Source organism: Gavia stellata, chromosome 11, assembly GCF_030936135.1.
Source record: "Gavia stellata isolate bGavSte3 chromosome 11, bGavSte3.hap2, whole genome shotgun sequence".
Classification (NCBI taxonomy): domain Eukaryota; kingdom Metazoa; phylum Chordata; class Aves; order Gaviiformes; family Gaviidae; genus Gavia; species Gavia stellata.
In genome coordinates this window covers 15,385,456-15,673,813 of record NC_082604.1, presented here as the reverse complement: position 1 = coordinate 15,673,813, position 288,358 = coordinate 15,385,456, and the positions used below count along the sequence as shown (strand labels likewise).

The window sequence follows — 288,358 nt, the reverse complement described above, 5'->3', positions numbered from 1 at the left end:
ATGCTGCTTTTGAGACCAGCAGCTAGTGATCCTTTGTTGCCACATTACCTGGATCAAGTGCAGGGATTTCCCAGTAAAACAGAAAATCATCTCACAACCAGGAAGTCGCACAGCTTGAGGAGAGCTGGTCCCATGCCCGTGCCTCAGCTCCTGCATCTCAGCAGAGGTCTGGCCCAGGCTCCCCCCTGGCTAGACATTTCAGCGCTGTGGGTCTGGCCGAGACATGGTCCTGGGCTGGCAGTTCAGAAACAGGACTGCTCTGGATACAGAAAAGAGGAAGGGACCACTTCAGTTCGGGCAACGTTAAATTGCTGAGGCAGGGTACCTGCCCCAATTGAATGAAATATAACAATTAAATAGATACTGAATTAAATATATGAGTGGCTCAGTTGCTGAGCCACAAAGTCAAATCCCTGTCTGTACTGAGATTGGGCTCAAGCCAAGGGGCCTTGCTCCGAAGTGTATGTGCAGCTGCTGGCACTTCAGGAACTATGGCCTTGAAAAGAAAATCTCTTTCCAGGAAACAAGAAGGGAATGATACACATAACTCACAAAAGATCTGACAACACCTCCCCAGGGAGATGCCACTGAGGAACACAGCACTGGTTTTTCTTCCCTCTTACCCACCAGCGACGTAGGGCTTGCTGTGCAGCCTTGAGGTGCTGCAGATTTACTCTGGTGCTTCCCCAAGCAAGATGAAGCACCAGCCTGGTACTACCAAAGCAGCGAGTGGCAGGTGGCAGCAGCACCTCATGAGGGAAGGGTTCATCCTCACCGTGAATGAGTGCAAGAAAGGGGAGATGCTGGAGCCAGGAGCAGCCCATGCACCCGTCACATGGATGGCCAGTAGCACTGGCTGTGCTACCCCTTGTCTGTCACCACTCGTCACCTGGACGTCACAGCCCTCGCTGGGCAGTGGGTGAAAGGGATGCTGTGAATGTGGCCTGATTTTGGCAGTCAGCTGGGGCAGACAGCATGATCCGTCAGCTGGACAGACTGACTGCCTGGGGCAGGCTCACCATCACTCCCTGCCAGCAGAGCAGTGAGGGTGGTGATGGCAAACATGGGGGTCCCAGCTTGGCCTATGTTACTGGGGACTTCCACCCACGACCATGTAGAGAGGGACATGAAGTGGCACAGATGCCATTGTAACCCTCCCCTGCAACCAGTGAGGGACAAGTGGAGGTAGTTGTCTTCACCACCTTCTCTACCTTCCAAAGGGCCCCAGGACTTCAGGGCTGCCTGGAAAATCACTTCAGGCTGCTCTGCTCCCGCAGCCAAAAGGCATCTCACTGCAGTCTGTGGGAAACGTAGGGGCGAGGAGTCTGGCTAAGATGTAGGTTGCTATATTCAAATAATTTTTGCTAACCCAGTGTTTTGTTTGCTACTGAGTGTGGTTATTCGAAGATGCCTTGTTGTCAGCATCTGTCCCCAGTCACAAATGAGTGGCTGTGTCCTGCTAGGACTCTACCACCATAATGAACTGGAACAGGGACTGGACCTGGCTGCAGGGTCCTCCAGTCATCCTCGCCCCTCTCTTCCCTAGCACGAGGCTGTGTAATTATTTGTGTGATATGGAACAGCTTTAGCAGAAAAGCTTGTGAGACTTGTCCTCACCCACCACATGAGTCCCGGGGAGCAGAGCTTTCCCGAGGTAGGAGCACTCCGGTTTCACAGCCATGCCGCAAGCGAGTCATCCCACCCGCAAACCGTTTGGGATCAGATGATGGTGCCAAGGAGCTGTGCCCTGGGAACCACGGCTTCACTGCAGCCACCCCAGACACATGCAGACCTCGGCGGGGACTTTGGCCTGTCCTCCCTCTGCATTTCTGACAAGCTTCAACATGCTGGTCCCTGGGGTATTTGCTCCCCTCACTGCTTACCTCTCCATCAGCATACAGGGCCAGGCACTGACGAGGGGTCATGCCTTTCCCAAGGGAAAAGAGGACATAGAAGAGTAAAATCCCCCTCCTGGGCTTGCACAGGTATTCATCCTTGGGCACAATCTTTATCTTCCAGCCAGAATCACAAGTTGGGAATTTACAGGAGCCTGCTCTCCCCCTCCCCGAATACCCGCACACCAAACCCCCAGAAAGCTCCTTGCTGGAGCCAGGGGTGAAAGTGTAGATGTTCCCATCCTCATTTCTCCCTCGGCTGTGAATGTCAGAGCAGCAATATAAAAAATGCAGTAATATCCGGAGTGATCACTGCAGTGGTATTTCTGACTTCGCCTGGAGCAGGATGGACCATAAATCTTGTGAGATAACATGTTGCCACAGAGACTTCCAGCCAGTTTTTCAGGCCTTAGAGTCTGAATGCCGCCGGGACAACTGAACGAGCCCACCCAGGGCTGGGCATTGCTAGTGCAGAAAGCAGCAGGTTTCTGTTGTACCCATGAACACAGGGCGAGTATTCGCTGCTTCTCCTATCATGAGATCTTGGAGGTGTTGTGGGAAACCTTACCAGGATCCAATCCACAGCATAGTGAAATTGGGGTATTTGTTGTCACGAGACTGGAAGTATAATTGGTCTGAAGGAGAGACTAGGAAAAATCACAAAAATTCATTCAACAGAAGCTTTGGGTTATTGTCATTGATGTGTCACCTCTGGATATACAAGGAATTTAAAAACACTGAGAAAGATCTTAGTCCCTGATGGATCATCAGGACCTGATCAGCCCCACCTGGGATCCCCCACCCTGCCCATGGCCCAGGATCCCATTTTAGCCCCGCCTGGGGCTGCCCATGCCTGCTCCAGTGGTCCTGTAGGAAGCTGATCTTCAGCTGTATTGGGCTGGATTGACCCCTACCCATGCATAGCTCCTGCTCAGGGGAAAAGCAGTGCCCAGGGGTGAGAGATGGATCTGCCCTGATGGGGATGCTCCTGGCAGCCCTGATACTGCTCTTGCTCAACCTGCTGCACTTGGGAATAATTGTGGTGGGACTGGAAGGTCACTCCTTCCCTCCATGTTCTGCTTCTGCTTCTTGATGTTGCTGCTTCTCACTGCTGAGGTCCCTGCCGTCTCCTGTAGCTGGTCAATGTGCTGGCACTCAGCAGAGGGTGCTGGATCAGCAGGAGTGGAGGGAGCTGCTTTCCTCCAGCTTGCCAGCACTTTCTGTGAAGCTCCTCTGGATGCCCCTCTGCTCCCTGCCTCTCTGAGCCTGCTCTGTGGGCATTAGCCACACTTGGCAGAGACCTTTGCAGATGAGGGAATCACCTTCTACCCCACAGAGACAGGGATTTGTATTCCTGTAGCTGATGGCTGTGGGCCAGCTCTGCCTCTCTGTGTTATTTATGAGTTTTCTGTAGCACCCAATCCCTCAGCAAGGAGCAATGCGCTGTTCTTCCAGCTCACCTGCGGTAGAGCAGCGCTTCTCACTAGCAACACCACCGGCACACCTGGAAATCAGGGCTCTGTGCGGGCGAGAGGGTGCGGGAGAGAGGGGGCCAAACCCCTGGCATGGCACAGCCCAGCCCTGCTTGTACTGCTGCTGCCTGGGCAGCATCCCCCAGGGATGCAGCCCTTCCTCCTCCTCATACCTCGCTTCCTTCTGAACCCTTCCTTTGTTTCTCAGCTCCTGAGAGATCCCTCATGTTAATTGCTTGGCTGGATCAATACACTTCCAGCTGTGCTCTGGCACTAATTGGCAAGGGACTTGGAGGGCCGAATGTCCCCAGGGGGGTGGCGAGCGGGTCCCAGGCTCCTCTCAGCAGCAGCCATGTCTTTGTCAGGGTGCACGTGGCTTTGTGTCAGGCCAGGCTGCCATGGCTCTGCATCAAGGGGCTTGCCAGTGCAGGGGGTAAGTGGTGCATGGGAAGCCCAGACGGGCACAGGTCAGCTCCTCCGTGTGGGGTGATGCGTTCAGGGCTGGGGATTTGGTGGCCTGGGGTGTGACCGCAGGAGCAGTGACACCCCTGTGTTTCGCAGCACCCCGTGGCTCTGGGGGTGCCCAGTCTGCATTTTGTTGCTGGAGACAGAAATGCACAGGTGGGTGCACAGGGTCTTTTGAAAGATTTTGCTCAGCTGTAGTTTGCCATCCAAAATCGTTTCTGTGCCTGGGGGACAGTGACCGTGCCTGGGGGACAGTGACCATCCCTGGCTGAGCTCTGAGCGCTCTGCACCAAAACCTGGGGACGCACCCACAGCCGGAGCTGGTGGCCCCTGCGCTGGGGACAGTGAGCTGCTGGCACGGACATCAAAAGCACCTCAAGACTTTTTTCCCCTGTTGTTCCTTAAAGCAAGTTTCCCTTCCAGACTTGGCTGGACTGGGACCACGGTGCCGACGGGAGGCATGGGTGGGTGTGCCGTGGGTGCAGCACAGCACAGGGACGCTGCGGGGTAAGACAGGCACACAGGGATGTGGCAGGGTGCCACGGCGGACAGTGTGGCACCTTGGGGAGGCTACAGGGGCACACGGCAACCTGCCGCAGGGTGGGTGTGAGTGTGCGTAGCTGAACAGTGAGTCGCTGTGCGCTTCCAAGGGGTCTGGAAACCTGAAGCAGCCCTACCTGCAGCCCCGCCGGCAGTGGCAGGGAGTAGGCTCACCCTGAGAAGAGTTTTCCCATGGGTAGTGGTTCCCCCAAGCCAGAGCAGCCCTGGGAAGCTCTGGGCTGATGCTGTGCTGATACCAGAGCCTCCCACCCCGGCACTGCCAGATGTCACTTGGCTCTAACCTGCTGCGGAAAACAACACAGCACTGCGACCTGAGCAGATTTGCCCCACTGCCTGCAGCTGGCTCCTGCCCCGGCTGCCACAGGAGGGCCATGGGGTGCTGGGTGGGAGGACCGGCTGTCCCCAAGGTGCTGGCCCCGGATTGATACCCCTGGGGCCTTTCCAGTCGCCTGCCTGCAGAGGGGAGCTGGCAGGGCATCCCCAGCTCCTGGGATGAGCGTCCAGCGAAGCCCCTCTTGTGCATCAGCTCAGCCCTCCTGTGAGGAGGAGGTTGCGGGAATAAGGTAGGCAGATACCCGGGCTCCTTGGCTCTAAGCTTTAAGCCACTGCTCATCCCTCTCCCCTGTGCAGCCCAAGGGGTGTTTTAGCTTCTCTGCAAGCCCAGGCACCCTCTGAAGCCCCAGTACGTGGTGCCTTACAGTTGCGCTGTTCCCTGCAGTCCCCCCCGAGATGTGATGGGTGTTGGTGCTGTGGCCCAGCCGGGTGCCACAAGCACTGGGTGTCCTGAGCACTGGGCGGAGGTGAGCAACTGAACCCAGGCCCTGAAAAGGTCCCTTTCAGCCCCGGCAGATGAGAACAAGGAGCAACACAACCGCCAGAGACAATTCAGCCACCGGCACAAAGCGCAGACAGAGCCGAGCCATGCGCTGGCGCTGCCGGCCATGCACGGGCTGGTACTGCCCCACTGGGCTGAGCCCCAGCTGCCGCCTGCCACCCTGAAAGGCTCTTTGTGGCCCTGGCTGCTGCAGCCGGACCCTGCACCACCCATCTCTGCTCCCGGTCCCCTGCTCCTGGCAGGATCCTGCGCACAGATGCGGTTGTGACTTTCTGGAGCACCAGCAACATGTGGTTTTTTGGGGTTTTCTCTAGGTGTGGCCACTCTTGAGCTGTGCTGGGCAGAAGGACTCATGTGCCGGTGTCTGGGGTGTGATGCTCTCCCAGGACGCGCATCCCATCCGAACACCACATGTCCCACGTGGCGTTAAGCATCTCCAGCTCTGTTCCCTAACAAAGACATGTTCCAGAGCTGCTCGTGTTGCTCCAAGGTCTGTGTCCAGGAGCTAACCTGGCCCTGGGTGCAAGATTGCACACAGCTCTGCCCAGCAGCATTGGGGCTTTGCTTTGCTGCTCTGTTTGGCCTTCCATGGGATGGAGGATTTGCTGCTAATACTGTTATCTGTGAGTAAACGGGGCCTTAGGTGGTCCTAGGCTGGGCCCAGTGGTTTTGCGTGCCTGGCATGTGCAGGGGATCGCACCAGCAAAGCAGAAACGGGATAGATGTCCTGGTATCCGAGAGTAACACCAGGCATTTTTCTTTCCCATTCCAGGGAAATGTTGGTGCCCTGGAGGACTATTTTCTGACTGCTGTTTCCCCTCTTCTGTAATTTTTTATAAAAAAAATCCAGGCATGCTAGCTCCATCCCAGAGATGGGAAAAAATGTGCCCGAATTCCCAGCCCAGCTGATAGCCAGGTCTCTGAGGAGGCGGGACACACGATAGAGCCCTTGCGCTTGGCATCTCTGGGGGATGCCTGCCAGGCTGAGCTGCTCCTGGGCTACACGGCTCCGGCGCTGCCTCCCTCCCAGCCACCCAGCTCCCGGCCAGCGGAGATGGGACTGCCGAGATCACAGAGATCTTTGAAATGTGCTTTTTGACAGTATTCATCCTGGTTTGATAGAGCAGAGAGAAAGGGAATCTGCAAGGAATTACCCAGGGGCCTGTAGATGTCTGTTAGACCACAGCGAGGATGAAAGCAGATGAGCTTTTTTTAGGGCTCGGCTGAAACGCTCATTAAGATCCACTCTCAGCAGTGCTTTGAGCTGAGCTGGCGGCTTTGATCCCGAGTGTGGTGGGAGAGCTCACAGGAGCTCCTGTAGCCCTGCAGCAGCGAGCAGCAGGCAGACAGGAGATTTTGAGCTAATGACAGCGTTTCCAAAGCAATTGCAACTGTTTTGGAGGATTTCTGTAAGCAAAGGCAGCAAATGGGCAGGGCTGGATTTTTAGCCAGCTGGTAACCAGGTGATGGATGTGTCTTAAGCTGTAACCGCACCAGTGCAGCAGAATTTTTAAAACATCATACTCCTTAAAAGACCTAATTCTGGAGGCGGTGCGAGTGCTGTCAGTGGCAAAACTTACTGAAGCTTCTGCAGCAGCTCCTGAGCAGCCAGGGGAAATGCAGTCATGGCTGCTTGGAGATGCTCCCCCCCGCCTGGGGGTCTGCGCCCTGGGGGACCAGCTGTGGGTCACCTAGCTCGGGCTGTGACCCCTCTGACAGCCGATCCTTGTCACCCTCCCACCCTTCCAGGATCAGCCCTTTTCCAGCCTGATTACAGGCCTGACTGGAAGTGTAGTCGACTCACGGTTTCGGTGTGAGTCACAGAAGGTTTGGTGGCTTTTCCCTCCTTGCAGCTCCAGGCTCTCGGGGCTGAAGCAGTCAGCTGGCAGCATCAGCCTCCTTGCCCCAGGGAAGCAGATCTGCAGCCCTTGTACTCATGGAGAGAAGTTTGGATGTGTCCTGAGAGTCCCAAGTGTTATTTTGAAGACTTTTCCTCTTTTTGGGGAGAGAACCCTGAGGTGGGTGTGGGGCGGCTGGGCTTCCTGGGGACCCCTGGTATGGGGGGATCTGCTCCGGGTGGCCCGGGCTTGGTGCCTGCTGTGCTCTCTCTCAGCCCCAAGGAGGGCAGAGCCGCTCACCTCTCCTGGGGAGTGCAGAGACCTGCCAGACTCGTTCCCTTCCACTGGCAGGAGTTCCTGCCATGCTGGGTTTGCAGGGAGAGGCAGGTTTTTAATTAAGCAGACTGTTACAGCCGGGGGACACAGACAAGTGCTCAGGTAGGCGAACCCTTCCTTGTATCTGTTGGGCCAGCGCAGGACCTCAGCTCTCCCTGCAAGTGTTGTCTCCTGGCGTTGGGGACAGAAGCAGCAGTTCTGGTATGCAGAGTGTTGCCCCAGAGGTCATGTAACATCTGGGAGTAAGGGGAAGCCTGACAGTCATAAAGAACTTCAGAGAGGAAATGTCTTATCTGTGTGATACGTGCCACTGCCTTTTATTTGGTGTGCTGTCTTTGGGGAGAGCGTGGTGCTCTGCCAAGGTGGGGGCCTGCAGCTCGGTCCCCCAGCACATAGGCACTCCTGTCAGATGTGTTCTCCGCTACCGAGTCTCCTAAGCCAAGTGCCCAGCCAGCCACGCGTTTGAGCACTGAGTGCCCACAGGGCTTGGGATGGGTCCTGGTGCTCCCGCAGACCAGCTGTGCTGGATGGGCTCTCCCCCGCGGTTTGCTCGGCTACAACTTTGTCTGGGCCCCACAGTGTCTGCAGCATCTTCCAGCTCTGCAGCAGACAGTGACCATGCAGGAGTCCAGATGTTCCCCCCTCCTCTGCTTTGTAACCCTCCCTGTCTTTCCTCTGCCCATCACCCTGCTGCGAGCCTCCTCCCCGGGCTGGAGCCAAGCAGGGACGGGCGCCTTAGGCTCAGATGGCTCTCCTGAGCTCCCTGCTCAGACTCATGCCACTGTCACCAAGGCTTCCGCATCCTCCGAGACTGTTCCCAGCCTTCAGAAATGCTCATAATACCCCTTAGTACTCAAAAGCTTAAAGAGGCTTGCAGCAGTTGTAAACTGTGGGAGCTATCTTTTGTGCAAAATGTTATACTTTGTTTGTTTGTACTAAAAATAGCTTGGAAATGCTGCCAATGAATAGCTATGGAAACACATCCCTAAGCAATATGAAATATCTCAGGGTGAACCTCCGCAATGGGCACCACCGATGTCCTGCCTGGGAGCCCAGTGACCCCAGCGCCACTTCTCCAGCTTCAGCATCGGTTTGTAATGTCAACATAACCCTCTGGTATAAGAGCAGCCCTGTCATTTATGCTTACTTATCAGGCTATTTATAATATCTCTAAGCAAGCCATTTATTTATTGGGATGAAATTGGCTATCCAGAGAGGCTGAAGTCTGCACAGGGTCAGGAGGAACACAAATACCCATTTTCTAATTCTGACACTATAAGCCTCCCAAAGGCGAAGGCTGTCAGTATTATTAGCAGACATTACTGCACAAGGGGAAGACAATTACTGTGGGAGAACCGTTTCTCCTGGGCTTAATGATTCACCAGCACATGTGAGTGCCATTAATCCCCATGGGAGCGGAGGCAGGCGGCCTCATGAAGATGCTATTCCCTGCTTGAGTGTTGCGGCGATGCTGGTGATGCTGTAGAGAGGTTCTCCCCTTCTCTGTGTATCTCAGAAAATAGTCTGAGAGGGTGGAAGGCTGCTCTGCAGCTTACAGGGGCTGGGCACTTGAGCTGGACCACACTTCGGGCTTTTCCAGTGATACCTGCTGCCCTGCGATGGGAATCCTTGCTCACCTGGTGGGGTCTTTGCCGTTGAGCAGACTGTTGTTGCAGCAACAGCCATCCCGTGCAGAGTCAGGGGAGAAGTTCAGCACATTCACTCACCTTGTAGGTGTTCAGGAAGCTCCTAGACCCTTTGTGGTTCCCCGCAGGAGAGACCGCAGCTAGGCTTCATCGGGAGCCCTCCCCTAACGGCAGCGCTGGCTGTGTCGCAGCCCCTGTGCTGGCTGCTGGGCTCTGCTGGCGCAGCGCCTGGGGATGCTCCTCTCTGCCTCTGTGGCCATGGGGCATCCTGGCAGCCGGGTCCTGCACGGGGCTGTTCTGTGCCGGCTGGTCCAACGTGCACAACACAAGCTGGCGCGGGCCGTGGAGTAGTCGGTTTGTAACAGAAAAGCTGCCTGCAGAGCTCCCTCTGCTCCTCAGCAACGCTCTGAAACTCCCGTGCCTTATGTTATACGGTTTGTATGAAATCATATGTGATTTCTGAGCGTAACAGGCACAATTAAAGGTACGATGATACACAGAGGAGCTTACACTGGGGCTGCAAACTGAAGAGATTCTCCTTCCCAGCAAAAGCTTGTACATTGGATTTACTGACTGCCTTTGCAGAGGGAAGGTTTATAGGAAAAAATAAATAAAAGGCCTTTTTTCCCCCCAAGCTTGAAAAGCCTGGTAAAAAATCTGTGTTCATTTGTTATTTATTGCCACGAAATATTTGTCTGACAGTTGTAATCACTGCTAGTACCTCCAATGTGTCTTAAAGCTTAATTGTCTGAACTTTTCTGTTAGCAATGAGATAATGCAATGACCTTCTTGCATCAACAATTAATTTATCCCACAGCAGCTTGTGGTGCCTGCTGCCTCCTCCTTCAGCTCCCTGTGCTCAGGAAAGGCCATTTGCTGGCTGTGTCACACTCCTGCGAGCCTTTGCGAGGCACAGCACATACAGTGGAGCTGCGGTGTGAGTGGTGATGGAGGTGAAGAAACCCGAGGGAGGAGCGGCTGTGGGGACCAGGAAGGCGAGTGGTGCCACAGGAGAGACATAAATACAAAGAGTTAAACCAGCACAAATCCTTCTGCCACAGCGATCTGCCCAGTGAGCAGAGAAGTGCCTATGGGCTGTTTTTTAGGATTTCCCTAGCAGAGTGCCCTTTGGAAGGGAAGGGAGCAGAGATGCTGCTGCCCCCTGACTTGGGTCAGCTGAGGGCTGTGTGTGCCCTGGGCCCTGTTGTGAGAGATGCTCTTGCTCACCCAAACCCCCAGGGCGACCGGGTGCTCCCACAGCCCCTGCAGCAACGGGATCTCAGGGCTCCCTTGGTAACAGCAAAGCCACGGGAAGGAGTAATTGCCCTCTGACACGCTCCAAAAGGCAGCATGCCATAAAATTTGTTACCCTCAGACTAGTTTTATCCCTCCTGTAAAATAAATTTTTTGTCTCATCTTGGTAATGCAATGTCTCTTTGCCATCAGACTGGCAGCATGTTTCATTGCTGATGAGTAACAAGAGAAGCCTTGCTACGGCGGCGAGAGCAGCCCTGCTTGCCAGGCACATATGGTACCCTTTTTCTGGAGATGTATTTTCTCCTGCCAGGCTGTTTTGAGCTTCTTTAACCTGAAATCACCAGCACTTGTTTTACAACGCATCCCGTGCCAGATGAGATGCCGCCTCTCTGGCTCTGGATGTGCCGCAGGGGTGATGTGTGAGGCTGAGCTTGGGTTCCAGCCCTGGCTGCCCACAGCCCAGCGGTATGTGCGGGGCTTGGACCCCTTCAGGAAAGCCTTCAGCCCGCAGCCAGAGACTCACTGGCATGTCTGCCCTCCAGAAGGAGCCACAAGAGCCGTGTTAGACCAGGACAGGGTTCATTTCTCCTCATGGGCACCTACAGACCATTTAAATCTATTTAAACTACTCTGCAGAGGGGAGCATCCCTCCATGCTACTCACAAAGCAGCCAGTGCTCTGCTGGCCCCATGTACAGAAAACCAAACAGTCTTAATTCCTTCACCAAAGGAAGGCAGAAGAAATATTATGGCTTATGGGCAACCTTTGCTGAGCAAGGCAAGACAAGCTTTAATGCATTGTATCAGGCTGGTGGAGTTAGCTAAGAACGCCAGCCCCCGAGAGAGGCTGCAGAACCAGCAAAACTGCTGCTCGCCCGGAGCTGCCAGGCAGAGGCTGCCTGTGCTCCCTGCACCCTGTGCCAGCTCTGCCTCCGGCCGTGCAGAGCCCAGCCTCTGAGCCCACTGCTGCCGCCCGGGCTCTCCTCGCCAGCTCTGCTCACTGTCCCCTGCCCTGAGATGTTCCCAACCACAGATTACTATTTGGTTCACGTTTCAGCATAGGGGGAGGAGGTTGTAGCATCCGCCTTTCACTCCTGTCCTTGTTCCAGAATGAGTCAACGGGATGAAGGAGCTGAGCAGCAGGCAAGAGGATAATTCGCCTTGTGATGGTGATTCAGCCTCTGTGGGGTGGCGACAGAGTGAGCAGAGCTATTGTTTCTCCCCATCAGCTGATGACAAAAGGGTTCTTGCCCCTCTTATGACATTTCATTGTAGAAGAAGAGATACGAACAAAGTGAAGTCCCTGCTTCGGGGAACACCCTCTGGCTCTCTCACTCTACCCTGAACGTACCCAGCTTGCGGTGCAAACAGCCAGCCCCTCTCTTGCCCAAGGATGCTGTTGCTGCACTGCTAGTCCCAGGAGCAGCCCAGTGCACAGGAGGGATGGGAGCTAGCTCAGTGCACAAGGGACGGAGCTAGTTCAGAAGGGAAGGGAGCTCGCTCAGTGCGTGCAGACGGAGGAGCACTCTGCTGTGGCAGCCTAGGAGTGCCACACCAGCTGCTGGTGCAGATTGCATCAGCAAATTCCTCATCTGTCTGTCACCTAGTATCACCACAACGAAGTGGTTTATTAGGGACATGGCACAATCATGCACTGCGAAGATGATCCGGGGTTTGAACGGCTTCCCTGCGAGGGATGGTTCAGTAGGTTAGGGCAGTCCTACAGACTGCAAAAATAAATGACCCAGGGAGAATATTATAGAAGTCTACTAAATACTGAGTGCTGTGACAAATAGGGAATGGTTATCCTCTGCCTCTTCTCATATGAGGTTTGGAGGCATCAGGTGAAACTAGCAGAAGCCTGTTCACAACAACAAACGCGGAGAAACTAATTTACAAAATTTGTAGCTAAGCTGTGAAACTCTTTGCTGCGTGGCATAGAGGCTAATAAAATTTTACAAGGATTCAAAAAATGACTCATTGGATTCCTAGAAGAAAATACCTGGTGGTCACTAATTCAAATACAATCCCACTATGAAGTGCCAGAATCAAGTGCCAGCAGACGTGGGGAGGACATTCAGGAGTCATTTTTGCAAGCTCCCCTGGACACTTATTCCTCCCTTGGCACACACTGGGGCGATGCACCAGTACGACTCGCTGTGACTGTTTCCATGTCCCTTTGCTCAACATACGTGTGAGGTTTACAGGTTTCTGTATAAATAATATGTGGACTTTGAACAAATGCTGCCTGATCAGTTTCTACTCCAAAATCCAGAATGGCAAAATGAATATGAAGCTGAACTGGGAAAGCTTAAAACAGCATTTACTGACTTCAGTGTTTTCTTCTCCTGGTCCCTTACATTTTACATATTTTGCATTTGCATTTTAGATGAAGTCCTAGGAGCTGCGTGTAAGGTTAATGCATGACTGATAGCAGCTTCAGGATTTTCAGGAAGCAGTAATAAGTGTATTATTGGCAGTGAATATTCATAGGGATAGATCAGCTTGGAGGATTAAAAGACACATCCTAGAGGGATGGATATAATGAAAACAGGGGCAATCAAGTAAATGAAGCAGAAAAGGTGTAGCTTTACTGGCCCTTTACAGTCACTGTCTTTGAGTCTCCTTCAGTTTATAATTACTGTTGCCAGAAGATAACAGCTATTAGCAGTGGCTACAGATCTGTAGGCTCTTTGAAGTCCTGAACAATAGACCACAGGAGGTGCTACGGGACCTTCTTCATATTCTCCCTAGTCTACACCATCCCTGGGTCATGCAAACCGCTGACGGCTGTTTCCACCAGCAGCTTTCCCGGTTGCCTTTGATCGCAGCCACCCTTGTAGTAGCTTCGAGGAATAGGTTTCATTTTGGTAGAATAAAAATAATTCGTTGCCTGATTGTATCAAAACAACCGTGAGGAAGGCAGTCCCTGTATCTGCCTGGGCAGAGAGGGAGGTGAGCCCGTTTGAGCAGTGCTGAGATCCTGCAAGGGAACTTTCTCCCCTCCTGACCATCTGGTTCAGCTCAGTGACAGCAGCACCCCAAAGCCCAAGCTGGGTTCACCTTGGCCATGGCTTTGTGTAAGTAAGTGTGAAACAAAGCATCGGGCTCATCCTCAGGTCCAACAGGCACAGCAAGATGCAGAGGGAGCAGAAGGCCAGCACTTATCTCTCAATTAAACCTGCAATCTAATAATAAAATGTCAAAATTAAAACCAACGCGGCTCTTTAATTCAAGCGTGTTTTCCTTAATTGCTAGGGACTTACAAAGAGATTCATCCTGTACACAACAAGAGCCATAGATACGTTTTAATTTCTCCGTAAGATAAAACACCATTTAACTGTTTGCCATGTGGTTTTGCTCTAATTTCATACCATTAAGATGTTAGAACACAGCAGCCCCATTTCTGCACACCGCAAGGGTACAAGCCGATGTTTCGCTGGCTTGCCCATTGCCAGCTGATTTAGCCTGGTTTGTCTAAGGCTTTGCAGTACCGCTAATAAATGGCTCAGGCTGAGCACGGGGTTTTTATGCTTTCCACGTGCAGAAACCAAAGGAAGGACGGAGCTCTTCCTTCCTACATACCTGACACCTGCCAGGTGCTGCTCAGGACTTTCTGCACCACTTCTGCACAACGCCCTTGTTACAGTCTGGGAGCCTGCATGAGTGCCTTTGCAGATGGGGAGATTGCTTTGGTCTCTTCACAGGTGTTCTCCGAACTAGCCAGCTCTAAATGTGAAGGCAAAAACACCCTCTTTTTGGACCACAGAAAATAGGTCAGGAGGAAATTCATGGATTCTCAAATCTGATTGCTTATTATCTCAAGCAACCCTTTCATGAACAGTGAGGTTTGGCCTGTGTTATTCCTATATGGAAGCTGCTGCAGACACCCACAGCTCTGATGGATAGAAGCCTTGTTTTAGAAGAAAAAAGTATCACCGCCTGAGTTTTAATTGTGGCCAGATGATACCAATTTGTTTTTGTGGCAACACCAGCCTAGACAGCCCCTCTCACTCCCAGCTGCTCAGGTACCCATTAGTATATAAGCACCTCTGCTCTCACTTTCGTTTCTGTAAGTGAAGGTGTGAGGCTGGTGTGGGTTCATCTGGGCTACCAGTTTGCTGTCTGGGTGAGTACATGATGGGGTGCAGTATCATGAGAGGTGGGAGAGGGCTCTGCAACACCGGAAGGTGGAACTGCCCCATCTTTGTCTAATTGGGAGAGAGCAAAAGATTTCTGACCCCTAAAACAGTGTTTTGCTATAACTAGAGCAAGAACACCCTTTGAACAGTGCAAATACAGATCTCCTGTGTGACTGAATTGGTTTTAGACCTTAGAATTTAACTTACCTCCTCTTGCTGTGTTCTGGGGGGTGATAGAAGGTGGCATTTAACGCCAGTCTTGCTTTCTACTTCAGCAGATTTCAGTATCTCCTGAGTTGCGAGAAACTGTGAAACAAGTCCTTTGGGTCTTTAGGAAGTCTTTCCCCTGCCCTGTTTCTGGGGCTGGGTTTGGGTCTGGTTTGTGCTGTGGGTGTTTTCTGCTTCCTTGGGGTCTCCCAAGCCATGCCATGAGCCTGAAGATGCTCACTGCATCTCTGACTCTCTGCCCACCCCATGTTGCATCCTGAAAACTTCTTGAGCCTGATGGGTTCAGCTCCTTGCCAGGAAAGGGCTGCCTCTCTCTGGAGAGGACTGCTGGGAGCCAGATCACAGCAGTGATTCTAAGCCCCTCTGCCTCCCAGAGAGGGAAGTAGAGGGTATAGAGCTCCTTTATAGCCAGTGGCCAGCACCCGCATTACGTACATGTCTTTGCAGTATGCAAAGCTGGAGTTTGTGGGCAGAGATTATTGTAGCGCCAGGGGTATCCCCCTTGCCTGAGCCTCCTCTGCACCTCCCTAGACCAGCTGGGTCTCATCCTGCCCTGCTCTTTCTCCAGCCCCCACACCAGGGTCTGCCTCTGCCTGTGTGACAGCTCTGCTCCATTCCTGCTGAGGAGCAGGAGTGTTAAGGAGGTAGAAAACAAGATCCTCATCCCCAGCCATATAGCCCTAAATCTTGAAAACGTCAGGATAACCCAAACATCTTGTTGGAAGCCACTCATCCACCATAGCCTTGGCTTTCAAGATGAATCTACCTGTGGTTAGCTTGGGAAACAATCCTCCTATAGCTATCTGACGCAATGTGAGGTCATGGCTCCGCTGGAAATCCTTGCTGTCAGATTCCTGATTCAATATGCTGGCTTCCAGCTCTCCAGGACGGTTGTTGCCTGGCCTCCCCTGTTCTAGCATGCTGCACTTCAGAATTTTCCTTTTGCTTCCAGTGTGGTTATTTCCTCGCTTAACTGTCCATTCCCACCAGCCTGTGCCTTTTCCCACACCCGCTGTTGTTGTTCTAGAGAAAAGTAATTAAAACTGCTTCCTCCTTGCAGACCTGGAAGACCTCTAGTTCTGCCCTAGTGTCAATGTGCCACAGCCTCACTTCTTTCCTTGCTCTTGTTTGCTTGCACAGCCAAAAATCCTGGTGTTACCCACCGATTAACTCGGGCTGTAAGCCTGGCTCTGCCCACTGCTCCACCTCTCCATCTGGCCCTGGGCTGTGCCACTTTGCAGGGCTCCCTTCCCCACTAGCTGGAAGTGGCTGTGTAGATTTTTCTTGTGCTATGAACAAGTCTGTTTTCCCCTCTATTTTGGGTTGAGTTTCCCCTGGGCTGAGCAGCACGGAGCTGCTTGGCTGCTGTCAGTGCTGCAAACTGCCCCTGTGGTCTGGAGCCGCCTGCAATTCTGCTGTGTAAGATGTTTCCTCACATCTGTGTTACTCAGACTTCTCCCTGCTCCGGTTGCTTTGCCAAAAGCCTGCCTTGCCTGGGAAAGCAGGAGGCTCCCCTCTGTCCCGGGAAGCAGGACGTGGCAGGACATCAGTGACCCTGCTCTGCGCTGGAGCTGGCTTGGGGCATGGGTTGCCTGTGAGCTGTGGATTAGCTGAACATGGGCAGGTCTGTGGGTGGATGCTTGTTCGGAGGAGCTGTTGGAAGGGGTCTGGGCTGTGATACGGTTTATTGCTGGGTAGCAGCCAGGCTGGTCCTGGCAGCTCCCAGCCTGGGGCTGGAGCTTGCCCCTTTGGCAGCCCACACTAGTTAGCGTTTCCTTTTTTAACCCTCTTCATCAACATCTCTAGTGGACTTGTGGTTCAGTTTCTGAGGAGTGGTGTAAAGCTGTTTTTTGCTGAAATGTTTGAAAGCTTTGAGATATTGCAAATGCTCCTGCTGCCCAGGTGTGAAGTGCTGCTCTGGACCAGCAAGTGGGGAGAACTGCCCCAGGTCTGGTTCTCCACTGTGGCTCCATCAGAAGTCTGGCTCACAGGGGATGATGCGGAGCATGCCAGGCTGACACAAGTATGCTGGAGGACAGAACTGGGGTTCAAAATAATGACAAATTGAAGAAATCTGCAAATCTACACTATTTCTTCAACAGACTTGTGAAAACAGAAACTTTACTCAGATTTTGCTGACATCCGTTTCTGTCAAATGCGTTTCTGGCTTTGCCTCTGCACTCCTGCATTGATGTAGATGCTGTCCTGCAGGCAGGAGAACCTGCCCCTGATGGCAGTGTGAGGACTGTCTGTGGGGGTATATAGTAGTGGGTGGCTTGTTGTGCAACCACCATGAGATGGAATGGGTGTTGCCTTCTGCACAACTTTTGGTTTGGCTCTTTTTGCTGCCCTGGTGAAGATGTCTGTGTTTCCTGACACTGAAGGGTGAGGGCCATAGCAAAACCAAAACAAAATGCCTTGTTATTTCCAGGTTGCCCATCACCTCCCAGCTCAGTGAATCAGACCCTCATTAGCTCCTCTCCCCTGCTGCTTTTTCCCACTCTGCTGCTTTAATCCTGCCCTGAGCTGACAAGCAAAGCACATTGAAACAGTGACTAGGATATGCTCCAGAAAAAATGCTTCCTTTTTAAGCCTTTGGTAATTCTCTTCTCTTTGGTCATTCCCCAAAACTTCTGCTTATCTTAGTCCGGTTGTGAGACCACAGTCTTCCCTATGTTGACTACTATAATCTGCTGCCAGAAACCTCCCCATTAAAAATATTAGTGCTTATATTGTTCCTGCTGTGTAAGTTAGGAACACAAGGGCAAACTACATCTTTTCTGATGGCAGTCGAGTTAAAGGGGGGAATTATGTACCATAAGGCAATTACGTACCATGTATGTCTGAGTTCCTCAGCATGCTTGCTGGCAGGTGTGCAACCAAAACCAGGATGGGGGCTGTCCTGTGCACACAGGGTGCCAAAGGACTGCAACTGGCTTTACCAGTTGTATACACCGAGTTGTCTTTACTTGCTTCCATTTGAGGGCTCATTGTTTGGGGTTGAGTTTTTTGTGACCCTTCTGACTTACACCCCTTTGAGTGAGCATCACTCCTTCTGATGGCCCCTAGCAAGGAGACTGCTGGCAAAATCAGTATTGGCTGGAAAAGTTAACAACATAATTTCAGTGCTGTGGAGGATTTCCTGGCAGGGTCTGTGAGTGTTTGAACCTAGAAAAGGTTAGTAATTTTCCAGTGAGTGGAAAAACAAGGACTATGACAAGGCTGATGTTGGTGTGGTAGGCAAGCTGAGCTTGTGTTCTTCCAGATGCTATGGAGGGGCTCAAACCACCATTCTTAAACTTTAGAATAACCTTTGTCCATGTTATATCTTTAATTGGCCTCTTTATCAGCTTTGGGTTTACCCTGAACCCCAGATTTAATTGCTTCCACAATTCTGCAGACCTGTTAACTTGCAGTTGTATGTTGTTCAGAAAAAATATTGCAAAAATCAGCATGTGAATTACTCATCTCAAAGGCCTTGGCTCATTCTCATTCAAAAGCAATGTGTGCTGACAAACATCAGTGCACAGAGTAGAGACCTGGGGAGTGACAATTCATTACAGATAGGGCTGTGAGGCAGGAGAGGAGCAGTTTTAACTGGGGGGGATGCTGAGTTACAGCCCTAAAGAGAGCAGCCTGGGGGAGCGGAGCATTGCAACTAGTCTTAAACTTTGAAGGTTTTTGTAGAATTTTACAGCTCTGTTATTCAGTCAGATTTCTGCTCATTCACTTGGTGTCTTCGAAGGTATTGCAAAAAACTGTTTATGTGGAGTGCTGCTTTGCTTAAATAGTAATACTAAGTATTGATGCAATAGTGACAAAATTGTTTTAAAGCATTCCTCTAGCATCTTCTTACATATGCTACTCCAGAAATGTCCCTTACTACCTGGAGAATCCAGTGATGGTCCCTCTGCCATGTGGAGGGCAGGAACATCCTGTTCCTGTGCATTCATTATTTTCATGCTTTTGAGTTCTCATTGTCTTCAATGTCTGATGTGTGAGGTAGGAGAGAAGGGGGAGAAATTAGTAAATCAGAACAATGAGGAAGAAAACTTGCACTATTTGCATTCAGAGTTTTGAACAGCCTATATGTAAGCCTTTTTGATGAAACGCAGAATGTATGGGTACTAGTTGTCAGCAAGAAACAGTATTAATAGACAATTGCAAAATACTCTTTCCACAGGAAAGGGCCTTGCAGCCTGAGGCAGTATTTCCACAGTTTTCCAATGGCTCTGGTCACTTATAATGGGTTTTCTTTTTTATGCAGCTGTGGTCTGGCACACTGTATGACAGGGAAAACTTTCAAGTTACGGTTTGCAGACACTGGGTTATTTAATAAGTCCTGTACAGACAGAATAATAGCTGCCTGTGTCTTTTTTCTGAGTTGGAACAATTTCTTTCTCAAAATAGCAGGATTTGAATGTCTGGTTTCTCTAAATGCAGGATGATTCTGTCCTTTCTGACATGTGAAGACATGCAATGAGTCTTTCCACCTCTGCTCTTAGCACACAGGACGAAGTGTAAAGTCTCCGGGATTTTGGTTTCAGTCGACTTCTGCAGAGGTCAGGTAGTCAAGTCATCTAATCCTTTTTGTGCCTCTGTTTATGCCTGGGATGTTTACCTGCTTCCCACATGTGTCCTGAAAATAAACACAGCAGAAATTGGGATTCTTGTGTCGCTGGTATGAAGAGCAAACAGCTGCTGCTTTCTGTTGTGCCGGTCTGGGAACAGGCGCAGTGCCTGGGCAGGGTGGGTTTGCATGAGGCAGCAAAGTGGGATGTGTTCAGATCTGATGCTGGCTGTGTGTATCGTGCTTGAAAGGTGTAGGTCAGGGACGTGTGGTTTTAATACTGAGCTTTTATTTTACAACTTGATGAACAGGAACTAACTACACTCGTGCTGTAGCCAGCAGAAACAGATGAATGCAGCCTGATCATGGCCAGATGATGGCCATGAGCAGGTATGGTTTGCATAATGCTACAGCCTGCACCGGCAATCTTCTTAATATGTGGGACATAACTAAATCGTTAGAAAATGTCTCATTTCAACAAGGCAAAAAACCTAGGCGGTAATACAGAAATAAGAGGCCCATATTGATCCAGGAAAGGGAAGCTCACCTCCCAGCAGGCTGGTTTTGTTCGTGCTTTGCTATGGTAACTCTTTGCTCCTGATCCTCCCTCTAGCATGTTAGGTTCCTGGATCCCATCCTCAAAGTTGCATGGGTGTAATGGTGCAAAAGTCTTATGTGGAAGAAAACTCCAAGGAATGAATAAAGTAACAGGAATTCCACTACATCTTGATACAAAAAAAATTTCTAAGGAGTAACTCCCACTTCTGTTTAAACTCACAGGAGAACACCCCTGGCTGGCATTGGGGCTGATGTTTATCACTAGAACTGTCTTGAACTGTTTCCCCAGGCACTGACCCTCACCAAGGTGTCTTTGCCAGCAGGTTTAGATACGCAGTGGAGGGTAGCATCCACCATCCATCTGTAGTGCCATATTAATATGCAGTGAATGGCAAAACTATGCACTAAACCCACTGAAAATCCAAAGCAAAACATCCTCAAGGGTGTCCAGTTTCAGGTGGTGTCAGAAAGGGAGTTTCTGAATCAACACCAGTGCTGCTTGTCTAGAAAAAAAGAGCAAGTTAATTATTCCCTGCCTGACACAGAACTGGTTTTGCATGATTTGCAGATTCTGATCCTTGTCTCCTTAATCTGCCTTTTCTCTCTTGCCACCCACACAAAGCTTCTCTTTCTACCTACTTCTAGTTCCTGCGTGATGATACTAGTCATTACCTCCATTCATGGTGCCAGGCTCAAAATATTCTGACATCAATCTCCTGCTGCAGCCGATGGAAGCAGCCCTGTTGTGCTGGGCAGCTGGGGAGAGCAGCTCATAACCCAGCAGCTGTCCTGACCCTCTGTGTGACCACAGGCGTTGGCAACCTGCAAGATCTGTCCATCCATCAGCACAGCAATTGCTGCTGTGGCCTGGGCACTGTGGAAAGTCAATTGACCAGCAGCCCAGGAGAAAGCCTTATTTTGTGGATTCTGCTCGAATGTAATCCTGGAGAACCCTCCCAACTTCCAGTAAAGACTTAATTTTGTGAAACTTGTTTAAAACACCCCAGTGCACTGCTCCTCTGTGTATCCTTACCTAGAGGAGTGTGTTGGTATCTCTGCACAAATATGCACAGGTACAGTAGCAAATCTCAATATGAATAAAATTCATATACTTGTATACGTGAATTTTTGCTGACCTTGTTTTTCAACCAGAGGGCTATACTATAGGCCATGTCTTGGACAAAACGGATAAATTGGAAAAAGCCCTTACTGTGCATTACATAAAGGCATTTTCCATGGAAAAAGTCATGTCAGAGAAGAACATATCTAACAACAGATCATTTTGCAGCTACTTTCTGTGCTCCGAACAGCTAAGTAAGCATGTTTTATTTACTACCTACAGCAATTCAGAAAATGCATGTCACCTGCAAAACAATCTTGAGATACAGGATGGTCAGACCAAATTCCAAGACCAAGATGTACCAGGGCACTTGGTTGGAATAGCTGTATCTATCTCTTTGCTTCCAGAGAAGAGGTCTGATGCTTCTGGGTTTATGTTAAAGGACACCCTTGTTCACAGACACTCTAACTTTAGAATAAACTCCTCTAACCTGAAAGAACCAAAAGGCTAGATTAGACTGGACTATGGCGTGAAGCCAGGTCTTGACTCAAATTTGTCTGTTTAGAGGCTGTGTGCCAATTGCACAGTCTCCTGATCTGGGTCCCAAGCTGGCTTTGCACACCCACTTGGTGGTCTCTAAAAGCATCCCACTTGAGATGAACCCCTCAGCTCCTGTTGGCTTTAATAGCTGCATGGGGTTTTGGGGCTTGCTTTTTATGGCTGGGACACTAGCCCTCTTGTTTCAGGGATTACTGCTATGTACTTAAGGAAGTGAACTTTAAAGATGGTACTTTTAACATTTATTCCACTGTGAACCAGTATGATTCTGTTCTGTTTTTTAAAGTCAACTGATAGAAAAGCTATTGCATGCATTCATGAGGTCCTCATTTCTTGTTTCTAGTAGGAAGTAAATCAGGAAGGTTTTGGTGATTCAAATCAAAGCTGGTTCTCTAACTCTTACTTTCTCATATGTACTACAGACCAGAGTTGAGTTGCACTGATTTTGCCAAAGAATTGCTTCTTAAGTCAAAAATAAAAATCAGAATTGGGGCTAGGACTTGGAGTTATTAATGTAAATTTACATATGAAAACATGTTTTTAATAACTTTCCACATCATAAAAACTTTTTACTGAAAAACTGGTCACTTGATGAAATCACTAATTTGAATATTTTTCTGGTTCTCCAGGAGACTCAGTAGTTTGACATTGTACAAGTATTTTTGTATTAATTCAGCTGGCACTGCAGTGAGCTATAACCATTGTGGGAGTAAGTGTGCAAGAAGGGAAATAAAAGAACAAAAATGCCTTGATGAAACATGCAATTCTGTGAATACAATTGCTAGAGGAGACATAAATAAAAAACCAAACTTCTCTATGAAGTGGGGTTTTATTATTTTGCAAGATTGTTCTTTTGCCAAAAAGGACAAACACGTATCAGTGTTTTACCCAGATGTTTCCGGAGGGCCTCTGCCTCAGGTCATTCCTGCTGAGCAAGACAAGCACTGCAAGGAATTAATGGGCAGCAGAACAGGAAAATGCTTCAGAACTTGCAGGGGAACATGATTACCCTGGACAAACCCTTGCTCTGCCCCAAATGCTGCATGTGCATCTGCCTTCTGGCTCCTGAAAAGAAGCAAATGTTTCTCCTCCAAGAAGTGTTTATGTAACTGTTGCTCTAAGAGAAAGCAAGCTTGTCATAGGTTAAGAAACAAAGCTGTGCTTCCCCTTTTCCCCCTACCCTAGCTTTCTGCAAGAAAGGTTCAGGCCTGTTTGGGGAGGAGGGGGGCAGCCAGCTTTGGTTTCTGGCACTTGCTGGTGCTGCAGTAATGCTCATCCCCCCCCACCCCTGTCCTGTCCTCAGGGAGCCCAGCTGGGGTGGACGGGACCCTCCATCCCTTGTCCTGTGACAGGTTGCAACAAGTATGCCACAGAAATGCAGAGTGGCGGTATCTGCTGAGTTTCCTTGTGTTCCTTTTCCCTGTTGAAGCCTTTTGGTGCTCCTGAGCTCATCTCTGTGTTCAAGGACTCCTCCTGAAGGGTGGGTGCTGCTCTGCAGCAACAGCTGGGACAGCAATGTCTCTGCTCTGCTATTTCCATAGCTGTCAAGTCTGGATGTAGTGTCACAGTGGAAGCTTGTGCTCTTCTGATCACTGCTGCATCCTTTCCAAAATCATTGTTTCCCCAGCTGTTTGGCAATTTAACTGTGACCACGAGGGATGGAGACCTTTAACCAGCAGGAACTGGGGCATTACCATGAGACAGGGCTCACGAGGCGGAAAACTTGTCCCGGATCACTGGGTTTATAGATTGGGAGCAGAATTAATCTATGTATTTCAGTGTGACTTCATTCTTTTTTTTTTGTCTGGGAGAGCTAAAGCTGTGTGTGGTATCCCAGGCATAACCAGCTCTGGCAGATGCGAGGGACCTTGGGGGACACAGCTTGGGACTAATCCTTGGACTGAAGAGCTTGAAGGCAGGGAATAACTGAGGGTCAGGTCCTACAGACGTACACAACCTGATGACCAGAGCTGTCCCCCCTGCAACAGCAAAATGACCTGCTGCTCAGACCTTGCAGATAATACCTCATCAGCTTCACAAACCAAATGCAGCCTCTTCATTTCTGCCCCATGCAAGAGACCTGCTGTGGGCAACACCAGGAAAGGCTGAGGAAAGCTCAGGTCTCCTTCCTGAGCATGGCAGCATTATTAGCGAGTGTTTGCGGAGAGGTTGCTGAGCTCTGGATGCTGCCAGCTCGTGGCTGCAGTGCAAGAGCTCAGTGCCACCTTGACAGAAACCAAACTGGCTGAGCAGTGCTAGGTGTCCTTGTAGCTGCCTAATAGAGCAGAGGTGCTGATTTTTTAGTTATTGTTATTACTTAGCATTCCTTTATAATGTTCAGCCTCTGAAAGTGCTGGTGGAGTGAAAAACAAAGGGAATGCTCCTGCTTTTACCATTGCCATGGCACTGTGGGGACAGATGCAGGACCATGTGGGGGCATGCAAAATGGCCCTGTTTAAATAAAACCCCTTTCTGCATATTAATGTCCTTTGTAGGACTGTGCTTTTTAGGCTTAGTTCTGTAAGTCTCAATTGCAAAGGCACATCCGTAACTACGCTTCTACGTAAGGCTAAATTATGATACTAAAAGGCTTTTTGGTTACTAGCCTGACACACTACACCACTAGCAGGCAGCAGCAGATTTAAATGAGCTCTGCAGATTCATGGAAATAAGATGGCTACAAAGGGGATACAGCTTCAGGATGAGGACTGGACAGTCTGTATGACCACATTAGTTAAATAATGATGGGAAGACACTGGTAAATATCCACAGCAAGCCATAAGGGAAAGACTAGGTGAGCAAAGATGTTGGGAAATCTGGTCTCTGAAGGAGATGCAGAGATCTCTGCATAGTTCCCACGGTTGTTCCAGACCAAGGATTGTTAATTTTCTGGCTATGCAATTAGCCTGGCTGTGAAAGCTCAGTGATGGATATTTTACCATGTCCCTTGGGAACCTGGTTCATTAGTTTATAATTTTAATTAAAATTGTGCTACTTAATTTCTTTGAACTGTACTGACTTCACTGGAGTGGTGCCATTATCTCGCAGAACTGAAGGACACACTTGATGCTGGCTGGCTCAAACTATTGCTGTGTGCAGTCCCTAAGGAAAACCAGAAGGCCCAGGCACTTTTTGTGCTTACAGGCACATGTTGTTTCTGGGAGCATTTCCCCGATGCATGGCCATTGCCATCTCCTGCACTCTGCCATTACACCTTTGGGTCCCTTTGCTGCTTCCCACCCCGGTGAACAGGTCATTAACTTCCTTGGTGCTGCAAGACGCTGGGCATGTCCTCACTGGTGGATGAGGCAGGTTAGAGATGCAAGGGGCAGCATGACAGACTGGGTTTGTGCAATCCCACAGTCTGTTGCTGGTTGTGGAGAAGGGAGAGAAAATGAACATGCTGGTAAAGAACCCCCCTGCACCTGAACTGGCAATGCCTGGCTGATAGCCAGCTACATCAGTCAGAAACTTTGCTGGAGATTAACAGGATAGGCATGTATTAAGTGCTCTGCAGAGCCTGAACAATGAAATTAACCTAGAAGTGAGGAAAGAACCTCTGCCAAGAGATTTTTATCTTCCATGAATGAGCTGGATACTGAAGGGCTCCTGACTTTTATGAAAGGCAGGAAACTCAAGCTACTATTTTACGAGCCAAGAGATTTGACCACCGTGAAGCAACGTCTGTGTCATTAACTTGGCTAGACAGCCCAGAATGTGTCAGGACAAGGGTGGTGACTAATGCTGCTAGAAATGCTCCCAAATTACTCAGGAGCAGCTACTCCCAGGGCACTCGCTGTTACCCATGGGTCTGTCTCGGTGGCAGCGGAGCACCTCTGCCAGCTCCCAGCTTCTCCCTGGCAGTGCTGCAGGTACCGTGGCCATGCAAGCACTCCCTGGCCAATTTGCACAGCGCCTTGGCACAGTTTGAGGTGAAACCCTGCCTAAATGCGGGTGGAAAGAAGCAGGCAGCAAGAGAGAGGAGCGGTGTGTTTCTAGGGAATGGGATGACTTTGCTAGCGTGGGTGCCTCCGTAGAACTGCACCCACTACCCTGCCCTGCCTGCTGCTCTTCACAAATGAATCCCTTTTGATCTGGAAATGAGTTTGGCTTCTTGCCCCGGTGGTGAGAGGGCTGCTGATGCGTGCCAGGCGTACCCCGGCCAGCCCGCGTCGCTGCTGTCGGTGGCTGAAATAACTGTTTCCTCTCTAGTGCCTGTTTTTGGGTCTGTTCTAGAGAGGAACGAGATCGCCTCTGTTTTTCTTTTGTAGCTTGAACTATCCAGCCATTTAGTCCTTGCTGAAGCAGGCTGGTTTCCTGGTGGTACCCTCATTCGTGTCTGTTGAAATTAATCCTGCTCTCTTGAGTGTAGGCAGCAAGAGCAAACTTCACTTCTTGTGCCAGGGACACAGACGAAGTATCAAACTCAATGACAGATCCTTAAGGATCTGTGGTAGTAATTCCTCTTCAGGCTCATCCTGCCTCTGTCAGTGCTGCTTTTCATTGCCTCCCTTGTAGCCAGTTCCTTCCTACTTTGTATCTTGTCTTTTAGCAGTCTTCAGTTTGCTAATCTCCCTTTGATGCCAGATCAGCTGCTTCTCTGAAGTCCGAAGGGATGAGCTCTAAAGGGCTTCCTTAGGCTTTCAAAGGAGGGAAGAAAAAAGTCTGACAAAGTTTCTCTTTGCAAAGTCCACATTTAATGTTATTTATTTTCTTGTACTCTTTCAAAATTTAAGACCCACCTTTCTACTGCAGTTAGACTACCGGGCCTCAAGCTTTCCTCATAACTTCTCCCTTCTTAAGTATCAATATTATTTTGCTTTTCCCTATTCAGATGGTAATGTCCCAGACTTGCTCAAACACTGTGGTTTCATGAGTCAGTTCAGTTGAGTCTGTGAAATTGTGCTTTTTTCCCCCATCTCTGGGCTGAAAAAATGGCCAATTACAGTATTCGTATTTATCCTGTGATCCATCTTGCCTTTTACCTCATATTCAACATTATTGTTTTCCTGTTGAAAAGTAAGGCAAAGAGTTAACTTAGCTTGGGGCCACCCTGAGATTAGCATTTACCCCATTTTCTCTGTAAAAAGACCCTCCCTTCTCCTTTCTTTGATCTACTTTTTCTCATATAGCTGACTAAACTGTTCTCTTTGTTCAATACCTACTGTGAGGTGTTGTTTGGTCTGAGGATTGCCAGAGGTGATAACCAAATGTTTTTGACCTGCCATGTATTGGTACCTTTGCTTTTATTCCCTATTCCATCCCGCTTGGAGTCTCTGCATGCTCCAAATACTCTTTCAAGGTCATGGAGTGGGGACTTGGGCTTGCAGTGCTGCAACAGACCTTACCCCTTTTGCTGAGATACAAGTCCCGGTGCGGTTTAAGAGCTTTGCTTCCACTTTTTGGTCCTTGAATTCCTCAGCCTAGCTGATTTCTCATTTCCTAGAGCTGATCAATTTGCCTTTTGGAATTGGGAATTTGGAATCAGACCTATATTTCGTAGAGGTTTGGTCTAAATTAATACGTGCTTAATTGATAAGAATTCATTTTTATTCATTTCCTTTTCACAAGCTCTGTCACTGACATGACTTGCTGGACCAACCGTCACCACGTGTTCCTCTCAAGGCTTACGTATATCTTGTGGCACTGCAGTCTCCTGTCTCTGCGCTTCTTTGCATTCCCTTCACACTGCTTCATAACTGTCCTCATCTTGTTCTCTGCTTCCCAGGCAGACAAATCCCTGCTCTCCTGTTCACTACCCTTGGCTGGTGGCTGCTTAACTCCTTCACTCTTCTGCCTCCATTGGCCCTGCCCTTTCATTTAGTGCTCAGCAGTTCATGGTCCATCAGCTGAGAGTGAAGCTTAAATAGGAAAAGGCTTATTCAGGCGGATCAGGTGATGGGGCACTCCTGCAAAGCCTGGCTGGGGGAGGAAAGCATTTTTGGGGCTTGCCAAGTGGCCTCTAAGGATGCAAAAAACACCTCCTGTGCAATTTCTTCCCTTAACAGAGTGGATTCAAACCTCCCCATACAGCCGTGGGGTGCACGTGATTATGTAGGCACAGCGCAACATTTGCGGCTGCTGTGCCCTTGGCAGGACTGGCAGAGAAGAGCACAGCTGGTTTTAGCTTCCTATCTATCAGCTTTAGCTAAAAATTAATAGCATACAAGCTTCCACCATACCCTCAAACTTCGGCAGCCAAAGCCTTCCCCTGTTGCAGTTTGCAGATATTCACGTTCTGGTTAATTATATAATTGAGATGTTTCCAGTGATTTAAAAGACTTCTGACTAAGCTGTTGGCATAAAGGAGGAAAACTGAAAGCCAGAGTCAGGGGGAATCAAGAATTCAACAGAAGCCTTTGAACCAGCTTTTGATTTACATATGAATAATGTTGATCTGCAGAGGGAATTGTGTCCAGCCATCCCCAACAGAGGCAACAGGCAGGAGCCAGTTCCTTGCTGGGAGTGCTCCCCCAGTTCTACTAGGATTATTTTCCCTACTATGCTTTCATGACCATGTATTTCTGCCTAGTTACCTAGGATATCATCTAGATATAAATCCCCTTGATCTCAGGGACATTGAACCACAGAGTCCAGAGTGACTGTGGTACACAGAATAGGGACAGACGTATAGTCCGGGAGGCATCACATGCTGATGCAGAAACAGAAGCAGCAAGGAAGATGTTTAAGTGCCTTGGTGCCTGTGCTGGTGGTGGGACATTTGCTCTGCTTTGTGGGGACGCTGTGGTACCTCTGTGCTGGGTGCTGACCTTGAGACTTGCGTCAGCTTCTTGCGTGGCTGGTTATCAGTTCTGTCGCTCCCGAAGGTGTCGGAGATGAAGGATTTTGCAGGTTTTTACTTAGAGGAGGCACTCGAGCATAACGTATAGCCTATAAACTGCTTAGGAGACTCTAAGCTTTACTTACCATTCCTTCTGGGGTAACCAGCGTCATGTGCCTAGTCTGACTAATGCTTTTTAAAATGCAGTAGATTAAAGGTGAATGTGTTGTTCTGGATTCAGCAATGAAGTGACAACATTTCTCATCGCTGTTCGCATACGGCTCGTCAGGGAAGATGAACACATCCTCTTCCTGAAACCTGCCAGTCATCCCTGAATGTGACAACTGCCATTCAGTGATTACGTATCTGCCCTCTTCACGCCCATCCGTAAAACACTGCTGTATGCTGTTGCCCTCGCTTCATGCTACGTGAGGATATATTAGCAAGTCAGAGCTTGACTTTTCATATACAGGTGTTTTTATTTTTCTATGATCTTTCTGAATGTCACCTAGAAGGTGTAGTCAGCAGGTCGGTGGTTTGCATTGTTACTTGGCCACATGAAAGGCGGAAGTGGCCAAAGGTGTTTTGAGGTGTGTATAAGAAAAAAAGATTTGCAAATAGTCTGTCTGCCTCTCCCTGCGCAGGCTGGCGATCCCTCCCTAAAGGGGGTTCTGCAGCTGCACACCTTCACTCCCAGTTGCAGTAATGACAGCATGGCTGTAACTGAGGCTTAAACTGTACTTTAATTCCCAAATGGTCTGTGCAAGCCTTGTGTGGATCTGGATGTCACTCTAGATCCCTTTGGTGGAGCAGAAGGTAAGAAACAGTGCTTTCAGACTGCGTCGGGACCCTGTGTACTTACTTCTCTTTCCTTTCTGATCCTGTCACCTGCGTTTTGCTGCTTCAAAACTTACCTTTTCCACTTGCCCCAAAAATATTTTTGGTACTGATAGCTTTTAACCAAACTAGGTTTTTATTTGGGATTTCTTGCTTTGGTTGCAAGGAAAATTTTTACTGATGAGCTCTCTGTGCCTGCGGTATGCCGCAGGACTTCTCATCCCTGTCTTGCTGGAGCTGGTTTAGACTAACCCCACATTCACAGCAATTTATATTTAATCTGCTGTCCAGATCCTAGTGCTTCTGAGCCACTTCAGTCCATGCACCTCCTTCTCCTTCCTATTTTGGGCTCCTGGGTGTGCTTTGACGCTTCTTCTATGTAGCTCAGCCTTCCAAGCTTCAGCTTATGTGAAATCCCCAAGAGAGCCAGCTTATGTCACCATCATCCATCAGGGACAGCCGCAAAGAAATCTGCAGCTCTGTAGAGCTGCTCTTGCTCCCATTCCTCTGGGAAGGGGCAATATAAGCTTAGTGAGAAGGCAGGCACACTGCAGAGCTCTGTATGAAACATCATGACATTTGTATGAAAGAAAAGAATATAAACCACAGATTTATTACAAACCTCGCTTTTGAATATGTGTTATATTAAGCAATTATTTGCTGCTGTGTTAGAATAAAAAATTAATTCAAGCATCATGTACAGATGTGTGGTTCTTTTAGCAACAGGAAATTACTTTATTCATGAGATGATGTGAAAGAGTGTCCCATAGAGCTTGCCTGAGCATATGTCCAGGGTACCGGACACAGACAATGTATGTCTCCTGCCTCTTTCTTTGGTGGAGCTTGGCCATTTCCCTTCTTTCTCCTTCTGGCAGGGCGGGCAGAGGCTCTAAGTGAAGGAATTGCAGCTTTCTCTCATTCTGCCAGAATTTTGAAGGGTGTCACCTGAAGGGCTGTTTTGCAGAAAGTCTAGGAACTTCTGTGTCCAGCTGCAAACGCGCTGTCCCTGCCCCATGGCAAGCTCGGGGCACCACGCCCAGACCGCGGTCGCTCATTTCAATGGAGCCTCGCATGCGGCTCTGCTGCTGGTCTGCTGGGTGACCTTGGTCAAGTCACTTTGCCTTTCAGGTCGCCTCTTTCCTTCTCCTTGCCCTGCCAGTGTACAGGGACAGGAATGCTCCCGCAGTACAGATGTGAGACAGCCCAGAGGTTCAGCTGGCCCCGCGGGCTCCCCGGCAGGTACCAGCAAGAGCAGAAAGAGAGGACAAGACCGAAGCATTGTACAGACTCTTCTGCCTGCATTGTCTGGTGCAGCAGAGACCTGATCGTCAGGAGAGCAGGCTGCCACTGCAGAAGAGGTAATGGAGTGTAACACCTCACGTTGTTAATCAGGTACCTATTATCTCCTTTTCAATCCCTTCTGGCCCTTACCAGATCTACGTGCTATTTGTTTCCTAAACAGCCTCGTATCATGCTGTTAAATAACGTGAGAATCTTGTGCTTGAGGAGCTGGATGCAGGGCTGCTCTCTTAAATGGCTGTTGTTGTTCTGGGTTGCAAATTAACGATTGCACTGGGTTTGTAATCAACAACAATTAACTTGCCACAGAGGTTGCAAGAGAAAACTTCAGCCCACATCACAGGCTCTCCTGATCCTTTTCACAGTGCAGAAAGCCATAGCTGCCAATGCCTTGCACAGACACACTCACATGTTCTCACAGGTTTTTCTGTACAGAAGCAGGGGTTGAGGTGTCTGCAGGGCTCTGGCCCCTGAGCCTAAGTCACCACTTGGGAGTGCAGAAGGGAATAGCCCGGAGTTAATGGAGTCCCACAGAAACCTGCTGTGTGCCCTGCCACCTTTGCCTGTGGACTTGGCTCCCACCGCCCCTGTGCCAGGCTGACTTCCCTGCACTGGTCAGAGGATGGGTGGCTACTGGGGCTGCTCCCGGTAGCAGCGAGGTGCAGGCAAGCCTGAACTCCCTGCAGATCCCACAGGGAGGATCCCAGCATGCCCACTGCCTTTCCACCGTAAGCTGGGCATTTCTCTCACTTTTCCTCATGATGGAAAGAGCACTTAGAAATACATCCCGGACCTGAGCCTCCATCCAGGGACCTACTAAACTTGTGCTGAGTTTCCTTTTAAAAAGGCTTGACATCCCTTCTGCCCCTCCAATTCTGCCCTTGCTGGGCTATGCTGCTGTAGTGAAACCCCTCCATTAGCTCCACATTGGATCAAGGAGGTCTCTAACCCCTGGGTTGAAGGTGCTTGTCAGGCTTGTTGCTTAGGGAATGTGCCATCCCTGGAGCAGGGCTCGGTGCTCTGCCCCTCTGACGATGGCAGGGACCAAGCTGACCAGGCAGCTGCTTGTGCAGATAATTCCCATATCAGTGAGATATAATTAAGTTATGTTTCATGATCAGTTATGTTCAAGCTCTTACAGAGACATTTTTATTATGTTAAATTAAAATTAATTAATTAAATCATTGATTCTGGTGAAAGATTAGCATCTAAAACCTACGTAAGACTTACAGGGCTTGTCTGTTTAGTAGTGCTTCACTTATTTGTAAAGACTTGATCTTGCTAAGTCAAGAATGAAACATGAAGTGCATCAACCACAAGTGAACTGGATGTAGGACCTGCACAGGAGTTTGTACTTGCTTCACACATTGCTGGTAATTGCCTGCTTCATTTTTGCTGGTGTGCCTGAAGTGGCCTGGATATAAACTGGCTCAGCTGGTGGATGACTGAGGACACCTGCGATGTGCCTGAGAAGGGCAGCCGGGAGGCAGTCCTTTTTGGGGCAGGGCGTTCATTTTGGTACCCATGGCAAGGGCTGCTTGCACACATGGAAGTGGGGGTAGCTCCAGTGTTTCTCTCCCACATCAGAGGTACTCCTGAGTATTGCCCTCATCCCTCCCTGCCCACCACTGGGAGTCAGGTTGTGGCCTGTCAGCAGATCTGGCAGATTTCTGGAAAGTAATAAGATATTTCCATTTTTACCTTAAGTGTCCTGAGATTTCAAAGTGTTGAGGTGTCATAGTTGTCCAGGGAGCTGAAAGAGACTCTCTAATCCATATTCTCTACATCCACTAACTAAAAGATGGAGCAGCACTGCACCCAAAGACTCTAGCTAAAATTGTACCAGCAATATGTTTGAAAGCAGATAATGTTGCTCCTGCAGAGGCCAACAGGAGATAGTGGACGAGCACCCTAATCAGCTTCTGAACATGGGGCTCACTATTCAGTGTCCATATTTTTCAAATGGCTTTTGGAAGTAAACTTTCATGGTTGATCACTGTTTTTGTAACCTGCTCTCCCTCTGCTGTCTTCCTGCCTGTTCCCATATCAGCATAGATGTTCTGACAGCTCAAAGACTAGTGTTTTATTTCTGTCATTCCAGTTTTTCTCCTGTATTGTTAGATCAAGACGGTTGTCTCTGTCTCTTTTCCTTCATTGAATCTGCTATAATGTAAAAGCAGCACTGACAGAAGGGTATTACCTCATCTACAAGTATTTATGAGCAAAATTCTCACGCCAAAAGCAGAGTAACTCCATCTATGCTATCTGTGGATGTCTCCACTGTGGTGAGAACACGACTTTCCATCGCTGTGAAAGCTGCAGACCACAGGACATGCCCTAGGTCAAATGCCCCAGAGTAATTCTGTCTTTAAGTACAGATCTCCAAAGGAGATTTGCGTCCCACTACACAGGCTTTCTCCAGGATTTTGATGCTTTCAGGTAATACAGTCCCCATTTTTGGTGGAAATTTTCTTTGGAGAGGGACTCCAAGTAACACCTGCACTGTGCGAAGGAAGCATTACCCTAGCTCTGCAGCAGTTCAGGTTTGCTGTGAGCTCAGTCCCATCTGCAGACACCCAGTAGCTGTGAGATCCAAACCCAAAGCAGGATGCAAGCTGCCTGTCCTTAGGTACCTTTGGCTGACAAAAGAAACGTGAATCCATTCTGATTTCCTCACCTGTCTCCTGCTTGCATCAGACTTGAGACTGAAGCTGCAGGAGCAAATGCACCATGTCCTCCAGATGCTATGTTGCATTGATGCTGACTTTTAACTAAAAAAATCTCCATTTGAGTCCTATAACCTGTAACTGCTATTTACCCCCTCCTTTTCAGTTTCGTTATGGGCTTTGGAGTGGGGGAAGAACTTACTGTAGGAAGAATAATGGGGGAAAAACATCCACTCTTTGCCTTCAGCTTACTTTCTTCTTGTAGGAAATAGATGACAGGCTGCAGCTGTCAAATGAGAAGGGGCAGTGTACACTTATTGTGTGTAGTTCCCCTTTGAATCGATAGTGTCTGCCCTGGCTCATGCTACTCATGTAAAGTCACAAAATCCCTGTCTCGATTTTACCTCCTTGTTTCTTCCCCCTGAGGGAAAACAACCTTGTAAATTCTCGTGGCTCTTGCGGGGGGAAGTATAGAATTCCTGGTGGCGTAGCAGCTTTTCAGACTTCCCTCGTCCTCAGTGGATGGTGGGTCTGTGCACTGTCCAGTGCCAGGAACTGACAACTGCAGCATACCCATTCTTTGACTGGAGAAGTTCGCCTGAATACTTAATTACAGTATTTCGTAACACATTTAGATGGGGCTAAGCAGGTACAACTCCTTTGCCTCTGTGGGGTAGGTGTCTTGCTCTGGATCCGAGCTTGGCTGTTCATTTTTAAACATCATTAGAGTTCAGATGAAATTGCTTCCAGCTGCTTTCAGAAAGCCTAAATATTGCCAGGGTCCCACATGATGTCCCTTTTCTGCCAGACTGTGGCCTCCTATAGAGAGTTCTTCAAAGACCAGTTTCAACACAAACAAATTATTTTGGAATATAATTGCCTCTCACCCCCTTAAATTTCATTGTGCTCCAAAAAGTTTCCTGTAAATAGATCCTGTTCTTTAGAGGAGCCGTATTATTCTGCAGTGCTGATGGAAGCCAGCCCTCGCCAGGCTCCGCTCCGTTAGCAATTCTTGGACAGGCAGTGCTTAAGTAGCTTGTTATGTGATAAAGCGTCACATTTCTTCCCCCCCACCACCACCACTTGTGCTGATATTCAGCTCTTGCAGGAAACCATATGGCTTCCAGAAGCCTACCCACATACCTGTACATGCCTACGCAGTCCGTGAGTCACACTTACTGTTTGGATGCCCCCTGAGTCATGCTGAAAATCTGTGAAATTTCCACATCTATTTTCCATGCAATCTCTTAGGAACTTTAGACAGTTATGCATAACCATTTGCATATGTATGGTTTTTCCTATCCTGCTTTTAGTTTCATGGGTGGAAATGCAATGGCAGTACTTATTTTGAAGAAAATCTAATTTAGACGATTGCAGAGCACTGACTGCAGCTGTCTCGGGCTTTGGGATCAAACTGGATCAAACTTTTGGAAGTAGGGGGGGATTTAGGAACAGGAAGTCCAACACAAAAACCCCATGAATCGGGTCACATTCAACTCCAGTTGCTTTAGCCCTTTCTCACTGCTCTGGGATGACCCTTGCTTGGTGGGTTTCTGTGTCCCAAGGTAGCTGCTGCACTGCCTGCAGCGGGATGTGGGCACCCCAGAGCCTTTGCCTCTGCTTCACTGTGCTAAGGCCTGGTATGGATGGAGCACACTCGGATCACTCTGGCTCATCCTGGGGACTGACCCAGGGCAGAGGGACAGATGTCTATCTTCATGCCGGCAGCTCCTCAGCTGCATGGACTCCAGCCTCAGACAAGTCATCTGCCCTTTATCAGTCTCATTACATGGCAATTATGCCTCCTCAGCACAGAGTAGGCAACCTGTAAATTTTGCCTGTTGCTTTTTGCTGATGAAAGTAGAGAAAAGAGAGCTCTTCCATCTTCCTCTACAAAGGGCCAGCACTGGAGATGCATTAGAGCCCAGATTAAGAACAGCAGCCCCGAGGTTTGCTGCAGCAGCTATGAATGATGTAACGAGCTTGCCAGAAACAGAGCTATTTTTGCAGCTGTACCCCAAATGCTAGCAGGGTTAGGTGTTAAGCAGAAAAATCTCACAATCAATCTAAGGGGAAGGAATGTGTAGATATGCTGTTCTGCCATGGAGCATGTGAGTTGGCTGTTTACATAAAAGCACCTATGTCTCCTCGTAAGCGTACCCCAACCTAATGATAATTCTGCGGTCTCTTACAGCCAGAAAAAGTGGCACATGTGAGCATTTTGAAGAGCTGGAAGAAGAAATGTGAGATTGTAAAGAATTTTCCACTGTAATTTAGCACAGTAAAATTGCCAGAAATATTCATTAGGGCAAGCAATCTAGCTGCCTCCCCCACTGTGAGAGAATATGTTACTTTACTCATCTGCCCAAAACGTTGCTCAGTGGAGGCAGGGTCTTTCCTAGCGTTACTGTACTGTTGTGAAGTGTGTCTGACCTGGAAAGCAGCACATGGGCACACAAAAACGTTGATAATTTAGACCCCTCCCACCCTCCATTCAGATTGGTAGTATTTAAAAAAATTCACTCTGTGGAATTAAAAAAAAACAAACAAACCCACAGATATTTTGAAAGAGCGTGCTAGTAAACCTGGATAACTTGCTACATAGTATTTAATCAAACAATATTGTAATGGGTAGTGACTGAATGGACTTACAGTCTGATGGCTGCTCTGGAGTCAGTTTGTTTCAGCCCATTTCCCAGAGGGCAGGTGTAATGAGGGTAGGCGGTTCTGGTATTTCTTATCAGCAATCTTATCTGAGACACCAAAGAGTAAATGTTCCATGGCAGTGTTCAGGTACTTTGCACAAGAGCTTGAAGAAAGCTTTATTTTGGCTGCCTGTAATGCATCTGTCCTAGGAGATTACTGAGTTCAGGAATGGCAATACAGAGTCCTTCAGAAAGTTTAAAAGCATTTTTATTGATATTAAAAAATCAGTTTTAATATTAGTTCAGTGAGCTGCAAGGTATTACTACATACAAATAGTTAAAAGGACCATGAGATGACAGAAGAGCTTCAAGAGAAAGCCTGAAACTGCTTTTGAGGGGTGCTGGCATGCTGAGCCCCTCATACAGCACTGCCAGGGGAACCGTTCTGCCTGTGAATGGTACATCACCACCAAATATACAGCTTCTGGAAATACTGGCAATACCATGCTAGTTAATAAGAAGAGGAATAAGAAGTTGAAGTGTAAGTAGAGATGAAATAGCCTATCTGAATGTATGCTTTTGCACGAGCAACAGAAATTAGCTGAGTGGTTGCTTTTGGGAAGAGTTGTTCCACCAGTGCTGCTGGAGGGATCAGCGTAACACATCTGAGCCCACGTAATATAGCTCCTTAGTAAGAAGAAGAAGAAAGTTTACAGGTTTCTTCTGGCAGAGTCAGTGACCGCTTACAGCAAAATAAATGCCGTGGTGGAGTGCCTGGGTCCCAGGAAGCCTTCTGGCAGTCCCTGAGGGGCCTTGCTGCCCTGTCAGCCCCAGGGGCAGCTCTCTGTAAGAGAGTGCATTGCACGTCCCGGGCAGCCCTCTCCCCAGCCCCGGGGCTGTTCCCGTTCCCAAGGGGTGTTTCTGAAGCTGTTTCTGGTTCAAGCTGAGAAAGCTGAAGTGATTTCAGCTGGTCAGGGGAACTTGGCCTTCCAATAACTCCTAGGGAAAGGCGGTGTTCCCCCTGCAGCCTTCCAGGATGAAGAGGCTGCCAGGAGCAGGAGTAGCAAGCCTGGTACAGGGGTGATAAGGCTGGGCACCCCGGATCCCTGCTAGCTTGTGCTGCTCCATCAACACAAACTGGCAGGGACTCACGTTGCACTTCTCACGCACCACCTCGTCTTTTCTTCTAGCTGAATGGTTTTCCTCAAACTGTCTGTGGAGGTCTGTAGGATGGGCTGCTTTTAAGGATATTGTAAAAGCGAACCCAGAAATTAAGCCTAATGTTTAATGAGTCTAAAAGTGACTCCCCAGGTCTGCACGGACATTGAAAAGCCTTTAGGGGTCTGTAAAATGAAAAGCTGTGCTCTGCTTTCGATATATAACATTGCTGAAACTGTTGTGGTATGAGGCTGATGATTTCATTTTGACTGTGGTGGTTGTGGAGTGATTTCCCTGGCTTTAATAGTGACACTGTTGTGAGGGATTGGACTGCAGCTGCCTGGGGCTGGCAGTCTGCTTTCCATTGCGGGCACCAGCAATAAAATGGAGTTGGTCCATGTGTGGGCTGTTAAAATCTGCAGGGTATTTGGAGGAGTTTTATATGTTTTCCACATTTTCAAAAGTACTTTCCATCCATCCAAGAGTTTACAGAAATAACTTGCTGCAGAAATATAAAAAGCAGCAAGTGTTTGTATTGTGTGGAAATGTTAATTTAAACTTACTGGGGCTAGACCACATAGTTTACTTACCAGTGCTTACTGCATGGGTAGTGAAATTTCTGAAGCACCATGAGTCAATAAGGGCTGAAAGTCAGCCGAATCTTCTTTGGTCCCCTCACTGGTACAGCTGCAGCTAGCAAGATGCCGTGGCCCGGTGTGGAGAGCACCGTGACATGTTTGCTGGGGCAGCAGAATCAAATGCTTCCTGACTAACTGCAGAAACTCAAATGAAGTCTACATAAGGAATCAAGCAAGTGAGATCTGAGGGGGCTGCTTTATTCTCATGCAATGTCCCTTTGATGCTTGCAGTTCTGTGGGCCTATAAAACAGACACAATGGGTATCTAGCAGCTAATTCCAGCCACAGATAGAAATTAGCACACTTCAATTGCTAATTCCTTGAAGGTATGAGCTGTTTCTGATATAAATATAAGCATGTGGCTCACTGTGCAGGGACTACCCACAAAATTAGCATTTTTAGTTACAGAGAAAAATGAAATCCACAGAGGCAAAGATGCATCAGAAATTCACTGGAACTACGCCGAAGATGTACCCTGCATAAATAGCCTTAACAAACAATAATTAACACAGCCAGCATGTTTCATCATATTATATTGTTAAAAAGATTAGAAGCAGAGTTAGTTAATCCCATCTGAATTGTAAAGTAATGCCATAAATAATGATACAGTTTTCTTTCTTTGGACTGCTGGTTTTGTTTTAAATGATGGAATGTCTTCAGAGAGTCTAAATTAACTGTTCACAATGAAACTGGGTGCTTCCTCCAGCATGTGATAGAATAATAATCAAATGAGATTTTAATTAATGATTGAGTAAATCCTTAGTGAGTTTCTGAAATGTGAGGCATGCTCTGCATCTGCATGATGCCAGGAGATCTGTGATAATACTGAGCTGTTTCTGATTAGGAAAGTAAGTGGGAGTCCTTGAATATAGACCAATAATGGTGGACTGAGCTCTTCTCTTGAGTCTGCTCTTAGTGCATAGGCCTGGAAGTTCATAGCAATTCTAGAGCAAAAATGTAAATTCAGTGCAGCTTTGAGAGGAATACCACTCTTCCTCACTAGCTAATTTTTGTCCCTTCCTTGACATGATTAAGTATAAAGCAGTAAAAAAAAAAAGAAACCCAAAACTAGCAGACGTTTTAGTCTGTCCCCTCCTGTTCACCTTACAGTACAGGAGCATATCTAGCATTTTACTATGCTAGAGATGTCCTCAGCTATCAGGACAGTCCTCAGGACTCCTGGCTTTCAGCAGCTTGCTATCTTGAAGATGCTGTACCTTACAACACTGTCCGGACCACCTACCAGAAGGGCCCCAGCAATGTCAAGAATGAAGGCACATGAGAGACTATGTGTGTGAGAGACAATTTACCGGAATAAAGCAAAACCAAAATCTACATCTTTGTACCCTGTTTCTCCTCAATGCAGATGCAGCCCAAATCTGGCTGTAAAATTTACTTTTCCTTTTAAATACATCATGCAGTCTTTGAGTATTCAAGGCAAAAGGCACCAAGCCTGTAGCACATGGAATTGAAAGGACATCGTGATGTGTGGCTTCATCAAGTCCCGCCTTGAAACCAGCTCAGTGACTTGTCTGCACTCTTCTAGTCAGGAAGCAGCTCCAAACCTCACTGCTTTGTCCTGGGGAGCCTTGTTCTTTTTCTTCAATAGCCCTGCTGACCTTAGGGTATCCTCTGATGCGCTCCACTCTGGTCATCATCCCAGAAGCCCCCCTCTGCCTTCTAGTGCGAATTCACCTTTGTTGAACAGATGGCCATGGTTACATATTACTCTAGGTGAGGTCTCAATAGTCTTTTGTACAGGGCCATCAGGATAACCCTAACTGTTGAAAATCTCTCTCCTGAAGCCTGCATCAATCATCTTCCCCTTTCACAGTCACATCTCAGTAAGGGCTCACAGTCATCCTGTGTTAAATACCTGCATTTTTTGCCTCTCCCTCCTGCCTGGTATGACTTTGATCTCTACACTATTCAACTTCACAGCATTTCTTTTGCTGTAGCTCTTCACGTCACTCCGTGCTTCTATACGTCTGTTTCCGCAGAGTTGTAAAATATTTACTGATGAAACAAAAGGGCAAACATTTTACCTTTTAAGTCCTACTCCATGTGGTCTCTGCAACCAAAAATAAAGGAACTTTGCTGCTTTTGGCATTGAGCAAATACATAAATGTAAACTATTATAGAAGAGGGGCCTGCACATCACTAAGTTAATGTTTTCTTCTGCCACATTTCTAAATTATCAAGGAAATGGTACAAGAACTGCCAGCATACACCTGTCTTCCAACTTTCTTGTTCTTATGAGTCAGTCTTGGTATGGGACAAACTAGTTACTCAATGTACTCTGCTGTTGCAATAGTGTAGACCTGAGAAGGAATGCGGTATGGCCTTTGGTGATACCACTTTTTACCTTGCAAAAACCACAGTCATGGTTAATGGAAGATTTTTTTTCTCCTGTAATGAAAATCTGAAAATAAGAGAGATTGATATACTGTTTCCAAAAATGCTGTATTTTGAGGGCAAAAAGCAAATGGAAGGAATAGAAGCACTGGAATATCAGTAGTAAATAGCCTTGTAGTATTTGTTGTCTCTGAGCGCATATGTTTGATTATGGCAGCCAGCTTCCCTGTAGCTTTCTGGAGCATATCGCTAGATCCTTGGACCCAGCTGGAGAAATTAGCTGTCCATGAAAGCCTTTGCCAACAGCAGCAAAACACTTAGGTCAGTGTGTCAGAAGTAGGTCTGATTCTGAGAGTCTAATATAAACTCCTTGTGAACTTACCATCAGAAACTGTTAAAATTTCCATTGACCTCAACTTGCAACAGTATTTGATCAGGGAATTGGGGCAATATAACTGATATGCAAGTTACAAAGCTTAAATGAGCTATCTATCATAGCGGATTTACAGAAAGTTCAAGCTGGAATCTGCATGTGAATCAGTAACAGGTTCTTTTGGACTCTGACAACCTCTTTTATATTCAGTAAGAGCAGACACAATACCACTAGGATTTAAAGGGTGGCTTTCACAAAACCCACATGAGGGGTCTCTGCAAAGTCCTTTCTTTGAAACAGAGCATGTTTTATAAGGACTTTCTACACCTAAACTCATATGAAAATATAACAGAAAAGCTGTCTGGGTACTGCAGGATGCTCGCTGTTAACAGGAGCTCAGCACCACTGAACCCTCAGCTCACCTGGAGTGATGGATTAACTGTGGACACTTTCTGCAGCCCCTAGGTCCTCTTCGTCAGTAGATCCCTGCATAGCTGGATGCAGTTTTCCAGGTTTCCTCAGTGCTCATCCAGAGCTGCTCCAATTCTGCAATTGTTCACTGGTACAGCTTCAGTCACTGGCAACCTCTTCCTCCTACAATGTAAATTATTCATAAAATTCTAAACAAGACAAAACTTCTCTTGACTTCTCTAGCTGCATTCCTTATTAGTACTGCTCTTATCCTTCACATAGCTGTGGAACATACTCACCTTTATCCTCCTAAAGCTTCTACACAAACAAGGAAGAAGAAAACCCATTAAAGGGAAGGTGTGCCTGATAATTCAATTACCTGCTCACCACCAGCAGTAGCCCTGAGGGCCAGCTGAGTGCGCTGGCTCCGGTAACTCTTCCTCTCAACTGATCTCTTTGCAGAAAACTTCTATTATCTTGAGCACCAGGGAGTAAGGAAGGGCAGGAGAGGGGAAGCTTGTGACTTGGGGACACATAGCATAGCCTGCAGCTAGTAGTGGGCAGAGTGCTACAGAAGAAGCTACAGTTTATGAAGGGCAAACCAGCAGTCTGTTCTCCGTGCTCTTCTAACAGCTCACAAATATGTATTTCTCCGATTATCTGGTGAACTTAGAAGGTAGCTGTTAGCATAGGAAGAGGGAATTTTAAAGAAGCTGTCTGTCATCCCAGGAGAGAGAGGCGTTACCATAAGAGCTCCACATGCTCAGTGTGTTCCTGCAGTGTTTGGAAATACTCAAGCGTTTGGTGCGAATGAGAATGTCTTAATACCTTGTAAGAAAACTTTATTTGGAGAGTGATTCTTAGCTGTTAAAAGAAGGTACTTTCTGACAAGTTATGATTTTGAATCCTACAAAAATCACTGCCAAACTCCCTTTCTAGTTTTTCCACTTACCTAATCTAGCTATGTGTGCCTGTAATCCCAAAATACAAAGACTATTTGTTTCTTCATGTGTATGGGTTGGACAACGCGGTGGCAGCAGATGTACGTAGATCTCACCCTTGTGTAAAAGGCGTAAGGCTGGGTGCAATCCCATGCTCTCTGCTACAAATACTACATTGTTGGGGTTGGGAAAACAAAGGTATCTCGATGTGATATGCTGTGATGTCATTTTGCTGTGTGCTACTGGATCGTGTGGTTCAAGCACACCGCTTTCTGTACTCTGGGGGTAGTTAGGCTACTACAGATATCTGAGCTGACCCTAGGACAGGGCAAGGACCCTGGCCGAGGTAGCTCCTCCAGAGAGCCGCTGCCTGAAAACTAGTACAGAGTAAACCGGGCTATGGCTAGTGGCTCCACTTCAAGGCATTCTGTGGACTATGCCACAAAAATAAGGAAAAAGCACTAGAGTGAAAGCGGCTTCTGCCCTTTCTGGGAGAGGGTGCTACTTTGCATAGCCTGTGTCTGAATCCCACAATGAGGTTTAATAGCACTTTCTTGTGTTTTGTTGGAATTAGATAACCTTTGCTATTTTGGGGGATTTGTTATATGTTCATATGATGTGAAGAGTTAAATTTAATAGATTTTGTTTTAATTGGGTAACACTTCATCATAGAAAAATTCCTAAATTAACTTTCTAAACACACCTGTAGTTAGCATTTCATCAGGCAAAACCCAAAGCGACCGCTGCAGTCTTCACAGGAAAACACTGCTGAAGAGCATCTAACCTGCTCTTTGAGGGTTTACTTTTTGGGTCGAGTTTTCACACAGACAAACTCATTCTATACGATACACCAACCTCTCTGCTTAATTCGACTGGAAAAGTGAAAATCGGCAGGTTATATAATGATGTTTATCTTTACATCAGGAAGTCAACTAAGAAGCTGTTAAGCTGATATTATATAACACAGCCCTGATTATAGAAAGTGTGGAGGAAGATGATCTAGGTTGATGCATGTCATGTTGGCAGTAATTGTTAACAGTTATAATTAATATTGTTATGTATGCTTTTGTTGTTGATGTTTTGCAGCCTTCCAGAAGGTATTGGAGCATTAGCAGCCAGGCACTGAACTTTTATTGTTTATAGAAATTCCAATTACACTATTCTATACATTAGGTAAATATATTTAAAGAAAATATTCTAAATCATGAAATAGATGTCACGTATCATTTCCTATAATGCTCTATTTCCTGAGGTTGCTGGAATAACAAAACTCATTCTTTTGTAGGATTGTGAACTGTCCCAAACTAAATAGATATACCTTATCACAAGAGCAAAAGAAAGATGAGATGACTTGACACACATGGTATATAATGCCTAATTGAACAAGAGCTCAAACAACTTCAGAGCACACAAACTGCACAATGATGGGGGGAAAAAAGATAATTTTTAATGTTTGTTTTTAGATTAAAAAAACCACCAGTTCTCTCTTACTCTCCCTGTAAACAGGAACATGTTCATCTACTAGTCATACTCAGCTGGACTCTCTAACCCTAAGAATAAAGGCATCCTTGTATTCTGATCCAGATTGAATTAACCTAAGACAAGTTTCAGTTATAAGGACAAACACGGGATATAGAGTTTACAAATTAAAAATATGAAGCTTGTATTACTGGAGAAACTGTCTTCTCTGTATAATAAAGATTAAAATCTAACAATCGGAGATGCGTAAGATGATCCCATAAGAATTCTATTGAGTAGGCTTAATTAAGTAAGCTAAACTGTGATTTTTAATAAAACGTTGATTTTAACAACTGGAATAAGATTGGATCCTTCTGTGTGTGATAGGCAGCAACTTATTTTACCCACAAGAACGAAGATGATAGAAAAGAGTGAGCTGGTATTTTGACTGTTAACAGTATGTATGACAGGCACGTGACTCATTGGGTTGTGCGACACAGTAACTGCAGAATATAATGAGAAGAGTAGCTTTACTCTTTAGTAGCCTCATGAAAATTAGCTGTATGCAGTAGCTCTTGCGTAAAAAAGACATGCTACCATGCCATGCTTTCATTCAAGCAGAATGCTTGTATAAGAAGTTGTTTGCATCTCTTATAACCCACAAAATTACAGATTATAAAGAAAAGGCATTCTCCTGAAAAGACAGCTTCTGGAAGGTAGGGCTGTGGCACATGATCTAATCTCATCAGGCATCAGAGAATCCAGATGAGTGGAGGCATAATGAACAAGCTAACTTCATTCAGGCTTCATTCCTATTAGCCAGGGGAAATTAGGCTTCAGCAGTTTCATTGCTTCCCCAGTTAGCTATGAAGCATTGCATTGAGTTTGCAGGGGAAGTGAAGTGAAAGCTTTTCTGCAGCTGCCAGAGATCCTTTTATGAGTAACAATTCCCAGTTCTGTATGAAAAAGGGAAATCATCTGCTCTGTATACTATATGGTGACTACTATACTATATGGTGACTTTGGGCATTAAACAGATGACAAACATAAGATAGAAAGGATTGATTTTCTTGTTCTTGTGTTTTCTTTTATTAGTAAGCCCAACATAAAAAGCTCTCAAGTTTTACTCATTGCTCTTCAACGGGCAGCAATTCTTTTTGCTAAAGTTAATATCGATTCTAGCAATATGCCACCTTATACACCAGTGTCCAACTTGAAATGAATACATGTACCAGTATTTATTGAGTTAGTCTACCCCACCTTCTGCTGTAATGGCATTTGTCTGAGCTCGTTACTATCCTATTTTCTTCGCCATACTGATAACTGTAAACTCTCGCCATGTGGTGATGTCCGCTGTCCTTTTTGTCTTTGTTTTCAGCTGGTGTTGCTGTGTTGATTGGTGTGTTATGTGTGGATCTAGTGAAAGTTTCTTGAAATCTCCTGCTGTGAGTTCATCATACCTCTCCAGTTACTGTGTGGGGTGCCAGCTACAACACATCTGCTTATATTGCCATTTTGAGCAGTCCACATGGTTGTCAATTTGTTCCAGTGGGACTCGAGGGGTCCACCAGATAGCTGGTGTGAAGTCAGCCCCCTCCACGTCATGTTGCTCTGCCTGTGTCCACAGCGTGACTGCTGCAGGACACAAGGGCCTGATGGCGTTCCCGTTCCCTGTGGTGGGGTGCCAGCCATACAGGTGACGTTTCTAGAGCATAAAGAGCTGTTTTCAAAGTGGCATCTGGCCTGCCTGAGGAGGTGGGAGCTGGTGTATGACCAGGTGCAAATCCCTGGCAGGGGTCACTACTGCGATCATTATCAGAGCAGGCAGCTGCCAATAAGCCCTGACGTAGTTTCTCAAAATGGGAAAGCATTACCTCTGTTTAACTATGGGTTTGTAAACTGGGTTTATTAGCCTCTTGCCCAGGGCCTGCTTTTCCCTGTGTGCACAAATGGCATGGGCTAGGATCAGGTGGCTGTTATGGAAGTTTCTCCACATCTGGGCAACACGCTTGCGCTGTGCTGCCCTCCTTGCTGTCAACAGCTGCCTGCTCCCATATTGCACATGCCCGCTAAGCACCACTCCTTCAACAGGCAGAGCAATACATGCGTTGTAGCAAGCTGCCTGCCCCTGCCAGAGGTACGGTCCCAGACCGAGGGACCCACGCAGGCTGCTGGCAGTGGTCACAAAAGGAGGGTTTCTAATGGTGAGATCGGAAGGTAGGGAGAGGGGGCTGTCGGTCAGATCCTCAGCCGCTTCTGGGGCCAAGAGGGCTGCGATGGCAACAGGATTGGAGTTCCTACACCAAGGGTCATTCTGGAGCACAGCCAGGATGTGTGTTGAGCACAGCATAATGCTGACTTGTATGCTGACCACACCAGTGGTCAATTTAAGTACAGGCCTTTCTGTATGCTGCTTATAACGGTTTGATTTAAATGATATTGCTTAAGGTGTGGAACAAACGATGCTCTGGTTCATACCCAGTTTTCCCCTCCTCCAAGAGAACTACATAATGTCCTGAAAACTGGAGCCTGAAAAAGCCTACGTGTAATACAGGACAGTTTTGCAACACTGCCTCTTACTGCAATGATATTTTCCATTCATGGGATACTTTCTATATGCACTGGAACTTCAAAACCACTTTATACACTGAAGTTTAATACTGTGCTTTCTGGTTCAATCACTTTCAATCAACAAATATACTCCTAGAACTGAAACAGAAGTGCTGGGAACCAACACCATTCTCTGAGGTACAATAAGGCTCACCTAATTGCTTCCTGGCTTGCTGATCCGTCATCCTGACCCCTTCTTTGATGTTTTCTTTTTTTTCTCCTGGAGCATTAGTAACAAGTGAGAAATGCTGTCTCAGGGTGTTATATACAGGATTATTTCTCTATCCTCAGCACAATGACCATATGTAATAGGATTATCTCTTATTTAAAATAAAAAAGCCTTGGAAACATGCAATCCTGTTTATGAAAAAGTAGTTTCTTTATGGTGGTTCCTTTAATTGCAAAAAATTTTATTTTTTTGCATTGTAATAATACATTTTTGTCAGTCAGCAAAACCAACCTAACTGCTGCAGATGTCTCCTTTCTGCTAGCTAAATTTAGGCTCTTCTTCCTCTCCTTCTGTATATATATTCCTCTGACATCAAAAGGACTATGGCCCTTTTAGAGTGCATTTATTGCTGTTGTAAACAGTGAGAACTGATGAGGCCAGATGATGGAGGCTTCTGCCAATGTCCCTTCTTACCGTGCTGTCATTTCAAAATACATGAAATGGTACCAGTTAGTGTCAAAACTCTGAAAGTTTGAAAATACAACTAGAAAGGAGAAAAATGGAAAATGTGTGTCAGCACTAAATGTATATTCTGTTTTCTTCAATGAGGTATGTGAACAATTTCACAGTACATAGCTGTGGGAGGAGGAGAAAATCCTGGTGCAAATCTAAGTACAAAACATGGGAGTATTGGGGGGGAGAGGGAGAGAGTGAAGAGAGGCCTTTTCTAGATCTGGGTTAGACTTGTTGCGGTGTAAGTTTTCTATAAACTAAGATTAGGACTTTGCCACAGCCAAATCTAGTCCTGATTTTTAGACTTCAGATTTGCAAGAGTTGCCCAGGAGATTCTTTTTAGGTACCTGGGGTAAGCTCTTGTGTGTTTTTAGTTGTGTCTAAATCAAAAAAGTGTAAATGGAGATGCAAACTTGGATCAAAAAAAAATCACATCAGCAGGATTTGCTTTGAACTTTCAAGTCTCTCTCTGCCTCTCATATACACATACATACAGAGTTTGAAGTGTTTCAGATCCGAGGTTCTGGTTGATCATTGATCTGATTGAGAAATGAGTAACATTCCCCCTCAGTACATGCATTTCAGTTACCCCTAAATTCACCACTTTTAATATACATTTTCCCTTCAATGGGCACCTAGACTACGCTGCAAAGATCAGCTACGTCGCGCGTGTTTCTATCCAAGTCACCCATTTCTATGCTCCGTCTCCTCTTTGCTGTCATGCAAAAAAGCAAACTGTATTGCCTTTGAAGGCATGATTCTGATCAGTCCGTGATGTTAGCCTATACTTAAATTGTCAGGTAGCAAAGCTTTTCATGCTTTCTCCTGTGATGTCCTTATGTTACCCTTATGTCTTCTATTAACCACAGCAAAGTTATTTCTTTATCCTCCAAATAAGCCCTTCCTCTCCTTCTCACGCCGCTCTTCACCAGGATGACTGAAGGAACAAAACAGCAACAGGTGGATGCCAGTGCTCCGTGTGTTGCTGCTTGTGTGGGCCGGGAAGGTCTGTAAGGTACCCGCATTCCCCTGCCTGTCCCATGACCTCGTCACGTAATTCGGCTGTCATCTTCCTGCAGCAGGGAACACCTCCAGCTGTGCATTTTCACAGGAGCAGCACAATTTTTACAGTAGAGCACATCTCTTTTACAGGAGCTGATCCGTGCCTGGAACTCTTACAGTATCAGTGCCAACACAGCCATTTAGTCCATTTTTGCCCATTAACTCCTGCCAGCTGCACACACGTTTGGTAAACGGCAGTTAAAGGGGGATAACCGACACCGCCAAGTAACTTAGGCGGCACACCTGTAGCTGCCCCGCCCGCCCAGAGCACACACCGGCCGTCACCAGCGGTGCCCCGGGGAGAGCGGCTCCGCCACACCGGGGAGCGCCTCACGCCCGCAGCGGGGCGGTGGCAATCGGCACCGGGGACGCTCGAGGGCGGGGTTTCGTCCCGGTCCCGCCGGTGAGGCCGCGCCGTCTCGGCCGGCGGGAGGGAGGGAGGGAGCACGGCGCCGCCGGCCGCGGAGGGGCTGGGTGGAGCGGGAGCCGGGTAGCGGACTCAGCCTCGCCTTCCACGCGGCGGGCGGTCCCCTCCCCTGCGCCGCCGCGGGCCCCGCCGGCACTCGGAGGCAGCTTTCAGGCGCCCTGAGGGGCCGGGCGGGCGGGGCGGGTCTCGGGGACCGCCTCCCCTCGCGCGGGCCTGGGCGGGGCCAGGCTGCTGCGCGCCGGCCCCTTTAAGGCGGGCGGCGAGCGCTCACCTTGCCTCCTCCCTCCCCCGCCCCGCCGACTAGGTACCGGCCCCGAGCCGAGCCGAGCCCTGATTGGGCGGCCGCCGGGCCCGGTCACGTGGGGGGGGGGGGGGGCGCGCTCCCCACAGCCTCTAGGCCGCCATTTTGGCTGGAAAGTTTGGAATTTCCGAGCAGTGCGAGCGGGAGGTGGCGGGCGGCGCGAGCGCCCCAGCCCTGCCCGCCCCGGCACCGGCCCGGCCCGGCCCGGCCCGCCCCACGCACTGCACCCCGCCATCCGGCTCGGTCCGGTTTGTTCCGTCCCTCACGGAGGCGCCGCGGCGGGAGCCCCGAGCAGAGCCCCTTGCTCGCCGGCCGGCCGGCGGGTGTGCGGGTCGGTCGGTGGGTCGGTTAGGCGGGGTGGCCACCGCCCCCCCGCGCCCGGCCGGCAGGGGGAGCCGCGCCGCCGCCCCCGCCGCGCCGCCCTGAGTCGGGCTCAAAGTTTGTGAGGCGGAGCCCCGGCCGCCGGGGGAGCGCCGCGGCCCCGCAGCGCCATGCCCGTCAGGAAGCAAGGTGAGCACCGCACGCTGAGGGGCCCCGGCAGCTGCCGGAGTCGCTGCCTGACAGCTGCTGCGGCGGGCGGCGGCGGGACGGGCGAGGAGGGGCGGCTGCCGCCGGGAGCTGCCGGGCTGCGGGCAGTGCGAGCCCGCCGAGGGGCACGGTCCCGCCCGCGCTCTCCCAGCTGCGAACAAAGAAGCTGCCGGGCTGGGCTGGGGCGGTCCCGAGTGCGGAGGCTTGTTGCGTTCCCCGGCGTGTGCATCCCTGGTCCTCCTACCTCCTGCGCCGGGGTCACCGGTGTGTCTGGTCTCCGCTTGCAGATACCCAGCGAGCCCTGCGCCTCCTGGAGGAATACCGCTCCAAGCTGAGCCAGGCGGAGGACCGGCAGCTGCGAAACTCCATAGAGCGTGTCATCAGCATCTTCCAAAGTAACCTTTTCCAGGCTTTGATAGGTAAAGGCTGACTTCTCTCAGTTTGTGCTCAAGCCGGTCGGTCGGTTCTTGCTTATGCTGTCACTTGCAGTGTTTAGAAGAAAACTTTTTCCCCCTTTATGTTAGAAGCCGTGTGCTTTTTGTCGTTGTGGCTTTGTTTTGCATAGTAACACGTGCTGTTACAGATCAACAGTTCACTTGTTTCATATACTTACTTTATTTGAGGTTTTTGATTGCTTAAAAGTGTGGTGCAACTTTTTCTTCTGTGACATGTTATTGTAAATTACTGTAGACTGTTTTTCCACATATCTTATTCACCTGAACAATTTCTAAGGAGTATTTTTTTTTTTTTCTATGAGTCCATATGTAACAGGTTAATGAATGAGTTGAAATCGTTTTAATCTAAGGTAGGATTCGGACAAATGTTCCTGCTGAAGAATCTCTAAAAACATCACAAAGCGTATATCTGAAGTGCAAAGTTAACTTAAAGTAAATGAGAAGAAACCTCTAATGTTTCAAGGAATACTACAGTGATCTTTTCCCTTTCATTTGTTGCATATTCAAGTGTAGTGAAAACACTACTAATTCTTAGAGTATTCGCTTAAAATGTTCACAGAAGTCTTGTTGAACTACTTACGTGTAATTTTGAATTTCCTGCATGTCTGTTTGGAAAAAAATTTGAGCATAAATACAACTTGTAGAATCCTGACTTTATTTGGAAACTTCTGCGGGAAAGCAGTGAGATGTGGTTTCTCCTTGATTGATCGTCACTATCTTTACGACAGCTAATGAATGAAAGGGTTTTGTTAGTTTACCTTCAAGAGTAAAATTTGTAAAGTTCTACATCCTTGTCTTTTAACAAAGTAACCTGTGTCTGAATTGTACTAGTAACAAACACTGTAGCTAAATTTGTTATTTGGCTTACTGCATGGTTAGCGTCATACAGGTGTACATCTTACTTCATAGTACTGCAGCATCTTTGAACGTATGTTGTGGTGGAAACACAGGGACAGGCAAAACATAAGCATGCATTGCTGCATGTGGAATGTTTTCTTCTGGAGCATTTATTTCATCATCTTATGTAGGTTTTCAGAAGATGGTGATCTTGCTGTGTTTTTTTTGTCATGTAAGTTCATGAAAGGTAGTTGTGAAAATAGGTCAGTTACAGAAATCTTTTACTTACAGGAACTCTGTGCATTTCTCTTCAATACTTGGTTGATGCTAAGCAACTCTATGATGAAAAGCTGGACATAATCTTTGTGGGACATGTATGAACAGGATTCACTCATTGGTGGATCAGAATGTTGAAGTGTTATATCAGAAGCTTAATGTACTGCATTTGTCCTTTTTATTTTTACCCGGCAAATTTCAGTGTTGATCACCATTTTTCTTGTTCTCTGTGTGTGTGGTGGCGTTTTCTTTAAACTATCTTGAAGATCCATGCAGCACTCTATTTTCTCCCCTTTGTTGAATAAGATACCGATCCATTAGCCTTTGATATTCTAAACTGCAAGACAGTTTCTTCACCTATCAACATACGGATCTTCATTGTTTCAATAACTCTACACTTAGTAGTAGTAAACTTGAAACAGCAGGCAACCTCGTGTCTGCTGGCTTCATTCTGCAAGAGCAGAAAACAGACAACACCACATTCCTGGGTGGGCTACATGGCCTGTTTTCTGGTCTTGTAAGAAGTTGTATGTTGCAACTATATCCTGGCTTTTGTCGAGTTCAGTTCAGCTGTGCGTGCACAATAGGTGTTATGCTTCTTGGGTGTGTTGTGTTAACTTTGCATTTACCTGTTCACTATATGATGGTTTATTACAGAGTGTATGCGTATGTTCCCAAACTGTTTGTCTGAAAGGTGGTAACACAGAAGGCTAGTACTTTCCAAGCAATTCATGCTGTCAACTTGAGTCTTTCTCCTTTAGCTGCTCCTTTCTGTGGAAATATGTCGGAGGGAGTTCTTGTTTGTGGCAGGCTGCTCCTGGCTATTGTTTTCCTGAAAACATCTTTTTATGGTGTGACTGCTGCATGATGGGGGGTAAAGAGTGGGGGGATTCCCTGGAAAAGATGCTATCTGGAGGATGGCTGCAGTTACTGGGAAGACCTTGAGTCTGCTCCTGCCTGTCCTCTTTTCCATGAAGACTTGGGAGCAGGTTGGATGAAGTATTCAGTTGTGCTGCAGGTTCACATTACTTACATTACTTCATATCAGATTTTTAAGTGCGCCTTTTAGAGGAGTTGTGACGTGTCCTCAACTTAAATAGCCAATGCTGTTCTGACAGAAAACTTCAAGCTTAACTACCAAGTTATTTCTCATATAGATACTTCTTCCAGAAAGCGTGCTACTTCTAGTTTCTGTTTGGTTCTTTTTTTTAAGTAATACTAAAAAAGAAACAAGACTTCATCCATTTATTTTCTGCTTTTTCTGCCAAGTTACTGCACTATATCCAAGACCTGCCTGTCCATGATAGGTGAGAATGTTTGTGAATGCTGCAGTCAGGATCTGCTGTCAAATTCGTGTATCTTTTTATCTATAGTTTTTAACTTGGCAATCAAATGCTCTTCTTTCAAGCAAAAAATAGACATTATTTTATGCACAGATATGTATCTTTAAGTTTATAATGGAGGAAATTAAATATTCTTGAAAACTACACATTTTATCTATATTTCATATATTTAGATACTCGTGAAATAATTAAAGGGTTTTTTTTGGTGAATTTCCATTTGGATGCTGAAGAACAAATGGTATTATTTTCTCATTTGAGCCTTTTTATGTTGTGTTCTCCTTTTAATTCTATCAATAAAGTTTTAGTTCAGCAATCTACAAACTTGACCTGATTCTTAAATATCTAATTAAGGCTTTAAATTATTTGAATTAGAGCTGTAACTAGTCAGTGTGAACAACCAGTGTTATGAAATTGACATTACTGCAACAGTGTTATATTTTAAATGAAATAACTGTAAGAACTTTAAATTAGTAACAAAATTGGTAACCAAATGTGACCTCCTTAAAACAGTTTGAAAAAGCCCATTTTTCAAATTTTCTATGTCTTCTGTAATGTGGTATTTCCTATGGCCATTGCTTCAACCAGCCAAGCGTAACAATGTCTAGTACTTAAATGGATACCAATGGCCTGTAATTAAAATCAGCTTGAGAATAGTGTCAGTTTTAAGTAAATTTCCTACTGTACAGTCACAGAATTGTGTGTTATCTTTTTCTAGCTTGTGATTTCTTGGTTGTAGTTAAAATAGCTTAGATATAGATATTCTGATAATTGGTAAGGTGAGTTGGTTTATTAAGAGACTGGAGTAAGATATCCACATACAGAGGCATGGGATAGACTTAATTTCACTTTGGTAAAGAATTTGATATTCAACTAGTGAGGTAATAATTCTGCAGATAATTTCTGCTTCTAATTTAGGCACTTTTTTACCTTCTTGAGAAGGTACAGGTTCTTGTAAAGGTACAGATACATGACGTATTTATCTTTTGGAAAATATAAGAGGAGGAACACTTGCATGGATAAGTCTAACACTTCTGAGGGAAAAAAACATGTGAAACAGACTTCTGTTTATACACAGAATCTTTTTGTGTAATTAAAATCTGTTTTTAATGGGTTGTGTGCTGCAGTTGACCATATTAAAATAGTCTTCTAAAATTAAAAATATTACTAGTTATAGCTAGAAACATGAAGCAGTGTACTACTTTAAAAACATTCCTTTTTCTGACAATAACTCACTTCATTTGCACAGGTGTCATAAAAAGGGAATTCTAAAAGTGTCTCTACATACCCTGGCAATGTAGTTGGTGGTGCCGCCTTTCTTTCCGCCTTTCTTGCCTTGTCCGTCTTAAGTGTGTGTTTGTTTTTTTTTTATATACTATTTTATAGCTACGCATATAGAGACTTTTTGGTATAAAATGGCAAATTTGATTTGGGGAGGTTGAATGTGTTGAATTTCATATGTGTAAGCAGTCTAATTTTATTTCACTTGGATTCCTTTTGCATTAAGATCTGCCTCAAGAATTGTGCTTAGGCGCTGGCTATTCCTGACACTAAATATCCAGTGTGGGAAATTTTGAAGAAAAAAATGTAGTGGTTTCAGTAATCCTCACTGAATCAAAAAACAACTTCCCCCCGGTAATCATTAAGGTTTTTTAACTATAGTTTGTATTCATGAGCTTTACGAATTGGACAGAATATATTAAAAATGCTGTTAATATGTTTTTACGCACCAGAGAAAGCAGTCCTGTCTCTGAAATTTTTGTAAAATAGATGGTTGCATTAAGGTAAACTCTTAGTTGAGATTTATCAGCAGTCTGACCAGGGCTGAAACTTCTAGGAATATAAAACATATTCTGCATGTTTCTCAGCTCTGTCCCCACTGGCTTTCTGAACTGAATTAGGGAAACAACCCTAGATTTTTAGGCTGAGGTAGACTGGATTGGGTCAGCACTCCTCAAAGTTAGTACCCTTTGGAGTGGATTGACACATTTCTGCTAGATGGCATGCGGCCCCAGCTCTCTGAGCTGTGTGTGGCATCTCTGTAGACATTCTTGCTCTTTTAGTTCCCTCTCGATTATCCAGAGTGGAAATATTTTCTGTACTTGCTGGCTAAATTAAAATCAAACACAGTTAAAGCAGAAGCTCTTCTTCACAACTGATACCAAAAGTACTTGCTCTTGGGGGAAACTTCAGTATCAGCTTTTATTTCAGTGATATAGTTAGTTAATAGAGCATATGGCATGATGACACAGTTAACTTTTCAAGTCAGCTCAGGCCTCAGAGAATTTTAGTTGTGGGTATGTGTCATTGTGTAAGGTTGCTCTTCAGTTAACTTGGGAAAGGCTACTTTGTGAACTGCTTCCCATTTTCTAAATGTTACTGAGGCCCTAGTACAAGTTCTGTCAGACTCAGTTGAATAATATTTACGTTAAGAATCCAGAAATTCTTGACCGTAAGTCAAGGATCTGGTTAGATAGTCGGAGAGTATTGTTTTGTGTTTTTCTTTTATTAGAGGAAAGTTCAGAGAGAATTGGGTCTTCTGTTACGTTGGATACTACTGAAATTGTTGCAGATGCTAAACAGGGTATTTTGACATTGAAATCTTATCCTTGCTGCATTTTTGTGACTTTTTCCCCAGATGGCAACTTCTGTAATACAACATATTTGCTCATATTTGAGGCTGAAACATCCACGGATGTAATTCTTGGAAGTTTGAGGTGTTTGCTTTTCAAACAAGTTACCTAAGAGTATACTATGGTTATGCTTACTATGGTCTCCTACTGAAACTTGGTCAGTTTCAGAGGGGTTTGACCTAGGGTTGTGTCTTCAAAGGTACTTGATTATTTTAATGTATTTATCCAGATGGAGGGAGGGTAGAACATTTTAATTGGTGTCCAGATGATTGGAGTTTTAACTCAGTCATTGTTAGTATGCTTTCTCCCATGTAGTTTGTCATTGCTTCAGAATGTCCCAGTTCTTGGAAGAACTTCATGTCTTCCTCTTCACAGAACCTAATAATGAGTGAAACAGTCTCATTGTTCCTCCTTTTTAAAGAACTACTTATTGTTTTGTATGTAATGTAGTTCAATAGTGTAGAAAGTTTTGGGGCTGCTGTGTGCTTGCTCTTTTAAGGATTTTCCATGCTGTATTATGAGTGTGTGTGTGACAGTGCAATGTATTGAATTTTTGGGATTAGGTGCTGCTTTTGGTAGCCTAAAATAGCAAGTAAGACTAGTGTAAGTTGAGTAGCTACTGCTATGCAGATAAATAGTATTGTGGCAAAAGATTATCCTTGTGGTTATTATACTGACTATGTATTCAGTGTTGAATAGCTGCACTGTAGAATTTATCAATTACAGTATTATTCTCTTCACAGGGTTACCATTAAAAGGGGCTATTGACAAGAAAACTTTGTCAGTAAATCTGCTGTTCATCCAGGGACTGAAAAGAAAGTTGAAGTTGGGTATAATTGGTATAGTTTCCAGGTTCTGGGAAAGCTTATCTTCTATCCTGTTCTTGCTTCACTTTCTTTCATGTGTTCTTTCACCTGTGTTCCCTAGTTCTGATGCCTATCTCCTCCCATGCTGCCGTGTACCTGGCTTTGCTCCTAATTTTGCTCAACACTTGCTTCAGTGCTTGGGTACAGTGTAGAGGAAGGGGGAAAGCATGAGAGGATATTTGGTCTTAATCTTACGCCTGCTTCCATGGTGATCCCAGCAGCAAGGGTAGAACATCTTGTTCCGCTCTGCAGCTGGAATGCCACATGTCTCCTGTGTATCTGGTTGCTTGTGTTTTGAGGGGTGGTGCTTGTTTTGGTGCAGGTGGAATGAATCCTCAAAGAAACTGAACTCTAGCAGCTGACTAGTAGTCTCCTTGCACAGATGGCTTCCTGAATTATAACTAGGCCAAATTTGCAGGAATGTTAAAAGACCACAGAAGGTGTAGGGCTGACACTAGAATAACCTCCTTAGCTTCATGTTGCTTCTCCAAATTAGGGGAGGCTCTAGAGCTCTTTGGTAAAGCTGTTATAGGAATCTTGTAATGTGCGAATATCTTCCCAGCCATGTCCTCAAAAAAGCTTGAGTTATTTTGGCTTGAAAATAAAAGGTCAGCCTAAGACAGAGGTGCAATAAGGAAAACTTGTGGGCAAATTGTAAAAGCATTGCAAATTTAAGTCCTGTTTTCAGAAACTTGTGTTAGAATTTGGCTGCAAGAGATGTACAAATGTTATTGCTGGTGGAGATGCTAGTATGTGGTGCCACCCATCCTTGTGGTGGTATCTGACACAATGTCTGCTAATTACCTTGGAGTCTATGAGCTTACTGTTGGTAGAAGAAACGAATGCTTGCGCTGTCTCCTCTAGGCAGAGCTCTGCACCTGTATGAAAGCTCATCTTGGAGTGTTGACTGAACTCATCCCAAAAATAGTTTGATTTTTTTGGATGCATTTGTTTGGAGAGAAAAATTCTCAGTCCTGTACTGACACTATTTAGTGGACATTCTTACAAATAAGACTTAATAGTAACACTTCCTTTGTCCCTGATGGGCTTTTGTTACCACTAAAGACAGTAGTAAATACATCCTTTTAAGAAAAAAAGTATGCTGTTATATTGGCTGCTGATTTGCAACCTGGGTTGAGATATTTGGAGAGGGTGGATAACTGGGACTTGATTTTTAGTTTGGGTTTTATTTTGGTTTTTTGTGGTGTTTTTTGTTTGGTTTTTTTAGGCTTACGTTGATGACTAAGTGTGCATGAGGTGGTATTAAATGGAAAAGAGTTCGGACAGCAGAAGATTGTTATGCCAATTTTTGGCTGTGTGATGACAACTTGAATTTTTTTTTTAAAGTTTTTTGTACCTTAGCTCTGAATGTAGAGGATAAGACTGTGTGGGTTTCTGAAGGAAAATTGGAAAGAGACAACGTGAAGATATGGTGAAAGTGTGATTAGTAAGCAAGGAGGAAAATATGAATGAGCAGTTTGGAAAGCATAAGTGGACAGGCTGGCAGGGAGTTGAACCTGTCTGACTGCAAAAAGCAGCTAGAGGAATAAAAGCAAACAACTAGATCCGAGGTTAGATGAGGGCAGTTTCAGTTGAGTGCAAATTAAGGAGCATTTGTGTTAGAAGTGGAAAATAGCATCTGCTGGGATTTGAGTTAAGCAAAGAATTGTGTACAGAAGGGAGGTTTAAAGGGTACGACACAGTTACTGAAACAGGTGGAAGGACTGAGGATGAGTAGTTGGATGCTACAGCTTGTAGCAAAGGATTTTGTAGAACAGACCACATGTAGTGAGAAAGTTGCACTGCAACTTCTATCTTTAAGAAGTCTTGATTGTGCATGGCAGTAATTGGTTTAGGTTTTTAAAGAAGAAAAAAAAAAACAAACCCAAAACAACCAACCCTGAAAGGGGCTTTACATGGGTTGTGATGAGGCTGGTTTTCACTTTTCGTAGTATGAATGCAAACATTTTTTTTTGACCAGACACACACACCATGACACAACACAACCAATGAATACACAAAGAGAATATTTAGTTGACTCTGGTCATTGGCTTGGTAATTGGATATGAAGATTTTCTTTGTGTTTGTATTGTCTTATTGATCACTAATCATATACTTTTCAAGTCTTGGTTTACTCATGTTAACTAGATATTCTTAGGTTGATATAGCAGGTGAAGTAAGCATGCAGGATTGAGACTTCCTTAGAATTAGTAGGAGTTGCTTTATAACTGAAGAATGAAAGTCTATAGCACTGGCAGACTCTTTTGCCTGTTCTGACAGTAACCATGACTCTGCTAACATTTTTGTCTATACATTCATTATGTAGGGCTGCTAAGAATTTGGCGGATGCCATATATCTCAAATTGCCCTGAATTGAAATAACATGTTGACCTTTGTTTTCCTTTCTAGTAGTTTTAAGACTTAAGTTTTCAGTGCTTCAGGTGCTTTGGCAGGAAGCCCTAAGAAAGAAAGATGTCTTTCCCACCCCCTCCACCCCCCCTAGAATTAGAGAAGTACTTAATTTGTAATGGGATGACACCTCTTTCTGGACAACATACAGGTAGTCAAATTCTTAACAGACCTGTTTGTTTGTGAAGTTACCCATATTTGAATAAATCAGGCATTTGCATGTGCTGTATTTGAGTAAATGTCTGAGAAGAGGCAGACCAATGAGAGATGACAAAGGAATTGCTCACGTGGATGGATCTTTAAGTGAAATACTAAACTGAAATAAGTCAATTTCTGAAAGAATTCATAAGCTCCTTGGTTGCTTGCAAGCCTGAGGGAGCATGGTTGCGCTGAAAGGTTCTGTTGAACAAAGCTGGTATTGAAATGCCTTGTGCTGTGAAGTCTGTATGTTGATGCAAATATATCTAGTGGTTTTCTGACTTCGTGACTTTGACATTGGCTCCAATTGGTTTGTTCTGCTGTTGAACATCTATCAGAAAGGAATACGTCATCGATGTCGGTGCAGAATTAGTTATATAGCTGGAGCGCATAAACCTTCGTCATACTGCTGTGCAGAGGGACCTCAACAGGCTGGAGAAATGGGCTGACAGGGAACTCATGGAGTTCAACAAGGAGAAGTGCAAAGTCCAGCACTTGGAAAGGAACCATCCCATGTACCAATATATGCTGGGGGCCACCTAGCTGGAAAGCAGCTTTGCAGAAAAAGGACCTGGGGGTCCTGGTGGACACCAAGTTGAACAAGAGCAAGCAGCATACTGTTGCAGCAAAGGTGGCGAATAGTATCCTGGGCTGCATTAGACAAAGTACTGCCAGCAGGTCGAGGGAGGTGACCCTTCCCCTTTGCATTTTAGAATGCAAAAAATGAATTTAGAGTTTATAAAAAATGAGCAAACACAAAACAAACATGAACTTCTTAAATTAACTCTTGCTCATGCACAAAGCTGTTAAACACATTAAAACTGCAAATCTTCAGATGAGTATACAATTAATACAGCATATACAAGTGTGGTTGTTAACTTCATGTATATTGTGGTAGCAGTTTACAACTTTGTGTAGTGTACAGTGTAAGGGCAACAGTTCACTGTTTTACATGCACAATGTCCAGTGCAGTCTGTTGTAGTAAATGTGTCAGTGTTTTAGTCCGTGAAATGTTAAGCTTGTGTATAATTTCCTGGCATTTAGTTAAGCAAAACCATCTATAACCCACAAATGGTCAAGATGCTTAAAGCATAAAAATGAAAAGCCTAAAAACAATAGGTTACTGTGATCATCAAAGGACTACTCTTAATTATTTTTAAAAAATGCTTTTAATAAGTAGTAAATGCCAATGAAATTTTAGTGATTCCCCCTATACCATAACATTAAAGGTCTAATATCAGAAACTGAAAGAACAACAACATGTAAAAATTTACAGTGAGTTGCTTAATACTTGTTAGAAAGTCAAAACATTAAAATGTGGGCAGGGAGGAACGGGGAATGGGTGACTGAGTGGTACAGGGAATCCTTCGCATGGAGATGTACGGTGTTGATGGTTTCTTCCTCCTCACTGTTGTGTTTTCTTGAGGTTATTTTTGTTTGCTAACATACTCTGTGCTTTGTTCTTTCTTTATTACTTTGCAGTTCCATGTTACGTTTGAATTTCTTGTATATACAGTGCGTTTTACATATGCTGGATGCTTGTTCTTTGTTCTGTTATCCTCCAAACTGGTTTTGCCCAGTTCTCAAGGTTGGCTTCCTTTGACCAGTAATTAGCAGTTGGTGAGTTGTTTATAGCCTTGAGGCCTCTGATACCATCCTGTGCCTTTATTTTCAAGGCCTCTGCTGTCATTCTGTGCTTGTGCTCCTCTATGCTGCTTTTTGTTCTGGGGTCATAGGTAATTAATTCCCTACAGAATAGCTACTTGTTACAGATATCTATTAGTTACAGAAATACACGCACCCACTCTTATTTGTATATACAATCTGTGTGTGTGCATGTACTTATGTATAGCTTTTACTTAGCTTCGGACAATTGTGTGATGTAACACCTATTGGTTTTCATATATTTAAAATACATATGGAATATACAACATATGCAAATATATACATTTAAATACTATGTATTTATGTATAAGCTGTGTGTATTTTTTATAAAAATATTTATAAAAAATAGGTGTTATGTCACACAATTGTCCAAAGCTAAGTAAAAGCTATACAAATTAGATGAGTCACCTGGTCTTTAGATAATTGCTGTTAAGAGGTGGACAAGCTAAAACAAAGCTCCAGGCAGGCCAACACAAGTGCAGAGGCCTGGTTATTAACTTAACATGAGGCCCGTGGCCTGTTACAAGCAATGTCAACACCTTGTTTATGGTGTTACACCGTTCTCTTAAGAAAATGCAATTATAGGTATCCCATCTTTGACTTGCAAAGTTACAGTTATCAGAAGGTTCATGCATAAGTGCATGCAGAGAATAATTCTGCTCAACTTTATTTTACTGGCTGACTATACTAAAATGACATATTCCTTTCTGAAGGAAAGGTACATGTGGTGAGCTTGATCTCACAATGAGATTTTTAGAACGTGCACTGATCTTAAGTTATCCTGATTACAAGTGTACTCTCTGAATATATGGCAAGAAGTATCAGATGCTCCACATACCAGTAGAAATGGCAAGCAGAGGCCTTATGTCTGAGTTCTAAGGAGGAATGGTGTCCTGTTGCTAGTTGGAATCCTTGCCCTCGGAGGCAGATCCTCTAGATGGAATTGATGTAGGCTCTTCAAGTGCTGTCAAACATAATTAATTTAGGAGATGTAAGAATTTGTTTGCTTCTGCAGTTCTGTTCCTTTAATTACTGTGTTGTGGTTTTTAGTGAACCTGGAACTCCCTTGTGAAGTCAATTTGGGTTTCAGTTTATACTCAGTAGATAACTCTTTCTTGTTTGCCTTAAGAGTGAGCAGTTTTAGCTTGTAGTGCATCACATTACTGGTGAATGAGCCTGTTAAAAGAACAAAACTAAAATGAGTGGAGAATATGGCAAGGGGAAAAAAAAAATACACCAGCAAACTGCTTGAAGTTGGTCAACTTCTACTGTAATGAATACTGAAAAAAATACTGTGTTTGCCACCACTGTTTAGCTTTTCTCATTACTAGTAAGTTAAGAAAAATAATTTTCTTTTTCATAAGAGTCCTCCTTTTCAGAACTGGTGGTCTGTCACTTGCTTCGTATAGACTTTTATTCTTGTTGCCATCAAACTCCAGGATGATTTTCTGTGGTGCCTACTGTTCATCACTTTTTGTCACTTTGGCTTTCCTGAAAGTTTGTGCTCCTGTTTCTTAAGTGTCAGTCAGCTGTTCTTTTAATGTTCTCCCTCTAGTTAGAAATGTTCCCCATCTGCATTTTCTTTTACTGTTGTGTGATACCTGATTTGAATTATTCTTGTGTGAATTAGTTTTCTGTAACTTTGAGATATAATCTGTCTTGGAATTTATGTGGGAGGAAGGGGCTGGGACATGAAAAAAGCATATCTAGCTTGAAGAGGCAATCTAACCATAAATGTAACTAAAAAAAATGATTATTTTACTACCTGCTATTTGTAAGAATTAGGAAAATGTTAAACTTTTCATATGCTAATAATGCATCCACAGATTAATATGACTTCAGTAGATACCTAAGTGTGTTCATGTGATGAAATATTTTTGTGAGTTGATACATAGCAGTAGATGAGAAGAAGAAATTTTTTAGGTTAGATTTAGTATGGCCTGAGTTTCTGGCTTTAAAAAATGTAAATGTCCAGCACTCATTCCTTGTGTACCTAATGCATTCAGAGTGCATAGGCTGCTTGCCTATACTCGTAAGTACTTAATGTTTGCATTCTGAGTAGCAAAAATGTAAATAAATGTTTGAGGAAAAAAAAAGGTAGATATTATCATACAGACACCAAGTTCTTAGAAACTTCTTTGTGGATTTGGAGCAAGTTCAGGATAAACAGAAACTAATCCCCATATTAAGTGGTGTATATATTTCTGACATCTTTGAATAGTAAGTCTATTGTGGTGTCCTTCATAGAGAAGTGGAGAAATTGTATGGGAAATAATGTGCTTTTTGAAACAAGTCATTCTGCAGTATAAGTAAATGGCTACCTCCGCTGGCAAGGCCTTAAAAGAATAGTAGCAAAATTGAGAATCGGTGCCCTAGATTTCTGTTGCAAGACAGTTATACAAATAACCCCTTCCCATAAATAATGCAGTAATCTTCCTGGCCTGGCTGCGGTGGATTGCAGCTATAGAATCAACTTAAAACCACTGCCTATTTTAATATACAAAGTACTTGCTATTGGGGGCAGGGGAAAAAAAATCTTTACTTGGTGTGCTTGATTGATGTATTAACATTAATGCAGCTACAAGACAAATTTCCAACTGAGGTAGCTAAAGGTAATTTGTATCTTTTAGGCTGCTTTGCTCCTGTATATCTAGGTCACTTAACATCTTCTGCAACCTTTACTGCTATTTCTTTCAATCAGCAGCGCTAAGAGCAAGTATAACTTTAAAAATTAATGTAAGGAGTTGATAGGAATTTGACTCCTGCTCAGAGAGAAGATACAAATGGAATTTGAGAATTGCAGTTTTCTGAACGGGTAGAGAGCAGGAGTGCAGTGTCTATATAAAAAAAAAAAAATATGTATGCCTGGAACACCAGCAACAGTAAGACTTCTCATTTGCGTGGTCTTTCTTTTGTGTTGCAGCTCTATAAAGGAATTAGTTATTGTGCCTCTGTTACTGGCTCTGGGCAGCTGCTGAAAAGCTACAAGATTCTGCAGATCAGAGTCCTCCTTATTCATGGCTGAGTCCTATTTACTGCTTGGGCTAACTGTGTATGTTTGTCTTCTATGAAGTTGGTGTAATTAAAAATGAGTTTACAACTCCTGTTTAGCAGATTTTTACTTCGAAGAAGAGACTAAAAGCTTTACAACACAACTTTGTTTGTTTGCTCTTCCCTTAGCCTATACCTTTTCAGATTTAATTTATTTTTTTTAATGTGAGTGTTTACGGATGTGATTACAGTTGTGGTAGCAAGTTTCATATGCTTACACTTCCATAGAAACACCTTTGGTGCTTCTTTAGATTGTGTTATTGGTGCTTCATGTAGTTGATAGGATGTCAATAAAAAACCTAATGTAGCCAGATTCTTGTTCCCCGGAAGTTTCCAGTTGAGTCTTCAGGGTTATAGGAAAAGCTGTTTATTAGTTCATCAGTATGAGTAATTCATACTGTTAAAATTTCATCCTATTTCTGTTACTTAGACTGAAAAAGCAGATTATGACCCATCCTGATCAGTCTCCTTTTTCCTAACTTCTTGAAACTTCTCTCTCTTGCTGATTTCATCAGTATACTTCTATTTCCTGTGGTCATTTAATTAAAACATATACCACAAAAAAGACCTTCTGATATTGCCCTTGAACAGTAGACTTCAGCTAACCAAAGGCTACATTAGCTGAAATTACATATACCATAACTTGAAGCATAGACACACATCCCTTCCACTATTCCACTGCAGTTATTCCATGTGCTTCTGCTGTTCCTGCTGCAGATCATGCTACTGGGGTCAGTGACAGAAGCCCAAAGTGAGTGGGGACACATTGGTTCTGAGATGTGGGATATAGAGAGTGAGTTGTGTATCCTGTGGGGAGATTTGTGTCATCTTGGTGATAAATAGATAGATAATTGGATAGATAATTGGATAGTATGTATCCAATTTGTCTTGCAGGAAGAAGATGTTAAAATCAGAATGTTGCAGTAACTGTAAAGCCTAACTTCTCAATTTTTTCACGTCTTTAGATATTCAAGAATTTTATGAAGTGACCTTATTGGACAATCCAAAATGCATTGATCACTCTCAGCCGTCTGAACCAATACAACCTGTGAATACCTGGGACTTCTCCAGCCTTCCAAGCACAACAGTGACATCAGAAACACTGCCGAGCAGCCTTAGCCCAAGTGTAGAGGTATGATATAGAAATCTCTGGTTTATTTTTCTTGTTGAGACTATTAGCTCAACATTGTTCTCTACGTTTCCTTCATTTTATAAAATATTTATTTCCATAGAAAACTTAAATTATTAAGATCAGTAGTCACAGGGGATTTAATTATTGAAATGTTTAATAACAGATGTGTGCATTTAGCTTAGTCAAAAATTTATAAACTTGTTTGTCAAATGTACTGTTAAGTGACCATTACATTGGATTTATGCTCTGAATTTGGAACCTCGCTGACAGGCTTAGCATGCTTATACTCATCCATACTGATGACTCTTCAGTCATTACTTCATTAATAATTTGGGAAATCTGAAGCTATATTTTTCTGACAGTAAACTTTTCAGTCTGTTCATAAGAATTTCTTCTACTTACATAGCTGTGATTTGGAAGGACTTTATTTTTTTTGGAAAACTACGTGAATCCAGTTGTCACTAGTGAGTGGTGAGAAAACTGAGCAGGGTAATGCACATTGATGTATATTTTCACTAAATCAAGATCTCCCTGCCCATGTTAAAGTTACAATGTTGCTTGAATTTTTTTGCATCAGACCTATTATTTGTCCCCAAAGAAGTTAACTTTTGTTTCAAGTGTGCCCTCAATACTGACAGCGTTGGAAAAGGTGTGTGAGCTTCTCAGTAATAACTCAAGGCAATGTGCTGTGATGATCTGTTTTCATGAAATGGTCATAGAGCTCAGGAAGAGCACTGGGGGAGACGGGCCAAAGGTCTAGTGCTGCAGCCTGTAGGGAAGCTCGGGAGCTTGTACTACCCAGCAAGATAAAGTGGATAGGATGCCTTACTGAGTGAACTCTTATCAGAGGCTGTTTGGACTGTTTACGAAAGTCCACTTAGCTGCAGAACATAAGCAATCGTGTGATGTGCTAGCGAGTTTGTGCAGTTAAAAAAAGTGTATGTGCTTATTGTAGCTTTTCTGAAATTTGTCATATTGACGCTAATATGAAATGTGTCAGAAATGCCTTAAAGGAAACTATAGAGGAAATTCAAGAGTTGTGTTGTGTTTTCTCAGAAAGTAGAAAATGGATAGTAGATAAAGTAGATCAGCCTCTTAACCTAGTCAGGGACAAGAGTTACATATTGCCAAGAACAGCCATTAAAATCTCTTTATATGAAAAAACTGAGCAGCCCAGGAATACCATATTTTTCAGGTTGGTAAGTAATTGAACACTGAGGGGTTACATCTAGTTGAACTTGCAGTGTAGGAATGGATTATCTTCCTTTGATTTTTGTGAATCCTGATTGTACACTGGAAAACTTAAATTATATGTTTCTCTGGAATTTTAGTTACCTAGTTACCTGCATAGCGAAGGCCTCTGTCACCCTAGTCACCTTAATGAAAATTTTCTCTAAGAATTGTCATCTTTGGAGAAAATGGAGTAATGCTAGGGTATATGAGAAATAGTATGGAAAACACAATTGTGCTATTTATTTGTATGCCGTCATCTAAATCTTATGCTTAGAGCCATAGAACTTCTCTTTCTGAAGCTATGGTGGAAATAGAGTCTCTTAGAAGCAGGAGCAGAATGGACAACAGGGTAGGCAAGGATAGGCAAAGTTTTATTCTATCAGCTGAGGTGTTTTGAAATAAGCTGGTTCTAATGCATTTCATGTTTGCATGTGCAAAGAACTTAATGAGGCAATTTAAGAGTCATTACAGTTGTCCTTAGTCAGGGAGGATGGATGAAGGTCTGGGAAATTGCAGATGGGCAAACACTATCTTTTAAAAAGGGTGTATATAGGAGCAAGGCAGGAAAGGAGGATCCAGGTTTAACTGGTACATGGAATGATTCTACAGTCTTTTTGTAGCTCCTTGAAAGTGATAAAGGAGCCAAATAATAGCCATCATAGTTGTTGATAACAGTTTTGTCAAACTTAATTTCTTTCTAACATCGTAAGTTCTTGTGGTAGGAAGAAACAGTAAATATGATAAATTCTGACTTCAGTAAAACTTTTGGCATGGTTTAACAGGCTATCTTTTGAGATAATATATCAGTTAAAGTTTCTAAAAAATGCATCCTAGTTTGAGTTATTAGTGAAAATATCCTGATTAAATTATAAATTAAACCCTGGGAGAGGAATGGTGTGTTGCTGCTTCGGAAGCTAAGACTAGAATGAAGCCTTGAACAGTTGAAGTAATTAATGGGCAGGCTCTAGTTCAGCAGGGCCAGTATAGTGTCCTGCACTTTGATTGTACTTCAGTAGTATCTATAGAAGTTGAATAGTTATGAAGTGTTTTCTCAGAAAATACCTGGGTCACTTTTGAATCTCAAGGTGAGTCACCCATGTCATGTTAATACATGAAAAGAAACACCTTATTGACATAAGAGTGTGGTGTAAACCTGTTCCGTTCTACTTGGTCTGCATAAGGCTTTGCTGGAGATACTGTCAAATTTAAGGTACTATGGTACAAAAGAGATGTAGAAGAATTTAAGTGCTTAGAAGAGATTGACAAGGAAGATCTGACGCTTGAAAAGAAATGAAGACCTATTGAAAGATTTGGTGCTGCTTACAAGAATTGAACACTTAATTGGGAAACAGAATTTTCCTGTGTTTGTTGGCAAATATAAAAAAGGAAGATAATACTTTGTGCTTATACAAGATGTATTAGACTTACACTACAGTAACAGGCTTAGCGAAAATTTTTTAAATGTTTTCCGAAGCTCCAGAATAACTGTACATGGGCAGTCTCCCTTATTGAAAGTCTTCTAAGCCATTTAAGACAGTTACACTGCCTTTAATGTTTTGTTTTTTCTTTTTTCTCTTATACACCTTGGAATAGTGTAATGGACTTGAGGATTTAGGTCCCTACCAAACCATTTTGTTTTTGTTAAAGATGCTCCAAATTCCAGCAGCTGGGATTGTGAAGCAAATATCTGCTGCTATGAGATATGTGTTATGATGTTCTGACTGTAGCACACATTTTGTGCTTCCCCTATAGGGGAAACCTGCTGACATCTGAAGTGCAGGATACTGCATACTGTTAAATCCAGGCTTTGTGATTATTCTTCCCTTGGTCCCCTTCAGAAACTGGGAAGTTTATCCTATAGAAGTTCGCTTATTTTGCTACCAAGAAGCCCACAATAAGACTAACTTATCAGCTAAAAGGTAGTGTTGTCCCTGTATCTTTCAAATTTTACATAAAAATGCATGTGAAGGTGTAATTTAATTACGAAGTTGCATCTTCAGTTTTTATTCTCACATGCTAGTAGACGGCCAGTAATACAAGGACTTGTCCATGACACTGCATGCATGACAACAAGCACATTATTGTGACAAGATCACAAATGTGTTGAAAGGAAGAATGGCCTAATTTTGGAAGTCTCACTATAGACAAAACTGTATGTTCTCAGCTGAACTGTTTGCTAGATAATGCAGCTGCTTTTCCAGTACAGTCTGGTGGTCATGGTATATAGTGTTACCTAACAGAACCTGATACAGTGTGAATTACTTTGTTATTTTTCTAAGTGGCTGAGATTTGAACATTTATGACAAAGCCACCTGTCTTTCTTCAGCCTTTTTGTCTCAAGTATCGTATGGAAGTCAGACAGTTGTTTGACCTTCAGTATATGAAGGTCAGATTTCACATTTACTACCAGTATTTAAAAGCATAGTTGCATCTATTGGTGTTGATGCTAGTTTATGTGAAACTGAAACCAAACTTTTCTCACAGTCCTTGTGACCTACAGTAATGTTACCTTGTATTTCATTAGCTAGAATACTGCTTCCACATTATAGTTGTAAAGGTGGACAATTTTGAAGAGTGGTAGTTAAGTGTTGGTTTCATTTGCTTTTTCTAATATATCTGAATGTCTTAGTTTAGCTTTCAAATATCTATGAAAATTGTTACAGTAAACATATCATCTTGCAATATTACTGGCCTTAATTCTTTCTTCTTCAGTGACTGTTTTTTTTCTTCATATACCTGCAAGGCAATACCTTTCCCTCAATATGTTGAAATGTAATAAAAATTATGAGGAGAAATTCTTATGTATTGACAGTTTATATTCCACATACTTGCTACGGATAGTACATGAAAATTAATGTTTTTATCCTGTAAAAGTTAATGCATTTTGATTTCAATAATATGCTGCTTTTTTAGGTATGTAGGTTGTCTTATATTTGGTTTTAATCAACCCAAGGGCATAACGATTCTGGAACAGCATGTAATCTAATAATTTGTTTTGCTTGCTGAAACTTAGAGATTGGAGGGAACTTGAGTTTAGTAGATCTGGCTTTGTTCATAGCCAGTTTTTTTTTTTTTAACAGACTCTGTCACTTTTACCCTTGCAATGCTGCTGCCCAATTCAGTATTAGTTCATTAACCAGATATAACCAGATCAGCATAGCAGATGCACTTTGGTTATTTTAGCTCTATTCTGTTGCCTGGCAGGCTGGTAGGACTGTAGGTAATAAGAATGGGACAGTTTTTTCTTGCTTGCAAATTGTTAGCCTTGGAAGGTAATACCTTTCAACCCTGTTCTTTTACCTTAATGATTTATTTTTGATGTAGTTACTCTGGGCCAAATGAGTATTCTCCCAGCTGACACTTTGATGGTATATGTGAGAGTTGCTTGGGAGTGGGAATATAATGCTCCCTTAGAGTGGTTAAGGATTGTATTACAAGAACTTTCTACACAGCTGACTTTGGGAATGACTTTTTAGCAATGTGTGCTTGTGTATATACATAGAATAGGGGTATACAAGCTTAGGTTGCCTGGGGACTTTTCATGGGACATAGCCTAGTTCTCCTTTTGCCTTCCTCCTTCTGAATCAAGACTTATGTAATCCCCATAGGTATTAGAGGAAGTTAGAGGTACAGATTGCAATTTTCGTGTTCACAGCAATCTGTTTTCTTTTCCATGCTTTATTTCCTGGAACGTTATTTGACAGTTTTATTTGTTTTAATCTCCAGTACAAAAAGATGAGGAGGCAAAAAAAAAAGAGATTCAAGAAAGTGATAAGCACAAAAGGAATGTTAATCCTTTCAATACTAGGGACTAGCAAAAAAAAAAAGATTCAATTTGAAAAGGATGAAGGGTGCATACCTCTTATGTGCATTAAATACTGAGCTTTAGGTGTGCATTGACAAAGCAGCTAACGAATCTAAAGCAAGATCTCTTAACTCCAGTAATCGTGTGAGAGAAGTATGTGTACAGGAGGGAGCGGTCTTTTAAACTGTTTGCTGTGATCTGTAGCGCCATCTGTAGGTGGGACAGTTTGTGTTTTGAAAAGTACGTGGTGAAACTTGACTCACTGGTAGAAATCTCCTTTGACCTAATTGAGTAGTGTATTGCTAAGGAAATAGTTGTCTTGTGACATTCTCCCCCCCCCCCCCCCGATCTGTAGGGTATGTTTTAATATTGTGATCGTTTTAATTCAAGCTAAACAGCAAACACTTCTTAACTTAATTTCTCAGATTTATAAGTAGCCACAATAATTTCATTTTAGATGTTGAAAAAAGTCCCATTGAACACTGTCTCAAAATAAGTGTTTTGTCTTAGGAGGTGGAACTTGTTCTGAACTGTCTTACAGTTGAGCTAACAGATCTCTGTATTTAGTGAGTAATGGTGGCTGAAGTACTTTGGTCTGATCTGTGGTTTCCCCATTTAACTGCACATGCCCATGTGTTTAGTGTCTGGCATGTAGAGAGACTGGCTCACTGTCTTTGAAGGCCTTTTGCCAATTTCTTTTAATAAAAAGAAAGCAAAAGAGGAAGTAAGGAAAATAGCTGAAATTATAGATGTCAGCTAAATTTGACGCCAAGGCAAGGTGAAAATGAAACTCTCCAAACATCTTGGAGTCATAAAATAATTCAGGCTCACCTGTGAGGTCAATCACATTGCAAAGGGTTTCAACCCACTGAGCCCTGAAAACCTCAAAGGATGTGAACTGCAAAACCTTTCTGGCCGATCTGTTCCAATGCTTGACTACCCTTATAGGGAAAAAGCTTCTTCCTTATTTCTGATTGAAATGTCTGTTTCAATTTATTTGTGGTTTCTGATCTCTTTCCATCATGCAACATGCACTTGGCTCTGTCTTCTGGGTAACCTCATTGTAGGTACTAGAAGGCTGCTTTTAGGTTCCACTGAACTTTTTTTTTCAAAGCTAAAACAAGCCCCGTGCCCTCATCCTCTCTTGTCTTCAAGATCCCTCACCATCTTGATGGCCCTCTGCAGAACTTGCTCCAGGTTATCAACATCCTTGTCATACTGGGGGCCCCAAAACTGAATACAGTATTCCAGATGCCTTATTAGAAGTGCCAAGCAAAGGGGAATAATAGTTTTGCTTGATACTGCTGACTATGTTTCTGCTAATGCAGCTCCTGTTAGTCTCCTTTGCTCTTAAGGCATACTGTTGGCTCGTGTTTGCTTTGCTCAATATCTGTTAAAAGACAAATAGTCAAAATGAGTATTTTGAAAAGGGATAGAGTTAAGCTAACCTAATTTTCACGTACAGTATGGGAATTGGTTTTGTTTACAAATCAAGTGGCAATGTCTTTTTAACCTTTGTAAGATTTTGATAGTTTTGTGTAACTTCTTAATAAGATGAGCTGACGTATTCTCAAGGAAAGAACTTTGGATGTAAGGTTCCCAATGGAATGATAAAATCTGTGTTTAATCAGTAGCAGTTTGTATTCAAAATGGAACAGTGCATCAAGCAGATAATTGGGATCTTAGAGGAAATCTCAGAAAGAGATACCTGCCTATGTAGAGTGCATTATTAAAGCAGCAGGATACTCTAGTTCTGTTTTTCTGTTCCTGAATTTTGTTGACTGCAGTATCCTCACTTGGTCTTTACAAATGCAGTCAATCGTACCTGTCGTAATAACAAGCTGTTCCTGGGGAAAATCTCAGACCTATTGCACTGTCTTCAAAAAACCTTCTTTGCCTTAGTATTTATAAAGATTCAGTACTGGCTAGCTTGATGATAGGCTATGCCTGATTGTTGTATTCCCTGTTATCTACCGTTCCTTTATGCTTGTATCTATGTCTGTATTGCCCGTTATTTATATCAATTCCTTTTCTGCAGAAATGGTGTGCTTGTTTTTGAGCACCTAATAGTATATAGTCTTCAGTCACTCAGGAGCATCATTGCTTTGTCTGTGTTAACTTTACAGTAGGGAAATATTTGGCTTGCTATGTATCTTGGCTTCAATTCTTGAAATCCAGGCTGTTCGTACAAATAAAAGAATATAAGTCTTGAACCAAAGCTGAGAAAGTCTTCTGGGGCAGGCTTGTGGTCAAACTGAATGCAAAAGCAAACAAACAAAAAAACTGTGCTCAGTTCAGGATGCATACACAAGCAATAAAAATCTGCTATTTCTAAAAACTTACCTTTCTCAATTCAGAAATAAAAAGAGAACTTAAAAAAAATTATGTGAATTTGGTATCTAATGATGCTTTTTTATTACTTGTAATAATTACATCTTGCAGCCAGGTTCAAAGGTAGCTAGATAAATTAGGTTACATCTTAACAATTTTAATGCTTTCTTTACTAAAGGAGCTGAGAAAATGCTTTCAGTGATGATAGTGCTTGATCTTTACTGAGTCTTTGAAACGTCTCCTCAAATACGCTGAGGTTGGGCAATTGACATAGCCTTGCAAAGCCGAGCTGAGCCTGCTTCTCTGGTTACACCTGTGGCAGCTGTGTGTTATGCAGGTTTTCTCCATAGAATCTGAGAGCAAATTAGCATTTAAATAACCATATACACTTTTAAATTTGTGGCTAGATGAAGAAATTATTTATCTGCAAAATCAGTATCTTCTAAAGCATTGTTTTCATTTGCATGATTTATTTCTATGCATGGTTTATCTGTGCATGAATTTTCCTTTAGTTATCTGGTGACTTTGTAGATAGAATCTCTCACACTGGAAAAAGAATAAGCCTGTGAAGGCACAAAAAGTGCCTGCCAAACATAACCTGGAAGAATTGGTAGACAATTCAAGGCAAAAAACCCCCCATCTCTTTCCTTTGTGTTTCTCACATGAGAATCATCCTTTGTTTTTTAATATTAATGCCACAAATAGTGGTGAATGGAAATGCACTTCTTCCTTCTGGCCAAACTGTATGTAATAGTTGTTGCTGATTGTTACTGAGATCACTTGGAGCTGACAGGACGGAAAGGTTTATTTTCAATAAGTATGAATGACATGAACAGATCGCAATGTTTTTCACAAATTCAGTAGAATAATAGTGATTTTAATGGCTAACAGTACTATGTGGAAATGTCTTGCTCTTCAGTGCATTAAAAATAGGGATTTTAATGCATTTCATGATTTTGATTCAAGTTTTTGTGTGTCCTTTAATATCTTTCTGTTGCTCCTCACAATGTGATGTAAAGGAAAGAGGGTTCTAAGTTAATTTATTAAATTGTTTCGTTCCAGTAGTTTTCTTTCTGGTTTCCTTACCTACTTATTTTGAAAAAAACCTGTTTCTTCTGAGTTCCAAAATCTAACACATGCTTCCTCATTCAAGGAGTTTTAAAATTTGTCTTCAGGAAACTATTTTATTGTTTCTTATGACAATTCTAAACCTCATGAATCTTTGAGTCTTGGTCAATCTTTTTTGAATATTTATTTCTTCTGTGTGCAGTATTTCCAATGAAAAGTCTTCAGAAACTGCTTTTGGGCTAGGAAATACTTATTTATGTACACTGCTCTCTTGTTTGAAAATGTGTATTGGTGTTTGCTACAAAATTTTTTTCTCTACCAGTATGGTATGTGTGATTGGTTTGGTTTTTTTTTTTGTGTGGACATTGTTGTTTGTGCTTAGCTGCAGATGGGTCTTGAGAGAACTGTGCAGACAGCTACCAGAAGGGCTTTTAATCCATCGTAGTGGTGCAGTGATTGGTAAAGGGCTCTATAATGTAGCTTGGTTGTACATGCTATTCTGATTTGTGCAGTGGATGTGTTACTACTTTTCAAGTCAAAAGAGATGACTTTCTCTCTGTGTCCTCTGCTTTGAAGTGTTTAGCGTGCCTCTTCATGATGAGCAGTCTGATCCACAAATGCTCACAAAGAAATGCCTTGTCCCCACCTCTCTGGATAGGTATCTTTTCCACATATCATAGTGTGCATCGGCAACCTGAAAGAAGTTATGTGCTTTCTGTGACAAGACTAATGGGCCTCAGGTCTTGTTAAAAGGATAATTGTGAGTGGGAGGGGAAAAAATGGCGTGATGATGATCCTTAGTTCTGAAAGTGTCCCAGAAAAGGCAAGAGAATAAAAAATTGAGGGAGAAGAAAGTGATTGACCCTGAATGTAAGCCAGTTGTAGCCAGGATTAGTCTGCAGAAGCTTTATCTTGAACCAAGGTGGCTGAGAGAAATTTGAGTGGTGAGAAAGTATCATTGATATTTCCCTTCATAGACAGAGCATGAGGGACAAGGAGAGTTTGCATATACTATTTGGGCTCCTAAAGTGAAGTTTGTGCAAGAAACATACATGTGGACTGACGGCATGTCTTGGACTAGTCATTGAAGATGTTTCTGGGCAAAGCACTGGACGTGGGACAAGTCACCTAAGAATGCATTTCCTCAGTTTCCCTTACCTTGCACTTTGTTAATTTCTCTGAACTTTAAAGTATTCCTAACAGAAGACTTGGGAAATTCAAGGATAATTTCTGTGTGGTGTACCTCATGTGCATTCAGCTACAAAAGTAATTTTTTTTTTTTTCTGACAAAGAGGAAAGTTCCATCAGCTTAACTGGTGCTTTTCTGCTTTCTGAAGTCAGAAATTTTAGACTTATGTCTGGGTTGAGCCTTATCAATCTGAAAGAGGCATATTTTTCCCACTCATGTGCAGCCGTGAAAACTTCACCTAGGTGTTCATAGTAGAAATTCTTCACAGACTTCATAGACAATATAAAAATGAAAACTATCTCTGGCTTGACTTGGGACACACAAGATAAAAATCCTGGTTTTGTTGGCTAAATGGTATAAGATTTATCTTGAAATTCCATTCAAGCTGAATGGAGTTGTTTTTACTAGCATGCAATCAAGCTTTTCTTCTTTAATGGTGTGGGTTTTTTGGGGTGTGGTTTGTTTTTTTTGTGGGTTTTTTTGTTTGTTTGTTTTTATTGGAGAAGGATTTTGTAATGTCCTCTTTTCCTCTTTGTCCTGTAAAGGTGTACCACCTGCCTGCAAAATAAAATGTGTAATTTTAGGAAGAATAGTTTCCTTATTTCTTAATTTTTTCTTTTCCCGCTTCCCCCCACTTCCTCCACCCCTCCCCACCCCTTTACTGTCTATGGCAGAGCTAGGAAATCAAGTGGAGTAAAGTTGCAGAAAACTTCAAGGGAATAGTGAGAATGCTCTAGATACACACTTAGTATATTCTAGAGTTGTTTACTGATGTGAAATATAATCATTTGGCTAGTTATACATTCTTGAGCTAAATATCATCTGCATCATTTTGCTTTTAATAGTTTGAAATTTTTAATTTTTTCAATATACTTCATTGTGTTTGTAGCAGAGGTGTTAGTGGGAGAGCTAATAGGACAAGACAGTGGAAACTGAGTTAACTAATTGCTTTCAATGCCTCTTGTGGGAAATTAATGTGATAAGGTTCTTACCAATGTTTGAAACTGTCAATTCAGTGTTTCGTAGTACATAGGGTTTTTTGTGCCCAAGTGCTTGACTTTTCCCAGCTGTGCTAATTAGGCTGAGAAGACAATGCCTGTGTATACAAACTTTGCCTTGTCACTGCATTACAGCCTTACAAAAGGAAATGAAATTCTAGGTTAATTTGAGGCTCAAAATAGCATTTCTCTTGCAATATGCATTACTCTTTTCTTGCCGCTTTCTTGTCTCCCTGTTCTACATGGAATATTCCATTCATTACTGCCTAAGAAATCAGTTATTTTGCAGTCTGCAAATGCTGAAATGACGTTAGAGGAGAAATACTTGCTTGCAACCAAAACTATTTTTGAACAAACGCTTCATTTTAGAAATTGTAACCAGCTAAGAAAAGCTGAATTGAGATTTTTTTTTGCTGTAAAATAATTTTGTATTGCATTTCATCAAATGATTCCCTGTGATGCTCATGTGTTAGGTAATCCTGAAAGAGGAGTATATGAAATAGAATACGAGGAGGTACTTAACTGGTATGGAATAGGATTTGACATCTTTTGTAGGATATTTTCAAGGATAAATTTAAGTTTTTCAGACATAGATAATCAAAATAGGTTAAGAATCTTTCGTGAAACTTAAAGCATTTGTATTTTAGCCTGCTTTTTTTCCTCCATGGTGTTTCTACCTCTGAATGAATCCAAAGGGAAACCTGGCATGCATTCTACTGTTTTGACTATTAAATAAGTGTGCTCTTTCTCATTCTGTTGAGATGGTGTTTAGCTGGGATTGAAAATAAACCTTTTAAATGTTTGGAAAGATACGTGCTATGGTGAAACAATGGATTGCTTATGCATTGTAACAACCAAGGTAAGATGATAAAGCTTTTGATTAATGCCTACAATCTTGGAAGTTCTTGTTGAATCTTTCTTCCAGGTTTTGTCTACCTGTAATGAAAATGCCGTGATGGTTTTCTAGTGTTGATTTTCTTTTTGAACTTTAACTGCACAGATTGCCAAAATAAATTCTGTAGTTGCTGCTAAGAACGATCATAGATGTTAATTCTTCTAAGAGCTAATTATGCACATATTGAAAAACTCAAGTGTTGTAGAATGATGAATTTTTTGTCATTCTGCAGTAAGAATACTTTTTCTATAGAAATTCTCTCTTTAAATATGCTAAAATAGTAGTTTGCTTTTTATTCCAGAATGAGGAATTCCAAATGATGTTTTACATAACCTTTATCAGGACATGTTTAAAATAATCATCAAAGAGAATAAGATGAATCTGGGAAGTCGTGTTAGGGGTGGATATATTTCAAGATGCTTTGTTATTTAGACATATTGCTGCTTTGAGATGAAGACAACCAGATAGCTTAGTGTCATTACTTCTGTGCTAGGATAAAGTTTTATGTAAGATTGTTTTTAATACAGTCCACTTGTAACTGCTAAAGATATACATTGTGTTTATGCATCAGATTTTCAGTAGTGTGCTTGTGAAATACTGACTTGGTGAGTTTGGTTTTATGGAAGCTTTTTATTTTCCTGCAAGTGGTAAACTGTTGTTCTGTATTGCTCCCTTTTCCCTGGATGTTCAAATAGTTGCAGGTTTAATTTTTTCTTAACAAGCTACTATGACTTCTAGCATTCTTCTGGATAATCTGAAACCATAAAATTTGTTCATACAAATGTCCTTCTCAAGAAGCATAATAAAATTGAACATCTTTGAGAATATTATGTGGGTTTAGTGATAGCTTTTATAAAAGAAAAGGTCAAGATGCTTATCAGCCTGTTTGACACAGGGAAGCATAGGCTGATTGGAATGGGTGAAGTTACCTTGTCTCTTACCAGCAAAGGACTCTTTCTGGTGTCTGAACTGTCGGGTTTATTTTTTGGAAGTGAAACATACCCTTTTAAATCACGTTTGATTAATAACATTCATTTGTGGCATTTCTGCTTTATTTCTTTTAGAATATTCTCTTTTGTGCAGTGAGATTAGCATTAGATATTAATTCCTTGGCTTTGGTCATATTGATATGTACCTTAATTTTGTTGTACTAATTTAAAAAAAACAGGGAGGGGCAGTGCTGTAATTTTTATAGTTGAACTGCTCAACTTGAGTTTTATGTTGTGCATTTGTTGACCTTCCCATATCTACTTGTCTAAGAGCAGAAAGACAATTTATATGGAAGGTTAAGCCAACAGAAAATGTATTCTGGGGAAAAAAAAGTATTGTTTTTTAGTATGATTAGCCTAGCTCTATGAGTGCTAAGCAAGTTTGCTCACAGAAATGCTGCACGGGAGAGGAAGAGATCATCGTCTCTGCACAGCATAGTCTTAGATGGGCTTAGACTGATCATGCATTTCCACCTGGAGTTATCAGCACTTAATCCTTCCTGCCTGTTTCATGTGAAGTTTTGGCCTCATTTAACTAAATGCTGCTGTAGTACCTTGTAGCTTCAACTAAAGCTGTTTATTTAATAAAGTGGGGCTTATAAAAGAACTGTTTGCTTCCCTGTGATGTTTGCATCTGATGACTTGAAAGTTGTTTCTTATTTCTAATGAGAAATACATTCCTTGGTTTTGTGCATAAATGTATTTCTTAAAAGAAAATGGATGCATATAAGGCAATTTTGACATCAGCATTAAAGAAATGTATGATAGGATTAGTAATAGTGTTAAATGCTTCCCCTTTCTCCACCTTGAGCGGAGGAGTATTTGAAACAATTCACTTGTCATTCTTTATTTCTGAATAGGGAAGAGAAGAATTTGGTCAGAAAGATGAATTTTCTAATGAATTTGAGAAATCTTTCATCATTTGATAAATCTGTTTTACTTAATTCAGAATTAGTCATGATGGGCGAACAGGTCCTTAAACTACTTTCTGTCCTGTCTCCTAAGGTCTAACTGGTTTACTTTGCCCTGATCTAGTGCAAAGAATACTGATTAATACAGTATTTTTTTCCTCCTTATGTGGGCACATTTGGTTTGATGTAGGTAGGCACATTTGCATCACCGCAACCATGGATACTATTAAGAGCAGGCACGTGGGCTGAGCTTACAGTAATGATTTTTATTTAAGTAACAGTTTTAAATGAGTTCATGGTACTTAAAAATACAGACTATGAAAAATCATTAATTAAAAGCAATTTTGGAGCAGTCATTCTTAGTTTGCTTGTTCAGTAGTATACTTTCAGTAAAATAGTTGAATTTAAGTGATGTAAAATTTCTTCAAATAATATTTCTAGTAAGACTAGTGCAAAAGAATGCTTGTTTTGTACCATTTTTATTTCAAAATTCTGAAAAGCATGCTGCTTGGACTATACCAGAGCAGCATTGGTCTAGTCCAGTACCTTGTTTCTGACAGTAGCCAAAACCTGGTATCTTGGAAGAGGGGAAGCGTGTATGATGTATCAGCGTATTGCCAACGGAGAAAGAGGAAGGGTTTTTTTCCTAGTTGTTAAACTTGAAAGTCATGAATCCTCATAAATTCTGGGTCACCTCTGTTCTGGGCAAGCACAGTGATGTGGCTGTGCAAGGTGGGAATCTGCATGGTGCCTGAACACAGGAGCATAACTACAGCCAGTGTGGTTGAAGTTGGAAAGATGACACTGAGTTTGTGTGATTCCTGCAGATTTCCTCACTTGTTTATGCAGTCTATTGTAGTTCAGAGAGAATGTCCCATTGTTGTTATTGTCAGTTTTTGGAATTTCCCTTAAGTGAATTGTGCCTCCTCACCTACCAGTTGCAAATGCAGAAGGGGATGACAGAATCTCTTGTATTGGAAGTGGTCTAGTCCAACTACCTGCTTAAAGCAGGGTCAGCATCAACTTCAGACCAGGTTACTTAGGGCTTTGATTAGGTTTTGTAAACCCCCTCGCCCTGTCTCAGTTCAAGGTTGTCTCGCTTCCTGCTGTGCACAAGGGCCAAGCTTTGTTTTTGTGGTAACCTCCTCTTAGATATTAGAAGGCTGCTACTAGCCCCTGCAAAGCTGCCTTTTCTCCAGGTTGAATAAGCCCTGTTCCCTGAATCTTTCTTCATTGTGCTTCAGCCACTTGACCATCTTAGTGGCTCTCCACTGTACTTGTTCCTGTATTCCAGATAGGATCTAACAAGTGTTTGTAAAAGCATGAGGAGAGGTTATAATGCAAGTTTTAACTTTCTGGAGGTACTGTGTGCATAAAAACTAAAAACTCTGATGTTGGTAGGAAATAAAGTGTGATTAGAGGCAATCGTGTGAAAATGGAAACAATTAAAATCTAAGCTTTTATGTATAAACTTGATGCAAAAATCACTTGGTGGGCCCAAAGGAGGATGCTTTCTTAAAGTGGAGGAAAAAAATACAGAATTTTGTGAATTTAAAATTGTAGAAGAGGTGGAAACACAGTTATATGGGAAATTATTACACTAAAAGCTTAAGAAATACCCTGAGTGCTGAATAGTCAACAACAGCCCTTCCAAGTTGGCACATGTGAATGATGTGTCATGATGGGTTTTGGCAAGGAACTTCATTTTGCCAACATTCCATGCCCTCAATAAAAAAGCAAATTGCTTTCCAAACATATTTGATTGGATTGCATATAAATCATCGTTATCTGGTGAGCCAATTGAGTAGTGCTAATAATACACCACTTGGCTTTGATATGCCATCTGGTTATAGCGTCGAAGAAACGCATGCAGAATCTGTCATCATAAAAACTATGGGAAGTGAAAAAAAAAAAGGTGCATCCCTAATGTTGGCAGTGTCGGCAGATGGTATGAAATTGCTCTTGCATGTAATCTTGAAGTATAATACAATGCCAAAGAAGCAGCTGCCTACTAGACAGCTGGTAAGTGTCAAAATCAAGGATGGTTGTCTGCAGACTAAAGGACTGGCTAACTTTCATTTGGAATAGGAGACAAATTGTGTGAGTAATGTATGCCATAGCTGGGTTTAAAGGGTATTTGACAAAAACAATGAGGAATACAAGCAGGGAGTACTGATCTTGTGGTCATGCCGGGAGGAAGGATATCCCAACTGCATGTATTTGTGGCCGTGAGCCAGCCCTTAAAAAGTTTGAAGTTTCAATACACAGAATGGACTTTGGCAGGGGGTCACGCTTCTAACTCCTACGTGGCAAATGAAGCCCAGTGCAACACAAGATAGCATGAGGTTGGTTAAATCCAGAGGTTGTAGCTAAAGAACTTAAGAAATACTATATTTCAGATTCCATGGGTGGAACTAAAGGTGTCTTATCTGAGTTTTGAAGATGAATAGGTTTGAAGGTGGTGAGTGAGGACAGCAAGAGTGACGAAGAAGTTGAAGGTGGCAGAGAGTGACAGTGGAAATGATAAAGGGACCTGATACGCAAAATCTGAAAAGCTGTACTAAGAAAGCAAGAGAAAATAGACTAATTTAAGGCAAATCATTAGTAAAAGTTTACATTCTTACTGTGTATCGATTACAAGGATATAATAAGCTTTCTGCATTTAACTTTTTAAGTGGATTCTCTTAAATTCAGAGTTATCTTTCTCTTAACATGCTATTTGGTATTCTCCCAACCAACAATAGTTCAGGACTCAAGGACTTCCTGGGCCAGAGGCAATTGCTCTGTAGTAATATTTGGCCCTGTCTTATGTGGATTGTCTAGTCTCACCGAAATGCACATAAAATACCAAACAAAAGTATAAATGTTGTATGTGCTTTCATATACAGAGCATCTCCAGAGATAATCTTTGCTTACATGTGTTTGCTTCCTTTGCAATTTTGCAGTGTCATTTCATTGATAAACTAGTTATTAGAATTGTGTAGTTTTTCAAGCAGACACATCAGTGAAGTTTGTATTTGTTTTGAGTTTGCGTGCTTGAAGAAACTGAGGTGTTTATATGAGGTTGATGAATCTTACATGAAGCTCTTGAGTCTTTGTGTTTTAAGTTCGTATGTATTTCCTCTCCTGTTTTAAAAGTAAAAGCTGCTAATTAATACTACAAATAAGTGACAAATGAATTATAGTTGGTTATTGCACCAGTTCTGGGCATGTTTGGTTAGGAATTGATTGAAGAGCAGATAAAACAAATGCCTGTAAAATATCAGTATTTCCAGCAGTTGAATTATACAACTTGTGGAGTGACTGTGAGAACATGGTGTGGAATACATTTAGGTTGGAGATGCTGAATACAGCAGTAAAAAAGGAGCTTCTGAGAGTGCTTCTACCTCCTTTTCTTCACTGCTCACCTACTAGGAACCTAGTAGAACTTGGTATGCTTTTCTGCTGGCTAGTGACTGAAAGCAGCTCATGGAAAAGTCTAATGAACACTAGAGCTATTAAAAGGTAGCTGCTGGGATGGAGAGTTGGAAAGTATTGAGCAGTTAAATTGACTCAGCTGCCTGTGAAAAGGCAGGTAAAATGGTAAGACTTAACAGCTCAACACTTCTGGAAGGAGAAGGGGAGGAGAGCAGTGATTCTGCAGCAGAATCTGAATGTTTTGTCTGTTTGGCTGCTGCTCATGAAACTGGACCCTCAGAGTGAACATCTTTGGCATAGTTTCCTGTTGTAATGAAAACAGTGGGTGAATAAATGTAGGGTTGTTTGTAGTTGGACACATGGTATCCAACACGATTCCTTCAGTAGGCAGAGGTATTTAGATTTCTTGATGGCAAAAAGAAAAAAGGCTTCCTCTCTTGAAGTGACATTTCAGGATGGCTGAGCTCACTGGCTGGTTATCTGGTATGCCACTAGTCAGTTTTGTTTTACTAGCTGGCACTGTGCTTGATCACTTCTCTTTTGTGAATGCAGAAAGTTGCACCAGGGCTTTGTTAACGTGAGGTGTGTTTTTACATTTTATTCGAGGCTTAATCATAGCCTGATTTATTGTCAGTGGGTATTACTCATACTTTCGTAAGTGGTAATAACATTACTTGAATCTTATTCCTGGGACTGGTATTTAGCAGACCAAAAAAAGGAAAACATCAAAGACATATTCAGGTGAAGACTATCACTGTTTAAGTGATATTCAGCCTGTTAGGCTTTGTTGGGTTTTGATGGATTTTTTGTTTGTTTGGAAGACATGATTTTTTGAAGACCATACGCTGCCACATCTTGGGTTTGGAGGAGGGAAGGACACACTTTAATGAAATTCTAATACATACTAAAAGTGTAACTGAGGGCTGCTGTCTTAAAGGTCAGTGTGGGCAGGAATCATCAGCCATTTTCTGAACTCATCTAAATGCCCAACAGAGAATGAACAGTCCATAGTGTGTTTAGTGACAATCCCATATTGCCTGGACGAATGATTCCCTCCCCTCCATTGTATGAAAACATGAGAACAAGTTATTTCTTTCTTTTGGTCTTTGTGTACACTTTAACAGTGGGTTTACTTGTGCCCACATACAATATACGTTGAGGACGTTTTTGCTCCTTCCTTATCTTGGCAAGGCTGAGTGTGCTAGCCACCATTCAAGTTTCTCTCAAATGTGCCATTGAGATGGAGCACTCCATTGCAGTGAATTTTCACTCCTCTGTGGCCTATTCTTTCTTTCCTGTTGCAAAAATAGTCAGTGTGATAGCTGCATTTAGCCACCTGCATTTGGGGTGCCTTTATTACCTGGTGAAGACACCACCACTGAGGAATGCTTTGTTTGCATGTTGTGCATGTGATAGATGATGTGCAAGTGGCGTAGCTCAAGCTCCAGAGCTTTTCTCTCAAGCAGACTACAAAGGCTCTTCTGACTTGGGCTCTCGCAACTGCTGGGATGGTGGATTGGCCAAATGTGGTAGCAGTGAATCTGGAACTGAACAGTCACGCTTCCTGCATTTGGTTTTTATTTATCTTTGTAATAACTGTGTTCAAGTTTTTGGAATGTTACAATGATGAACTTGGTCCATTCTTCTTCGGTAATTAAAAGGTGGCCTTTCACTTTTGTACACTTATTATTTCTTTGAAAATACATAGTAATTCAAAATTGTGCATGTTTGACTCATAGTATATGCCTGTATCTTTTTGTGAATGTTTTACACAGAAGGAGGCTTCTTTCCTATTCTTCAATTTACTATTTATCTATTTGAAAAAATAAAAATTCATTCACATATGGTAAAATGCAGCTATTAATTACATGACTGAGTCTGAAAAATGTACTTTGATTGCTTTAGCTTTAGTTTAGAAAAGTGCAATAGTAGTTAAATCAGGTACAGTTTTCCTCAACAAACCCAAAATGAAGAAATCTCTGTTATAATCCTGCAGTCTAGAGTGATGATGCTGTTGCAGTTTATTAAAAAACAAACAAACAAGAAACAAAAAAAACCCCATAAAACCAAACCACCTTTCTGCTGCTATTTGTAATTAAGATCGATAATAACGTAACTCTTACTGAAAAAGGCAAAAGTAGGACTATTTTATTACATAAAACTTTCTTACCTGCTGCTTTCATCTTCCTTCAGTCTAAGAAAATGTCTAGGGAATACTTTAGCTAGCCACTGGGGTTTTTTTTAATTGAAGTTTGACTCTTTTTATATGCTATAAAAATTCCAGTTAAGATGAGGAGGAGAGGTTAACTTAGTGACCCATTATTAATAAATGCATCTTAAAAGCTGTTTGTAGAAAATTTCCTGGAAATAAGCATCATCTCTTGTATGGTGAGAAATGCATCAATTTTTCTATTTCCTCACTTCCTAATAGGTTGTTTACAGGATTGGATGTACACAGCTGGTTTTATGCAAGTAACTGGAATTCAAGTGACTGGAGAGAAGTTTGAGGTTGGGCTAGAAGCAGCATGGTGTTTATAACTCTATTCCTGATCTTATTTTGATTGATTGTGAAATACTCTTTGGAGACCATCAGGGTATTTTGAGGAGATGGAAAAGTACTGTTTTATACTCTGCTATATAAGTGCCACTCCAAATTGTACATACACAGCTGGAACTACTATTAGAGCAGTGAGGGAAGTGCTGTCTAGGAAGCGTGGGGGGGGGGGGGGGGAGCTGGAAGATGCTTGTCTTGATGACATAGGGAATATGTTTCCAAAATTGAAAGATGGCAATGACTTATCAAATGAGAAGATGTTGAAATGGGAACAATAAGAGTTAAGCCAAATAAATTAAAGCTGAAAATCAAAAAGTTCCTTGCTGCTAAAGTAATTGGTTCAATAAAAGCCTTTTATAACAGTGATGTAGATAACACAAGCTTATTCTGATGTAGCTGGATGATTTTAAAGATCATATTAAGTTGGTTTGTTTTAGGGTTTAGGTTGTTTGAGAGACCTAGCAGAAAAATCTGTCTCACTTTGCATAATGTTGAAGGAAAAGCATCAGATTGTGTTGGATCCAAAAATGAGGATTGTTAGTCATCTAAAATAGTATAAGCACTGTTTGTCGCTTATTCTAATGTAACTCTCCTGTCAAAAGGATTGGAAAAGTACGTATCTGATAATGTTGAACAGGAAAGTTAATTTCAAAATAGGATTGTTTCAACTTCCTAAATACTGACTGGCAATCCAAAATCCTTTAGTTTTTCTCCCATTAATTAAAATGTTTCTTCATGTATTCATTCAGAGAGTAAAATCAAAATGAGTTTTTGTGCATCAGTTCACCAGTGCACTGCAATTTATAAAGATTGTGACTATAATGAAGGAAATGAAAAACTTTCTGGCAGAATCAACTTGTATTTTCTCTGGTTTTGTCTTTGCTTCAATTCTGATGCTTGGATATCATAGTAGATTTTTTTGGTTTGTCATTGTAGGCTGTGAAGTGTACTTCTGTAAAATGAAGACTTTGGAAGAAGGGATATAATTTACTATAGGCTCTTGTGTTTTACATCCTTATCTTTAAATGCTGCTGTTAGCAAGCAGAGAAACACTTTTGAGTGGAAATGGAGAAATGCTGCCCTCTATGTTTTATAAAGTGTTTTTCTCAGATCGACAAAAACGGGACAATGCAGGTATCTACACTTTTGAGAACTTGGCAAGGGTTTCTCAGCCCTCTGAGATTTGAAATATGTGAGGACATCCTTTTGAAAGGTAGACAAGATCACAGAATTAAAATATTAGCTTACAGGTTACAGAGCTAGAATTAAGTTGTTGATTTGCTGATCATGAAGCTGTAAAATCTTGATTTACTGTATTTTTTTATTCCTGTATTATTTTGGGAATTCCTTTATACAGTTAATATTCTTCCACATCCACTATAAAAAATATGCATGTGGTAATTTTTTGTCAAAATTGGATTATCCCAGCCCTTGTTAGCCTAGGTAATGATTTCTTGCAATATGAGAACTGGCAACACTAAGCCATTTTTGTTTTGGTGATCTCTGTTTTTTCTATGAAATGTTTTAGAGGGCTTTTGCAAACTTTGGCAAGTACTGTTGTTTTCCTTTTCTGAATTTAAACTTGTGTGTCCTCAGTAACCTGAGTACTATGGAAGTGTCCTCAGCTCCGTATGATTTCCCTTATAACGTCAAATAAAGATACTAGAAATGTGAAAACTTTGCCTTTTGTATTGTATGGCTTATGTAGACACTACAGTGCACAAGTGCATTAAACCTTTTGTAGTTTTCTTTCCCTTTCCCTTTTCTCTTTTTGTTGTTCCTGTTTGTCGTTGTATTAGCATCTCTTTAACCAATACACAAGAGGGATGTCCAGTAGAAGCCTTGAGTTGATCGGCATCTCTGATGTTCTGCCAGTAGTTTGTGATGCAAATTGAATCCTTAAGAGTACAAATGCTCTTTAAAAATGAAGCACTGTCAAATACCATGAACCAAGAGTTAAGTGAGAGTTCAATTGACAAGGGTCTCTCCCATCTCGAACTTCCTACTCTCTAGCTGATTTGGTGTTGCTAAAGGGGCTAAGTGTGCTATTGCCCATAATCTATGTGGCAATAACTATGCCTTGGTTAACCCTTTTTGCTTTTTTTCATGCTGGACCATTCTTCAGAAACCACTGATATATCCCATCTCTCACGTGCAGCAACACTTTTCCTCCTCTTTACTGCTTCCTGTTGGTTTAGTTCAGTTGTACCTTGTGTTGGTTTTGGACAATGTGTAACAGAATTTGCAGAAATGAAGTCTTAGCTGATTTCACAACAGATAGCTTGTACAGGCTTAAAATATGCTTCAGACAAACTAGTTTTATTTTCTTCTAAGAGTTACCACTCTCTTAGCACTGCTTTAGTTGACAGAAGTCCTTCTCACATCTTGGCTTTCATGCCTTTGCTCAAGTGCCAAGCATTAATAAGACCACTTTGACTAGAGTTGGAAGTATAGTTTGAAAAGAAAATTATAGGACTCTATTGGACATGAATTTCCCAGGTTCAAAATTGCTCTTGAAAGATCTTTTTTTTTAAAAAAAAAAACCCCTCTTACCTGAAATAAGGATAGTATCTTTGAATTCCTTGATTACCTCACACAGCCTCTTTTCGGTGGTGGAACTGGCATAAGAACCAAAGTGAAAGGAACTGAAGTTTGCTTTGTTGTGACCTGACTGCTTCATTGATGGATCAGAATGTGATGCTGTAGGGAGAGAGCAAGATAAGAGCTCTACTGCTTCCGAAGCAGTTTAAAGTGCCCATACTACTATCAAAAATACCTTCTCTGTTAGGTTAGTGTGAGACATGATTCTTATATACTACCTGAAGTCACCTTCAGATATATACAGCCTCTGGTTAATGACTAAAAAGGAATTCTTCTGATAAAATAACAATAATGCAAAATTCTTCATTTCTTCTAAACTGTTGTTTCACAGAAACTGAGGAGAGTATAATGTATGGAAAAACATATATAGGATGAGACCAAAAACTTAATTTAGCCTAGGACTCTGTTTCTGAGTGTGACTGGTAATTCGTCTTAAGAAAAACATTGTAAGTAAAGAACAAGTGCCCACTTCAGTTGCTGTCCCACTCCAGCAGGCAGCATCTTAAAAGATTTCCTGAGATAGTGATTACACTTGTACATGTTTGTTAGACCTTGGTCTATGTTTGACTTACTATTTTGTAGGTCCTTTTAGGACGTTTGATGTCCTTGGCAATGAGTTCTACAGTAGTTTCTTTTGTTTGCTTTAAAACATCTGCTGCATAACTTAATTGTCTGCTAATGCCTATGTTGTCTTAAATAGTTAGTAATTGCTTTTTATATGCATTTTCTATGCCATTCATATTTTTAAAGATCTTGTATCATGTTCCCATGCTCAGCTGCTTGCATTATAAAGTGAAGAGCTTTGTCAGTTTAATCTTCTCAAATGCTATTCTCTGTACTTTTTCGATTTTTCTTGCTACTTTTCTCAGATGAGATGATCAGAGATGTTTTCAATAGGCAAGATTTGTGAACACCTCAAAATTATACAGAGAAATAATACTTTCTAGTTTTCTCCAAGTTTCTTTTTTGAAAATTGGAACTCTGCTTTTCAGAGCTAACAGCTTTCCTTCACTTAGAGGAGTTTTTAAACCACCATCTTTTTTAGTTAAGGAACTATTTTCTGTGTGTTTAAAAGGCAACAGAGCGGAGAGGAAAGGGGAGAATGACCTACATTTGCTATAACGTGCTGTCACATTCACTCAGGTATTTGGGTCCTAACTCTGAAGTAATTTCAAAGCTGAAGTAGGGCGCTATTTTCTGTAGCAAGGTACTGCATCTTGCTAAAACATACTAAGAAGAAATACTCAGTTTTGAAGAGTTTTGCAATTAGTTTGCCAACAGCTGCTGGTGTTTCTTAAGGACTGGTGTGTGTGTCTGTGTTGCCCTAGATTTCTACTGAAGTACTGTGGTTTAGAAGCATGTTTTAATATGCAGAGGCTCTAGGGTTGATAAGTAGGATTGAGTCTAGGATCAGTATTTTGAAAGTTTGCTTCATAAACTGTGGATACAAATCTAAATCAAAGTTAAGTTCAATTTAAGCTGCTGATGTTGCAAATGTTTTAGTAAGCTTAAAAAACTATGATTTAATATTCATATGCTTTAATAGTTGTTAGTAAACAAGTGTTTGTTACCTGTTTCTGAAGACTGCTTTCAGCAAGTTCAGACCTCATTGCCAGTCAAAATACCTACTGTTATGTTTTTGCTATAGTAAGGAGTGTTCCTTGTGCCTTCTCTCAAATGATGAAGTTTTGGAGGAGGGGAGAAGCAGGATTTGAAAGCATTAGTAAGTGAACTATAACCAAGGTAGACTGGAGTAAGCTTGTGGTCAGGGTAATAGCACTTGGTAATAATAAAGTATGTAAAGCATCACTGTTTGAATTCTTGGCAAAGTTTGGCTTTAATTTGACAACAATTTTTACTGTGACAATAAGTGTTTTCATTTGTGTTAGCTATCATTAAGATAGCTAATCTTAAGATAGATAATCTAAAATAGATAATTCAACCTGTTATAAGAAAATGTAATTTGAGATTCCTTTGTGAAGCTCAAGTTCAGTTCAAGTTAACAGTCCCTACACTTCTCACTTAAGCTGTTCTGTCATGGTGATTAAGTTATAGCTTGTGTTTTCAGCTTTTAAAAGGCATAACCCTATCCCAATCCCCCAACTCTTTTTTTCAACTTGTTAATTACTTATTTCTTCCCTATTTGCAAGCTCCGAGAGTGTTGCTGCACTACCATACTAATGAGCACTGCGTAAGAGAATGAATCTGCTAACAACAGCAGAAATACTTGGAAAAATAGTTTTTAAAAACTGGAGAGAATTGATACTCACTTTTTAGCAGTCTTGGCTCTATCCTGAACTGCTTATGGCTCGCACTGTCTCTTACTCAGCCTGCTGTCCCCCATAACTATTAGATGCTTCTTGGTACAGCTGTAATGTCCAGTACCAGTGCATGGGTTTGTTCTATCCTTCTTGCAGAACCTGGCACATCTCCTCATTGAGCTTCATGAATTGCCTTCTGACCCAATCCTCTAGGTCACAGAGGTCTCTGTTAAGGTCCTGCAATTTCTTGTATTAGCCACTTCAGCAGAGTGTCCCCTGTCAGTTTCCCTGGGGTGTGTTGTGTGTCATCATGCCAGCAGCTGGTGAAAATGTTGAGCAATATGGGCCCCAGTATCTGTTGCTTGTTACAGCTGCTAGCCAGGTATTGAGCTGTCAGTCACTTCTTGAGCCTGGTGGTCCAGCAAATTTTCAGCCCATGTACCAGTCTGCTTGTCCTGCCTGTGAGTCCCTAACTTCTAGATGAGAAAGCTTCAAGACGTGCTGTCAGAAGCCTTTCAAAGCCTTGGACTCTGCTTGTCTGCCTGTGCCTTCCTGCAACTCTCCCCTTTACCTTTTAGTTTCCGAGAAAATGGTGGGAGGGTCAGTGGCCTGCAGGCAATAACAGTCTTCCTTATCTGTTCTCAGTTAATAACAAAGTGTAAATCGCCAGTAGGCTTCCCATCAGGATTGAGATGGCAATCTTAGTCCTTTCCTGTAAGAGGATTTGCATTTTAAGCTGGAGAAAGTTGCAATGAATTGAAACTGTAGGCTAGCAAGTTCTTTTATCCATTGAGGTCAAATAGTAGTGTTACGGACTTTTTTCTCTTTTATAGGAAGGAGTCATCTCTGGTTTTGAAATGTTCAAATCTATTAGAATGATGGAAGAAATATACTATAGGAATTTCACCTTTAAGCATTGTACCAACTTTGTTGTATGAAAAAGTCTTTGTGAAAGCAGTTGTTTCTTACGGAACCTAGCAATAGTCCTGTGTGTACTCAGAAATGTATGGCAGATACTTGGGCATCAGTAGAACAGTATTGCTGCCTAGACTCTGCCCTGCTCTCCGTAAACTATTTTATAATTGAGATGTGATCTGTTTTTAAAGCAGCGGGACTGGAGGACTGATTTGTGTTTCTTTCTGGGAACAACCTTCTCACTGTCTGCAGTGGAGGAAAAGAAACACAGTTATTAGTATTGTGCAAGCACTTTATCTCCACTGGCTATGAGAGGCTCTTAGCCTCTCTTCCATTGGTGCTGTATCAAAGCAGTAGAGCAGAAACGTGAAATTGCAGTCTTTTTCTTGATGTTGTGTTAAGGAAGCATGAACGGCTATTGAAGTGAATCTGGAGTAGTATGAGGCATCACCAGATAAAAAGCATGTATTATTAGTATATTTCCTGTCCCTCATTTTTACTTTTTTTTTACCTGTGTGCCCTTATTTTTCCAGTGGAGACACAGATGCTTGATTAATACCTTGAGAGTTACTCAGTAGCAAAGCTGCTTCTCTTGGCTACATTGCATGGACCATTTAAAAGGTATTCCACTACTGAAAACTACGGCTCCAAAAGGAGCTCTTTCAAAAACATAGGACGGAATGGCTCAGATTCTGAGCAATCCTTCAATAGCTGAAGGATCTTCATATGTTATCCATTCTGGAACAATCCTCCAAGATGTCGTCTCTCTTTCCTCCCATCGCCCCCCCAATAGTTTCTGCGTGACAGTCTGAATGAAACTAGCCTTCTGTCTCAGCCCAATAGATGCTTAAGGAAAATTATGTTTTGGAGGATATGCTTAGCCTATTCAGCCTGGGTCCTACAGGGAACAATCCAGAGTGATAAATTAGATCCTTGCTCCAGCCTGGTCTTTACACTGGGGAGAACAGTCCCAGCTAATCATGCCCTGCTGGATTCAATCTTTCCCACTGAGTATAACCTTGAAAGTATAACCTCGCTTGGCTAATAATCTTTATCACTTGAGTTTAGAGTCTATCCACTTCAAATACAAACTGGGTGGAAGTTTGACTGAGGGTGTGGAGAAGGGATGAGACAAGGGTGTAAAGCTTTTGTGTCTTTCAGAAGGTCTGTTACTTATTGGGCTTTCATAGTTTATCAGTTTCTTTGGGATTCAGTATCTGTTGTTCACTAGACATCTTTTTGAAGGTTGGATGGAACTATCTAGGGCTAAATACATACACTTTTTTCTCTGTGGACAGATGGGAGCAACAGATCACTTTTATTCTAAAAGTATGTGATTATTCTAAAGTTGCCTTTGATTTCAGAAATGTTTTTTTTGAATGCAAAGATCTCACAGCTCTTAATTTTAAAGGACTTTTCAGGACAGACTGGTACTGGGTTTGGCTGGGATGGAGTTAATTTTCTTCAGAGCAGCCCATATGGTGCTGTGTTTTAGATTATGACAAACTGTTGACTAACACACCAATGTTTTAGGTATTGCTGAACAGTGTCAGGACCTCCTCTGTTTCTCATTCTACTGCCCTAGCAAGTAGGCTGGGGGTGGGCAAGAGGTTGTGAGGGGACACAGCTGGAGCATTTGACCCAAACTGACCAAAAGGATACTCCATATTTTTTAACATCATGCTCAGCAATAAAACTGGGGGGAAGTCTTTCCAAAGTAGCTGTTTCTCAGGTTGGCTATTGGTCTGCTGGTGGAAGGTGGTTAGTGATTTGGCTTGCCTCACTTGTATGTGTGGTTGGTTTTTTCCCTTCACTTATTTATCTCGACCTATGAGGTTTCTCCCCTCGCTTTTGCCTTTCTGATTCTCTCCCTCATCCCTCTGGGTGGGAGTGAGTGAGCGACTGAATGGGTGCTTACCTGCCATCCAGGGTCAACGTACCACAGACTGTTTCTAGACATGTTAAATACGTTTGATGTAGTACTTCTTGATTTTGGGGATTTTGTAGTTGAGTTGTATGCTAATCATAGTACAGTCTATTCAGAATACAGTCACCCTCTTGTCTTTTTTTCCTCACAGAGATGTAACCAATATAATGAAATGAATTTTCTGCAGTGAATTTAACAGAGGAGGTCAAGTAGGCTTCAGTCTGTCTGCTGTATTTACATCCTCTTTATTGGGTCAAACTTGAACCTTGCAAAAGGAACCAGTTATTTTTAGTCCTTTCCCTGGTCTGTTTTGAAGATGTTCTCCTGATTTTGGTGGTTTCCAGCTAGGAAAAAGTAACATTGGATTTTGGATTTTATAGTAGTCATACTAGCCAATTCTTTAACCTTTCTAATTCTCAGGAACTTCTTGTGTGGAAACTAAAGATGGAAAGGTGTGTTCCAGTAGTGCTAAAATACTTTCAAAACATCAGAAGAAGGGGAGGAGATCATACTCCAGGCCTTTTTAATTCCAAAACACGAAATGGCCTCATACGTGCCTTACAAAGCATGACTTCCTATAACTTTTTGTCAAGGTGTGCTACCATTTTAATATAAGCTACTATATAGCCTTTTACTATACTTCCCCCCCCCCCCCCGCCCCCTTGATAGTCTTAATATCTTTCTCATTACATAAATTCTGCCTGTTGTTGCCTAGGCAGCCTTACCCCCTCCCCACTCTCCCTTCTTTTGGTGGGGATTTTTTGATATTTATTCCCTTGCCTGCTACGTACTTCTAAGAAACTTGTAAATGGTTGATATCCTCAGAGACCTCTATCCCTCCAGTCAATTAGGTAGAAATTAACCTATAGTGTTAGAACTACTAAGAGGCAGGGGCTGACAGATGAATGATATGATTAAATATCTTTGAAATCACACTTTGAATACAAAGGACCTCTATCCAGTGGGAATTGTCAGGAAGGTCTGTTTTTTGTGAAATTTTGCTTCTGAGCACTCTGTCATTATTTTGCAGCTCTTATTTTGAAGCCTCATTATTTCTGCATATAGAGGACACCATAACACAGACACCTCTGCGTTCTTGCTTTGATATGGCATTATATTTGGCTCCTATGTTTTGGATGGAAGAGAACTCCAAGAGCAAGTTTATAAAAATGATGGTCACTCAGTTGGGAAGAAAAGTATTATTGTCTGTTTTTTTGGCTTGACTTATCAAGGCTTATGAAGGACCTCCTCGGAGTGATGTCCCAGATCTGTCTTAACAATTTAAGACTTGGAAGAAACTGGGAGAAAAATCACAAACACCCACTGAGAAGTTTCTATTCATAGGACCTGTTCTGGGCTTAAATGCCATTGTGGGGCAAGTTTTAAAAAAAGGCAACTATTCATCAAATTCCTCTTTCCAAAGTAACATTTCACCTTCCTTCTGAAGTTAATGGGGCTGTGGTATTCTTCAAGATTTTGGAAACTTAAGACACAGACAGCTGTGTTTACAATATACTAATTGTCCCAGAAAATATTTTTCTGTTGTTGGTGTCAAAACAGTAGAAAGGATTCTCTCAATTTTTGAGAGTTAGGTGATGATTATTTTCAGCACGTATGGGTCAGATTGAGTGGACGTTGCAAATTTTGTATATGAGACTACTAATCTTCTTAAGAAGGGCAGATGCACATCAGTGTTCTGAACTGGAGGTGTGAAAGTGGCTGCTGGTTTAACTCCTGCAAACATGTTTACCTGCCAATGTCACAAAAAGGTGCTTCCTAAGGTACGGATACCTGTTAATTCCCCTTTAGAAGGGGAATTTTCAAGGGGAATTTTCAGCTCTCATAGTGTTTTCAGTAAATAAGCCTTTTTGCCTGAAAGTACTGTGCAAATGATTTTTCTGGCGATTAAGGAGCATGCAGGAACAAGCAGTACATTTTTTGACTGCATTCTCAAAATTGGCTTGGATGGTCATCTGATACTTCAGGGAGCAAGAACTGCAAAGCCAAAGAGAGCTTCACGGGTGCTGATGGATGCAGTTTGCATCAGACATTGGTTGTTATGAAACTAGTGTTCAAATTTCAGTTACCTTATAGAAAGTGCTTGTGAAATTACTACTCCTTGAGTTAAGGAATCATTACAGCCATTATGTTAGAGCTCTCTGTTAGTATGAGGAAATCTTAAACAAGTATCCAAGCTTCTTTACAGAGACTAATTTTGGAATTCTGTGTGTATTCTTTCAAGACCATGCAGACTAAGATTATGCAGAGCAGAGGTTAAAATAAGTTTATTAGATTTAAATAATTCTGATGCTGAAAAACATCTTTTTCTTTTTTCTTTTTTTGATTGGGTTGTATTAAGTATCCTGGAAGTATACCAGTTCAGGCTTCTGGGGAAGAGGGACCTAAACTAGAGTCCCACCAGCTTGACAGGTGCTTGCAGTGATACTTAAGGGACATCTTCTGTCTGATGAAATACGAAGGTTAGTATAGCCTTTTCCCCTTCAGTTTGGCATTCTGAATAGTTGGTACATTTGTCAAGTTAGACCTTCACTTATTCATTTCATTAAAAGCTCCAAGTCTTACTGCTTATGAGATTGCTGTTTCCTAACCTGTGTTGTATTGAGGATATGGGTGGAACACATGGATCGATGAAATGGGTACTATGTGTGTTCAATCAAGAATAGTTGGCAAGTGCTGAACAGAAGCATTAAGTTTCTGAAAGCGTTGTAGTGTGGTTTTTTGATGCTGCATAAGTCTTGTTTCTCGCCAATATTTGTACTGCTAGGGGAGACTTGGAAGTAGGAGCTTTATTATTTTATAATAATAACAAAATTAGTCTTGCTCCCTAGTTAAAGATCTTAATGATGTTGATATTTTTATGGTGCACATGGGAGCCATGCATAAGGATGGGTTATTGCCAAGTAAACATTCAAACAAAACTTGACATGAAGGCAATTCATTTTATCTAGTGTTTTCATAAGGATGAAACCAGTCACTTTTACTGGTAACACTTTTGAGTAAACATGAATTTTTAAAAGTTCTGGTTTCTTTAGATTGTTCTAGTTAAAACTGTCATTTAACATTTGTATAATGTCAGGTGGAAGCATCCTGTGCAAGAAGAAAATTTAGGGTTTTTTTTCTATATTTAGTGAATGCTGATGTGTTCTTGACTATCTATATGGCAGCATTGGATGATGTCCTGGCACTGTGTGTATCTTGCAATCTTCCAGTTTAAAAATTGTTGCTTCATATAATCACCGTGGAAATGGTGGGCTCTGACTGTAGGAGCTCAAGCTTGTATGTGATAACACAAAATACAGACTGATAAATTGGAAGGGAGTATTGATAGATAGTTAAGGAGTTAAGGCCATATTATTCTTATCAACGGCTTAGTCATTGTGTTAATAAATTGGTTTTTTGTGTTTTGAAATGTTAATCCAATAATCCAGCCTTCAATTTGAATCAGAGCAATAGTTAAATTAAGTGGGGATATGTCTCTTTATAGCGCAAAAGTAGATTTCCAAATATTTTGTGTTCTACATGTTTTTCTATATGGTAACATAATACATGTTTATATTTCAGAAAGCTTTATGTTCACAACTGTGTATTTAAAAAGCGTTTGAGTACAAATAATTGTTTTGAACAAGGGAAACCTTCATTATAGTTAAATATCTGGATTTAGTCAGCAAAATATGTGAGAATATATTTTAATTTCACAAGCTTAAATATTGTATTTTTAAGCTTGTGGGCAGCAAGATGTGTAAGAAGTTCCATCTTTGTATAAAGATCAAGACAATTTTGCAGTGTAACCAATTTATTTGTTTACAGCTGCAAATACATGGCTGAAAGATTCAGATGTTTTATGTAGTCTTCATCAACAATGTAGATGTCATTGCCTGAAGTTACTTAAGCTTTCTCTTCCTTATTGTATCTTACTGATGGAATCCTTTGTAGATGCGTAGACTGTATCTTCCTCTTATTGATTCTTCTGTGCCCATGGCACAGGAGAGCTTATTTTCTGCATCACAAAAAGCTATTTCTGCAATGTTCGAGAACTGCTTTTGGCTCTTTGACTTTATTTGTTGTCATGAAATTGCCATGCATTTGACTGTGTATTATTTGACTGAGAAATTATATTATTACAATGTGATTAGAGGTGTGGAAGTAAGATGGATTGTTGATCTGTGGTGCATAGAAAAGGTTGTTTGGGGGATAGGAACATTGTGTTTGGTAAGAAACAGTACTCTGTGACTCTTTTCCTTCCCCTTGTGCATTTTTAATTTTTTCAGGTGTGGTGTTTGAGTATGTGTTCAGTTGTGCTCTGCCCTGTTTATTCAGACAAGAGACTGTGTACTGTGACCTCCAGCCAGCTGAAGGAAAATAAAGGGGTTTTTAGGTTCTTCCATCATTCTGTTATACTTAGGGCTATCCTTGGATTTGAGTGTTTTTGCAAGAAAAACTAAACCTAACTTAACTAAACAAAGGTGTATTCTTTTTTGTTGTTGGTTTTTATAGTCTTTGCTTCTCTTTCAGTGATGATTAAGCAGAGTGTTGAAGATTTTTCTTTGGCCCTGCCCTTATTGCTGTACTTGCATGCAGAAGATGACCTACTGTGGGAAATGATGTCTAAGGCTATTTGGTGAAAAATTGTAGGTCATGACACATGGTGGAAAGAAAACTATGCTTATTAGTGTGGAAATGCTGTCATCTGTAGTCCTTGGGTATTCTACCAAGAAAGAGGTCCTCATGCAAATGAAGTTTATTTTGAGGTTTACTGTGGGCTGAGTTACACATTTTTCTCCAGACATCTTGCCTTAGTTTAGGTTTCATCAATCTGCACATTTATATAAAGATGACTGTCTCAGTATAATTCATGAAGTTACTCGTTTCTGAGCTGTTAGTGTGGTTGCCAATTTTGCACATTAAACTTGCTACCTCAAGGGGTGCTTATCAGGTAAACCAAATGAAGTAAAAGGGAGATGACAGAAGGCTGCTACAGGTGTAAACTTAGGTGAACAGTCACGTCCTAAAGAAGGGCGATCTAATAAGACTTCTCTGGAAGTCTTAAATGCCTTTTCACAATACCATTCAGTACAATTAAAAATAGAAGTGATGGCTAACATTGTTTCATTGAAGCTTTCTGCAAAGGCTTATTAGCTTATGATGTAAGAGCAGAGAAATCACAGAGGATGTGCTTTTGATCAAATTCTGTAATGTGATTTGTTAAAATATATAAATACATTAATATCCTGCAGGGACCCCTGTACTTTTTTTAAAAGGAAATAAAGTTTGAATCCTGATAGGGCGTGATTATAAAAAACCAAACAAAAAACCTCAAGCAAAACCACAAAATCCCAAACAAACCATTTAAAAAAGCATTTTGTGTCTTAGACTTGTTAGCACACAACAAAGAACAACAAATCTTACGGAGATCATGAGTGGATTTACTTCAGTTCTAAGGAAAAAAGCTTTTTTCTTCAAACTGTTTTGTTTAAGCGTTCACATGTACAGTTGCTTGAAATGCTTTACCGAGGCATCCTCATAACCAAATTGATGCGTAGTCTAGATAATTTGTGATTTCTTAGAGATAACTGGGGAAAAAATAGCAGCTTCTGATTTCATTGTGTGTTGAAGTCAGAGAATATTCATGTATTTCTGTAGCTGTTTCTTTATTGCTTTTGGTAGACCATTAGGAGTTTTACTCAGCAGTTAAAGAACATTTTTTTTTTTAACGTGTCAAATAACCTTGCACTTTTAATGTTTGAAAATGAGGATTAAATATCCCATAGCCATTCATTTTGTGGTCTGCTGACACTTCCTTGAAAAAGCTAGTGTAAACTGCAGATCAGCAAATTCCCTGCTGTTAAGCTTACAACTTCTCTGGTTTTATAATTATGCACAGCTGATTTTAAAATGGGTTTTCACATGCTCATTGGTGCAGTGCGAAAGCACCTTGCAGGAAGTGTTGGGTTTGGCTCTGTCGGGCTGTGTAATGAGTCCCTTGCTGCAACATCTTGCCCCTCCCCTAAGCAACCAGCATACACTGAGCATAGTGGCTCTGCTGGAGTTGCTTCTGTTTTCATGGAGGAGATCACAGACCTTGCACTGCAGCAGGTGGAGATGCCTGGGTGGATCTAACCCTGGATTCTGGCTGAGAGGATCCGCGTATTACTTTGGGCCGTGAGACAGTTGTCACTTCAAGCTGATGCTAACGTAATTAAATATAAAGCTGACTTGAAAATTTTAAAAATGGACACAGGATTTTTTCTTTGCATGGGTTTTTTTTTTTAGATCTCATTTCTGACATGAAGCAAATTTTTTCCTGAAGGATTCAAGCTATTTATATAAAGGCTTATTTTTGAACACTATGGACCTAGATTAAATGCCAAAGACAGGCAGCAAGCAGCGCTTACAGAGGCATTTTTCTGGAATCTCAGTCACGGATCGATTGAAGTGCACAGGGTCTGAAAAAATGTCTCCTAGCATAAAAAACTTGGATTGTTTTTCTCCGATGCTATGCCATTGTAAAGTAGCATGTACGAACAACACAATATCTTTAATGTTTGGATGTAAGGTGGGTCTATAAAAGGACTTTCCTGGAAATGTAAGCTGCATTTAATGAATGATTGCCATTATGTCTAATGTAACTGTACCTTAAATTTCTGATTAAATAGTGTGTATTTTGTTCCATGCCTTACTCTATTATCGGAGCTCTTGGTGATTGTGACAGAAGTAATGAATTATCATGCCTACTGTTTAAAGATCCCTTTGAACAACATTCTGAATTTACTGAATGCTGCATGTAAAATGTCGTCATTCTCTACTAATCAGCATTAATCATCATGTAATCAGTTTATTGCACTTGGCTTTCATTTTCTTCAGCTGTAGAGAATTAAATACACAGGAGACTTGCACTGAGATGCAGGGCTGGAAATGCCTCCTGACATCATATTGATGGAAGCAATTGTTAGTGGCAGGTTTGGGTTTAACAGTGCCCTCAGGCATTTAGTCATTTTAGGACTACATCAACTGTTTAGGTTTCAGAGTAATAAAACATACATAATTCAGTAATCCTCAGAATAGTAAACAGAATATATTCAGTGTCATGTCAAAAATGCTTTTTTCAGTAAAATTAACACACAATGTGAAGGATATGATGAGAACACAAAGTACTAGAAAGGCCCTTTAATTTTAAAGGACTATGTGTGTGAAGTTACTTTTCTTACAGAGATTCAGAAATCTTTCTCTCAAAAACTTACTTGCATATGTGGTGTTTCCAAGTCAGTGTTTGTTACTTTTAACAGAAAATAATTGAACTAGATTTTCATTTATGAATTGTGAACAGTTGTGTATGTGTACACATATATATGCATATGTGTGATGCATTTTTAGATAAGTATCTAACACAAAATGATGTTGAATAAATGTCATCTAGGTTGGGAGGGAGGAGTCTAAATTTTTATGGATCTTTTGATAGTGTGAATGATTTATTATGAAACTTAAAGTTGAATGCTTGGTTTCCAGGAGGGAAGAATTTGCCTTGTTTTGAATCTACTTATCTTTCATGTGTCCAAAACATTTTTCAGTTGAAAGCACGTATATATTTATTGATGCAGTTTAGAAGCTGTTTGCTATAAAATTAAGATTTCTTTCCTTCTTTTTGTGGAACTGCACATCCCTTTTTATTTATAAGATATTCTCATGTTTAAATAATAAACTTGTGAAGAGAGCCACAGAATGAAAATATTATCTTGATTTTAATTTTGCCAGCTGAACTGCAGAGGAGAGATGCTGTTCACTTTAAGGCCAAACTAAAAATATCCAGCAAACATCCAGAATCCACTTCAGGCGTTTCGTGTCGGATCTGAGCGATGGCGGCATTTTCTACTGTACTCGCGCATCAGCGGCTCTTCTGTCTGTCTGAATGCATTAATGACTTCTTACCTTGCTCTAATTCGGCGGCCCCCGGGGGTAGCCTGCCCCGCGGAGGTGGCAGCGGACGCGGCGGCGGGTTCCCCTGGGCAGGGCGCGGAGCTGCGCGAGGCCCGCCCGCCGGAGGGTGCGCCGCTGGGGCGGGCCGGCCGAGACCCCGCTGGCAGCGCCCCCGGGCACCGCCTGGAGGGAGCTCCACCGCCGGCACCTGGCTGGCAGGCAGCGCGGTCAGGCGTGGGAGAGGAGGGTGGTTAAGCACCTCCTACAAAACACAGTCGGCAGAATTCTTTATTATTATCTTGATCAATGCCATTTGGCTGTATGCTAACAAGAAGTGTATCTTGCAAACCAATAGTTTCTTGAGCGCAATTAGTTTAGCGGGGTTGTGTTTTAAAATATCTTACGCTATTTGTGCATGGGCTCATTGCTGTTAATACAGAGTGGGTGCTCTATACTAGCTACATCCCAAATGAACTGAAGGATTTAGGTTTAAATAGTTGTGACCTGCTGGTATGCAGAGAGATTTTTGCACAAGGCACTTGTAATTTTTTTTTGGAAGAAAAGTTGCAGGGTTGTATTGTAGTAAAAATACTCTTGTCTACTGAGAAGATAGCCTTTGAATATTGAGGCTCAGTATTTAAATGACAGTTCTTTACATAACGAAACAATTCATCTCACACAAGTAATGCTATGAAATACAGTGTTTTCCATTTTCCTTTACTGTTTTTGACCACATATGAAAAGACCATTCACAATCTGACTGTTCCTTTTTTGGTCTCTTTTCCTTGGCATTCTGGAACAGGTGAACTTCTTCACTACGAGTATTTCTGATGTTTCTGTAAATGTATATATGTATCTTATTGTTGTATTGTTTCTGGATATCCGTGGTGTGAAGCATTATGTAAATACTCACATTTAACAGTAGCTGTACCTCTTGACATATGACGGAACACTGCGACCTAAATAAACATGTTATATGCAGTTTCATTCAAGATACAATGTCAAACTGAAATTGTCCAAGGGGGGTGAAATGCCTTATGTTTTTGTCTTAGCTCTAATTATTAAAGGAAAACTTAAGGCTTTTATTTGAGAATGAAGCCGTTAGTTACTCAAAGTACTGAACTTGTGTTTAAAGAAACAAACCCAAAGATCAAAAAACCTGTTCTAATACTTGAAGTCATTAATTTTATCCTGTGTTGAGGCCTAAATTGAAAATAGTACTGAATGTCCTATTCCATGATCAGTGAAGAAGTTTTGAAAATACACAAACATGTATTCTCTTTTCTTACATTACTGAAGTTTCTTTTGTTAGCCACAGGCTTTCAACTTTGCAGTGTGTATTGCTGTTCACCTGCAGGGAGACTTTATTTTGCTTTCATAATCTGCTTGGTTTTTAGAAACAAAAAGTTTTCCAGTTAACTTAAGTTCTGCAATAGTGGCACATGCCTTTTGTTTTGTGTCCTTTTCTTTTCCTCCATGAGGCAGGCACGCTTATTTTTGTAAGCACTAGTTTCTGGTTTGGTACTCCCACTAGATTACAGGGAAGACTTGTACAAAATGCATTAGCATCTTATTATACTATTCATCTTGGATTAGTTTTGTTTCAGCAAGATTATGCAAAATTTGGGTGTATTGTTGCTTTTGTTGTTAGAGTTGTTGGAGCTTACTTTCTGCTGGATAGTATCTGCAAGTCAGTTGTGAAGCTTGGTTTTTGGGGATGTGTGAGGAGAATTGTAGGTATTTAGATTTTTTTTTCCCTGCTCATCTGCTTTTGACATATTGCATCCTAGTCCTTTTATGCAGCAGTGGAGATGCTGAATATCAAGCAGTGTTTCCCAACAGCTTCAGTTGCTGGAATGAGCTTTTGAAGGGTCCTTTCAGATTTAGTTTAACTTCTAAAGTTAGAGAGCAGTGACTGAACAAGGATAAGTATTTAAACTTGGGGAGTCAGGTGCAAATGGTCTAAGGCCACTTTGTTTTATCATGCTGCCTCTTCATACTGCATGAGAGAGGGTCTGGCCCTGTCAGCTTCTATGAATTTATTGAATTCAAGTGGCTAGGTTTAGTTACTGAAGTCCTCACTTACTCTTAACTTCTTTCAAAACATTGGTTGGACTGGTAGAGTGAAAATGAAAACTAACCTGGGGCAGACTGTGTAAGTCAGGCTGCATGTTTTCCTGGGTTTTGTTTGTAGTTTTTGTTGTTTGAAGTGTGCAATAACTTAGGTGTCATATTGCTGTGTGGGTGGGGATGGTTAAAATCTGGAGGGGAAGGGAAGTGAGTATAAGAAAGAAAGTAAACTTATGAACTTTTATTGTTTTTTAAGCACTCTTTCACTCTTACATTAGAGTTGTTTTAGCACTGATTTTTTTCTTTGTATGTAGAAAAGATACACTACTGTGCTTTCAAATTTGTTTTCACATAAGACAGTGGATTGATGTGTACATCTAATATGAATTGGTTTTTGATACACAGCCCGTTTTGAAGAGAACTGTAGTTGCTGCTGCTTTGCATTTTGTCATTAAATTATCTGGTAGTTAAGGACATTCTTGTGTAATTAATTTTCTGTCCATGAACATGGCATTCTGTATGGCTTAAATCTCTGGAATAACAGCGTTACATGCTGTTGTGGATATGGGTCACCAGTTTAAGGCATGGGATTGCTTAAGTGTTCTTTAAAATGATTTCCTTTCATTTTTGTTTCAGTAAGATTTCTCATTAGAGAATCTTTAAAAAAACCCAAACCATAACTTATTTATCTCTAGGGTGTAGATTATGTATGAATCTGTTTTGAAATACCTTCTTTTTAAAATATAGATATGAGTTTAGGGAGACTAAAGTGAACCTTGTTTAGAATGAGTTTCCTAAAGCTTTTCTGTGCTTTTTCTGTGAATAGGTGGTCTGTATTCTGAAAAACGGTGCTATAAAATATCCACAAAACCCTTGTTTGTCCTGCACATCGTTGCAGATATTTGTTCATCCTTATTTTTGTCTAACTCTGCTAGGCCTGGGAGTTGAAGCAGGGAGGCTGTGGCCCTGAACAATTAACGCAATGAATGATTTCACTGTGGTGAATTTGAACCATCTTCTCGTCTCATGTAAACTAGCATTGGTTTATTAAAGTAAATGGATTTTTCAGTAGTATACACCAGTAAATAATCTAGTCCATAGTGTTTGGTGACAATTCAAAACTCACTGAAGGTTTAATCTAGCCTGAAGAAATTTTGTTGACTATGTTGCATCAGAAGATAAATGTTTTTAATTTTGACACACCTGTATACCTGCAACTGAATCCTTTGGGGCAGTATCTCTGTCAGAAGTATGTGTTAAATGTTTAGCACTTGGTTGCTTGGACTTTAAATTATGGTTATAAATTATACTTCTTAAAAATAGCTAAATTGCTTGGCTACTACTTAATTGAGTACTGGGAAACTTCCAAGATGTGCAGCTGAGACAATCAGTCTGCAAGTTCAGAGCTGCTTTGCCACACCTGCCTCTTTCTTTCCTTTGATCTGTCTTGCCCTTTGCTTGGCCGGCTGTTCTAAGCTACCGTCTCCTTGGAGCCTGGATTTGGGTGCAGGATTGGATTCTCTCGGTTGTAAGCAGAGAAATGATCTTCTGCTAGCTGCTGTGAGATGGGCTGGTCCTACTCTCTACGTGCTTTTCTCCCTGTTATGCCAGCACTGCTGCATGTCTTGCCTTGTTGTGAGCCACTTTAGGGAATTAAAGAAAATTCAATATTGCTGGAAGAAGGAACAAACATTCTGCTGGATTAGCTTGCTCACCATCTGAAGTCAGATTTGTACTAGCAGCAAGGGTCAGGGAGACGTAGTTGTACAGTTCTCAACCAAGAGGGATTGAATGGGTCCTGGTCCTTTGGACAGTAGCTGCCCTTTGAGTGAGCTAGGCTGTACTGTGACACGCTAGCTTTAGACTACTATGGAGGGTAACTTGCAGGGGCTTTCACTTAATATGAAACAGTTGACTGATTTCTTGTTCAAGGGATGGCAGCTCCTGGGAGAGCAAAGGAATGGGCAATTTTTAATGGTGGCTGTTTGACCATGCCAGATCACTCGAATGCACTACCTCAGTCAAGAGGCATAGTATTTCAGAGGTGATGCTCCATAGTAAAGTAGTACAAAGCACTTCCATGACTATGGAGAATTAGCTGTTATAAGATGCAGTAATTTCCTTTACTTGAAGCACTACGCTCAAAAGTAATTTCGGCAAAGGACAAGGATAGTACAGTACCTTTCAGAATAAGAAGTATCATGGATATTATGTTTTCATGCACTTCGTGTCCTTGTCTTCTATTTGCACTTTGAAACATTCTGTAAGTATTTCAGTTAGTGTATTTTAAACATGGATTCTGTTTTTGTTAGTAGTTTCAAGTTGGGAAATATTTTGCAAGTAATAGTAAAGTCAATCTTGAATATCGCATCAAAATCCAATTAGCACTTCACATTGAAGATGTGTTTTTGAGAAGCTTATAGCTTCTGTCAGTGCCTTGTATGAGAGAGAATCCTTTACCACAACAGTTTTTCATTTTTAATCTAAATTATAGTGACATACTGATCTATTAAAAATTAATATGCACTATGTTGTTATAAGCACTGATACGTTGTATAATATAAACATATGTTTCTTAGTGAAATCTAGAGCCTGTTTACACTCAGGCATGTCCAAATACCTGTTTCTAATAAATGTGTTTGGTTTCAGGAAAAAAATCAAGGTAATTCTGTGCTTTGCCTAAAGTTATTGACTGTTCTGTAAAGGAGGTTAATTTTGATTGACCTGTGACTATTCTATTAATTTTTTTTTTAATAAAACCAGAATGATCAATGTCTCGCTTTCCACAGGTCTTGTCTGAGACGAACTGGGAACTTAATCCACTTTCAGGTCCCATTTTCCTGTATTTTATAGTCAAATTGAAGCTTGAGATCTGGGTGGATCACAAATCCAGCCAGATACTGCCTTCACCAGCAGAGCAGACTCCTTTAAGCTAGCAGAAGTCCTACTTTCTCTGATGTTGCAAGACATTTTCTGTGCTTATTGCAGCTCTAATGTTTATTTTTCCTAATTTCCAATGTGATCTTACTTACGGTCTGATAATGTTCACTTGTATTTTTGGCCAACACTGTTCTTTAAATGATAACTCTTCCCTGTTTCTGATGTTTAACATGGCTGCTCTAGAGAGTTAATGTCAGCTCCTTTCAGGGTATTGTTTTGATAAGTTAGAAACAAGACAATGTCAGAAAATAGATGAATGGCAAAAGTCTGAAGCTGAGCAATCTAGCATCTCACTGCTGCAGGGAAAGGAAAGAAAAAGAACTTTTATCTTCTGCTGGTAGTGAACTATAAAGTAGTCTTGGTCATCTCATGAAACCTCTCTGCTAAAGATTTGAAAAATTAGGGCTTTTTGAGTAACCGTTGCAACTTTCCACAGCTGTCAGCATTCACCATCTCTCCTTTGCCATCCAGCTAAGGAGAACGTATGGAGGTGTTGTGGGGTTAGTTGTTGTAATAATGGAAGTCTTAATGCTCTTGCTTTCCTCTTTGGAATTTTTTCTTCTGCCTTGTGCGTCTCTGCTAATCATTGATATTTTTAGAGGAAAATATACTTGTATTGCTTCTACTTTATGATTTCTAATACTTCAAAAACATAATTTCTCTCATACAGTAGAACTTGATCTCGTATGGTCTCAACAGTGAAGGGTTGAATTGAGTAGGATGGATAAAGATTTTTTTTAAATTTATTTTATTTTTTAAGTACAAAAATAAATCGGGGTTATAACTTTAAAGATCTCTGACATCTCATCAATTACTGACTAAAAGAAACTGTGTCTGCCTGTATGTGTGTGGTTGGGTGTGGGTTTGTTGCTGCTGTTTTGGGGTTTGGAAGCAGGGGTGGGGATAGTGTGCTATAGGGCAGGCTGTGACTGGGTAAAGTGCAATGGGTGATGGAAATGTAAAGCTGGAAGTTGTTCCTTCTAAGTTAGTAAGGGAACTTGGCTTGTCTCCCGCAGAATCTTAGCGTTGGCAGAACAATGTGGAAGGGAAGAGAAGAGCAAACAAATCCTTCCTCTTTCAGCACAATTAAGTTATGTGACTTCAGCTGCCCCATTTAACCACTTCTTTACTGGCTTTATGATGAGTCTACAGAAGACAGAGTAGACCGATGTATAGCTCACTTCCAAAAGAGAGAGATCCTGTCCTGATTTTTCTCCCTGCTTTTGCACTGTCTCTCGTGTTCTTTGAGTCCCTGCCTGAATCAGGGTCAGTAATCCAGTACAAGTCTAACCCCGCAAAGGATGAGAAAAGAGATGGCTATTTTCTGCTGATTTGAGTGCCAGAACCAAAGAAAGGAAGGGGATATGGTGCCTCCCCCAGGGTTTGGTAGACATGGAAGAGTAAGACATTCCTGTTGTTTTGAGTTTAGCTGTCCTATTTCACCATGCTTAGAGATTGTTTGTTTTTTGCTGGATAGGCAAAAAATTAAGTCTTCCTGTAAGACAGGCAGGTGGGGGGTGGGTGGGCAGGAAACAAATGGGTGAAGCATTACAGGAGTTGCTAACTGATGGATCATTTCAAGCAGTTTCTTTGTAGTTTATCCTGTAGACTTTATAACTTTGAAATATTGCAGGACTCTTCTGTGAAGGGCAGGGATCTTTGTGGTAGCCTGAAATCGTACTTTCATGTAACTGTTAACAGGGTTAGTTATCATGCACTGTTTATCAGGTACTGTCTTGGTGTAGTGTTCATGTGCTTAGAGACAAATGGGTTACTTGCAGGGATCTACCGGATTATGATGTAGAAATGACTTATCAAGATGACAACTATTTTTGATTTAAATTGTAGTATGTAAATCTTAGAATTCTGTTAAAAAAACCTCAAGGAAATGTCTTCTATCCTAAATAAGCTTTATTAATAACAGGAATAGCTTTTTCAAAGTTTAAAACCGTTACATGTTTAGAAGGTTTTTCTGTTCCTTTAATGACGTGACACGCTTTCCCTGTAAACTAGTAACAGCAATGTATAGTAGTAGTGTGTGAAAGTGAATGTGGTTATAAAATGTTGGGGTGCATCTTATGGACACAGTCTGCCCAGCTGGAAAAGTTACATGACTTCAGCTTTCAGCTTTAGTTTTAACTAGCAATAAAATGCATGGACTACCTAAAGTGCTTCAGAACTGGCTGAGACTGCAAAGGTGAAACTGGGGTGAAGCTTGTATTTAAGTATGTTTTGTAATGTGAGCCCATGTTAGCTCTGGAGTTTGGAGATGCTGGACGAGCAGCTAACTCTGCAGTCCAGAGAACAGGTGAATATTATTTATGCTCCTGATTTCATTAATATCTTTTAGTAGGGATCTGCAAGTGTGGCTACAGCACAGTCTGACTAGAACGCATCCCTGGTGGCTAAGTAATAGGTTCTGGTTTTTGAAATTGAATGCAAATTAATAAGACTGAGACTGAATAATGTCTTATGTTCCTGTTTGAAGACTTACTTGTTGGGGAAGCTTAATCTGTCTAGTAGCAAAACCACATTTTATTGTTTCATAATGAAGTTAGTGGTAGTGAATTGCTATATTGATACCCCAGTATAAAAGCTGAAACTCTTTAGCTGACAAAAACTGCTTTTGACAGATGTGCTAAATTGGAAGTATAGAAAAAAGCTTTTGAGGCCGAGCATTTTTAAAGGCAGGACAAGGTAATAAATCCAGTTGGTACTGAAAGTTTCTGCTATTGGTGAATAATGTAGTGTTAAAATGTTTGTAAGAAAAAAAAATAGTAAAGGGAAAAGTTCTTTGGAAAAGGGTTTGGGACATGCTACTATATGCAAATAGGCAAAAGAAAATTAGGTAGCTGTATAGTAGCTCTAAGTAAGACTAAAAAGGCTGGAGCCTTTTTAGACAGGATCAGTCTTTAAAATGAAAATACTAATTAAAACTCTTATTTCTAGATTTTATTGCCTTGAATTCAGCAGGGTCAGAAAATAGCTATTTCTGTCTGACTTAGGTTTTCTGGAAAATCTTTTAACATTTCTGTGGTGGACTGATCTTTTTCTATAATTGTTTTCTTCAGAAATACCGCTATCAGGATGAAGATACACCTCCACAGGAGCACAGCTCTCCACACATTACCAATGAGGTGACGGGTCCGGAGCTGGTTCATATATCAGAAAAGAATCTGTCACAAATTGAGAATGTCCATGGATTTGTTTCCCATTCTCATATTTCACCGGTAAAGGTAGGCATTTTTAAAGGTTTTTGTAAGAGTGAACTGTTTTGATGTACTCTCCAGGGATATGTAATTTTGTAGCAAAAAAAAATGCATGAGATACACCCACTTCTATTTTTTTTAATGGAAATGCTTATTTGTAAAATTCACTTTGTAGACCTTAAGGCATTGACTTAGTTCCACACATTCTGACTAAAAATGCATGATAGTAAAATACTTAGATAATAAATGTAGGTTACTTAAGGTCTCAGGTGTAGTTGTGATGGGCATTATGGTTACTGCTGTCAGTTACATTTTGGGTTTTCTACCAGGATCCTGCAGAATCAGTTCAAAGTTTGTTTCTAGTAAGTATTTTAATCAAGGACCTATGTGGAAAACATAATAAGCCAAGTGTAATATGCCTCTGGAGTTTTTCAGCATACAGCACCATTATTCTCAAGACAGCTCTAGTAACTTCAAGACAGATTTAAAAATTAAGAGGACAAACTGAGTATGAGGTTTTGGGGGGTTGGGGGCTGTAGCAGGCAGTTTTATTTGCTGGGTTAGTAGGGAGATGTAGCATAATCATTTTCTGAATAGCATAATATTTTAGTGTGCCAGACTAAACTCTGTTGTCTATAATGCTTCTGAGTCTTTATGGCTTGTTTTGAGGAAAAACTGGAGAAATGATTTGATACTGATGAGTGTTTGGGCTTTAGAATGATGAGGTGGGCTTACATTGTGGTAGGCGTACAGTTTGGTATTTTAGCATGAATTGTTGGTGTGTGGTAGTATCCTTTGTGACTGAAATTGGCAGCATAGTGTAATCTGTGCCGCTATATTTTAAGAAAAAAATTGTTTTGAACTTAGTTACATTTCCAGATTTTCTTTTTATTATAAAGAAAAATCTTTATTTTTCTATTCTATTTTTTTTATAATTGACTTGTAAGGATTCTGCAGAGGAACCAACTGTAGTGGGTGGGTGTGTTTAGTAATTGTGTTCCAGCTTTTCTAAGATTTTTTTAAATGTATATGTTGGTATTGAACACATTTATTTTTACTTACAACTCCATAAAGAACTCTGTTTCCATAGTCCTCAGGAGCTAGACAAGCTGAATTCTTTAAGCCCTAATGAATAATCTTTTTGAAGTGGGCTATATTAACCTCTTACGAGCCTTGTTAGAAAGCTAATATGACAAACCTTTCATTTTGAGAATGGCTAGTGCCTCAATCTTCTGTTGCTTATGAAGGTAGACACACAGTTACACACTTTCACGTGTCTGATTCCCTGAATTTATTGATATTCAGGAAGTAATACATCACATTTTGTGTGCAACCATTAGAACTTAAAAAAAAAAAAAAATCCTCTGCCTCTGGGGACTTAAGGTCAACTCTGTTTATTCACAAGCTTTTCCTAATTCATAACGCAGTTAGCCTTGCATTTCAGAAAGTGTAAAGAGATCAAAAAGGCAGACATAAATTGTAAAACTGTCTGTGATAAGTGATCAAGTATAATGCATTTCACAATCCAGAAACTCGGAGAAATAAAAAACCAAAATTCTGGAATGGGTATGTGAGACTGAAGGTCTACTTCTCGGAACTGACTAGGTGTTATTTCATTGTACTTGAGACTGTTCAAAGGGCTGTAATTACCTTGGTTTCTTTCTGGCTGCTTGGATCTAAGGAAAATCAAACTATTCAGAATAGTTCCTATATTTGACTTTATTGCAGATTATTTTTGCAGCTAGCCAACTACAGAAATAAAGAAGTGAGGATTTGATATTGGCAACGGTAACATTCCATGGAAGATGACTTAATTTCTTACCTCTCTATAGTGTGAGTGATCTCTACCTTACAGAGATCCTACTAGGCATTCTCAACAAACAAGCGAGGCTTGTATTTTGAGTGTTGTGTGGGACCCTTAATTATCTGTTTTAATTGAGCTTTATCTAACTACTGTAACTTTCTGTAAAGACACTGATGTAAAACCCGGAACAGATTTACAAAGTAGATATGAATGATTGTACTCTGCCTTCCTCTGCTCACATGTGGTCTAAGCTGAAATTTTTTTCATTTTCTTGGGGTGTGTTGAATATACAACTCTGCACTGTTCTGGAAGAAAGAAATCATATCTCATTTAAACTATTCTGGAAATAGAGTTAAGCAGCGTGTAAGTATAATTACAAAATAGGGTGATGCCTTTTCAAAATGCTGTGTACCTTAGGTCTCTGAGGAGGATTACTATTATCTTTCTCAACTTGGTAAGTGCTAGGAAGTCACCACTTGATAGAAAAGAATGTGTATAAGAGAAATACAATTGTGCAACTCATACTACCATTTATACCACACATCTGATTATTTTCACTGGAATACTCTATTAATTTCAAAGCAATGTATGGTAGAACCGAAATTTCTCTGAGGTTTGTTCATCTGAAAACTGGGGTGGGTGCTTCAGGTTTCAGCTGTTTACCAGCATTTTGTGGAACTCTGAATTCTGATGCTAAGTTGGCTGCTGACTTGCTTTTCTCATGAAGAAGTTAACTTTGCATAAATCATTTATAATCAGAGTCTGAAGTCCTTAAGGTATTTGGAGTGAGGGGTGCATCCCTGGTTTCGTAGACTCTGGGAGTCTTTATGGGACCTTTTAGAGTAAAATGCCTTTGAGCTCACAAAATTTTGGTCACAAAATGGTTTGCTAAAGTTATTGGAATAAACACTGTTAAAAATTGAACTTGAGTAAACCCCCCAAGGTTGCTGTTGTATTATTGGCATAGCTGGTTCTCTCATCTTTTGGCCTGATGATCTGCAAGACATTCACAGTTTTGACATAGCTCATGCTGAAGATCAATTTGACAACAACAGCTCTGAATTAAGAGCGCTTTGCTTAATTTATTTGGTAGGTTGGCTTGATGTATTGTGTAGGGACCAGGTTTTGGCTAATATACAAGATCTTGTTAGCTTTGTTCAACAGTACATTTGCTTAAAGAAACTAAATATAATAGAGGATTTTGTGGTTATGACACTAAAAATAATAAGAAAAGATAATTTTTTAAAAAAGTAAATGTTAAATACACTTAAAATGTCAAATACAGAGTTATTAGTTTGAAGAACAAATGTAAACAGTTGTTTTATGATCATATGCTGCTTTTTAAGAAATGCTGCAGAGGGCAGTAGAATCAGATTTTGAGGAATAACTTCTTTTATAACAAGCCCTCTGCAGTCTAGAGCAATAATACAGAACATAAATAGAAGACAGGGAAGAAGGGAGATGTCTGATTTTAACTGGTTTACATTTTATTCTCAAGGGAAGCTTTCAAATTTTGTAGGACCTAAAGCAGCTTTTACAACTTGCTTGGGCAGGTAGATGGTTTTCAAAGAGCAGCTTTCAATGACCAAAAAGACAAACATATATCCTAAATTCTTAGAGGGTGAGCATGTGACTACTATTTGTCAAATATTCCACATTAAGTACTGTAGTAACTCCAGGTGGTTTACCTTTTTGACAGAGGAGTGGGCTATCCCAGATTCAGGTTGGGGTAAGATATTGCATGTTGGCAATTAGTGTGAAATAACTGATACTAGCTGTATTTGATTTAAAGTTTAAATGTGAGACAGGGCTTACAGGTTTTGTCTTGTTAGGGTGGAGCTTTGTCAGTTTAAGAAGAAAAGTCTAGTTCGTATGTCTTGAGCATCAAAGTAGTAAACTTGACCTAGGAGATTTTGTGTCCTCTGTTCCCTATTTTATACTGTGTGAAGTGGAACTCTTAATTCTATAGAACAGCTCTTTTTTGAATGTTTAAATGGTAGAGAATCATGAACAGATAGTGGAAATGGTCAAACTTAAAATCCTGCACGAATATTCTGTCCCAAACATTTTAAAGAATATTTTCAGGTAGGTAGGTAGCTAGTACCAGACTTCCTTCAGTATGAGGTTTCCAGATTCCTCACAGAAACTTGTGATTATAATGCAAGGTTCCTTGAGTTATTACGAAATAAAATGTGATGAATTTGAACTGACTTTAATGTAATTGAAGCAATACATTGCTACCAAGACTGACCACTAGATGGTGATGCTACAAAAGGATTTATTTAAATTGTAAAATGAATTTAACTTCTCTATCGTACCTACAGATTGATGCTTTTGAATTTTAATGTTTGTTTTTATTAAATAGCTCCAACCAAGTGAAATCTGTCATAGAAGTGATACGAGTTTTCTATCATGGAAAAAAAGTTTTCAGTAATAGATTATTATTATTATTACAAGGTTTTAAAATAATGGGTCATGATGTAATAAGACAAAAAAAAAAATCTGTCTTGCACTGCAGTATTCTTCATTTAAAGTAACCTGTGCATGAAAGGGAAAATACTATTTTTTTTTAATAGCTCCGTATTCATGATGTAGCATGGCATTTCAATATTTAAGTGTAGACCCTGATTGGGGCTTGTATATTTTTTTGTATTATGTTTGTGTGTTATATATTGGTATTTGGTGCCATTATTTCACTGGTAATGTAGAAGCTCCAAAGAAAACATGTAATAATTTGTGAACTACTAATAATTTGTAAACTACTAAATATATTTTGTACTGGAAAGATACACCATGATTAGTGTGATAAATGTTAATATTTATCTTGCTCTGTAATAAACTCTTAGTATTACAATATTCACCACAGTTCCATTCTATCCACAGTTCCCATTCAAAATTTGAGCAAGGCTGTTCTTGGAGAGTTTTCAAAGTACTTGATAAGTTTATAAATGATACTATGGTGTGGCTGCCTACAGTAACAGGAAGCTAGACTTACTGATTCAGAAAAGTCTCTTGAGTTCTTTTTAACCAAATCTTTTTCACAGATCTGTCTCTGAAGATTTTCACCATAACAACACTCTTCAAGGGGTGAAGGGAGAAGAATGCTTGCACTTGGTTTGTTCCTTACACACATAGCAGACATTGGCAGCTGAGCATAAATGTTTTAGTTGGAACATTGTACTAGCTTTATTAGGCTAGTAAGGTATCTAAAATTGCTTATTCATTATATACAGTAAAATTTTAATTACTGACTGAATAGCACAGCCGTAAGGAACTAAAGGTGTTCTACTCATTGAATATTTGGCATCTTTAGAATAGCTTTGTGCAATCATCAATGAAGTAGTAGAACAATCCAGGAATTGTGAGAAATAGTTTTGGTGTGTGTGGGGAAAGTATGTTAATCTTTAACTTACAGTTACATAATTATGGACTCTTGTACATATTTCATGCAACATAGTTGGCTACTTTACTGTTCTCATGTGTTCAGAAATGATGATCTCTGTACCAAGTGATGCTGCAAAAGACAATACTGAGCAGGTCAGGCAGTGCAGTGACTGGCCTTTTTCATTACCGGCTGCCTGTTTGATCTCATGCAAAGACGTGTCATTCCGGCTGAGTGCTGTTATATTCTGCTAGAGTACTTAAGCATCAGATAATGCAGTAAAAATCCTTACTTCCCTGTACCCAAGATCTTTTTAAAAAATGTTTCAGACATGTGGCTTAACGCTTCTTGCCTATTTAAAGCACAGTGGTGGAGTCTTTCGTGGTTCTATAAACTTATTTCAGTAAAGAAAACTATGACTTCATAGTATTATGACATTAAATGCAAATAAGTTACTGTTTTCCTATCTTCGAACAGTGAAGTATTTCAAACTAAGGTGAAATACTGTTCCCCATTGAAAAAGCTGACAGTTTTACCCTTGAATTTTAACTATGAGAACCTTTTTGCCCAAGTGAAGCATCTGGTGCTGGGTCCAAAACTAATCTCATAATGCATTGAATACTTTTGAACCAATGGCTTTGTCCCATGTCAGTGCCCCTCTGCTTTATCTGTGTTTACCTAGCAGAGTCAGATCAGGGAGAAATTTAACTTATTCAGGCCCAGTTTGCATTAGAGTGAAAGTAGGCCTTTATTAGAATAAAAGCAGTAAAACAGAGTTTACCTTCTTTGGCTCTATGAATCTCAGAACTGTTGGAGCTTGGGATGGTATAGTGGGGAGAGAAGGATTACTCTACGCTTATGCTATTAGCTACTGAGACAGATGGTAGTTAGTTGGGCATTTTGTTTGATCCAGTGCTGTGATTATGTGCTTGTTGGGTAAGAAATATGGTCTTTAGCCTTACCTTTCCTCTTGCTTAGAAGTAGCAGCCCCTGTTTTTGTGCCAGATACTCCATACTTAGTGTAGTGTACACATCATTTCAAAAAAGTTTCTAATAGCATATATCAGTGGTACCCAAACCTACATGATGGGCTTTGTAATCCTAGTACAGCAGTGCAGTTGACTACATGCACTGTAGTTTTACTCTGTTTGTGAAATAAATGTCTTCTGCCCACTTGGTGTATGTCTGCTTTTTTTCACATGTTTAGGTATCTTTGGAAAAGTATTTCCAGGACCTAATGGTATTTAAGCCTAATGGTTTTAAATGAACTCTGATATGAAGTTGCTTATCTATTAGTGCTGCAATGCTGTATAACAGTCTACTTAAATTGACTGTGGTATCACAGGAATGAAATATGGCAAGGTGGTAGTCATTCTTAAAATAGCATCTGGAAGGGAGAGGAGGAATGAAAACTTACACTCATTTCTGTACTGTCAAAACATGGTGAAACTATTCTACAGAGCAGAACCAATGAGTATGTGGAGAAATTACAGATAATGAAGCAATGAAAGCCTTGTAAAGAGAAGGTCTGCTGCACAAAACTCTTAGAGCATGTGCATAAAAATGATCTTGTTAATTTTTTAGGTTTAGGTTTCTAGGTTTTCTTAGATGCACACAATATAATTACTCAAAAAAGCTTACAGAGAAATTTAGGCTGTCATGGAATAAGAAAAAAAAATCTTGGTATTTAATTGTTTAAAAAAAAAAAAAACAAAACAAGCCAACGAAAGTAAAGAGTAAGAAAGAAGATCAGTAATCATGATGGATGGGAGGTTACCAGAAAGATCTTGGAAGAACTCGCATTCTCATTACATCATTTAGGAGGAATGAGAGCTCAGGGTTATAACAGATTAATGGAATAATCATCTCAGTACTCAAGTTACAGTCAAAAAGGCAAATGGACCACAAGAAATATCTGGGGAAGCAAATGGGAATAAAAATGCATTATTTTATCACTCTAGAAATCTTCACTGTTCCTTACCTTGATGAAGAAGGCATTCCAATCTAGAAATGGTTCATAGAAGAGGAATAAGAGTGGTCAGAGGCAAAGGCAGCTGCTGTACAGTGAAAGATGAATTGGTTTGACTCCTCAAACAGGGAAAGAGCTGAGTCAAGAGATATCGATAAAACCACAGTCATTAAGGTTGTGTCACTAAAATTAAGAAAATAACCATTCCCTAGTCATTTCAGAAATATAAACTTATTTTCAGAAGCACAGGTGATGATTGTCTTATAGCCCCTAAATGCAGTGATCTACAGTCAGCCTCTGACTTTATTAATCTGTCAGCTGCTGATAGTCTTTTGGTTTCTGGCTACACCAACAGAGGTATCACAGCATGCATTGCTTGTCTCTTGTGCCCTTTTTCTTCAACTGGAAGCAACACCTTTATTCAACACCTTCAGCAGCATGAAGCCCCCACGATCCAAGGGGAAATGGTCAGTGACTTGCTACACCACTTAGACACCCACAAGTTTATGGGGCCAGATGGAATCCACCCAAGGGTACTGAGGGAGCTGGCAGGAGTGCTCACTTTCCCTCATCTACCAGCAGTCCTAGCTAACTGGGGAGGTCCCAGCAGACTGCAGGTTAGCAAATGTGATGCCCATCTGCAAGAAGGGCTGGAAGGAGGAACTGGGGAACCATAGGCCTGTCAGCCTGACCTCGGTGCCAGGGAAGATTATGGAGCAGATCCTCTTGAGTGCCATCACGCAGCATGTACAGAACAACCAGGCGATCAGGCCCAGTCAGCATGGGGTTATGAAAGGCGGGTCCTGCCCGACTAACCTGATCTCCTTCTATGACAAGGTGACCCACTTAGTGGACGAGGGAAAGGCTATGGATGTAGTCTACCTAGACTTTAGTAAAGCCTTTGACACTGTTTCCCACAGCATTCTCCTGGAGAAACATGGCTGCTCAAGGCTTGGAGGGGCACACGCTTTGCTGGGTAAAAAACTGGCTGGATGGCCGGGCCCCACGGGTTGTGGTGAATGGAGTTAAATCCAGTTGGTGGCCAGTCACGAGTGGCGTTCCCCAGGGCTCGGTACTGGGACTGGTCTTGTTTAATATCTTTATCAATGACCTGGACAAGGGGATCGAGTGCACCCTTAGTAAGTTTGCAGACGACACCAAGTTGGGCGGGTGTGTTGATCTGCTCGAGGGTAGGAAGGCTCTGCAGAGGGATCTGGACAGGCTGGATCGATGGGCCGAGGCCAATTGTATGAGGGTCAATGAGGCCAAGGGCCGGGTCCTGCACTTGGGTCACAACAACCCCATGCAATGCTACAGGCTTGGGGACGAGTGGCTGGAAAGATGCCTGGCGGAAAAGGACTTGGGGGTGTTGATTGACAGCCGGCTGAATATGAGCCAGCAGTGTGCCCAGGTGGCCAAGGCGGCCAACGGCATCCTGGCCTGTATCAGAAACAGTATGGCCAGCAGGAGTAGGGAAGTGATTGTACCTTCATAGTCGGCACTGGTGAGGCCGCACCTCGGATATTGTGTTCGGTTTTGGGCCTCTCACTACAAGGAGGACACTGAGGTGCTGGAGCGTGTCCAGAGAAGGGTGACGAAGCTGGTTGAGTGGTCTGGAGCACAAGTCTTCTGAGGATCGGCTGAGGGAACTGTGGTTGTTTAGCCTGGAGAAGAGGAGGCTGAGGGGAGACCTTATTGCTCCCTACAACTGCCTGAAAGGGGGTTGCAGAGAGGTGGGTGTTGGTCTCTTCTCCCAAGTGAGAAGTGACAGAACAAGAGGAAATGGCCTCAAGTTGCGCCAGGGGAGGTTTAGATTGGATATTAGGAAAAATTTCTTTACTGAAAGGATTGTCAGACATTGGACCAGACTGCCCAGGGAGGTGGTGGAGTCACCATCCCTGGAGGTATTTAAAAGACGTGTGGATGAGGCACTTAGGGATATGGTTTAGTGGTGGACTTAGCAGTGTTAGGTTAATGGTTGGAGTTGATGATCTGAAAAGTCTTTTCCAACCTAAATGATTGTATGATTTAACTCCTTCCCTTTAATGCAGGGCAACCTCCTTTCCCTGTGAACCTGAGTCTTGTGCTGATAAGCTTAATAGGTTCTCTTATCTTTATCTCCTGTTATGTCTTCCCTCCAGTTACCCCCACCCCTACCCCCCCAAGGTCTTTGAGAGCTTGTGGAGCTTCTCTCTTCATCAGGAGAGTTTTTCTGCTCTCAGAAAGAACTGATGATCTTTATGATTTGAGGAACTGTGAAGGCATGTTCAAGGTTAGCTGTTGAAGTAATTGTAACTTCCTATTTACCCTAGTACATTTTCTTGTTTATATTATTTCCTGAATCTTGCTCCCATCTGAGCAGCTAGGTGAGATTACCCTGAAGATGAAGATGCTGTTTCCATTTAGAAATTAAAGATTGGATGACATGTAATTTGCCAGGTTGGTTGGTATTTATGATCGTGTGAAATTTGCAATCTGTTAGCTCTTTCTAAATGGAGATCTTTCCAAAGCTTTATGATGTCTTCGGTAGGAAGACAGTATTTCTGGAGTTAGGAACATACCTACAATAGTGGAAATTATGAGAAAAACTTGAGCATACCCTCAGAAATACTCATTTTCAGACTAGCCACATACTTTGGTGGTTAGTCTTGAGAGGAGCTGCTCAAATTAAAATGCCTTGCCCAAGTTCTTGATAGGTTACTACTTTTAAACTTCCTGTAATTGAAGTATGTACAAATATGTGCAAAGGTGTCAGTTTGCATCTTACATTAAGAAGCACTTGACCAAATCTGCCCCTTTCTCAGTATGGATCTGCTCGACAAATTCTTGTCAACAGAGACAAGAAAGAAAAACTGAACAGATGGGCTGTGGATTAATCCAAACATTAGAACAACCTAAGATACAGTAATCAACATCAAGTCTTCTTAGTAACTGGTTATACTATTTTTGCCTGAGACTTCCCCTGAGTTCTCAGTGCAGTTGGGTTCATTCTGATGACTGAAGAAAGCCTAAAGAAACTTATATTAAAACACAGGATGTTTTTATCAGTCTGGCGTGCCAAAAAGATGGGCTGGAGATTCATGAACAGGGTACGGAAGACAAGGCAGTTTAATCTGCACAGATTGGTAGGTTGGCTGAGGTGTCATATGAGTAATAATGTAATAATCTTTTATATTCAATATTTATACTAAAATGTGTCATTATAGCATAATCATGCTGGGGTGTTTACTTATAAGGTAGTTTCAGCAGTAAAATATCTACTTTTTATCGACTGGAAATCACACTTGATGAAGGACTATACTTTCAGTCCTGTATCTCAGCTAAAAGCTAGCATAGGCTTTCCTAACATATCGTAGCAGAAAGGGTTAACAATTTCTTTTTCCACAGTGTCCAATTTAAGTAGTGTACTCCTGGGCTTTGGCTTAAAATACTTCATATGCTTGTTAATGAGACTCAAATTTGTTATGCAAGAAAAAATTTATTAAACATAGAATTCCGAAAAGTGTAAAAAGTAAAAATGAATTTTTATCTACATTTTCAGTGGTAGTTTTTGTTCCCCTGCCTGGAGAGTTAAAGTTGCATAGTCTATATCTGAGTATTTAAATTGGCTTCTGCACATTTCTTTTGTATCTATTCTTTTGGTAAAAATGTGATACTGAAAAAAGTTCTTGCCATAGTTTTAGGTGGTTCTTGAATTTTCTCTATTAAGTATATCAGTTTATTCCTGTAGGGTCTGTGCTTATTTTAGCCAATATTCTGTTTAGCAGGACAGTAATAAAACTAACATAAGATATTTTTCAAATAAATGCTTCAGGGGTTTTGTTGTTATTGTTTAAAAAGGGTAATTGAGATATAACTGCTGAATTGAGATATAACTGCTGTTTGCATACACAAACAGTTTTTGTTGCTGTGCATTTTTAATTTCAAGGTATGCATGCTGCTTGTAAAGGTAGGTCCAGGAAAACTTTATCTTTGAGATTAAAATATGGCATTATGTCATGTTTTAACTTGTCCCAGCAAGCTGATAGTAAGAATTGGCTCAGGTACAAAATCAGAGGAACTTCACTGCAAGTATTTTATGTTAATTTTTAAATTCAGTAACCACTGTGATTACTGTATCTTGTGAATTGGCCACAGAACAAATAATGTTACTCTGTATCCACTACAAATGCAGATGTATCTTTCAGTAAATTTATTAAGCTGTAGAAAGGTATGTGTACTGATGTAGAAAACTTAATTATGTGCCTTTTTTTTTTTTTTAAAATCTGAAAATTCTCAATTCTTGCCTCACAGTAAATAGGGGCTTTTTTGTTTTGCTGTGATGTTTGGTTTTGGTGGGGTTTTTTTGTGTGGTTGGTGGTTTGTGTTGTGGGGGTGATTGTGGTGTTTTTGGGCTTGGTTGTTGGGTTCGTTGTGGGGGTTTTTTTGTTGGCTTTTTTTTTTTTTAATTTTATCCTCATCAATTGAATACCCAGAATATGAAAAAGGGATGACAGAAGCTCTCAGCTCCCTTTAGGACTTCCTCAGATTCCCTGGTGAGCCTCCCTGTTCTACCTCCTGACTCCGGAGGCGGTCATTCACAGATGAAATTTCAGCTACCACCTCTGTGTTGATGATTCTTAGATGGTCTCCTTTCTCTGGATACTTCTTTTTCTGTCCAAATAGCACTTTCTCTGATTTCTACTTGTAGGTGTTTGACCCTCTGTTAAAATGTTCTTTGACCAAAACAAGCCCTTGTTTTCACTTCCACCCATTGTTTTTTCAACTCTACAAGCGACCATTCTCCTAGTCTGGACTCCTTTGCATTATCCTGATGTTGTATCATCTCTAGAGTTATCCTATGCCTTTATCTTCAGGTTGCTTTGTAACATGTAAAAATCAGGATTTGTCTCATCAGCACAGTACAGGCTCCTTCTATAAATAACTGCAACTGTATCTTCTTAGGCATCAGCAAATTTTGCTCAGTACCACTAATATCCATATGGAGTGTAGGTGACACAGATTGCTGTCTTGTATTGCCAGTGCGATTGCATAACCTGTTCCTCAAGTATTTCTCTGGATTTCTGTCTCCATTGAAATGAGATCATCATAACTTCACTTTCAGGAGTTTTTTTTGTCCATATGAGCCTTTCCTGAAGTGCTGATTTCTAAAGTCTCTTTGTCAGTGATGCCACAGTTGATCGGTGGGTGGGAATCATCCTTGAAAGAAACCACCTTAAAACATAGCAAACCTGTCTCATCTTCAGACAGATTGATATAACAGCAAGAAAAATAAGTACTTGGTACATTGCTTGTCCATGTATTGCAGCGTTTCTTTTTCAGGATTTTGAACAATACTCTCCTATGTGATTCTCAGTTTGAACCCTATGGAGATATACATATATATATCATATGTATATTTATATAATTGAATTCTTAAAGATTTTTTTTAAAGTTATACTAATACTCTGGTGCTCTCAGATCTTTTAAGAAGTACAGCAGTGTCGACATTCAAGGCCATATGAAGAAAAACAGAAAAAGTATTTTCACTTTGACTCTATAAAAAGACTCAGAATTCAAAGCATGTAATTTGTAGTTTGTTCCAAGTATCTTCAATCATAGCCAGGGATTAAGAAATTTCTCCAGTAATAAATTCATAGGCATTTTTCAGACTAGGTATTTTCTTTAGAAAAGTCTGGAAAAAGGTAGAGCTCAGGTAGGGCTGCAGTCTTCCCATGAAAAGCTTATCCATTTGAGTGGATCATTGCATCTACTACATCTCAGGCATTTCTTTACCTCTATTATCTATCTTATGAACATGGCTTTGAGGACACTGCACAAGTTAGACCAAGGTTCATGTGACTTACGTTGGTTAGCCACTGTATTTTATGAATATTAACAAAATCTGCGTGAAAGATGTACTAAAAATATTTGTATGTGATATTTTATTGAACTGTATTAGTGTCTAGAAGTAAATGGTGCATTGATCTTACTACCACAGTTTTAAATTAATGCACTTACTATTATTTCTGCTTGTAATGTAAGCTGTCAGGGAAAAAAGTGTTACACAGAATAGGATAGCTGTCAGTAAGAATTTGTTAGGCAGAAGAGTATATTGCACCAAAAAAAGGTATTTGGGGGAATTTGGTTATCCCCACTAAAACGCACATCATGAGTCAGTGGATTTGTAGAATTATGTTGTTGTAACTTGTGGCAGTGTTGTAAGGAACTCTTCTGCTTTCGTTCATCATATTGAGAGTTTTCTTTGTTGTGAAAATGTTTGCCCTGGTTTGTTATGGTTTTGACCGTTAGAGCATTTTGTATAGAAATACACCACAAACAGTTTTGATAACTTTTTGTGGATTTCCAGAGGCAAGCTTGTACTGAAAGCCTTGACACTTCACTGATTTCCGAAGTAATCTCTTTCATGCAAGCTGGAGGATTTTTCATAAAATAGTTGACTATAAAAATTTGAGTGGTGAATTCTGTAAGGTAACTCGAGCTCTTATAATCTTTTCAATATTTACTGTGTGACTTCTCTTTTTTTACTGTGAAGAGAGCAGAGAAAATGCACATCTATAGCAGTAATACTCTTGTGATTTACATTGGAAATCAAAGTAATTTTATTGAAAATTTGTTAGTGCATAAGAAGAATTTTTCATTTTTTGCCAATTCTTTTACTTCTGAGAAGTAGTGTTGTTTTCGTATTATGTATTGCTTTTGTATTATGCTTACAGTATTCACAGAATTTTGGAAATAGGTGTTATGATCATGACACATTAATCACGGAGTAAGAACAAGAGTGTTGACTTCTGGTGTTTAATCTTAATATCCCTAATCTTCTTGCTGGTTAAACCTGCCCCCGCCCCCCCCCCCCAACAAAACAACCTCACTAGACACCCATTGATATGCAGCACAAAATGACTGTGGTGTGGCACAATATCTTCCCTCTATAGTTGTCGTATGCACTAAGGAGGGGGGAAAAGGAAGAAGAAGAAACTAGCAAACACTTCTTCATTGAATATTTTTTCTGAACATGTTGTTAAGGTCTTTTCGCTCTGAAACATTTTCAGAAAGACAGAATTGGTGAACAAGTGCAATTATATTGCATGCTCCCTGTTTTATTCGGTTCAGGTTTATAATTTATGCAAGCAGGGAAGTGAAAAGATGCTATTGGATCTTACTACAGGCAGTGATTGAAACTTGGTTATTTTTGATCCATGCTTTCTCCACCCAGTAGCTGTTATCGTGCACCACCATCCTCATAGCTGTGATTTTGTAACATTGTACTGTACCTGCTCTACCCAGTTTCTCTTAAATATCTGTTGTCAGCTAGGAAGAAAGAGCAAGCTTTCGATCCTGTGGGTTCTGAAAAAGGAAAAACAAGAAAAACATTTGCTTGCTTTTTTTTTTAAATTGCTCAAGATAAGGCTTATCATTGTAATCACAGGTAGAGGAGGGATGTAGGGGGTGGAAAAGCTTGGAAGAAAAATAGCATCAGCTATCAAGAATTTTATTTTCCTGGTTTGTAAACAATGCTGCTGTAATTCTATCTGCATTTTTTTTTTTTTCCTGCTCATTCACCACTCAGCAGCTGGTAGGGAAGTAAGACTGCCTGGCAACCACCTGCAGTGCTGCAGAGATGAATTACATTTTCGGAAATAACACACTCCTCTATTCTCGCGCCAATCGAGGCAACACTAGCTCAAGCCACAGTTCTGTAGGCCCAAAGCACAAGCAGTGGGCAAAGAAAGGCTCGACAGATGAGTTACGGAATGAGCCTTCCCGTTGGCAGCAGATAGTTGCATTTTTCACTCGGAGACATGGTTTCATTGACTGCATTTCTGTTGCTGCCAGCTCCACCCAGGTAATATGCCACTTGTTGAAATTACTGTGTCTGCATGTTTTCTGGTTACTTGCTAGTCAGAAATAGCAATCTATTTATTTATGCATGCTTTCATATAATCTCTGATTTATGAATGGTGTTTTCTGTCTGCTTTCATCTTCATATTTTACAGAGCTCTGTATAATTTTTAGCTTTGGAGCATGAGAATGGAAGCACTTAAATGAGACCTGATTTTTTTAATGTTATTTTGCAATAAGTTTAAACATGGCGTATTTTAATGAAATACTGAAAAATGTAGTTTGCGTTCTACTGCCTAGCCCTGGAGGGGAATAATGTAGTTAAGAAATACCAATTTCATAGCTGTGGTAAGATGACAGTTCAAATAAAGACCACATATTTCCTGATTAAGGAACTGTATTTAAAAGATTAAATAATTTAAAGTCTTAATTATATGTAGCACAACAAATTCCAGTCTGTATCAGTTTTCTGGGTTTTTTGGCTGCTAATAATCCATAAATAAGATTAAGGAATGCCTTCCTTACATATAGAGTATACATTTAATAGTGCAGTCTGTAAGAAAAACATGACTTTTTTTTTCAACCTGACTGTCAATGTGCTCTAAGTGATGTTTCTAGTAATCATTGAAAGTCAGGTAAAAGGAGGCAATCCACTTTTCAAGTCTGTGGATTTTGGGGTGAGTTCTTAAGTTTGATATTGAGAGAACTTTAAACTTACTAGCATTAGCAGATGAGTATCTCTTTGGATAATGCAATAAAGATAGATATATGGAATAATGCTGAGATGTCAGCGTTGTTTAAAAATGTAAGGTTAGATTTTGTTTTGCTTATTGCAACCTGAAGTATTCAAAAAACTTGTAAAAAAAAAAAAGGAAAAATTTATTACCCTCAGACACTGTAGTATTATTAAAATACTTTTTATCTGTTGGTAATTGTTTCAAAATGATAAACTGGCACTTCCTCTGGAGGTATGTGTGGTGTTGCCTGGTTTTTGCTTGTGAATTTAGAATAAACAATGAATAGGAGATCTTAGAAGAGGATTTTCACTTTCTTGTTGCAAATATACATGAATGTCAAAGAGGGATCCTGTAGTTTCTGTAATGGGTCATTACACAACACAAAGTGATGCATTAGGTAGACATAATAGCTTTTAAGTACTGTTATTTTTTAAAAGACAAAATATACACTGTTAGCCTTTTGGCTAAATATTAGGGTTGCTCTTATTTGTTTAATGCTTGAACAAGTAATATTGGAATGCATGAAACTTGCAGTTGGACGACTAGTCAGGACTAAAAATTTGCTGATAAATAAAATACTGAATAGCCTCTGCTTTGAGTGTGGGTTGGACCAGACAAAGATCCTGAGATCCCTTCAAACTGAAGCTGTGATTCTGTGAATATCCCAGTGTTTGTTCTAATTTTCTGCTATGAAAAAGATAGCTTATCTCTGTGAAAGCCTGCCAATTTTTTTTTCATAAGTCTGACAGTTCTTCCATTAAAAAAGAACTGCTTATACATGTTTATGGCCAAAATGAGGGAAAAAACTGTAAATTATTTTGAAGTGGTTGTAAAAAAACTTAATGAGCATATTTAGACGTAATGCACTGAAAACATAAGAGATTGTTGAAGCCTCTTCCTCTGGAAAGATGCTGTACTATCCTCCTACCTTATCCGCCCATTGCAGCTGTTCTAGCCTCAGGGAGGGAAAAAGAGTGCTCATTGTGGTGCAGTTTTGTTTTCCAGTTCTCTTCAGTTTTTGTTCTGTGATGTAGTATTCTGAAAATTCTTGACGACTTCTATTTGTTCATTTAAGATACATCCCCATAACTTGAATGTAATCACATTTGCAGAGTCCAAATAAATAATTAGAAGTGATGTACTTCTCCTCTAACGTTGTCTGTTGAAATTCTACTTGTGATGATGGGCTTTATATATTCTTACTGTTGCGACACCATGATTTTTAGCATATACAAAACCAAACTGATGGGTTTTAAAGTACTGGTCTCCTGCTTCCCTTGTGAATCTGCTACAGAGCACCCATTTTTAGCTGTTCCTTCATTTCCTTGCCTTTCTTGGATGGGGTGGGATAGCATGGAATGGTGATACTTGCCTAGTTCCCTCCATTAACAGTGAAAGGGAAGCAACTCCTGGAGATTGGACTGCATGCCCCTGTCCTTCTCTGGGAGTTGCAACAGGTCACCTTCTCCCCAGCAAGGTGGTAAGAGGACTTTTGCTAAAGAAGGGACTTTGGATTTTGGGGTAGGATATATTCTGAGTCGGTGGTCTTGTACCCTAAAGAAGCAAGGAAGAAGCTGGTGATGGATATGGTAGCACTGAGTTTTGCTGTAGTTATCACTAGGCTTATGCCTAAAAGAATGCATGTGTGCCCAAATGCACTGTGCCATGGAGGACTAGTCAGGAGTGAAAGGCTACTGTAAAAAGCTACAGCACCCTGAAAACTAGCAATCCATTTTCAAACATTAAAGGTGCCTTATTTACTAGTATTGCCCCTTTTTAATGTTATTAGACGATTCAAATCGCCCATCTCTCATAGGAAAAAGGCAGCAGTGGAAATAGATGGTGTGACCAGATACAAACGAATACAGTGAAGTGGTCATTCTGACTCTCTGCTTGTGCCCTGCCCTTGCCAAAGTCTCCAGCATGCTTTGCATGGAACTTGAGGTGGTTGTAGTGATTTGTAGACTTTGCATTACTTTAGTAACAAGGAGTTTAGTGATCAGACATTGCAGTCTGTCCACAGAGCAGCAGTACCTCCCACTGGGTTAATACCTGTTCCATTTGCAGTGGTGAACTGTAGAGGTAGCAATGCCTTCCTGCCCCGCTAACCACACCAGTCATCTTTGAGTCTGGGGAAGCTGATTTAACATACTCAGGCATTTGAGGCCTTTATTGTTTCTTCCTTCTGCATTCCGTGTGATAAGAAATTAGTTACTCAATTAGAAGAATTAGAGAATTTGATTAGAAGCTGGTCTTTCAATTTTTGTCAGCAAGTTTATTATTTTCTTTAATAAAAGCCAAATCTGTGGCATAAAATGGAAGATAAGAACAAACATACCACAAATTGATGTTGTTACAAGGGTGAATAACTAAGCCATGAGCTTAGTAAATATATGGTTATGTGAATGAAAAATACTGGGTAATTTGAAGTGCTGTCCTAACAAGAGATATGCATATTGCATAAACAAAGATGACTGTATCCAGGGCAGTTCTTCCCCTGCAAGTCTTTCCAGAGCTCTGAGAAGCACCTGTTCCTGACAGGGAATACAGCTATCATGTCTCAATACTACAGCTAACTGTCAGTAGTATTTGGCCCATGTTGTGCTACAAATTCATAAACTGTGATTTGTCAGAAACTCACATAGCATTAAACTGGTTCTAACAGCAATGCATTTAGGCTATTCTTAGCATGTAACATAGTATAATAGACTTCTGGCATTTGATACTGGAAAATTGTTTAGCTCTTTGAATACGCTGTGCTAATTTATACTTCTGTTTTTTAGGACATGTTTTAGGAAAGGAGGAGGGGAAGAGGGATTGGGGCAGAAACCCCCTTCTAACTCCACTTACCCATTTCAAATGCTTAACTTTAAATTTCAGAGCTTATCAACTGCTTCTGTGAGTTGTTTGAGCCCAGTCATTTCTTATCTTTGTACCTCTTCCTTTTAAGATATTGGTAAAAGTTTTACTGTATGTCATTACTCCTAGAATATTGCTTTCAAATTCACTGAAACATTATGAACATACTTCTAGCATGCATAAAATGCTATATGTAGTCAGACAACAACATAGAAGTGTTGTAAGGTATGTTTAAAAGATAATGATTTAAAAAACCTACCTAAACCCTTTTTTATTGTACTTCTTACAGTTCAGGAATTGCAAAAATTGATTTCTTCCAGCAATATTTACCATCCTTCCTATAATTTTGGTATATTTAAGTATTTATACATTTCTGGATGTACAGATCATAACACTAAGGCACAGGCTAAAAATATGTGGGATAAGAAAAGATAAAATAGTTCTGATGTAATATGTGGAGGTTTAATTAAACAAGCAGAAGTTGAAAAGCAAAAAAAAGAAGGGGGGCACTTAATATACGACATGGAATTAAACCTGCAACTTGCAGCAGGAAGATACTGCAACTAAAAGTTCAGATGATTTGATAGCAGTTTAACTATTAAATGTCTTAGGCATATCAGGATGTGTCACAGTGGGTGATATGTTTTATGAACGATTTTAAACTTTGTGGTTGTGTGACTGTTTTAGCATCCCCTCAAGTTTACAAGTGAAACTGGGACTTCATTATGCCAACCATGGCGTAACGTGAAGTTCTTTACTCACAGGATTTATTTTATTCAATACATTTTTTTGGGGATTTAAAGAGGTGATACAGTAAAGAAGAAGGGAGTTACAGGAGTAACTGTAGGGAAGTTTATATGAGTATATAGAAGAACCGTTGTCATCGTTAGATCTATAATGCAGACTTTTTTCCCTGAGTTTAAAATCTAAGCATACATTGCCTGGAAATTGTTGCTGCTAATACTGTGATGAACACATGAGAAAGCAGCTTTAAATAGTATTTGCTTTGGATGATTTTAACTGTAAGAAAGCACCTTCTGAAATGTAAACATGAGTTTTACTGTACTAAGTTTCCTTCTTATTCTTGATTTTAAGCTATGTAATATCACACATTTGTAATAGTATGAATTTTTTTTGCAAATTTTAGTTCTGTCACTGGTTGCATTTTCCATGAGAGGGCATTATAGCAGAGATAAAAGTGGTGTGAATTTATGCTCTAAGAGGAATGTATTAATATGTGTTCTAATCAATAGAACAAGAAATAGGAAATTCTTGACAATTTAAACTCAAGCCTTAAGGGACTGTCTCTGCAACCTTTTGTAAACACTTTCATTTTGTGAACACTTTCTAACTGTGTACAGTGGCGATGGAAACTTTTCAAGACTGAAGTTTGCTTGACATTTTAAAAAAAATGCAGTTTTTAAAGCATATTAAAATCAATACATATTAAGAATATATATAATGAATCATGTAATGTCATGTATATTGTGTTAGTATCACGCTGGTTCCTGCTCTATTGTCTCTCCTCTTACAAAGTCAAGCAGTAGGCTCATGGAGTAATGGGAATGTGCTTCTTCCTTCCCAAACCCATGTGTGTGGGTTGGCATGTGCAGTGTGTTACTTCAGTTAATCACTTGCAGCACGGCAGTGATGATAAGAACTGAACCGGTGCTCAGGCTACCTGCAGGCACTGCTTGCTGCCAGAAGGTTTTAGGTTCCACTTTCTTTCACCTGTTCTCTCACAGGTGTTTTTCTGTCTCAAGAGTTGATAACAGAATTTCTTCATATTCCTGTTCCATTGTATCTCAAGAAAATTATGTTTTCCAGAACGGGTCAGAAATCTGATAAGCAAAGGAGAAGGGGACACAGAATATTTTGCTTTTGGAGTACTACTGCTACTGCAGGGGCTTTCTGTCTACATTGTGCCCAAGACTCTGAACCTTCAGGGAAGGCAGGTGCTGGATGCCCTCTTAGTCCATTGTCTTCAACTCCAACTAATAACTCAGGTGGACTAACAGGGTCTTGCCGTATGAAGCCAAGTGCATGGAAGCTTGTGAAAGAGGTAGGACTCTTGAGGTCTGTTATATAACTTTGCTAATTCATTTTATATTGGGATAGTTGCTCTCTCAGTTGAGGCCTGTATTGATTGACAAAGTGTTTTGAAAGTCAGATACAGGCCAGTCTGTCTGTCACCAGCTGTCAGCTTACTAAACAGCTCTAGCACAGCTCCTGGGGTATAGCATTTCTGTTTTGCTGCCAAAGCTGCTGTATATGTTTCAGTTAATACAATTATTAAGTAAATGACTGTCTGACAGAACCACAGAACCTAAAGTGAACACCGTCTTTTTCCTGTTCTTCTATTTTGGTCTACAACTTCAAGAGCACTCTTAACTATGATTAAGGGTGTGCAGGATGATTCTTCTGGTTTGAAGAAGCTAATGCAACAGAAATGCCTTAGATGTTTTTAGAAAAGAATGACTTTGTCCTTTAGAATGATCTGCATCCATGTTTGAGGGCTGACATGGTATCGTGTGCTGTGCAACTTAAGAGACTTTTAGTTTATACCCAGCTCAGAGTCTCGGTAAACTTTGTGTCCACAGCCTTTGTGGGATTTATAGTAACTCAAGGAGAGAAATTGTTGCCTTGTTACAACAAGATAAATTGAAATCTTTATGTGCACACTAGCTGTGCAGTCTCTTTTCAGAAGAATTTTGTTCTCTTTTCTAGAAACCAAGCGCTGTAATGAATTTCTAGCAGGTGTAAGTCTAAAATGTCACTGTAGTTGCAATACTGGTCTCAGGGACATAGGCAACAACAATAGTATCAAATACATCAGTAGACTTTGAGAAGGATGTAACTACCCTGTCAGGTGCCATGTTCATGTTAAGCCAGCTCTCTCAGTCCCTCCATTTTATTCCTTACAAAACGGATAGGAGCATTCCTGTTTCACATCAAAGACTGGTAACCTTGTGCCATCTGTCAAGGAAGCTCAGAAAACTGTAATACAGAGGCCGAATTCAGTATTGAGACCTGACTTCTTGTTAATACTCCCACCACCTAGTGAGTCTTCCCTGAATCCCGAACGTACCTTTTGAGGACCTACCTTTTCTGGTTTTGCCCAAAGTAGCATTAGCAGCAGTCATTTTATACCAGTCAAAATTAATTAGGTCCATATACTCTCTGAAAGTAGTCCGTCATGACAAGAAAAAAAATTATATATATATAGTCTACTCTTTGATATACTCAGAAAGCTGCAGTATCTTTTAAACTGTACCTTTGTTTACTTGGGATCATCACTGGTCACTTCAAGCGGTCACCTTTTGCTGCGAGCTTGAGTTTCTTCCAGGAACTGCTTGGACTCCAAGACAATAAGCCCAATAGTGCTTCCTGACTCTCCTGAGCCATGTACGTTCTCTGTACCTCATTCATGTCTTATAAATGTTACTTACTGGAAGCTGCTGCTAGAGTAGATGCTAAAGTTGTTAAAGTGATGTTCTAATGTCCACTTGACCAACATGGCTCATTCTTATGGTGGGTAGAAGCCACCTGTTCCACACTGATGTGCATTTAAGAAAAACTCTTACACATTTTCCTTTGGGGAGGTGGGGTAGGAGGAGGAGGCACTTATTTCACTGGGCTTTGATCCTCTTTCCTTGCCTTTTTTTAAGGTCCTCTCATGTATCATGGCCATATGGTGGTTTTATCCCCTAAAAAACAGTCAGGGATCCCAAAATTTGTGCAGTTCTGTCACTTGCTTTTTGAAAGGCTTAAGGCTCCCTTCCACGCACAAGGGTTTTCTGTGCACACACAAGGCTCAATAACAAAAAAGCTCTCTGAAGGAGTGCAGTCAGTGTTGAGCAATGATTCCCTTCTGTGTCTGTCTTTTATAATTTTAAAAAATCTTTGCCACCAATGAAAGTACTTCTGGACTTGTTTTCCAGTTTGATATTCCTCAGAGTGTCTCTGTGCTGTTTATTGCTATTCCATGTGACTTTGGTTGTCAGTATTGAATTTCATCTCGCTGCCTGTAACCCACTTTTCTAATATATCAGGCTTGCTCTACAGCTTGTCTCTGTTGTGCATTCGCTGTTCTTGTTTAGCTGCACACTAGGATGTAGTTGAGCTGATGTGCTCTCCAGAGAGATAACAGACATTTATGGCTTGTTTTACCTATCTTGTAAGCTGATCTTGGCATTTATGAATTTTCAGTCTTTTGCTCCATTAAACTGTTTCCAGTGCATATTCTAATCCCTTGCAACAGCCTCGTTTGTGAAATGATACATCTAAGCAATATTTTAAATAAAAACAGATCACCGTATCTATGTTTTTCATAGAAAAGAAGAAAGGGTCAGGACAAAATAGTTTAAATTTTATCTTGACACTGGTAAAATATAAATGCTTATTCATTTTTTCATGTCCTTGTAGTCAGCTTAAGAGTATTCTTTTTTTAAAATTACCATTGTTTTTTAAACTGTGTGGAAGTTAGTATTAATGTTATTGGAGACTAGTATCTATGTGCTTGTGTCAGTCTTCTGATATATGACTTCAGATATTTTATGGAATGCAGGTATAGTACAGGATTTTTCTTTGACCATGGAATTTCCAAATTCTTCTCACTGCTTTGTGTGGTATTTACTGGATACTACCGTACTGTGGGAATGTTTTGGATGAATCTTCTAGCTTCTCCTCCTTTGTTCTCTTTATCAGTGCTGCCTCACAGTGTGTATATTTGCTTATTTAAAATGGTTTCTCTGAGACAGATGCCTTTAGAAGTTAGTTGAACAACCTGTATTATGTGCCTCCCTGGTAATAGCGTTTGGTTTTTCCAACAGACTAGGGAGCAGAGTAAAGATTGCTTGTGCTTCTGGTGTATGGTTCCACTTCAAATTTAATTTAGTTATGTAAATTGTCATTGTTTTTCTTAGATAACTAACTGTATCAGACTACACAGTGTGATGTAGCAGGTGAGAAGGGAGTCAGCTTTCCCTTTGGAGGAGAGAGACGGAACTCTGGATTCTGTCTGTAGTGCATACAGTCTCCAGTCTGAAATCCTGGCCTGAAAAGTGATCCTGATAAATTGTGAGGGTTCAGAAAAGGGATTATAACTGTAGATTGTGTTCAGGAAGACCTGCTTTAAAATGAGAAACTTAAGAACCTCTGCTTAGTTCATCCAAAGGAAAGCCAGGAGATGATTTGGTCACAGACTATAAATATATAGGGATAGATTTCAGAAATTAGAAAGCTTGTTTGTTTAGTAGAAAAAGGCATCTGTATTCTAGGTCGGGGAACTGAAGCTAGACAATTTTAGATAGAAAACTTAATTTTAAAGAAGGATATTTAATATAAAAAGCATTTCAAAAGCTTGGTGGGACATGGTGTAATTGCCAAATCAGGGTAATAAATTAGTATTTCCTATGTAAAAACCGTAATGACAAATAAAGGTTGTACTTGAAAATGTCAAAATACATCACAGAATCTCTGATTCAACATCTAATATAATGACTTTAAACTGCTATTTGGAAGTTGTAAACTGCTGGAAAGCAGTTTATGTTTTTTCAAAAGTCCTTTATTACATCTCTTTACTGCTGCTTATAATTTTTATTTTAACTCTATCATTTTTGTTACTGTCTTAAAAAAAGATGAACACCATGGGGGAAAATTCTGTGTACGGCTTTTTGTACAGAATTTGAGCACATTAAGCCTCATTACAGAGCAGCACTTCAGTAGTTAGAAGCTAAATCAAGTGGTATGCAAACTGACTATGAAATACTACTGATCAAGCTGGTGATAGCACAGACCTAAGACTATATTCCCAGATAAGTGTGGAATGCCAAAGAAGATGCTGATCTCTGAGCAAAAAAAACCAGCTAGGACTGTCCCACCTTTGAGCTCGGAGTAGTTCCTGTGACTTATTTTATTGTATTAAAAATAAAGATACTCAGGTGCTAATAGAAGAGAATTAAAATTGCTGTGGTAAGAAGCACAGGTGATTAATAGAAGATGACACTTATTCAGGATTTCTTAAGGAACTTGTGTTTAATATGTCTGAATTGTCTGTTGTGTTGTGTGTGACCTTTTTGGTTAAACTAACTGGGTATTCCTAGAATAAAAATTAAAAAAAAAAAAAAAAAAAAGGCAAATATGCCCTTTTTAGAAGGACCTAAGCTATACTGTCTGAGACTACAGCTGAGCAGGTCTGATTTCCTTATTGTACAAACTTTGATAAATTCTTTGTTATTAGAAAAGAATTAACAGGTAGATGGATAAACAGATATTTTGACGAGAATTCAGTTTGTCTTTGTAAAGGGTAAATAAGGACTTGCGGATACTCCAGACTTCTTTGAAAACAGGGAACATGTAGATAAAACTCTACATGGAAACATGTGGTCATCAGAAGGTCATTATAATTACAGAAGTCTTTGAAAATAATGGTTCTTGGATGAGAGGCTGTTAAAATAAATGGTGCCATGAGATAAAGGGGAAGGATGTTTTGTAGATTTTCAGTTGATTAAAACAGGTCCCTTCAACTGGGACTGGATTCCCAGGAGGTCATATTCATGAATGATCTGCAGGGGGGAGGTAGGGGAAGCTGTGTGGCAGAGGCACGTGACTGATTTTAATTTTTTTAAATTATTTTTATTTTCAGGTTAACTAGCTGCAGAGAATAGCAGACAAAAGTGAATGACTGGGCACAAAAATAGCGGGTGACATTCATTGTACAGTAGTGAATGAGGAACAGAGTTAGAAGAATGATCCTGTGTGTGTGCATATAGTGCTACAAATGAAGTATGTCTAGTCCAGAAAGAGATTTTGGAGTTGTCACTGACAGTTCTCTGAAAAGTCACCTTAGTACTCTGCAGTAGTGAAAAAGGTAAATGAAATGTCACGTATTACTAAAGAAGAAGTAGAGAATAACACAGAACATGACACTGAACATGACACTGAGTATATTTCTTGTGTATCTGTATTTGAATTTTGTGTGGGGTTCCGTTTGCCTTGTCTTAGAAAGGATATAGCATAAGTAAAAAGGAAAAGGGTGGTAAAGCATTAAGAGGAATAATTAGTTTACTTATTTAAAATAAAAAATAAACAAAAAAAACCCCTGAGGGAGAATATGATAGAGACTTACAAAACAAAAAATGATATTAAGAAGGTTTTCAATTAGAAATTATTTAATAGTTCTCTAATTCTAAATCTGCCACAACTGTCGTGTAAAACTTCTGCTAAAATTGTGAAGGTCACAGCCACAAAATGCTGTGGAGGAGAGAAGGTTCAAAAAGAGAATGATTTCAAAGTAGGGTTAAATGGATTTGCAAAGGGCAGGTGGCAGGTAGCTATTACAGACAGTGGTTCAGGAAGACCTTGACTGTCAGGTTCTGAGGTGGTTTTCTGGGAAAATTACTGGGCATATGTCTAACTCCTACTTACGCGTCTGTCAGTTTTTGCTGTTAGTAAGATTCTTGGCCAGTTGGGCCTTTGCTCTCATCCAGTATGGCAGTTTTTACTGTTTCTGTGATGTGCATTTTTTTAATGGAGAGGGACATGAACTACCAGAATAATTTATCTGTGTCTGTAGTGCATTGTGTTATTTGGTGTTTCTGAATAAATTACATTAGGGGAAAAAAACCTGGATAAATCTCTAGAGGATGTTATGAAGCTTGACGATAACGTGAGTTAAATGCAGGGAATAGAATCTCAGTTTCTGGCCTTTGTGTGTCATTCAGCAATCATGATCATCTGACCTAGAAATCTCCAAGTGTCCTAAGAAAACGCCATCTGATGGATTCATCCCCTGGGTGATGCATCAGTCATGAGATGATCAGAGTGACAGAAATTAATCTTGAAATGTATCTGGGAAGGACTAGTGGTTAGAATAATAGTTTCAGAGAATATGATAAGGGAAACAAATAACAGGTGAATTCCCTACTGTTGTCCTTAGGCATGTCTAAATTAGAAACATTCTTGTTGTGTCATGCTATGCCTTCTTCTAAGGACAGTAGATATGTTGCTGTGCATCTTATAGAATCATATAATCTTCTTGTGTTCTAATGTAATTGGGAAATGGCAGGAGTGCTGGCAGTTTGCTTTTTGCCGTTATTTTTTATACCATACATGATTACTGTCACCTACTTTCTTCCAATGCAGGACTTGGAAAATTTATTTGACAGCTGCTAATTTCGGTTTAAGCCTCAGTAACCAGCATAGAAGACATTTTGTTTTCTGGTTCTTGAAATTTAAAGCAGTTAAGTAGTTATCTGTTTATAGCATTACCACTCAATGATTTGTTTTTACATATCCACTTTCTTACTTCATAGTTTTCAGTGTTAATTTTTCATTTGTTTCACCCCCGTTTCTTTACTTGCTCATTTTTACTTATGTTGCACTGCTCAAGTTTTATCAATTTTTGTTCTTCAACTTCAGCAACCATAATCAGATGAAGTAGAACATACTGTAAATTATCATTTTCTACTTACATTTTTGCTTGCTGCAAAAGAAAAATACTGGGATGTCTGTCAAGCTGGTGCCCTGCTTCCAGCAGCAGCCAGAGGGAAGAGTTAGGAAGAGTATAAAACCAGGACAAATAGGTATGATGCTTCCTCTGAGGGCTTTCAGAGCTTTCTGCCTGTTCCAGTTTAGGGATTCCAAGAGCTGGAGATGACTTGTGTGTTTAGTAACTATGAATCCATGAGTTTTCATGGACTTGGCCAGCCTTCTTGTAGTGGCAACGATTCAACAGTGAAAGAACAGCTTCTGCTTGTTTGTAGCCTAATGAGGGGAGGAGGGTTGGGGTTATGGCACCTGTTCTTGTTTCATTTTGTTCAAAGATTTTTTAATGCAAAACAGTGTTGGAAACAGAATTCAAGTTGTTTTTAAGGAAATACCCTTCTCTTGGATTGAAGAGTCAGATTTCTGTTTTCTGTTCTGTTGTTGGCCCTATTTGGTTTTAGTTCATTTCCCCATAAAGGCAGACGGGAATTACGCCAGGGCTGTTGGAGCAGTCTGTGCAAGGAGCAGCTTGGGCACTGGCCTGAGAAGTGGAAACTTGAACCTCACATGTGGAAGTCAGCCTGAAACCCAGAACTTCACCCACAGCCTGACCACTGCTACAAAAGTCTGGCTAAAGGTACATTTAGCTCGGTATCTTGTCGTTCTGAGGACATAATAATGAAGAAAGTCTTTTTTGAGTAATTGTGGTAGGGAGGTAAATAAATGCAGGCCATGATCTCCCTTCTTTTTTCCTTTAAACTGTTTTAATATCCAGAGATTTTATTGATGTCTGTTAGCTTCTCAATGTTTAAGGGCTTGAATCTTTAGTAGAATTGTGTTGTGGAGTGTTGTTGGAATTATAAAATGAAACTGCAAAATTTTTTTTAAATAGTTTGTAATCTTGAGGGTCTGATGAATCCTGTTTTGCTTTTCCTGAACCGTAAATTCAGAAGTCGGAACCTTTGTCTTAGCCCTTTCTACAGAGACAGACAGTCTTGTTTTTGTATGGAATCCAGAATGACTGGCTCAGGTTTCCCTCTCTGCTTGAGAGGTTAAGCAGCTTCTGCTCTAGCTAGGTATGGACATATCATAGTTGTGTTTGTCCAGCATTGATCATAAATTGATCAAATCTGGCTTGTGTTTCTATGGTGCAGTTAACCTAAAATCCAGATAAAATGTCTATGGATAATTATGGACCAAAAGTCAGTTTATCTGTAAACCTTGTTTTTAAAAACAGATTGTTTTTAGTCAACACTGTAAACTTAAAATTATACATAAATGTTTATTTTTCCATTGCAAGGTTGCATAAGGCTATATTTTTTCCTAAGTTACACTGAAAAGTGCTAGAATCTTTAGAAATTTTTAGCAAACAGCATTGTAAGAAAACATCAGTCTTTATTTACTTGTGGAGTGAAAGTCTGCTCCAGTAATGCTAGGCATTAAACCTGCTAAAACTTTTACAGTATTTTAATTTACTGAAGACAATGAGTATTTGACACTACAGAAAAGGTGCCTATTTTGCTGAAACATTGCAGGGCTCCTATGACTCATTCTAGAGCCTGGATGTGTTGTATAATGGTACTTATTTTGAGATTGTATTATAACTGCGTGTTGTCATGGAAGTAAGTCTGAGGAGCTTCCAGTGTTTCCATGGTGTAGGAATGAATAAAATCAGATGAGGTACCTAGCTATTAATTGCATGGTAAAGATTTTAGCCTTAGCTCTGAGCAATGAAAAAGCAGAGCATCTGGATAGCAATATAAAGCTATCAGAACTGTAGTGAAAGTAATAGTGTATGTTTGGGAAGAATTCAGCATGTGTAAAGATAAAATGCTAATGCCACTTACGTGTATGAAGCCTTTTGTAAATGAAGTTAAGGAGTGGCTTTAGTATAAAGCCACTTTATGCATAAATCAAGTCATTAATTTTCCGACATTTACGTCCTGAAAAAGCTAATGGATTTTAATTAATGGGTTGTTACAGATGGCTTTTCTTGTGTGGTTTTCTGTTTGCTGTTCATTAATGTGAGGTAAATGACTTTCTGCTCATACTCAGGGTTTTAGGGTAAGTTATTTTTATAAAGAGATTTTTGGACAGATAATAATAGATTGCTCACAGAATAATACAACTGTCAATAAAATAATAAATACTTGTCTTAAAATGGAAAGCTCTAGCTTGGATTCACTGACTTTCTTCAGATCACTTCATTACTCCTTGTTTTAAGACTGTACCCTTAAGTACTTTGAGGGCAGTTGGGTGTTGTAAGCGAACCTGAATGTTTCTTATCCTAAAGAAAAAACAGATCGTGCTTTAGATAAGATGAGGTTCACATGCATAATTTTCATATTTTATGAATGATATTTCTTATAGATTTACTCAATTAAAAAAAAATCCCCAACAAAAAACTTTTGGAGAAGAGTAGTGGGATAGTTTTGAGAGTTAACTGATGCATTTCTAGTATTGAGAGAGATCACTTCCTAGTATCAGAGCTAGATAGATACAGGTCATCTTTGCTATTTGAATGAATTAAAAAGAACAGAATAATCATGCTGTCTAGGAGGATTTAATTATTCCCTGAATAATTTAGGAATGATTGGAAATTATGTTTTCCAAGAGCTTATAAGAAGCATCGTATCTATTAAAGCATGTAAACAGTACCCAACCTTTATTGTTGTATTTTGATTTAATAGTGTTCTCAGGAGTGAACAGAGTCTATCACATCTCAGTTTCCTACCACAGCATACCCTTTCTACTGTGAATTTCAAAAACTAAAATATTGACACCCGAGAGCTGCCATTACTTTTCTATAATAAAGTCTTAGAACACATTTTCTCTTTGCCTGGTCACTTTCTGATGCTGAAACCCTGCTTGGGCTTTTCTGTGGACTTTTAAGCATTATAATGAAAGCTACTATTCTTAAAGCTGATGCTAATTTAAATGGAGCTTTCTAGGCCTTGCTTTAAGTTGCAAATTAAATGCATTAAATTCATTCTCAATAGCACTTATGAACCTAAGTGAGGAGCCTTGCAGTTATGTTTTGAGCTTGGAGTATTGGGTTGCTTGGTGAATACAGATCACTACCGCTGGACATTCGTTTAGTATTTGAAACATAGAAATCACCAATTACCTGTATTAAAACCAATATTAACTTTGTCTACTTTCTGTATATTATGGATTTGGAATAGGACTGAGATTCAACTGTTTAAGCAATCCCCAAGAGATTTGGCAGGACAAATTAGTTTGAGCTAAGTAAATCTTTCTGAATACCAGACCTAAGAAGTGGACAGTGGTGGTCTCCTTTGTATGAAACATTGTGATGTTGAAACATTTGGGGTTGTTTAGTCTGGAGAAGAGGAGGCTGAGGGGAGACCTTATCGCTCTCTATAATTACCTGAAAGGGGGTTGCAGAGAGGTGGGTGTTGGTCTCTTCTCCCAAGTGACTCACGACAGGACAAGAGGAAATGGCCTCAAGTTGCACCAGGGGAGATTCAGGCTGGATATTAGGAAAAATTTCTTTACTGAGAGAGTGGTGAAGCATTGGAATAAGCTGCCCAGGGAAGTGGTGGAGTCACCATCACTGGAGGTGTTCAAGGAACGTGTGGACGAGGCATTGTGGGACGTGGTGGTTTAGGGGGCATGGTGGTGTTAGTTGATGGTTGGACTTGATGGTCTTACAGGTCTTTTCCAACCTTAGTGATTCTGTGATTGTGTGATGTTAAGTGAAGTCTATAAGGGTCCATTTTTAGATTGTGACGGAGAGAGGAGAGGTTGGTTGCTGAAACTATTGTTCTACTGAGACTATTGTTTGTAATTGCATGAGATTCTTAGCACCTGAAAGTTTTACTCATCAACCAACCACAAGATACTGTGTGAGAGCACTGATGATAGTTTTGTAGTTCCAGCTTCCCCATTTCTGCTTTGTGGGTGTCTGTTTATCTCATACACAAAGCTTTACTTTTGCTACAGAGTAGAACTTCATCCCACAAACTGCTGGACAGTCTGTCTTGTCCTGTATTATTGCTTATGGTTCTAGCTTTTTAAAAAAATTTTCTGCACTAGAAAATTGCTTACTAGGCCTCAGCAAGTAAGAGCCTTTCTGTCAGTGTCTTTGCTGCTTTACTTCTGCTTGAGTAATCATGGTGCAATTTGTTCCTCACTAGGTTGTTATTGTAGAAGAAGATTGCAATAAAGACTTGACAGTAAATAAATTGCTTATTTGTCTTTAAATCAGTTTAGGTCATTGTCACCATCTGTGATTTTACTGATACTCTGCTGTCACTGATTTCCCCCTTCAAAGCTATTTATTTATATTTTAAGTTCAGAGTTTTAAGTTCATTTGAGTTCATTGTAAAATGCTGTGGGGTTTGAGGAGGAAACTAGGTTAGAGAATCAATTTGTTGACTGAGTTAAAAAAAAAAAATAAAAAATCAAAAACAAATAACCAGATAACCCCTACAGTTTAGTCATATCTAGCATGATAGCTGCGTGTCTTTTAAAATAGAGTGCTCACATCGATATGATTTTCAAGAGCCATAGTTTACTCTGAAAAAAGTGAGATCTAAAGTCACAGACATTCAGACTAGTCCTTGTAATCTACAAGGGGTGGGTGGGTAAACCTTTTACTTTCTGGGATCCAGAAAAACTTTCATGTTTTTGTTACAGTACTTACCTGAACTGATGTTACAGCTCCAAGATGGCTTGTCTGTCCTCAGAATCTCTTAGTAAAACCAGTAGGTACTGACCTACCCATGTTCATGTAGACATACCCTGGCAGGCTTCAGGCTCAGCTTCTTTGTTCCTGTGCCTTCTGTCCAAACTCTCCTTGGAGAGACCTGGATAGCAATGAGGTGGAGATCTAGGTATTTTTATTCCTTCATCCTTGGGAGACTATGGGAATCGGTCTTTGCTCCATCATGGCAAGGAACAGGGTCAGAAACCCAAATCTGAAGCCAGAAGTTCTTTATTCTTATTTCATACGGAATGATAGGCAGGCTTAATTGTAAGCACCCATGGGTTGAGGCCATCATAATTAAGCTTGTCATTTACCCTAGCCAGTCTGTCTTTTAAGGTTTTGTTTGTGGTAAATCAATTTAATGTTGAAAAACAGTATGGAGTATGCTGACTTGGATAGGAGAATCTGAACAACAACCCCACCCCCATGAAGTATATGTGATACAAATGAAGTCACGAATTTATAAGGTTGAGTAGTTAGAAAGCTGAAAAAGTGTGTGTATTTTAAATAATTTAGTTTTTAGCCACCATGTATGAAATAGTCAGATATGGTGTCCATATAAAAACTGGAGAGTTACTGTACTAACACGCTGAACAAGGTGGACAGGTGAGTTCATCAGGTGGGAAACGCATTTTTAAAGCAAAGTAATGGTCTGTTGGTAAGCGAGAACCTTTCTCACATGAAAGAAATCACAAACCTGTAGAGAGGGAAGATCTTGAGTCATGCTTTTATTAATGGTATGGTCTTTTTTTTTTGGTGGTTCTGCTTCCCATGCTCTGTATTTGGTATATTTTACCCTCTAGACTAGCTTATCAGCAAGGGCAGTACTCATGCCTGGGTAGAATTGGGTCTTGTGTATTTCCAGCTCTCAAAATTCAAATACCTGCAGCATATTAGCATGTCTGATTGTGTTATAGGCTGCTTTGATATATAAACATTGTTTGGAATTTCAAGTCAATACTTAAATGATTGCTTATGTTCAAATAGTTCTATACTTTTTTAGCTCTTGTGAAACTTGACAATTTTTTTATTTGATTTCTGTGAAACTTTGTTTTGGCAGTAGAGAAATATTTGTATGTTTTATTTCCAAATCCCCTGATGCTACATTTTGTTTAAAGTCCTGGAGAAATACACTCAGGAAAAATATGCATGTCTTAAATTTATTGCTTAACAGCTCAAGTCACTGACATTGTGGTACTAAGGACGTGCCCAGGCCACAGGATGGCACTGACGTAGGGAGGAATACGGCAGGGATGGTGCATCAGTGTTAATGCTAGCTGTGTGCTTGGACTTAGATGCTCCGGGCAGCATACAGCTAACACAGATTATGAATAGGAATGGATGACAGTTGTGCTTTATTCTTACCACTGTTAGACCCCACCAAACAGCCTATAAATCACTGAAGTTATGTTTAGATGAGTATTGACTTTGATGATTTTGAGAGAGATGGATGCGAAGTTCTTAAAATAGCAGGTTTCACTTGTGAAATGTCCTGTGGTATTCTATGATGTAGTTCAGAGAAAAGATATAAAACCACATTGCCAGACCTTAAATTATGTATCTCTAGAAAGAAAATATTCCATTTATCTTCAGCTTTGTCACTGGGTATTGAATCAAAATTGTTTCTTCCTACCACTTTTAAAGTTTTGTTCACTTTGGAAGATACTTTATTTTCTACGTTCAAGAAGAGGTAATGAATGTGGGCTTGTTTTCATCAGTCAAGTAATATTAACAGTCATTGCTGATTTTGTAATAACTGCTTGAAAGCAGTAGAAGAGGTGAAGTACAAAATTATTTTTGAAGGATTCTGCCAGCTATTAGAATAGCTTCTGAAAGTAATGAAAGTTAGTTATTGAAGCTTTAAAAAACACCTTTGCAGTAGACATTGCTGGTCAAATATTAGTACTATTTCCCTTTCCACGGGTATTGTTGTTATCCAGCTATTGAGTGGGTGTTATAGAGTGTGGAAAGAAAATGATTCTGGAAGAAATACTACTTATAAAATATTACTGGCACTTTAACAGATTGCTGTGAAGTAGTGTGCACTGTACATTCGATGTAGTAATTTAAAAGAATGAAATATTGATGATTCATCTCTGTGTTAGCAACAAATTCTTCAGAGTTTGTATGTAATATGAAAGCACAACCTGATCCTGAACCCCCTCTGGATATGAAAAATCACTTAGTGCTTGATATTAAGAGTGGAGCAGTTCATGTTAGTAATTAATACAGTCTGCAGAGGACACTTGTGGGTTCAGGCTTTCTGCAGTCAAAAGACGATCTGCCAAACCTGTGCAGCTTTAGTTACATAACTGCTTTTTCTTCCTTTGAATTATGCGTATGTCCCACTGCTTCGCCATAGATGTTTTTTTTTCTAGTCAGTGTGACTGCAAGGCAGGCTCTGCCTTACCTCACACCTGCAAATATAATTGGGCAGAATGATCCCCATGACACTCAAATATCTGATTAATCTCTTTGAATATCATTCTTCTTGCCTTCTCTACTTTCATTTCTCCTTGTTTTGGTTTTTTTTTTGCTGTTGTCTGTTTTCATTTTGTTTATACCACAGTTGTTCTAGATAATCCTTACTATGGTTTGATTACATATTCCTTTCCTCCTCTTCCTATGTTTTTTTGACCAAGATTGCATATTCACTTTCCATACTTACGTAACACTAAATTTCAGTGCTGCCTAAGCTTTTTCACTGGAGATTGCCCTGGCACACCATGCAGCCCTGGATGAGTTAGGTATTCTGCCTGTACCTCCTGTTCCTTGGCTGTGTTTTGGTTCTTGGACTGTTGCTCTTGGAACTACAAGTGCCTTCAAGTTTTTGTATTCTTTTAATTACTGATATCGTATTGACATCATCTCAGGGACCAAAGGCATGAGGACTTCCAGAAAAAACGTTGTGCTGTTACCAGTTATCTGCTACATCTTCCTTTTTTTGCCACTGAAGTCAGCGTGTCTGAAAGCACACTGGAGAGATGTGAATTGCTTTGTCTTGTCTTTTGCCTTGTGTCTTCCTCTTTCTTGTTTGGAGGAGAATATAGGAAGCCAGAAAACTGGGTTTCGAAGAATATGGTATCCAGCATCTCCTCCCCTTGCCATCAGTTTCCCACTTAGCGCGCTTCAAAGCTGATTTTTTTTTTAATCAAGAGGCTGTGTGGTCAATGTGTTTTCAACAAAGTTGATGTCTCCAGGAATAAGATGTTCGTTTTGAATCTGGAACAGCAGATATTTTGGGATTTGTTATGTATGCAAGAGAAAAAAAAAAGCCTTATACCCAAAGCCCCTTGCTTCTTCCTTTCTACATTTTAGTAATTAGTCAATGCCATGCAGGGTAGAAAATAGAGAGTACATGATATGCAAGTAAAATGGGTGGTGTGAATGCAGCCTGCTAAACCTCAAGCAATCTTGATAACATCTCTTGGAAAAAAAGTTTGTTTGTGGTCTACAAAAGCAGCCATTTGGTACACTGTTGCCAAAGAGGACTGATAGAGGCTTCAACACAAGACACAGCCTCCGTCCGCATAATCCTTGCAGGCTGGGGAATGAGCCTCAGAGTTGCTCGGTATTAATGCATCTGTGGAAGTTTCTCAAAGGAGAAAAAGTTAGTTGCAATGTGCTGGTTTTGAACTGTTTACCTATATGCACATTCACAACATGCTTATCTTCCTCTCTGCCTTTGGCCTTCAGTAACAAAATCTAGATATTCTTGGGTTGTCTAGAGCAGAACAACCAAGGTGCCTCTGCCCATATAGAATCACAGAATCATTCAGGTTGGAAAAGGCTTTTAAGATTATCAACTCCAACCATTAACCTAACACTGCTAAGTCCACCACTAAACCATATCCCTAAGTGCCTCATCCACACGTCTTTTAAATACCTCCAGGGATGGTGACTCCACCACCTCCCTGGGCAGTCTGGTCCAATGTCTGACAATCCTTTCAGTAAAGAAATTTTTCCTAATATCCAATCTAAACCTCCCCTGGCGCAACTTGAGGCCATTTCCTCTTGTTCTGTCACTTCTCACTTGGGAGAAGAGACCAACACCCACCTCTCTGCAACCCCCTTTCAGGCAGTTGTAGGGAGCAATAAGGTCTCCCCTCAGCCTCCTCTTCTCCAGGCTAAACAACCCCAGTTCCCTCAGCCGATCCTCAGAAGACTTGTGCTCCAGACCACTCAACCAGCTTCGTCACCCTTCTCTGGACACGCTCCAGCACCTCAGTGTCCTCCTTGTAGTGAGAGGCCCAAAAACGAACACAATATCCGAGGTGCGGCCTCACCAGTGCCGACTATGAAGGTACAATCACTTCCCTACTCCTGCTGGCCATACTGTTTCTGATACAGGCCAGGATGCCGTTGGCCGCCTTGGCCACCTGGGCACACTGCTGGCTCATATTCAGCCGGCTGTCAATCAACACCCCCAGGTCCTTTTCTGCAGGGCAGCTTTCCAGCCACTCATCCCCAAGCCTGTAGCATTGCATGGGGTTGTTGTGACCCAAGTGCAGGACCCGGCCCTTGGCCTCATTGACCCTCATACAATTGGCCTCGGCCCATCGATCCAGCCTGTCCAGACCCCTCCGCAGAGCCTTCCTACCCTCGAGCAGATCAACGCACCCGCCCAACTTGGTGTCGTCTGCAAACGGGTGCACTCGATCCCCTTGTCCAGGTCATTGATAAAGATATTAAACAAGACCAGTCCCAGTACCGAGCCCTGGGGAACGCCACTCGTGACTGGCCACCAACTGGATTTAACTCCATTCACCACAACCCGTGGGGCCCGGCCATCCAGCCAGTTTTTTACCCAGCAAAGCGTGTGCCCCTCCAAGCCTTGAGCAGCCATGTTTCTCCAGGAGAATGCTGTGGGAAACAGTGTCAAAGGCTTTACTAAAGTCTAGGTAGACTACATCCATAGCCTTTCCCTCGTCCACTAAGTGGGTCACCTTGTCATAGAAGGAGATCAGGTTAGTCGGGCAGGACCCGCCTTTCATAACCCCATGCTGACTGGGCCTGATCGCCTGGTTGTTCTGTACATGCTGCGTGATGGCACTCAAGAGGATCTGCTCCATAATCTTCCCCGGCACCGAGGTCAGGCTGACAGGCCTATAGTTCCCCAGTTCCTCCTTCCGGACCTTCTTGCAGATGGGCATCACATTTGCTAACCTGCAGTCTGCTGGGACCTCCCCAGTTAGCTAGGACTGCTGGTAGATGAGGGAAAGTGAGCACTCCTGCCAGCTCCCTCAGTACCCTTGGGTGGATTCCATCTGGCCCCATAAACTTGTGGGTGTCTAAGTGGTGTAGCAGGTCACTGACCTTGGATTGCGGGGGGTTCATTCTGCTCCCCACCACTATCTACTGTCACAGGGGGCTGGGTACCCAGAGAAAAACTTGTCTTACTATTAAACTGAGGCAAAGAATGCGTTAAGAACCTCAGCCTTTTCCTCATCCTTTGTCACTATGTTTCTCCCTGCATCCAGTGAAGGATGAAGATTATCCTTAACCCTCCTTTTGTTTTTAATGTATTTATAGAAATGTTTTTTATTGTCCCCTATGGCAGTCGCCAGATTAAGTTCTAGTTGGGCTTTGGCCCTTCTAATTTTCTCCCTGCAAAAACTCTCAACATCCTTGTAGTCTTCCTGAGCGGTCCTCCAGCTCTCTGGTACTTCAAAGGCAAAAGACATACCTACCATACACATGTGCAGGTCTGTGAATGTTTGTATGACCAACACATTTCCAGCTTGCTGTCACTGGCCAGAAACCTTTTTGTCTCTGCATTTATGAATATTGCATTAATGGTATGTTATGCAGCTCTTGGTTACATCCATTTTGGGCAGAAGATGAGACATGGCAGCTCTTGGTGATTAGAGGAGCATCTGTCAGTTCCTATTTATCTCTTAATATCCATGCTATAAAGAACTGGAAATGTTTGTACTTAGGTCTGTATTTCGAGCTTTTTATTCTGTGTGTAAAAGTTATGCTGACCCATATTATTTAAATATGCAGATTTGCTGTAGGAAAGTGTACAGTGAGAGGTAGCTAGCCATGTTTTAATGCTATAAACTGATGAAATCTCTCCATTTTATCCAAATACAGTACAGCTGACCTAATCAAGCTTTGTTTTCTATGGGCTGGTATCCTTCATTCTTGTCATACTCAGTGCCAGATACTCGGATTCACAGCATATTCGTAGAACAGACCCATGGGGCAAGAGTCAGATGGTGTGTGCTATGGCTGGTCCAGAGCTGTGCAAGTCCTGGTTGTGAGTCCGCTGTCAAGAAGACTGCATGACCACTGACTTGAGCCTGCTTCTTCGTTCCTGAGGCTAGGAGTGTAGGTGTCTCTATTTAGCTGTCAATTTTCATGTAGACTCTGGGAAATTAACTTTTGATCCTTATATCTTTTTAGAATGATTGGCTGGTAAAGTTAAATATTCAACAGCATGATTAAATCAAACTAGCTCGTTATTGTGTGCTTTTTTGTGGGGGAGGGGGTCGGAGTTGTTTAGGAGTGTTTTTGTTCTGAAAATTGGGGTAAAAATGTAATATAGAGATCATGCCTCTGTGGCATTAAAAACTGAACGAATAAAATAATAAAGAACTCGGGTTTGTTTAAAAGTCTTATTTTTATTTTCTTTTTTAGCTTTTAATTCAAAGAATGTGCACCTTAAAATTGTGGTCTCACAGTGCTGCCGTATTTCGTGGAAATGCAACTCTTGAAATTATTAAAGCAAAGTAATTCTTGTTATTGTTATGGTCTGAACAAATTTGGGTTTTTTTATGGAAGTTTAATGTTGAAATCTTGTACAATGTATCTGCCAGTTCATAATTCATATACTTTTCATCATAAGCTGCTTTAAATTAATTTGTTTTCAGCCCTCATAAAGTGTTCAGAAAAGTAGAGGTATATTAAAATTTTCTAGATGTAAACCTTGGAGAAGTTTTGAGGTGGTGAAATACAACAAAGTTTAGGAATAGTAGGAGCTTATGGAAGAAAGAAAATAACTTTAATCTTTCATAGCTGCTTTTTAATAAATAAAGTCAGATGACTTTTGCCATCTATTCAATAATTTGTGCATTGCATTGATTATTTATGCCCAGCAAGTTGACTGTCACGTGGTGGTTCAATGGTGCTCTTTAAATAGAGCTGGAGAGTACACAACATGCAGTACTAGCTAAAACAGCATTTAGTGTTTCTTCCTAGGACATTAATCTAGAAAACAATAATATTTTGATCTTTCTCAGGAAGCAATATTTTGGTTTATTTTCCCTCCGTTTTTTTTTTTGCGAAAAGGACTGTTTATGTTGCTAGTTTCATGACTACTCACTGTCACGACTACAAACACTGTGGTGCTACAGATGACAGTGAAATGGGAACGCTCCAGCTCACTGATTTAACAAGGAACTCAAGAATGGAAATACATCAAAATCTTCATATGCAGCCAAAGCAGCCTTTCCGGCATCAGCAGCGCACACTGAGCATTCATACATCTTTTAGTTCATCCACATTGCCAGTGTCTTCCAAACACAGAGGAAAATTTATAAACCTACGCGACAGTGTAAAAAAGAGTCCTACAAAAAGCACAGCAAAAGTAAAAGCTGCTAGTGGTTGGGTATCTGATGGCTCATGTTCTAATTGTTCTTTAGAAAAGGTATGTATTGCACTAGGTATTTATAGATGTGCATTTTTGGTGCAAACAGACACTTAATGTTACTTACTTTTCTATTTTATTGCTAGAAATCAAAATATTAATAATTTAAATTGGGCTGGCAAAGAAATACTTCTGCTCAGTGTTTCCCCATTAAGATTGCTGCATTGTATAGAGTGTAGGGTTTTTATAGTCTGGTTTGCTTGATTTTTGGTCTCCAAAATATGTCTTTTAGTACTTGACAAATAGCAGCATTGTGGAATTTGCTGGTTTAGTTGATCTGCTTTGGGATGTGTATCGTGCTTTGATAATTTCAGGTTAGTTGGTATTTCCTCACAGAAGGAGTTATTGTGTGTGTTGGTTAAACATGAGAAAATAGGTGTGTTCTTCCTTTTCACAACATCTGAACTTAGTGTTAGATTTGGTGGCACCCCTTTTAATTGATCACTTAAAGGTATTATTATTATCTTTAGCTTTTTTAAACATATCACATTAAATTATTATTTTTGTTTATAAATGTTAGAAAGTCCATCCTTACACTTTAAAAAATAATTATTTGGGATTTATTGTACTATTGTAACAGAATGGCTTTTCATTGTAGGTGTTAACACATTTATTTAGGCTGATAGACTCTGTTAACAAAGTAAGTTATTGTTCAGGTCATGCATTCCTATGTATAATAATCTATCATACTTGTGTGCTATAGGTCATATATATTCAAAACAAGGTTTTTAATTGTCCTGTTGCTTTATTTGTAGTTTAAATAAGTTTGTGTCCACTTAAACCAGAATTATTAAATGTTGTAGTCAGGGACAGATTTATTTAAAGTTATTTTGAGGATAAGCTTTTGTTTTTCAGAATACTTTAGCATATTAATTTGGAGAATTCCTAAAAATTACGGATGTTTCTTGAAAATTCCTGGGAAGTAGAACATTGAAAGCGATAGCCTGAGCTATTGGAGCCTATTCAGCTGCTCTCACAGATGTCTGTATCATATAATAATTTTCAGACTGATTATGTGCCATAATAAAATAGAATTAGCATTATTCTATTATAACAACGTTCCAGGTCTTTTTGCTCTGATGGTTAGAAATCTTTTAATTTCTTGCGTTGCCCTTCCTTGTGGTAGCCATAGTGTCTACATCGATTCACTGTATTCCCTGAAACATTTAAGTGAAGACAGTCTTACCTTCATTTGGATTTGCACATCCTTTGAAAGTGGTTGCCAGTGTTGTCACCTCCTTCTTCACGCACATGGTAGTGAGGAGACTTAACAGGAACATTGCCAGGATGCTTGGAGGAGCAGGGAGCGGCTTTTAAGAGTCAGTGGGTACTAAACCGTCAGCACAAAGGGAAAATACAATGACAGTATGAATAGCTTATGAGACTGCAACCTGAAAGGATTAAAGGACTTTGAACAATGTCAGTTTTAAAACAATAAGGATAAAAATTGGAACTGGTTGTAAGGGTTCTTGAACTGTTTGGGAATGAGAAGCCCGGAGAGAGAAGGGAGTTAAGAATTGAGAAAAGGAAGGAAGCAGGAAAATAAAGCTGCCATTTGGTGCAGGGGGGTGGTGGTGGTGCGGATTGTTTGGTCCATAAGGAAATCAGCTATGACTGTCAGTTACTTTGCTAAGTCAAAGGGCAGGGGAGTGTGCTGAGTATCTAAGAACAACTTCGATTTGTTTTTAACCTTCTCTTATTGCAGGAGTTGTAACTGTAAAGCTGGAATTTTTCTGACCTACTAACGGTTAACTTGTCAGCCTTAATGTTGTGTTATATTTTGATATGTAATATGTGTATATCTGACATTTTGGTTAACAGGATTTTTGACTGTGTGCATACATGGGAAGCTGCTTACTTTGGAACACGGCAAACTTGAAGGGGTGGCTTATTTTTTGCATACGTAGGGCTGAGTGATTGCTCGAGCTATTTAATTTGATTTGTCCTCTAAAGGTTGCATCATTCTTCCAGTAACTGGAGGTTAGTTGCACAGAGCATTTCCTGCATCCTTTGCAAAATGTGTATTATCATTTTTCTAGATCAATTTAGATTCTCCCCCCATCGCCCTTTTTTTAACACTTGAAAGATTGTGCTGTTGTCCTCAGATGTAGGGGTGTTTAAATGACAGTAGTAATTATCTTTCAAGATATCAAATATATCTTGTTCTTACATCTTTCAATAACTGCAGCATTTTTCACCAGCTGTTCATTTTGGGCAAATTGACTTTGAGCTGAAAAAAACCCCAAAACTGTAGAAATACCATATGTACATTTAGTAAGGGTTTCTGCTCTTGGGCTGTTTCAGGTTTCTTTAATATTTGCTTTTACCATTTAATTTGGTGTATGCTGTTGGTGTATGTTGCTTTGTGTTTTAAAATATCTCAAACTTAAAAAATATGTTTAATACTTTTATGTTCTGGGTTTTTGGTTCATTTTCAGGATTTAGTATTTTCTTCTGTCATTATGCTTCATTATATTTAAAGATCATAAGAATGTCTTGGAACAACTAAGTTGCAAGAGTTTTGATCTGCTGTTTGGCTTGTAATTTTGATGATAGTTGCCAGTAGTTTATGTTGCTGACAACCAGTATGTTGATATCTTAAAATTATTTGAGTCAATGTTTTGCTCAAAATGCTATTTGTAATCTTGTTCCCTTGCAGCTTAAGTGTCACTAGCTTTCCTGGTTAATATTTTAATGAAAATTCCTAAGACCAAATTCTACTAGTCTGAAGGTATTTGGCAAACGTCTGTGAAGATCTTTGAGAAGTAGATTGAATCTGTTTTAGGATCTTCCGCCTATTTGACTAAAAGATTTTCTTTGATTTTTGCCCAGTTTAGAAACCTTAATGTACTTCCGATTTTTCCCCTTTATCAAAAAGGAATATTAACTTAGTTCAGTGCTATCAACTTTAGCCACTGTTTCCCTGCTTTTGCGCGCTGTTGTGTAATGGTGAAGGGCTTCTGTTGTGAAACTAGCCCACAAAAAGCCTCAGTCTGTCCATTGACATGAATAGGTTTTCTGTTGGACCCCAAAGTCATATTACGCTGTACTGCAAGGTGAGTAACTTGGTATGAATAGGCAACATGGATATGTCTTACTACTTTGTGTTCTCTGACATTAGCAAGTTGCTGGGGATGCACTGCCATATACGGCATGGTTAAAGGTGGTGTTTGTCTTCAGTTGTGGTTATAATCTCCAAATCCATATGCTATTTCAGGATTATTTTTTTTAAGCTGTTAAATTTGAATCTTGTTTGTTTTAAAATATTTTTCTAGTTTTCATTATTTTTGACATTCTGTTGGTGGTTTTCAGCCCACAGAAGCTGTTCCTTCCTCTTCTCCCATTGTCCCTGTGATCCCTGTCCCACCAGTCCCTGCTGAGACCACTGTCATCCCATCCACCATACCACAGGTTTTTATTCTTTTTTTGTTAAACTTGTTCAACTTTTATTTATTCAGTTTATTTCATTGCTTTGTTTAAATTCATGTTTTGTTACTCTTACATGCAGGTTTGAGATGAACTGTGAAATAGCTGAATTAGTAATACGCTGAAGTTTCATCCTGATTTTTGTTTGTTTTATAGCAGTTTTTAGTCCATTTAAAATATCTATATTTTCATATGAAAGGATATTAGTAAGTTGTGAAATAGCTAAAGAAAAAAACCCCAAAAGAATGGAAAGAAGCAATAGGATATTTTGTGTTCTCACATAATAATTTTAGAGCCATTTCACCCTTACTAAAGTGTTATCCTTTGATTTGTTTATTTATTTATTTGTAGGAAATTGTTGTCTCATCTCATATACAAACGTTTAGTATGTGTCTTTCATCGATTGCACTTGCATGATGTTTTTTCTGTTCTCCACCCATTTGTTGGTATTAGTGTGCTTGGGAGCATTTAGAATGCAAAAGGTTTTTTGGCGTTTTTTTACTCCTCTATTCCTAACATATTTGACTCATAGAATGTGCTTCCCTTCTGGACCTTCATCCTTTAGGTCACATAATGTCGACACACAAAACCAAATAAACCCTGTCAAGACAAGTGAAAGCAGTACCTATGAGTTAATGTTAATATCTTGCATATAACTTGGAATATGTGACCACAGCATGGCAAGCTATGGAATAATTTAGGATAGATAGCAGTTATATTTTTGCATATTGAATGGCATTCTGCTTTTATTTTTTGTAACTGTACTGTAATTTCTAGTGCAAAAATGTCAAATGATGGGTGCACACCTGAAAAGATGGGTCACTTTTTAGAATTGTTTGGTGACAGGTATGTATTAACTTTAAAAGGGAATTAAGCTATCGAGAATATTACTGGGATATTTTTGTAGTATATACGCCAGTTGTTTTTTTTTTCTTAAGGTCTGTTTTCAAGCTATGTGTTTAAACTTGCAACACGTGGTAATCTTTTTTTATCTCTGCTACATTGTTAAATTTTACATAATCCAATAATTATCAAAAGTTTTTACAGATGGCTGTTTTATAGTGCAATTTCTAGTGGATCTATGTTTACACAAATCTGTCACCCGTACTTTTCCCACCAGGCAGACCAGAGATTTGATTAGTTTCAGAACTATTTCCTTAATGCTATATGTATTTATATTTTCTTTGACTGCCATTGCTGTGACAGTGTTAATGTCCATTGATGATACTGGTTTACAAGCAGAAAAATAAGAATGGAGTGGTCTGTGCCTCTGTCTTATGAGTGCATACATATGTCTACAGGAGTTAGCTATATAGTTCTGCATCGTATGTGATTCTAAGCATTTAGAAAATACTGCAGAAAATTACAGTCAGCTTTGGATTTGGCAGATGCATTTTTGCACAATAGATACATGTCTTTATTTTGTTAGTCACTTTACCCCTTAGGCAAGCCTGTAGTCTGCTTATAAACAAACTTGTCAAATGGCTTTTAAATATTTGAACAAGCCCTGGCACAGAAGCTTGAAAGTGTTAGGTAATTTGGAGAACTCTTGCATAACAGACTGAAATAGCAGGTCTTCCTTCCAAAAACATTTGATGTGTTGAGTTAGATGTTGTCCTGTGTCTTTGTAGTGTCCAGGCGTACCTTTGGAACGTCTGGCACAAAGCTTTTCTCCTTCCTGCTTGGAAATGATGGTAAATTACTGCTTCTTGATGGAGAATTCAGATAAACGCAGAAGGAGTGTTAGGAACAATCACTTAACTTACGGAAGGTGTTTTGCATCTGTTGGCTAGTTTGTGTCTCAGACATACTGTTCACATAGAAAACTCACCTACTAATAGCAATTTGCTTTTAGATAGTCTTCCTCTTCTTTTTTTAAGACTTTAAAAGAACACTTCTCAGCCTTAAGAAAAAGGTTCATGGTAAACCAGCTTCCACTGGCACTGCTTTTGTTGGATACACTTAGATATTACAGCATCCTAATATTAAATAAAAATAAATTCCAAAATGGAGTGAAATGTACAGAATGTGACTGAACTTCCAAATTAATCCTTGTTTTGTTTCCTATTTATAAATTAAAAATCTTCTCACAATTAATGTACAAATAAATGTATGTATCCTGTATGCTCTTGTAGATTCAGGGGAAATTAGACTCCTAATGCCTCATATTCAGACAGGTTCTTTTTAATACAATGCATTGTTTTGCTTTTGTCAAAATCATGTTAATTGTAAAGCTCTTGCAGGGATGGTGACGTGTAATTTAATTGACTGGTATTTTTAGTACAGGATCTTATTTTTAAGTTAATCTTATTTCAATAGAAGTTGCGCTTTAATAAGAAGCAGAAATTGGAATGTAACTTAATAGCAGAAAATGGTTGTGAGGGATAGCATTGTTTTGTCAGAGATTTTTATCGTGATACTGGTAACTAGTACTTGATTCCTGTACTGCATAAAGTGTGCCCATGCTTCTACTGAGAGGATTGCTGGGTGGGAAAGGTGTTTGATGGCATCTTGATGGAGTCATAAGTACCATCCTTTTTGTTTCCTTTTTTTTTAATATTCTACTCTGCTAACTTGCATATATACCACCTGATTTTAGTACTTATTAAATGATACAGGCCTAATTTCTGACAAAGCAAGCTGATAGCAGATTGATGACTCCTGTCTAGTCATGGAAGATTATTCATCTTAGTCTTTTGTAAGGAACTTCTGAGTCATCGCTTACTTCCTAGCTTTTGGGGGCTTTTAAAAATCATGAATTCTTCAGAAGTATGTTGTTGTCATGGTGATGAAACTAAAATGCAGAATACGAATAGGTTAATGTAATTGTCATGGTTTTGTAGGTCTTAAGTTTATCTTTGAATGAGTTTAATACTATCTTCTATTGCAGCCTGTTAAACTGTCCCTAAATTTATTTCCACATGCACACATAAGAGATTTTAAAAAAAAAAAAAAATATACAGAATGTCTAATTTTAACAATAGTGGATTTTTATACATACAAAAAACATCTCAGCTTCATTAAAGCAGGAAGGAGATGAACTTTGTTTTGTGCCACTGAGTTTGTAGGTCCCGTTGGACTCAATACATCAACAGTATTTGGAGTCTGGAATATATCTCCACTTTTGTTTGTTTGTTTTGTTCTTAGAGCAGGCTAGATGCTACCTATTTTAAAGGCAGATAATTGATGCAAAAATAGGAAATCTATTCATTTGGAAGTATTTCAGATAAATGCCACCAGTCTGTGCGGATTCTCTTTCAACTGAAACCACATTTTCCGCAGAAAAATTCTCAGTAACATCAGAGAGTAAAAGTGTTAGCTTACTCTACCAGTTCCTGGCTAGCGAGAATGCTATACTATTTCATCTTTCTATAGCCATAATCTCTGACTGCTTGTGGCTTGTGAATCTGTAACAATTTTCTGATGAAAGTGCATGCTGCTGTGTGGTAGATAAATGTCTGATGTGGGATTGCTTTCAGTTTTATAGATCCTTTTTTCCATAAGTTTGCATTTCTGTAAGTTTCCATTTTGCAGATTGAAGAGGGGGGAAAAAACAAAAGAAGACATGTTCCTGGTAGGAAGAAAGAGGAATCAAATCCACCAAAATTTGTTTTTAAGATATTGGCTGGTAAAGCAACTTCTGAATGTCATATCACAAGTAGTAGGGTAAATACATCATGTCAAATGATAGCATGACTCAGTTTTTCTTTTGAAAAACAAGATAATAAATGGCAGAACTTGTATACAAAATATGAGCTCAGAGTTTTGGAAAAGTGTGGTTTCGTGGCATGACAGCACTTTATTCAGGGTAGAAGCAAGTGTTTAAGAAGTGAATTTTTGAGATTCTCAAGCTGAGCCTACCTTTTAACAGAACTTTGAGAAACACAGCAAATTGAATGTTGTATACTCTTACGTTGTATAATTTTTTTTTATTCTTTTGTTAAAGGCAAATCCTCCTCCAGTGCTGGTGAATACAGATTCTTTGGAGACTCCAACATACGTAAGCCTACATTTGCTTTCAATTATAACTTTAGATAATGTTTTATGTATGTGGTTGTTTAGGTCTGTTCCTATTGTTTAATAAAGCCTATTTTACCTCTCTGATGGTGCTTGATTTTGTCACCTGTCCTGATGGTTATTTGAAGTCCTTAAATAGCTGTTTCATGAAAAAAGAAATGTTGTAGATTGCAGGTGGAAGGTTCTGTGTGAGTACCAGTGTGTGACAGTTGTTTGAGGTTCCAGAGGTTCAGTGTTCAGAGAACAATCTATTTCTTCAACTGTGCAGGCTGATGCTTTAATATTTAATATGCCATTTCTGTTGCACTTCTCATAAAAACACTTCTTGATGCAGTGGCTATACTTAAGATTTTAGTGCTCTAAATGTTCATAAAAATGGGTTGGTTCTGTTTGAAACATTAAGGGAATAAGTGTAGTTATGTGGAGGCTGAAATTTGTGTTTGGCAGTGTGTGTTTTGTGAGAGGAATACCACTGGCAGATAGAGACTTCAGAGGCTTTGGAATGTATGTAAGTTTGGCATAGGTTTCAGGTCTGAATTTTCCTCCTGTGCTTTGCTCCTACAGTTACTTGTATCCCACTTGCTTGTTGTTTTCCTGAACAGTGTTAATGCCTGTACTAGTTGCTCTACTTGGTGTTTATTCTAAGTACTGGTATTAGCATGTAAACAGTAAATCTTGTAGTTGCTAGCAAGGAGCTGTAATAACTCAAGACAGACAAAACACAAATTAACACTTTAAGCAGAAGACAAAAGGTTGGTACAGTGACATAACTGGCTCATAAATGAGTCCTCAGTGTCATAATAATGCCTCTGACTAGAAGATCACAGCAGTAGTCTGCGATATGTGGCCCTTTTATCGATGTGACACAGATACAGTTTAGAAAAGCATACTGAAGGTGAGGTATCTCCCTGCACACACAAACTAAACCAAGGATAAAAGTGGTTAATAAATACGTATTCACATTTCAGAAGGCCCCATGTGATAGAGGCAAATGGAGGACAGTAGAAATAAGAAGAGAAAATAGCATTAACAGAACAAACTGGCAGTCAAAATTATAAACTATCTAAATTACCAGTTTGCAGTGAACGTAAAACAAACAAGCCCGTAACTATCTGTAATCTCTAACCTACTCTGTAAGCATAAGAAGTTGAGTAAAGGAGTATCGTTCTAGGTTCCCAAGTAGCTAATGGAATTGTTAAGCGATAAGTAATGTAAAATCATACTTGTGAGGTAACTGCATCATGAATCTACAAAAACCTTAACTATAAAAGCTTTTTCTATTGAAAGAAAAAAAAGCAAAATATGAATCTAGGAAGTCATCAAGGAACAAATGGTCAAGAACACAGCTCTCGTTATCTGAATCATAAAGCTGCTGAGGAAGCACGCTTTGTTAGAACTCAAAACTGGGTTGGAAGAAAAAGTCAAGAAGCGTATTTTCTTTTTCTTTGTAAAAGCCCAAGGAGATACAAACAAAACTCAAATTGGTGGCACTTGAAAAGATTAACCATACCAGCAAAATTAACTTCAGTGCAGCTAAAAGGCTCTAACCAAATTCTGCTGAACTACTAATAGGTTTTCACATTCAAAGAAGATCCCTGGATTTCTGTTGTGGCATAATTCCAGCATTTGTACAGAACTTCCTTCATCCAGGGGAAGTCCCTGCAAATAAAGCTTGGCTTAGTGGATCTGAGACCACTTCAAAACTGGCAAAAGGTAGAATAGGACAGTGATTTTTAACATTTGATGTATCCTTGCTTCTGTCTCTGTTAATGTTCTTTTTGTTAGGTAAAATCAATTCAAAGGTAAATTAAAAAAAAAAAAAAGAGGGGGGGACAGGACTATAGAACCAAGCTAAAGCAAAAGATAAAAATGGTGGAGGTTCTTGTTTGCTCCTGTTTATCTAGGTGATATTTTAAAATTGGATTACAGAGTTTTGTACATGGAAATAAACAAGAGACTGCTTAAATGTATTAGGATTGGCTTTGTTTTGCCTAATGGTAACGAATAGGGAAATGATTAATTGTCCTTGTTATTTATTTAAAAAAAAAAGAAAGAAAGAAAAAAGACCACATACTGATCAGTCACCATGAACCATTTTCCAGGTACTGTAATACTAGATGACTGGTTCAGTTAGCACATGTTGTCATTCTTCTAGATAATAGCTCAAGGACTAAGCTGACATAAAAACTTCTTGATCACAGTGGCTTCTTTGATGTTGGTGTAGTAATAGATACAGTTTCATGTATTCAGAAGGTCAAGACCTCTTCCCTTTTTAATGAAGAAATATCATGTGTTAAAACTACAGTATCTTTTCCACTGAACAAACTACTAAGGACAGTTTCAACTTGCTGTGTGGCCTGAGGAACAACTGAGGATCTCAAGCATCTTTTTTTTTCTGGCAGTCAGAAGCAGAGGGTCTCTGCTCTACACTATCTGTGTAGAACAGTCTGCTCTCTGAAATATTAACTTTTAAACTCATAAAAAAGAGTGTCTGATTCATGTACAGACCAGTGTGAAAATCACACCTCCCCTTTGAGCTCAGTGGTCAGTGTGAATCAGTTGAGATTTGATGGGAGTGAACCACCAGCTGAGCAAACTGTGTTGTTTGAAGTATAAAATTCTCTAAGTCTCACTCTTCTTTTCTTTATAGGTCAATGGCACGGATGCAGATTATGAGTATGAAGAAATTACTCTTGAAAGGGTAACATGCTAAATGTTTTTCTGTACTCTATTTGAAATGGGATTTATAATACTTTAATATGGAAAAATTGACCTCTTGATACTGCTAAATGGCAATCCAAAACAATCCTTACTGTTTTTTTTTTTTTTTCTTTAGGTAGATTATTTAACCTAAAGAAAAAAAATACACCCAGTTGCTGGAGCAGGAATAGAAGTTTTTATTAATATCCTTGACCATTAATAGTAGAATGGGGGAAGGATCTCCCTGAGAGATACTGCATTTAATGTTATTAACTAGGCTTGTAGGGAATAATAACACAGACTATGATTTCATTTTCTATATTGCCATTTATGGTAGGCTTTTATTTACACCATTAAGTTTTATATGGAGATTCAGGCTTCCAGTCGAGATTACAAGTGACACCTTGTCATATGCACTGCTTTGTTAGGTTTACGATGTAGAATCTCTCTCAGTTCTCTTTTCTTGAGCTGCACTGTTAACAAAAAGAAAGAAAGAAATGGTTGTATTTGATACCTGTGCAGTTCTGGTGGTTACTGAGAGGGTGAAGAGGTCTTGCAGCTGACAGTAAGGACAGGCAACCTTTGAAGAGAAAATGTCAGTCTGAGTCTCTGCATCTGTGAAGATATATTAATAAGTGACACAAATTACTTGGGCTTCTCTGGGAAAAATAATTTGTCGCTAATAATTTAACGAGGAGAAAATATTTGTATGAATAATCTCAAAGATCTAGCTCGCTAGAGAGGGAAGTTTTTTTATCTAGTTTATCAAGTTCACTTCAGTGAGAAAGCTGTGGGGTTGGAACTGTATCTCTTACAGTTACATAATGACTTATGTTCTCCTTCTGTGCAAATAAGTATAATTACACCTTACATATGGTTATATGTATTATACTGCTTAAAGTGTCTTTTAATATTTTTTATATCAGTGAAAATTATACAGATTTGGTTTTATATTGAATCAAATAGATATACTAGAATATTTTTTCCCCCAAAAAGAAATGTGTAAATTTTTTTTCCCCTTTATCTTTAGGGAAATTCAGGACTTGGCTTTAGCATTGCAGGTGGTACAGACAACCCACATATTGGGGATGATTCAAGTATTTTCATTACAAAAATTATAGCCGGGGGTGCAGCTGCACAGGATGGAAGATTACGGTATGACGACTTTCTGTGTTGGGTTGCTAATTGTTTCTTATTACATTTTCAAACAGTGGATAGAACACTTTCTGTTACTTTTAGTAGTTTTATCATGCTACATTACATTTTAAAGAAGTTTTCCTTACAGAAGTATTTTGTAACTAATGAAAAGTGTTTGAGTGGACCAATTTTTTTTTTCTCCAACCAATAAAATCTGCAGTTAAGTGAAATTAAGTGAACTTTATCTTTTCTATTTGGTGGTATAAACTGATTATGCCATATGTTCTACAGTCCTTAATTCAATATACAAAGGAAAAGCTTAGACAGGTGGGGTAGGAAACTCTTGGTTATCCATGTGCAGATTTTCTGATTGGTAAGATAGCTAAGCTTAATAAAAACCCTCTTTTATGCTTGGTACAATTCTGTGTCTTAATTTTGCAAAGATAATACACATCTTCAAAAGCCATATTTTTTGTTTAAATTGAGTACTCCTTCTCCAGTATATCCCATTTTCTTATTTAATTGTGGACTGATACTATTACTTAACTCCTAGTGAGGAAATATTGGCATATTTTTAGATGGTAGCAAGTGATATTTGCAACTTCCTTTGAAGAGTACTGTTAGAAGTTAATAAAAAATTGCATTAATTAATTATTTTTCTGATCCATAACAGTCTTTAAGTATATTCCTGTATCACCTTGTGGGGAAAAAACCCCACATCTGATTGTAGGACCAGCTTTTTTTCTCTTGAGTTGTCAAGAACTTGCCCTATCATTTTTTGTGCAAATGCCTGATGCCTTATGGTTTTTAGTCCTAATAAGCTTATTTCAAGGCTTCATTTTAGCTTGTTGGCCATTGTTAGAGGTACATCTGGCAGAACATGGTGACAGGTGGGTCAGGCATTGTACTTAGTGTAATGAGAGCTCAGTGTTACTACAGCAACATGTTAAATGGAGTGGAAGGCCAGCACTTGAACAGCTTGTGAAAAGCAGGAATGGAGGTTGACTTGTTCATATCATGGCTTAAAACTAACGTGTTCTCATTGTGTGGCTCCTAGTTTCTGAATTTTTTAATTCTTTCTTATAGCCCTAAACAAAAGGTAGTTTGTATGAAGCTCTGTTCAAAATACTGTTTAAATGAAACACATATAAGATGGTGTCCTCTTTGGTTGTGAACAAAATATTCCCTTTAAATGTTTTCTAGTGATCATTGTTTTATTTTCAAGCACTAGTAATTAGTTTTAGAGCATTGTCTTGAATCAATATAATTTTGAAGCAAAATCTATGTATCTTAATGTGTTAACACGTATGTTAGCGTATTGTAGATAAAATATTACGCTCCTAATGTGTCTGCTCTGCTATAACACAACAGCTGAATATGAATGTTGCTGTCTCTAGGGTTAACGATTGTATTCTACGAGTAAATGAGGTGGATGTTCGTGATGTGACACACAGCAAAGCAGTTGAAGCATTGAAAGAAGCAGGATCAATTGTACGATTGTATGTCAAAAGAAGAAAACCAGTCACAGAAAAAATAGTGGAAATCAAACTTGTAAAAGGCCCTAAAGGTATGTAGGAAGTATAAAACTTCTGTTTCACAAGAAGGATAGAGTTGGTGATAGATTTCTGCATTTATTTTTCGAAATAAAATAGTACATTGCATATGAAGTTGTAGGAAATGCAGAGTAATGAAAAATAAGATAATGGCATCTCAAATGCTTCTGAATTTTCATCCCTGTGTCTTGAAACTGTTATTGTAGAATGCATATTTTTCTTTCAAATGATAAAAATGTGTTTCTGATAGTATTTAGTAATTTTTAAGTACATTACAAATGGGAGTAAAATATTTCATTGAATTACCTAGAAAGATCTCTGAGAGATTAAAAAACATTTAGAGAAAGTATTATTTTGTTTCTATATGGGGAAGTATGGGACAATGGCTCTTTAAATATCAGTGGTGTTGCTATAGCTGTGCTGTGTGCATCTTTCACAAGACCTGAAGTAAATGATTTAGCTTTTGATTTTCAGAACTTCTGTAAATGTTACATCTTTTCCAGAACTTTCTGGAAAATTATGGAGTTCACTGGAAAGTATTGCTTCAACCAGCACCTAATATTTTTTATACATATATATTTTTATATTTTTTTATATATATGTATATGTGATACAGATAGCATTATTATTTATATAATAATTTGAATCTAATGAATGCTAAAAGATTTCTTGAGTAATGGCTTTATCTTCAAGCAGGTCTTGGTTTCAGTATTGCTGGTGGTGTAGGAAACCAGCATATACCTGGAGACAATAGCATCTATGTAACCAAAATCATTGAAGGTGGGGCAGCACACAAAGATGGCAAACTTCAGATTGGGGACAAACTGTTAGCTGTAAGTAAGAGCTGCATTTTTTTTTAATGGTCATTCACTTTTAGGCTCAGTAATGGGATGATTCACTTTGTGGTTAAGCTGCCTGCTGGTAGAGTGTTATTTCATAGAAATCGGTAAAAAAAATTGATATTGCCAGGAAATCAATGATAAAAATTAAATCTGCAGCGTTCAACACCATCTCATCAGGAGATCTGAAATCTGTTCTTCAGCACAATGTTTCATGCAAAACCTGTATTAATCAGCCTGTTTATTTCTAAGGCATGCTATTATTTTTCTGGGATCTGAGTGACAGGAATGTAAACCAGCATACAATGGGATTGTTTATCGTCTCAAAAAAGAAGAATGGAAAGGAACTATATATACTTGTAGCTGACCAGCCTGTAGCGAAACTGCTGCTTATATTGGATTTCTGTGTTTGTAATGCTTCTGAATGTTGGGTTTTTTTTAACCTTAAAATACTTCAAAGTTGAATTTTCTACGCACAAAATAAAAATAACTTTCAACTTTCTTAAATTCCATCTGGAAATCTAGTTGTCCAGCTAGAAAAACAAGACTCAGAGCCAGGGATCTCTGAATGAATTCCTGAATTGTAAACTCAACTCTTGTAAGGTGTAATTGCTCCACCCTCCTACATCTACCAGGCAGTACCTGCTTCTGTAAGAGCTCTGAGTACATTTGTACTCGGAGTACATGACAGCAGAATATATGGTCTATTGCTCCTTGAACAGTCAGAAACGGACTCTAAATGTTTGGTGCAGAGTTTCCCATCTGTAAAAGACTTTCTGGATAAGTTTGTCACTTACAAATACAGAGCTGGCAAAACTGAAGCTACTTAAAGATAAAGAATCCTGGGATTATCCCTTTATCTAAAGAATCCTGCTTTTTTGAAGTATTAGGAATGAGATCTTGGTGTTAGAATATATAGTTCTGTGAAATCAGCTCAAGACATGATCAAATCCTCACATAAGAATTGGGAGGAAAAAAGAGAGAGGGAAGATACTAAGTTTACTATTAGCCGCACGATTAATTTACACCTCCATGTGCCATGCAAATTCACAAACCCAAAGATCCAGCTGCTTGATGACAATGCTGTTAATATTTGACGTTTTTAAGTTATAAAATCTGAATCATAGGAAGTGTTTTGATTGTAAGACTTCCCCACATTGTAAGGGCACTGAAAAGCTTCCTTTTAATGGTGAACTGCTGTCCAGAGTTATAATTTGTCACCTGCACAAGAAAATGTCATGCTAACTTGCTTATATCATAAAATATATGGAAGGTTTTAAGGAATTTTTGTTAGAAATATCAAACTTTTGAGACAGATTACTTTGTCCAGTATTACTTTATCCATTAAAAAAAATTGCCTGACAAAATCAAATAAAGTAGCTTTGGATTAATCAGATACTATTTCAGGGATGCAAGGAGCATATGCAATATGCTATTGGATATAGTAAATATAATGTCCTAATTTATTGTAGCTGTAATCATGCCTTCAGTTCATTAAGTTAGGAAAGAAGTGAGTAAAATGTCATCTGTAATATCTTCTGATTAGCTGAATTTCACTTAGTCAAAGCTTTAGTCAGTAATGTAGAGATAAGCTCCCCTATTTTGCATAATGTAACTTTCTGTCTGTGTGTTTAGCTTGTACTGCGATTACCAATGCACTGCAAAATGACTTTTCAGTCATCAGGAGTGGTTGGAGTTTAAATCTGTTTTGTTTTTGTTTTTTGTTTTTTTTTTAAAGTCAATAAGAGGCATTTAGAAAACTTTTAGGAAATTCTTAGAAAACACAGATGGAAAGAATATATTTAAGCAGTAGAGTGTTTCCCCTCATGAATAACAGAACTGACAAGGCCCAATTGTTTTTACACAATAGTCAAGTAATCAAACAGAGGAAAGTGTGTTTGGTCCCTCGGGTTCAGTGCAGTACAAGCACTGAACAAGCACTTTCCCATGTTGCCTGGAATTATCTGCAGAAGTTACTTGGCTCTTCAAAATATGGAAGAGAGGGTTAGCAACTCAGTTTACTAAGGCTGTATATGAGATACTAATTGTTAAAGGATTTAATTTTTTTTTTTTTTAAACTGAAGTGCTAGTATTTCACCTTACTAGCAATAGTTCAAAAAACCTGTTGCCTGTAAAGTTAGACAAGTTCTTGTTATTTGGCATGTAAATCAGTCGGTCACTTTGGGTTCTTCTCCAGTTTTGATCCCTACTTTTGACCTCTTGCGAGAATATGTTGTCCCATTATACTGTCTAGAACTTAATTATGTCATGACAAGATCATGTAGGATTTATTCTTACTAGAAGAAACTTTATTCTATTTAATGCTTGCGATAACATACTGTGTCAGTGCTATGATTGTACATGCTTATGGCATTTTGAGTGTCGTATTTGTCCTGTTAGTTTTCCACAGTCATGGGTGCCTTCTTTACAATGTTACAGTCAATACAGTTTATTATAATCTTTTGAGGAAAGACTTGTGTTTCTTATATTTCACAGCACTACAAAGCATCTTTTATATAACTTTTATATAACCAATTATGTCTGTGGCACATGAATCCTAATAAAAACTCTCAATGCCAGAGTGCTACAACAGCTTTCAGTGAGTGTCTTATGAAAGCGTACGCTTTTCTGTGTTGAGAATTGGTTTATTTTTTTATCTTTAGGTGAACAGTGTTTGCTTAGAAGAAGTTACTCATGAAGAAGCAGTGACTGCCTTAAAAAACACATCTGACTTCGTATATCTGAAAGTTGCCAAACCCACCAGCATGTTCATGAATGACAGTTACGCCCCTCCTGACATCACAAACTGTAAGTTAAGCTTATCTTTGTGATTTAATTATTTTTCCCTTTAAGGCTTTATCGTACCCCATTTTTAGTATTTTAACAGCTTCAAGCTTTTTAAAATTATACAGTGTGAAAATCTGTTACAAGAAAGTTGATTAATCAGGAAAATTATATGCTAAACAGGATAACGTCCTATAGCTTGTGTACTGAAAAGACAGCAACAATGGGGCTCTTAGTGTGTTTCCATGACTGATGTGGCCTTGTCCTAGTGACTCAATGTTTCTGATCACTTGCTGATGAGTACAAGGAGAATACGTGCCTCGCTTTCCTGGAGGCTGTGAACAGTAGCAAACAATGCACTGCGTAGATGTTCAGTGACCTGTGAACTGAGCAAAAGACAATACTGTTTCAGGTGGAGGTTAGTGATGTTTTCTGTTTTCCTGCTTTTTCATGAGCTGCACGTACTTGAATAAACCAGACTGGGAGGAGGGGGAGGTCTTTACCTGTGATGCCTGCCTGCAAATGTATTGTGAAGTTCCATGTTAACTTGAAATCTTACTTCAGTTTCGACAGAATTGTTGATAATTCAAGTGGAAAACCAGTGAATGCTATATTGAAAATAGTTAGAATTTCTTGTTTACATAGGGGTACTACTTAAAGGAGTCTTTTTGAATTTAAATGTCCAAATCCAGAAAGTTCAGGTTTAAACTGCCATGTAAAGGAAATTTGAATTTAATGTACAGTATCTTCAAGAGGGATATTACCATTTAGTGTTTGGAGAAAGGGATGAGAATGATGTAACTGTATCTTTCCAAGACTGAATCGGTGGACTTTTCTGGATGACCAGTTCTACTCATCTTGTCACATAAAATGGTTCTGGGGGAGAGTTATTTTAGGTTTGTTTTTCTTTTTTTTTCTTCTTGCTGTTAGATACAAGTAATTGATATGTAGCACTGATCTGTTCAGATACTACCTCATATGAAAATAGGAGCACTTTTGGACTAAAAAGCCACTGATGTAATCTAAAACAGTATATAAAGAACAACAACAAAAATGCAGCACAACAAAGGACTGAAGTACCTTATAAGCCCATCATTTATTGGCAGTAGCTACAGTATCTTTCAATCTATTCGTAAGCTTATTGAATTACAATTTGGAGCTAATTAGATTTTATGTCTTCACTGCCTTACTAAAAGGATGTTCTTGAAGGCTCCATTCTTTGACATAAAACTAATTTTCAGCCTTCACTTATTCATCCCCAGTTTTATACTCATATGGTTAGCGAGCAGCCATTTTCCCTTATGGTATCTAGTTTGTTCAAAAATTCAGTTTTTCCCACTGTTTCCTTGGAAGGTAGACTTCTCTTTCTCTCTCCATTGTAACTGACCTCTTCATATGTTTCACTTGGAATTCAGATTTTTCCGGAATAGAGGTAACCTGATTTGTACATAGTGTTCCTGGTAGTGTTGCAGTAATGCAGTTACACTGCTGTGGATGGTGATATGACAAACATAGAAGTATCTTATCTATTACTACTGTATCTTGACTCGATCATTGGGATATTTACTTCATGAATCTTTTGTGGGGGCAAAGGCAAATCCTCAGTAAAGTTTGGGGAGAGGAAGGTAGAGAAGGAGCTGGTTTCTGATAATTTGCCCAATCCTAATAACTCAATGGTACCCTGATATTGGCAAAAGTCATACTTACTAACTCTTGCCAAGTGCCCCCGATTATTAAAAAACAATTTGGTATAAAGCTTAAATAGAAAAGAACAAAGTGCTATAGCAATTTAGAGGACTGGCTATCTCTTTTGGGAGGAAAATGGAACTGAAACTGTTCAGTTTGTGTGAGTGGAGAAGGGAAACCTGTAGTAGGATTTGGCAAACCCACTGCTTTACTAGGCACCCATAAAAGAATGGTTGGATATAAACATAGATTCTCATTTTAGATTTTCATGTGCTTTGGTACTGTTCAGTAAATGATTCTTTGATCTTAAAAAGACTGTCTGTAGACTCAAAAAGTTAAGAACAGAGACACCAAACTCAGCGCGGCTGATTCTCAGGTGAGATCAGACTGCTGAGAGTCTTATTCGAAGCAGTGGTCATATTTCCTCTTTGACTACAAATTGGTGTTCTCCTTTGGGTGATTATTTTGGTTTTATATTCACATTATCTGTATCAATACGTACTTTTAAAGGAATACTTGCTCTAGCAGTATGCATAAGGGCATGCTGTTGGCCCTCTTCTCATGCAGCGAATTAATTTCTCTTAAATGGTGGATGAGCTGTGAAGTTAATTGCATCATAACATAGAGCCATAAAAGAGACTGTGGTATCTTCAAGAATACCTTCTTACCATGTCCATTGGCTCTTCAGGAAGGTTCTGTCATGGGTAATCCCACACAATTGCCATGAGGATGTACACTGCCATCTTGCCTTGAGTCCTTAATTTCCCAGTACACATGACTTAGTCTCACATCCATTTTCTGGATGTAAATGACCTGGCCACACATGTAGGCCCTCTTTCCTCCCATTACTGTCCTCCCTCCCAAGTTTCTCTCCCATTTGGCTGTTCTCCCTGTAAGTGGGACTTGAGAGAGACAGTGGCATTCTGTGCAGCCCAGTATCCTGTCCTTTGTGTGAAGTGGCACTTCTGTCCACTGGGAAGTGAAAAGCCAATCTCCTGAGCTGTCATGCCCCTCAAGCTCCAGCAGCTTCTTCTTTTTCCTCCTCCTGAAGCAGTTTGAAAAAAAACACAAAAGATTTCTCGGATTCCAGATGTCTGTCTGTCTGCTGTTCTTTGGTGACCTTTGACAAGGTTTGTGGGCTAAAGTGCTGGCTGTACTTTTGAGTAGATTTTCTGTGGTTTGTTTCATTTAACTACAGTTTTAGTGCTCAGTTCTCTGTCTGAAGTTATTCTGTTTTTTTAACACTGTTTCTGGTAGACTTTTGTCAACAGTTAACCAAAGAACCTTCTTCTTCTGCAAAGTGCTGGGTCCTTTGATGAAACTTCAGTCTATTTCTTTTCCTTACAACAGGAAAGCCTTTCCGACCCAAGGCTTCATAAGCTTGTCTCTCTCTGTTGATCAAAGTGCAGCTGGCTGTTACTGCAGCTGGCATGGAGACTCTGAATCTACTGCCTAAATTTTGCACACAAAATAGATCCAAAGGTCTTGCCTGAGATGTTTAATGACTTCATTCAAGGAAATCAGTTTAGCCTTTTCCTAAATCTTTCACTCATCAGAAACAACTGCATATGGCTAAGATGCTAGATGGTATTTTTCTAATACAGTGCAGAACAAAAACTTTTTCAGGACTCCTCAATTTTCACATTTACAATGGAAATTTCAAAGGGAGATAACAATGTCCTTGAAGGCTATTGCTTCTTTATTAAGGAGTACTATAACTTTGCAACTAGAAAGCCTCCACTTTCTGTAAGGAGCAGCTCAATTAGATAGAACTCATACCAAAAACTGGTGGCTCCTGTACATAGTATTTTAGAAGCAGATGTTTTCAGGGCCACCATTTCAACGTTTGTTTGCACCTTTGTTCTCGCCTCAGATGAAACCTCCAAAAGTGGCGCTGCATTTGGCCGAGCAGTACCTGGCTCAGGAGCTTCAGGTTAGGGACTCTGAAGAGCTTTTCTCAGATAACAGTTATTAAAGAGGTATTTTCTAGAATCACCTGGATTGTGAGTGAGCATTGAAACAATTACCAGTCTTCCTTCTTTACCTACTCACCTGCACCTGTTTTGAGGCATGTATTTGCAATCCTCCTTTGTATTTCTGTTCACCAGAATCCTCTTATCCAGGTTCTTAGGAGTTCAGGTCCATCATAAAGGAGAAGTAATATGTACTTTTCCTTTCACTACTGAAGCTCTTAAATTCGCAGAGGCTGCCTATGGACATGCCCACTACAAATGATGTTAAGTTAGAAACCCTCTCTACTACCTGAGTATATACGTAGACTGCTCACTGCCCAGAACTCCCCTTGGGTTTTTCTTTAATTTGTGTGTGGTTTTTTTAAACACTCATTTTATCAGAAACATCTAAAAGCACAGTGCACAGTACTTACCAGCTTGGTATCTGTACTGTCTGCAGAACATGCAGTAGATTGCTTATTGTGCTACCTTTTGTGAACATGGTAGTTCATTCAAAAGTCCACAAAACACCAAATTCAGAATTCGGTTGTCTTTAAGACTTTCTCTCTGGAACTGGTCTAGTTTAGTTATAGGGCCGCCTCAATTTCCCTAGTGATAGGGATTTAAAATGCAGAGCTAGGAATACTGAAAAACTGTTTGAGAACCAGGTTCACAAATTTCAGTATCTAGGTTTTCTGCAAAATCTGTTTTCTTTTAGAACTCCTGCAGTAAGAGAACCAGCCACACAATAGTAGTCTTGTCAGGTGGTCTGATGGCGCAAAAGATGGTACAAAGTAAGTTAGCATCCACATAGATAATTAAATAATTTGATATTTGATAATTTCTTTGGGGTTAGTGTCTTTGTATCAAGGGACATTTGATCAAGAAGTTTCTGAGATACTGATTTATGGCAGTATTTATTGAGAAGAGTACAGATCCTGCCAACATAATTCTTTGTGCACCTGGGGCTGAAAATTGACCTCCGTCATTTGATATTTATCAGAGTGAATGAATGGCTTTCGGCTTCCCGTGAGGGAAATTAATGTTGAAAATCTTGTTAAAGAAGAGTTGGGGCTGTCTGAGACCAGAGCATTTAGCAGGGAATGAATGTGCAAAAAATAGCTCATAGTTATGTGCTTGTAGCTCTAGAGACTGGTACTGTGAGCAATGAAAGCTTAACCACAGCTCTTGACAGTCTGGAATAGTTGATTGCTATGCCTGTTTCTATCACTTCTGTGAGATTTTTCTTTTAACCCTTGAGGTGTGGATTGCTAGTTTAAACAGTTACTTTACAGTGATATTCATTTTCTGACTCAAGAAGAATGCAATTATGAAAGATTGTTCTTTCTGAGCATACTGGCTTTTGAGTACTGTTCTCGTGTCTCCAGTCTGAGCCACTGAAAGACAAGAACTTCCAACATAGGAAATACGGAATTTTAACAAAAAAACCCCTATGTTTGTTGTATGCAGAGGAACAACAGCGCTGTAGGTGGGATGGTCCTGGACCAATGCCACCCAGCTGCCTAGCACCATTGGCAGCTAAACCAATTTGTGTATTTAATAATCATAGCTATTAGTCTTCTGTAGCAGGTCATATGTCAGTAGGGAACGTAAACTGCCTCATAATCTATATATAAATATTGGTCATTAAATGGTTCCTGGAACAAATCATAGTATCGTAGAATGGATTGGGTTGAAAGAGACCTTAAAGATCATCTAGTTCCAACCCCCCTGCCATGGGCAAGGATGCCTGCCACTAGACCAGGTTGCTCAAAGCCCTGTCCAACCTGGCCTTGAATGCTTCCAGGCTTGGGGCATCCACAGCTTCTCTGGGCAGCCTATTCCAGTGCCTCACCAGCCTCACAGTGAAGAATTTCTTCCTTACATCTAATCTAAATCTACCATCTTTCAGTTTAAAACCATTAACCCTTGTCCTGTCACTACATGCCCTTGTAAAAAGTCCCTCTCCAGCTTTCTTGTAGGCCCCTTCAGGTACTGGAAGGCTGCTATAAGGTCTCCCCAGAGCCTTCTCTTCTCCAGGCTGAACAACCCCAGCTCTCTCAGCCTGTCCTCATAGGAGAGGTGCTCCAGCCTTCTGATAATCTTCGTGGCCCTCCTCTGGACATGCTCCAACAGGTCCATGTCCTTCTTATGTTGGGGGCCCCAGAGCTGGATGCAGTACTACAGGTGGCATCTCACAAGAGTGGAGTAGAGGGGGAGAATCACCTCCTTCGACCTGCTGGTCACGCTTCTTTTGATGCAGCCCAGGATATGGTTGGCTTTCTGGGCTGCAAGCGGACATTGCCGGGTCATGTTGAGCTTCTCATCAGCCAACACCCCCAAGGCCTTCTCCTCAGGGCTGCTCTCAATCCATTCTCTGCCTGTTCGTATTTGTGATTGGGATTGCCCTGACCCACGTGCAAGACCTTGCACTTGGTCTTGTTGAGCTTCACACAGGCCCACCTCTTAAGCCTATTAAGGTCCCTCTGGATGTCATCCCCATACCTCCAGCGTGTCAACCACAGCACACAGCTTGGTGTTGTCAGCAAAATTGCTGAGGGTGCACTCAATCCCACTGTCCATGTTGCTGACAGCGCCAGTCCCAATGCCAGCCCCTGAGGAACGCCGCTCGTCACTGGTCTCCACTGTCCAGTAACTTGTTGGTATAAATGCTTTTCAAGTTATTCAGTTGAAATATTACAAAGAAGGTCTAGAACCTGCTATTTAAAAAACGAACATTACCTGTACAGTGCATATCGTAGAATATCAGAGTCAGAAAAGTGTCTACGCCATTTCTGAGAGGCAGAGGACTTGCTTCCTATACAGGCCTCCTTTGAAGACATTATTAATGATACATTTTTGACTTCTAGTCAATTTTAAAATGTTTGTTCTTTGTGTGTGTGTGCGCATTGCTATGGTATTTCCACCCTGCACTGAGAAATAAAATACTGCAAGGTAGGGAATAATCAGTTTCCTCACTAGAGACATAAATGCCTTATTGTTCCTTAAATGGCATAAATACAGAGAAGAATGTATAACAGTAAATTACAATAAAGTTTTGATTTTGTTTCCCATTTTAGAGATTGTACTTGTGCTTGGTGTTCTCAGTTTGCAGATAATACGGAAATAATAGGAAATGTTCTGTTTTCTTTTTCTGTAGAACTGTGTTATGTCAAGGGGGGGTGGATTTGGAAATGGAATTTCTCTTTAAGAGTCTTTGACTTTTCCTGTCAAAGCAAGTTCATTTTATGTATGTAATTTTCTGTTTGTCCAAAACACAGTTCCTTTATCAGTTACACAAGTAGTAATATTTAATTGGAAATGGAAGTTTAGACCTGATTTAGGATTCAGAAAGTGATGGCTTGCCTTTTATTTCTATCATGTTCCTCATGAATATTCTTCAGGTATAATCTCCAGCTAAAACAGTTTTAGGAAAGGCACAGGCACGTTTTTTTGCAAGAACTCCAGAGAGAGACTTTCTATGCCTTGTAGGTTGGCTTCCCTAGTGCTGAGAATACCAGCCTTGAAAAAAGACCTGACTTTTCTAAGCAAGTGCCATGTGTAGGATTTTGTAAATTATGTAGCCAGTGCTGATGTGGGACAGTCCACAGGTCTGAAATAATAAACTGTTGTATTGCTTGATAGCTGCGTTTTAGTTACATAGTGAAAGGGACACAAAGTTTAAAAAATAAGAATATGTGACAGTATCAGATGGTTTGTATGTTTCTGAACATGATGCAGTTAAAAGCTTTAGGAACCTTAAAAACAATCAAATGAAAAGCGCTGTAAGTCAATGAGCATAGAATTTGTTATGAAAAATCTAATTACACCCTACAAAATATACATCTTTATAGCTGCCACTGTCTTGTTAAAAGCAATTGTAAATTCATTTTGTGAAGTCAGAAGATTTAGTGCATGAACAGAAGGTACAGAGCCGCTATACTGTGCTACAGTTGTTCAGGTTTTTTTAATCAAAACCCATTTTCCACTAATTGGAAAAGAGCTCATAAAGACTGCATTCCATTTTTCTGTGCTTTAGCTGTAAAATTTTCTGAGGGAAAAACCCCCACTATATTTTGTACAGTAGTCATTTTTTAAAGTATCACTTGCTTTAAACAAAAAGTGTGTACAGTGATGAGGAAATACACTTTTTTATTAAAATATATATATTATTTTCCATTGAAAAGTAAATATTGCTCTGTGGTTTGGTAATCATTGTGAAAATCTGTTGCCAAAACTCCAGTGTGGCTAAAAAACAAGTTCTGAAATTGACAGTAAACTGTCCAAATGTGTTACCAGTGCATAAAAGCTACATATTGTGCCAGGGGCAGACAGAAAGAATTAAGTAGTGGGATCTGTAGTCTTTGAATCCTTGCAGGGAGCAGAAGGATGAACGTGCAATGTACTTATGTTACAGCTGTTCTGAAAAATGGGTTTAGGAGTCATGTGTCTTGAACAACTCCTAATTATTAGGGAATTCTCAAATAGGAATGCTTTTGTTGATCACTTGGCTTTAGAAAAAGCAGTGTTCTCTTTGCTGTAGACCTCATGAAGCTAACTCGAGGAAGCTTCCTTTTGTCTGTGTTGTAGAAGGGGACAGGCTACCGTTGGCACTCAGGTTCTGATTTTTGCTGGAACTACTTGTGAATCCAGACTTGCAATTTCCACAAGTTCCGAGACTAGAGCATGCAACTCACTGAGGGTTGCTCTGTCTGAATAACACACTTAAATATTTTATCAGCTAGTGCTTTTAAACTACCTAAGCTGTTAATAGTGGATTTTAATGCTTGCTGAAATACATTCTAGAAAACAGAAAGAACTGTACTGTGACAAAGCTTTAAAAGAGTAAGAAGCAATCTGGCTAATCAGGTATGATACCAGATGCTATGTGCCAGGTATTAAGGTATTATAGGTGGTTCCCTATCTGGCTCGGTACCTCTTTTAATAGACCGTTGATCAGGGTAAGACAATGTTGATGTGATATATTCTCCATAAAACATATGGTAAAACCTATGCACTTCATGCACAGGATTCATGGCCTGTTATGCAAGAGGTTAGACAAAATCCTTTTACTACTCCTTTCTAGTTTTAATCAATGAACCTGTGAATAAGTCTACTGACCCTTGCAGTACAGTTGAAATTTTTTGCACTAGCTTGTTTATTCCTCTCAGTAAATTGATGTCTCTTACCTTGAAGAGTAGGAGGTGAAATAATCCTACCTTTGTTTCCTGATGTGTGCTGTTGGCTGAGCAAATACTAGCATCACTACCAGCACCTGTGCTATTAAAGATGGTTTTGTTCAGTGTCTAAGAAATGTAACATCCTTCCCTGTTCTGACCTGGTAGTCAGAACGGCCTGGAGTATTCTGGAGATGCTAGGATGTGCTCTGCGTCAAAGCGTTGAAAAGAAAGTGGTAGGCATCTTGACAGTTTGGAAGAAGTGTTAACATTCAAAATGTTGTATTTTTCACTGTTGCTCTGACATAGTGATTTTTAAGAAACTGAAATTCTTAATTGACTTCAGTCAAATTGAAGACAACTTTAAAAACAGATTAATCTTGAGACTATCCTCATGGGCTTCAGCTATCCACAGTGTCTGTTTCTAAAAAAGAGGGGTTTTTGAGATACAATCAAACTGAAAAATTTGCTTACTGACTTAAAGTGTGAGCAGACTGGGGAATATGTAGATGTGACACAGTATTTTAGAACTATGATATTTGTAATGTATCATTTTCAACTGTTATATTTTGTTTTTAGAAGAGGTCACTCCTTATAATACTTTGTTTCTGTTCCTCCAGCTCTTTTTCCTTATTGCCTTAATGCTTATTTCATTTTAATTTTCTCCTCTTTGAAGCTTATTCTCAGCCAGTGGATAACCATATCACTCCATCTGCCTACTTGGGACAGTCCTTGCCCCCAGCATCACCAGGGCGATATTCACCAATTCCCAAGGGAATGCTTGGAGATGATGAGATTACCAGGTAATGAATAACCAAAGCTACATGTCAAATTAGTTAACCAGGGAAGCTCATAAGATCTGTCTGTGGGCAAAATACTAGTGAATACTATATTTTATTTCAACAAATAAATGCAGATCATTAGTTTCTTAACACTTGTAGATGTTGGTGTAAGGAGAAAACTAGATGTTTTTATATATATATAAAAATAAAAATATATATATACACACACACATATATACACATGATTTATCAGTCCAGGATTAGTATTAAAATTAGAATGTCCTGCCAAAACGCTCCATGAGTTGACTGAGCTTTTTAGGATGGTAGCATGAGCAGACTAGAGATTATTTCTTATTTTAAAGCCAGCAATGTTTTTTCTTTCTTTTTTTCCCCTACAGACAAGGGTTTGTTTTGATGGATTAGTAAATCCAGAAAGGCTAGAGAGCTCTTAATCCTTTCCCATTAACAGACTGTTTATTCCTTCACTGATTCGGTAGATTGCATTAATCTTTTGTTCATCATTACTGATAAAGGGAAGCTCTTCTAATTTTGTTACCCTTCTGTTCTGCAAGTATAGGGATGTTATACTGCGTTTTCAGTATGTTGTTGCTGAATTCTGTGTCGCACCATCTGATACAGATAATGTCACTCAGTTTCTGAGGCAGGGTCTACCCAGGATTGAAACATAAGTGGTATCATAAGTTGGAGAAATAATCTTAGTGTATTAGAAGGTAGGAGAGCCTCAGATATGTCTTTGTAGTTATTTTTAACTTAGGGTTGGATGGACATACAAGCCAAGTGATTCTGTCCTGCTGATAGCATTGCTGAATTTACGGTTTTATAGCTTTCCTTTAAAACTACTGTAAAGGGAGGTTTTTAGATTTCTTCTGAAATGCAAGGACTATTCAGAGAAGGCTTTAGGTGATTTTCTTTAAATCACCTTCCGCTCCCTCCACCCCAAAAAGAGGTTTAGAAGTTTGAGTAATATTTTAAAAGATACTGTGTATTTATGTTCTCTAACTGCAGCATTTTTGTTAATGTATTAGTGTGATCCAAAGCAATATACATAGGTTTTCACAATGTCATTTATCTGTAATAAAATAGTACTCTGAAAAGATGAATATAATAGTTGATAGGGGGTGAAATTTAAGAATTTGACACTAAGTTGATTTAACAGCTAGTGCAAAAATTGAGTCATTTTTAAAGATTGGACTAGATGATATTTTTTGTTTGTTTTGGAAAAATGCAGCTTCTTTGTTTATCCTATAAATTAATAATTAATGTCTCCAAATACTTAAGAATGTCCGTTAATTGTTCTTTAGTGCACTCTAGTGATTTTTCAAATACACTGCACAGTTGCTTTGCTTTATTAGAAATGTCTGTTTCTGAAATCATTTATACTTTTCTTGTATTGTGTCAAGTAGCAGATTAGTAGATTTTTGGAAGGAATGTTTCTGCATTAGAAGTTGACTGGCCTTATCTTAACTTGATCAGTGTTTCTTCTTTCCTCTCCTCATCCAAGCCAGGAGGGGATCCTATAAAAAGAATGCAACAATTTGGTTTAGGTTTAACTTTTTCAGTTACAGTTGCTGCAAGTAATCTGCAAATGTATTTGAGAATGCCATAAATTCTGATTTTTTTTTTTTTAATTTTTTTTTGAAAGGGCTTATGCATACTTTTTGAATTGTTCTTTGCTATATTTATTGCTTGACCAACTGGAGTGAAATTAAAGCAGGAGGGACATATTTTTCATTATTGGTGTTTCCATTAGATTTTGTTCGTTAAGTTTCAGAATGGGAAAGTAGTATTTTGTTGCTTGCTATTATGATTAGATAGTGTAAGACTGAGCTATAGTGAGGCTCTTGAACAATATGGAAAGTGTTAAGTAATGACATTTAGTGCTGAATAGGATTGTAGCATAATAGAAATTTAGAATACATGCATACTTATGAATTGTTCAGTTCACCTAGCAACAAGCAGAATTGAAAGCATACAAATAATAGAGGCTGTTATTTGAAAGTCTAAGCTTTGGGGGCAGGACCATGGGCAGGGGGGTGGGACACATGACATTGTTGCCTTAAGAAATGTGTAACTTTTGATACCTATATTTTCAACACTACTTCTCTCAGAAAACTTAACTTTTTCTAATTTTTTTTTTATTTTACTTTTACTTATGACTAGTGACCAAGATTTCGTATTGCTTTCTTCCCTTCAGGGAGCCTAGAAAGGTCATCCTGCATCGAGGATCAACAGGTCTTGGTTTCAACATTGTTGGAGGAGAAGATGGAGAAGGAATTTTCATCTCTTTCATACTTGCAGGAGGGCCAGCTGACCTGAGTGGAGAACTTAGGAAAGGAGATCGTATAATTTCTGTAGGATTCCTTGCTTCTTTTATTTAAACAACAACAAATGTTTTCCCCTCCCTGGATATTAGTGCCAGTTAATATGATTTATATGCAAAGAATTTCATTAACTGAGCTAAATTTGAGACAAAGGAACAGATGCTAATATACGTCCAAAGTGTCTTTGAGGACTTTAGTCAGCCTCAGTTTCTCATCTGTAACTTGATTAAAATAGCACTTTCCTATCTCAGAGATACTTTTTTTCAGTGAAGACATTAACTTATCTTAGTCTGGTAGCTGAGGTGTGTGTGTCTCTAAATTGAAAGAATGCAGGCTTCAGAAATAAGCCTTCTAATGAGATGGAGACAATTGGCATTAGTGTCTAAAATTGGGTGCTTTGCTTCCTGGAGTAACTACTAAACTTCCCATTAGTCTTAAACAGATCCATCTCATACCTGTCTGAGGGCTTTGTCTGTGTTCATACTGAAGGTCATAAAGATTTTTGTGTGTTTCTTTGAAATGACTGAATTTATGGAGAATCATTTATTTGGACAATTACATTGTAATTTGGTAGTAATTTAAGAGGAAAAATAAATTTGGCTCTGCTGTTAATAAAATACTGATATTAAAGTGCACCTTTATTTTACTTTGAATTATGAAAAATACTTCTGGTCTAAAATGTGACACACACTTCTGCTTCAGTTTTTTTCTGAGACTATTTTTAAATCTGCTACATTGAAAACAAGGCTAGACAATTTCATGGAAGGTGTGGTCTGTCACTGGCTGTTAAGCATAATGGTCTGTAGGCATGCTTTGGCTAAGGAGGTCCCTGAAGCCCTGTTGTAGAAAGTTGAGGTGAACCATCACAGAAAGTAACATTCTGTTTGTCTCCTTAAAAAGAAAGAAAAAGGTCTTAAACAAGAATGAAACTGACCTAGCGAATACAAATTCATTAGGTGATATACTATGACAATTACAGTATTTCTTAACAGAGGGTATATGTGAGAGAGGATTTATTGACTGGTTCTCAGTAAGGATCAGTAATCTTTGTATTAACTAGCTTGTAATGTTGGAAACAGGGAAAACTCACATGGCATGGAAACTGTGTTCTGTGATGATAAACACAAACATTTGTTTTGATAATGAGCTTTTTTTGTATTACTTGTAGGTAAATGGAGTAGATCTAAAAGCAGCAACCCATGAACAGGCAGCAGCAGCCCTGAAGAATGCAGGCCAGGCAGTAACTATCATAGCTCAGTACCGTCCAGAAGGTAAGGGTTGCCTTACACATTCAGAACTCGGTAGAAATACTACGTTGCTACTTTTGTATTTCACAATTGTCTTCACCCTTCAATGTGGTGGGTTTGTTTTCCTTAGTGGTAGGAGGATAAAAGACTAATTCCTTCTCTGTTGTGTTGATTCAGATGACCTGAAGAGGCGATCATATTTTCATTCCTCTGTTTTATACTGAGCTGGTATTTCTGTTTATCCAGCAATTTCTTCTGGTCCAGATTAGACTGCAGCTGATGCTGATTTAACCATCCTTGTATGTTCTGCAGAAGCCAAATAATACTGCCTCATCACAACACACATATTTGTCCTTTTGTATTTCTACAGCACATTTCAAATGCCTTTGTCTATTTGAGACTTCAAAAATTCAATAGTCTAAAATTACGTGTTTATCTTGAGTCTGTAAACCCATATATTATTGTTTATATATATAATAAGACATTTTTGATGTCTGTCGTGATTTAACCCCATCTGGCAACCAAGCACCACACAGTCACTCGCTCACTTCCCCTTGGTGGGATGGAGGAGAGAATCGGAAGAGTAAAAGTGAGAAAACTCGTGGGTTGAGATAAAGACAGTTTAATAGGTAAAGCAAAAGTTGTGCACGCAAACAAAGCAAAGCAAGGAATTCATTCGCTACTTCCCATGGGAAGGCAGGTGTTCAGCCATCTCCAGGAAAGCAGGGCTCCATCATGCGTAATGGCTACTTGGGAAGACAAACACCATCACTCTGAACATCCCCTCCTTCCTTCTTCTTCCCCCAGCTTTATATGCTGAGCATGACATCATATGGTATGGGATGTCGCTTTGGTCAGTTGGGGTCAGCTGTCCCAGCTGTGTCCCCTCCCAGCTTCTTGTGCACCCCCAGCCTACTCGCTGGTGGGGTGGTGTGAGAAGCAGAGAAGGCCTTGACCCTGTGTGAGCACTGCTCAGCAAAAACTAACACATCCCTGTATTAGCACCACTGTTTCTAGCATAAATCCAAAACATAGCCTCATACTAGCTACTATGAAGAAAATTAACTCTACCCCAGCCAAAACCAGCAGAATGTCTTATTGTGAACTGTGATGACCAACAGCTTTCTCTGATTTTGCTAAACTGGATGGCACATCACTAAACTTCCTTGAAGTAACTTGTCTGCTTAAACCTTTCCTTTATCACTACTGGCAAGGGGTAAATGTAGGTGTTTATCAGAACTGGACATTGAGCCAGGACTGCTGCCTTCAGCTGAATTTTTTAGGTAGCTGATTGCAGCAGAGTTTTCTTCATTTTTTCATTTATTCCTTTCTGTCATGTTTCTCTTATACTGTCCTCCCCAAGTCTTTAAAATGCTAACTTTCACATTCCTTTCCTTTCCCCATCCACCTGCATCAACATCATATATCTCTACTGACCCAGGAACCCTGTCAGTAATAAGGCCAACTGATTTGTTTGTGCCTACTTCATGGTCAAATCCCTGCAGCCAGCCCATGTTGTCGATGCCTATATTGTCCTGAGAGGGTGTGCATCCTGTTCACATGTTGAATCTGTAGATAGCTCTGTTCCAGGATTCGTTTGCTAGGAGTACTTGCTCTAAGGCTTCTTTTTAGAAAGAATAGTAAGGTCAGCATTGGTTCTGGAATATTTGCTTTGGCTTTGTGTCAGAATTGCCAAATATTTCTGTCAATACACATTTGGCCTATCCTCTGCTTAGCTCTTCAGTTTGTAACAGGTGGGTCAAATTGTTACACCTTCTTTCTCCCTGCATAAGGGATCCCTCACCTTGGTGAGAAACAAAACTCGCGCTTTTATTTGCTGATGAGTTGTCCTTTTGAGCATCTGGCTACTTGTTTGTTCAAAGAGGGCATTCTTGGTCACTATTTCTTCTGCCAAGAAAGTATGTTGAGATGTGGCTCTTAGACGCAAAACAAAAGTTTCTCTGGTAGAATATATCCCAGGACATAAGCACTTTCTTTTTGTCATTGCCAAAAAATGTATCCAGACTGCATGCAAAAGCAGAAATTTTTCAGTTCTCTCTTTCTCGGATTCAGGCTTTAAAAAGAAAAGAATCCCTTCATAGTCTGAAAGTCGAAACTCTCTTGTCCTTTTAGAATTAGAGAACTAAGCATTTTGGATGGTTCCTGCTCTTTCTGCATTGGAAATAACAGCTTGCTTCATTACTGCTTGTCCAAGTAGGTAACTAATTTTCTTGAAACATGTACTGAGGTGCTTGACTGACTGATGGAGTTTTTAGTCATTGCCCAGAGATTTGCCCAGAGCAACATACGCTGCCTCTTACAAATTTCTCAATGACTGTCACTTGGAGACTTCAGACCTAGAGCTGTACTCATTCCTTCATGATTACTGAAGCATTCGGAATAAGACTGCATGCAGTTGAGCTGTATTGAGAGTGCAATTCTCAAAGAATTATAGGGCTCATTTGAGAGGATGTATGTGGGAGATGTTACTTGAATTATCTTAGATTATGGGCAGACATCTGACACGTTATTCAAAGAAAGGATTTTTTTTTTTTTTTTTTTTAAGATGTCTGCATGACTTTCTTTCTGAAATAGTGCTTAAAATCTCCATTTGGACTGAAGGTGTTGGAAGCATGTTAGGGCTTACTCTACCCTTTTGAAGTATACCATGAAGGAAAAGTGTAACTAGGACACTGAGATCCATTGTAGTTTGGAGGCAAAGTATGAATTGACACATGGCCAACCGAACTCAGAGAGCTCAGATTACTAATGTCTGACTTGGACATCTCTGCTTGCCTTTCTCTTACTCCTTGTAAAAGAGGTTGAATGGAACTCCAGCTGTCAGCTTCTTTCAGCTCTGGTGTGGGAGGTGAGTTGGATCAGATACTCACTGTTCGTATCTTAGAGATTAGTAAAAAGAATATTTCCTTAAAGGTTACTGTTTGTTTATTATCATAGGAAAGCTGGCTGAGATTTGACTTCCCAAATAGAAAATACCATCCATGTGATTGAGTGCACTTGATAAAAGTGCATATGTTCTTTGATCATCTTCAGATTTCCTTAATTATAGCTGTGGATGGTCTTTTTTCCCCTCACTTGATTCATTTAAGTTGGGAAATTTCTTATATATATGTGTGTGTGTGTGTATAATTATCTCCACTTTTTGTTTATGCCATTCAAAAAAAAGTTAACAAGTGTTAAAGTGAAGAGTTCATAAAATTATGTTCATCATTGGTGTTTCTCATATGTCTTCGTAAAGATGAAGAGCATCAGTTATAACTGCTTGTATTGCATATGTATTTTATTTATATTTATAAATCCAGCAGGATTTTGTAGAAGATGCTGACAGCTAGGACAGATCAAGGAGATTCTAGACATCCATCAGAGCTCATTATAACTGGGTAAATAGATTCAGTATGATAGGAGCATTTGGAAGACACTTGGGACCAGCTCACTTCACTCCCTGTAATTGTATATGACAGTTTCTATGTTAATAGAAGTGGTGGGGAATGCTAATTTATGTTTTTACATCCTACCACATTAGCTCTATCAGAAATTCCCCATTTGTCTTTCTCCTTAGATTTCTGGGAAGAGAGGATTTTGGCAAGCAGTTCTCTCACAGAAAAGCCTGAGTAGGCTGTAGAAAAGTTAATCTTTGGAAACCCCCTATCATAGAAAGGGTTGAATTTTCCGTATCTGTCTCTTCAAATCCAGTTAGACAACATGGTTTATCAAATACTAGTTACTGAACTTGGGGTAGGCTAACATGGCTGAATGACACTGCTTTTGTTATATCTGGGCTCAAATTACATAACTGCTGACTTTTTTTCCCTTAAATCTCCGAAATGTTTCTAGGTTATAGAATTGGGTGAAAACAGATGTAATCTTATTCCTAAAAATATCCTTCTGGGCTTTCATTTAGTTTCTAGCAGTGTTCCATAAATTTGAGAGATGCCTTACAAAATTTTCCTACTACACTGAATCAAATTTCAGCAACTTACCACCTCTCTTTGGGATAGTTAAAAGCCAAATGGAGAATGTGAAGGTATTCTCCTGTTTACAAAAGTGACTCAAGCATCAGGCACCACTTCTGTACTACCGCAATTGTAGTCAGTTGACTTCTGCTTTCTCCTTGTAGAGTCCATACTTTACCTTTATTGCAACTTACCTATGAGCTATTTTTGTAACATGTTGAGTCACCTGTTGTGTTGTACATAGTTTTGTGGTACATACACACTCAAACGCGTGTGTGTGTGTGTGTATACAAAATCCCCCTAATTGCAGAGATCACTGTGTTTGAACCTGCTGGGGCTGGATGCTGCAGGGGAGGAGTCCATGGTAGGGGAAGAGCAGAAGTTTGTGAAATGGGAATTATCCTGTAGAAGTGGTGGGGAAGTCAGGATGTCGTTCTCATTTTCCTCTTCATTTGGAATATTTTCCTTATTGCCCCACTTGTACTACAAATTTCTATCTCCTATCAAGACATCATTCATGAATAAAAAGGGATTTTGCTTTACCGTGAATTCCACTGGAAACAAAGTGCCGTGACTGCAGCAGTTTCGAAGAAAGTGATGTTGCTCCAGTACACAAAAGCATTTTGATGAGCCATTTTCATTTGTAGAGGTTTCTGAGCCATTTCATTTTCCTGTTGCTCCCAGGCTCTGTAGAGACACCTCAGTGCCACACTGCCATCTCCCTTCTTCGGGTTTTCTACAGATGTAGGGTGGCAAGGAAAAATTGTGGTATTACTGTGAAAGAATGAGAGGAAGCTCTAGGCAGTTTGGATGTATTTGTATCTCCTGGGAGTGGAGATTGAGAGTGGTCAGAATTCTGATCATACTATGTAGCAGAGATATAGGAACATGAGAGTCTCAGTGCATGGAAGGAATGCAGTTGAGGAGAGGAGCAGCAAGGGGGAAGTATAGGACTGTCCAGAGGTGTACAGCCCTTGGAGGGCTCTCCCCTCATTTCACATTGACATTTCCGTTGTTATGTCCATTCAAATTAAAAGGACCTCTGAAACATTCTCATGTGTTTTGAGGATGACATAATAATGGTGTTACCTCAAAATTTAGAATTTCTGGAAGGTTAGATTTTTGCCATTCTGAAAAGGTATGAGGTGCCAGTAGGCTACCATAACTGTATTATAGCTTGAGTGCATTTAAGTGCACTTAAAAATAAGAAAAATAGCCGAAAAAATACATTAAAAATTTGAAAATATATTTCGTTGAATTTGGATAGAAAATAATTTTGTGGATTAAACATTTTTTTTGTTTCTCAAGGATCCACCTGAAATAGAAAAAAAAATTAATTATAATTTTAACTAGTACAGCAGTCTTTTTTTGTGTGAGTTATCAGCTGTCTGTTTAGAATTTAGAATCTACATTGGTCTGTATTTGTAATTCAGCTGATCAAGTCCATCTCTATATATCCACTTCTTTTCTGAACAAGTAGTAAGATGGTTACATGATCAGATTAGCTCCATGTTCTTAGGTGATTGAGTGGATCAGTGTAAGATTAGGAGAAGGTGGAGCCAAAACCTCAAGAGAAGATTTTAAGGTATTTTTTTGTAAAACCTCTGCTTCTAAACTTACGTTGTTCTTATAGGTAGTTACCGCACATTTTTCTTTCAGCTTTATTAAAGGAAATAAGTGATTCTCCATTGCAAAATGTATTCAAGATTCATAGTTCAACCAAAACACCATGTTAGCCAGATTTTTAGGTGGATTTTCATGTTTTTTTTTTTTTTGCTTTGAAGGAATGTGTTCATCTACTGAAAATAAGACCCAAGTATGACAACTTTGTATTTTTCATTCTCTTGTCTTTAAAACAAATGAATCAAAAGGAAATAAAAAAAGAGGGGAGAATAAAAAGGCTTTGTTAGAGCTTACCTTTCAAAGGCCAGTGTTCGGCGAATTTTTCCATTTGTGATGCTTCATCTATGCACTGTTTTCTAGTGGAAGTTAAAACAGTATAACTAAGCCCTGGGAAATGGTAGCACTTTCATGTGTGTAAGCTAAGATTATTTTCTGAGCATTTGTCTTGAAATATATTGTAAATCTTCTATTTGTAAAAGTCCAGCTGGAGTAGCACAAAGCCAATAATGCTTTTACAAAACTTAGTTTTCAGTATTTGTTTTGTATCAAGAGGATGAACTTCCCTTGCTTTCTAGCTGAGAACATGGATTGTCTTAACCAAAGGTGGTTTAAAAGATCAGTACATTCCAATTTCATAAAATGAAAAATTCTTTAAAAAATAATTAAAAAAAAAGTTTACTCTGTTTTGGGATATGTGGTCTCTAGTCTTCCAAACCTCTGTTCCTGCTTGCATTGTACCTGGTTCTACTCATTTGCAAGTAATCCAGAGTAGTCAATTAAAGTATCTTTAGAATCGGGCCCATTAAGATTAGAAGAAGGGTTCTGCTATATATAGTCCTGATAGATGCTATAAGGCGGCTTACACATGTTTTAATCCTTTAAAACCTTACTCCTGCTCTTTAATATAATAAGTAAAATTGTTTGTCCTTCTTAAAGAACAGTTCAGCCTTTTACAAGTTGTGAATGCCTGGTAAACTTTCAACAATGTTTTTGGTGAATTCATTTCAGCAGTGACTGGACCTAGTCTCTTTCTGAGTTTTGCAGGATCTATGGGAGGTGTTCTTAACTAAATACAAATGCAGTTTTTCTAATCTGGTTTGAAATTCCGTGGCCTAGTCTTTCAAGTGATTAATGAAGTACAAGCTCATTACACATTAGAGTGCATGAAAGCCACCAATAGCATGTGGAATGCATTGTGGTCTCTCTCAGGTCATGTTAATATTAAACGACAAGCATTGAAGCAAAGTAATATCTCTTCAAAAATTATTTATGATGTTTTTATTGTGGTCCATACAATTTAATAGGTAACCTCTTTGCTAGTGTTTTTGAGTGGTTGTACTAAACATGCTATACACCACAACCTCCTCTACCAACTGAAATTTATACTACAGTCTGTAACAAGAAAAGATGTGCAAAATATGAATGGTACCTATGAATTTATCAAATACCAGTGTAGATAATCAAGGGATGGTAGTAGTACATGACTAGAACTCATAAATACAACTTCAGTCATCTATATGCTGTGGCAGTCCTGCCTCAAAAGCTTAGAATTGAAAAGAAATGGAAGGTCAATACAAGACCAGTGTGGTGGTGGCCATCCTAACTTACTACCAGGCTCTGTTTCTCCATTTGTTTGGAGGCACCATGAAAAGGAAAATTGAGTATTCTGAGAGTGGAGAAAAGAATACAAATCAGTAGTTACATAAAATTGTCAGCACAAGAGTCCTTTTTTGACAGATCCAATGGGTCCTGCTAAAGGAGAGCTTTCCACAGACAGATGGGAAGAGGGAAGCAAGGGGCATACTTTTTTAATTAAAGTGAACTTTTTCAGCTCTTTGTGGGTTCAGTATATGTAAGAATCTCTCCTTCTCAGTGCTGTGCTGCCATCTGTTCCCTGTACACACATCCATGCTTCCATGAGTTGCTTTTCCTTCTGTGCTGTTCGCTGAATTTTCCATCCCTTGTCATAGTCTTCTGTTCTTTTGCCCCATTTGCTAGAACGTGTGCTCCAGACCAAATTAATTTTCATTGTGGCCTCTTTTTTCTCTTCCCCTGCCTGTATGGACTATTCACCATCTATTTGTATTTATCACTGTCCTCTTGTTGCCCACCAGATAGGCAGTCCAGGAGAGTTTCACTGCTCAGACCCTTTCTCTGAAGTTCTGATTTCTGTTAAAGTAAACATTGACATTGAAAACATGACCGTTTTCTAGGTAAAATCAGTTTAGGAGCTCAGGTACAGAGGACTCTTCCAGGATTTTCTAATCTTCACGACCCCTCTGCCCCCACTCCTTTTTGTTCAGTGCTGTGCAATACATGCAGACATGAAGTAGAGCAGATTTTTTTCAGTTTTGCACCATCTGCTTATCCAGTATAATTCTGAAGTTTAAACTTAAGCCCAGATGTGTCCATCCAATGTTCTTAAAAACTGATTATGTGTAAACCAGAGTAGGCTTTGGGTTTTTTTCTTTGGTGATGGTGGTGTACTGTTGGATAAATGCCATGAGTTGAAGCAGCAGATGTGCGCTCTTCTTCAAGCTCTGTGTTATGGTAACAGATACTACTCCCTCCCTGCCCTAAACTTACTGGAAACTTTTGAGAATATTCTAGTCAAGAAGAGGTACTGTTATGTAAGTTCTTACTTTATTGCATTTCATGTTGGTCTTGCTGCCTGTTACCCTTTATTTGATGTATAGCATCAGCAGCTTTCCTAAAATTCAGAACATCAGAAGAGATCCTGAATTAAGTCCTATTCACTGCTGTTGCATACACATCAGGTTTCAGATCTTGGTCAAATTCTTAAGCTGAAAGGATTGAGGGTTTGGATTGTGTGGTTTTGGATTGTGTGGTTTTGGGGTTTTTTTTGGGTTGTTTTTTTATTTTTTTTTTTAAATTTAATGGTGGGAGGGGGCAGGTGGCAGTGTTTCTTGTACCACCATAGTTCTTATCAAAATACTGTTTCAGAATCTCAGTGTTTTGATGGTTGTGGAAATTGGAAGCGTATTTGTACATAGAGTTCCTATGACCAGCCTACTCCATTTGGGTTAAAGTTTTGCTTTTTCATTTAAATAGCTTATGTCCTTTCTGTTTGGTTACCCCAATCACATTTGACCAGAGATCAATCATATTCCTTCTCAGACAAGCTCTTCGTTTCCTCTTAACTAAGAAAGCAGAGTGTCCTTTTTATCTTGTTCACTGTGCCTGTTCCAGCTCCACATTTCTGGAATATTGAAGTGGCAAAATAAAAATAAAAAAAAATGTTTTATATTTATATGTGTATTATATGGCTTTGTCACACTTAGCCGTAAGTAATGTGCATAAGTAATGTTAATAAATACTGGAGGATGGGACAGTACTTGAAGGGAGGGTGTCACTCTGTACTTGCCTAGTTCTCATCCCTAAATACTTGCTTCCTCATCAGTGTGAGAGATAAGTGTTAAGCTAAGATTGTGCTTTTGGTTTCATCCAGTATTTCTGCTTTTATGTTATTTTAGCTAAGGGGTTTCTTAGAAAGTCATCTATGTCTGGTATACCCATTATATGAAGTCTTTATTAGTGTAAATTTGATGCTATTTCTCTGTAATTTGTTTGCCTTTTTTTCCCCCCTCCGTTTAATAAGTAGTAAGGTATTACTGCAGGGATTGATTAAAAACAGAGGTGTGTAAGTAGTTTTCTGCTGCTTCTGTAATCAAATAAAATTGCATTTTGTATGGATTGTATTTGATACATGTGCATCTTGGATATGAGTCTCCAGTCTTGCTACCAGCTGTTGGTTATTGATGTTCCCTTGTTGTAGAGCACTTGAGATGGAGCAGCTGTGGACAGTCTTTTGACTGCTGTCCTGCAATTACTTTTCTACATTTCATAGACTACCAGATGGCATCAGTTTTCTTCAGTTTAATAAGAGATTGAAGGTGCTAAAAACAGTTGATATCCAACTCTTCTTAATTATAGAGATAGAAATATAACCACTCCTAGATAGTCAACAGGGGGATGGGTGCTGATCCTTTGGGTACCAAACTGATACTGCTTTTCTGATGCTATCAAAAGTCCTGCTGTTGTCTTATTTCTGTCTCCAGCATTAGTTTCTGTACAACTGTATCTAATACCAAGCTTTCTTTTGGAAAAACAAAAATCCTGTCTACTTTTCAGCTCCAAACCCACTGTTTTTGAGATTTCTATCCATCCTGTTTCACCTAAAACCTTCTGTAAGAGGAATATAACTCAAATTTTTAGCTTGCTCTACTTCAAAGGAGCTCTCCAGATTCCATCTGCAGAGTGTTTAAGCTTTTTCTAAATATGACATCTCTTGGCACCCCTTCTTTTTGAACATAGAGCCTTCTCAGTCCCAGCCTATTAGTTTCCTTTTTTTCTTTATTGGTATGGCAGAGGCCTTTATGTAGAAATATTCTCCTTCTTACTTCTGCAGATGTCCCTGTCACTCATTCATCCCTTACATCCCAGGAGTTCTGAGAAGAAAAATTAAATTACTCCAGAAAACTGCAAGACCAGCAACCTGAAGATGATGTATAGGAAAAAGTAGAGTTAAGCGATAGTAAGGAATAGCCTCCCCTGTTAACTCTTTTACATACTACCTGCTACATAAGAAATAATCTGATTTTTCCAACAGATGACATACGATACTTTCTTAGCAGAAATGTGTAGTCTTTTCCAGTAGCTGTTGCAAAGAACTGCAAATATTTTCAGTACTGAACAGGCTGTAGCACAAGAAAATGCTTGGATTATCTGTTTTTTTCCATGCTTACTTTCCTTTCACACAGGGGGCATAAAAAAGTCTCTTATGTCAGAAATCTCAGCTACCATTCTTGTAGCATGTTTGAAGTTTAAAGCTTTAATATTCCAAAACACCCAAGAAACAGGTGAGAGGCATAAAAGATCATTTCTCAGGTATAAATGAGTAAAATGAGGTGACTTACCCAAGGCTATGCAGTGCAGCAGTAGCACGGCAGGAGTAGACTATTCTCTCTCTGTGTCTGGGTCCTTCCCCTGAGGGATATTGCTTTCTAAAAAATGTCATTTTCTCGTGTTCCTCTTAGGTTACCATCCTGTCATCTTACATTCTTTCGCTATTAGTGATAGCATTGGTAGTGGTAGAAATAATGCTTTTGTTTCTCTGGTCAAACAACCTCATCAGTCTGATTTAGTGCTGTTAAATTATTTGATCTGTACTTTATTTGTAAAAAGGCACTTGATGCTGTTTTAAAAACTAAGATACCATCTTAAAAGCTACTAGCTTTTGGTTTTAAAGGACAAAACTCAGGGTTATTTAAGAGACTGTTCATATTTGTAATAATCTGGAAAGGGTTAATTATAGTTGCTTTTGCTAAAGCATCAGATTTATAGTTACCTTGATAAATGAAGTGATATACCAGAATCTGGTTCACAGAATATTCTTCTGTCACTTAATACTTATTCCTTCTCTGGTTAGTCTGTAAGCCTCGGTGCTCACTGTCGCATGAGTGTGCGGGGAGAAAGTGCTACAGAATGTAATATGATAAATTGTTCATGGTATTTAGATGACTGTTGAAGAAACCTTAGTTTAGAGATTTCCTCAAGATACTCGCATTTTAGAGCCCTCTTAATCAATCTTGCTTTTTCTGAGTAAATTTGATGCCCGCAGGGAATGAGGGTGCAGCTACGAAGAGCAACACATTACCCAGTTCAGCAGCTGCTTGCTGCACATATGCTGGCTCTCCCAGTGTTGACTTGTTGTAATCTGGCATCACATGGTCTCCTGGCGAAGGTGGTGGCTGCAGAATGTTTGCTTTAACTAAAGGTTTTACAAGTGGATCTGTTGATCCTGAAGTCCAAACTATTCAACTGAAGGAAATACTTACTTGTTTTGAGTTCATATTTTATGCTGACAGCATGTAAGTACCTCACTTCAGGAAATGTTTCTCCTGAAGAAGATATTACTATTTTACTGCCTGCCTTTGTAGCTAAAAATCAAATGCATTTAGCTTAGTTTTATTAGTACACAGTGCTGCTTAAGAACACAATCCGTTTTTCCAGGATTAACATTGTACATAATTCTATAGAGGGAGTTTGAATCTCTAATGCTGTTTACAAGTGGATCGAGATTCATGCCAGAATTCTGGAATTTTTTTCCTTTCCTGGGCTCCCATGGGAACATTGTCTTATTCAGAAAATGCTTTGCATATTTCCCACCTTGTAGTGCTCAATTCTTTATCTAATTCAAGTCCAATAGTTTTTAAGTATCTGTTCAATATTGTTTTTTCAGACACTTTTCATTCCCATTTCTTAACATTTCAAATTTAAAATATATAGTTCTTGATTATAAACATGTATTTCAGATGTATTTTCTGAAGTTTTCTTTTTGTCATGGGTTAAAACTTATCTGTATCAGTCTTTTTATTACTATAAAAATGATAATTGTTAGTAGAAATGCTTGTTTTAGGAAAAAAATAGTCACTGTGAACTATAGATTAAAAACATGAAATTTTGAAGTATAATGGATATTTGCTTCTGTTTATTTGCTTTGCCTAATCACAATTATTTCAAATTTTATTTCAGTTAATATTGATAAATGTAAAATTTCACATAGCTTTTAATTACAAAACATAGTGCTTAATAAAAATGTTGAGGTTTGTGAGGTTTTTTTTCTTGTATTAAAAAAGCTGTAACAAATGCTTTGAGATTTTCAGCATTTTTGTGAGTAATTTAGTTGCTGAAGTTCAGAGGAAATTAATTGCAGTGCCTCCCTTTCTTACAGAATACAGTCGTTTTGAAGCTAAAATACATGATTTACGGGAACAGATGATGAACAGTAGCATTAGTTCAGGATCAGGATCTTTGCGAACCAGCCAGAAGAGATCCCTCTATGTCAGGTAATCATCTTTTTCACCGTATTGCTAGTGTGTTTTTCTGCCTTTCTGTAGACTTAGTATTTCTGTATTTGCATTTTTAAACAATTATTTACTCATTATTGAACTTAACAAATTGATAATTTTATGCCATATATTAAATATAAAGCTTAGTTTAGATTGATTAATGTAATATAGCTGAAAAAGTTTTACTAGCCCTGAGAACCCTGTATGAACTTTGAAGAGTGGTGCTATTACTTGCTTTTTGTCCTGCCCCTCAGTGCAATGATAATCCTTCAGCAAAAGCCTTTATTTGTTCTTTAAGTCAGTGTATGTGAAGTCTTAACAACTTGCTTAATTCAGTTCATGTTTTTTGTGACAGTAGTCTTCATATTCTCCCTGTTCAGTTCTTGAGTTCAAATTTATAGTCTCTCTTTACTTAAGCTTTGATAGATTTCCGTCTTAATTTCTTCAATTTACTTTAGTTGTATTCTCAGCTTGCATTAAGAAATCTTATTTCTATATCCAATAGCATTTTGTTATATAATATTTTCCATGGTAACCAAGAGAGCAAATGCATCAAAACAAATGAACTGAATATTCTTCATTAATTTATTCATACAGAATTAAACATAAAGGAGGCTAAAAGGAAGTGGAAATGTAAAAGAGCATGAAGCAATTAAGAAAATGGGTGGTTTCACTGGGAAATTGTAGCAAGGTGCCAACTAACTCCTACATCAGTTATGATACACTGATAAAGCATAACGTTTCAAGTACGGAATGTGGGTAAAAGGATTGCATTTTTAAAAATAAATTGATTTTTGAGTTCCCCCAACCAGCTCATCTCTGGATTGAATAAGGGCCAGCAGTAGCCTTTTCACAGGGGCCAGAACATTTTAGTAGAGCAGGTAAGACTTCAGTAGTGCTGGTGCTTGGGTTAAACTTGGTGTAAAATGTTGTAGGACCTTGCTGGCTTACCTGCTAAAATCCTAGGCTCAGGTGCTATTGATTTTTCCCATCCGAAGCAGGTGCTGTATCTACTGAGCAGTGGGAAAGGAACCAAATCTTAACACATGGCAGTTCCTTGAGTGATTGTATTTATGCTCAGAAAAGTCTCAGTCCTTTGCAGCCTATTTCTGAAGGCTTTGAAACAAATGTAGCAAATTACTCATAGAGGGCTTCTGTTTAGAATGACTGTAACATGTAGTCCTTATGTTTTGACCTCTTATTTTAGTAGCTTTATCTGGATTCTGGTTTTGCAGAGCTGATCTTGTTCTTTTTTTTTGTACTTTCTCTGCCTTAAATATTTTTCGGGGTCAAAATTTAAATCTCTAAGGATAAATGCCTTAGATACTAAAGGGTAATTGCTTGATATCACAGTTATCCATATCTTATAATTTCCACAGGTGGGTGTACATATGGATATTGTGGTGAGATCTTCTTCCTTTCCATAATCTGAAGATTTATCGCTTTAGCCCTCATCATACAACTAAGCCTAAACAATTCTGAATGCTTTTATTTTGATTGGTTAGCTGTAGCCTGGTTAGGTTCTAAACTGCTTGTGCTCATGTTCACATATTGGTCTGGTATTTTAAGCCCCTGTCAAGTATTTTGTGTTTATGTAGCTTTTATTCCACAGACGGAAGTTGTTAGCTGTAAATGATTGAGGTTGAGCTTTTGACTTTGCCAGCTGCTGCAGAAAATGCAGCCTTCTCCAGATTGTTGGCAGAAGCCTCATGGAGACTGGTGATTTCCTTTACTGAGTCTCAAAAACCTTTCTTGGAATCAGCTTTGTTACAAGTCAGAACAAAAATCTAAAATGCAAAAATTCCTCAGGAAAAGTACTTTTCCACCCACATCTCTTAACAGAGGGTGCTGCTAGGGCTTTTGAGATCTACTCTTGTCATCACACCAGAAGATGCCAAAGACTGGTAGGCAACTTGGTATACACAGGATGGGTTCACATCTGTTCTGTCTGGTTTCTGATGTAATTTTGACCTCACTGAAGTAAGTTTTATGAATCTTTTCACATATTGCTAGATACTGACAGAATATGTCAGCTATCCAGCTTATTCCTTATTATAAGTCACTCTGGTATGATCATTCTGTACTTTTAATTGTACCAACTCAAAGCCAATTTTAGAAACTGAAGCTATCTTTTTTCTGTAATGTGGTTTTGGATATGCCTTAAAGGATTCCAGTTATATAACATAATGCTGAACTGAATGGTGAATCCAACAGTAAAATGTTTATAGGCATTCAACCACAGTTGTAGAAAACCGATCAATAAAAATACTGTAAAAATAATAATCTCTGGTGATTTCTCAAAATCACGGTAACAAAATAGCGAATAAAATCAGATACATCATTGTGTCCCCGTAACTGAAACTTGGTATCTTTATGAATAGTCTGCCTGTAAACAGCATTTTGGGGATGTTATGTAATACTAAGGAAAAGACAATTGTTCTTGAAAATACAATTTGAAGTAAAATGGCAGATTTTTTCTTTTTAATTGTATGTATATCAATATATGATGAATAGCAATGTAACAAACAGTCCTTGGAGGGCAATGCAAATACGGCAATTCAGCAGCAGCTAACTCTTCATTTGCACATCTAATATTCTCATTCTCTCTCTCTCTCTCTCTCTCTCTCTCCACCCCCAGCTAATTAAGATGTACTGATTTAACAGCCTTCTCTTATTTTTGCTTTATATTTCTTTTGATCTTTATTCTAAGAGGAGTGAGATTCTCTAGTACGATGTTTCTGGTTTTGCATCTGAAATACATCTATAGGCTCTCCTTCTTCATCTACAGATTCAAAAAGCAGATGTGAGAAAGTGAGATACTTTCATGGTATCAAGTTTCTATGATAATATGTTGACAGGGAGTAAATTCGTTCCATATTTTATCTGATCTTGTATGCTAAATCTCAGTCTGTGCAATGAGTGTAGCATTCAAAATTGAAAATTACTTTTACCTCTGCATTTTTCTGACCGGCATGGTACATTACAAATGCAAACAATGGTGCCGATTCCTGCTTGGATTAGAACAGAAAATGTTTACGTCTCCAAGTGGAAGAATATTTATAGTTTTGAAATCATTAGGATATTTTAACTAAATCCCCTGAAAAATAGCATCTGGCATTACCACCACGCCTGAAAAATTTACTTGACTCTAGGAGGAGCTTAACTGGGCATCCCTATGTTATTCTGATAGTTCAAACATCTAGTTTCAAACAGCTTTCATAAAAACTCAGGGAGAAAGAGAACCTCCTTTATAAGTGGACCTTCATTCATTCTGAAGTGCTGAGATTAATTCATGTTTCATGAAATAAGGCATGGAGATGCTTTTGCTGCAGGAATTCCTGATTGCTTTGTTCAGCAAGAGTAGCCTAAAAGAACAAATGCTTCAGTAAAACTTGATCAACAGCCTATGATATCAAAAGTACTGAGTGTGGCCAGGTAAAAAGACCTTCTGGAAAATTTGGCACTGTTAACATAGCCATTAATTTTTTGGCTTCGAAGTAGAAACACTCATGAAACATGCAACTTAACTTCAGTTTCTGTAGACTTGTAAATGAAGGAACCAAGTTACCTTTTTTAGTGCTGTTTAGTTGCAGAGTAATACCAGGTGAAATAAAAAGGAGGACTTCGTACTTTCTCTGTAAAATAATTTTTGTGACTCATTTAAATTTAAATAGAACTTTAGAGTAAATATCATGGGACTGCATTCAAAGCAGTAGTTGATCAGGAATACCAAATTTCTTTTTAAGTAAGTGTTTATAACCATGTATACATTTATTTAGTGTATTGTTAATCTGTATTAAAAGTCTCCATATAGAGAGTTAATAAAAGAGGTATTTTTTTATATACCAGTCTGTAGATAAATATGTCATCTTGGCTGTGAAATGGGTTCTCATATGATGGCTTGCCAGGCATATAGGAAAAGCCATGTTAATCAGTTGGATTCAAAGGAGATTTTTGTTAATTCTGTTTGCTTTTTGGCTCATTTCTTTGATCGTTACCAGTTCCTGGTGTTCCTGTAAATTTTAGCTGCATAGTTTTGTGACACCCTCATTTATTTTATTATAAAACTATCTTTATGAGCTTTTACTTTTTTCCCCAATAAAATTATTTTTCTTGAAGTGACCTCACTAGATGAAAAGTATTTGATGAAACTGCCTTTTGTTGTGCAAAAACTATTCAGTGTAAACATTTATCTGGTTTGAAGGGCACATGTTGATAATATATGTTTTTATCCATTTATGCTTCCATTTCACACTTGTGTATTTTTTTTTTTTCTTCTCATGCAGTCAAACATGTATTAATGCTGTTAGGCCCAGCTCACTGCTCATATAAGTTTATATTCAAACTAAAAGTTAAAAGTAGTGCTGGTAGAAATCATTGCTTGAATGCTAACAAGGATTCTCGGGAAATAAATTTCATGATGCATTTAATTAGTTCAGTGAAAATGTAAACAACTTGAATATGCATTAAAAATACATAATGGATTATGTGCAGTTTATTTTGAGATATGGAATGATATTTGTCCACAGTGCTGCTTGAACAAATGTGCAGAATAAATCTGGAGAAATAACTAATAGGTGTATAATTTTCTTACCTGCAGTATTGGACTATTTCAAAGAAAATAAGAATTCTGATTTTTTTAAAAGAATCTGGGTATCTCAGCTGTTACAAATATTTATTATCTTGTTTGCAGAAGCAAAATTGAACAAACATTTGTATTTGCTCTGAACAGAGATATAAGTACAAGTTTTACACACAAAGCAATGTTATGGAATTAAACTGAAATATATTATAGTGGACGTTGCACTACTGAAGGAAGGTGATATTTCGATCTCCAAGCACTTTCAAAATTGAAAGCTTAAATTTTATTATACATCTTTACAAATTAAAAAGTATTGCACGTTTAAATGCAGGGCTTTGTGTATCATGAGAGTAAGCATTTCAAAGCCATTTTAAAATATCTGTCTTGTTCTAGGCTTTTTAGAAAATGCTTATTAAAACCTTTATCTCCTTATGAAAAGTTTTTGATACTTTTTATGGCCCCAAAAAGGCATGGTGTCTCAACCAACTCTGGTTTTGCAGTAGGCCTTATGCTAAAGGTTAATTGATCTGACAGAAAACGTTGAATTTTTTCCCTGTAAGCAATTTGACATTGGTTATAAGCAAATACAGTTCAAACCCAAAGAAATAGACCCTGTGCTTTAAAAAGCCAAAATTCACAAAGCTAAAATACATTTTGGAGCAAACATTTATGACTTACAGGTACTCACATGGGTTAAAAAAAATCTGAGACATTAAAAATCTAGCAGAAAAAGGTACATAAGAAGAAGAGACTAAATGAATTTGGACAAGGTAAAGGACACCATTTTAAATCATCACGTTCTAATATATTGTTGCCACTTACCTAAGGTTGAGATGGACTTGGTATCAAGTCTCTAAATTAAGATAGGGTATCATTCAGAAAGTGCATCACTGACAAACTTACGAGCTTGCAGATGAAATGAAGTTGAGGATTTTTTGGCACTTCTCACTTTACATAGGTGAGGTTCATACACCTTTTTCAAATGTAAAATAAGAGTCCTTTATAAGGTGTAATCTTAGGAGTATCTCTTACAGTTTGGTAAGAGGCTCCTGTCATCGTTCATTTCCACATCTTCGCTAAACTCTTGATTGTGCTGGAAGAAACATACTGCAAGTCTCTTTAGCTCCTCAGGGAACCGATCCAGATATAAAATGATCCAACAGGGTGAAAAGAAATTAATTTTAACCCAGATCAGTTCCACAGTATGGTGCACCATGTGCCTTTCCAGACAATTGTGCTTTCATAAGTAAGAAGGAGGAAGGAATCAGTACAAAGCAGGTGTGAATGTGGGTATGGATGATAGTGGACTTGCGTAAACCAACCTTGCTGGCAAAGGGAATATTAATAAAACTGTAGCCATGCAGCTGATGTTCAGGTATTGCTAGTGCCTATTATTTGAAAAAAGGCTTACCTTAGAAAAAATGATTACATTCTCTTGAAATGGTTGGGAATTTTCAAAAAAAATGCACATAAAGCTCTTTGCCTTCAGATACTGCAGTAGCAAAGTTGCGTTCGGATCATATTTCTAAGCTTTTTTTTTTCCTGCCACCCTGTGAGCAGGATATGGACTTTCACTTTAAAGACAGTCATTTTTATTTAATAAAATAATTCCAATTTGTAACTTGATATAAAACAATGTACATTACAGAACTTTCGACAGTGATGTATGTTTCAAATACTTGCCGTTTTTTCCATGTAACTTGCTCTGTGCAAAGTACTTACTGAATTGCAGGAGGCATCTTCTGTGGACCTTTTGCGAAGTACTACAGTTTGTTCGCATTCATTAATACTTCTAAGTGTGTGTGTGTGGATACTATACTATATATTCTCAGTGTGCGTGTGTATATGTGAGAGAGAGAGAGAATGTATTCAGCATTCTTGTTTTAAGCAGCTGTCAGAACGATGCAGTCATTTGTGAACAACAGAGGCAGCTTCGTATTTTGTGCTATTCTTACTCCCCTGGGTTTTTTCTTGCCTTTTCTATGATTATTTTTTTCTTTTCGATGTAGAGCTCTTTTTGATTATGACAAGACTAAAGATAGTGGCCTTCCAAGTCAAGGATTGAACTTCAAATTTGGCGATATTCTCCATGTCATTAATGCTTCTGATGATGAATGGTGGCAAGCACGGCAGGTAACTCCAGATGGAGAAAGTGATGAAATTGGAGTTATCCCAAGCAAACGCAGGTATGTCATGATACTTTATTGACTTTGAGGTGTCTGCGGTTAAACGTCTGATATGATTAATACGTATATTGCATATGCTTTGCTCTTTGTTGTTCATTCTGTACCTCATCAGCTGCTTGGTTTTGGTTTGTTGTTGTTTGGTTTTTTTAAAAACAATCTGTAGTGGGATTCTGACTAACTCAATTAGATGTTTGTTAAAACCTTATTTAACCTAAGGAGTTGCGTGCTGAAGTTGATAAAGGTGGTCCAAGTCCATTTCTGTGTTCTCACTGTAAGCAAGTTATGGGTTTAATAACATTAGACCATTTACGTATGAAAAGGTACAAAGTAAATTTCGTTTGAATCATGATACTATCATGAATTCTTACTACCCAAAACCTGGGAGACTGGAAGGTCTTTCTTTGGTGGCCAAAGTAAACAGATAAAAGGTGTTTGCTGGCATATCAGAGACCCAAATAAGAGATGAGGTGCTCTGAATCTTAATATCTGCTGTTGACTGGTAATTGAGGCTGCTCACTTATTGTGACATGTGATTTATTGAGCCTGTATAATCACAAAATACTCCAAAACCCTCACAGCTCATTGCTTGAGAAAGAATACCCTACTTTTCCAATACAGTCTGCCACTAGCAGGCTGCCATTTTCTGAAGGTGTCATCACCAACAAAAATCTGTACTGCAAAAGGTACACCTATATGCTTACATTGTAACTAGTAGTAACTCCAAGTTCTGGAATTTTGCTGATTTAACTTCTTTTGTGTATGTTTTTATGGTAGAGTTGAGAAAAAAGAACGAGCCCGTTTAAAGACAGTGAAATTCAATTCCAAAACAAGAGGAGATAAAGGGGTGAGTTGATGAAGTACTGATTACACCAGGCATTGTGAATGGTAACATTTTTCAGTGGTTTATTTATGCAGACTCAGTTTCAGTTTTTAATGAAAAGATTAAATTCTGTCAAATAGAAATAATTCTGAGCACCAAAGCTAACTTTTTTAGTAAACCATTGCCAAAACACTGCAAAATGTTTGAAGAATTATCTTAGAAATATATATTATCATTAATACTGCAGTGTAATAGGAATTGTAGATACTAGCCAAGTATTGAATAGTGCCATTTCTAACAGCTCTGCAAGTGCTGTTTATGAAGCAGTTTAGTCCTTTAGTATGGATTGTAGTCCTGGACTCCCTTTTCTTCGGGAGAGTCTTACTACCAATTTTCAGAAAAAGTAATATGTTCCTTTCTTTCAAGTTTTTAAATGCATATAGAAAACAAGGAAGTAGAGCTTAACAGGTTCCCTGTGATAAAATGAGGTTTTACGATGCACACAGTTACGCAAACGGCATAAAGTAACTTCTTTGTTACAATTATGGATGCAGAAGCTTTAAAGAATTTCATGCAACGGCGTAGGCCATCAAAAGCTCAAGGCTAGCACCACTGCTGACCAGAATCAATCTCCATCTCACAGCTGTTTTTTTTCTCACCACTGCTGTCATTGGCACAAATAGTGATGTGTCTGTGCTCAAATCATGTAAAATAACCTATGCAGATTAAAAATAAGCGAATCCAAAAGAAATCCTGGTTTTAATTTTGGTGCAGTTCTGTGCACGATATGCAATCTCTGTCCCAGTACATATGGTGGGAATGAGTGGTGAGAAAAGCAGGGTAGCTACTTAGGTAGTAATAGGAATGTTTGTAGCCAAAGTTATAGTAATTTCATTATGGTAAAGCAGCCAATTTTTTTTTTTTTTTTTTTTTTTGAGGGTGAGGCTTTTTTGTAATGTTTTGGTCGTTTTGAAATTTGAGAAACAATTTCACAACCTTACAATTTCTACCAATTGTATGTAACAAGTAATTTCAAGACTTACATATGTGCATTTTATATGTAAGAGCCTTTGAAGTAGTATCATTTTTTAAAATCTGAAACGTGCTTTAAGCTCCTGAGGAAGCTATTTCTTAAGTAGTGATTATTTTTTTAATAGCACTAATGTTGTAACATTAGTCAGTCATTATTGTAAATCCCAAAGATTCCTTTTAGTCATTTATTTCAGTTACAATCTTTTCATAACTTCAAAAATCACCTATATGAAGTATTAAATCTTCAATACTTTATCCTGATAGTGTAGGACTTTATACTTTAAAGACTGTCAAATCTACACGTCCATCCCTCTGCTGCATGGCAAAGGTTCAGTTTAGTTTATTAATGAAGAAAATGTCATGGTTGTTTTCTGTAAGTATTTGTTTAAAAGGAAATATCTCTAGTTATTTTCTGATGAACAGTTACAGTACTGCTTTGAGGATTCACTGGATTATTTGCAGGTTTTTTTATGTTTTGGTACATTCATGTTTTGGTATTGGAATAAAATGTTATTAACTGATGTGGTAATTTTTAACCTGATCATTTTTATAATTTGAGTTCACTTAAGTCACATAAAGAAAATGGCTTAAATACTTTCGATTATTTTAATTACATTAAGTAATTTTTCAAATGTTACCATGTTTTCTGAAAGATGATTGCATGGTTTTGTAGTTTGTCTACCAATAAACTGCAAAGAGTTAACTTAATGATGTGTTTGAAGTAGCATTTTGACAATAGCAGAGTTAGCGCACAGTCACTGTGTACTAGCATAGCACTAAAGATATGCATGGAATACTGAGTGGAAAAGCAACTACGCTTGCCATTGATATAGAACTGCAGTTCTTTTTCTTTAGTAACATTTCATTTTGCAAACACGCTTACACTGTTCACAATCTTTTGCTTCAGCTGTAAATGTTTTAATGTTACAGTTTCTCCTCTCCTGTATTTGTCATGGTGCTATTTTTCCCAGTAAGTTTTCTGCACCATACATGTCCTCATGGACTGTGTGCCTTCCTGTGTCTGTGTATGATAATACTTCATGGACAGGATAAATACCAACTTTGTACAATTCTTCAAAATTTCTGCATTAAAACCTTAAAGAATAACCCTAGTGGTGGCAAACATTAAAATCCATGTTCCTTTCATTTTAAGGAAAGCTAAAAAATCTGGAGCGGAAATGGTTAAATTTTTTTCTTGTTTGTTCCTTTCATATACACATTTATTTCACTTTCTGTGCTGCTTCTGTTTTAATATGTTCTTGCTTATGATGCCTGTTTATGATTTGCAGTGGGCTTATGAAAAATTTAATACAATTACTGTGCATTTTCAACTAATAAGCAATTCTCTCTAGCTTTTTATAATCATGGTATCTTTTAAAAATAATCTTTTGGCTAATCTTTTATGCAAAATCAGTATAATATTACTTTTATTTTCCCCTTTTTTTGGCAATGGAACTGACTCTGACCATTATACATGCAGTATATAAAATTTAGTATTAGTTCAGTAAGATTTACTGTACAGAAAGTAAAACAATTATTGTTGCGAAATATTTTCAAAACTAAAATTAAGAACCCGATTATGTTTTATGAAGTACAATAAATCAACCACTCTTTTTATTTTAACTATACAAATTGCAGAGTCTCACCACCTCAGTTAAACTGCACCATTTTAGCTTTGTTACATTTATTTCCCCTATTCTTTTGCCCAAACTGAGGGACTTGTCGGAATGGAACAATTATATAGATGTGAGACTTGCACTTTTTTAAATTCATGTTACAGTATTTTTCAATATACTCAGCAAAGATCTATTCCTCTGGGCATATTTCTTTGTTGCACTTGTTCTGTACGTTACATTAATCTTTCTGGTTACAAGAAATCAATTGCAATGACTTGTTGACTTCAGGTAAAGAAGGTCAGGAGGATCATAACCTAAAACCTTGCCCATGCCTACTATGGTTCCTGAAAGCATATGATTGGCTCTAAACCAGTTCTCTTGTCCATATGTCAGGTTGATAATTTACCAGTTCTTACAGTGGAATGACTGTTTTAGTCGAACACGGATGCCAGCCAATTATACTTAACACAGTATTGCTATTTCCAGAGCTCAGTGTCACTGATTGTTTTCCCATGGTACCATGTGCCTCTTTAACACCTGATAATTTTAAAGTAATTTTTTTTTTTTAAAGAATGGTAATGAAAATATCACTGGACGTTTCAGTATCTGATATTGCCAAGCAAGTCTGTATTAAAACAGATGGCCAGAAGGATTGTTAATACTGTAGCAGGATGCAGCTTGTGTGTTGCACTATAGGCGTTCTCTTTAGAAAGGCCAAATGGTCGTTTTGTAATTGTACCAAAGAAGGTGGCCCACTCTTTGAAAAAACTTTGTCCTATTTGACCCCCAGTTGTTACTATATTTCATTCCATACTTAATGCTGGTAGAAAAGGGTAATACATCTTTTTGCAACTGTATTGCATGTAATAGAGGAAGATGAGCTCACACTGGCTGAAGACAGACAGACTATTACTTGAAAGTTAACATGCTCCAAATTTTAGAAATAGCTGTTTAATAGAGTCTTTAATGTATGAATTGAAAATATTTTTGGTTTTTTTTTTTTAAAGTAGCTTTTAAAAAATGGTTCTGTGAAAGTTTTATTACTTCCTGCTGCACGTGGGCTCTGCTTGGCTTAGAAATAAACAGTCCCCCTGCAGCACAGGATCTCAAAACCAAGTTGGGCATTTTCTTACTCGTGCCATCCTTCCTGTAATAGAGTTTCTGCAAACCAAATGACAAAACCATGGTAAATTTCATGTCTTGGCAAAACTGGGCAGATGATTTACTTATGCCTAAAGATGAAAAGAAATTTCAGCTGGCTTCAAGTTAGCTGTATTAGTTCTAATTCTGGGCATAATTGCAATAACAATGTTACTGATTTATTTATACATTGAGTTTCTTTATTGACTTAGAACAGTAAATTAAAAGTGCTGTAGTCACATGTCTTCAGTGGAAAACGTGGCAGTTACTACTAAATTCTGTGTTAATTACACCTGTAGACATATCTATATATGAATGAAAATACACTGATGCTCTCCATCACTTAGACAAGGAGCACAATAATAGTTTATATTCAAATGGGTGGATATGTATATGTCTATATAGGTAACCCTCGAAATTTTTGTAGTAACGGAGATGCAGAAATTCTTCAGCAACACAAGCAGTTAATGTCAACAGTTGCTGAACATAATCCTTGGACATACAGGGTTTTTCATGTGGTAATTCCCTATAAATGCTCCCTTGAAAAAATAATTGCCACAGTAAACAAATGAAATGAGTTTGTATCTTTTGAAAGTTAATCTTGGTATTGGGATGCAGACTTACGTAGAGTGAGGTCATTTCTTTCAGTGAACTTGCAATGAATTGCAACTGTGAAAGGCTGAAACAAATACAGTTTGTTTGGGGATTTTTATTTTTTTGTTGTTTGGATGTTTTAGCTGGACACATTTCTTTTTTCCCTTTTTCCTGTTTGACTGGTACTTAGTTTTATCATAAGAGCATTCAGTACAACGCCAGCTTTTAACTTCCATTTTTCTTTACTGTGTGATATGTTATTTAGCAGTTGTCACCAAACTATTTACATTTTTGCCTTTGCAAATGGGTAACACTGGCAAATGCTTCTTGTGTGCTGTTATGATGTCAGCTGTTTGCAAAAGCATGTGTAAAGCCTCAGTGGTTTTTCAAAATAATGTAACCCCTGTATTAGATAATGTCAGTGATTTAACTGACTTTGATTTCATTATGGTTTGGCCATCTTATATAGCAACCCAGTTTTTGCCATCTTTTTACACTCCCAGCAGGCCTAAATTTGTGAAATACAGGTCAGGCTCTATAGGATAAACCAGCCTGCCAGTTCTCTCAGTAGTACGCATGTGAAATATGGAGGGTGTGAGCAAAGCCATGATCCCAATCTCTATTTTTAATGAGCTGAGAAAATAATGTTAAACTGACATATGCACTGCATAATGTGGTTATAGGAGTCAGCTTCCACAAAGCTGCTGGTCTGGGCCTTTGTTCACACAGACATTAGACATCCTTTGTTTTGCCCCTCCTTCTCTTCTTCAGCAGTCATTCAATGACAAGCGTAAAAAGAACCTCTTTTCCCGAAAATTTCCCTTCTACAAGAACAAGGACCAGAGTGAGCAGGAAACCAGTGATATTGACCGTAAGTATGTGGCATTCGATGGAGAGCGAAGCACACGTAGAAGGGCCTGCTAGATTGCAGTAGGGTGTTACCATGGAGACAGTTTCATGAGCTGCAACAGGCTAACGAGCTTGAGGTGCCAAGGACAAACCAATCTACAAAATCAGTAAAAAGTAAAATTTAACCCAAGAGTATCTCAGTTTGGAGTAAACTGGGTAATACCCTTGAGTAACAGTGTGTACTAACTGGAGGAGCTAATAGCCTTCCAGCGCTGTCAGCGATGGTTCCTCATTTCTGACTTGGAGGAGAGTACACAGCAATGAAGAAAGTGTAACGGAGCTTACCAGCTTCTCGAATCAGTCCCTTTAGACTGGTTACTTCAAAGTCATTCCATTCTAATTTGGTTTTTCCTAATGAAGAGAGGTTACTTTGATTTTCATCATTGTTGCCAGCACTTAAAAAAAAAAAGTGCCTTCTCAAAAAGCAGTTGCATAAATTTGCTAATTCAGACCAGATCCACTACAAATGGTGTTCTCTGCTGTTTGAATCACTGATTACATGATTACACTTCATGTGCCAGCCAGGTCAAATCCGATAGACTTGCCTGCCCCTGTGATGTTCTGGGAACTGTCTCCCGTCGTAGCGCCAATTTTATATATTACTGACAATTATTTTCTTTGTGATTGTCTTTTTATTGCTTGCCCTCTGGGGACTACTCTGCAGGAGGTCCCTGACGACATGGGATCAAAAGGCCTGAGTAAGTGATCAAAATACTCCCAAGTTATTTTAACCTCCATCTGAAAAATTACTACGTTTTTTTTTTTCTTAACAGATCTCTTTGAGACTGCTGCTCTACTGGCATAAGGAGGTTGACTCTAAAAATGTTTCATAAGCTCTTTCTAGTTTGTAGTGTTCTGGGGGTTTTTGCTTTCAGGAACGTGCTACTTTAAGTTCATGTGACTATCACGTTAGATTTTTTTTGTTGTTCAGAAGCTTACCAGCACTTACTTGTTTGTCCTTAATAGTACTGTGTTTTTAAATTTGGTGATTTTTTATGTCACTTTTATCTGGTCTTTGTGGTTTTATTCATTTAAAAATAACCTATGGCTTTTTACAGTAATAGTACAACCATTGCTGTAATACTTTAACTAGTTATAGTTTTCAATCCTCTCTCTAGGTGACTGATGTTTACAGCTACTTAAAACAAACAAAAAAACTTTGCTTGACAAATGCCGTGAGAATTTTTCTGTCTGACTTATTTGAACTCTTATGATGCTTTTAAACCAGGTAGAGGGGTAGATAATAGAGGACACACATAAGCATTAGTTGTATTTTCTGTAGAAATGTTAAACTACCTGACTACAGTAAGATTCAAAAGTTGCTGAGTACCCTAACAGATCTGTTTGTGTACACAGACACCACCACTGTACTAAAATGACAAATAGAAAGAAAGTCAAGACCTTGCTTTCATCACAGATATTAAACACATGCATTGTTACGCGTTTATGGAATAGTAAAATTAGTCACTAAAGATAAGTGAGTATAGATTATTAAAGATAACATTTCTTCCCAGCGCCTAACTGTTATGCACAGTGTTGCTGAAATTACATGTAAGAAGGGGTGAACTTCTATACTTGGTCTCAATCATGCAATAAAAATTCTAGTATCTATAACGTTAATTTTCCATTTCTGAAATGGCTAGTTTCAAGGAAATTCTTGTTCTAGAGCAGAAGACCTTAGCAACCTTTATGGCCTTATGGTTTAGAGCAGAAGATCAGAAGCGGCCTTTGTGGCCTTATGATCATACCTAGTTTAAACTACGTAATATGGTCCAGAAATATCACCAGGTGATTCTGTTATAAAAACAAACGGCTTCTAGCCTGCTTTTCAGCACAGTCAGACTTTTTGAAACTGCCTTACCACACTTAATGCAAGCTGTGTTACTTGGGCTCTGCAAGACTGCTCTTCTTGCTGGCATTTCAGGCTTTCCATCTTCACCAATTGTGACCATTATCAGACTATCACAAAACTTGTATTCGCAATTGACAATGTCTCCCTTTCACGTTCTGCCATGAGGCTTTTAAACATCACTGTTTGCCTCTTCCATGCCAATGTGGACATTCTTTTTCGAAGACAAGAAAATGAAATGGAAGTAGATACAAATTGCTGGTACTTTGCAGACTTTCGGAAATATTTATCTGTTTTTCCTGCACAGAAATGAAGTGAGGGAGTTCAGTCTAGCCAGAGATTTGTGGTTTAAAGGTTCACTTTATCCAAAAACATTTTAAAATATTAATTACATATGATGACTGTAACTTTTTTTAATGTTTATTAATCACTAGAAGCATACTTGCTTCATAACTGTATTCTTACATCTAGAGTGCCCTTGCTTCCTTCTCTTCAATCTTGTAGGGGAGGAACCACACTGAAATTAATGTATTATAAAGACTCCTCATGACAACAATAGGTATTATCACATGCACACAGTTAGGTACATAATTTCAAATTTAATTGTATTTCATTTGTATAGGTCATACACAAGCTTCTTTATGCAGTCTTAACCTGTGAATGTTAGTGTTTTTCATTACAAACAGACACACTCATTGGGTGGCATAAAAATTGATTCTTTACAATAAAGTTCAGAAATATCAAAGTTCATATTTGTTCACCAGATTTGTAGAATTTTCAGGTAACAGAATAGATTGATACCTGAAATTCTTTATTAATTTTTACCATAAGCATATTTAACACAGTTACATAGCTTAAAAAAGTAAATATAAACACCTTGTAGCTACTGAAGTATTTTGATTACTATGCAAAAGGCATGAAATTAATATAGATAGTCCAGAATAAAAGTCAGGAGCTTTTGAAAACTAAAGCATTACTTGGGGGGAAAAAAAATAAATCTCAATTCTGCATGGCACTTCAAGTAAACTATTTAATATACCATAGGAAAGTGTGGATTATTGAACATGCTACATTATATTTCCTGCAGTATAGTCCAGTATTTTCTGCTACAAGACTCTTATCAATAAATTGCGTGCATAAAAGTTGAAATGCATAATCCCACAGTTTTTGCACAACAAAATTCATCTTGAAGTGAAAACCTAAAAATTGCAGGGTTACATGTGAACTATGAATTAGTGTACTTTTCGTAATATTATTTTGATGTGCTATGTAATGTTTTTCTTTTTATTAACATCCATTCCTTTCGTATGAAATTAAGCTTCATCCTGAGAGCTATGAGAAGTACCTTAAAACTTTTATATGCAGTATGTATTGATTTCAGCATTTTGGTATCAGTATTGTCTTTCATCTGGATTATTTTGTGTCATTTTGCTTTCTTTTGGACTCATGCCATTAGTGTATGTTCCTTATTTTGTTTTTTCCATTGTGTTGCAATTTCAGAGCATGTAACCTCTAATGCCAGCGATAGTGAAAGTAGTTACCGTAAGTGTTTTTAAGTTCTTTGTTTATTTAGAACCTTGGTTTAGTAGCTCTTTTTTTGGTTTTGTTTGTCTGTCTTTTCTGGGTATTTACATGTTAAATAGAACTTCTCAGTCACCTACAGGTGAAATACATATTCATGTGTTTGGTGGGGTACTGCAAATTCTGCTGTGTCTTTGTTTTTTAAAAACTGACTAGAGAGCATCACTGCAAACCTCCTTTATGGATATTTTTATTGTGATCTATGATTTTCTTAGTTCAGCTTAATTTGAATCAGTTCCTATTTTTTTTAATTATGTGAGCTGGCTAGACCTATTAAAGCCTAAATGTAAATTTAATGCTAGCAAATATAATTATATGTAGTTGACCTTAATACTGAAAGTGTAACTAAACTGTGTAATCTGTTAAATAGTGCAATAACTATCCAGTTTTTCACGACTGATACTCAGATTTAATATGTGTATACTTCTAATGAAAGAAAAGATAAGCAAACATGTATTTACCCTTGCTTTCAGCTTTCATTTATCTATTTTGTCAAGTGTGAGTGCTCAGTATGAATTGTGTTCAAAGCATACGACACACATTAAGTCAGTTATGATAAATTAGCATGCTAGGCACGCATACACGTTCTCTCTCTCTGAAGACATAGTATCTTTTAAATACTAGACTGAGTTAGCTTTTTTACTAGCCCAAGCTACAGTACTATTTACTATTACCCAAGCTACAGTAGTACTACATGTTGACAGTGGGTAATATGCTTTAAAACATCTTAAACCGGAGCCAGAAATTCAATCCCACTGGTCATTTCCAGTGGACAGCTCCTCAGTAAGGTCGCACAGTCCGGACCTGGAACCCAGGATAGAACAGAGCAGGAAGATGAAAAAGTTGAGGACTTGAAGAGGAATATGAAAAGAAGGAATAGTAAAAGTCACGCAGTGTGACGCTGAGTGGTTCAGTCATCATCTTCTGGTTGCCTGCGAACTGTGTAATGGGCACTTCAGAAACAGATATTATTTCTGTTAGGGTAATAAGGAAGGTGGTTCATTAACAGATATATTTGTTTGGAAGCTGTAGATCTTCTCAGAGGTGATGATCCGTATTTTTTCTTCCAGATGATTATGCTCAAGGAGAAAATTTATACATGTATATATATAAAAACCCCAGCACTTACAATGCTAATGGTGTCATAGTCTGTAATTGAAAAGAAACCAATTGGGGGAGGCATTTGTGTTCCCTGAGAATAACACAAAATTGAGCATGTATGGAAGTTGCCTTTGCCTATACGACAAACTTACAAATTTTAACCATTTTTAATGACATGCCATTAAAGCTATTTAACCATGACTGTTTCTCCATAAATTTGCTGCTTTCCTCTCATGCCCCTGCGCCAAGGTTTTTCTTAGAGCTTGCTTTATGTATGTTTAAAGCTTATTATTGGTACGACTAGTTAGTTTTTTACTCTGTTACTACTTGAGAAGCCCTGATTTTATTATGAATGTCATGGATTTGCTTATCTGAATGTGTAATTGCAAGCACTTTTTATTAAAATTAATTTTTAATTTCTTCTTTTTGCTGTCTAATATGAAAGTTATCTTGATTACAGATGAGTACGGTTGTTCAAAAGGTTCTTTCTATTAATATTCATTTTTCGAAAGTATTGAAAAGCAGTGACAATATATACTTTTTGCCCTCAATCACAGGATGCTTTTTACTTGTAACTATGTCTTTAGTAGTTTAACTAATTTATGATCTTATAGCATTGTGAATTCTCCAAAGAAGTATCTAATTATATGTGAGCTGAATCTTTCATAGATGAGTCAATAGGTGGTGATTCTTCTCCCTAGCCTAAAAGGGGTCCTGAAAGTATATACTGTCCTTCTAAAATCCATTTGCATGAGTAATTTTTTGAGATATTAAAATATACAGGTTGCATGTTTTCATGTCTGTCTTAACATATTCCTCACTTGCAATAACTTAAAAAATGAAAATGTTCATTTATGTATTGCTGTAGTACAGTTTCAATGCAAATTTATTGCAAATAAGAGAAATACTTCTCTTAATGAAATTGTAAATTTTAGCTTTAAAAGATCAGTTTTATTTGCTATGAAATAAAGAAAAGATATATAGAAGCAATATATTAATTTATAAAAGCCTTTATCTGCCATCTGTTTCTATACAACTGTGGGATAGCATTTGCCTGTTATAAGTATGGCTTATGAACTCCAAAGAATGTTCCAAAATTAAAGAAGGGAGTTATTGAAGGACGCTATTTTATTCAAAGTTCGTAGTAATGTTATATAATTTGAGCTTGTATCTTCAGAATTATAAATTCTTTGCTGTCATGGAGTTAATTTTTAGTGATTGCATTGCACGAAATCTTACTTGGAGATATCTTGTTAGACTAGAAATAGTCTTTTAGAGAGATAGCAACTGAGGTATATTTCAGATGCTTTCACTAACATTTAAAAAGCCTGCAGCTGTCAAAGGTCAAAATTCAGTTATTTTATTTCATTCACTGCTGATGTGCTTTTTGGAGCTGAGAACAATACAAAGCATTCTTTGTTTTCAAGTTCATCTTTAAAAATCAATTAATAAAATAATATTTTTTTAGTATATACAATCATAATTTTTTTTTAGAATTATAGTGGTTGAAAGTATTTATATAAATGCCACTTCATGATAAAGTTAATGGAAGATATGTACACCTTGACATTCATGATTGTCAGCCCTGTATAAATATAGAAAAATATTCATGTAAATGCTGGCTTCAAAGTATGGAGAACGTTCATGATGAAGGTGGCATTGCCTCTAGCAGTGAATGATAGCATGCATGCATTTCTTTCAGGGAAACGTGTATAAGAGCATTTCAAGAATGCTTTAAAATTTTTCTTGTGCTTGATGTCAGTTTGACATGCTAACAAAAACCAGGAAATGATTTATACTGTATGTGTCTTATGCTTTAAAATTTTGTGTTTGGCTTATCTTTGTGATTTTTATAATTCATCGTTTTTGAAAAATGTCCTTCATCAGTATCATTGTAATTCATATTGCTGAGGAATGTCTGTATCATTATAGTTCATTGAATGACTCAATTTAAATATGTTGGTTTAGAAAAAAAATACATAGATATGTCTTTACATTTACATTTTAGGCGGCCAAGAGGAATATGTCTTGTCATACGAACCAGTCAATCAACAAGAAGGTTTGTAGATCTCACTCAGTAGAAAATAAATATAATCTGAATTATCTGAATTCTTCATGTGCCCTTATGTACTGAGCACCATGATAAACTTCTTCACTGTTTTAAACTTGTTACCATTATTCAAATGAATAAAGCATAAAGGCATACATTATTAAATGCAACTGCTAAATTATTTAGTGCACAATCCAAAGGTGTGCTACTTAAAATAACTTCTGTGTGGTTTACATTGCATAAGGAAAATATGGTGTGTTTAACAGTTTCATCAGTGTGAACCTCAGAAATTACAGTTTTCTTCTGTTTCATATTGCTTTAGCATTCTCACTGTTGCAGTTTCTTTTTTCACAGCAAAAAGTGTGTCAATAGGTCATTTGTCTATTTTAGTAAGCTTTAATTGAAATGTCTCTAAAACATGACAGTCTCCCATTTCTGTATGGGCTTCTCATACGGCTAATTTGGTTAGCAATTGCCAAGTGATTTTTTTTCAGAAAAAAAAATTTTTTTTGAAAGAAATGGAAATTGGTAGGAGAAAATATTTTCTCACACTTGCATTTCAAATAAAATGCTTTTTACTGATTTCCAGTGGGATGCTATAATTTCCTTTTCACCTTGGTCCTGATCTTGCCTCATGGTGTATAATAGATACAGAATTTTTAGTGTTCCCATTCACCACCACAGGTGCTAATGGTTGATTTACATTATCTGATACATAGCTCATATATTTGTAAACCAATCTGTGAAAGCGATGTCCTTTGGGAATACTTGATATCTATTACCTATCAAATCAGGTGGCAGTCAAAGTAAATATACATCATGTATTTACATGAATTTTGGGTGTCAAGATTTCATTTTTGGTTTCATGCAGCGAGTGGCACGGCCCAGTTGCTTTTAGTAGCATCGTGGAACACACGTGCCTGTATAGACTTTCCACTCCACTTGTTAATCATCGTGTATGGGCTCCATTTAATCAGTAAGCTTTCAAAAGTAGTAAAAATTGTTATACAAGACTAACACAAACTACATTATTTATATCATACAATTTGTAATTTTGGTAGGCTCCAAATAAAATCATGGGTGAGAAATGCATGAGTTAAGACCATGCTAGAAATGGGGAAATGGTAGGCCCTCTTCGACGTGCTAAGTAAGCTATGCTTAAGCTTAGGGAACTGGAGGGTTGTTACCCTCAAATGATCAGCTGCTGGGTCTGTGTATGCACACCAGAGGGTCTCACAAAATGAGAAACATCTTTTTGGCTGGCATTAGCTTCCCAGATTCTGATAGCTTAATGGTTTAGTGAGAATGATAGTAATACCAAGTGAGTTAATGTCAAGGTTGAAGAGAAAAGTTGTTTTGCTGTTTTCATTAGAATGAAGGATGTTACTTTGTGAAAAGATTTTTTTTTTTCCAAAGACTTCATAATTTAAGACATCTTTGATCCCCCAGGATAGTGATTTGAGAGTGAAGATCCAGTATCTTACTGTGACTAGGTTATTAATTGATATACATTCTTCAACATGCTTTTCGTCTCTTTAGGAATACATATTCTTTTACATATTAAGACCATTACCATGTGATGAAGCTTATTTTGCTGAACGGTAAGAAAGCAGTCATATTGAAACCTAACTGATGTTGTTCCTTTAATAGTCAGTTACACTCGACCAGTGATTGTTTTGGGACCCATGAAAGACAGAATAAACGATGATCTGATCTCAGAATTTCCAGACAAATTTGGCTCGTGTGTTCCACGTAAGTCTCAGCAAATACTAAGGCAATTCTAAATGATTTTTTATGTTAATTTTCTTAATAGACATCCTCTGTATCTTGAGTTCAAAAAAAGTTAATATATTGTCGAAACTTTATAGACATCTTAGTTGTCAGTCATCTCTTTGCTTGTGACAGTTTTGCAATATAAATGGGAGACTATTTTTGGATATTGTAGGGAAAAAAGTCACTGTTTTTTGTTTTGCTTTAAAAATTACTGGTTTATATTTAAAGATACTACTAGACCAAAACGAGATTATGAGGTGGATGGACGTGATTACCATTTTGTCACTTCTCGAGAGCAAATGGAGAAGGATATTCAGGATCACAAATTCATTGAAGCTGGCCAGTACAATAATCATCTTTATGGAACAAGTGTCCAGTCAGTGCGAGAAGTAGCAGAAAAGGTAAATCGGTGCCAGTTACTTTCATTTACTGAGGGGATTATCTGACTGTGCTGACAGGGGAAAAGAGAAGAATGCAAGAAGCCATTAGGAACCCTTTCACTTTTAAAAGGAATTTGTACAAAACTAGAAACAAAATGTATTGTCACAAATGCATTTAGGGAAATAATGAAGCTTTGGAAAAATGAAAACTTCGTGATTAAATTATGGGAAAAGAGCAACCATAGTTTGTGCCCTCTTATAAAAAGAAAATAGAGAAGAAATAATTGGAATTACAGGCTAATTAGCCTAGCTCACATACATAGATCATTAACTAATGAAGAATAGTGATGGTGGAGTCAATTAATATGATGATCCATTTGATATAGACCTGTGCAGAAGAAAACTTGTCAAATTGTTATTCTTTGTGCCCTTCATGGATTTAGCTAACAAAAGGAAAAGAGTGAATGTAATAAATTCAGTTTTAGAAAGACGTTTTGCATAACTACCAGTACAATATTGAAGACTGACTTTACTGTTTTTATCTTGAACAGATTTTATTTAACTATTTCTTCCAAAATCTAAGTATTTCTAAATTCAAAGTGAAGTTTACTTGAGGTCTTTGAAAAAGAGTGGGAAGAAGGAAGCATATTTCTTAGAGTAAGATGCTTGTTCTAAAGAAAATCTTTTGGTGAAAATTCTTTGCAAATGTTCCACGTTAGGTTGATGAGTGTTGTTCTACTGCTTACAAATATGATGCATTTACAGTAGACAATGTTATCTGATCTGTATGAGAGAAGAAACAGCTATTTTCTAGGTGGGAACTCACAAGCATGAGCGCTTTCAATCTGGACATGCAGAGGGTAAGTGTGGTTAACCCATGTGATGCAGGAGTGTAGTTAGTCCTCCAGAAAACAGTGTAGACCATTCTGGCCAAATGGCGGAGTATTGTTATTTCTGGCAAGTGTAATTTACTCAAATCAAAAACAGGGTGAACATGGTGAGATTCTGTGGTTCATGTGATGAAGTTTTCTTCTGCCGTCTTTCTCATCCTATGGAATAGAACCTGGCCCCATGGTATATAGCGAGAAAAGGAATTGTTAAAGTAAATGAACAGTACTTTGTATGAGAGGCTGAATGAAGTTGTGTAACTATCCTATGTGGTTAAATGATGAAACTATTTATTGAACAGCTTAAACATTATACACCTGTCGACAGTTGCTTGACCTGGTAGCACAGATACAATCCTTTGGTTCCATCCTAGACCTGGAATTGGCTGTGTTCTTTTGCCCATATAGTGGGATTAGTAAGGTACAAACCAATTGTGAAACTTTTATAAAGACATGAAGAACAAAGTACTACCAGATGTCTCCATGCTATTAAGTGTCTTGCACAGGCACTGTGGGACTTCAGGTAGATGCAGCAATTTTTCAGTTCCAGCTAACATTATTTTTCTGGGAAACAGTGGCCTGTCCTTCAGAACTTGACTTCAAAATCGTGACAGGCTGCAAACTGGTCGATCTGAATCACAGAATCATGCAATCATCAAGGTTGGAAAAGACCTGTAAGATCATCAAGTCCAACCATCAACCCAGCACCACCATGCCCACTAAACCATGTCCTGCATTGCCACGTCCACACGTTTTTTAAACACCTCCAGTGATGGTGGCTCCACCACCTCCCTGGGCAGCCTGTTCCAATGCTTGACCACTCTCTCAGTAAAGAATTTTTTTCTGATATCCAGCCTAAACCTCCCCTGGCGCAACTTGAGGCCATTTCCTCTCGTGTCTATCTGGGGCTACTCCCTCCTTGTAGTTCTCTCCGTCTCATTTAAGAAATTAGTCTCTTCAGTGGGTCTTATTACTGGGATACAAAAGATGATTTCCAAGTTTTCTATGATGAATTTAGGGGCAGACACAGCAGAAATGACTGCTACTACCCCAAAAGTACCAGAAATAGTATTCTTGCAGTAGCTTTAAATTGTGTTCATTTGCCCATGTTTCCAGCTGATCCCTATCTCTCTCATTTCCTTGTCTACAATGGACACAGCTGAAGATGCTTTTTGATGCCATTGTTCAGTTATTGTAAAAGGCACTTGAGTGCTGTGCTGTGTTTCTCAATCAGATGCAGTGCAAGTAAGGAACTAAAAAAATATGTAAAATACTGTTTAAATGCACTATGCAAAGAGCAAAATAGCTTCCCTGGATGAACACATGTTCACTGTATCATGAAGTACTTGCATTTCTTTTCTGTGTCTTCCAAGTCTTCACTTGAAAGGAATTTTCATATCCTCTTTGGAATTGCTAGCAGCTTGCAAATATCTGTCTGAGGCCACTGTTAACGCATGTTCATTATTGATTTGGAATAAACTGTCACAGTTATATTCCATAAGGTCCAGTACAGCTATTGTGCTGGCAGTCTAGTCCTCCACCCTCTGGTCAAAATCCTTTGGCACCTGGCATAAGTTGTTGGGCCAAACACAGCAAATACCAAGTGTCTTAGCCCAAAAAGGAAAATTGACCAGGTAATGCTCTTAATTCTCAGTTTCCAGAGCATGTGTCACTTTTCAAGAGAAACTATTTGAAAGATGTGGACAGGTCAGCACACGTAGTAAAATACTCTGCTAGAACCTACAAACACGGTTCTTAAATGATACCAGTCAGCATCCAGATCCGTGGACTGAATGTGGGAAACAGCTATCATCAGTTGAAAGCAAGCAGATGTGTATTGTTTATGTGGGAAGAACACTTCTATCCTCTTCAAGAATTCCTGAAATAAAATTCTGTGGTTTTGTTGTGCAAGAGATCAAATGTAAATGATCCTAGGGATCTCTTCAGCCAGGAAGCAGAAACGTGTCATTTCAGGCTGCAGTCACTTCCTTGCTCTTCAACATGCCCTTCAGGAATGATCTCCCAGGAGTTCAGGAAGTGCGTTGTATGATAAGAGTAACCTTTGGTTTTATGGTGCTTGTGGGTTTCTATCCTGGCTCACAGAATTCTGCCATGCACAGGGGTTCCCTGCTAAAGAAAAAACTTCTCTTATTTTAGTCACCCAGCAGTGGTTTTCTGTTCTCTCCCCCATCCCTTTCTAAAATGGTGGTATGCCAAATTACTCATATGCTACTCAGAAAGGAAAGAAATAAAAATGTGTGAGGTGGAAATGAGCATATCAGAGATGAGAGGAGCTGAGGAACAGGAAGAGCCTTTGAGATGAGATATCCCAAAGAGCTGAAAAATTGCTTATAGTGGGAGAATAGAGGTGGGGAGAAAAACAGCCCTACTACATTGTCTTCCAACTGCCCAAGGAATGGTTACGTTATATTTGTTTCTGAAGAGATAAAAAACAATCAGCCCAAACAAATTGCATACACCATCTCAAACTTGGTATTCTATTGTGTGGTACCTGGGGGGAGGAGAGTGCTTGTATTCAGTTCCGTTTAACGATTCTGATAGTGGCATATTTCCCTGCTATCTGGGGTGGTTACTCCTTCAGGTATGTCAGTTAAGTCATCTGGCTCCTCTCCAAACTGCATCTGTGACATGGCCACCTCCCTGAAGGATCCTCAAATTATTTAAAAAAAAGAAAAAAAAAAAAAAATCACTTTGGTGGTGTGGTTGAAGTACAGCTGTTCCACTGGATGATTCTGCATTGTTGATTGGGCTGCAACATCTAGTGGAGAAAGGAAGGAAGAAGGGTCAGGAACATCTCAAATGATGTATGATCCCAACAGAGGAGCATCGTAGGACCTTGTGCCAAAGTGGTGAAATCATAATATCATAGATGAAAATGCTCTAATTTTGTTGGCTTCAGTGGAGATGTGTTTCCTCTTCTAAAATATTAGCTATGCATACTTGTGACTTAAACTTTGCTTAGTGCCATTTTCCGTTCTCTCTCACTTTTTAGGGTAAACATTGCATTCTTGATGTTTCTGGTAATGCGATCAAAAGGTTGCAGATTGCCCAGCTGTACCCAATCTCCATTTTTATTAAACCCAAAACAGTGGAAAATATCATGTGAGTAAAAGTAAAGTACCTCAGGCTAAATTTTTTGAGACTGTCATTGTATTTGAAAAGCCAGCTGCAAGTTGTGTGAAGACAATTGTAATATTTGCATTTTAAACAATATTTAATTTCCTGAGTTTAATTTCTAGGGACTTTTAGATGGGGTTTCTAATCCAAATTAAAGTGCTTGAGAACAAATGTCATTGAGCTAAATTCCATGCAACATAGTGTCAGCACAGCTCATTCCCACTGCAGTCTTTGCTTAGGTGTGTCATTTAGGAGATTGCCTCCTATTAGGGTTAATACTCGGACAACAGTTTAAAACCTTATTTCAAAAGACTCCCAAGTATTTGGGAGTAGTTTTTAAATGTATAATGTTTTCAATTTCAGGGAAATGAATAAACGCTTAACAGAAGAGCAAGCCAGGAAGACATTTGAGCGAGCCATGAAACTGGAGCAAGAATTTACTGAACACTTCACAGGTGTGTTTTGCTTGGGACTGTTCCCTTGCCAGAGTTGAAATTTTATTGCTTGCTGTAAAATAGTAATTGCCTCACTGCTGAGATAAGGCTGAACTTTGTTTTCTGGCTGATCTGTGATTCTTTTGAGGCATAGAGCCATCTTAGTACCTCCACACTAATTTCAGTTTGATCAATTTATTCAATAGATACAAAAATTCACTGGGAGCTTAATTCAGCTTTTAAAAACTGTGAGACTTCCTACCATTTTCCTAGGTATTGTAATGCAGATGTTTGCTTTGTTGATATATTGTATGCTTAAAGCTTTTTATCTGCAGAGCTGAGATTGCCCAGCAAAGCTCCCTGTAGAAAATGATTAATTTCCCTTTTTTTAAAAATTGGGAAGTAAAGTATGATGGTAATTAATTAAGCCTCTGGAAATTGGGCACCTACAGCATTATGGTACTTAGCAAATCAAATTTGTGTATGCCATGGACCTAACTGTAACGGCAAGGCCAGCAAGCACTCAAACTGTGCTAATTGTTTGCATTGTGGCTTGCAATAGGAGGAGATTGATCAAGTCAGGATCTTCAGGGTGGCAGAAATGAGCCTTCCCTATTCCTATCCTAGATAGACGCTCTCTCCTTTCCTTCCTGTTATGTTCTCTTTTGCAGTGTTTGTGTTTGCTGCCCCATTCACCTCCTTTCAGTGACATGACTCCTTTGCCAAATTCCTTCTTCCTGTCTTATGTGGGCAGAGCTGTGAATGCAACAGTCTGCTCCACCTGGGCAGAGATATAGGAAGGGGTGGTGGCTTCACATGGGAGGAAGATAGAGGAACCAGTAGACTCCCTGCCCCAGTCTTGCTGCTGTCTTGGTCTCTACTTCGTGTGCTACCCACACAATGAAGAACTTGAGTCCATCCCTTTTTGTCTGCCTCCATCCCTCTCTGCTGCCTCACAGCTGTCAGTTTATCCCAACACTGCATCTAGCTCTCCCGCTCTTCTGATAGCTCTCTATCTGTCTGCACCCAGAAAGTTATGGGACTCTCAATATATATTGCAAATTCTTCCTATTATAGAGTCCCTTACCAAATGACTTGCAAATGTGTCAAGTTTGTTGTTCAGGAAACTAATTAGTTTATTTTAATAGATATTAATTAAATATTTAGTTAGCAGCTGGTATTCTCCCAGACTGTCTCAAGGCATTATATAGGAAATGAAGAGACATAATTCAAGATGTTTCAAAAACCTATGGGCCTTTTTAAGGGCTCTAGTGCTCAGGGCCATGTTTCTTAGAATTATAAGGCTTGTTGACAAAGAAGGATAGCAATGGTCAGACTTCTGTCCTCGATAATCCAGTTCAGGCCAGAAATCCTTTTCTGAATCTGTTTGAGATACTTGAAGACATTACATATCCCACTTACCGCTTAGAATTTGGAGACTGCCACTCATGTGAGTCAGGTGGTAAAACAGAATGTATGAGCATTCCCTAATCTGTTAAAAAATACCACATCGTGTGGGGTGACAAATCAACTTCATCAGCAGGTTAAGTTTAAACAGACTTAAACTTTGCACTGAAGTACATGAAGAGCACATTCATTTTCTGTTTTGAGGATACTGAGCTTTGGAAGAAATGTGGTTAAACGTAGCTGGAGAGAGAAGTAAGATGCTGAAGCTTATGGCTATTTGCATTGCAAAGACATTTCTAAATCTTTCTAATGCACTGTTGTGCTGTGAACATTATACTTGACCTATAATAATTGAACAGCCTCCTCCCATAGGCACTATGACAATGGGCTGCAGATGGGGAGAAAGTTTTTAAGAGATAGGAATGATGAGTAGGAATAAAAAGGAAGTAATTTGCATGAAAGCAAAGCTTGGGAGCAGCAGTAATATATTAATGCACAAAAGAGTGAGTCTGACCTGTCTCCGAAATTATCTTTCATGCTAAACTTTGATTCTTGGATTTTCAACACTGAGGTGGTGATCCTTATTAAAAAGAAGTTGCTGTCTCACGATGACTGCTTTTTCAGACTGAAGCGTGATAAGAACAGCTCAAACCTCATTCTCATTTCCACCAGACTGTACTTTACTCTGATATGTCAGAACACATCCATATTGGCTCATTTCTAGTTATTTTTCTAGCCTTGGAGAAAATATATCTAGCTTACACCATCTGAATATAAATTGCACTTTTAACTAGATAAGTAAGCCTCTTGTCTATCTTGAATCTGTTGGCTGGGCAACAAACTCCATGAGTTCTTCCTCTTTTTGGCCAAAAGCAAAGGTAGTGCTAGCAGGTAGAAATCCCAAGGTCAGCCAGCCTTGCTATGAAGTTTTGGGGTCCAGCTGAGGAGTTCAGCAGTCTGCATTACACCAAGCCTGACTCAGACTGACTGCCTGAGTATGCAGCCCTGTACTCTGTCTTGCCTTGTTGTGTTGGAAACACACATGAAAGTTGGACCAAAAAGCATACTGGAGGATGTGAATTGACTCAGGCAAACTCTAACATGTGGTTAGGAAAAGCAAAAAAACCTCCTCAGTTGTACGTGTATACTTGTAGTAAAGTGCAAACCACTTCGTAATCCCAAGCCTCTGAGTGGGAGAGATGGTGCTTTGTGTGTCCTGCAGTACCATCAAAAATGCGCTTCACTCCAACACAGAAACCAGAAATCTCAGTGGGTGTCTGTTTCTTCAGCAATCTAAAATCCTCTTGCCACTCTGAGAAAAGAACAGCTTGGCTTGGAACGTCTTGGTTTCTGTACAGAGCTAGGAAGGATGATTGCTGATTGCCACATTATGTTTTGCAGCTATTGTCCAAGGAGACACACTGGAAGAGATCTACAACCAAGTGAAGCAGATCATAGAGGAACAGTCTGGGCCTTACATCTGGGTTCCAGCAAAGGAAAAATTATGAAAACAGATTTTTATTTTTCGTTTTCTAACTGACATCACCTACTACATCTGACGACTCTTAAGCCCTTCCAGTGGAGCCTGCCTCTAGTTCTTTCCAGTGTGGTTCATACCCTAACCATCACATTCTGCAGTTCCCATAATGCTTTACATTTGGTGTCTCTCTTAGTTTAAATAATTTTGTATTATTGTGTGTTGTTGGTTTGCCATTTTTCAAACACGACAGTGGAATGGCCTGACCAGCTATTAGTTTGGGGTGGGGGTGGGAGGGAATTGCTTGGTAAAATTCCTTAATGTTTAAGGGAAAGTAAGTTTCAAAGATTTTTCAAAAAAGCTTTATAGATATTCTTTTAAAATTTCATAACAATTGAAAGAAAAGTTGTATTCAAGGAAGTTGTAAATCATGAGTAACTTTGCACGCATAACTTTAATAGCATGGTTTGGTCAGGGCAATCAATTTCAGGTTTTATTTTCTGAGTTAAATTCTATTCTCACAGTATTTTTTTTTCCTTTCCAGGCAGTTAGAGAGAAACTTTCAAATTTTGAGTTAACATGTTCATTAACTCCCATTACTACTCCTCAAGGGATATTTCGTTTTCATAGTTTCATATGGATATTCTTATAATCTATTTTTTCATTTTTGCCAATAAAATTGCTAGGGACAAAGATGTGTAATGTTTTTAATCTTCCTTGTGAAACACTATTTATAGTGTCTTACAGAAATTGTTTATAGATAATGGTCATCAAACTTTTTGAGCCTAAAATATGTTTAGGTGCTAGGAAACCTTGTATTTTTCAGAGGAATGCCAAATTTCCGTTGGCAGTAATACAGAAAACAGCTGCAGAGATGGTCATTAGGGCAATGAGGGAATGATTCGTAGCCTAAAAATGTGTGTGTTCTTAGGAGTCAGATTTTAATGAATATTTTACCCACAATAACTGCCTATTTTGTTATAATAAATATATATATATATTAAACTTTCTTTAACTAAACTCTGTAACTATGGGAATTATTTTCTTTACATAGTTGCGCACACGTATAAATATATATATAAAATATATATTTTTCTTTTACCACCTACTCCTAGCTTTTTGTTTTGAATAAAAATACAAATTAGAGTTTACCTTCCTTAATCACGAGAAATCAAATGGGCTATGGTGGCTGGGCATAAAGTCCAGGGAATATTAGTTACAGTTTAAAAATACGTGCAAGTTCTCCTCTTTCCTACGGAATTTCAGGTGTTTGTCTTCCCTCCTCTCCCCCTCGCCCCCCTTAATATGTATGTCTTAACCGAAGGGAGAATTCAGAGTCAACAATAAATTTTATTTTTCTGTACATGTTCATCTCAGATTGCATAGGCACAAGATCTTCCATTTGCAATGCACAAACTTCTGTGCCGAATGTTATAAATACATTGTACCAAACCATGGAACTACCTTCAGTAATGAAATTCTCTAATTCCCATATTATTTGGTACCTGACATTGCTTGTTTGAAACTGATTGTTTATAAGAGGGATGTACTTACGGCAGTCACAGGGCAGTCACACAACCAAATTAGTTTTGGTTTGTAAAGAATTATCAACGCTATCCATTCCATTTGTTAGAAAGAGGAGAACAGCTAATAAACTTTATTGTACAATATATTTGTCAAGTGTGTTTTTAATCAAAAGAAATACAGGTGTTGTAGCATTTTAAAATAATTGACTCAGACTGTAAATGAAAATAATGTGTTAGAGGAACACTGGTGACCAGATTGGGGCTAGTGAAGTTACTACATTAAAAGCAGGTTTAAACTTGGGACACAAATATTGCTGGTGTTATGTGGAATGCTTGTAAGACTTACAGTAAACGTAAGCCACTGGTGTTTTTCTAGATTTGTTAAGTAGGTGTGCTGTCTTTCTGAGACTCCTGTCTATGAAAGTGCAAGGTGTGTAAGATTGATGCAACTTTTGATAAATAATGTCATAAAATTTTTCAAGGAGCTAAAAGTGTGCTGTAGTCTGCCTCTTTGAAAGTGACTGATTATCTGAGGTGTATAGTGAGACATCTTAAAACAGACCAACTTAAAAAAAAAATTGAAGGATCTAAATCTCAGCTATCAACTCTGCAAACCATAATAACATCGGAGGTCTCTATAATGCATACACTTTTTTTTCCCAACCTCTTTTTTTAACCCATCAGAAAGAGTCCTGTTCAACTGAGTAGATACGTGAGGAATTACTCTTTCATATATTGGAGTGTCTGAATAACTTTCACAGAACTTTTCTCCCAGGCGTTTGTCATGTACTAGCCAGGTGTCACCAAATACTACACTCATACTGAAGTCCACAGTACTTACCTTGCACAGTTGTCATGCTTGAGTGAAAACAAGTCTTGAATCGAGAAAACCCAAAGGACTTTGGGTATCATCTTTGCATTTTTGGTTTTGTTTGTTTCAGATGTTGCCCTTCAGCCCTGGCAGAAAAGTTGATTCTGACAGTCCTGATGCTCCTAGTTGACTTGTTTTATTTTGTAATTTTTAGGATTTTGCATTAATTAGTGTTTCTCTGGATCTCATTTTTCCCGTATCGGGTGCTGATATGTCTGTGATTCTTGGGTACGCTTTACTTTCTGTATTTTAAAGATCCATTTTACAATATGTGTACTTCTCTTAAGGCTTCCAATTTAACAACTAGAGTAACTGGGAAACCCAAATGGTGTCATACTGATGCGTTACCACCCTAATTTGCTGACCCAGTGAAGTCACCATGGGTTTTCTTCCCTGCCTGCTAACCTACCTATTTGTAACTGCTATACAGAAGCATGCTTGATGAAGTATGTGCTGCTCTGTATTATTATTTTAAGTTATGTTATATTATATTAATCATTTCCTTTGGGGCATTTTTGCTAAATTGTGCTGAAAATTAGGTCAAGAAATTTAGTATCTCCTTAAAGCATAGCTATTCAGAGAGTTATGAATAAAATAGGAAAATGAGCTCAATTATCATTAACTGTGCTTGTGTGATGGTTTAGAGGGAGTTGCATTCAGAATAGGCCTCCTGTACAAAAAGGCTGCTCCTCTACCTTCTGAACCTTTCCCATAGAGGACGAGAAGGACCGCAGGAGAGGCCTGGTACCAAATTCCTTTCTTATTAGTCTTTCCCTTGCAGTCTTAAGCAACTGGTGCTATGACTGTGCATCAGTCTTGTCATCTATATATGGATGTAAGCCTCGCTGCAAGCATCAGAGAACTTGAGAGGTTAATCTGGCCAGTGGGAAGGGCACAGGAGGGATCTGAATAATGGATCCTTCCAGAAATTTGGAAGGACTCCAGTGGTGCCAGGTCATTCTTTAGTACTTTAAGACAACAAAGGGATGGCTAATTCCAGATAGTCTAGATACCCAGAATCAGAGTTCAGCCATAAGGTTTTGTTTAAGAAGAAGGTCTGGAGGGGTCATGCTCTGTTTTTTGAAGTTCTACACTTGAAATAGCAATTAATTGACTTAAGCTCAGCTGTTGTCTTACAGGTGCTAGTAGGTGTTAAAGCTAGCAGCCTGGCCAAATTGCAGTCAAGTAGCTAAGTAACTAACTCCTGAAAGCATCTGTGCAACATTACTGGATGTATAGACTGTCTGAAGGATGCATACAGTTGTGTTGTTCATGCGTGCTCTCGGTAGAAGATGGTAAAGATGTGTGCATGGGGATTCATGGTGGAACACAGCCGTTCTTTTTCTGGTAGCTGAGTGCTGAGCTGAAAAATGGCAGTCAGCAGAGCAAAATGGCGTCAAATGGCTTTTATCTAAACAAAGTGTTACAGGAAGCTGCAGTTCCTTGACTAATAAGAAATTAAGAAAAGGGCAGCATGAATGAGTGTTGCTCTGTGAAAGCTACTCTAAAAGTCAGAGCAGCTTTTAACACAGCTATTGTCAGCAGAGTTTTTACTCTTTCTGGGAGAGAGAAGCCTTTCCCAGGCCTCTCTAAAACCGTAAAAAAAAAAATCAAACTACTTCAGCTATTTCATAGCACTTGCTATTAAATTTCAGGCCATATGCACTTAGCACGCACTGTACCACCTGTAGAGTGTATAGACTTCACTGTTGTAAAAGCCTGCGTTTCTTGTTATGGCTTTATGGGATTCATGACAATGCTGAGAATGTGGCAAAAAAAGTGACTATCAGCTCTGGATAAAGTGCTTAGTTTGAATCTGTTTTTGCTTCCTGAGCCCCAACACATAGGGAATACACAGAACTCACACTTAAACTGAGGATTTCTTTACACAGCCCTGCCTTACCCCTAAGAGTCAGTGTGTAGGTGTTTGTCTAAGTCTATAGGTGGTGCTAAAGCAGTAACAACCTCATTGGTGCCTCAGATATTTTGCAATTCCCTAGTCTGAATTTTTTTTCCAAGTGTAGAGGCGCTGTGAAGAGGTAGGCTCTTTTTTCCCCTTAGTCATTATGAGGTGACGTGTGCCAAGGTAAGCAAGATAAATTGTTGAACAAAGTGCACCTGCAATTGAATGCTGCTGATTTTCACTGATGAGCAGGCTGGGAAGAGCACACTTGCAGAAACCTTGATCTCTGGGGGTTCTGAAGTCTGGAAAAAGCACAACTCCAAAATTTTCGCCATGAAGAGCTCCAGAAATGTCTTCTATCTTATCTTCTTTCATGCTGGTAAGTGCCCTCCAAAAACTTTTGCTGTGACATGTTGTCTTTGGGGTTGACTTCTATGTGATGTGAGAGAGCAGAGGGAAACTAGAACCGCTTCAGAACTAATCTCATGTGGCCAGGAAAAGAAATTGAAAGAAAGAATAGAAAAAAATAGAAAAGGAGTAGAAAAAGCTGTATTGAACACCTTGCACGTCTCTTGACTCATTGGTGTCAGATGTTGTATTTCCTCAGCACTGAATCTACTTCTTTTGGTTCAATGGTGTCTGTTTCTCACAAGTGTGAACAGTTCTGTGACACTTATTTTGTAAAAACAGAAATAATTTCCTTATTCCACTTATCATGCTCTGTGTGACATGTTGGCTTTCTCCCAGCACTCCCAAATTCTAATGATGAATGCTTTTATCACTGGAGATACTGTTTCTGTAGCACTCTTCAAAAAGAAATGATCCTAGTATATTCTTTTTTTTTTTTTTACATTGTTTCTGTTGAAAGCCCTTGATAAAGTATTAATAGCCGTTTCATAGAATCATAGAATCGTTTAGTTTGGAAAAGGCCTTTAAGATCATCAGGTCCAACCATAAACCTAACACTGCCAACTCTATCACTAAACCATGTCCCTAAGTGCCTCATCCACACGTCTTTTGATTTGATAAGAAGTTACACAATGTAGTACTATTACTTTCAGGAAAGGAGTTAATTGGATGTTTGCCAGTGATAAAGTTATATGTGTGTTTAGGACCTTGAGTGTATTTCAAATGGAAGTTGCCAGATCCTGCCATTTCGTGCTTTATGTATATCTACAGATACACAGAAGGGCCAAAATTGTAAATAAACTTGGGTTCAGAGGCTGACCTGCTGTTTTAAGATTTTCTTGGTTGGCAATAGGAAGAGAGGCTAACTACAGACCTCATCTGTGCTCAAGCCCACTTCACATGGGTTAACTTGTAAGGAAGGAAACAGGAAATTGCCCGGCATCTGGCTTTCCAGTAACAACAAAGTCCAGCAGTTTGGAAAGGGACAAATTCATTACCTCTTTTAGATAAGTGAGGAAAAAAGCAACAGATGCATGCTGTTTCACTGTTTTGGCTGAAATATGGAGCCAAATGAGCTTTGTTTCATGTTTCAGGTGTATATGGCTAATGATTTCTTCATATAAGTCATGCATTATCTCCTGTGTGTTTATATCTAAAACCAGAATGCTGAAGCTGAAGAATGGCCCTTAGCTATATTTACAGAGATGCTGAGACCCCAATTTAATTTCCATTTGCTTGTGCTTAGGAGAAGGAAAAACCCAAACCCATTTATCAATGAAAACCTAGGTTCTTCCTCCTGTCCCAAGATATAAGTGGTGAAAATTTCACCCAGGTAGATGAGGTAGACGTTACGTTTCCGTGAGGTGCCTTTTTACCATGACCCTGTTGTGCCCTTCTTCTAACCATCTTGGTTCTCAGAATTCCTGTAACTCAGAGGTGGGCAGTTGTTTCTCCCTCTACTAGCACATGCTGCCATGAAAACTTCCTGTAAGCTTTCCAAGTCTCACTTAATGTTTGTTGACAGCAGTAGAGTTGGCTCTGAGTTGCAGTGAAACAGCAAACCAAACCCTCTGTTTCAGTATTGGGTGCAAAACAAGCTTTATGGCATCAACGATCTTGTTCAGTCTGCAGCCACTAAATCAGAAAATGTGTATGGCTACTATAGAGCACTAGTGGAGTAATTTTAACTTGCAAAGTTAGATGTGGTATCTCAACATCGGGGGGCGAAGTAGAGGACCAGTTAAGAGTTTTTAGAAAACCACATGACAAATAACTTAGAGCAGACTCCAACTTAAAAATCACAATTGTAGAAAAGCAATGGAGTGTGGTGCCCCCTGCTTACAAAGATGATCTGTGCCTGTTTATCAGTATAAACCATACTTGCACATGCATTTTATGTACAGCTGCACCGTTTGCGCATGATGACATATCCGTACAAAAGCAACAAAGTGTTTGTAGCTTTGGCACTTAGAAGGGTAGTGTTTGGGCCTGCTGAAAGACACCTTTCTTTGCTGATTAACGGAATCTTCACTACTAAACTTGAGTCTTTTCATTCATGGAACAGCCCTCCCCTTTTCATGACTGTGGAGATGGCCTCTTATGAAAGAGTGTTTTGAAGGGACAAGTTTACTTTTCTAGTTTTCATAATAAGCCTAGTGGCAAGGCTCTTGAGCACCTAAGATTCCTTTTTTTATTCAGACCAAAAAGGGCTGGGGCAGGACTCCAGGTACTAACTAGCAATGCTTGAGGCAGAGTTGTCTTTGGACAGTCTCTTTGGTTTTGTAGTGTATCATTTTAAATAATCATTTTAAACACTTTCGACTCAAGAAAGGATGATATATTCTGCAAGGTTTTAGGAAGAGTCTGGACGCTCTGACCTATTCCATGGTACCCGTATTTCTTAGGTCAGAAACAAATGCCATCGGAATTCAGTACCTGAGTCTGAGCCTATCCTGTTTCTAGTCCAAAAAACTTTGGTATTCATGTTAATCTGAATGAAAGTGGGAACCATCTCTAAAGACTCACTGTTGAAAGAGCCCTTATTTATTTCTGTTTTGGGAGGAGGAACGGAATGAATGGTTGGCTCTTCGGGACCCTTTAAATGGTAAGCTCTGTTACAAAGGCACCAATGTGTTTTATAATATTTTCTCTTGGTGTGCTGTGTTTGCAGCTCTCAGCCTGGAACATATCCGGTGGTGCACTGTCTCTGAGCAAGAACTTTCCAAGTGTAATGACATGAGCAAGGCCTTCAGTGAGGCTGGCATCCTTCCCCCTCTGGAGTGTACAGAGGGTGGGTCAGCTGCGAACTGTACCCAGATGATCAAGGTGAGTTGTGAGTGACAGTAGTGTCATGGATTTAATTTCTCTATGTGCCTAATAATAATCCAGTGGCGATGTCCACCGCTTTGAGGTGCGTGTCTGATGATCCAGGCAGCTGACCATATGCTTCCTGGCATTCATGTCTCTGAAAAATAAAAGCATATATTTTTTTAAAAAGACATAAAGGTATACATATGAGCCTGGCTGTCAGAATGGCCCTGTGTCATCTATTTGGCTAGTCATATGTGGCCAGTCATCAGGAACACAGCAAAGGTCTTAAATGTTTCCTCCCAAATGCTAATCTTTGATTTGGGAATTGTGTCAGATTTATTTAGCAGATATTTAAGAAGGGATGGAGCTGTAAGATGCAGACAGCAGTTAAAGCTGTGCTGCTGAGCCTATAAGTAGATTGTATTTTGATAAACTCTGGATCAAACTCCCATTTCAGGGTCCCATCATGGAAATCGCTGTATATATAGATGAGATGAGTGTAAAGCCAAATCAAATCTCCCAATACCAGAGTACAAGAGAGAGACAAAGCAGCAAGAAGGGTGAGCAAAGGGCACGCAAACCCAGCTGTATTTATTCAGCTGCCCAGAGTGTGCTCAGTTTCCAGAAGGAGCACGGTTCTGGGGAAGGTTTTAAAGACTAAATGTGTGGCTTTGCAAGATGATGTACGGAAAATAATTCCCTCCTTAGGGAGCAGGTGGGAGTCAACAAGTGGATATTGGAGGAAACGTGGAGGCAGGTAATCATGGTCGTCTTCACTGGCAGAGTGTGGGGGAAGAGGAGGATGGCTGGCTGTGTTAATAAATAATATTCTTTGTTTATCCCGTGTAGACGTGCCCAAAAGTCAGGGGTTTATGGAGGAGATGCAGCCTGTCAAGGACAAGAGGTTCAGAGCCAGGAAACAAAGCCCGGCAGAGTAGTTTGAAGGGAGATGGGGCAGGTGGTTGTGTGGCCAGAAAAAAGGAACAAATTTCAGAAATTGGTATCTTGTAATTTTTTTGTGAACAGAAGCAGAAGAGTTGTCTGACTACTAAAACTGCCACATTGCCTGTTGATAAATACTGTCCTTGAGCGAGGAATTCAAGACTGTATTGAAGAATGTTAGGAGCAGATATCGATACATAATGTGGACCTTACCTTGGGATTAGACAGGAAATACTTTCTAATGTCAGATCTTCCTAAAACCGTTTGGCTGATTGCTGCATTCCACAGAGGGACCTGTTAGACTCTCCAAAGCAGATTATTAAAAGGGCTGATGAGTGTCTGCTTCTGAAATGTAGCGCACACAGAATTGCATTTGTAAGCTGTTGCAAGCAGCAGGCACCTATCTAAAACCTTGGATTCCTATAAAACTTGATTAGCTGAACTCAGAAACCTGCAGGTGGATAGCATGAGTAAGTAGCTTTCCGATAAAATGAATCTTCGCTGTAAGGCTTCAGACAAGGCTTTGTCCTTGAGACCTCTTTTTTTCTTGTGCTAATAATCTACTAGATGATTAAGCTGGCTTACTCTGTGTAGGACTGTGTGGAACCCCTGAGTCTGCATCCACAATGAACTCTGCTCTTTGAGGCCAAAAAGGGAGTTGGATGCAATGGCTGAAGAGGCAGATATATGCTGTTTTATAACACTACATAACTTGGACTTAGTCCTGTGAATGTGTTAGCACATGGATAAAGTAAAAAACCTTTTTCTTTGAAGGTGTTTAAAAATTGAGACTGTCTAAATATTAAACTAGGGAATCTGACAATATTTAATTTGACCAGAGTTATTCTTCAGCAGGTCTTTAAACACTTCTGTAGGTAATTCTCAAGCATTGTGACACACAGAAATGAAGTCTCTCTGAAAATAATTAACAGGGTATTACCATCACACACATACTTATCAAAAAATCATATGTGGAATAATCCTGTGCTTTTGCTAAGTGTCTTCGCAAATGCTTGCTACAAAAGAAATAAAATACCCACACTGTTGCTGATATGCTACCTCAGCAGTGACTATATGCATTTAAAGGAGAGGTCTGTAGCGTGTAAATTACTTCATGTTAAATACAATAGGCATTTTTTTCTCTCTTGTTCTGTTATTTATATACTGTTATTTATACACAAGCTATTGACAGGAGGCTCTTCTGCTAAAGAGAGCTCAAAGGCTCAGCTTTCCAATCAGAAAAGTGCTATCTCATATGGAAATATGTCCCCATAATACAGTTCTTGTCTTCTGTGGCCAGCCCTTCCCATTTTATCTGCTCTGTTTCCTGTCCACCACTAATTTGAGAGGCTCATTTTGTTCTCCCTAAGGGCAAGGTCCTTCTAACTCCCACCTCCTCTTCTTCCTCTCACTGTCAGGTGTCCCTTCTAAACAACAGGCCGTATTTGATTCCTAAACTGTCGTCCTGTGCTCTGACTCTCACAGGTGGAATATCAGATCTGGTTATTCTAGAAGGATTGTCTCTGGTCTTTAAGATGCAAATCTCTCCCAGCCCCAACTCCTCTCCAGGTTCCCTTGGAGCTTTGTTCAGCTCTCATTCATGAAAAGCAACTCTCAGGACATCTATTGTTTCAGCTAATTAATGAATATAATCTTTTTTCTCCCTTGAGCCAAATAAGTAAAATATTTCAAATTACATGGCAACTGCAAATCTGATTTAGGTATCAACATCAATGTATTACCTATGCTTTCACACGATCCCTTAAAAAACCTTGAAACTTTTTATGTGGCTCAGCCTATGAGAAATTGCTGTGCTACACTAGGCAGCATAGTCCTAGCCCTACCCTAACCAATGCTCAGCAAACTGCCAAGGGATGGGTAAACTAAATTACCCCCTCCAGTGCTGAACCAGAGGCTAAGCAAACTGATAAGAAACATAAATGCAACATGTCAAGCTGCTGATTATGTTCTCAGCAGTATCTATCTTGTCTCTGTGCGAGATGCCCTCCCCTGGCTTCTGCTAGGTTCAGTACACAGCGAGAGCCAGGTTCAGCTGATCAGAGGTGTTGTATAGCAGTCCTCTAGTCCTCTCTCCTGTGGGAGGTCCTATCCCGTGCTGTCCAAAGCAATCCTGCATCTGTGGCCAGATTCCAGACAGCTTGGTGTTATAGTCAGCTGAAAAGATACGGTCTTGTTGGACACCTTCCCAGCAGTGGATGCCCCACATTTATATTCCCCTACTTTGAACAGTCTTTTTAAATGCTTTCCTTCTCCTCCGACATGCACTGCGTGTCTGTTCCCCCTCTTCCAAAATGTGTGGCTGTATGTCTGCTGAGGTATAAGCCAGAATGCTTTAAGGTTGCTTTTGAGTACACTTTGGCATTCAGATTTTTGCAGCCCCAGAAGACATTACTTCAAACTATTTGTGTATGACCTCAAAAATATATTTATTTAAATCTTCAAGCTTTGGGCCACTAGCTATAGAGGTGAATGAAACTCCAGATTGATGGGCCTTAAGATTCATCACAGAGCTTCAGGATCCATTTCTAAGATTCCTTTGGACTATGAAGAGTAGTGAGGCCATCACAGTCCAGGGCTGGTTTCTGCATTATTTCTGAAGGAAGGTGGTTTTGAAGTTCTAAAATCCCTCTTGGTAACTGTTCTTCAGAAATTTGAGTGCCCTTAAAAGAACTTTTTTGAGAAAAGAAAACTCACAAATGCAGATTAAGGGGCCTCTTCTCTTGAATTCATGGGTACTCTGCCTCTGACTCTTGAGAAATGCTGATAATTAAGCTTCAACATGTATTCTGCCCTTGTGTCTGCATAGGATGATTTGGCAGATGCGGTGACACTGGATGGCCGTTTGATTTACCAGGCTGGAAAGGAGCATGGTCTGAAACCTGTGGTTGGGGAAGTATATGATCAAGGTATATTTTGACTTAAATAACTTTTAGATTACTTAATACGAGCTTTCTTATGCATTTTTACTGTTTCCGTTTTATTTTGGAATCCTCCTCTTGACTCTAAATAGCAGGTAATGGTCAGGTTCCCTCTGGGATGTTTCTGCCCATAACAGAATGTGTGAGGGAAACAGGAGGCGCAGGGCTATGGCAGAGTCTGTCCTGAAACAGTTGGGTCAAAGTAGCCGTTCCTGTAACAGGTTTGTTGGGTTGGTTTTTGTTTAGTTGGGTTTTTTACTGTCTCACTGCTTACTGTCTTCTCTGTTCTATACTTTGTAGATAAATTAATGAATTGCAAAGCATGAATTATTAGGTTTATCTCTCAATTCCATAAATTAGAATAATTAGATTTTATTTGTAATAGTGTGTATGATTACCTGCTGGAAGAAAGGAGGTGATAGATTCTGCTCCTTATCTGGGTTTCCCTAAGCTTTGAGTCCCTTTCAAGACAGAGACAATAATTCAGCTGTGACTTGTCATCTTGACTAAGGTCTCAGTATCAACATGTTTGAGTAGTTCAGAGCTGGAAGATGTCCCCCATAACTTTCAGAGACCCAAGGGAAGGAACAGCTCTGGAAGCATTCTGCAAGCGGTGGTGTCCCACTACTCTATTGGGAGATGGAGCTGGATTTGGTTTGCATCTGGGTCTTAGTGTGATCTGGCCAAGGCATCCTCACAAGTGCCTGTTGGGCTCAGTCAACAGGGACTTGGATCACCTGCAGCAGCCCCGCACACAGTTAACCACATCATGGTGAGGGAACTGTACTTCATTTTCTCAAAACCAAATGGGCCTCATGATCCAGAGGCTGGCTATCTCCATTAGTCAGGTTATGAGCTCAAATCAGAGAAAAGTGAATGAAATTTAATGATTTCTGATCTAAATGAGGTCAGATGGAATGACATTATGGTCACTTCAGACCCTAAACTCTTGACTCTATGAGTTATATCAAACTGTAAAACAAAGAGAATGAAATCAGCTGTGATACTTGTGACATTAACTTGCTATGCTCTGTCAAAATTAAGATCAAATTAGTAGACAATGGGGGCATTTTTTTTTTCTATTAATTATACTGGTTTCAATTAAATCCAAATATATTTACAATCATAGAAAATTTCGTCTTGGAAGGAACTTCTGGATGTCTTTCATCCCACCTCCCTTTCAAAGCAGGGTGACCTTCAAAGTTAGAGCAGATTGCCTGTAGCCTTTAACTAAGACATTTCACACTGAAAAGATAATGGAGGGCATTCACTCACAGTCAGCAGGTTCTCACCAAGGATGCAAACAATGTAATTTGTGGGTAGGGAGTCACAAGAAGCCACAAATCAGTGTATCTCGCTGTGATGCTGCTGCAAGGCTACTTTGCCTGCTTCTCTTCCTACGCTGCAGAGATTGGAACTTCCTATTATGCCGTGGCGGTGGTAAGGAAGAGCTCCAACATCACCATCAACAGCTTGAAGGGTGTCAATTCGTGTCACACAAGCATCAACAGAACTGCAGGCTGGGATGTGCCAGTGGGTTATCTAATTGACAGTGGGCGCCTGGCAGCAATGGGATGTGACCTTCCAAAAGGTAAGAGTTACAGGGCAAAGATCTGTTCTTCAGCAGTGCCTTTCTGTATGGTCTTGGGACCCTGTGCGTGGACAGAAATGTGTGGTTCTAGCTGCTGTTTTGCTCCTTGGCTTTGATGCTACTTGTAAGATGGAATAAACCTAACATAGGTCTGATGAAGACTGCAGGGATTTTTTTTAAACTTGGAAATCATCTTTTAAGAACAAAATGACTTATCCCTTCTGAATGTTTTTAGAGATGTACTGTGTAGATGTGTTAAAATGAGATTGTGGGATCTTGTTTATTCATTGCTAAAAATTTCTCATTCTAATTTCACATTTAGCTGTAAGTGACTATTTCAATGCAAGCTGTGTTCCTGGAGCAAAAGGCGTAAACTATCCCAAATCCCTCTGTCAGCTCTGCAAAGGGGATTCGGCTGGGCAGAACAAATGTGAACGAAATTCCCAAGAGCAATACTATGACTACAGTGGGGCTTTCAGGTAAAAATTATGGCTCTGTCAATTTTTTTATCTCTGTGCTCTATCCATAGCCATCGTGTCCAGGCCTTACTGACAGGCAATTGAAGCCAGAGAACTTCCACTTGATCATGTTAGAAAATCTGCTATTGTGTTAGGACAACCATACTGTAAACCTAGAGACTGAGCAGAAGTAATTCTAAACCCGCTATTTCAGGTATTAGTACCTGAGTATTAAAGCCAAATGGATATTTAGCACTTACACTGGGCAGGGAAATCCCATTGCTGTTTGCTTTGTCCAGCAGCTGTTGACACAAGTCTGAGTGTTTGTTTCAGCAGGCTGTATCTTTCCCAATAAAACCTGATGACCCTTGGAGTCTGAGAGCTGAACTGCCACCCTACTCAGCTATTTCAGTCATCCCACCTCAGTTGCACTGAATTATCGAGTTGCTTTGCCCTCCATTTTTGCACACCAATCTTTCCCTTATTTTCCTTCTTCCTGTCCGTGTGCTGTGTTGCAGCTCCCAGTCCCTGAGTAATTGCATTGACCGAGCAAGGGCAGAATTTGCTCATGTGAAACAACTTGCTCCTCTCTGCGTATTCCCCAAAGCATTGTGTGACTGCCTTAGACAGAGAACTCTCCTGCACAAAGAAGGTCATGGTGTTTGTCCCAGGCAGCATTGAACACGTTGTCCATGTTCACCAAATGACAGTGATAGTTTACTTCATGCTGTAACAGCCAGTAGTCTCTGCCTTAAGCAAAACTCTCAGCACAAGGAAATAGGTCAGTGTCTGTGGCTGATGGAACGTAGCATATAGCCCTCCAGCTGTCAGCTGGCAGTGTCCAGCACATGGGAGCTGTACTTTGTAACGCATCTTTGTGGTTGGATTTATATTTATTAGGTGTTTGGCTGAAGGTGCTGGAGAAGTCGCTTTTGTGAAGCACAGCACAGTGCCTGAAAATACAGATGGTGAGTAATCTAGAAGCTTGTTGAATAGTGTGGCTGCAAGCTCTGAAGTACAGTGTCTGTAATGACAGTATAATGTCAAATGTTTGATTTATTTTGAATTGAGGAATCAGCAAAAAATGCTCTAATAGCGAAAACAGATGTACCCACAGATGTATGCACCAGGAGACAGAGGAGTCCACGTGATCCTGTGCTTGATAGTTTCAGTAAAGGTTAGAGGTGGAATCTTAAGCTTCTTTTGGAAAGAGAGCTTAAACAGCACTAAACTCTTAATTTTATACAGACCTGGGCTGTTACATTGCTCCTGCCTACCCAGGGATTTCAGCAGAGACTAGCAGAAAGTTAACAAGTTGTGGCCTGCCCTGTGTGGGACTTTGTGAAATCTGCCTTGAGCATAACATTACTTTAATATCATGGGCCTGTCTGACCATCATTTACAGGTAAAAAACCGCAAAAAATGTTGCATGTGTTCCTAGACTTAGGGATGCTCTTGATACTGCTGCAGACCCCAGTACGGTTTAATGCAGTCTCACAAGTGTTAAGCTGTTTATTGTCTTATCAGAGATACAAGACTAAATGACCATGTAGATGCATGGGATATATTGTGCAGTCAGGAATAGTTCAAAGATGCTCAGGAGATGTGTGTTCTGCTCCATGTGTCCATGTGATGCTTAGAGCAGATGTGGAGCCAGAAGCATCAGCCCCACTGACGTCTGTTCCATAAGCATGTTCTGTCTGATTTCAGGAAGAAGTCTTTCCTCGTGGGCCCAGCGGCTTCGCTCCCGGGACTTCCAGCTTCTGTGCCGCAACGGCGACACAGCTGATGTGACAGAGTGGAGAACCTGCCACCTGGCCCGAATCCCAGCTCGTGCCGTGGTTGTGCGGCCTGACACAGATGGGACAGTTGTCTTCCAGCTCCTGAACCAGGCACAAGTAGGACACTGTTTTTTCATCAGTGCATTGCATTTTAGAGGGGTTCTCCCACACATCTAGCTGAATTGAAGACAGGATATCTGGGCACCTTCCGCTCAGTGGGGCTTGAAGCGGTAAGGGATGTCACACATCCCAGGTAGAGGGATGTGTGACAGGTGCTTTTTTCCTTTCTTTAACATTACAGCAAAGATTTAACGGGGTAGGCACCAAGTTTCAGATGTTTGACTCTGCAGCCTACAGTTCCCAGAATCTTCTGTTCAGAGACTCCACCACAGAGCTTGTTGCAATCACAGCTCAGACTTACCAGGCATGGCTGGGTGATGAGTATCTTCATGCCATGCAAGCTCTGAGCTGCAACCCCAACAGTAAGTTGTCTTCAGATTCCTATTCATAACCAAGAACAAAGATAGCTGATAACAGAGACCATCTTTATTCTGCTTTATTTTCTTCTGACTCTTGGAGGGTTATGGCAAGATGCCAGTCTAATCTTTGAGCATGGAGAAAGGTCATTTTTTGACCTAGAAACAGTATCACATTGCAGAATACTTTCCTGTGCAAATTGGCCCACTTTGTGTTATAAGATGCAGGCATTTTCTACCCTTTCTGGTGTATGAGAGACATTAATCTGGTAAGCAGCTACTGCTACCTGGTGCTCCATTTCTTTACCTGCTAACAAGGGGAAATAGTAATGTGTTGCTGCGTAAATCCTCAGGTAGTCTATAAAGAATGGATGAATGGGTTCCTAGCAGAGAATTTCTTCCAGAAGCTGAAGAAAACCCTCAGTTGCTCTTTATTGAAGTGTTAGTCTTTTATACCATTGGAAGAATGTAGAAATTACTTGATGTGCATTCTGGCAAAGTCAGAAACACAGGTTGTAAGAATCCCTACCTTAAGAAGCTTAATAATCATGGTAACTGAGCCTTCCAGACGTGCTCTGTGCTGTGGCAAAGCCTGTCCACCTCCCAGACTTGTCCCTTCTGGGGGTTACTCAGTGACTGTCAGGTATGAGGAAGCCTGTGTTCAGGGTGGTTTTTTGCTGTGCTGAACTAACATATTATGGCTGCACTTAATGGTCAGCAGTTGTGGGAGTTCTTGTTCCTTTGCTGTGGATAGGTTTGTACTGTGGACATACCACAAATCTGGAGAGCTCTGTGGTTCCTAATCAGGTGTAAGTCTGAGCTGGAGAGATGGAGAGAAACACAGAAGTAAACTTTTTTAATAACATGTATGGTACATATGTGACAGTGGGCAGTGTGTATACCTCCTAGTCTATTACAAAGAAAGTGAATTGTAGTATTTGCTTTCCAATTTTGTGCAGCATTGCCGGAAAGCCTGAACTGGTGTGTTGTATCCACTGAGGAGATTTGGAAATGTGGTGAAATGGCCATTGCCTTTAAGAAAAAGAATTTGAAACCAGCAATTCAGTGTATTTCAGCCAAGACAAAAGAACAGTGTATGGAGCTGATCCAGGTATGCTGCAACAACCCTTGTGCAATAAACCAAATTAACACAATCTGCTCTCTGCTGGGTAAGTAGGTTCAGAGATAGGCACACTTAGGTGGCCAGTAGGAATACTGGATTTCAAGGAGGTGATCTGTAACTCTCATGGTATGGATGGGCCTGAACCCTGATGATCTTCAGTTGCGATGAGAGCATTGTTGCCCATCGAGCTCAAGCTTGTATGTCTGAAATCTCCTGTCCCCATTTCACTGATGATGCTTTATGCAGGTTTGGGGGGGTTTTCCTTAGCAGTGTATTGCTCTTTTGCTGCCCTTTGAGGTGCAACAGGTGTGATGCTAGTGGTGTCATCATTGTAGCAGGGAATGTATCTGCTGTTCTTTCACAGAAATTCTAAATTTTACTTTATTTTTCAGAAAAAGGAAAGTGATGCTGTAGTTCTGGGTGGAGCTGATATTTACACAGCTGGGAAGACATATGGCCTTGTACCAGCTGCTGGAGAAAGTTACTCTGGTAAGAAGGTCAGGAAACATAAATATAGACCTCATTTTTCCAGGTTGTTTGAAAGCAGCTCTAAAAACACAGCCTCTGTTCCCTAGTCCTGCTGGGAAAGCTGTTTTCAAAGGAAACGAGGATTATTATCCTCACATCATGGATAGAGGAGGAAATAAGTATGGGATGGGTTCCTACAGTGAGTTTGTGGCAACTTTTATCTGTCCTGCTGCAGGACCAGGTTGAGTCTTTGGCAGTTTTGAGTCTTGCACCTCTTTATTTATCTTTTCAGTTCTGAAAAAAATTATTTACAATGGAAAAAAATTATATTCACAAAATCAAAATATTTAAACAGAAGCAAAAAATACAGGAATTACACAGTAGATTCTAGTTAGAAACAAAATCTTCCTGTCAATGTGGCTGCTTCAGAGTCACTGATGGAAAGAGGGCTTGTGTCCGCTGTGTCATAGGACCGAATTTCAATATGCTGCAAAACTGATGGAAATTTTAATACAGGTGTGAGGTTTTCACACAAAAATAACTTCTTTAAGCAGTTTTGCTAGGTCACTAATGACCCAAATGTTGTTTTTCAAAGGGATGGATTTATAAGAGCTGGTGTTAACAAGAACACTTTCATGTTTTTCTCTAGATTATTCAGTTCAAATGCATAGCAGTACCAGTATACAGGCTATAAGTGAATGCAGCATTGTGAAGTAGTAGAAGTAAAGCGTAATTACATGTACATTCGTATTTCCTGACCAGCCAATTGTTGGTGCAATTGAAGTTGGCACCAGATAAGTGTAATGCATCTGTAGATGATCATTCAGCAGTGGGAATGCTTAAGGGAAGCTGTAATGTGTTTTGGTTTTTTTCTGCAAGCTGATGACAACAGCAATGCCTACTATGCTGTGGCATTAGTGAAACGAAATCTGTCCAATGCATTCACCATCAATGACCTGAAAGGGAAGAAGTCCTGCCACACAGGACTGTGGAGAACCGCCGGATGGAATATCCCCATTGGTATGCTAATTAAGAGGGGCATTATTAAGACCAGAGACTGTAATATTCCTCAAGGTAAGACAACAGTACTACATATCAAAAATACAGTAACAGTCTAATTATAAACTTTCATTAGGGAAGTAATTTTGATATTTCATAGCTCTGTATTAAGCTCATCTGCTTGTGAAGGGGTGTTGCATTTTTAATGTAACGATTTGAAATTTTAAGTTTGCCACCAGAGTAGACTAATAGAGGGGTCATACTGAGAATGTTGCATCTAACACAAAAGTATTCCTCTCTTTCGTCACAAAATCATTGGCTAATCTAGGTTGGAAGGGACCTTTGGAGGTCATCTAGTCCAACCAACTGCTCAAAGCAGGTCCAGTTAGATCAGATTGCCCAGGGCCATGTCCAGGCAAGTTTTGAGTAACTCCTAAGATGGAGATTACACACAACCTCTCTGGACCCCTGTCCCAGCATCTGACCATCCTTGGTATAAAGAATTTTTTTCTTGTATCTAATCAGAATTTTCCTTCTTGTAACTGGTCTGTTGCTTCTCATCCTGCATCTCTGAGAGGGATCTGGCCTGTCTTCTTGAAAAACCCACTATGTAAAGGAAGACAGCAATAGACTGTTAGTTGTCTTCTCTCCAGGCTGACCAAACCCAGCTCTCAGCCTGGTAAGTGCTGAGTCGTGCTCCAGCCCTCTGAGCATCCTACTCTCCTTCCACTGTATTTGCTTTAGCATGTCAATGTCTTTCTAACACTGGGAGCTCAAAACTTGGCACAGATGTCAGAGGAGAATCATCACTTCCCCTGACTGCTCCACTGACACAACCCAGTATGCCATTAGTCTTCATTGGCACAAAAGCACTCTGCTGACTCTTGGTCAACTTGTCCACTAGCATCCCCAGGTCCTTTTTTTACAGAGCTGGTTTTCAGCCTCCCAGCCCCCAGCCTTTCGTGGTCTTTCTCCATCCTAAAAGGAGGATTCTGCATTTCACCTTTGTTGAACTTTGAGGTTCCTGTCAGCCTGTTTCTCCGGCCTGTCCAGATCCATCTCAATGGCAGCCCTGGCCTCCAGTGTATCAAACTGCCAAAGTTTTTTCCAGTTTTCAGAAATGCGTTTGAAGAGTCTATTGCTTTTTGTATTTAATCAACTTTAAGCTTATCATATGGTCTTGAAAATCCAGCTTTCACACCTGGCTGTCTCAGTTTCTGCTTGAGAATATTGACCCAAGTCAGATATCAATAATAGGATAGTCACAGAAACTCACATTGTCTATACAGACGTATCCCCTCTATGTGGTACTTCCAGCTCTGGAATATCATTGCAGTAAATGATGTATCCCTGTCCTAAATTTTATTGCATTTATTTTCAAACTGTATTTAGTAATGGAGCAATGCAGCACAACAAGCAAAGGATCTCTGACCACAGGACTCCAGATTCAAATTTTGCTTGTCTATTTCCTATCTCCCAGGAAGATCTTTGGTTTCATTAAATGATCAGCTAAATAGTGCTTTGAAAATATTTTGAAAGTTGTAGTTTGTGAATTCTAGTAAGGCAGCTGTAACTCATGTTTCTAGTGTTCTGCTGAAACCTGCATTGGTTGTAACTTCATGACAATGTAACTACCTTTCTTGTGAAGAGCTCACGTTTTTCACTCGTTATATTGGTTTGTCTTTCTTTCCCCAGCTGTGAGTGAGTTTTTCTCTGCCAGCTGCGTGCCTTCAGCTAAGCGGGACAATTACCCATCAAAACTCTGTCAACTATGTATTGGAGATGGTAGTGGAAACAATAAATGCAGTGCAAGTAGCCAAGAACGTTACTACAGCTATAGCGGAGCCTTCAGGTAATTAACACATATGGTTGTTAAATTAGTCTGTCAGCTTGTCAAAATGCAAGGAGGAACTATTTTCCATCCCAGTCAGCAAAAAGTGGTGGTTGTTGCTACAGTTAGGTGGCATGTGCCGTAAATGAAGTGGGAGATGTGTCCTCAGATGTCTTCAGCAATACAGGTATGTCATAAGGCATTACATTAGGTCATGTCAAAGCCTTTTGCCAGCTTCCTGGCCTGCAGCCCAGATGACCAACAGCCAAATCCATATGTCTGTTTACAGAGTAATAGGCACCCACCTAGCGAGGACCAAGTGGATTGTCATCGGTCTCCACTCTTGCTTTAATCTAGTGTGACAGACAGTCTGCCACTCTGAATGATCAGGTTATCCATAAAGAGCTTTAGCAGGGAAGCAGGCAAATAGTAGCCAGAATCTGGCTGCTGTAAGCCCATGCTGAGAGTGGCAGGCTAGTGACAGGGAGCCAGGAGTGGGTCTCCACTATCCTTACTCATCAGTGGCTGTATGTGAAGGTAGGTTTCTGAACAGCACAAACAACAAGATGTGTTAAAGGTACAGGGGGAAAATAGTATAAAATGGAATAAATATTTTGTGTAACAGCAGACATATGGGGCCATACTGAAAGACTGTGAAACTCTTAGATATGGAAGTAGCACTTCCTTTTCCTGACCTTCACCTCTGAAGGTAATGGTGCATGCAACAGAGCTGGCAGCGAGCAGTCTTTTTCCTTCAGGGGAGGAGAGTTCAACAGCAGCTGCCTGGTAAATATTGAAGTGCTAGACTTAGATAACCACTTTTTGCAAATCTATTTGTTTGTGTCCAGCTGCTCTTCTGTGGTACGTGCCTTGCAGGCAGACTCCAGATCCTCTGCTGATCTTCATAGATTAACAGAGCTAGCTACCAGTCACCAAATGAGTAAGCAACAAATGCTGTTACAGGCTGTATGAGTCTTGCTCATATTCTAAGGTTGTACGTTTGAGAACAGTGCCCATACAGCCCAAACTTTAGATGGAGATCACTACTTTTTTTTTTTTTGTAATAGAGAAGATGTTTAATTCATTGAGTGATGTGGAAAGTATTAAAGGTATTTAAAAGGTTAGGATGTGGGTGCAAAATAGAGGGTCACAACCTTCTGCAAGATATGGATGGGTCTGGCTGTGATACTTAGGTGATGCTCTCTGAAAGAAGAATGAGTTATGGAAGGTGACTGACATGAGCTTTAAATTCAGCCTCAGAATTCCAGATTCCTTCAACTCTGGATATCTTCAGCCTAACCTGACTAGAGGTATGAGAGGTCATTAAGTTTGTGTATATCCCACTGCCTGGGGCAATTAAACTGCGCAGAGTACTGAAAAATGTATTGGGAACAGCCTTTTCTGATGGGGAATGCACTGAACAGCACCTACTGAGTCCTCTGTTCTCTGCCTGACAGTGTCAGCCACATGGTGATTATAACTGCTCATGTTAAACCAGGTACATGTGAAATATATGTATTTTTTGTAGCTGTTAGCAATAATAATTTTCCCTCACATTTTGTACTACATAAACCATGCCCAGTTACAGCTTTGCATCTTCTTGATTGGTGGGTTTAATGATCTTGTTTTAGGAAATGCTTCTTGAAAACACTTGTAGAATAAATTACAAGGTACCACCGCTAAACTCTATTACCCACAGATCCTCTGCCAGTACACACTACCCAAAATACCTAGGAAGGTAGATCTCTTGGCTAGCTCACCCAGCTCACTGATTTGAGGTTGATTTTGTTTACATATTACTTGCTGTCTGAAGCAAGTGCCATGCATTTCTTCCGTCTGCTGGCTTCATATTTCAGGCTTAGCAAAAATCTCCTAAGTCTGTGGTGCCTGTTGTATCATGTGCTAGACGACACCACAATATAATATGGGAAACAGAAAATGCCGGTAAAGGTGCGTTGTTCTACACCTTCACCATGAAACTCTCTGTAATGAGATATCACACTCATAGGTGAGGAGAGATTTTAGGGTGCCTTTGGCATGTTGGGCTGCTTCTGCTTGAGAAAATTAGAGGAAACTGAACTTAGTTCTGGAACAGTACCATTAGAAACTGCAGTCAGATTAACTAGGTATCTCCGGTGTACAGGGCTGTAAAAGCAGTGTCTGCGCGAGCACCAAGGTCACTCTAACTTGGAAAGAAAAGAGAAAAAAAAGGAGTGAAAGCAACTGTTAGCAGATGGGGAATACTGCACTGAGTATCACATATATTTCTGTTTCTTTGCTCAGCTAATATTGGCCTTTTCTGTTGTTTCTCACACTGTTTTTAATCAAAATTTTCTGCTGTATTCTTCTTTTAAAATTCTTAATGCAGAATATTTTTTAATACTTTCCAAAGATGTTGGTTTTGTCTCCTTTCAAGATGCTTCATTTCTCTGTTTTTGCTTATTACCTTAGGGTCCGGTGCATTTGTTTGCACGAATGTATGTAAGAAAAAATGAATTCTAAACCTATCAGTTATTAGAAAAAAACGTCGTTCACCTAAAGATGCTTTATGCTTTGTGGTTCAAAGCATAAAGATGCTTTGAATTGAATTTTTATCTCTCATTTCCTAAAGGTGCCTGGCACAGGACTCTGGGGATGTGGCCTTTGTGAAGCACTCGACAGTGTTTGAGAACACAGATGGTACTTAGTTTTACATACCTCTTTATTATAATTCAGTAATTTTTCTAGAACCTTTTTGCTCTAAAGCATTCAATGAGTGTCAATGACCAGTTTCTTTTTTCAGGTAAGAATACCGATACCTGGGCCCAAAACTTGAAGTCCAGTGATTTCCAGTTACTATGTCCAAATGGTGCCCGTGCTGAAGTCACCCAGTTTGCTGAGTGTCACCTGGCTCGGGTGCCAGCTCAGGCCATTATGGTTCACCCAGATACCAACGTTTTTGCTCTATATGGACTACTGGACAAAGCCCAGGTATTAATAATCCATTTGTGCTATGGGGGAATTACGTATGGTCTAACATGGACCAAGGATAAATCAACAGGACCATACTGCCATATGACCCCCGCATCATGGGACTGGCAGCATGTGCACTGGGCAGAGCCCTGTCATAGCTGTGGGATGGAGAAGTTAAAATACAACCTCTGTAATTCTCCTAATAAAACCATCCTGGTGCACAAGGGATTTCAACTTTTTGCCCAGCCACTGGTTTCAGTAGTAGTTTTCCTGGAGCTTAAGGTGTTTTCCCAAACTGCATGATTTTGAAGTCTGCTAGAAACAGAGTACATGCTAACACTTTTCCACCCTGGAATTTTCCTAGGAATGCAACAGAATGTTGCTGGGTCTGTTTATGCTGCAGCCACATACATGGTAAACCCTCTCAGTAGATGCCCCAACTAGGTTCCTGTCAATACTGAAGTTACCCAGTACTGCTTTTAAACTAGTTTTCTCCATGCTAGGCTTCAGTCATTTCTGTAACTCATGTGCAGCCAAGCCCTATATTACATAACAATATTTAGACAGAAGAATTTTTTAAAAATACAGCTTTTTCTAGATACTAACTAAAAAAAAAAAAACCAAAATCACAAATGGTGTTCTTGTAATTGGCAATGGTAGAATTCTCTATCTAATCTACTGGAACGTCTCGAAGCAAACGCAATTAATAAAGATTCTGCAATTGTGTATGAACTTTTAATCTACAAAACAGTTCCTATCGTCTTTCATGTTGTACGAGAGGAATGTGGCACTTAATCTTGCAAAATACTGAAAAAATTGCATTTTTCTCAGGTCTACTTTGGAAATAGCAGCAATGGAAATGGATTCAAAATGTTTGATTCTTCAACTTTTCAAGGAAAAAACTTGATCTTTAAGGATTCTGCTGTTGGGATCGTGCCAGTAGAAGAGAGGAGGACATATGCAGAATGGTTGGGGAGTGACTATATTGAGTCCCTTGAAGGGATGCAAACACCACATTGCTCTGGGGCAGGTAATAAGATAAGACAATACCTACTCATGACTACTGTCATTCCCCTTCTGATTTTATGCCAGATACAAGGCTTGGACTAGCGTGGTCCGAATGGCAACTTCCAGGCCACCTCTGGCCTACCACCTTTTCTTCAGATAAGCTGCTGTTTGGATAATGTGTTGTGCTAACTTTTGAATGCCTCTTCCTGCCTCTTTGCAGGGCAAGTGCTAACAGCACCTGCTTGTCAGGGGAGTGGGGTCGGGCTGGAAGCTGCCCCTGTCCATGTGGATGGGGTTGGAATTTGGGGCAGAAGCCAGCAATACGGTCAGCATGGTTTACAAGATCAGTCCAAAACTGGAGCATCTTTGCCATCGTTGCTAATGTTGAATCCCTCTGGGCTGGAGGATTCCCAGGTGCTGTTAGATGGGTTTCTGACCCGTAGAAGAATTTCTGCATCTTGGAAGGCAGTATCAAAAATCTTGTCTAGTGAATTCTGTCCTCCTGGCTGGTTACATTCAGACTCCTACATGCCTGCTTATCCCATCCTATCCTTGCTGTGGGCAACAGTTTCTCCTGAACTCTGCTGCCGGAAGAGGTAAGTGCACAGAGGACGGACAGGCCGTGGACAGAGAGACGACCTGCAGTAGTCCAGAATACAGCTTCTGCCACGGGCAAGGTGCTACACCTTCCAGTAGAAGAAAGTAGGGGGAATCTCCAAAGTCACTGGATGAAAAAGGTGGCCAGAGAGACTTGGAGGGACTACCTGTTGGCAGATGAAAGAATGAAGCCAAATGTGTGCATCCACTGAGCTTCTTGACTTTCCACAACCAGTGTTCTCACTGCTTGAGAGAGATGTCATCGACCCTGTGATCTTTAATTTGATGCAATCTCCATCAAGAAACTTGTGGCTGTCCTCTTTCTCTGTGGGGTTATCTGAGTGCCGATGCATGAAACTTGTATTTGTTGTTAGTGAAACAAAGTAGTTCACTTCTGATTAACCGTTTGTGTATCTACTGGTTGTAGCATTTGGTTTTTATTTTTATCCATAGCTGCAATAACAACAAATGTTGCTGTGCTGCTGGCAGGCAGCGTCCTCCTGACTACAGCTACCACCACCTCATGATCCTGGAATGAAAAGACATTCAACATAATAAAAAAACCTGGTAAAACTAGGTAATAATGTAAATAAATGAAAACTAACAAATAAACTCAAGAAGTAATTAGAATTTATCCAGATTACGCCTGATAGCTAAACTACATAGTTTCTCACTTTCCTAGGAAATTAACACTTGCTTCTCTTGTCCCACTTCCCAGCTTTTCTCACCTGTTTAATTTGCTCCAAGGTTACCTGAGTTTAAGAGGGGAAAAAGATAAAATATGGCTTCCTGCTATTTTTTTTTTAGATTTTTAGAGCTGTGTCTGCAGTAGCAAGTAGTGACACAATGCAGCAGCACCCAAAACCACAATTACGCAGGATTGAAGTCCTTGGGTCTGAGCTCTGCTCCTGTCAGCCAGGGATCCATGATACCTCTGGCCATTTAGTTGAAGCCTCTTGGCCATGGCTTTCTGTCTGTATACCTCTGAATACGCTGTGTTAGATTTTATCTGTCAAATACATAGTTGATGTATTAGATGCATATTCCATGTGTTTGGTGTGTGTGCGCTTCTGCCACATTTGGATCCTTTCCAGCTTGCGGAGTGGCTTTTTAAATAGGATATATAGCAAGATCTCCAAGTCCTTTGGTTTTGTGAGGCTGTTAGTGGTGTTGTTACCCCACAGTTATCAGGCATTGCTCCATTCCTTAGAGGGCCCCTGAAGGAGTCTATGTCGTCCTTGTTTTCTTGCATCACCTGTATGAGTGTTTGGATTAATCTCCTCTCTTCTTTCATGGAATGATTTTGTTTGTAGGCAGGAAGTGCACAGTAATTTCATGTTCACATTTTCCTCTTACAGTGGATTATCTCTGTGAATACACCACTACAGAAAAGCAGTTGAAAAAAAATAATTATTCTCAGTATCATCGACATTGAGATTATGAGATCATTGACTTATGATCAATGTCATCAGTATCATCATAGCGATTCTGTGGTTCTGTGGTTCAAACTTGCTCAGTATAATAAAGAAGGGGCAGCAACGACCCTTTCCTTCCCTGCTGTCTGTCTCGGTTACAGAACTGCTGTCAAGAGCCCGGTGCGGCTGTCGCCATGAGCAGTGTTACAGTCACGCAGGGGCCGGCGGCAGAGTGGGCTGCTCTGTCGGCAATGGCTGGCACCTGGAGGCACTGGCTGCTAACAGCCCTCGCACCAGAGAAGGCAGTGTTCCACAGCTGCTCTTGGCGGTGGCTGCTCATTTCCTTATCTCTACACCACTCGTGGGTTTTGATCAATTATGAAATAATTAAAATTAGGGTGCGTTTAATTTGGCTGTTGAACGCTGCACAGGGCCCGGCGGAGGCGGCGGGGCCCACCGGGCCGCAGTCCCCCGCGGCGGAGGGCGCTGCGCATGCGCGCCGGGCTCCCGCTGCGGCGCCTCGGTCGGCGGGCGCGCGCCCCCTGGCGGGGCGGGGGTGGGAGCCGGTTCGGCGGCGGAGCCGGTGGCGGCATGTGGGCCAAGGGGCTGTGGGCGCTCCTGGCCGCGCTGCGGGCGGGCTGGTGCCTGCTGCCGCAGGCCGGCTACCTGCACCCCGACGAGTTCTTCCAGTCGCCAGAGGTGATGGCAGGTAAGGCGGCGGGCGCTGCCGGAGGGGCGGGGCTGGGGCGGGGTGGCCCCGCGGTGCCCACATGCCCGGCGGGGCGCCGGGCCCCGGCCGCGTCCCCTCAAGCGGGCAGCGGCGGGAGCGCTCCCGCGGCGCGCGAGAGGGACGGTCCCGTCCGCTCCGGTCCGCCCGGGGCGCAGAGACCCCGGAGGGGGCATTTCCCCTTGCAGCCCTGCAGCGCGGGTGCCGCGGGCCATGCAAAGCCGTGCTGCGGAACGCATAGGCACGTATCTATCGCATACCGCCGTTCTGAGAGGCCGCCTGCCTTCCTCCCGCGCCGCGAGTTACAGTCCGCTGTTTGCATCCAAACGTGAACTGAGCAGAGGGCTTTACGCCCCCTTTTTGTTACAAGGCGATCCTTGCAAGCAGGGTACGAGCGGATCTGCAGTTCTGGGTGGTTGTGTTCCTGCTGGGTGCTCTCCGTGCAAAGTGGTGCCTGGAACCGTATCGCCATCATAGGCTCATTTTTTTTCTTGAAGCTTTGTGAAGATTAATGGTATTCTTCTAAAAATTTCGATGTTGACAGTAGTCTCAAAAGTTTAGGGACTGCTCGGCATTGTGATGCCTTATACACTAAGTTGTATCCCTAATGCTGAATTACTGAATAAAATACATTATATATGTATGGGTTGTGGGTTTTTTTTCTTTTTTTTCTTCCTTTATAGGAGATATTTTAAACCTACAGGTCTATTATCCATGGGAGTTCCTTTCCAGCTCTCCTTGCAGAACAGCTGTTTTCCCATTAATGACATCTGGAGTTACCTACTGGGTGATCAAGTCTTTGCAGCAGCTGGACATATGTTCAAGTTGCATCAACAGCTACACCCTTCTTGTATCACCTCGCCTTCTCTTTACAATGTTTTCTTTTATACTCGACTATAGTGTTTATCAATTAGCTCCTTTCTGGGAAGCGGATCCGTGGAAAGCGCTGGTACTCCTTGCTGGATCGTACGTCACTCTGGTATTTTACACAAGAACGTTTACCAACACGCTTGAAGGACTTCTCTTTGCTATTCTGATGGTATTGGTTTCCTCGAAGAAGTCTGATGGCAGCTTAGCCGAGCCTACAAGCAGCCCTCTCATAGGTATTATAACAACTGCTGGGTTTTTCAACAGGCCAACCTTTTTGGCATTTGCTCTAATGCCCCTGCTTTACTGGGCACGTTTAATTGTTGATTCTCAAAAGAGCATTAAAACTGTCATAAACCACTTTTTGAAGCTTGTCCTATGTGCATGTTTTACTGCTATTGTTTTTGTAACAGCCGACACCTTCTATTTTACCTCTATGGGTTTAGACAACATCTACAGCGTTAAAAAGAGCGGCCTATTTGATGTAATAGGTCAATTAAATGATAAGATGATAGTAACCCCTTTAAATTTTCTCAGCTATAATCTTAATCCTCATAATCTTGCATTGCATGGAAGTCACCCACGAGTTACACATTTTACGGTCAATGGAATAATGCTCTTTGGGATCTTACATATTGTGGCCATTGGTGCTGGTTTTAAAATGTTAAAGAAATATATCCATCAACTAATACGAGTCAAATCGTATTACCATGGGTCATCTGGGCTATTAGTGCATTCTGAGGGCAATCCAACGCTACTGCTGTTTTATTTTGTTCCTTTGGCATTTCTCTCCCTATTCAGTCACCAAGAACCTCGGTTTCTCATTCCTCTCATCTTGCCATTAGTCCTGTTCAGCACATCACAGAATAGAGCTGTGAAGTGGAAACACATCATTATTATTTTCAATGTTCTCGGGGCTTTGCTGTTCGGGTGCTTACACCAGGGAGGACTGATACCATGTTTGTTTCACCTGGAGCAACTCATGCATTCTGCGGAGTCCTCAAGTCATCCAAGACACTATACTCTACTCTTTGCTCACACCTACATGCCTCCTAGGTCTCTGCTTAATATCAAGAAGAGAGACACACATATAGAAGTCATTGATATGGCTGGCTCTGAAGAAGAAACCCTCTGCCGAACAGTAGAGCAGCGAACAAACAATTTTACCTGCAATGAGTGTCATTTTTTTGTTATAATCCCCGGTACGGTCAGAGCCACGGTTACAAAATGTGGTGTCTCGTTCAAGAACGAGACTTTGATATTTCCACACTTGTCAATGGAAGACCCACCACAAATACCCTTCTTATTCAGTGGAAATTGGAGAAGTCAGTTAGGACTATACATCCTTCAGTTTGACAGAGATCAGCAGAGCCTTTAGACTTTAGGAGAACAATGTTTTAGTTTTTCACTTCACTTGGGTGCTGCCCAAAGGTGCTGTGAGACCTTCCTCTTCACAGACCCACCTTCAGCACAAGCAGCAGCACTGGGAGCTCCCCCAAGTCTCTTTATTTCCTTTCTTCACACTGTCACACTCACCAGTATAGCTAGTTCTGGATAGAATCTGCTTAAAATTTGAGTTATTCAGCCCCTGTGGTGTTTCATATTAATTTGTGTCATTTTCCTGATGAGAGGGGATGACATATAGAGCCCACCAAAACTGTGATTCAAGCTTAGCTCTTTCCATGTGAGATTTGTTTTTGAAAGTTCTTATAATCTCTGACAGAGGGCTTGTGGATTGTGTGGGTTTTACTGATCATAGGCATTAACTCAGCTGCTGGAGAGAGGTTACAGGACTAGACAAAAGCCGGTCTGACCCAATAAGGTTTTATTTTTACGCTCTTAAAAATTCAGAGCATCCTCTCAGTCATTAGACCAGACTGCAGTCACAATATAGGCACCAGCACTGTAATATCGTCTTCGTTGGTTCTGTATTGAAAAATCCCAACGTTGATCTGACAGAATCTGATTTAGAACGTGGAAGATGCTTAAGCATAAGTACTTGTGCTAAATCCTAAAATCCAAGCTTTGCCTGTTTAGCGTTTCTTGCCACAGTTGCATTCTTTGGACGCGCTACATACGTACGACATAGAGCAGCTTGACAATGCTGCATTTTGATGGCATTAAGCCGGTCTGTTGTTTAGGTACTGCAAACAGGGCAGTCCTCCCCTTGCGCACTCCCGCTGCACGTCTCGCAGCTTTCATCGCTCTGTCGTGGCTCTAGCACCAGCAATGGTGCACCGCAGGCCCTGCGGCGAGCTGGTTTGAGGAGCTGCGCAGCCAGAAAACGTAACTCGGAGGGATTCGGTCCTTTGTATGTGTTTGACCAGATGGATCTCCAAACTGGCACACCACAGGGTTAGAGATCCACCAGTTCTACTGCAGGGGAGTGTGTGAGGATCCGAGGGAGGAGCTGCATCCCATGCGCCCCCCTCCCCGTTCAGTAACCGCTCCCCATTAAATCAGCTTAGCGAGAATGACAGATCACATCCTGGCTCTCTATCGGAGAGCAGTCAGATTTTAAAGTGTGACACAAATAAACCTGAGCTTCAGCTGAGAATGATATATATGCTTCATAGTATAGCACAACTAACAATTTTCATTTTTGCCTGCATGAACTTCTGGATCCAAAACATCCGGACATGCAGGGAGACACTAATTTGGCACATGCATTGTACGTCAAGCCTCTCTGTGAAACGAATCTGACACTTGAATTCTTTCTGCTCACAAAGGCAGCAATGCTTTTTGCAGTTCTTCATCCACACAGCTTTACGTAAGGTCTTATGAGCAAGTTTTTCAACAGAGACAATATATGTTGCTGCCAGGCTCTAAAGGGAAGCTAAAAAAGAATCCCTCTGTGAAGGATTTTCCTGTATCTTCCAAACTGAACGTACGATTTAGATTTTTAAGGAACATACCTCTTGCTCTCTTGTAAAGCATTTTAAGTCTCCCCTATATGTTCATCCCACATCTTTCATCCTTCATTATTGACAGGCCTGTAAATTAAAGGTGCATGTTTTGGGGGGAGGTGGGGCAAGAGGGGGTGCATGTATGTTTGTACTGATGACTTATGAAGTAGTGGAAATAGTTACGGAAGCATCATGACGCCAGATGTATTTTCCAAATTAATTTCCTTTTTGCTCTCCTACGCTGAGATGACAGTCATGTGCCACAGCTGGTATTCCATGTCCTGCTTACTGTTTTCAGCTTTCTTAAACAGCTGCTTTTACATTTTGAAAATTATTTTCATAAAACTTATGATCTCTGGCAATCTCAGCGGGGTAGATCTTGAAACTCTTCAGGGATGTGATGGAGCACCATTCCCATGGCACGATGACTTCTCTACCGCTGCACAGGTAACCTGTGATAGAGCGAAGGAGAGAACCTGGACTACAAATAAGATTTCAGACTGAAAATACACTGCTTTTGTCTCACCAGCTAGACCTTTATCATGTACACCGTAGATCCAGTTTTTCCATCCATGCACACCTAAGTCTTTGTTGGTGGGAGGTTTAATTTTACCAGTAATGCTGGAAACTGTGTATCTCAGATAATTTGCAAGGTTCTTTTCACCTCGTGTGATACAAAGGATGGCAATCATCCTCCCCAGTTAACTAAGCATCTAGTCAGCTGGACTAAATAGTGAAACATGCTACAAAGGAAGGTTAACTACTTCAGTCTCATTATGTTGTTGGATGCAACAACTTAAGTAAACCAGCCCAGTGGATGGCTACATCTTTTTCCCTATTTACACTTAGGATGGCTCTATTGATAATTTTTTTCCCTAAACCTTTCTTGCTACCATAGACTTCAGGTGTGCTTTTAGGATAGTGACTGAATCTCTTTTACCTACCTGTAAAATGGGCGATTATCCCATCCATCATCATCGACATTTAGAGCTCTTTTTGTACCGAAGTTGCAATGTAAACGTAGAATATTACTGTTGTATAGACAGAAATTGTTAAAGGAACTCCAGTGAGAAATTTGTTTTTATTTCAAGTTTCTTATCAAGCACTTAAAGTGACAATCTTGACAGTATTCTGGACGATGTTTAATGTGAGTCTGCCTTCTGCCTGTTACTGAGTACTGTGGAACGTGTAAACTGACTTTGAAATGAAAATCCATCACACCAATAAGCAGCATGCTTCACGTTTTCATGCTTGGACTCAGGAACCGCTCCTGGCCATACGCTGTGGAAAGGCAGCGCCAGTCCGCAGCTCGCGATCCGCGTTGCGCAGGCCAGGGTAACCCGCGGTCCTCCGCGGCTGGCGCTGCAGGCCGGTGCGCCGCGCCCGAGTCGGGAGAGGCTGAGGGGGTCCGGCTGTCACCAGGAGCCCGTCACCAAGGCCCCGGGGCCCCTTCGCCCGCCGGCTCGAACGCACTCGTCCTCCTGCGCTTGGCGCAGGGAAGCGGTCGCGGTTTCCTTCTCCTCCACGGCGGGATCCCGCGCCGGCCGCGGCTCCGCAGCTGCCTCCCGCTCGGCGCGGCCGTCAGGGCGCGGCTCCGGGGCGGCCGCCCCGGCCCGGCCCGCGCCCGGGGGGCCACGGCCAGCCCCGCGCCCGGGCGCCGTCCTTGAGCTCCCCGAGGAAGGCGTCGCGCAGGCGGAGCAGGCGGGGGCCCAGGCCCCGCGCCGCCTGGCGGGCGCCCAGCTGCCCGCGGGTGATGGCGGCGGCGGTGAGGCGGGCGGCGGCGCGGATGGGCCGCGACTCGGAGAGCTTCTCGATCAGGCGCGGGTTGCTGAGGAGCGCGAACAGCACCCGCCGCAGCACCATCCTGCGCCCGCTCTCGCGAGAGCCGCGCCCCGCCCGCTCCCGCGAGAGCAGCTGCCGCGCCCCGCCCCCTCTCGCGAGGGCCGGGGCCCGCCTCGTCATTGGCTGTCCGCTCAGCGGCCGCCGCTCGCGTGCGCGGGGGCGCTGAGGGGCGGGAAGCCGCTGAGGGGCGGCCGTGCCGCCATGTGCTCCGGGGGGACGCTGAGCATCCTGCGCAGCGACTCCTACGCTGACCTCAGCCAGTACCGGGACCAGCACTTCCGGGTGAGCGGGGCGCCGCCGCCGCTGCTGCGGGGGGCGGGGGCCGCGCGGTCCGCCTGGCCCGGGCCCGGGCGCGGGTGCGGGTGCGGCCCCGGGCCCAGGCCCGGTTGCGGGCTCGCCGTGGGGTAACGCTGTCGTTGCGGCTCAGGGGACGCGGTACGACCAGGAGCGGCTGCTGAGGAAGAGCTGCACGCTGTACGTGGGGAACCTCTCCTTCTACACCACGGAGGAGCAGATCCACGAGCTCTTCGGCAAGAGCGGTGACATCAAGAAGGTCATCATGGGGCTGGACAAAGTGAAGAAAACTGCCTGCGGCTTCTGCTTCGTGGAGTATCCTTCTGCGGGCCCGGCCCTGCTGCCCGCGGCCGCTGGAGCCGGACGGGGGGAGCGGGCCCCGCGCTGGGGGGCGGCTGGTTGTGCCGCCCGCAGGCCGCCGCAGCGGTGGGCAGGAGCGGTCAGGGCGTGGGTGAGCTGCAGTGCAGGCTCTGAGTCACGGGAAAGCTATCCGAGGAGAAAACTATGCGGTTGCTAGAGTGTCCGTGGGAGTCCTGGGCGAGAGAGGGCAAGCATGCACTGCACGTCGAGTGGAAGTTATTAGATTGCTTTCGCTGTGATAGTTTAAGCCAGACGCTTTCTAGATATTGACCTCTGGACTAAAAGCATAGTCTCAGTGCCCGAGTAAAGAGGTGTTTCTTTTCATACAACCATATGCATAAAGTTTCTGTTGGTATCTTGCATCCCTGTCATGTGTTGACTTCATTACATGCAAGTCTTTTTGAAGATCATTCTTTTGCTGGTTCTGGCGAACTCACCGAAATGGTGAAAGTTTGCAGCATGAACGGAGCATGCATGGGGCTTCTCATTCTTTCTTTAGTAATAGAGCTTTATGCTTTTAAGGGTGGGTGTGGTTAAAGAACTTGATCCAATATATGCATTTTTAATATGCTTGAATTCCTGCACATTGCTCTGTTTCACTGGCACTTTTCTCAGCCCACATAGCTTCATAAAAGCGGTTCCTTTTAAAAGTAACTGAGCAGGAACCTGATTCAAGCAAATACTTGGTTTTGTAGCCCATTTGATACTGTTCTTTTTTTCATGTGTTGTAAATAGAAGCCCATCTTTTTCATTAACCTATTGCTAAGGTATTATGCAAGAGGAGATGCTGAAAATGCAATGCGATACATCAATGGAACCAGACTTGATGATAGGATCATAAGGACAGACTGGGATGCAGGATTTAAGGAGGGTAGACAGTATGGTCGTGGAAGATCAGGGGGCCAGGTAGGTTATTGTACAGCCTAGTTTTTAAGGGACTGGTGACTTTGCCAAATTACTGCTTTTTGAATAAACATGCTCAGCGCAACTTCAGGAATAGCAACTTACAAATTATTGTTTAAGATAGCATTATATGTTAGTCTGTAAGACATGTTATTAATGATGATGTTACCCACTAAGACTAAATAACTTTTTCATACATTTCACTGAAAGTACTTTCAGAAATGTCTTGGCTGCTTGGGGAGATAATGCTTATAAGTAAGCTCAGAAAATGTAAGGCTGTCAAGAACACAAAGGACAGCACATAGCTTACCTAAAGTTGAGCAGGTAGCAGATGCTTTTACTGCTGAAGCATGAGGCTAGCCATCCTCACTTTGGCTGTCTTGATTAAAGAGTTCCCCTGGACATTATTAAGTGATTTTATGCTGTATTCCAGGCTTCTGCATGATGCACTTTGCCTTCTGTTTTGTCAGTCGGCTCCTTGTGGTCACTTACATGTTGTGAACTCAGTTTGACTATATTCTGGTGGTGTAATAGTTTTTGAGAAATTGTTTTTCTTTGTCTTTACTGAGCTTCCCTTTTTTCCTCCTTCGCAAGGTCCGAGATGAATATCGGCAAGACTATGATGCTGGACGAGGTGGCTATGGCAAAACTGTTCAATGCCAGTGAATAGTGAATGACTCATCAGCCTCACAGGAGAACTAAATCTGCATTGTAAATGTCACCAGGCACAAAGTAGGTCTGTTGCACACAAATTGATGTAGCTAGAAATTCACAGAAACTACTGTCCGTGTTCCTGTGATCACATAATATCTCTTCCGTTTTAATACCAGGATCCAAAGCATTGCAGAGTACATTAATACAAGGTCTTAAGCAATAGTATGCGTGAGGCTTTGGTCTCTAAATGCTGCTGTAACTCTACGAAAAGGAGCAAAGGTTTAATGGTATGGTGCTTTTTTTCACTGGCAAAACTTGATTATTCTATCACTGGATTTTGTTTACATTGGTATCACAGGGTGGGGAGCGGCAATAAAGGAGGATTGGTGCATGTTTCAGAGACAAAAGAAAAAGGCAAAGAGCCTGAAAAGGAAGTGGAATTTCTAGGGAAATTTTCCAATTTCTAGGGAAGACTTAAAGTTGCAGATTTTCTGGGGTTACTGGGTTAGCATCCTTTTACACTGATCCTGTTCCTAACATGGCTACATGAACAGCCACAATAACACAAGTCAGACTGATGACCCCCGGAATCGTAAAGTGAGAAGCAAGCCTAGCAGAGCAGAAACCAGACCCTTGCAGTCTTCCACGAAGTATAATGTTATTGCACGACATTGCGTGATTCAGAACCATTTTGCTTTGTGGGATACAGAGAACGGCAAGTGTAAGAATTACAGTAGCAGTTATTTTCACGGTTGGAGTAGTAGTCTTTTGCTCCTGTCTGCTAGCTCTCTACAGCCTTAGTACTTCAGGAGCAGTATCTTTCCTGTGCATACAAGGGTGGCATGAAGCCATGTTGTACAGTTACCCCCCAAAATGGGATGTTTGAGGAACTGTGTGTATAATGAGAAAGAAGATCTATTTTGAGAACAAACTATTTGAGAAACTTGGTTTCAGACAAAAGATTAGTTTTAGGAGGAGCCTTGCTTTCTACTGAGCATGTGGTAAGAATGGTGAAAGAATTGCAGGACTGAATAGATTTCCCCCCCCCCCCCCCCCCCGGATCCTATTAATACTGCTAGTTTATATTATGGGATTTTGATGTACAGCAGACATAGGAATAAAAATAATTAGTGATCCCAAGATCTGTGAAATTGACCTGCTGGAATGAAACAGTTTAAAAGGAACTATTGCAGAGCTTTGGATTTTTTTTTTTAAATGGACTTCTGAGTTCTTTGGAAACGGCAATTCATCAAGTTTTGTCCAAATACCTTGTTGTCTGTGACTCTTTAAAAACTTTTAAAATACCAGGTATGTAAAAGTTGATCTTTATTTACCGAAGATACTGTTGGAAATCTTGATGCGTTTCTTGTGTGCAGTTAGTCACAACTGTTACTGTAAATAGGAAATACAGTGAGGTAGAACAAGTGCAATGAGACTTTGCTTACTTAGGAAGCAAGGTTTTGGGTGGGCTTTGGTTTTTTTGGCACATAGAGTAAAAGTAGATTTTCAGGATCACTTGATGCTGGTCTGCAAACAAGACTTTGAACAAAGTTGCCTTTTCATTCGATTATGAGTTTACAGCCTGTAATCTGCTCTAGGAAACCTCTGAAGTTTATTTTTCCTTGTATCGATTTTGTATAAAAAATTGTGTTACCAGAACTCTAAGTCACTTTCAAATAAAGCTGCAACGTTAAAATGGATTGTTATTTTTTCTAACAGAATCAGTGAGAGAAAGGAGCTATATTCAGACTCCTGTCCGCATCCTTTATTCTAGTGTCTTTTAAGATGGCAAGAGTGAATATTCCTTCCCTTTGACTGGATTTTCAGTCTTGTTCAGTTCTTAACTGGATGCTGAAAGATGTTTGTTAATGCTTTTCATTCTGGTACTTCTTGGATTGCAGAACAGAAATTAAATTATTTACTGATATTGAAGTGGACGTGAAAGTCCTTGGTGTGTAACAAGTAGTTTTCAAGGTGCACTTCCTTATAAAAATGAGCTTTAAAATTACTGTTTATTGTAAGTGCTGCAAGACAGTCATTCTCAAATGAAATGGAGGTGATAATAACATTTTCCCTCAAAACCATCACTGTCTTTTGCTGCATATGTGCAATGTGTATGGAAAGATTTTATTTTAAAGTGAGATTTTCTATTTTGAGAAAAGTTTCAATCAAAATGAGGTTTAAAAGCACGTGATACATCACATGAAGTCTTAGTATCTCAAAAGCACATCTAGAGGAAATTGATTGAACATGGTTTGATTTTTGCCTTCCCTAATTGAAATCAGACATGGCTCTGCTGAAGATAGTGCTTAATGAAAGTAACTGAATTAAGTCTTTAAAACTTCACTGGGGGGCTTCTTTAGCTTTCTTACATACCAGTTTGTTGTGATTAGGTTCTCTTGGGACTACAGGATCTCCTGCGATTTTTTTGACGTGCCAGTTCATTATGATTATAGACACTTTTATAGAAGTTTAAGCTCTATATTAGCTCTTCTAAATACTTGCTCATCGTAATGTACTTTTATGGAATTGTATCCATAAAGAAATACAGCAGCTAAGAATATGAGTGGAAGCTTAGCCATGCCTTGATGGAAGAGAAGCTGGTACAAATGAAGTCGCCAAGAGCTTCAGTCTCTCCCTCAGACTCTTGTGCAGGCTCATGGTGGGTTGATTTACATGCCTCTCTTTGGCACCAATAGCTGCAAATAAGGCTTGTATTCACAACATTTGAGTCTTCGTATTACAGTGTAAAATCAGTAGAGTGTAAATTGGAGCATGAAAGGTCTTAATTTTCAATGACTGACAAAATAATCCCTGTTACCAACATACCCCTGCAGGCTAGTTTCAAGGTGGTCTTTGTATTAGTCGGGTTACTTACTACCCTGCGCAGCAGTAAAGCTCCTACTCAGGTTGGTGCCAGTGCCACCACCATTGGTGTTGATGTAATGGTTCTTTCTACACAGATGATTCCGAAAGACAAAATGATTGAAGTATTTAAGCTAGTATCCAGCACCTCATCATCTTTCATATCTTGTCAGATTAGGCTTCTTATGAAGGTAGAAATTGATGAAGGACTCTACTAAAATCGGTGTGGTTTGTACAAAGGCTTTCATCCATACATCCAAAGACAATACTAGGCAAAGGAAAGCAGTCCACAGGGACTGAATATCTAATAAACTGTTGCCCATTTGAGTTTCTAAAGCACAAATCATACCTTACACTACAGCATATAAACGAAGGAAGAACTGGAGGGGGCATTTTTCTTTGCAGTCTCTGGGATTTCAGCTCCTAGCTGAGCATATTTGGTACTTCCAGGTAAGTGTAGGGCCTGAAGTGACTACAGGTAAAGTACCAAAAAATTTGTGAAGACTGCAGAGAGAAGCATCCTGGGCTTCAAAACATCTATCACGTTTGGGAAGTAATGGCCTAATTTATTAATTGTCTGCTTTCGTATGTCTCCTGCTGGTTCCTACCTAAATAAGCTTTTGCGCAAGGGTTTGGATGTACTCAGAGCTGCTCTACAGTAACGCACACGACTCCTCTGCTGTCTCTTTTGGGATAACTAGATGGTGTTAATGTTTCTCATGGCTTGGGGGAGGAGGCCTCCCTGCCCTTGTCCGGCTAAGACCAGTGTTGAGTCCCAACTTGTGACTGGCAGGTGTTGTCTCCCTTACTGCTTCATCTTGTTTTTCTGTCCCACGTAGACAGAGGAAGGTTAATCAAGGTTGGCTGTATTTGTATCCCAAGGTTTCAGTAATGGTGCAAATTGCAAACAGGCCTTGCTCCTTTCTCAAAAAGCTGTGCTCTATCCAGACTGGATGAGAAGCCATAGTAAAGGAGAGGGACAGTTTCTTTTTGGGGGTAATCTACTAAATTTTTAATAATTAATTTATTATTTGTATACTGAGGTAAAAGGCTTCTAGCATAAAGCTCCTTCGAGGCTCATTTTCAGACCTTAAACTGATTGAACTATGGAAATTAAGAGAGCTTACTTCTTTCTCCCACCTCCAGACACAGCCGTCAGCACTGCACAAGGAGACACCATAGAAATTTAAGTTGAGCAAATTGGTCATGATCTTGTCTATTCCAGAGCCTTGAACAGCCCATAAGGGATGTGTACAGACAAAGTTAGGACTGTGCACTTCACACATCTGAAGTTCCCAGTATAGTGTCCCATTATAGACATAACTAGTCATGATCAATTCTAGAAAACACAATTTGAGAGAAAAATAGATCACAAAAGTCTTTCATTATCACCTACATGTATGAGTTACTCTAAGCTTGGGCCATAGAGGTCTTCTGCAGGTCCTACTTTCTTAGTGCTTCATAGTTACATTTTATTTTCTGAGCATGTGGTGGATCAGGATTGAGCAGAATCTTCCATGTTCCATTGTAATTTCTGGGCAAATGATCTAGTTCTGGAGAATGCATAAAAATACAATATTTGTATGTTAAGACCATATAACTTCACTCAATGTCTGCACCACAAAGGTAGAAAAGTTATATTACATCCCTGTCAGTTAAAGACAGTTACATGAAGAAGCAAGTTTGCTGACCTTCAGAAACTGCTTTCTGAAAGCAGGAGAAATCCATTCTTGTGTCAGGGTTCCACAGTTTAAGTAAAGATTACCTTCCTGCCACTCTGCTTCCCAACTTGCTTTTGAAGATGAAGATATGCTTTACTTCAGTGAGGTAATATTCTCCAAGATTATTTTAGCTTCCACCTGAAGGTTATTTGCGTGTCTATTAGGGTTCCTTACAGGAAAAAAAAAGAAAAAATAGGTAGCGAAATTCTTCTTTGCAACACTTACTAGTTAGTATGTTTAGATCTGACACAAATAATCTTTCCCTTCAGCAGAGCCATGAAATCGGAGTTTCAAACACTTGAGGAGAGCACAAGTAAAATGGCAGATGGCTCCCTCTAGTGACTATGAAATTAGTATGCTTTTATATTCTTACACAGCGAAGATGGTTGCTGAAAGCTCTTTTGTGCAGCATGCTGCATGTCATACTGTCCCAAGATTTTGCTTTGGTTTGGGTTGTAAAAATGGACAGAAACCTAATTTTTATCTGTAGTTTATTTTTCAAAGTGGAGGCAACTGGAGATCAGGATTTGTGGGTTTGTAGCCCATCGCTGTTTCTCTGTTCAGCAACAGCTTAGTTGTCTTTTGTACTGGATATTGCGATATGCGATATGCTGTGTCTGTGGTGACTTCTTTTCCTGCTCCCAGCAACCGCTTCAGATTTTGCCAAAAGCACACCGGTGATACTGAAGGAGGGCTGGACTCAGATGCCCAAACCATGCTTCACAACCTCCCATTAATTATATTTTGTGTAACTGTGCCAGCAAATCCTCTTTTGTCAAAAATCTGTTTTTCAATCTCTAGCAGGTTATGAAATAAAGTTCTGTGTTACACACAAAGTAAATGTATGCAGCTTGACAAGACAGTAGGCAGGGTCTTAAATGTCTAATTTGTTTCTGTGGAGTTACAGTAGTCCTTGAGGCACTTTGCAAGCTTTAATGTCTGTTGCTTCTGAGTATCTCTGTATGAAAGTGCCCTTTTTTTATCTTACAAATTTTTGATCTGAGACATAAGGGGGCTTATACTGTGTGTGACAAGCCTGTGGTGGATGAGGAGTTGAGCCTCTCGGTCTTCTCAATCCTAGCTCTGACAAGACTGTCTTTCCAACTGGTGCTAACGTATTTCATAACACAGTAACGTGACTGTCAGGAAGATACACCTCTCACACATCGTTTGGAAAGATGAGCAGTACTTGCAGGATATAGATCAGATCTCTTAAACCATTTTTACAAAATAATCATAAATATCTTAAGAACAGAGTAGGGATCTAGTGGAATGAATCCTCTCCATGCAGGACTGATGTTATTTGATGTTATTAAGACCTTCCAAAGCAGTTGCAGGCATCTTTGCTTAAGTCTTCCACTAGTCTAATGGTACTGCTGTAACATTTTGTACCGTTTACTAGTTGAGTAAAGACTATGTTTAAAACTTTGCACTTTCATTTCCTTCCCAGGAGCACCTTCACCTGGATTTCCAGAGGGTGCTTCTCAATGGGAACAGGACTGCATGGAATGGCTTTTCACGTGAATCCCTCTGCAGAATGGAGGGTCTCCGTTGTTCATTGCACCATTGTGCTGTGGCTAAATTTGGCAGAAGCAGTAATCTTAGAGTGCATGACCTGAATGAAATGTAGTTTGTTTTTGTGGGTTTTTTTTCTCATTTGAAGGCCAAATATGAGTTATTCCTGGTGTAGGATTTTATTGCTTTGAAAGTGCTACAGCAGACATTTGCTTTTGAAAACGCTTTCTGGACTGTTCAGTAAGAGCAGCAGTTCTGGTTGAATGTTCCTCCCAGAAGCTTTCTCTTTGTTCTCCCGTGCTCATCTCTGACTACATAAAACCTGCTTGTATCTTGTTCTGTTATCCTCCAACAAAGTCTAGGCAAAGCCAGTTGCTTCTGCCCTGACAAGAAAATCTACCACTGTTCCAGTGGCAGAGGGGCTGAGTCAGGATTTCAGATGCCAAGTTGCACAGAGGGAAACTGAAATACCTTCTGTCAAAAAATAGTGTGAATTAAGCATTACTCAGTTAATGACTGGGAAAACATCTTTCTTGAGTGCCTTGAGGATGAGTACGTTTTTGAAAATAAGACTATATCTCAAATAATTTTGTTGGGTTTAATTTTATTTAATTAGAGCCACCTCTGATTTCCTTTTCAAGGTGGGCCTTTTATTGATTCCTCTGGGACTGATGTTTTTCAATTAGGACAGTATTGAACCACAATTTGTGTTATTTCAGGTATAATTAAAAGACATTTTTTCTCAGAACACAATTTGAAAACAAATGGGAAATAAAATGTGCTATTTTAATATTTCTCCAGTTACATGCAACAGCATAAATTACCTTAATTGAGTCAGCTTGTAATTAAGTTTCTGGACAATGAAGCTTTTTCCTTCTGTACCAATCTCTCCCTGCAAGCCACAATTTGAAAAGGAGATTCTGATTTTCTAGTTAGAATAAGTAAGAATGTATTAAGTATTAATAATACACACTTGTCTTTAGATCTGTAGCTCACATGCAGTTTGAATTGCTTCAAACTGAACTTGTTTCAATTTTCTGTCTTTATTTTATTACTTTAAAATAATCATCTTCTTATTTTATACTTTGTGTCTTTAAATATTTTTATTGGGAATTTTTCTGACTTAAAAAAGTGTTGCTAGTCTGTTCAGCTTAATTTGATTATAAGTTGGTGCTTTTTGTTGTGTGTTTGGTTTTCTGTAATATCACTGTTTTGCAACATCTTAAATTACTTTTTGTGAAAACAAAACCCCTGTCAGCTTGTCACGCTGCCACAAGATGTCATGAGAAGCCGTGTCTCGCTTCAAGATGAGCGTGCTCTGTGAGTCCTCGCAATCAGCTAAGTTGAGTGGTGGTTCTGGAACGATGTGTTCTGCGAGCATCATTTCACCATACAGCTAATGCAGTGTCTCATTCCTGAAGAAACTCTTTCATGTTAGGAGTCTGCTTGAAACAAAAGTGACTAGTGACTGATTAAACTATCTTCTAACATACCCTGAAGCAGCAGAGGTAGAAGTGCCTAAGGTTGCTGAGATGTAGCATGCCTCCTAACACTGAGCACTGTAGAACTGAAAGGTTCTGTACGTAGTAACCACGATTGTGCATGCTGGCAAAGGACTGGTTTGTGGTTTGTTTTTTGTAGTGGTATTTTTCCCCTCTGAATTTACTCCAGTAAGAGCAGAAATGTGTTTCCAGGAACTGGAAAGGACTTTTTCTCCTTAAGTCCAGAAATGTCCCAGAGTCTCTGCACTTTTGCTTCTGCTTTTAATTTCCCAGGTGAATTTCCTCTTTGAAATCTAGATATTAGTTTGAAAAAGCCTTCAAGCAGCAACCCTGCAAGGTTCTATCCTGCACAACTGTCAGGGGAAGGTGTTTGTTGTTGTCTAAGCTTGCCAGAGGGAAACACGGCAGAGAATTTGGAAGTTACTCAGATCTCACACACCTTGAGTCATGGTGGACTTTTTGATGAATTGTTTTATAGACTGCAGTCCTGTCAGGAACTTAGCTTTATCTCCCGTTGAGTTCAGTGAGATCTGTGTGCATAGTGCTAAAGTACTGAATGTGCCTTAATGAACTTTATCTAACTTATTTCTCCATAAACTAAACATGAAGCATGCTAACATGCCAGGACAATTCTTGAAAGGTTATGTGGGAGCAGTATGGGAGCAGTACTGACTCTTGAGTTGTATCTCAAAGTGAGTCAGGGAAGCTGAGCAGAACAGTGTCACAAAAAGTAACCACAGCTTTTTGGTAGGAGAGATTCAAAATCCCTCAGGCTAAGCATCCAAAATCAGTTGCAGGACAGTATTTTTCTCGCAATCCAAGTCCATGAGGCCCAACAAATATTACTTGCTCTACAGACCTTGCTTCAGAAGAGTGCAGAAAGCTGGTAGGATGTGAAAAGTGAGGGAAGAGTCCAGCTGATTTGTGCTAATCCAGTAAAAGAGGCCAGTAGCCTGAATAAATATGTGGTGTCCATCAACAGTCCCCGGATACAGTGTTGATTCTGTGTTTGATCATGTGTTTTGCCCTAAAGATATTTAATTGAACTAAAACAGGTGTGAGACTGAGTTTGTTATGATTGATTCATTCCCTATTAGAAAACAAAATCACTTTGATGTACGTGAGCGAGCGGTGCTGTTTCTCGTCGTGCTCTGTGAATTGTCTTCCCGGTTGAACTGAGTACTTCACAGGCTGGAGTACTCCATGAGCGGTGCACGCTTCAGCAGGCACGACATACTCGTCGTTGTCCATGTGCAGATGAATAGAACTGACAACTAAATAATTTTAATCTCTTTCTAGGAAAGAATGAGCCAGGGCTCCAACTTCAGACAAATCTGGAGGTAATTAACTGTTCCCAGACCCAGAGCTGTCCTGAGAGGAGAGAAAATGTATCATACAAAGCTGTATGCTTGAGGTACCAAAGCTTTAAGGTGCTCAGGATTGTGATGGACTCTCAGACTGTAGAGTTTGATGGGCAGCACTGGAGAGAGCATATTTTCACGGGATATTTGCAGAAGAACGTGTCTATCCCACCCGTTGAAGGACGATCAGTGTTCTGTCTGGTAAAGGCTTGAGAGCATACAGACAGCTGTACTGTGACTGCCTTCTGTGTAGAGGGTCAGGGTGCTTTTCCCTGCACGCATAGCACTATAACAAAGTTCATGATTTTCCTTTTTTAATGGTTATGGCAGGCACCTAGTCTGTTCACGAAGAGAGTTTCAATACAGCTGTTAAGTCTAGGAGAATTTAGTATGTTCTATTGGTGTACACATATGACCACACAGAGTTTAGTCTGGGTTGAAGTTAATGTGAGGGTACTGGAATCTTTATTTCAGTTTTTGATATTTTAGGTTTTAATAAATTTGAAGGGAATATTTTAGTGCACATAAAATGCAGAATTGCCTCTCAATAATTACTTTTTCACTGTTAGCCAGAAATTTATACTGGGCTATGCAATTTAACAATGAAGTTCTCCTCTCTTAGCTGCATATCATTACAATCCTAGGAAATTAGCTTCTTCGTCATTTCTAAAATACACAGATACCTGAACAAAGTCCAGTGTAAGTATAGTGTCATAGGGCTTTTTTAAAAGCAAGTTTTAATTTATTTTATTTTTTTAAGTTCTGAGGTGTAATGGGTTTTCTAATTTAGAAAGCATATAATAAAAATTCATTTTGTGTTAAGAACCTTTAAAAATAATTCATTATTTCTAAACATTTTTTATTGCTGAATATGTTGTTGCCACAACTGCTGTCAGTGACAGTATAACTTACAGTAGAGATATGGCAGACTGAAACTGCAAAGGAATAGTGGTGACAAAAGTTAGAAATAAAGCGTCATTTTCTATTCAGCATTCCTTTTAAATAGAGGAAAGGTATTCCACATTATTAAGGATTATATTGTTGCTTTTCAGACATGATTCAAAGATCCATATCGAAAGAGGGAAAGCATAAAACATAGTTGTGTCATTAGGAATTCTAGTTCCATTTGAATAGGAAATGTTCTATTTATGATCCTTAAAGAAAGCCTTCAGGTCATGAACAGCATTTCCATTTGTGGAGAAAAATGTAAGAATAGTTTTCTGAAAGTCTGTATAAAATGAACATTCCCTTTTGAACTCTTTATTCATTCAATTTCTGAGCACATTTAAAAAATCATTGAAGAATTAATAGAAGCTATGTGAAAAATAACATAAAAAACCCTCAGTGAAATGCCAGTGTTTTTTGCAGTATTCACAGTTTAGTTTTTGAGTGAAACAGCTGTTAATTTCAATAGGCCTGAACTCATTAGTTGAATATACCACAAGGAGGACCTGCTTTTCCTTTCATCTACTCCAGGGTGGATGAAGAGTGAATTCACAGACCTTGGTGGCATTACTGTGCATAGACCTAGGAAGAGAATGGGTGAACAGAGTGTCTGCTGTGTTATGCAAGGGATATTTTTTTAAAAGAAAAGGATCTGAGTTTCTGGATTTGAATGTACTATAAACCTGGACATTAGAATATTTCTGCTAAGTGTGTTGAACACTTGAACTTCTAAAACTTTACATATGTGAGGTTTTTATCTTTATGCATGCACATCCTACGAACAGGGACATGAAAATATCAGTGAAAAGCAGGCTTTTCGCATCTACTGCTGTATTTACAGTTTCATAATCTGAGAGTGTTGCACATTTGCAATTGTGGAAAAGGGACCATGCTGATGAGTGATGATGATGCAACATACATGTCAACAACGATGTCAATTCTGCATCACAGCATATTTGTCTTTTGAGTTCTGTTTGTCATTTTTAAAATTTACTAGTGTCTCATGATTTTTTTATTTTTTTTTTTGTAGCAGGTTGATTAGATTATGGGCTAACTCTGGTAGGAACAGAGAAGCTCTGAGCTGTATCACTTCTAGATATGAACTGGTCGATCGTCGTGCCACTGAGCTGTACTCTGTGGCCTCACTCGCTCATGTCAGCAGCAGCACAGGGATCTGCAGGGGTTACAGCCATTACTCCTGAACTGTTTTCCTTGTTTCTGCATTACAGTCTTTATGCTGGTTCTTATGGCCTAATGTATCAATGTATTAAAGAGAAACATGAATATTTGATTTTTCCCTATGAAGCCAGGAAATTGGGAGCTGATTGTATATTAAAGCAATGTGATTCATACTTTCCTTGAAGAACTCCAGAGTTAAACAGCTTAGGTCTTCTGTTAAATGCAGAAAGAAAGCACTTCAGTGTTTGCCAAGAAACTGGGGTGCTTTGTTTAAAAAGATTTGAAGAAGTTGTTTTAGATGTTCTGCAATATTTCCCTATTTCTTGGCTAAGCTGTATATATTCATTTATTGATAGCAAATTCCGTGTTTTCTGTGGTTGCAAAGTTTACCACAAATAGCCTAGCCATCCTTCCTGTAAAGGACAGGGGCGCAATCCCATTCTCGAAAGCGGCGTTTGGCTGTTTTCTCTCCTCTTGTGGTAAAAGTCTGTATGCAGCTGTAATGCAGCTGTTCTGAGTGCAGTGGGGAGCACAGAGGCAACCTGCTTCAATGCACAGCCCACATCTGTCCTTGGAAAAATTCAAAGTGACAGGAAGCATGCTGAGGCCATATGTCAGCAAAGCAGAGTTCAGAACAGGCTGCGCTGTAAGCATAGGTTTAATTTCTAGCACAGTTTTTGAGGCAGTTGAGTCTAGATCATTAAGAACAAAAGTTTCCTTCTCTGAATTACCACTGTGTGTCAGCAGCTGCTTGAGAATTTTGAGCAAACTTGGAAATACCTTTCCCAGAAGCACGTGTTTAACTCTCACATAACTGTCGGGACTTACTGTACTTCATTCTTTTTTGTCTGAGGGATACCTCACACATGTTAGTTATATGTTAAAGAATCAAGAATTTCTAAGTGCTGCCTTCGTTGGGCCTTTGCAACTGTGATCTGTATTGAAGGGACATTTCCTCTGTGAGTGGTTTGGTATCTCTGTATAACTCCTGTGAGACCTGGCACGTGGACGGTACGTTGTCTTTAAAACACTTCATCAGTTCTTAATCCCTTTTGAGTTTTGAAGCACTGAAATGAATTGACTGTTTGAATGTATTTAGCTAAACAATAGCTTAATATGAGAAGGATGGCAGCTTTTTGATGTGATTCTTAACCAAGAAAACAGAATGCTCCTTTTCTATTTATCTAATTAAAGGAGCAGTATAAATCAAATAGGAAAAGCTGAAATTGTTCATCTTGGTCCTTGGTTGACCTACAACAGGCAGAGATTAATTTCACAGGATCACAGAACAGTTGAGGTTGGATGGGACCACTGAAGACCATCTAGTTCAACCCCCTGCTCAATGCAGGGTCACCTAAAGCAGGTTGCCCAGGGCCATGTCCAATCAAGTTTTGAACATCTCCAAGGATGGAGACTCCACAACATCTCTGGGCAACCTGTTCCAGTGTTTGGGCACCCACACAGTAAAAAAGTCTTCTCTTGTGTTCGCACGGAGTTTCATGTGCTTTAATTTGTGCTTATTACCTCTTGTCCTGAGCACTACTGAGAAGAGCCTGGCTCTGTCTTCTTCACACCCTCACATCAGGTATTTATACATATAGATAAGATCTCCCTGAGCCCTCACTTCTCCAGGGTGAACAGTCTCAGCTCTCTCAGCCTCTCCTTCTATGACAGATGCTCCAGTCCCTCAGTCATCTTTACGGCCCTTCATTAAACTCACTCCAGTGTGTCCCTGTCTCTTGTACTGGGAAACCCAGCACTGGACACAGCACTCCAGATTTGACCTCACCAGGGCTGAGTGGAGGGGAAGGATCACCTCCCTTGACCCACTGGCACCGCTCTGCCCAATGCAGCCCAGGACACCGCCAGCCTTCCTTCCTGTGAGACTGCATTGCTGGTATTTCTGTGATGGAGTCTTCCATTCTTGATAAAATTCCCAGGTATGTCAGGGCTGCAGAGTTACTCCCCTGTTTTTTTCATGGCTTTTTTTTCATAAACATAATTATGGTTAGAAGTATTCTTACATGCTACAGAACTGCAGTGTAGGCTTATAGTGTTCACAGTAAAGACTCAGCTTAAACTGTGCAATTAAAGAAGAAGCAAAACCACAGATTGTTTGTGAGGTGGATTCTATTAATATTTTAACATTGGTAAAATACTTACTGTTCCTTTACAGATTTATTTGGTTTTAGAAAGCAAGAAAAAGATTCAGTTTGGACAACACTGGAAATTTTTCTTGAAAATTGTTGAAAAAGCCCACCTTTTAGAAATGTCAAAATGTACCTCAATCATCCATGTAAAATGTTTTTATTTATTTTCCTATGTCTCTTCTGGTTCTCTGTAAGAACTATTTCGTAACTGAGGAACTGGTTTGAAGTAACTATGATGGCGTCTTTGAAAATGTTATCAACCAGTTTTGCATGTGGATTTTCTATGTTTTTTGAAAGCAACGCTGAAATTGGAAGCATTGTGACTTGTTGCTGAACCTTTGCTTCCTCTCTGTGTTTTCTTTCAGTGTCTCTGCTCTAACAGCTTACCTGCTAGCAGAATGTCCTTTCTGCTTAAATTTCTCCCACATATTCTTTGTTTTATGTTCCAAGCTGCATGGATGATATATCACATTTAATTGCTCTTCTTCCTTGCATCTATGTAATTTGACCAGAGGTGCTGGTGAGTGCGTTCTGTGGAGAAGGCACAGGAAAGCTGCATATCGCTGCCTTGCTGTGATTTGACTTTGTGAATGTCGGAGCTACCAAACGTGTGCCATATTCTGCCTTGGAGTCACAGTTTTAAATTAACTGGGGTAACCTTAACGCTGTTGGAGCTGCTGGGTGCTGTGACCTACCCCTCAACTTTATTTGTAATTGTGTGTTTGGTTGCCTACAGTCCTACAAAGAGCCTTCCTAGTAATGGATGGTGCTGAGTATCAACAATTCGCCTTGCAGTCAGTGTAAGGCCTGTGATATCTTCCCAAATAATACAGTTATAGTCAGGATAGTCCCTGGGTGGTTGTTAATACTAAATTGAAATTAACGAAAATATTTTATATTCTGAGTAATTTATTTTCCTGCCCTTTGTGACACATTTGGCTCTGGCCAGTATGTTCTGCTTGCATCCTGTGCTATTTTCAGTAATGTTCATTACCCTTCCCCTCACTTCTGTTGCAAAACAGAATGACATGTCTTTTTACTGGTACGTGCTACTTTCACACATGGGTTCAGTTTCACCAGCGATCAAAACCAGATGGATCAGTCGTGTGTGAGGACTAGTTTAATCTGAGTGCTGCTGGGCTAATTGGAGTGGGCTAGTGGATGTGTTGCTTTCTTTTTTTTATACATATAAATGAAAGTGTCATTTTAAATTGGACCTTGTCTTTCTGTTTCCCTCCACAGAGAAGAGATAAAAAAGGAGAACACATAGTTTTTGACAAGTCTGGATTTGGTGATTTTCTTGGGAGAACCATTTTCTCTGTAAGATGCATTTAATGGGCTGTTTTGAGTGCATCAGCTAGGGACCTGCCAGAAATAGTGCTAATTCCAGGAGCATCAATGGGCAGCAGAAGTCTCTGTTCAGAGCTTCCAGCAATGGCAGGGAGATCAGCCAGGTTCTGTGTTGACATAAGGTTTTTCCCCATCTTTCTGCAGAGTGTGTCCCATGTTAGCCAAGCTCTAAACAGCATTAATAAATGCCAAACGCATTTTCTGCAGCTGCATGAGAAAGCTGCCCAGAGTGGCTATTTATCACTCTCTCTCACTCTGACCCAATCAGACCCACATTACCTGTAAAGAAAATTGATTGGGAGGGGATAATTCTTTATAGCTTCTCATGAAAGAAACAGTTAATCATTTATCACTAGACTTAGTCTTTATGGCTGTTTATAATTCTTCCGCTTGTGACAGTAGGAACATGTGGGGCCCCAGGAAGTACCAGGACTCTGAGAATATTTTGAGAGATGCTCCTGTAGTGAGTGCGAGAGCCTTAAATGCAGGGTAGTTTATAGCATGATTTGTATCAAGTTGTGGTCTTTAACAGTAATTATAAGCTTCAGCACTGAGTTCAGCTCAGACTAGCAGTGACCTCAGATCCAAACTAGTTTTCAGTGGTGGGGCAGATCCAGGGTGGGTTTTGAGAAAATTCACCAGAGCATATCACAGCTAACATAATTTTAAAAGTATGTGATGTGAACTTTTCCTTGCTACTGTTGCCTTTAAGGCAATGAATGGTTGGACAAAAGTGCATTTATATGAATCACCTAGCTGTTTTCTTTCTGTTTAGCATTCAGGCTGTGTAAGTTCTAATGTGCCATCTGCTATGTGTAAAGATAATTTTAATCATTAAGGCAACCTTTACCTTAAGTTGATTAAGCTTCTTGTGCTCTTTCTTTTTAGACCCCCCCAACTATATCAGTTACCTTAATAAAAGATATAATTTCTCTTGACAAACTTATAGTTCTATTGACCTATGATGGACTAAGGATATGACTAAGAACACGAAGTAAAGAGAAATAAAAACCTATTGTTAGGGAAGAATAAAAAGGAAGGCATCTTTGACTAAAGCCTTCTTTAATAGTTTTTAGAACTCCATTCTAATACAAGTGCTCAAGGACGTAATTGGCAATATATTTAACAGCAAGTAAAGTCTCTTCACAGGTTGGCTTTATCTGAGATTCAGGGAGAACAAAACCATATCTACCAGTGTCTCGGAGCTCAAAAGTGAAAGAGTACTTGATGCCTTGATCGTAAGCCCAGTCGTCAGAGCCCCCTGCAGCAGGATCTGTTGATAAAGAAATAAAGTAAAGCTTAACTGGAAAAATGTGGCTATGCATTGAAATGTGATATACTTTGGAGTCAAGTCACGTAGCCAGAAATGCAGGAAGGACAGATAAAAAGGAATATTCAATGAATTGATGGATTTCTCCTGCTCATGGAAAAGCGTCTGTGATTTTTAGGTCATTTGTGAGCTTTGTTCCAGCTGATGCGTGCAAGCAAATGTAAAAAAGCTAAACTGCTCCTTCCTTGTCAATATTGTGGGGGGACCTTGGGAGGAATGTCTAAGGAACAGGAGAATGGTATGCTTGCATTGGGTTGTTTAGAAAGATTTGGTATCAGAATCAAATACCCTCTCACTGGGTAGCTTTTTGAGGTTCATGCAGATCTGGGATATCAGCGCAGTCTTTTTCTTCTGGACAAATGGTATGCTCCGTTTCCAGTACTTTGGTACAATGAAGGCAGTCTCTTTTGCTAAGGAAGGAGCCTCCAGAATTGCTAAGCATCAACAAAACGTTTTTAAGGCAAAAATCTCTATAAATATTCTAAAAATTGGGAGAAACTGTTTTTAAAAGGTTTTTAAAATTATTTAAGGAAAGAGAAATAGGGAAAAAAGATCAGTTTCCATATTTAAGTAATTTAAGAGATCTTAAATATAGGAGATATTAAAGTTCTAGAAATCTAGATTTGGCAGCCTCAGCTTGGCTTTTGACACTGCAAAGGCCATATCCTGACAGCTGAGTTCCCAAAAAGGGTAGAAGAATGGAATTGTAATTGGTACATTTCTCACACTGTAATGCAAAGTAGAAGAAATAATTATCTGTGTTGCTGGAGTGGTTGAAGTCATTCTTTACGATTCACATCATCTTTTCACTTTGATTTGGAGCTACTGGAAATGCAGAAAATCTCAGGTCGAGATTTTTATGTTTAAATCTAAGCTGTGTATCATTTAGGAATTCATGCTATACATGTGAATTCCTAAATACTTTACCACATCACTTTACCTTCCAGGGGGTCACACACTCCCTGGGATCCTTAAGGAATATATCATCCCATATTTTAGAAATGTCAGATTCCATATATACCTCTATGTATATGCATGTGCAGAAAGAAGGGGACTACTTAGGAAGAGGAACAAGAATCACTAGAAAACTGCATTTGATAGTCTTAGTAGCACTTAATATAGGTGGCTAGTATATTTAGGCCAGTACTTACAAATTGTTGTAGCTCCTGGGCCATATGTATATTTGGTATTATATAAACTGGCCAGCTGTTTGGATGCAGCACGAGCAATGGAATTCTGTAGGAAAAGAAGAATGATAAATGCAGCTTTTCAGAAGCTTTCTGAATGAGCCTAAGCAAATAATACATTGTTGAATAAACTGAAAAGCCATGCTTGAGAAGTTTTTATTTGAAAACTGTTGTTCACCTCTCAGAATGACTAGATGTCAGTAGCTGACAAGGCACAGCTTGTCCTGGTGTTGTGAAAAGAGCTTATCAGTAAAGAGCTCGGTCTCCAAGCTTTAATGGAGTATAGTCCCGTCTGTGTATTGCTCTGTTGATACACAGCCTGCTGTATAGTCCAGTATAGTTTGGATAGGTTAGTAGGTAGGTAACAGGATTTTCTACACTTAGCAGAAACTTGTACAAAATTAAAACTAAATAAGGAATGTTATTTAGAGATAAGAGAATCTTAGAGAATAGTGATAACTTGGTACAGTAAATTGCGACCATACAATAGCCTTTTTTGTCTTCTATTCATGCACCTATGAATTCAGAGTAGAGTCAGCTTAGTCAGTGGAGTTGAACACTGATACATGTGGAAGCAGATTAAGGTCTTATAAATATTAGCAGCCAGAAAAGGCATAAATTACCCTGGAACCATATGTAGTCTCATTAATTTCAATTCATTTCCTGTGCACAGAGGGACTCATTCAACTCCCACTGATTTCAGTGAGGGTTGGATCAGGCCCATCAATAGTACTATGAAGCTTTGTATGTTTGCATTAAGGAAAATTACAGACTTTTCTTTGGAACGTGTGGCTTTTCCAGTTCTTCAGTATAAAGCATGTTGGTAATAAAACATGAAAACTATTACTAACAGATGATAAATATGAATGATTTTTGAAAGCAGATGTTCAGTATAAGAATAAGCAATGGGTTGCCATATCTTTCTTTATAGCTTGCAGCTGAATGGCTTACTATTCCAGGAATTTCCTCAAGCCCCTTCTTTCTCCGTAGGTTATACTCTGGCTTACTTCCCAGTGGAAGATATATTGTAAAATATTCTCTGCCCATCCTTATGCTTCAAGTGTTCCTGTGAATTGCTCAAAAAGGCAGATTGGACAATGTGTTTAGAAAATCTTAGTTAAGTGAGAGCGCTTTCTCAGCTTCTGCAAAATGGCATCAAAATACGTTTGCAATAGCACTGCAGCCTACTTTATTGCAGAATTGCAAGTGTTTCCCCATTCCCAAATGCTGGATTTTGAACATTCTAGAATTATGGGAGTTTGCTGTAGGAATTTGTGGTTATTTAGCACATTAAGAATGTTTAAACAAGGCAGACCAAAGAGTATTTGAAGCTTGTCCTTCCACCTATAACATTGGCTGTACCCGAATGTGGGGTTTGGTTTCTGGCCTCTCTATTGTCCAAACACAAGCAATTGTAGGAAGAATGTTGTTGCTTTGCATTTCACAATGCAAAGAGGGTAGCTGACCTCTCTCCAGTGTTGGGGGGTTTTTTGTTTGGTTGGGTTTTTTAATCCCTTAACAAGCTGGTTTTTCTAAAATGTATAATAATTTTGAACACATGTTGAGGGAATTGTAGAGGCTGGAGACTACTATCTGCTAGTGATACCATGTTTTCTTCAGTCATCTTTTGTTTATAATATATACATTTAATCAGCAGCTGAGATTGAGTCAAATCTCTCAACAGTAAATGAATTTTTAAATGTAAGCTAATTCTTCCTCTTTTCAAATATAAGCAAAGCAGAAGTTAAATTTGGAAAGATTGTTTGATACTATGTATGGATCTGTTGGTAACTAGTATTTGCTCTCTCTTTAGTAAACTGCATGGTAGAGACAATAGAACAGCAGAGCTACTCTTTGGGAAGAATAGGGCATTCCTTTCACTTAGCTGCCAAATCATGGCTTTAAATCATACCAGAACAGACGCCAGAAAAAGTATGTCAGGAGATCTTTTTACCTAAGGGATTTTTTTATTATTGGCCAGGAAGTTGTAAAAAGAGAGATCTGGAGAAAGAGCAGTTGAGATTTCCAGCTGTTAAGAGCCTGGAATCCAAATGAACAACTTCCTCAAGCTCTCCAGGATGGAGATCGAGGTAACCCTCTCTAACTGAAAAACATGACTGAGCATTTATGATTTCATAATTAAATGAAACTTTATCAGACGTTTTGATATCTGATTTTTTTCCTTTAGGTGACTCACTACCATTTGTTTTCCTAATAGCTTTATAGTCCAAAACCTAAAGGTAAAAAAAAAGATTTCAACTGTATCGGAACTAAAGTCACCTCTTAATAATATAATATAAGACAGCAGGAATAATAAAAATTAACTAAATACTTGTAAGTATAAATACAAAATATGAGGAAAATTTTTTCTTTTTTTTTTGTTTTTGAATAGCACAATTAGTCAAAACCATCAGTAAAAAGGAAATAACATGGAGATTTATGTAGAGGTATGTAAATAATGCCCAACATTTTCCAAAAGGGAAAGTGGTATTTATCTTTTGAAAAGTGGTTTGGATTTTCAAGCCCGTGTGTTATTTAGAATACAGCTGAAGGAGAAACATCGGTATCTTTTTGACCTTTGAGGATACTCTTTGCTATTGAGTGATTTTCTAGATCTGTTTGCACAGCTGGCTTAATTGAATTGTTGTGGTTTGTTTGGAGTGAGTTTGTTGTTTTTCTTTTTTACTGTTAAGAATCTGTTAAGAACTTAAGGAAAATTTTGCTGAGAGTTATAGTAACAGAGAAACAACTGGCGCCCTGAAGTCCTAGAAATAACTCCAAATTAATACCTTGTAACTGGGAGCAGAAAAGGCTTTTCAGCTTCTGACTTGCAGCTGACCTCGCAGAGCTGGTCATTTCAGCCGAAAATAGTATTCCTTGTGCTGATCACCCATCTGTGTTTACACAGCAATTACTAGTATTTTGCCTGATCTTGTGTACAGATTGCACGGGCCAGTGAGACGACAGAGTTGTGTTTTCAGTTGCCATTATCTTACATAATTCACAACCCTTAAACCTATTTTTTCAGTTACTAGGTTATAATGAGAGATATGTTACTGGCCTCTCTTTCTCACCACATCTGGAGTTTTGAACTAACAAGATAAATTATCAGGCTAAGCATCTTCTGTGTGTTAATAGGTAATTTTTTGGGGAGCATCTCCCTCATTTTACTCTTGTATCATCAGGCTAGATTTGCCAGCAAATTGGGGCTGTTGAGAAACACTTCAGGGACGCTGATTATGCAGCTGCTGCATGTGGACAACTCCCTTTGCCCTCCCAGTCTGACAGTGATCTGGAGAAGCCTTTTCACTGATCGACTGGACCTCTTGCTCTCTTCCCTCGCTGGACTGCAAACTGATTTGCCCGAGGCTGAAAACTGTATTTTCACTTCACCTCGGTCTCATGTGCTACTTAAGTGACCCTCGACTTCCTTTGTAATGAAACTCTGAAAATGTGGTATTTGCAAAGTTAGCTTTAGCCAAGTGAAGCTAAACTTCTGAGGCTTCTTGTTTTGCCAATACAAACAGACTCCCCTCAAAAGTGTCCATGGCTGATGTGTAATTTAGTTCAGTATTCTGTTGTTGCTCATAGTTAAGCATGTCGCCCAAGAGTCCAGGGAATCCAGCCAAGTGGAGGATTTTAGTATGATGCTTTTTTCTTTGCAAGGTTGTTTCTCTGTAGCAGTCTCCCAGAGTGTTTAAGAAATTGATCCCTGGTGAGAGGGTTTCCAGTGTGACTGAGTTAAGGTGAATGTGCCCTACACTTGCTGGACACACTTGTCTTTCAGCCAGATTCATACATGAGCTTCATCTGGAAGATGCTAAAAACATCCTTTTCACAATTGTAAGACTCTCAGTACAGAGCAGTTCTGTTGTGGGACATCTGTTGTGGCAAACTCAGTGGAGGAGCTGTGAAGCCAATTCCAAATACTGTTTTTCTGCCCACTTTCCTGTTTGTTGTGCTTCCCAGTTGACTTTAACAATATTTGCTTGTAACAAGTAGTACAATCACACGAGTGTGTGACAGCACAGATACAACAACAGCATAGGTTGCAAGTCCTCATTGGTATGTTTGAGTCTCTTAGATGACAGGATTTTTGCTGTTCAAAAATTCTTACCCACAGGTCTTCGTATATCTTAAACACATTCAGGAATAAAGTCAGGAGTGAAAAGACTTTGCTCCCAGGCATCAGGTTAAATAATTAGACTGATATTCACAAAGTCATGCAATATATTTGGAATTCACTCTTCTTGAAGGCTGCACAGATGCTGGGCATATCTCCACTTTCTACCACATCCTATTTTAAGTACTCAAGAGGAAATTAAATGCTAGACCAACCCAATATGGAAGGTGAATTTTGGTGAGCTGGAACAATAACTAATGTGGCCAGTATGCATTCAAGTAACACACAAACTGAAATCCCGTGTCTAGAAAATTATCTTGGGTTGTAAATTAATATCATATTTTGCAGCCTGCCAAACTGTGATAATACGCATACATTTATCTGACCATGAGTATGAGCTGGCTGCAGACATGTATTTGGTGCTGAGTTTGTTGTTTAACTGGGAGATGGACTTTAATCTGGAAAGGAAGGAAGGGCACGACACACATCCCTCTGTTCTATCAAATCATAGTTCAGAGCCAGTTCAAATACGAACAAGAATTGGTAAAGCTAGTTTTGTCTGCTGAATATGAGGAAAGCATAGGGTGACCTAATAGGAAGCCAAGGCCAAAATATGAACTGATTAAAAAATATGGGCTGAACTGTTTATGAAAAGTGTGATTAAATACAGAGTTCTTTATTGCAAGAGAACAAAAATGTGAATAGTAAAATAAAGATGAAAAGAATCTTTTTGGGGTGTGGAGAGATACTCGTCTTGCCAAGCACGTTTTTTAATTGTGAAAAGCTAATGCTCCTGTTCTCTGTAGGAGATGGATTCAATTGTGTATTCTGTGTGCAGGGGAACACTCCAGGGTATAGTAAAGAATTAGTCAAGAGGATTATGAAGCAGGCAAAATGTGATTCACCATAAGGAGTACATATTTCTTTCAGGGTGTCATCACAAGAATATTGTGTAACTTCTGAGAAATTCCTGACCTAGATTTTCCTGTCTTGGGTGTTTTTATTTTTGTTGTTCAAGTATTGTTTGGATAACAGTGAAAGTTTTGTGCAACACCCCAGGAGGTGGGGGGGAACAAAACAACCATGAATAAAGGGAGAAAAGTTTGGGGAAAATCCTTGTGAGCTGTGGGGTTGAGATTCTCAGAGATCCTCTTGCATCTAAGGAGGAGAGTGGGAAGTTGTGGGAAGGAAGGGACGTACATGACTTTCATCATGTTTTACACCCCAGGGCTGGGGGTGGTTGAGGGATAGTTCTAATCCCCAGCTCAGAGTAAGGTACAATAACTTTGAGGTTGTTCTGCTTTGCTATAGCAATGCAGTGGAGCATAAAGAATGTCTGGGATTCTCAGAGTGCCCTGTTCTACCTGAGAAACCAAAACCAGAACAGTTTTATGCCTTCTGGTGATTTCTTGAGGCTGTGAACAGAAAAGGTCTTTTGAGCGCCAAGGACATGCTGTTCAGTACGCTTGCAGGAAAGGAAGGTATAAGCGTTCTCTAGATCTTTCAGACTTAGTGTCTTCAACCTCAAATTACTCAATTTTTGTGCCCTTCTATCTGTCTGAGAGACACTGAAATACAGCCTAAGCCCCATGCTGTTATGCTACCTTTAATTAAATACAATGGAACAAAATGTTAATGATAAGCAGACATGTGAGGTTTTGTTTAAGCACATGTCCAGTTGCTCACAGAAAGATATAAGAAATTGCAACTATATTTCCTTTAATTTATTAGATCTGTCAAAGTAAAAATAACATCTACGATAATGGCACTATAAATTTTGCTTCTTCATTTGCAAAATTATTTATAATCCTTTTATTTGCCCAAACAATTTCTATTAAAAGTTGAGATTCTCATTCTTCAGCATTTCTCTAAATTCTAAATCTAGACAGACCTTTTAGACATGAAAGACAATAATTGGCATACAAAATAATACCTATTTTGGTAGCTGTTTCAGTTCAAGCAAGTACAATTATTGATTGAAAATATTAAATTTTCTTTACTCACAGCTTAAATGTATGTGTTTTAGTTATTTGAAGTAACCTGAAAAGCTGCACCTTCAAACCTGACCCAGAGCCTGTTGAAGTCAGTCTTTCTATTTAATTCACTGACATTGGAATGAGTTAGGTGCTTTCTGTTTAATTATCCCAACTACAGGCAATGTTGATTGGGTGATACTCTGATCTCATTCTCCAAAAGGATTTTTGGCAAGAAGTCTTCCCTTGTTAAAATCAGATACTGCACAAGTTGAACACCTCTGGGACCCTGCTGTCTTTTTGTTGGGATCACCAATAGAGGAAATATTTTCCCTTAATTAAGACATGAAAAACACTCATAAGGTCACCTTGTCATGGTGGTGAGATTTGTGATTGCTTTGTAGTGGAAAATAATGGAACTCCCTCTGGGACCAGTGTGCCCAATTTAAAATATAGGATAAGTTAGTCTTTCCAACATCACTTTACGAAGTGAAATCAAATGGTTGAAGAGAAATATATAGCCTGCATTCCTGAGCTATTTATTTTTTATGCTGAATGGTAATAGCAGAATTGTTCTCTATGGCAAGAAAGAAGAGTTTTTATTGATAAAAACTGTAGGCTTTTAGTAGGGGTGATTGGTTAAATTTTACTTTGTATTAGAATATTGCTAATATAAAATTTAATTGAAAGCCTAGGTTCTTTCTTATTATTAAGGATTGTTTTAATAACGAGTTGTCAATGTAAACTTTTTCCATTTAATACTGTGAGAAACATGCTGTACTTTCAGTTATGTTTCATCACATTTGCTCTTGATTCAAAAAATTGGGCAGAATGTCATGCAAATTTTTAACACATGGGAACTTTGTGATCTTGACAACAAAGCAGCTTCAAGGGTTTTGTGTTGTTTTATTACTTTAGACTGAACTGCAATGTGTGAAATGTGCAGCTTTTATAAAAACTGAGGACAAGACATTACAGTTCCCTGGAATAATTACAATTAACAATTTCTGGAATATATATTAAGAAAACAAAATCTTCATCTAAATTTCATCCTCTCTTTTAAGCTGTAAAAAATGTAACAAGAAACTTCACTGTTGGCCCCAGTTTGTATTTGTGCTTCAGAATCATGACATCTATTTGGGAGTGTTCATAAATCTGTCAAACCTGCACAACAGAGCAACACACAGTGTTGTTGCCTTGGACTTTTGGCAGCATCCAGGAAAGAGAGGGAATCAAGATTTGTTTGTTTTGTTTTGCTATGTTGTTTTCCCTGCCAACAGCTTCTAATTGCTAGTATGCCAGAGAACTGAAGTAATTTTATTATTCATGATTGTTGATTTTTGGCCTTATAAAATGTTTACAACTTTTATACATGTTTAATAGTTTTAACCCCTCTCTTTGGTTTTTAAGGATGAAAAAAAATATGTTCCAGACTGTTATCTTCCTAAAATGGTGTTAGGGTGTGGCCTTTCTCTAGGATGAATAAAAGAGGCATTGTCCTTTTAAAACACCACATTCATGCTCTCCTCTTCCAAATAAAAGGTGTGTTTCAATCCAGGCCTGTTTAGAAAGGCCCCAGAACTGAAACTTTTCCCCTGTTTTGTATCTAACTGTTTTTAATTATACTTTTGACAAAAACTGCCACCTTGTCCTGAACCTGTATCAATAGGAGTTTCACCAGTTTACTGCAGCGAGAACTAAGGGTCGGTAGGAAGTGGTAGACAGGGATCCTTGTCTGCTGTTGATGATACCAATTCAGTCATGTCATAGTTACTACCATCTATCAAGCTGTTAGCTTGACTTACAGGGTGTAATGTTTCTATGTAATGTATTAAAGCTGCATACACAGCAACCTCTTGAGTCAGGGTGAAGCAATGCTGCACAGCAATAGTGGATTTCTGTGTAGCATGACTGGAAGACAAACCTGACCTTGTGGCAAATTCATTGTGTGTGTGTAAATTAAATAAGGCTCTTGAGTTTATCCTGTGCTTGAACTATGTTGAAGCCATCATGGTTTCCCTTGTTCTTGCTATGAAAGATGGAAATATTTTCAAAAACTGGCAGTACAGATTCTTTCCAGATGTTAAAGAAACTGCTTGAAGTTAAATGGACCTAGATAGCAAGTGATGATTTTTACTTATTCTTTTCATTATGTCAAAATGACAAAGAGACTTACCAGTTCCTCGTAATTCGATGGCAGGTTGTAAGTATACGAATAAGGAAACAGTAGCAGCTGGGAATAAGAGTGAATCGTCAAGTATGCCTTGATTGTAGAAAGATGTTCACGAATAAAATCAGCCAAAGCCTTGGTCTCCTTTTCAGACTCAGGTGCAGGGCCACAGTAAGTGGAATCACAGGGTTTTTTTGAGGCCCCAAGAGCTGGGAAAAAAGGTGAATTTAATCAGTATTTAATGAAAGAAGTTGGTTGTTAGGAGAGTCATGTTATGCCACTTTTGTAGATAAGCCTTGGAAATCCTACTGAGATACATGCCATATCAGAAGAGAGAATATTTTATTGCATAGTTAAGACACTGGGCAACATGACATAGCATTAAATAAATATGCCCTGTACAGTGTGCATAATTGGAAGAACATGAATATTGTTGTAAAGCCCGATATTATATAAATGATTTGGGATATTGATTTGCTTCAGTACTTAACAGGCCTCTCTTTGCATATCTTCCACATTTCTAGGATGCTTCCAAGAAACAGCCAAGTGGAAACTACTCAAAAGAGACCCCTCTCCACTGAGTGAAACCAACCAAAAGAAAACTCTTTCAGTTTCTGTTCTGTACTCATAGAAGCATGTGTGTGCATATATATGTACATGTGTGTCTAAGTGTATATATGTGTATATGTATGCACATGTGTGTGTGTCTATATATGTTCACAGAAGTAGCCACGCTGATGACAGTAGTAACCAAAGTATGGATTTTGCCCAAAACTGCCCCAAAAATTGAACACAAGCTACTCCACAATGCTATAGTGGTGGTCTTCACTCAAGCTTGAGCTGGACCAACCATCAGGTAGGGAAAATCTATCATTAAGCATCTTGGCTATTGCACCCTCTTTATGATCATTTGTAGCTATTGTTAGGAGACACTTACTGCACCAGCCAGCATCAAAATTCCTGTTGGGATCTGTACCAATGCAATGGCTACCAGCATGTTTAGAGCGTGTCTTTCTCCACATGCGGTCCTGAAATATAATGGTGACGCATAGATCAAAACTAAGCAAAAGTTCTAACAGCTGGCTTTTCCAGCGATACTCTTCTTGAGAAAGAAGAATGTACTTACCTTTGTCCAAGTGTAAACATATCCATCAATATTAACAACAGGCAAAACATAGAAGTCCAAGCTGTTGAGAAGTGTGGTCATGACAGTATCTTTTCCATAGGTCTCAACAGCCTAGTTGGAGAAAAGTAGAAAAAGCTGATGATGCCTTCATAGATCTATATCTCCTGCGTGTATTTAAAGGCCTGGGTCTGGATCAGGAATTAATGAATGTGGTGGGCAAAGTCAGCAAGCTCACTCTACCACGTGAGATGGCAGTACTGTGATATTACATATACTTAGAAGATTTACACTGACTCAAACCACACTGCTGTTAGAAAGCCATCTCATTCTGGTAGATAAATTATATGGTAAAGCAATGTTGATTTTGAACAGGATAATAAATCACTGGAAAGATTTCCACCTACTAGCTTCTTGTTTAAAGACAGAGCCAAGTTCCTGTCCATATATTCTCCCTACATCTTGTGAACTTAAAGATTTGGGTTTAATTTATGTGAGAAGGAAGAATCATTATTCCCATTTTTTATATCTGTTGTGCAGAGAAATTTCATCAATAACCAAAAGTGTACAGAATATTTCTAAACAACATCCTTACACATTTCCAGTCATAATGCTGTGGATGCACATATTCATAGGGAAGCCAATTTTTCCCTGCTCTTTTCCAGACACATACATTGAATAACAAACATAAGAACTCCTGCCATAAACCTGTATATCCTGCTTGTTCGTGGCACTCTATTCTTGTTCCCAGATTTATATCAGTGTCGAGAGAGCATGCAATGATCATGGAAATGTGCTCTAAGAAGTATGTTGCACCCATGTTTCCTTTATTCTACACAGACATAAAGGACAACACAGCAATGCAATGGAGAAAGGCATCTGTTGTCCTGTAACTAGCAAGTGGGAAGGTTGGATGTAGAATCTAGAAAAGCAGTTTCAGATCACTAGAACTTACTTTTTCCTGTTTTTTTTTTTTTATGCTTGGGGTTTTTTTTGGAGATACATATAGCAATCCACCGTGCTCATGTTTTTCTCTAGTTTCTTTTTTACCTTTATGTCTAGAAGCAATCCCAAGTGAACCGCTGATGATGCTCAGAGAACTGTGCTTTTAAAGCATTTCTGCCTATCCACACTTGAATCCACTGAGCAGAGCCACTGCTGGTGTTAGGTACGCCCATGAATTAAGTGACCAGACAGTAAAAATGACAGCTGTAGTGACGTGAATTGCTAAGAGAAAAATGGTAGCACATACTGTCTGCAGCCTTATTAGGAGATAATGAAATCACATTCCCATTGACTCCACTGAGATGTCACTTTCAATTTCCACTGCTCCCTACACAAAACCGCATGGCTGGCTGATAAGGCTGAGATTATACCTGCCTCCAATGCCTCTGCCAGCATGGCTCACTCATGTACTTTGGCTTTCCTTTACTTGGGTTTTAAATCACAGCTGCTGCTTCTGGGTTTGTGGGCTTGTTTTTTTTTTTTTAATCTTCAAGCAGGAATTCTTATAAAATTTGAGATTCAATCAGTGAGGTGTTCTGCTAAGTTGATTGATCTCTCCCCGCTAAGAGGCAATATATCTCTTCTCTGTAGAGAAGACTGTGCAGTTTGATAAGTCCCACCTGCTTTATATTGGTGGTGAGGAGAAGGAAAAGACAAAGGGGAGAAAATTGTTTAATTCACGGCCTAAAGTATCCCAGCCTGAAGTGAAGCTAATTTCAGCTGTGCAGCTCTTTCCTGAATATGGTTTCATGTTTTAGAAACCATTCTGTACAACTTGAAGTGGCAGCTCAAAGGGATGTATATACATTTCCCTCTTCCTGAGTGGAGTTTAGGGAGCTTCATCTATAGTCTTCCTCCTCTCTTGGGTACATTTCCTCAGTGTACTCTGTGCTTAGCTGAGGCTAGGTTTCCACCCTCTCTGTTGCCTTACTGAGTAAAGCTGGTTGCAGGGAATACCACACCTGATGCTGTAGGAAGATGGCTGTTCTGACGTGCATTCAGATGCCTTCTGATATGCCCTTGAATCTCCTTATTCCCTACTCCTTATGACTATGTAAAGAACATGACTATATTTGTAGTGTTACTAGACCTGTTTGCTCGCCTCTCAGCTTTCTCTGACTACAGGTGCAAAAAGGAATTTATAGACTGCGTAAGTAACCCTTGTAGTTGTCGATACCTCTTACACATACTTTTAAGTAGTCTTAAGCTGCTGAAAGATTACAGGTCCAAACATTAAGATCTGGTTTAAGTAGTTACACCCTAACCATCTGAGGTGAGAGAAGGGATGTGCAGACAGGTATTTAGAGGTAAAAAGCCAATCTGCAGTGGCCTCAGCCCTTGCTGCTCACTGAAGATTTTCTTAAACATAGTTGCATTTTGTAAAATATTTTTTCATCATTAAGCTCACTGACTTCTTTCACAAACCACTGGCAGAAAGCAGGGGAGATCCACTCTCTTGCATGGAAACCACAATCCATAAAGATGGCCTTCTTATTTGGACCACTTTTTCCCATCTAGGAAAAAAAACACAAACAAAAAACCCAGATCTTGAACAAAAGGATTTGTATGCAGAACAAGTCAGTCAGCTTGCTGACCTAAAAAGTCAAACTTTATACAAATATAGCATTCCTTGATTAAATGGAAATCTATGGAGTGCTCTCAGGTGTAGCTGACCATGATATTCAAGCTAAAACAATTGACTCTTAATAATTTCATTTTTATTAACGTAGATAAGATTCCCCCCGCCCCGCCCCCCCCCCCCCCCCAATTATTTGATTATTCTGCACTGTTGCTTTATTTCCTGAAGTGTCTCTAAGAGTTGATCTTGTTTGCTGGAATGATGTATTATTGTAAATGCTTATGCAATTTTGGGCAAGTAATCTTTATCCTTTCACCTTTATTTAAGTCATTGTATCTTATTGATTCATAAGAGTTATGCCAAAAAAATATATATAACGACGATATGAACAAATTTGTTGCCTATTGCTAGAGAGACTGACATTTGTAGATCCTTTTAGAGTAAATGGGTTTACAAACAACAGATGGAGAGAACATAAAGGTAGATGATCATTCAAATAGCTCTCAGGAGTATGATTAAATTTATATGTCTGAACTTCTAATAATTCATTATGCCTCTTTAAAAAAAAACTTAACATTTGAAAAAATCATAGTAGTAATGAACAAAATGTATTAGATTTCCTGATAAATATATGTTACTATCCTAGCATCATTGGTGTTTTAACAGACATCATAGTCTTGTGGAGGTTAATAGAGGAAAAGTCTGGCACAAAGAAATCAAAGCACTTACTTTGAGAAGGTACATTGGCCGTCCTTCGTAAGTTTCCCCAATTACACTGCGAGAGACAAGGTCTGGGTTCTGAGCAGCAATATCAGCGGTCCAAGCAGCTATCTGTTTAATAAGGAGGTTAAATTTACTGATGTCTGTGTTCCTCAGGTCCAGACTAATTAATTCACAGACTTCAAGCCAGAGCGGTCCTTCTGAGCATCTAACGTAACCTAATATATAATACAGTTTGTAGATTTCCAAGAATTAATTCCTACTTGTACTAGAGCTATATGTCTGAATTAAAATTTTCTAGTACGAATTTATCTAAACCCGTCATTGGAGTATGGATGGTGGATTACAAAACCCTTTGAATGCTGACCCTATATAGTTACGGCCCTGTCACTCCTTAAACTCTCTTAACAAAAGAAAACTGTTTTTCTTGTTAAGCTAAGTAGATTGAATGCCTTAAATCTTCTACATGTTGTAATGTTTTTCAATTTCATGGCTCTTTTATTCATCATCGTTCTTGAATTACTGACAGAAGTGCTGGACAGGGATTTGTAGGAACAATCCACCAATGCCAGATACAAAAGAAAAAATATCTCCTTCATTCTATTTATTATTTAAGGGAAGTAATAACAGCCTTTATTGTCTTAATATTAGAGCAGATTCCCTTTGTTACAGGTACCTTCAGAAGCCTACAAAAAATTGTCACGTCCACACAAAAAAAGCATTTCATACCCAAAGAGCTATCTGTGAACTAGGAAAAAGATGGGAAACAGCAGACAGATCTAGACAAACTGGCAAGGAAATACTAGAAATAATGGTTGACATAATGGATGTTGGTGATCTTTTGCATGCCAATAACCTTTGCAGAGTCAGAGGAGCTTTTGTGCTTATTTTTAAATAGCCTTGTAAAAGGAGACTTTATTTTTTTTAGGAGAGTTCTGGTGGAAGAAAATATATTAGTTCTGTGTGTGTGTGTATATATATATGTGTGTGTGTGTGTGTGTATATATATCTGTTCTATAGATACCACCTGGAGAGGAAATACAAATTTTCTTGTTTGAAAATATAACAGATGCTTAGTGGGCAATGATTGGCACAGAAATGAAAGATTTTTGCAGGGCAAGACATGGGAGATTGGGAGATTGTCATACTATTAAGTATAAGAACTGTGATGCAATGGATGTTAAGGAGCCACTGCAAAGATGTGAAGAGTGACATGGTCAAGATTACATGTCAGGAAAAATGAGCATGACTGAAAAAAGGAGGGAGGAGGGGAGAGCTTATGGTGGAAGATGAAGAGCTATAATTGTGGCAGGGAATGGAATCAAGTTTTTTAGTGGAGGAGATGGGAGAAGGAATGAAAAGAAAGAGCAAATTAGTAGTGAAGCATGTCACCCTGGTCATTGGATTTCTGCCAGTTTCTTTGCAGCACTGGGAACAGTAGAGGAAATAGGTGTAGAGGGATGGGTTATACACATTAACTCGGTAATGAGCAATAAAGGAGAAGAGTTAGGAGGGTTTGGAGAAAGAGTTATCATATTAATGGATGGAACAGAAGAGGAAAAAGGAAGAAGGCTGGAAACAATATCAGAAACCATTTTGACTACAGAGGCTAAGGTACCGAGCTGATAAAGTGGTAAACTTCTAGACTTTACCGTTTCCCAGTTGTTGTACTTTTCATAGCTGTGTCTGGCAGTACGAGCTTTGCTGTCAAACTGGGCATCCAGTGCAGCCTGCAGGTTGTCAATCAGAACTCTGCAATAAGACACCATGAAAAGTGTAAAGAGAGACATACAATTTTCTAGCAGGAAAGTAAGCACCAGGTACACATTTCAGCATTTTCCTGGAATTAAGGCCGCATGGATTGTGAAGTGAAATGTGGGGGCATTGATTTGTGCATTTGAAAATAAGATATATTAGGTTCAAGTTTCAACCTACTTCCTGCCTCAACCTTGCTACCAGAATGATCAGGGAGCAATAGGTTCCTCCCATAAGGAGCACCTGCCTACCTACTCCCATACTAACAAACCTCCAGGGTGGCAACAGTTTGGTTTAGGAAGAATGGCAATGCTGAGACAGAGTGTGTGTAGAAAATGAGCTCTGGGCTGACTTCAAGTTGCCACATTGCCTCTGCCTCAATAGGGAAAGGGCCCTCTCTTGAACTTGCGACACTGGAGGACAGTTAGACTGCAGCAATGTAAGACTCTCATGCAGCAACCCAGAGATGTTTGCATGATGAAATTTTCTGTCAAACCAAGCTTCCAAAGTTTAGGTGTGGTTTGACAGCTCTATTGCAGATGGTAATATCCACCCTGCAAGCTACTTTACTGCATGTGAGGTGGGCTATTAAAGTAGAACACACAATGGTGAGAAAACCCCAGCATCCTGTCTGGATTGGTTGCATCTCTCCTGTTGATCTTTCCCTGGGGCTTATACAAAGGCACAGCTCATCATCGAGCATATTCTTGAGGACCTTTTCCTTATATTTTAACCTTGGCTGTCAAAAAACGAAGTCCTCTTGTTTTTCCAGTGCTTGTCTTAACAGTCTTACAAATCTTATTCATCCAGGATACGTCCTTGATCATTTGTGATTTGGATAGAAGAGCAGGAGGCCAGTTTGTGAGGCACCACCAGCCTTCAGAACAAACAGTGCAAAGGACTACATTGACATGATGTCACGGCACTTGCAGCTGCACTTCAAAAGAATTGTAATGGTTTGGGTTGTTACAAGGACACTCCACTCAAGTTTGTCAGGGACACCTTTCAGACATTATGGCCTTTGTTGCAATCGAAAGATTTGTGCATGGACCTAAGGGGGTTCATGAATATTACAGAAAAATTAACACATGTAGAGTAACTCCTTCTTTGCCAAAGGGGAGATTCGACTGAAACTGGATTCCTGTGCTCTATGTGGGCTGTGGCATTATTGAAAACGATTTCTTCTAGAGTGTTTTTAGATTCTGTTCTCCCAGTGGCATCAAAATCAGACCTGGTTAACATGAGGCCAGTAAGTTTAGGGATGGATTATCCTTGGATTTAGCAGATCATAAAAGTTATGTTTCATGAGAACTGTGTGGTGTCCAATGAAGGGGTTTGGTCTGGTGGCCACAACAATGGGGCTGAGAGACAAAAAACTCTCCACACAGCCAAATGAAGTCATGAGAATTTGATCAAGTAATACTAAATTTCAGTGCCTGAGTACATGATGTTGACAGAATATCCATTACACATCAAAGAAGCCTGATAATCAAGCTGGGCCAAGCCAATTTGCAATGCTCAGGTGGAGCTAAAGGAGAAATGAAGACAGACAACCCCACTCCTCTACTGCCCGAAGTCAACTTCGCATTCCTGGTTAATGCTTGCATAGCGACTAGAAGATATGAAGTATAAGCAGTTGCCTGGTTCTGCTCTTTTCTCCTTACTCTCCCATTAGTGCTACTCACTACAATGCTTCTGTTCTCAGGGATGTGTAATGTAGCAGTGTGGTCTATACCCTCCACTTATGTTGCAGTTGTGTTCGGTCATGGAAACTCAGGGCTTTTTTACTGCTGGGTAATATACTTATGAAATATTTAAGCCAATTAAGAGCTCCGTCTTTGGAGAAATCCTTGCCATGGATCTGCTGTGTGACTTTAGTAAGTCCAAGGCTGTCCTGGGAATCTGTTCTCCCCACTACCTTGGCCCTTCTCCTGGCAACTGTCTTCTCTTTGTCACCAGCTGGGTTTTTTTGCCCCTCTAGATATTGTTCTGCAGCTTAGAGAACTCAGTGGTGAGCCACTCATAGTGGCTTTTGGGGTTCACCATTTTCTGGCTTCAGTTCCCCGATAGTATTAGCAAACCCATCTGGTGTACTTTCTGGCTTTTTCTAGACTTTTGCTGCATTTTGTCTTTAGTGTGAGATCTTTCTTGTCCCCTCCATACTCTAGCCTTGTGTACTGCAGTGAGCTTTCACCTTGGGGAAATTCCTGGTAGTAAGTCTTTGCTTCCTGTTTCTTACCTCTATCAACATTTCACCTCACCCCTTTAATGCAGAGCAGCTACAGTCTATTTGAGCTACCATAGGAAAGCTGGACTTAGTAGAAGCATCCACAGGAGAGATAAAGTTTGTGACAGGAAGATCAGTTGACCAACATGAGAAGATCAAACACATTTTCCCCAGTATTTATTCTCCTTCTATTCAAAATACAGTAGTGAGAACAAACTTACCTATACTCCACTCCACTTTCTTTCAAAAGATCTTCCACCTCAAAAGACTTGTCAGCTTCAACTCGGAAATCAACTTGCATTTTTGGCCTTACCAGTGTGACAGAGTCTGGCTGCCAAAAGTCAACCTGAAAGGCGACCAAATGAATACATAAACAAATAAATACATATGGCTGTGAATTTTAGGTGGGCATATGTGTGATGGTGATGTTGATTGTGATTAATATACCGAATTTCATTCCTACCCTATTACGCTGACCCAACCTTGCTTGCCAGAAGTATCAACCTAAATTTTAACTGCAAATTGATTAAGAAGATTTTATTAGGCCCTGCAATTTATATGGCAGAATTCTGGAGATGGCAGTGAAAGTTTCACAAATGCCAAGTATTCTACAGCATCTGACTTGTGACTATTATAACTATCTTTACAACTAATTTCGTTCTTTGTACAGATTTCATTGGAGGTTTTTGCCTATAAGTGTTAGGCAGAAATGGCCTCCTGACTCAGTAGCAGAGGAATGCTACATGAATGCTTTACATAAATCAGTTGGGAAAGACTGTTGTCTGTAGGAATGCTTTTAAGACTCAGTTCACTAAAGTTGGTATGAGGAACCTGTGCCTTTGGAAGATGTTTAGTTCAGGGTGGACAAATGACATTGCTATTACTATTTCACGTATTTTTGCTAAAGTCAGCTTCCAGACCTCTGGATTTAGCGCCCTATTAAAGGCCAATGAAAGCAAAGCTGGTTTGCCAACCTAATGCCTTTTCAGCCTTTCACCTCATGAATGTAAAGGAAATTGGGACCGGTGGGCATATCCATGAATTATGTGTCTTCAAGTGAGATGACTATTCCAGGATATACTACTACATCAGTCCTGACTGATTGCTTTGTATAACACTGGTAGTTCAGGGATATTTTCTTTGCTTAAAAGAAAAAGAAAACAAACAATCCCTTTGTACTACACACTTAAAAGCATGCATGGTATATTAATTTTCTTAATACCGGCAGCACCATTCCAATAGTATATTCTTCTACAGAATAGTGTTCCAGCATGCTATATTAGTCTATTGATGATAGTTCTCCACATCTGTACTTCATTAAAAATACCATCCTTTCATCCTACAGATAATGGTGTCTTTTTCACTAACAGCTATTTTATGACATCAAAGCTGAAGAGAAATATTGAAAACACATTTGCTGTCTTTATTGTTTTTCCTCATGTCATTGTGTCATCATATATCTACATCAAGGTCAGTAAGAAACATGCAGCTTGGGTCGGAGAGAAAGTAAGCTTTAAAGGAAAGTCAGAGAAGAAAAGATGACATGAGAGACTAGAGGCCAAAGAAAAGTTCAATTTGTTGGGAGTATGGATTTTTAGATTATTTACATGAGCAAAATGTTTTGCCTATAATAGTAAAAGTTCTGGTAGGTGGAATTTCCATGTTTTATCTAATACATTCTTGAAAGCTCCCCACACTGAATAGAGCATTTCAGATTAACTTATTCTATTAATAAATTCTGGTGGGCACTTTGGTATTCAGACTGGGTTAACCAGACTTTCTAGGAAGGTATTGGAATGTATTTGTATAGCTCTAGCTTTATCACCTTGTCCTGTTCCTTCTGAAGAAACACTCCAGCTGACTTGAATGGAATCAAGATTAGGTCTTTAATTCAGTACCATGATTTTTTTTAAGATACATGCTAGTTGAACAAAAGGAGAAATGTTTCTTTCAAATGCAATATAGCCCCTTCCCCAAGTTCTTTACCTGCATGTTGCTGGCAAGCAAATTGATGATTTCCACCTGCTCATCATTCTGCGGAATCACACGAAACACCTTCTGCCTGAAAGGGGAGAAAAAGGTTGGATTTGAAACAGGTAAGTCAATTGAAGGACTTTTGGTCATGCAGAAGAAATTGTGCAAATATAAAACTTGATGTCTGTTCTTACCCATCAAAGGCAAGATCCTGCAGGTGAGCAGAAACAGCTGCAGCACCTATGAGAACCAAGAGCGCCCACATTTTTTTTCAAGGAAAAAAAACAGGTTTTCAGTTCTTCTGTGCTGCTTTTATAACCCATTTTGTCCTGCTTTTTATCAATTATACACCAGAACAACCCACTGATCAACTGATAGATTATCTCCTTGGCCTTGTTTTATTTGCATACTATTTATAATGTGTGTTTTACTCCACACCTGTGAAAACAGCTGAAAGTCTCAAGAGGAGCTGGCTAAATAATCTTGCTGCTAGAGCTGGATAAACTTTTGATATGAGAAAGTGAATTTAATTTACTTTATTTTTTTCTGTTGTATGTGAATTTTGATTTTTTTTTTTTTTTTTGCAATATTTTGGTTGCTGGATTACAAACTTTATAATAATTTATTGTAACTTTATGTAATGGTAGATGTCTATCAGATGTTGTTGCAGTGTGATTGGTCTCATATGGGGCTGACTCTGATGAAGAGGAAACACAGTTGGGA

At 40.0% G+C, this 288,358-nt stretch overlaps 5 protein-coding genes across 23 annotated transcripts; 4 read left to right on the top strand and 1 right to left on the bottom strand.

Moving 5' to 3' along the window:
- The first annotated feature begins 48,555 nt into the window (after nt 1–48,555).
- DLG1 (discs large MAGUK scaffold protein 1) lies at nt 48,556–217,486 on the top strand. Of its 18 annotated transcripts, XM_059822538.1 has the most exons (26): nt 48,556–48,574; nt 48,880–49,011; nt 63,288–63,454; nt 106,562–106,726; nt 149,475–149,573; nt 153,535–153,588; nt 156,256–156,306; nt 157,336–157,460; nt 158,840–159,009; nt 159,692–159,828; nt 162,498–162,642; nt 172,110–172,236; nt 174,431–174,587; nt 175,726–175,828; nt 188,156–188,270; nt 194,865–195,041; nt 195,816–195,885; nt 201,817–201,850; nt 204,502–204,543; nt 206,144–206,164; nt 207,692–207,742; nt 209,384–209,485; nt 209,735–209,907; nt 213,787–213,896; nt 214,275–214,366; nt 217,154–217,486. In XM_059822538.1, the coding sequence occupies exons 1-26, from the start codon at nt 48,556–48,558 to the stop codon at nt 217,258–217,260; spliced, it is 2,745 nt and encodes a 914-aa protein (XP_059678521.1). In that variant the 3' UTR covers nt 217,261–217,486. The 18 variants fall into 18 exon arrangements, with proteins under 18 accessions (XP_059678521.1, XP_059678526.1, XP_059678520.1 ...); XM_059822543.1 differs by lacking the exon at nt 149,475–149,573 and having other exon boundaries at nt 206,129–206,164; XM_059822537.1 differs by lacking the exon at nt 206,144–206,164.
- Nucleotides 217,487–221,862: 4,376 nt separating this feature from the next.
- On the top strand, nt 221,863–241,446 carry MELTF (melanotransferrin). The gene is made up of 15 exons (XM_059822807.1): nt 221,863–221,908; nt 224,609–224,763; nt 228,518–228,617; nt 230,038–230,220; nt 230,543–230,699; nt 231,579–231,646; nt 232,389–232,576; nt 232,761–232,941; nt 233,895–234,046; nt 234,451–234,547; nt 235,406–235,600; nt 237,221–237,377; nt 239,968–240,035; nt 240,139–240,326; nt 241,140–241,446. Exons 1-15 carry the CDS (start codon nt 221,863–221,865, stop codon nt 241,416–241,418), a joined length of 2,214 nt encoding a protein of 737 aa, XP_059678790.1. The 3' UTR covers nt 241,419–241,446.
- Nucleotides 241,447–243,919: 2,473 nt separating this feature from the next.
- On the top strand, nt 243,920–246,300 carry PIGZ (phosphatidylinositol glycan anchor biosynthesis class Z). The gene is made up of 2 exons (XM_059822908.1): nt 243,920–244,037; nt 244,739–246,300. The coding sequence occupies exons 1-2, from the start codon at nt 243,920–243,922 to the stop codon at nt 246,298–246,300; spliced, it is 1,680 nt and encodes a 559-aa protein (XP_059678891.1).
- Nucleotides 246,301–249,846: 3,546 nt separating this feature from the next.
- On the top strand, nt 249,847–252,929 carry NCBP2 (nuclear cap binding protein subunit 2). 2 transcript variants are annotated; one of them, XM_059822645.1, is made up of 4 exons: nt 249,847–249,952; nt 250,098–250,137; nt 251,109–251,230; nt 251,822–252,929. In XM_059822645.1, exons 1-4 carry the CDS (start codon nt 249,872–249,874, stop codon nt 251,891–251,893), a joined length of 315 nt encoding a protein of 104 aa, XP_059678628.1. In that variant the 5' UTR covers nt 249,847–249,871; the 3' UTR covers nt 251,894–252,929. The 2 variants fall into 2 exon arrangements, with proteins under 2 accessions (XP_059678628.1, XP_059678627.1); XM_059822644.1 differs by having other exon boundaries at nt 250,098–250,279; nt 251,092–251,230.
- A 14,625-nt stretch (nt 252,930–267,554) lies between these two features.
- CPB1 (carboxypeptidase B1) lies at nt 267,555–287,900 on the bottom strand. Its single transcript, XM_009809427.2, has 11 exons — nt 287,830–287,900; nt 287,648–287,723; nt 285,883–286,007; nt 283,332–283,431; nt 281,689–281,790; nt 280,793–280,894; nt 278,379–278,489; nt 278,190–278,280; nt 277,259–277,461; nt 268,951–269,035; nt 267,555–267,742 (listed from the first exon to the last, which is right to left on the bottom strand). The coding sequence occupies exons 1-11, from the start codon at nt 287,898–287,900 to the stop codon at nt 267,555–267,557; spliced, it is 1,254 nt and encodes a 417-aa protein (XP_009807729.2).
- Between the last annotated feature and the right edge of the window lie 458 nt (nt 287,901–288,358).

Excerpts from the sequence above, each read along its gene's own strand:
- DLG1 (XM_059822535.1), top strand. Across the intron at positions 204,544-207,691 it reads CGATAGTGAAAGTAGTTACC|GCGGCCAAGAGGAATATGTC; the intron begins GTAAGTGTTTTT and ends TTTACATTTTAG. Across the intron at positions 214,367-217,153 it reads ATTTACTGAACACTTCACAG|CTATTGTCCAAGGAGACACA; the intron begins GTGTGTTTTGCT and ends TATGTTTTGCAG.
- MELTF (XM_059822807.1), top strand. The coding sequence starts at position 221,863 with ATGAAGAGCTCCAGAAATGTCTTCTATCTTATCTTCTTTCATGCTG. Across the intron at positions 234,047-234,450 it reads AGTGTATGGAGCTGATCCAG|AAAAAGGAAAGTGATGCTGT; the intron begins GTATGCTGCAAC and ends TTTATTTTTCAG. Across the intron at positions 240,036-240,138 it reads AGTGTTTGAGAACACAGATG|GTAAGAATACCGATACCTGG; the intron begins GTACTTAGTTTT and ends TTCTTTTTTCAG.
- PIGZ (XM_059822908.1), top strand. The coding sequence starts at position 243,920 with ATGTGGGCCAAGGGGCTGTGGGCGCTCCTGGCCGCGCTGCGGGCGGGC. Across the intron at positions 244,038-244,738 it reads GTCGCCAGAGGTGATGGCAG|GAGATATTTTAAACCTACAG; the intron begins GTAAGGCGGCGG and ends CTTCCTTTATAG.
- NCBP2 (XM_059822644.1), top strand. The coding sequence starts at position 249,872 with ATGTGCTCCGGGGGGACGCTGAGCATCCTGCGCAGCGACTCCTACGCT. Across the intron at positions 250,280-251,091 it reads TGCGGCTTCTGCTTCGTGGA|GTATTATGCAAGAGGAGATG; the intron begins GTATCCTTCTGC and ends CCTATTGCTAAG. Across the intron at positions 251,231-251,821 it reads GTGGAAGATCAGGGGGCCAG|GTCCGAGATGAATATCGGCA; the intron begins GTAGGTTATTGT and ends CTCCTTCGCAAG.
- CPB1 (XM_009809427.2), bottom strand. The coding sequence starts at position 287,900 with ATGTGGGCGCTCTTGGTTCTCATAGGTGCTGCAGCTGTTTCTGCTCAC. Across the intron at positions 278,490-280,792 it reads GCCAGTGGTTTGTGAAAGAA|GCTGTTGAGACCTATGGAAA; the intron begins GTCAGTGAGCTT and ends TTCTCCAACTAG. Across the intron at positions 267,743-268,950 it reads CCCAGGAGCTACAACAATTT|ATCCTGCTGCAGGGGGCTCT; the intron begins GTAAGTACTGGC and ends CTTTATCAACAG.